The sequence below is a fragment of the Ambystoma mexicanum genome, chromosome 7q (genome assembly GCF_040938575.1).
Source record: "Ambystoma mexicanum isolate Mex_15411 chromosome 7q, UKY_AmexF1_1, whole genome shotgun sequence".
Lineage (NCBI taxonomy): Eukaryota > Metazoa > Chordata > Amphibia > Caudata > Ambystomatidae > Ambystoma > Ambystoma mexicanum.
In genome coordinates this window covers 713,834,068-714,122,425 of record NC_090941.1, presented here as the reverse complement: position 1 = coordinate 714,122,425, position 288,358 = coordinate 713,834,068, and positions in this window count along the sequence as shown.

Sequence of the window (288,358 nt, the reverse complement as noted above, 5' to 3'; positions counted from 1 at the left end):
TGCTGCAGGGTCGCTGCGCCACTGTGCGCCACGGCTGGTTTTGGTGGCCGGAATCCATGAATATGCTGTGCGCGGAAATGGATTTTAGCGCATGCGGCTGGCACAGGGATTCGCACGCGCACACTGTGCGCCAGCCGCGTGCGCCACTTGTGCGCTGAATTCTATGAATTACCCCCTGAATGTCTGTTGATGCGCAGTGCAAACTTGGTATGGAGTTTTGGTGGTTCTGAACATTGACTAGTATTACATTTCTGGGCACCAAATTGACCAAAAACGACCCTGCCAGTGCAATCTTGGTATGGCGTTTTGGTGGTTCTGAACATTGACTAGTATTACATTTCTGGGCACCAAATTGACCAAAAACGACCCTGCCAATGTGTGCCCATTTCTCCATGAGGAATGCGTCTGGTCCATTCTGTGAAAAAGCTGCTCGAAGCTGAAAATAACATAAGCAAGATCACGCTCCCCCCCAAAGAAATCTAGGAAGTGGGGGTCGTAGTGAGGGCGTCTAAACCAGGCATTGCACTGCCCTCGTGCCTGCACCTGTAAAACACCTAAGAACGAGTGAGTTATTGAGCATAAAATAGATGGGTCAGGTCAATCGAACCAGAGCTGGATCCTCTGGACGCTGCACTAAAGTCCAGGTGCGGAGAGACCTAATTCTTCATGCAGACGAAATGTGTTTTTAGGTACTTTTGAATCCTGGTGTAGTAATCTGAAAGGAGACCAATAAGAATCATTATTTGTAACCAGTGATCGATATCGCACTAGGCAACACTGCGGGTGGACAGTCATCGCAGTAAAATGTAGTTGTTCTGCAAGTGAGCAATGTGAAAAGGCAGGAGAAGAACATGGTGCAGAGGCAGCCGTAGCAATAACTGTAGGTGCAGCCGAGCACTGGATGATGTCCCTTGGACAATGCCACCCTAATGCCGAAGTGATAGCACGAGCTTGAGAACGTGCAATGTGCCCGCATAGAAAGTTTGTAGAACAAGTGCCTGCGCCTAGGACAGGAAGGGAAAGCCTTGCAATGCAACTCGGCCTGGACATACGCTGCACAACTGCAGATACACTGCTCTGACTTTGCTGCAGTTTCTGAGCAAAGATAAGGCGTCTAAGCTTTCATTGTTACCTTTTGAAAGCACCACGCATGTAAAAGAGCCATCAAGCCAAATACAGCGCCACTCCGGTCGGGGCAAAGAGCATTTGGAATTGTTAACGATAACACTAACTGCAGCCGTCTTTCTTTATTTCCTCTGTGGTGAGATCCTGCAGGATGGCAGGATGACAAAGGTGTCCACCAGCAAGAGGTGCCTTTTTATGCCCCCAAGCGGCGTGATACTTAAAATAAAATGGTGGCCTGGGGTCAGACAGCCTTTCTGAATCATGTAACTTTATGGTGGTCAGAAGAGGCAGAGGCAGCACCTGCTGCCACTACTCACCACAATGCGATCGCATCCTCGAGAGAAATGTCTCCTCCCAGGGCAATTGCGCCCCCAAGGGCAATTGCGTCCTGGGAAGCCTCCCGCTTCGCCTGGGCCAAGAAACGGGCCTGGTTACAATATACTTCATATCGTTTTATCCTAATCAGGGCCTCAATATTCATAATCAGATCCCATTCTATAGTCTTTTTCTTCAGCTGGGTTAAAAAAAAAACAGGCCGGACTTATCAGGGAGGTCCAAATCAATGGCCAAGAGAAATTCATTCACCATTTTCACTAACCCTAGCATCCACCTATTTTTCTGTTTAGCATCAGAGTCCTTCCTTACATAATTCAATAACGTGGCCTCCCCATCAGTGTCTAAGGTGATTTTAAAGTACAGCTCACAACATTGCACCTTTCACAGAGTAGTCAGGTATGTAATTCCCATCTTGTACCGTATTGCTTTGATCGGTACTGCCGAGGGAATTCTCAACACCTTCCTGCAGATATTACCTTCAAACTTGTCAAACCATTGTATATATTTTAATTGAATACCTCAATACCGTAGAGTATTCCCGGGAATATACTCATCTTATATATGTGAAGGTAGCCTTCAATGGAATGTCCACCCTTCCTCATGAGGAGAAAGCCTCGAATAAGGTTCCATTTTGTTAACATTTTCCTCCTGATTATCTGCTCATAAAAGCCCATTATTGGATGATTCCTTATGGGAATCCCCAAATATATATATACGTGTTGACGAGCTCCAGAGATACTATTTTCCTGTTAAAGACAGGCTTTTCGCGCGACTTCCTACCAGCGATCATAACCTTAGTTTTAAGCGAATTGATTCTCAATCGGTTCTTTTTTGCATATTCCATTATAACATCCAATGATCGTTGAAGATCTATAGGAGGGAACCCATTATGACTGTATCGTCTGCATAGTAGAGAAATCCCAACTTAAGGGGAAAATTGCAACAACCCACAAATGTAGAGTCCATGTCAGCGACATAAAGATTGTAGAGGACAGGGGCTTATAGGCAGCCTGTTTTAGCCCTTGCTTGGTATAAATAGGTTCAGGAAAGACTCCACTCATGTCCAGTCTAACCTGTACTAAGATGCCAGAGTAAATTTGTTTTATAAAATGCAATATAGTTGGATTTAATCCCCACTTTCCTTATTTGTTCCACAGTTTTTCTCTAGCTACACAGTCAAAAGCCCCTGCGTATTCGATGTAGCAGAGATACAGTCTTTTCTATACATCCCTATAGGGGTCAGTCATCACCCCAGATGTTATCTAGCGTGGTGTGACCACATAAAAAACCTGTCTGCTTCCAAGGTAAGAGGATCTTCTCCTGTATCCACAAATGCACTTTATACAGTAATAGTGTGGAAAATATCTTGCAGCTGCAGTCAATCATAGCCAAAATCTATAATTCCAGGCATGAGCCCTGTCACACTTTTTAAAAACAGAGATGAGGATTGATTTTCTCCAGCTGTCAGGAATTTTGCCTCTATTGCAGACAGATGTAAATATTCTAAACAGCATATGTGCCCATATCTCTGAATTTCGCTTAATTACCACATTGGCAATACGGTCTGGGGCGGGTGCCCTAGATGCCTTTAGTTTACAAATCACTCTCATAATATCTTTAAGATCAGATTTTATTCAACACACAAATGTCATCTCCTATGACCAACTCAAAGCACAAGGTGACAGGATAGTCTTCTCTTAGCAGTTCAACAGTTTGGGCTTTCTTGTAAGTTCACAAGATTTGTGGTGCTTCTTCATCAATCGCAGTCTCAAGTCTCTGAGCTTCTTCTTGCTTGTCTCTTGATATTGGTGGGATACGACCATCTCCTGTTTGTCCTAAAGTTACTGTTGAAGTCGCTGAGGGTCCTCCATGAGCTGCAGGTAGAATATAGAGATTCTCTTCAGCTTTCAGGCCAAGCCAACTGGGTTTACCTTCCTGTTTCCACAGGTTAGTTTAAAAGGGTTCAATTGCCTCCCTCTCCTTGAGTCCTCATCCCCCTCTTTATCACCTCTCTACTCCTATTCTGGTCCTGCACCTCCACGACCATTACACATGCCTGTTCCTCCTCCCACCGTGGGCGTCACCCCTTCAGATAAGTATCCCACGTTTACCCCTTGCCTTGCCTCAAGCACCTCTGTGACCCTTCTGATCTTGCTACCTATGTCCTTGGTTGCTTCCTTACACTTACCTCCAACCTCCTCCTGATTTTGCAACTCAAAATCCTCCTCTTGTCTACAATTAACCTCCTCCTGATATTTCCAACCAACCTCCTCCAAATCACCCCAGCCAGCCTTCTCCTCCAACGAGCTGCCCCCACTTGATCTCTCAAACCAGCCACCCCTAATCTCTCCAACCAACCTCCTCTGATATCTCCAACCAAACTCCTCTTGTTTCCAATTAATCTCCACCGGATGTCTCCATCCAAACTCCTCCCGTCTTATCTCCCCATCTTGTCACCAACTACCTCCTCGCCTAACTCTCCACCAAGCCCCTCCCACATGCTCCAACTCGCTTCAAATTCTTGCAGCCACATCCTACTCTAAACACCCATGCCTGACTTTGTCTCTGCGCTTACATCGGCCTGTGAGCCCTTTCCTCAGGTTAGGCTTTTATTAAGAGTCTATAGTATGGATGTGAATGAGTGATATCTGAGTGGGCTCGCTGAATGAGTGGCATAAGAAAATGGAATGTACCTCTGACATCTGAGCAGGAGCAAACTACCAGCACCAAATTAATTTTAAATTCCTTCGACAACATGGTTTACTTCAACTACAGTGTTCAGTTTTTTTAAGGGACAGTGCTTACAAATTGCTCAGTTCAATTACAGCCTAAAGTACATCCCTATTGGATTGGGGAGAGCTTTGCCTTTTTAATTCCATATTGCTGTAGGCATCATCTTCCTAGCAGGAACAGTGTTCTTAAAAGACAGCACAAAGTGTGGCTGACCAGGGGGGCATCCCGCCTACCAGCCCTGTGCCCATCATGCACTGGTGTGGGGAGTCACACAGCCTTCTGTATCACCCTCTAGATGTCCCCAGAGTTAGACAGGGGACTTTGTCACATCTCAAAAGTACACCAAAATTGAACCAAATACAAGAATATGTCTCAAAGTTATAATTGTGGCCTATCAAAGTGTTAATTACATTTAGAATGGGACATGCCCATGACTTGGGAAGAATAAAAAGAAACATCCTGAGGAGAACAAACATTGTGACAACACATAATCTATGCTCATATAACCCTGTGCCTCTTTCAATTATTGTAGGATCACCTAATGATTTAAAACAATTACTGTGCATAACGTGTAGCATCAGCATTAACACATTAACCTCCAAATTACTGCAGCCCCCTGTGACTTCGAAGGATGGGGATCTTTCATTCTGACCAGTCCACAATATGTCAATTTCGGGACACCCACAAGTGATCTCCCAACTGTAAAACCTGGAAAAGGAATCTCCTTCACTGATGCTTTCGGAATCGTGATTTCCAGGAATTGGGTTTCCTCCAATCTGTTTGAAACTCTGTGTTAGACCCTGTTCCAAAAGAACTGTAGTCCGATTGGAGTTTAGCAGATTTTCTGCTTTAACAGGAAGTCTGTCATAGGCCTCACATCAAATCTCTATCTCTATTGCAGTATGATGGATGACAGGTCTCAGAAAGGGCAACAAGGTGCATTTTTCTTGTGTGATTTAATTTTCCTGGGATTTATTTTGTGTGCCCTGTGAATATTGAGAACAATGGATGAATTCAAATTCAGGATATTAGGCAAGGTTTTTTAAGCAAATGGGCAACATTCTTCCACTCCTTCTGGAAAAATAAAAAAGCAGAGGTTATTTCTACGGTTTGTATTTTACAAATCTTCATTTTGCTTTTGAAGCGTATGGATTGATTCTTCTATATGAGCAACTCGAGTAGCAATGTCCTCAGCCATGCTAATTCTTCTCTCAACCTCCTCTATCCTGTTTTCAAAGTTTGAGCAGCAATCGTCCACTTGTTGGAGTTTGACATTGGTGGTTTCCATAAAGGGTCCAACAAGATAGTCTTCATGTTAGCGTCTGGCATTGTTTTAGCAGGAGGAGAGGATTCACTTTTTGGCCACTTTAGGGTGGCTGCCACCAGCTTCAGTGTTTCTTTATTAGCAGAAGATTTAGCTGGACCTTTTAGTGAGGCGATGATGGAGAGCCAAACAGATCAGCCGGGGGCTATTTAAATTGCACTGAGAGCCCTCACTGCTTCCTGCTCTAAGTCTCCGTAGGTACAGACACCTATGCGACACACATAAGGATATATGCAAAAACAAAGACAAACTAATTCCATACAGATCAGAGAAAAAAACGTATAGGTCGCAAAGGTACAACTAAAGGATATCACCAAAAAGTTCCTGTGAAACACAGATATCAAGTACGGCGCAGACCCCAAACAAAATAAATAAACAATGGCAGAATACCTTGAAAACGGGGAAGAAGAAGCAAACAACCGTTTTTCTCCCAAAGGGAGCAATACTCATGCATTCAATTCAAGTACTCCCAAACGTGAAGACCTTAGATATGAATTTGTCAAACTGGAGACTGTGTCACGCAGGGAGATTAACAAATTGGGAGATTATCTCATTAAAAAACAACCTAACTAAAGAACAAATTCCTAGAGGGCTTCACATTCTCATATTCCCTGACTTCAATAAAGATGAGGACAAAGATCTGGCAGAAAACTGGGAATCAAACTTAAACCAATTTCAAAACAAATGTTAGAAATGCTGATAGAACACACAGAATGCGAACATAAAAGGACCACAGAACAAATAGAACAAATAAAAAAAGAAACCGTGGAAGCCAAAGCACTCGATGTAACAAAGGAAAAAAATTATCTCAAAATTTATGAAATTCTGAAAGAATATCAAGACGACATTACACTACGCAAATTGAGAAAATTCTACCATGACCACAGAGATTACCAAGACGATAAAGTGTACACTTTCCAAGAAAAGTATAACAAATTCACAAAGCCAATATCGAAAGAAAGCACTTCCAATACATCGTCAGCCAGCTCAGAAGTAGAAGACGAACCAGATGGAAACACAGACGCAGCACAGGAGAAAAATAAGAAAACAGGCCATGGTTTTTTAAATCAAATTAGACGTTTCAAAAAGGAAACAGAAATGTAACAACAAAACAGGTCCGTTTTCAAGTGAACAAACAACCGGAAACTTCACAACCTACAGTCGGAGCAGAGGAAGGAGGGGGGTCAGGAAGACACAGGAAATCCAGATGCTCTAGAGGAATACCGTCGTCTGACAAGAGCAGCAGCACGAGAGGCAGCGAAAAAAATCAAAATAAACAACCTAGCGATGAACTTATCAAATCAGAGTTTAACAGCAGAAGAAACCAGTCTCCAGAGGCCTATCATTTGCCCCAACGACAGTTTTTGAACCAATTGAAATACACATAGATGTATTCAAATTTGTTAGGAAATTAAAATTAAAAAAATTCTTCACAACACAAGTCGACAAATGCAAAAGTGCATCAAAGTCAGTCAATATTAGTGACATAACTATTGAAGAATTAGGAAACATACATCTATTGAGATCAATACAGGAACCTGAAGATTACTTAATATATCAAACCATACATGAACTACAGATACACCCGGCTAACTTAACATTGAAAGAACTCAAACCAAAATCGAGATTTCTACCACATTTATCACCAGACAACATGCTGGATGCCTTCTACAAAGCTGTGACACACGATCTAAACCAACTGACAGATAAAGGCAAACCAACTGTCAAATGTACCCAAAACAATCTAACTTCACAGGAGAGAACAGCACTACAGAACCTAAAAAAGAACAAATACCTTGTTATAAAAGAAGCTGACAAAGGAGGAAATATCACTATAATGAACAGATCTGATTATATCCAAATGGTAAACAATCATTTAGTCACCCCAAATTGCTATAATAAACTATCCACCAATCCACCAAATGGATAATACAAGACTTAAAACATCTAATCGAAGGATGGCACCATCAAGGGTTAATCACTGATAATGAAAAATTACACATTCATGTTTCAAAACCAATAATACCCACTATCTACTTCCTTCCTAAAGTACACAAAAAACTTGAGAAAATCCCAGAAGGAAGGCCCATCGTAAGTGGCATCAGTTGGGCAACGGAACCCCTTGCGGAATACATCGACAACATTCTAAGACCTAAAGTGTGTCAAGTAAAAGCCTACCTCAAAGACACCACAGCAGCAATAAATATGTTGGAACAAATACACTGGCAAGAAAACTACTTATTGGCAACCTGGGATGTGAAAGCACTCTATACTTCGATTGGTTATAATTTAGCCCTAGAAACAATGGACTATGTTTTCAAAGACAAATCAGCTTCACACTTTAACTATGTCTGCATGCTTAAGGAAAAGCACTGGAAAACAACATTTTCACTTTCGACAACCAATACTTTAAACAAACAAGAGGTGTTGCAATGGGCGTGAAATATGCGCCAGCGCTGGATAACTTAGTAATGGGCATGTATGAAGATCTATTTATCTACCAATTGGATGCATACAAAAACAAAATAGTGAAATGGACAAGGTTCATAGATGATGTTTTACTCATTTGGAACGGAACATACCAAGAATTAGAAGAATTTTTACATCAAGTCAGTGACAACAATATGGTTTAGAATTCACTGGATCCAGTAGTGAAACTGACATTTATTTCTTAGACCTAACAATCCTTGTATCAGGAAACCAGTTAAAACCCAAAACCTACAGGAAAGAAACAGAAGTGAATTCTACATGTTTCGCCACAAGCTGTCACCATCCACCAGTTATTAGGGACATCCCAAAGGGCGAATTTATACGAGCAAAACAGAACTGCACGAAAACATCCACCTTCAATGCGGAATGCAAATTGCTAACCACAAGATTCACTGTCAGAGGGTACCCTCAAAAAGCAATTGAAAAAGCCTGGCACAAGGCCCAGAACATGAATAGGCGACAAACCTTGACTCAAACAACCAAAGAAAAGAAACAAGAGAAGACAGTTCAATTCATCACCACCTATTGTGGCAACAATCGAGACATTAAAAAGTACTTAAAAGAAATTGCTACCTATTAAAATTGTATCCCTATATTGAAGAATTTATTAAAGATCAGCCTACTATAATCTACAGAAGAACAAAAACACTGAGAAGTAGCTTAAGCCCATCACTACTACTCAAAAAAAGAAGAAACAATAACAAAAATCTGGTTACATCAATCAGTTTCAGGATTTAGGAAATGTGGATTCTGCTCAATGTGTGACTATGCAATGCCAAACACTAATGTGTTAAAAGACAAAAATGGAGTGAAAACACAGATCATGGAACAAATCAACTGTCGCTCCAAGTTCGACATATATGCCATCATATGCACTTGTAACTTAATATATGTCGGGAGCACAATTCGAGAACTGAGAATACGAATCAGAGAACACATGTCAGCAATTTGAAGCCAAGACAAAATCCTACCACTATCAGACCATTGGCAAAATTACCATCACTTACAAGACAAAAGAGAAATTAAATTTATTGGACTAAAAAAGATTAAGATTGGCAGACGTGGAGGCAACCAGGAACTACGACTCTGACAGGAAGAAGCTAAACTCATTTGCCACTTTAAAGCTGTAGAACGTGGCTTGAATTCAGACAATGAAATTGTGTCTTTTTTGTGATATATTGTAGTGTTCGATATAAGCATGCTAGTAATGTAAAAGGTTTAAAAAATTCAAATTAATTTTTTATAGAATCTGCAACAAAACAGAACCTCAATGCACAAAAGATAAGACAGGTTGTGTAAAACAAACAAGAACAGAAAACATCAGAATCTAACTGCAATGACCACAATGCATTGCGAAAAAAGTGTGTAAACACACTTCTCGGCAATGTACTATATCATTCATCGAATCTAAAATAAAATCGAACTAGAAACCTAAATATTCAGCCATGAGGTGAGACAAGTGGAGTACCACAAACCACTTTTAAATCCAACTACAATGACCACAATGCATGGCGACATAGGTGTAGTAATTCACTCTCTCGCCATGTATTACACCATTCGTCTAATTTACTCGAGCACAAGGTAAATATTGCATAACAAATGTTACTGAGAGCCAATACATCAGAGAAGGGCTAGTGCAACTAACAAACAGCACTCCCCCTCCCAATGTCCTGTTAAATTAAAACAAATGGCTAGGCCTCTAATATTTTCTAGAAAAAGTACTGAATGAAAATTTGCTTATGAAAATCAAGAAAAATGACAAATAGACCCCCACTTAATTGACAAGGATTGGGTTGAACATATCAATAATACTGCTAAATACAGTATTATCTAGCCTAAAGTATGGCCGCCGCCCGTAACACAACAGAAAGGAAGGTAGGACTAACTATCATGAAGCCATAAGCATATTAGCACTAATGAGACTACAGAGATGGTCCATCAAACCGACGCTTGACGCGAGAGATATGCACTTTTCAGGTAAGCCCTATGGTCTGCAATGAGCCCACCCAAGATAATGGCCAATCACTGTTTTCCCGCTCATAAAGGACTACGAAGTAATAAATGTTATTTGTAGAGAAACAAAGCATAATATTTACTGAACCGAAATTCTAAACAGCTAAACAAAACATCACATTTTAGAGAAAGCGCTTACTGGTAAACTATTTGTATAGCACGGACTTACAGCAGATTAGCACGATATGTTAGAGAATCTGTCAGTCACAGATTTTTTTGGAATCCAAATCAAAGACAAATGCCTCAAATGCATACATTGCAACAGAGGAGACATCTTTATCGCGGCCAAAACACCAGGCAATGTTATAACTCACAAGCTCAAGCCCTAATGCAATGACAACGGCCGAGACACTATACTCTGTTTATTTTACCATAAGGTGGGATATAAGCCCTATAATTCAGCAACACTGCAACAAAGCAGATTATCTTGGACCACAGAAACAATGGTAAGAATTTCTAAAAATTACAACACAGTAGTTATAATATGTAATAGCCCGGAACTGTGTACCAATAGACTAACCAACAACAACAAATACTACAGGGGGACAAACTTAAAACTGAAAAAGGGAAAATATAGAATCATGGAACCATAAACTACATGATGCAAAATAATGATCTGAAGCAAGAGGGAAATATGTTAAGGAACATCATGAGTGTATTGTTACAACCTTAAGAGTTCTTCCAAACCTTTGCTCACCTCCCGGACCCTGACCCTACAGTTGATCTTTTTGTATGATTTGTGGACATCACAGCATCTATTATATTTCACTATACTTCACTTTATTCTGTTCACAAACAGGAAACTTTTGAAAAAAAGTTAATCAGAATGGGTGTTAAAATTGGTATTTTGTTTTTTGACCACTATGGACACAAGTTTATAACAATCTGTAATTATTTTCTTTTGTTGTAAAATAGAACAGCCTTGCTTTGTAAAGAGTTTTAATGCTGAAACACGTGTCATCCAAAAGGGCAAAACCACAAATAAATATCTTATGCACAAATTGAATTTGAATCGTCATTTACTCAAACTGGAAAGTGAAAACATCATAACGGAAGCAATTAAATGATTGGTGCAGAAAAAGGTGCAAGCACACACACAGAAATTGCTTTTTCTACCAAGAGAGTGGAGGAACTCTAAGTCTCCGTAGGTGCACACTCCTATGAGACACACATAAGGATATATGCAAAAACAAAGACAAACTAATTCCAAACAGATCAGAGAAAAAAACGTATAGGTCGCAAAGGTACAACTAAAGGATATAACCAAAATGTTCCTCAAGTTCAAACACTGTAGTTCTTATATACATTCTTCTCCAAAGTTGGTAAATCATCAGGTTCTTTTACCAAGGCTCTCCTTGTCCTGTTTCCTAAACATAACAAAGACAATGATTTACCCAAAAATTATCAGCCAATCTTGTTGATTAATTCTGATTCATTTTACTCTCATGCCCATAAGGGCCTAACAAGGATTCAGCTGCTCCTCTTATCTGGCAAGCTAGTCCCGTGCCTGGAAGAGGTCACGATACTGCCGAGGGTAATCTCGGACCATGCCCTGGTTCTGGCCCGCATCCGTTCATCAGGCTTCCCGGCCCAACCCCCAAGGGCCTGGGAACTACAATACTCTCTTCTACAGGACCGAGTAATCAGAGGTGAAATTGTGGAGGCCCTGAAAGCCTATTTTGGAGAAAACACCTTAAAAGAAACCCCCCCATCGATTGTCTGGGACGCAATGAAGGCTTTCATTAGAGGGGAGCTACTGGTGAAAGCGGTGGAACGCCAAAGGCTGAGCTCCTTACAACAGGTGAAACTGGGGGAAAAGGTGAGGGAACTAGAGAAGGAACATAAAACCTCCCACTCTAGAAATGCTTAGGAAGACCTCAAAAAAGCAAAGTCACAACTTGAGATGCATCTGGATGACAAATCAGCCAGCGCTTTAGCATCACTAAACAATTATATTACTTGAATAACAACAAAGCGAACAAGCTTCTGGTCTATAAAATGAGGAAAGTGCATACCTGCAATAATATCTGCCTATTAAGAGGTGAGAATGGGGCGCTATTTCTCTCGGAGAGCGATCAAATACAGGCAATGTCAGCCCACCATTGAGAGGTCGCAACTGGGACCTATATTGAGGAGACACTACAGAATTATTACCTGACCTCAATCCCCTCAATCAAGGCCACTCAAGAACTACTAGCTCCCCTGGAGGCCTCTATTTCAACGGAGGAGGTCATGGAAGTCATAGGCTCTCTAAAGAAACACTGTGTCGGGGCCAGACAGATTCCGGGCTCATCTTTACAAAACCTATGCTCACATCCTAGCCGCACACCTAGCGACACTATATAATTCATTTCTAACCTCAGACTATGTCATCCCCTTCATGGAGGAGTCCCTAACTGTGATGATTCCGAAACCGGGGAAATACCCAGAGCTCTGCAGTTCCTATAGACCCATTGCTCTAATGAACAATGATGGGAAAGCTTTTTCCAAAATACTGGCAGCCAGATTGGCAAAAGTGATGCCTAAATTGGTTCACCTCGACCAAACTGGGTTTATCCCGGGACGCACCACGCATGTGAGGTGTATACTCGACCAAGTTGAATGCGCCTCAAGAACAGGAGTTGAGCTAGCGATAGTCTCCGTAGACGCACACAAAGCCTTCGACTTACTGAAGTGAGACTATATAACCAAGAAGCTAACAGATTTCGGCTTCGGCCCCAATTATGTCAAATGCGTCCTGACTAACTATCAAAGCCCACACACATTCCTGAGGATTAATGGGTTTTGCTCTCAGAAGCTAATGATATCGAGAGGCACCCGCCAAGGCTGCCCCCTTTCACTGCTAATATTCGCATTGGCTATGGGACCCTTGGCCATCAAGATATGCTCCAATCCAGATATTAAGGATATGTGGGTGGCAACCGATAGTTACAAACTCTCCTTATATACTGACAACTTCCTTCTCTCCCTATCCCAACCGAGCACATCACTAAAAGAACTATGGGTTGAAATCCCAAAATTCAGTGAGGTCTCCGGGTTTAAAATCAACTACTCCAAATCCACAGCCATGGGGGTTAACATCTCGGATAGGCACAGAATGTCCCTTGCTGTGGAGGGGCTAATCCCGTGGGAAGAGTCATTCACCCCCTACTTAGAAGGCTGTATCCCGATTTCTGTCAACAAAATATATAAAGACAACTTTCCCCAATTATTCAGGGAGCTAGAGGAAGATAGGGCTTGATGCACAAACAGGAAGTCTCCTGGCTGGGGGAGGAGGGGTTACAGCCCTTAAAATGAACTTAATCCCAAAGTTCCTTTATTTCTGCCTATCGCTACCGGTGGAAATTCCTGACAAAGTCTTAGAGAACCCGCAAAGGGGTATGCTAAAATTCGTGTGGGGAAGGAAAAAGCCCTGGATTGCCAGAGGGTCATGTTGAGAAGCACACAAACAGGGGGCCATGGCGTCCCTGACATCCTCAGATATAATTTGCCAGCTCAGCTATCTCACGTATTCACATGGCAAGAGGGGGAGAACTCCCCACGCTGGAAACAGATTGAGGAGGCATGGTGCCCGGTCCCTCTTTCGACACTGCCACACTTGAGAATGGGGCATCTAGGTGTGGGGGAGAGCCCCCTATCTTCCACCAGCAACACTATCCACAGCTGGAGGAGGCACTTCATTGATGGGGTGTAAATGGGCCACTGGGCCCCCTCACCACAGTATGGAACTACCAAGACTTCTCCTCAGGACTGAATACACTAATGTTTGTTAGTTGGAAAGAGTGAGGATTACTGCAGATAAAGGATTTCTTTAGTCCTCCTGACTTTCGAGGAATGCGAAACAAAAAGTCATATTGTGGAACAAGAGATATTTAAGTATGCACAGCTGCGGCACTGGTTGTCCCAATATGAAACCAAGAAGGGAGCTCAGTGCATTAGAGCTGACGCTGGCCTCAGCAGTTTTCAGGGGCGGGTGGTGCTTCTTTATAAGCTTCTTGACAGGCCGGACCCATCAGTGAAGGAGAAATACATGCTCAAATGGGAACAATACCTCATCTGGGAAACAGAAATAGAGGATTGTTACTGCATCTGAACCCGCACACACAGAAGCTCTAGATGCATTACGAACAGCTCCTTATTGAGGGCTGTATTGAATGTAAAGTTTTGTGTATGGTCCATCGGGCCTTTCATGGTGGTGGAGCATTCTTCCTCTGTCAGAAAATCAGGTGATACTATCCAGCTCAGAGCCTCCACTCTGCTGACTTATGCTTGCTTCAGGTTCCCTGTTTCTGAAAATCTACGGTATGCGGCAGAACCTTCTCGGCTGCCGTCCCTGTTTGTGGAATTCTTTGCCTCTGTCAGCTTGGGCTATTGCGGACCATTTTTCCTTTCGAAAAGCACTTAAGACCTTTCTTTTTAATTACGGATCTTTTGCTGGTTTATTTTGGTTTCTTTTTCTTCTGGTTTTTTCAGTTTTCTTCTCTCCGGTTGCCTGGCCTTTCCTTTTGGAAGGTCAGACTTAGTGGCAGGATAACTTTGGGTTTTAGTTGTGCTTTATAAGTGTTATTAATATCAACGTCATTAACATTAACAGCTCTATTGCCCTAGCGGAGGTCCAGATGAAACAATGCAAAGCTGCATACGAGGCTCTATGAACGTTTTTGTTTGGCGAATGGCAACTTTACCAAATTTGGCGATTTATTTTACCACAAAGAGCAAGGGGGAGCCCTGCTCACCCTCTTGCATCCTCCGTTTAAATACTTTACCCTAACTTATCATATATCTGTTTGTGTTATAAAAGCAGGCATAAGAATGCAGCACAACCGAATTCGGCAAAGTTGCCATTCGCCAAAAGTGAGCTAGACCCCAATACGAAGCCACATGAGTATCGGATGTTACATCTGCACACTTTGTCTTGGAATCAGTAAATTGGATCTTCGTCAGGATAGCCAGAGATAGGTTTGGGTGGAAACGAATACCATGTCCATTCCATGAGAACTGCAGGACTTTTTCTGTGACTGAGAATCTTTGGAACCGAACAATGAGAGACGTCACAGGTTTGGCCGAATACAGACAGGACCTCATGGAAATATCTGCATGCTCTACATGGCCAATCTGTCAATCTCCAAACCTTCTGACAGGAGGCCAAACATGAATACTTTAGGATCCGACCCATCTGCCACCTGCGGGAGTCCCACGAATTTCAGATTCCCCCTGAGGTGCTGTAGACGGTGCAGATGCTAGGGTTCCTGAGCAGCCGGGTCATCTTCCATCCTGGAGATTCTTGATCTGGCCTCATTGAGGTATGTTTTGATGGTCGCAGGTCTGGGTGCAAGTCCTTCATGTCTTTCTTAATTGAAGTGACATTCAAAGCCAAATGACACATTATTGCATACACTTCAGCGGGAGAAGGGTCCTTGTCCTTCACTACTGACAATCTATCAGACAGTTCATCATCTGAAGTTCAGCGTTTACTTTTATTTTTGGACAACTTTTTGCTTGTACGATCTAATTGGGCCATGCCTGTGACCCAGGGTGCACAAGACACACTTCCTCAAGCTCATGTTTCAGGTATTGTGGCCTCCTACCCGCTCCCTGATCTGTTATCCGAGGTGACAGTGATCCATTTGCATCTCTGTCGCTGCTCTATGAGCCAGGCCTGATCAGCAGCAGCCAGTGGGCAAGGTAGCCAGTCATGTCCGAGGAAGTAACATGTAATCTTTGCGTGCAGTAATAAGATCATGTGGCTACTCTGTCCTCAGCCAAGTACTGCACACAACCTGGATATATAAACATCTTTTGGGTCAAGATGGTGACCCACTCACTACACCTCCCATGGTGGAGGTGGATAGGAATGGACCGTCCAGAAAAGGTTCATAGGTGAGCGGATATAGTAACACTTTGGGTTCTGCCAGTTGGCTCAAGCATGCTCCCCACAGCCTGACATTAAGAGTCCTCCTCCACCCCAAGGGCAGCGGTACCTGTCACCAATGGACACTGGGCCCATCTTCTCCTTACTTGCAGTGTCGGCAGCCTGAGCACACCATTATAGAGTATTTCACCTCACCTCTGCGTCGCTCCCCTGAACAACTGTTCCAGAAAAACTTGTTTTGCCGGCCAATCTTACCAGCCCATGATATGATATGATATAGCATTTATAACGCGCCATGCACACAGTGACAGCCAGGGGATATGAAATGGTGCAGGTCATCTTTGCAAAGTTCCAGGCCCGGGGTCACAAACAGAACGGGATTAGGGTGGTGTAATGGGTTTGGTTTTGGTTCAAGGACACACCGCTGGATGCCTCACACTTACTGAAATGGAGATCAATGGTTTTTACCCCTAGAACACAGGGTCTGAGTGTCTTCCAGGTTTTGCTCAGTGGCTGGTGGTCACGGGCCATGCAGCTGTTGTAGCTGCAGCACAGCAGCCCCACCAGTTCTGCACCTCTTCGAAAAATGCTTTCTCCAGAGCCAACACCAATATTGCGCAATACGCACACTTTCACACGACTTAAGCACACACACGTTTTGTAAGAAGTCATGAGAGATACGGAGGTCCTTTGTTTGTGTTTTCACAAATATTATAGTTCATGGTATAACATTATTGTGGGGAAATGTAACCCATGTTGGCAATAGTGTCTGATATAAATACTGATTTGACCTTTATTAATGTGTTTATGTGTGTGCTGCCTGTGGTTCTGCAACAGCTAGCTTGCAGCCTCTTCAACACATGCATAAGCTAGAACCATGCATGGATGCAAGCCAAAGAGCGAGGGCCGCTTAGGAGTCAAGTGGATGTCTGGAGAGGTGTCTATGTAGAGTGGAAGCTAGCATGGAGGAATTGCATTGGTCTGTCCTTCACGGCTACTAAGTTAGGGAGGTTAGAGGAAAGGATGGTGCAACTACAGTGGGGGCTGTTTAGTAGCAGGTAGCAGCAGGTGAAGGGGTGGGCATAATCACTGGGTGCGGCTTTACACATTCACCACAATCCACGGCTGTCTTCAGTCCAATGCTTTAAAGAGTTCTGTCTCGCCATCGTCCTCAAAAGTGAAGTCGGGTTGGTTTCTATCCCTTGGGTTCGTTTTACTGTGTTTCATAGTCTTGGCCCTTTACTTTGAGGGTATTGCCCTGTATTTTGGACGACCTTGCAACTGATTATTGTTTTTCTTTGTGGAAAACTGATAAAGTCGATCCTTCAAACTCCCTCAATAACTTTATCCGAAATGTGTCTCGTTTACCCAATAAAGGGCACCAGAAGGGTTTACAAAAATTATTCCCTTTTTTTTCCAAATCTCTTAGAAATTTAAGAGAAGATTTTAACTTCCGTGCTATGGCGCATTTTTCAGACCGGTCTTCATGTTTGGGCTCCAAAATGATCAAGAAAGAAGAGAATTGAAATCACATGACCCGTGACCACTTACTAAACACCAAAGGAAATGAAATTACATTATATAAGAAGGTTTGCAATGGCCAATGATAATGTTCATAAATTAAGTATTTAGACTGCCAATTGTTAATTGTGATTAATAACGGGTGCAGACAGCAAAGAAAATAAGCCAAATCTCAAGTAATTGTAACTTTCAACCGAACAGTAACCTGTCATTTTGGTTTATTAACAGGAATTGAAAATAAGTCTAGTGGGGTTACAAGAAGCATCACAGGCGTAGTGATTGCCAACTGTAACGCTTTCTACCTTCAAATGACTCACAACAACTTGAGCACAAGGAGTAAGCCAGAAAAGTACACATTGAATTTAAAAAATCTGCTAAAATAGATCATGTGGACGCCCTTGTACTCTTGGGCTGGCATGGGAAAGTGTTTTCAAGTCACCCACTTCAATGTTGGTTGATTGGTGGTGCAAATAACTGAAGCCCACATGGTGTCTCTACAAACAAAATCAATAGAGGACATTGTGCTGACGCTGGTATTTAAGGTACCTCTCTGCCTGAGGAGACAGGAATGATCGTAGTAATGGCGCCCCCGGCTCCACCACCAACCTCCTCTCCTATCCCATCAACCGCCAGCAATGGAATCCTCCCTCACACTTCCGCGTTCTGTCTTCAATATTTCTTCCCCACATACGGCCATAGGAAACATTCTAACACAATTCCCCTCTTTCATCGCCGGCAACCAGGAAGTGCCATGACTTTGACAATTCTGCCCATGTTCCAGACCTGCCCCCACAACCTCCACAGGGCCCCACATAACTCTCCTCACCCTCAAATTCACTGAAAACAGCACATCGCCTTTTCTTCTTATGTTCGCATTTTCCTCTCTCACCCACTCCTCCTCCTTCACATTCAGCTCCTCCACAGCCACATTTTCATCCCTCCTCTATTTCTATCCCCTCTTTTTCCTTTCTGTCTTTCCCTTACCCTTTCCATGTCCATACTTCTTTGTGACGCCCAGGGGTGTTGCTAGGTCTGGAAAAGGTTGGGGGCTTTGCTAATGCCGGGACTGTCCGGACTCAGGGCTAGCTAGACTTTTGGTTGTAGCCTCGTTGAGATTCTATCTGGGGCTACAACCAAAAGACCAGGGGCTTTAGCCCCCTCAGCCCCCCCTAGCAACGCCTCTGCCTCCGACGCCCTACCCATCCATGGCGGGCAAACTTTGGTGTAGGTTTTTTGCCCTCTCATCAACTCAAAAGGAATTTCACTGGTAACAGCAGGCGGAGAAGCCCTCAACGCCACACCGCGTTCCAACACTACCTTGTTTCTTCCAATGCCACATCCATTAGCCCAGCACACCACACCCATCAAACTCTGATTCATGTGTTCCACCATCCCGTTGGTTTCAGGATGGTTCAGCTTGGTCTTTTTGTGCTAAATTCCACATTTCTTTCAAAATCTCAACATCCCTCATTTTGTATTATTTATTTGATCATTCGTACTCATACAGATAATAACATTGTACCTTGAATCCTTAAATATACCATCTTCATCATCAGTGAAATGAGGACGCTGTGCTGACGTTGCTATTTAAGTTACCAATTTGTTCTCGGTATGAGTATGCAAGAATGATTGTAGTAACGGCGCCCCCTCTTCACCCCCAACCGCCTCTCCCTTCTCATCACCCGCCACCCCTGGAATCCTCCCCCAATATTCCACATTCTGCCTTCTCTATTCCTTCCCCACACATGGCCAACAGAAACATCCTAACACATTCCCAGAAAATCCTCCTCCATTTAGCACCTGCTAAAAGCAGGCGGATTCCATAGGAATCCATTGGCCCTCATTACGACCCTGGCGGAGATCGTGGTGCAAAATGCACCATGGAGCACGGCGGAAAGCTGCCGATACCGCCATGGGGTTGGCGGATTTACCGCCCCATTCCGACCTTGGCGGGGCGGTAAATCCCCAATCCCCATTTTACCCTTCCCCATTCCCATTTTTGCCCCATAGGGTATAATGGGAGTGGGGAAGGAGTTAATTACGCCACCGTAAAATACGGTGGCGTAATTAACGATGAGGTCCCGTAGCGCCATGGATTTTTCCGCCCGGAAAAACCGGGCGGAAAACTCACCATGGCGCTACGGGATCTCGTAGTAGGGCGGACGGGTCCGCCGCGAATACCGCTGGCGTAGACCCACTCCGCCAGGGTCGTAATGAGGGCCATTGTAAATTTCGTCTGCAAAGTGTAATTTCCAAATTCCCCTTAGGCACCAGCCCCCACCTTACCACCCAAACTACATATTCATCACTCCGGAAATGGATGCTTCATAGAACAACTTAGAAATGTCCATTGGCCATCAGATTAATTCTGAACAATAAAAAGCTGCCTTTGACTGAGATGAAAAGAAGCAGTAGGACACCACTCCATATTTAGCTTTTCACCTATGAGCTGAACATGGTTTTTAATGTGGCTGTCATTTAGTGATTCTTGTACTCGTTCTGTGTGTCCTGAGCTCAGGGTGAGCAGCTCACCATCGTGTCCAGGGGCCCATGTTTGCCAGCAGAAGTGAGCCTCTACGCTAGCGAGTGGCCGCGATTGTTCTAGCAGGTTCAGGGGCAGGGGTGACATGGCCTCTAGCAGTTAAACTGATAAGATTAAATGGCCGCGCGGGCTGATAAATGCTGTTAACTGGAGATTGGTTTGCTTCAAATTAGCCCTGCTCATTAGACAATGGACATTGGTAAACAGCAAACAATTCAGAGGTGTTAACGTATGGCCGCAGCCCGCGTGTTGATTGTGGGCGCGAGACAAGTGTTGGTTCTGTGTTTGCTTCCTAATCAAGCTATCATGGTTGCAACACGGGCGGGGGAAACTGGACTAGTTCGAAAGTTCAGGAGTATGTGAGCAAACACAGGGAGTCTCCAAATCTTCACTCCCAGAAAGTTCCCCAAATGATGACAAATGCGTGCACAAGTCAATAGATTTCTTGGAAATGTATCTCTCTTCAGGAGTGGTCAATAATAACAGGGTGTGGGAGGTGAGCACTCCATGTTACCCAGAAACTGCTGTTCCAGTTTTGGGCTGCCTTCATACAAGGTAATGAATTCTTGAGAAGGTGCATTTATTTACTTCACGTGCACAAATTGGAGCAATTACCTGGGACTAACAACCCTTTTTATGTATGGATCGCAGGTCATTGACCTCAGGAGTTTAAATTCCAACAAGAGAAACTCGTCTAACCTGCAGGGTGAATGCACATCTCAGCAGCACGGGCTTAACTCACTGAGCAGCAAGACAATAATGGACAGGCTGATAATGAGGGAGAACTTCCTTGCACCATGAAGAATGAGGAACAGTTTACTGACAAGCATGTTATGTCATTTTGATGAGAAAGATTATAATTGTTCTTTTATAACGCACCTATAAGCCCAGGATTCGAACCTGTGTTGCTATGCATTGTCTCGCGTTTCCCCCGAGCTATCCTCTCGAAATGCAATAGATAATTCAATTAAGGTGTGGCTGGTTTCTGAAACTGTTTTTTAAAGTCAAACAGCACATTTTCAATGTCAATATTTCAGGGGTAATCCTTAAAAGGAGAGGGGGGCAGGGATGCCTCCAGAATAATTGTACAATGTATTTGTCAATAGAGCTTTTCAACTCTTTGATGATGTCAGCATGAAGCCGGTGATAATTATCCACGTGACGATCAACACTCTGCTGCTCCCCTTCAAGGACTAGGAGGAGCCCCAATACAGGTATTAACATAGTTCTATGTTCTTTGATCGGTAGTTTTAGTCCCGCTATGTTTTTTGCCAATTTTTTTTGCCTGAGAAAGCTCATCAAATTTCTTTTTTACTTTGGGGGGTCCCCAGAAACCCCACCTTCCCTGGGATCGAGTCCCTATTCCCCACACCCCACTAGCTCTTATATCCACTTACCCCCCAACCCCCATATGTTTCGCTGAGTTTTTTCGGCTGAACATTTTCTGCAAAAAAAAGCCTGCTGATTTTACAACGTCGTACCATTAACATTACTACTCTGCCTGCAATGATACCCGCACCCCACTTAGTATGCTCAAAGAATATCTGGACTCTGTCCATTGGTGCCTCTCCTGTGCCAAACCCTGCCAAGAGGACGCACAAGGTTGTGAAAAGTTGGGGGAATGTAGACATCTGATGTTACGTTGGGGAATAAGGAGGCAATAAAAAGTAGCAGCGCTTCTGTAAAAGCACTCTTCAAATTATGTCACGAATCCTGTGAAATCCACGGATTCTCTTTGTACGGACCGAGCAGGTAAATAATGGAGTGCTGCACAGTGGGGTGGCAGGGTACATGGAAGGTAGTATGGAAAGACACAGGTGTGCGAGTCGGAGAGTTCTACGGAGGTCAATCGATTGGCAAGATGTTCTTGAAAGAGTATTGCCTTCATTTCGTATGTGAGGGAAGGTAGCCGTTCGGTGAATGCTTGTCTGTTTTCTTTCTTTCATTTTTGGGTTTGTGTGTGAGGTGGCACTCTGACGCAACCTATAACACCTACACTAGTGGCATTGGAGGAGAGGAGAGATAGAAGGGAGATGGAATATGTGGAGGGACACGTAGCCTGTGGGTATTTTGATTTTTATCCACCCATTGACTATTGATGACCAGGCTATTCACTATGCCCATTATCACATACTAACGGTCCCTCCCCACCAGAGAAAACACCCTCCTGGAATCTCTTTGAGCTATCTCTGTTGTTGGGAAAAACTCACAGGTTTACCAGAAGGACATTGGAAGTTCTCTGACTCATGCAAGTCCCAACACCTCCCCCAGGATAAACAGAGGACTCAGTAAACGACAAGTTCAAACTGCGGTTATTACAGACAAAACCAATAGGGATCAGCACAGGAAAAGAGAATATCCCAGCACATCTCGCTCATCCTCGGCTTGCAGGCTGGTTTTACTGTAGTTTGGCATTAGCGCCACGTCACAACTTGGGCCCCTCTCCAGAATACCTATCAGCCCTCAGGATTGGGGATTGAGTATTGTACCACCTATAGTGGACATTATACATGTTATTCTATTGGCTCTCACATGTCAGGTGGCTGGCCTTGTCCATCCCCAAATCACTATCCATAACAATGTTGCAGTATGGTGAACTTACCATTGGTTCCTGTCCATTGCTTCCCAGCCCTAGGATACTAAACTGTGATTGGCTAGAGCTGACAAACACAGGCCTGGTATCCGCAAAAGTTCTCAGCTCTCGGTGTACCTTTTCAAGGTAATGAGATCGACTATGTGTCTGCATTGTAACTTGTGTGTGACACCTTAGTCTTTGAGAGTGCTCTCATGCTCGGCGCAACACATGTAAGAAATTGTTATTAAATGATATGGCATTTATAACGCGCCTATACACAAGTGTTTCAAAGTGTGATAGTTTGCAATAGTGATTTGGGGATGGACAGGGCATCGAATGACCAGTTCATGTAACAGCACACTCCTTTGGGGTTGCACCAAACCCACTTCCCTTCATAGTACTTTGCATCAAATTCCTTATCCAACTTCATTGAGCTAGGGAACAGATCGCATTATGCAATTCTTTCTCTTCAGCTGTTTCATGCACCTTGCCATGCATATTTTGATCCCACACATTGATGTGGCTGCCAGTACTAGTGCTCCCATTATCACCTTAAATCCGTCTGATAGCCATGATGGCATCCATGACCATATGTATGCTATCCAGCTCAGGTCCTTCACTGTCCGTCCTTCCCTGTCCCCCTTGTTCATCTTCCATCTTGGCATGCTTCCTCGCCAGCATTACCACTGCATCTGATAGAGTTCCGTTCTCTTCATCGTTGGCAGGTATGAATGTGCTACATGAACTCCCTATTTTTGCGCAAACTCCTTCTTCCATGGCTTTGAGGAGCTCCACAACGTATCTATTCTGGAGTGCCACCAACCTTATTGCTCTGAGCTCTTCTTTTATGGTGTTGAACCCATTCACAGTAGAATTAATTGTTACTATCAGCTCCCATCGAGTGATCTGTAACCACTTGGTGTTCATGTACGTCTGCACAGAGGGTTGTATTGCTGCAAAGAACATTTGTGTCTTGCTGAATGAACAGCCTGTGTTCGGCTGGCACTTGATCTAGTGCTGCTTCTGATGCTCCTGAGAAGTAATTTCCTCCTCTCTTAACTCTACTCAACCCTGTTGGCTTCTCTGCCTTGGCAACTGGTGTCACCTCGACCGACCTCTTCTTCCTCTTGTTGTTGTCCATTTTAGGAACTCATCGAGCTTTACATCCTTTCTCGGCACGACCAACGAAGGCATGTTGAGGTGCACCAGCAAGCAAACTCCTCCCCAATCAGGTGGCATCTTCTCATACGCTTTGGATCCGCAGGCCCAATAGTGGTCCATCAGCACAGCTGTCCCTGCGTTCATGTCTGGGTGTTGTTCAATGCTTCTACACCCAACATTCCCGCCCACTTCAACTTCACCATTGCTCTGATAGCACAGTGCTGGTGTCTTCAGGGGGATTATGGGCATCGGGCCAGCTTCATTTTCCACCCATGTCAGTAGCTTTGCACTCGTTTCCCATTCCTTCAAGCATTTATCGTTTTATTTCTGTACCTTGTTCACTGAGGATTGTGCTAGAGTCAGTGCCTTGCCTCCCACAACTCCATCTTGCCATCCATAGTTGGTGTATACTTGACCATACATAGGATCTGTGGTCTCTGCCAACAACCAGGCTCTCCCCCTGTTTCCCTCACCCTTGTCCATGGACATGGTTACTTAAGTAACATGGTTGTTACTTTAGAGTGACAGTCTTTGTTTCTCCCTTCTCAGGTCCATCAGTTATGTACTGTATAGCTTCGTCTAACTGCCAATAATTATTCATCATGTCTGGTGTCTTCTCTTCGTACGGGAACGTCCCCTTGGACATCCATCTCAACGCTGCTGACTTTCCTTGAAATCTTCCTTGAGTTTGCATGATCGAGAGATACATTAGGCATTGTGCTCTTGCTGTGGGTATTTCAGTTGCTATGAACGTTCAAGAGGCACTCATTGTGTAGGGGTTTAAAGAGCAGGCATAACAGCTCCCTCTGGTGGTTCCCTTACCTGCTTGTGTCATGTGTTTGTACCATATGTTATTAGACACCCAAGCAGTGTCAGTGAGATGGATGTCTACCCCTTTCATGTCTATGTCAACACAGCGCTTACCTCTCCTTGCCAGCAGTGTTCTCTCATCCACCTTACATGGTAACATTCCACCTGCTTGGGTCGGGGGAATGTTAGTAGAGGGTACACTGGTAGTGCTAACAACAACATATAATTGCCAACATTCTAATCCTGCCAACCTACTTGGAAATAATAGACACGCCATAATGATAATGGTCTTTATTGGTTCCCTCATCCCCACTTAGGTTGCTTGATCCTTGAAGCTTGAAGATATAGTTGCCCGTCTGAAATGCACAAAATAATGTGGTAGTTGTTAGTAGGGTAAATTATCATAAGCCCTACAGACCAAATAATCACTGATAGCAAATGCAAAACCTTCTTCCCATGGCTTCTTAACTGATGGGTCTCTTAGTGTGGCAAAGACAGGGGTTTTGCCGTACTCGAGCTGTGGGTATGTTTGGTCCAAATAATGTACAAAGGGAAGATGATACACTCCAGGGGATCGGCTCGGAATCTAGTGGGTCTTCTTACAGTATGGACAAATTCGTTTGAGAATGTATCTGGGTGATGGACAGAGGGCAACATGAATAACCAAACAATGTGATCAGATCAGCTTCCACGTAGACCCTGTGTGTGCGGAAGAACAAAATAACAAACAGACAGTGTAGCCTTAATCGATATCTACAAGTGTTCCAGTTTCTACTTCTGCTGCTTGGGAGCGTGTGACCATTCGATGTCCTGGTCTCCCCAGTCGGGTAAGTTCAGAATGAACTGTAGGTCTTCTAGGTGCTGAACGTTGACCCTGTTAGTCATGGAGACTTTGTTGCTTGATGTCTTGCAAGTGGTTCCAGACAGTTTCACCAACTAACTTGATCGCACTGTCTGCCACTTGTTCGACCACGTAGGGGCCGGTGAACCTGGGCGCATTCCAGTGCTGTTTGAAATTATGTAGGAGCACAATGTCCCCAATGTTCACGTTGTTTTTAAGTTCACAGTCTTCTGGGGCGTTGTCACAGCTGCCCTCTTCGCTGTCTTCTGGGCCCCTCTGGATTCGCTGTATCTGGCGAGAGATAAAAGAAGTGCTAGCCACCAAGGAAGTGATGTATTCATAAATTTCCTGTCCTAACACATCTCTGCTGCTCTCACAGTCCTTCAGTGCTCTTGTGGGAGGAGCCAATGGAAGATGCATGCCCTGTCTTGTCACCACCTCATGGGGTGTTAAATGGTGGTCGGACCCAGGCTTATTGCGCAATGCAAACAGTGGAAGTGGCAAACAGTGCAACCAACTTTTCCTGGTGCTTTGCTGTGTCTTGGCTATGCACTCCTTTAGGAGGCCACTCAGACATTCACACACACCATTTGCTTGTGGGTGGTACGCACAGGCAAATGTATGCTGAATGACTAACAGTGTTGTAATATGCTGAACATTTCGTTGGCGAAGTGAGGGCTATTGTCAGACCGCAGGACCTCACACACCCCACCTCGAAAAAACTTCTCTAACCAAAAACGTAGCTGCTCTAAGGGCGTCAGCATGTGAATAGGGACCTGCCTCAATCCACCTAGAGAATGGGCAGACAACCACTATCATGTAGCGGTATCCTTGACAAACTTGGATCATATCTACATAATCCACATGTAAATGCAGAAATGGGCCTATTGGTCTCGGTATGGCTCCTCTCACCACTCTCAGAGTATGACCTGCTGTAAACTGCTGGCAAGTCAAGCAGTTGCTCACAAATTCAGCCATGTGTTCCGTCAAACTAGGACAGAACCATGTTTCTCCAATGTGTGCGGTAATTACCTCCTTCCCCGTTTGTGTTTGATAGTGTAATTGTGCTAACACTGTCTTCAATAATGCTAGTGGCATGACCACTTTCCCTGTGCTGCTCTGTCGTCATAAGGCATCTACTGGAGACATTGAACACCCCATCCTCACTCATAGCTCTTTCTCATTCTTGGGGGCAGCTCCCTGCAACTCCATAATCTGTGTTTCTGGCAATACGTTGTAGCCTTCCTTCAATACCATTGCCCTTGCCCCTCCTTGTGCATTTGGTTTCTCTGTCAGTTCCCATAAATTCCCAAAATACGCTGCACACTTTGCCTCAAAATTTGCTGCTTCGTTCCCTCTGGAAATGGGATCTTCCCCTTTAGTCTTGGCACTTCACGATTACTAGCCATTTTGGCCATGCAATTACCTCAATCAATCTGCCAAATAGAAGTGCATGCTGTACTGGAGTGCCATCTGCCCTCCTGAATCTTCTCCGATCTAATGTGCTAATCCTGAGTGTATTGTGGACATCACATAGGTGAAGTCAGAGTACACTGTAATTTCCTTCTCCATTCTGTGTTCCAGTGCTAGTATTAGGGCCACTAGTTCTGCTACCTGTGCTGAATAGTGGGATGGTAGTCATGCACTTGCTAATACCTCACTTGTCCCATCCTCTTTCAGTCTTACCACTGCAGTCCCAGTATGTCTGACCCCATCTATCTGATCAATTGTTGTAAAACCATCAATGTAGAGCACATCCCCTTCAAGCGCATCTTCGTCTACCTTGCGTGTCTCACTGAACATCTCTATGTTCTTTGTGCAGTTGTGAGCATAGTCCCCTACCTATAGGACATCTGCTAGAAATGTTGCTGGGTTGACAGTTTTACATTTCACTATCTTTAGGCCTACATTTGATAGTATCACCTTGTACCGCGATGCTCTCTGTGTAGTCAGTGTGCTCAGGGGTTTTGCTAGGTCTGGAAAAGATCCAAGGCTATGCTAATATTGGGACTGTTGGGACTGGGGGCTAGCTAGTCTTTCTGGTTGTAACCCCTCAGCTTCTATCCAGGGCTACAATTAAAGACCTGGGGTTATAGCCCCCTCCGCCCCCCTAGCAATGCCTCTGAGTGTGCTATTTGGCTCTGCAATATCACAAAGAGGGCATGCTCCACGAAGAGAGTCGTGGTGCATCCCATCGTTATGGTTGAGGATTTCTCCACTGTGAATGCAGCAGCTGCCAAAGCCTGTTCACATAGGTAGTGTCCCCTCATTACTAGACCAAGCTTCCCACTATACTAGGCTATTGGTTTGTGTCCAATGTTGGTCCTTTGTGTCAGTACTGCCTTCATCATTACACTGTTGTTCTGAGAGAACAAGAAAAACTCCTTTTTGTAGTCTGGTATCCCTAACACTGGTGCTGTGCATATTGCTTCCTTTAATTCATCAACTGCTTCATTCATCTCAGTGGTCCATGTCAGTGTCTTTTGTCCCTTCTGTGCTTCATTCATGGCACCCAGTAGTAGCCTTGTGTATGTGCTGTAGTCAAAGACCCATGCGCTGTAATAGTTTCATAACCCTAGGAACTGTTGCATTTACCTCTGTGTTGTGGGCTTGGGTGTTTTGTGCATCGTAATCCCACCAAACCTGTTGTCACCAACAGGTAACCCAGTTGCACTCTCTGTGGACAGATGTCCTACTGTAACGTTCATACGTAAATGTATAGTTCAACAAAGCTTAACTTGAATAATTCCCTGACACACATATCATCAAAAGAAGATTCTTCATCTTAAAGTAGACTAAAATGTATTGTCGATTGGGTTAAGGCACCCTAAATCAACGTAAATCAATGATACAAAACTATAATCACATATTAACTTTTACTCTTCAAATTTTTAACAAATCCAGGGAGAGGTAACAACCAATCCTCCTTACTGCATCTCCTAACATCGATAACGAGTCCTTTGACATCTCCCACTGCTAACCTGTGTCCTGCTGTCATCTTTTCCATCTCATAAATCCATTTCCCCACTCCCGCACTCAGCGATGGTAATCTACACTTCATGTTCTCCTTGTCTGTGTGCATCCACGGTACATACTGAGGTCTCACCCCTCCTCCCTCTAGTAAGGGCATCTGTGTAAATGCTGTCTCCTCCTCGTGCGCCCTTCTAGTCAGTCTTACTTGTCTGTCTCCTCTCTCGCTCTCAATACCTACGCACACATCTATTGGTTCTAGTATGGGTGCCCTCCTGTTTTCATCATACCTTCTGGTTAAATGTCCTCTTGAAAAATCCATGGCTGTCTCCACCTTCCTTCATCCTGGGAGGTCTCTAAGCCTATCGATGTATGTAGTGATGTCGTGTAGGGTTTGGAAGTCATTTGCTCGCTGTTCCTGCTCCTCTGAATAGCCCCCCCGTCTCCAGTTGCGTGCGTCCTAAATTCCCATGACACCCGCTTGTCTGTTCCCGTCCCCACGGACTGTACGTGTCCTCATTGCCAGACCCTATGTCCATGTTGCTACAAAAGTCGACTGCGAAGCTCAGCCTCCTCGATGTCAAGTCTGTGGTAGGTTTCATACTGAGCTTGATGTCCCTCAAGTTGTACCTGCTTCCACCCCCCCAGGCCCTTAGGCCTGCTCTTCCTCCTTCCATTGTGCTCCTGCCCTGTGAACTAGTGCTATCTGCCTCTGTCCGCTGCTCCTCCTCAAGCCTATTGCCTCCCCTGCCTAGTGCCACCTGTGTTTTTACCACCCTTATTGCTCGCTCGTCCACCTCTCTGTTTTTGTTCCGTTGCCAATCTATCCAACTGCAACTTCCTCTGCTCTCTCTCAGCTAACTTGAATTTTTCCTGCTCTGCTATCTCTCTTCATCTTTTGATCTTTTCTAGCTCCCTTTCCGTCTTCTCCCTCATCTCTCTGTCCGCTCTCTTCCTTTCTTTAAGATGTCTCTGATCTTCTCTTCCCGTTCTATTTCCCTTCGTTCCTTCTCCTCCTCCCTCCTGCGTTCCCTGTCCTCTATTTCCAACTTCTCTTCTCTCCTCCTCTCTCTGTCCTCTCGTTCTAATCTCTCCTCCCGGTACTTCTCCCCCGTGTCCTCCTCATCCATTAACTCTGCCCAGTCTATGGTTTCACTGCTCCTCTTCAAGCACTCCATTGCTTTAGTTGCCCCTTCTGCCTCCTCATCTGTCTAGCCCTGTAACTTCCAGAGTACCTGTGCCGCTATCCATTCATTCGCTGCTATAGCCTCAAGCCCTTCTTTCACGCCCTGCTGCGCCTCGCTGCTCACCTCCTGATCAGTGGTTTGCTGACCTGAACCCTTTGTCCTATAGGTGCCCTTTATGTGTGTCAGTAGTGATTGCTGCACGTCCTTGGAGAAACTCCCATATGGTGCCCATGGTTTAGTTAACTTCCCCTCTGTGCCTTTAGACCACTCTATGCTGTACTTACACATTTTTTCTCGATACAGTGGTAATGTCTTACACAAGTGCTGAAGTGGTGTGTGTCCCCACCGCTTTCCCCCTGATACATCTTTAGTACCTTTACCTGACCTCAAGTCGAGGGTTTCGATAGTCCGCTGTTTAGGGAGAAAGGCACAATGTAATAAAAATACATTTCAGTTTCTACGAGCCTCTCTAGCTCCACATCTTATCAGGCGTGCTCTACACACCGCCCCTCCTTCACAATCACTGCCTCCTCCGGCATACCCACAATCTTGAGCATGCACCTTGCGTGCACCGCCACTGGTTCACCTCGTCTGCCAATCCCAAGTTTCCGATGCTACTGTCTCGTGCTCTCTGTGTCCTATGTGCAAACCTATGGGTGACGTCACAGCTAACAGATTAGTGCAGAACAAAACAAAAATCAAATACCGCGCGCACACTGTAATAGCCTGTTACACCCAAACCACACAAAAAAAACAGTTGTCTTCCCGCGCTCCAGGCGGGTATACCAATATTCTCTTGTGGTTGTACTGCACCCGCTGCGTCGCCTAGCGTGCAAAACGTCTCACTCCAGGAGACTCAACCAGTCAACTCACCTTTTGCAATGCAGGCCAGCTCCCTTGCTAACCCTTATGGGAATACTGTCAACTATGACCCGAGCTAAAACACCCAACCCACAGGAATACCTTTATTTACATATCTTCTGTCATCCTTGCCCTCGAGTCAATAGTCTAGGTTATTCACCAGAACCTTTTACCTCTCAAACTGAATGTGGCCTAAACATTGAAAAAAAAACTTCTATCCCTGCTCCTGTCCATAATTACTTTAACAATACTAGAAAATACTTTGACAATACTCAACGATACTAAATAATATTCCTCAATACCCTCCCTCGCACCCAAGTTGCTGTTAGACTGGGTCAATGCTTACACTCTGCTGTTTGCTGGCGCTGCTCGGGTGCCGCCTCCCCATCAAGACGCTCGCCTCCCCGTCCCGGTCTGCCTGGACATTCGCTGATTTCGGGCAGGATTGTTTCCAATGGACACCTGATGGCCTTTACACGGGCACGCGCTTTCCCGCCTTCTCGAAATATGGGAGGGTCCTGAAGCCTCTCAGGTTCAGCGGCAAAGTAGACGGCCTAGTGCCGGGTTGGCGCAGCCAACCATCACCTCTGCTACCAACTTGTTGGGAAGAACTCCCAGGTATACCAGAGGGACACTGAAAGTCCTCAGACACTTGGAAGGCCCAACACCTCCCCCAGGATAAACGGAGGACTCAGTCAACAGCAATTTCAAACTGCAGTTTATTACAGACAAAACTAACAGGGATCAGCACAGGATCATAGAGAATAGCCCAGCACATCTCGCTCATCTTCGGCTCGCAGGCCGGTTTTACTGTAGTGTGGCGTCAGCGCCACGTCCAACTTGGGTCCCTCTCCATAAAACCTTACAGCCCTTAGGACTGGGATTTGAGTGTTATACCACCTATAGTGGACACTATACATGATAATATACTGGCTCTCGTATGTCAGGTGGCTGGCCCGGTCCATCCCCAAATCACTATCTTGCAGTATGGTGAACTTCCCATTGAATCCTGTCCATTGCTACCCACCCCTAGGATACTAAACTGTGATTGGCTAGAGCTGACGACCCCAGGCCTGGGATCCGCAAAAGTTCTCAGCTCTCGGTGTACCTTTTTAAGGTAATGAGAACTACTATGTGTCTGCATTGTAACTTGTGTGTAGCACCTTAGTCTATGGCAGTGCTCTCCTGCTCGGCGCAACACATGTAACTATTGTTGCATACTTAGTCACTGTCTGCATCTGGCGGCCTGGGATCAGCTTCCCTTTCCCAGTGCTGGTCACTGTCCATTGTCTGCTTTGGCTGTATCACATGTTTAGAGACCACAAATTTCAGCTGTGAAGCTCTGAATTTCGATGATTTATTAGCATTTACTGAAGCTGGTGTCTTTGTCGTCTGGGGATTGTAATGTCATCCGTATCGCTTGGCCTTGGCAGCGGGTCCTGTTTCACACATCTTGCTCTCTGTCCAGTCTGAATAAGCTCAGCTCGTCTCTTGCTGAAAGCCCTGTGGCCTGCTGTAATATTAATAAACTATAGTAATGTGGTTTCTACAGTGTCCATGCTATGCTACATTCTCCCTAGGTAAGTCACACTTGGTTCTGTCAGGTCCCATAGGTGCTCCTGCAGTTACATAGGGTTATTCGCATTTAAGCATCTGCAAGCGTTGCTCAGGATCTCTTGCTCCTTTCCGTTTCTGCGTTGCTGCGTTTGGCTAATGGCAAAATAATAAAAGCAATGATAGTATGTATATATTTCTGTCCTTCTACTATAGAACTGTACGCTCGTGTTCTTCATGTATTCAAGTGTGTGTTTGTGTCCCGAAGTGTGGATGGCACGTGTGCTTCATGTCTAATGCTTCTATGTCGTTGTGTCTCCAATGACGTCAGCAACATGGCTTCTTGGTGCTTTAGTAGACACTGTCAATGGAGGTATCTTTAATCATGGCCTGCGGCTCGTCATCCACACAGGGATAGATATGAATAACTCTGGGTCAGTATAGCTGGAGATACCTCTCGATGTACTTGTCAATCATGGGTCCATTGGGGATTGTCCGAAATAGAATCAGTAATTGCAGTGTTCCCTTGCCTTCCTTCTTGTCATGAATTTCGTGGGAGGGATGGTAGAATTCCCCATCCCACTTCACTGTATTGCAGAAACCTCAAACTATGGGCTCTTATGGGGCTGCCACTGTTATTTCTGAGCCGTCTTCTGAAAGGAAATAGCTCAATTGCAGCTATAAATCAGCTGCAGGTATAATATAAATGTCTAAACAAAATATGTGCCTTCAGCAACTTAATTTCTAAGCAAATTACTTGTCCTCGAATTTAAATTCCATTCCAGTTAAAACAAGCATTGGCAAAGCCCATCATTTTAGATAGGCATTTGCAAAGCACTACCAACATATGCCCATGGATTTACACCATTTGCCAGGTAGTCACATCATATGGCCAGGGAGAACAATTACGGCAGTGCCTGGCAAATGCCTACCCCATGGTAGTGGCTGGCTAAGCCCTATCCCATCCCTTTACAAAATTCAAACATGTTTGCTTTGCCCATGCTGTTTCTTTATCTCTTTCACTTCTTAACACAGTACTTGCACTTAGTCAGTTTCCACCTGTCTGCTCACTACTTCAGTTCCTTTTTATTTAATGTGCTTTTTTATTTATTGTATGGATTGTACAAATGGAACTGGAGAATACCATCAACGTTATTTTTTAAAAAATGACAATACGTATTACAATTGAATAAAAAAAGTTAAATGAATAAACTGCTGTGAAATCGTGGCTAATTGGACTCATTTTACTTGGAAGAATTGAAATATTCTGGACACTTTAGGCTGCACGATGATTTATTCGTAGGTGTTCAAGTAACCTTTATGGCATTGTCCAGTTTACTGGAGGGACTTGGGTGATAAAGCGACACACTCTGCACAGTCACTCCAATAATCACTAATTTAATTTCAAAGAACAGTACTAAACATTTAAAAATGTTGCTGATACTTTAAAAGGCTGCCAATTCTGAACAGTCAGCGTTGGTGGCGTGTGTTGTGAGTAGGCAGCGAGAGGAGGAAAGGAGGAGCAGCATTGTGGGGGGGTCTAGTCATTTTATGGCAGACAGGGAGTAGGGTGGCAAAGGACGGCAGAAAGACGTTGGAAAGGGGATCCCACCGCAAACGGGGCACATGCCCCCATCCTGAGAGGGACCACCCAGCTGGCTGCATGATGCAAAGAATTCAGGGAACATTTTTTACAAGACATAGCACATGTCATATTGTTGTCAAATGTGTTGCCGGGCTCTGGGTCTGCTGCCTGGCTGTTGTTCACAACTGTTGTTTTTGCCAACTATGTTCCGATCTGACCACATAATCCTGTAATGAACAGTGTTCACAATGCCAAATACCAGCAAAGCTGGATCCGCCTCTCCTCTCTCTGACCTTGATAACATTGAAAATATATACTTTGGTGATAGTAACACCTACTGTGCTAAACACAACATATCTGCGCCGCAAAGGGCTGGATATTTGCCACACCCAATGAAGAGCAAAATGTTTTAGGAGAGGTGGTTAGGCAGCCATATTAGAGACAGTAGAAGCACAGTGCTGAGGCTCATATCCCAGCTTTGCCAACAAACAATACTGTGATTCTGGACAGATCATGTAACCTCACTCCATAGTACTTTCTTAAGCCAAATGCTTCTCTTTCGTTTATTGTAAATCATTTGAGTGTAAGGAACCTTGCACATGAGAGTCCACCAAAAGTCCATGTTTGTGTACAATATATTTCCAGGTATGCTTCAGTAGCACAAAAAAAGTTTTTTTTCCTAGAATTTGAAATGTTCATTGTGTCATGAATCTGACGTCATACATACAGTGACTATAATCAGGTGACTGTATTAAAAAGCTTTGTTTGTTAGGTATATTTAAATCTTTAACATGAAGTTGTGAAACCAAGATAGGATTTGTTAGGTTCTCGCCATTTAGCATGTGAGTACTTGTAGAATTCCATTTATGGGTTTACAGACGTTTTGTCGCCAGGTTTTTTTAAATTAGTTTTTTAATGACAAATATGAATCGAAAAAACATAAAGGGGGTGGGTAAGGGAATACAAAAGGGTATGGGAATAGGGACTAAATAGTAGAGAAGAAGGATTTGGGGGCAACCACACCAAATATACAAACATACATTTCGATGAGTTTTGTTCGATGGAACATTTTCATTAAAAAAGTAATTGAAAAAAAACCTGGCGGCAAAAGAACATAGAACCCATTCATGATGGAGAAAATAAAGTTCCATTCATGCCCTTTTCCCAACATGTGTTAATGAGGATGTATTAGTGTTTTCAAATTGCCCTCTTGGTTTATCATGTGAGTTGTGTACTTTCCAAGTAATAAGCTCTACAAAACAGGGTATTATTTTAGTTATTGAAAGGCAGACATTCCCAAATATGTGCAACTAGCTGGGAGTCAAAAACTGGGAAACAATGTGATTATGGGCTGAATTGCAATCTGAGCTCAAATCCCAACTTCACCACTTAATCACAGTGTGTGGCCCTGGGCATCGCACGTCATTTTATAGTGACTAGCCTGTCAAAAAAAGTCTGGCCTTGAAATAGTTCAAAATTGTCAGGCCCTAACAGTGATTTGGGTGCACTCTTCAAAGAAGCCTTATCATGATATGGTATTTATAACGCGCTTAACACCCAGTGGTTTCTAAGCGCTGTCCTGCGGAGCGAACCTGTGTTGCTCCATGACCTCCTACTTCCAAGGTGAACACGTTGCCCCTGAGCTATCCTCCCGGGACCTGAGGTATCCTCTCGAGACGATCATGGTTTAACTCAGCAAGGATTAGACTTTTGAACCAACTAACAACTTGTACAAGCATTTGATAAACAACATCTTTTGACCTCTGTTTCATGAATAAGACTGTCCCGACAATAATGGCTTATGAGGATTATTAACCTGTCGTACCTGAAGATAAATATGGTCATTTCAGTATCCAGTCCCTTGTTGACGGTAATGAGCTTGACAGCTGTTCCACTTAGCCACCCTACATGACATGAGCCACTATCCAGCACTTCCCCACATATGCTAGGACTGGTGTTAGCTTAGTAAATAACACCATTCCTAGTGCATGTGGGGGTCAAAAAAATGACTTCTACCAGCCGTTGAACTCATCACCGTTCAGCAAAGGTCATAGATCTGATATTTCAACTTCAAATATAAATACCAATAATAATGATAATAATAGTGGCCATTCATATATAAAACACCACAAAATCATTTCTTGGCTCACTCATGGCAACACTACTTGAAAATTAGGACTGTCTACTAATCTCAGTCTACGCGCGGAAATGTGCATTATTTTTGTAATTTCTACTCTGTATCCTATATCTACGCTACGATAGGTGTACTCAGGGCCGGCCCGAGGCCTGGGTAGTCTGTGTGGTGGCTCAGGGCCCAACTGTTAGGCGGGCCACTTCGACTATATGTTACCTTACATTTATGTGTAGCACGCAACATGCACCACAGAGGCATCTTGGCGCCACTCAGCTGGATATCAGGAGAGACATTAAAAAGATAGGTTTTATGAATGTATAGGTTTTAATAATGTATTCGGTTTTATTAGGTAACCAATACCAAGTATTATTGTTTTAAACAGGGCCTGTGCTGCTTCCAACTCGCTTTTCGGTTTGCCCAAGTGAGACAAATCCCCCTTCCAGCTGCAGAGGTGGTGGGACCCTTAAAGACGAGTAATCACTTTCTTTCTTCTGGCAGAGCTTTTAAAGAAGGCGCAATTTAAAGTCATGGCTCATTTAAGAGACCATTGTTTTGGAAAAGATGTTCTAAGAATTGCAATGGGACACACAAAGCACCAGCTAACTGCCTACATCTATGCCCTCCTCCAGGACAATTAAAATATATCACACAATATATTTTTGGTAGAGTGTAATATTTTCATCACACCATATATGAAGCCTGTATTTGTCAAAGATTGAAACACAAACGGCTAACCCTTTCACACATGACCTCTTGTTATGAGTCTTTAAGTCTTGAACCCCAAAGGCCATTTTTTCCATTCTGCTGAATTTCATTCTGGTATTTGTAGTCGCCCATTCAAGATGGGGGATTGGCGGGGGGATGGGGGAGGGAGGAGGTGGTAGTGCCACACTAAGTAAACTTTTTGCCTAACATATTGCTATAAGGATTTACCTTACTGTGATTTGTGTAGTTTTGAAGCCATTATTGTTGAAAGCTCAACACGGGGCAAGGAGGGCAAATGACAAGAGAGCAAGTGAGTCATTAATACTTTCCCAGGATGTGGCAAGAGAGGTTGGAATCCTGGTGACTGGCGCGGTTATTTTCCCTGGTTGTACCCATGTGTTGTTTTTTCAGGGCACAAGTAGAGGATAGATGCAGATGGACAGGTAATTTTATCCCTATAAATATTGTCGCCATACATATAGTCGCCGGGAAACGGCATAGGCGACATTATTTATGGGGATAATTTATAGGGTAAATGGGAGCGGGGGTTGCTTGGGTGTCCCCTGCTCCCTTGAGCCCCTCGCTTTTTTAGGACTTGATCCCTGTTAATTGTGTTAACTTCTGAAGACCTGCGAAATTGCCTACTCTCACTGCCTCAAGACCTCCCAGGAAATAGGCTCTCCTGCAAGATGCGCAACCTGCCCCGTCTGCCCCAGGCCCAATCCCTGCTCTGACATGAAATCATTTGAATCTGTCTGGAGTTTATTTCATAATCCTTATAAGTACCTTCTGAAATAATAGCATATTGCTAGTTTGGACAGTATGGCCAAACATATGCACAATAAAAAAAAATGATTGTGATACTTCTGCAATAGGGGCACTTAGCTTCACCTAGCAAAACAGTAACACGATGTGTGCAACGCCTTGCACTGTGAGATGGGGTTTTCAGAGCACATTTAAAAAAAGACATTTTGCATGCAATATTTCTACCAATTACATCTGGGAAGACATGTGCTCAAGTACCTGAATTGCAGTATGGTCTTAAATCCCGGTTTCGCCACTTAACAAAAGTGTGTGCTTCTGGGCAAATCCTTTTATCTCACTCTGTTTTATCTACCAAAATTGGTAGTCGCTACAAGGTATTCAGCTCACGCTGTCTGCTACTTTAAAAAAAGCCTAATTCGTGATATTGACACGCAGGTATATATTAATAGTTACAATTAATTTACTGGATGCTGCAGTGTATTTGTCTCCTGCTCATGGCAACAGGTTTTTGATTTGTCTTCCCATGATACCGTTGCGTATTAAAGACTTATTTTGTGATATCAATTTCTGTCATATCACTGATGTCACTATTTATGCAAATAAGGTGGCCCGCACATCTTTTGCCGCCAAGGGCCCCGCAAATCCTGTGTGTACTTTTCTCTGTGCTTCTAATCTGCACCATGAATTTATGCTTGAACGCTTGTACGTTCAGTGAGCTTCACTGTTCCTCAATATCTGTGTCCTTTCTGTGCTGGTGCCTGGTCCCGGCGGCTTGTGTGGCGTCTACGCGTTCCCATCATGCCTATCTGTGCATGTTGCATCCCGTGCGTCACACCAGACATGAGAAGTGTGAAGCGCTGTGGCGCCAGTAACAGAACTGCGGCTCTGCATTCAATCGAACTAGCAATGAGGTTCAGGTGCTCCACAACATATTCCATTGTGCTTTCCGTGTTACTCCCTGCTTTCCCGATGCCCTAACCTTGCATCCTGCCTCCTTCTCCCGTATGTGCCTCTTCATCCCGGTGCTGAGTTTATGGTTGGTCCGGTGGCTCCAATTGGTTGCATTACCTACAGGATTCCAGACACATTCTGCCTCCTCACGAGTTTGGTGGTAACCGTTAAATGCGGCGGTAACGCTATTACCACTGCATTTAAGGATCTGCCAAATCACGGGTTTGGCAGGATTTACCCGCAGCTCTGAGCTGGGCGCAAATTTTTATGTGATTTTGTCCGATTTACAGCTCTATTACCCCCACGCTAATGCAGCTTGTGGTAATAGCACTGAAAATTCCCCATTGGTTACAATGGTGAATGGGGAATTCCCGAATGGGCCCAATGGAGAATGGGAACTTACTGTTCTGCCAACCCTGTGATCCGGCAGTAATAGCGCGGGGCGGTTTGACGGTAACGCTAATAGCCCCGGTGGTAATACCGCCGGGCTTACAGCCCAACGCGTGATGAGGCCCAATTGTCTACTTCTAGTCTGAACTAATACTGAAAGCAACCCAGGATTCCCTATACTTAACCCTGGTCCATATGGTTTTGTTTTTCTCCTGATTCTTGGATCTCTACAGGAACTTATGTGGTTGTTCCCAGGATTGTGTTGGAATTGTAGATCTCCTACCCCCCATGGATGCCCGGGCTCGCTGTGCAACTACTCTGGATTGGCGCCAGTCTGCATGTTCTCTGTTCTATGAGCTCAGGCTACCCAGAAGGGATTTTAGAAGACTGCCTTAAGTGACCCCCTTTCCTTTGAAATTCATGATGTAGGATCACTTGTAGGAGGGTGAAAAGGTGTTGGAGTGTTGAGTGCTCTAGGTGTTTACTTTCTTATTGTGCCCTTTTTTCTTCCTTAAGCTGAGTCAGTACACATAACTGCTGCCTGGGTAGCGGTTGAAGTGTGCGGGAACGGCGCTCCTCTACTTAAAGAAAAAAAGTTTTTACTGTTCCCACACTTTTATTTTAAAAAGAAACCGTTCCGGAAGAGGTTGACACTTGCACTTCAGTGCACTGCACTGAACATTCCCTTAAACAGCATTTGTGTTGGTTTGGAGGTTTGGATTGCGTGTGAGAGGGGCCGTGGCAAAAGGGTTTGTGGGGAGCAGTGGCAGGCCAGCAGGGAACCTAGTTCCACTACTTCTTTAAGTACACTTGGACCACTGTGCCTGGATGGTGTGTTGAGAGGTTGTCAGGTTCTAACCTCCTAGACCTTGAGGTACTCTTGCAGTGAGGCTGCTAATCTGTGTCCTGTATTTGTTTTGATAGGTCTTTTTGTAGGTTCTGTGTTAGACTGAATTAAGCATACCGATGAGCCGGTAGACTGAGGAACACTAAAGGTGCTTTTTGTTCTTCAGATTTACAACAAACAGCATCAGGTACATCTCGAAGTCATAGATTTAGAGTCAACACCCACCACAGGCAAACAGGGGCAACTGGCCTACATGGAACTCTCACAGATAACATGCATACAGTGTTCCATCCATCAACACAGCTATGACATCACCTGCAATGAGTGTCACACAGAGAAATGCAGTCAATATACTCCAGATTACCCTTGTGAATCTTGCCTCGTGTTCTTTCTGTGGTGCCCTTCTTTTTTCTTGCTGAATCCTGTGTGTGTGAGTGCCTAAGTGTGCCAGTGACTTGTGTGCACTACTGCGTTGGTCGCAGTGCGTGTTTATTTTAATGTGGGATGATAGGAGGGGAGGTGTGTGGTATCTGGTCCTGAGTGCGCTGCATGGATGCGCTGTGGTGTTGTCCTACTGGTCCACCATGCATGGCAGTAGAATGTTGGTCACATGAGGAAATGACAGCTCACAGAATGTTGGATGAGTCTGATGCATGTATGTGTCCGTGAATGCCATTGGACCTGAGATGGTGTGCCTGAGGATGGACACACGGTTGTCTCCCCTGTGAAGAGTGTAGAGGAGGTCCCAGACATGGCCTACACCCCAGCCCCACAGTTTGAGGTACCAGGAACATACTCACCAAGGTACATGACAGATGAGGAAAAATTGAACCAACAAAGAGCTGCACTGGGCCTATGCCCAGTACCCATCAGAAGAGCAATAACTGTTGAAGTGCCTATAACCAGACAACCATGGGCAGCTCAGTAACCGCTGAGGCAACCGTACCAGCAGCTGGCACGAAGTGAAGACGACTTACAGACTGTCCCCGAAGAGACCCAGAGAGCCTTAATGGAAGGCAAATGGTGACAACATAAGAGCCCGGACAGTTGTACAGATGAACATAAATGATAAGCGAAAAGGATGACACACAAGTCGAAAGGTTATGAATAATGGTGCAACAGACTTAAAAGAAGAAACAACGTTGCAGCACGAAGAAACGGAACCATGAAGTGAGATGAAAATGTGCAACTAACTAATGCCTGTAAATAGGCTTGGAACGCAAGAAGCCAAGGAAACGGTGCTGTTTGCAATGCTTAGTAGAAGAATAAAGCGGCAAGCACCAATTATATATCTACCTCAATGAAGCACAGTATACAAGTGTGACTACATTTTGTAAAAGCAGAATTAAGCCCAGGCTGCAAGGGGCTAACAAGGCCAAGATTCATATTCCATCTAAAGCCAAAGGAAAGAGCGGAATCGAAACTCAGTAAGAAGCAGCTCATGCCTGGGAATTCGAGGTGAAACTAAGGAAGGGAGGAGAGCGGCAACCTCAAAGAATCGAAATTTCAGAGCATACCAACCAGCGAAGGTCGAGATAAAGAGGCCCCAGGCAGGTGGCGAGGCTACAGAAGAATCAAATACATGAATACAAGGGAAATAAAGCAGATTCAAGGTGAACAGACACGTGACCAGCCAAGGGCAAAGAGGTACCAACGTCTGATGTCACCCAGAACCTGAGGATGCCATAACTTTTCCTGATAAGAAGCTACAGTTTTGAGACCATCCTCAGCCAACTAATTGACACATAGCCCTCAAGTACTGATTGATGGAAGGAAGGCAGGGTGAATCTTGGGGCACTCCGCATCTGGGTGCCCATTCTGCATGCTGCTAATTAAAGTGGAGATGTATGCCTAGGGGTATAATTTACCCAATCACAACAGACAAAATAATCTAGGGTCCTATAGCTTGTAGAACCAATTAGACGTCGTACTTGTAGTGACATCTATCATGAGTGATGTAGAGGGATGGGCATAGACACCGACCCGATAAGAGTTATCCAATGGTCACGCTCTGTTACCATATACAGATATAGCACCTATAGTTTTGCAAAGGTAGTGGGCGCCCCTCTCTCGAAAGAACAGACTTGATAACCTGTTCAGTGGTTATTAACCACTTGAGAGTTCGCAGCCACTGCTTTTACTCACTGTGCCTTTCACAGATGGGAAATATCCATTGAAACACGTGTATGGGGTTGCTGGTGGTACTCTTGTTCAGGTTGGAATTGCCATTGCATTTCGGTGCTGGACAGCCCCTGGGCAGGACAAAGACTGATATGCAAATGGATATTTCCCATCTGTGAAAGGCACAGTGAGAAAAAGCAGTGGCTGCAAACTCTCAAGTGGTTAATAACCACTGAACAGGTTATCAAGCCTTTTTCTATCGAGAGAGGGGCACCCGCTACCTTTGCAAACCAAATTTCAAGGAACCTGGGATTGGTAACCCTAGGTCTCCTGGGGGCAACCAGACGTGGTCTCCCTCTCACTGTGCTTAGAGAGGCATCAGCTTCACCTCACTGATGATCCCCAACAAGGGTGAAACATGTGTATGGGGTTGCTGGTGGTACTCTTGTTCAGGTTGGAATTGCCATTGCATTTCGGTGCTGGACTGCCCCTGGGCAGGACAAAGACTGATATGCAAATGGATATTTCCCATCTGTGAAAAGCACAGTGAGAAAAAGCAGTGGCTGCAAACTCTCAAGTGGTTAATAACCACTGAACAGGTTATCAAGCCTTGTTCTATCGAGAGAGGGGCGCCCACTACCTTTGCAAACCAAATTTCAAGGAACCTGGGATTGGTAACCGTAGGTCTCCTGGGGGCAACCAGACGTGGTCTCCCTCTCACTGTGCTTAGAGAGGCATCAGCTTCACCTCACTGATGATCCCCAACAAGGGTGAAACACGTGTATGGGGTTGCTGGTGGTACTCTTGTTCAGGTTGGAATTGCCATTGCATTTCGGTGCTGGACTGCCCCTGGGCAGGACAAAGACTGATATGCAAATGGATATTTCCCATCTGTGAAAAGCACAGTGAGAAAAAGCAGTGGCTGCGAACTCTCAAGTGGTTAATAACCACTGAACAGGTTATCAAGCCTTGTTCTATCGAGAGAGGGGCGCCCACTACCTTTGCAAACCAAATTTCAAGGAACCTGGGATTGGTAACCCTAGGTCTCCTGGGGGCAACCAGACGTGGTCTCCCTCTCACTGTGCTTAGAGAGGCATCAGCTTCACCTCACTGATGATCCCCAACAAGGGTGAAACACGTGTATGGGGTTGCTGGTGGTACTCTTGTTCAGGTTGGAATTGCCATTGCATTTCGGTGCTGGACTGCCCCTGGGCAGGACAAAGACTGATATGCAAATGGATATTTCCCATCTGTGAAAAGCACAGTGAGAAAAAGCAGTGGCTGCGAACTCTCAAGTGGTTAATAACCACTGAACAGGTTATCAAGCCTTGTTCTATCGAGAGAGGGGCGCCCGCTACCTTTGCAAACCAAATTTCAAGGAACCTGAGATTGGTAACCTGGGGGCAACCAGACGTGGTCTCCCTCTCACTGCGCTTAGAGAGGCATCAGCTTCACCTCACTGATGATCCCCAACAAGGGTGAAACATGTGTATGGGGTTGCTGGTGGTACTCTTGTTCAGGTTGGAATTGCCATTGCATTTCGGTGCTGGACTGCCCCTGGGCAGGACAAAGACTGATATGCAAATGGATATTTCCCATCTGTGAAAAGCACAGTGAGAAAAAGCAGTGGCTGCAAACTCTCAAGTGGTTAATAACCACTGAACAGGTTATCAAGCCTTGTTCTATCGAGAGAGGGGCGCCCACTACCTTTGCAAACCAAATTTCAAGGAACCTGGGATTGGTAACCGTAGGTCTCCTGGGGGCAACCAGACGTGGTCTCCCTCTCACTGTGCTTAGAGAGGCATCAGCTTCACCTCACTGATGATCCCCAACAAGGGTGAAACACGTGTATGGGGTTGCTGGTGGTACTCTTGTTCAGGTTGGAATTGCCATTGCATTTCGGTGCTGGACTGCCCCTGGGCAGGACAAAGACTGATATGCAAATGGATATTTCCCATCTGTGAAAAGCACAGTGAGAAAAAGCAGTGGCTGCGAACTCTCAAGTGGTTAATAACCACTGAACAGGTTATCAAGCCTTGTTCTATCGAGAGAGGGGCGCCCACTACCTTTGCAAACCAAATTTCAAGGAACCTGGGATTGGTAACCCTAGGTCTCCTGGGGGCAACCAGACGTGGTCTCCCTCTCACTGTGCTTAGAGAGGCATCAGCTTCACCTCACTGATGATCCCCAACAAGGGTGAAACACGTGTATGGGGTTGCTGGTGGTACTCTTGTTCAGGTTGGAATTGCCATTGCATTTCGGTGCTGGACTGCCCCTGGGCAGGACAAAGACTGATATGCAAATGGATATTTCCCATCTGTGAAAAGCACAGTGAGAAAAAGCAGTGGCTGCGAACTCTCAAGTGGTTAATAACCACTGAACAGGTTATCAAGCCTTGTTCTATCGAGAGAGGGGCGCCCGCTACCTTTGCAAACCAAATTTCAAGGAACCTGAGATTGGTAACCTGGGGGCAACCAGACGTGGTCTCCCTCTCACTGCGCTTAGAGAGGCATCAGCTTCACCTCACTGATGATCCCCAACAAGGGTGAAACACGTGTATGGGGTTGCTGGTGGTACTCTTGTTCAGGTTGGAATTGCCATTGCATTTCGGTGCTGGACTGCCCCTGGGCAGGACAAACACTGATATGCAAATGGGTATTTCCCATCTGTGAAAAGCACAGTGAGAAAAAGCAGTGGCTGCGAACTCTCAAGTGGTTAATAACCACTGAACAGGTTATCAAGCCTTATTCTATCGAGAGAGGGGCGCCCGCTACCTTTGCAAACCAAATTTCAAGGAACCTGGGATTGGTAACCCTAGGTCTCCTGGGGGCAACCAGACGTGGTCTCCCTCTCACTGTGCTTAGAGAGGCATCAGCTTCACCTCACTGATGATCCCCAACAAGGGTGAAACACGTGTATGGGGTTGCTGGTGGTACTCTTGTTCAGGTTGGAATTGCCATTGCATTTCGGTGCTGGACTGCCCCTGGGCAGGACAAAGACTGATATGCAAATGGATATTTCCCATCTGTGAAAAGCACAGTGAGAAAAAGCTTTGGCTGCGAACTCTCAAGTGGTTAATAACCACTGAACAGGTTATCAAGCCTTGTTCTATCGAGAGAGGGGCGCCCGCTACCTTTGCAAACCAGATATAGCACCTATACTTAAGTTACCTTTTCCGACCAATAGAATTGCATGACAAACTTATGAGTGTTACACGTCAATGATGACGAATTTTGGGTATAACTGTTACTGTTTGAATGAAGATTGTGGAGGTTGAAGAGAGACAGGTGATCGCAACACTGCTGATTTCCATTTGTTTCCCCGTTTTTTGTACTTGTCATTAAACAGACTTCCCTTTGCCAAACTACTGAGTTGTCCTTATTGAATTGTGTTGGAGTAAGAGAATCCTGCACCCAATCCTCCTAAAGGTGCAGCTATCTCGTCTTAAAAGTACTCGAGGGTGAGCTCTGACCCATGGGCCCATCAGAGGTCGCTCCGCTCTCTTGTACACTTGGTAGGGATGAAGATGGTTTTGACCATCAATTATTGATGAATTATTGATAAGACACCTATTAATCATCGACACAAAGTAACTCTAGGTCTTCAGCAATATCACAAGTGTTTCGCCATTCAACTGAGTAGACTGAGAAGCTTCCCGTGGACAATGATAGTGTAAGTCCATAAAAACCTGCAGTGGGTCTGAAGGAACCTGCCTTACAGAGCATTAACCCTTCTCATTCGTACGGACAGCCGATCGGATGAAAAGACCGAAAGAGGCGGTAAAGGAGGGGCGGTGATCCCCAAGATCCAGAGAGGAACCATGCGAGCTGTGAGTGAACCAAAAAAGTCAATATTTTGGCAAATGTCTTATAGGCATTAGAACAAGTAAGGGAAAAGGTAACGGAGGGAGGCGGAAAATAAAAATAGTCAGAAGTAGAGAAGACTGTATATATGTATATAAGGGGATAATGACTCGAATATAATAGAGAAAATAGTGGTTACCGGGGGACACCCGAGAGAAAATAGTGGTCACCGGGATAGACACCTGAGAGAAAATAGTGGTTACCGGGATAGACACCTGAAAGAAAATAGCGGTTACCGGGGGGGACCCGAGAGAAAATAGTGGTTACCGGGATAGACACCCGAGAGAAAACAGTGGTTACCGGGAGGGGCACCTGAGAGAAAACAGAGGATACCAGGGAGGACTCCTGAGGAAGAGAGAGGATTCGCCTTGTTCCTGCACTTTAATATAGCAGTCAGAAGAAACGTGAACTCAGAGCCCACTGAATGGGGGACGATTAGGATACAACCACATTTAAAGACTTAGCTAAGGGGGTTCGTTTACACCCCATGTAGGGGTATTGATTAGAAGTCAGAGATATATGTATCCAGCTGGTGTCTGTCTGGTCTGTCAAGTGTCTATTGTACGTGTTCTGTTGTATGTCACATGCAAAGAATTGTGTATCATTGATTGTTTGAATCAAAGTTTTGGGTTTTATGCGATTCTGTAAATGAGAGATGGATTGATGTTCTCGAAGGAATTGATGAGATAAAATTTTGGCGGAAAAGATTGGATTGGAGCTTGCGGTATTTGGTGCTCACTCATATTGTTGGGCATATTGAAATTGCATGAAAATATTGTTGGAAATAGAACCCAAGCATAGAGGATATTACACCACTTGCCCACTTATGTAAGCAACTACTTAAACATGCACCCAAGCTTAGGAAATACAGCACCGAGTGGGTTAAGGGTACCGCCCACAAGATGTTTATGCCATGGCCACAGAACGGGTCCTTATCTAAAGCCGTCTTACAGCATATGACGACTTATCTACATGCCACCTATACATGTAAAAAACTAGAGAAACGCCTCGCTGTTCTAGAACTTTGGAAAATGTTCGAACAGCCGAAGGAGGAGGAGCCACCTGTAGACTGGATATTAAATGTATGCGCGGAGGGGGGTGAGATGCCTACCGCGACACCAGCCCCGCCTGAGCCAGTAATCGAGGGAAGTAAGTCGCTAAGGGAGCTCAAGGCAGCCACAGGATATAGCAACCCAGTGTATGAGTCACCTACGTACAGTAGTGACGAAATCAAGGTGAAGGAGCAGGAAATTAATATTACCTCTGCAGTCCCGAGGGACAAGGAGAGACGCAATGATGAAAGGAAGGACCAGGCACAGATTAGTGCACCTCTCGGTAAGGCGAGAGAAGGAAAGAAGTCGAAAGGAAGTGAAGATAGAGCTGATGAGATAGCATTCGCAAAAGACGAATGGATGGGAGGAAAGATAATATTGAAACTCGATGGAAAAGGAGGTGATGATGTGAGATCGAGAGAGAAGTCTGATTAAGCACAAAGAAGGGAGAAAGAAAAGGAGAAGGAAATAAGGGACGAAAGGATAAAAAGGAAAGATAGGCTGAGGCGAGAACAGCTATATCGCGAAGAGCAAGAAAAGCAGCTCGATCGCTAACAGAAGGCAGCCTATGACCAGTACAGACAGAATCAGAAAAGGTTGGAGGAAGAGCAAAGAGTATGTGAAAAGAGAAAAAAGAGACAGGGAGATGAGGAAGTTAGAAGGGCAAATGAACGTAGGAATGAAAGGAGAAGGGAAGAAGATAAGACTAGAGAAGAAGCAAGGAAGCGCAAGGAAGTTGATGATGATATTGAACGTAAGCGTAGACAGAGGGCACGGGATCTCGAATATTTGGAGCGGGAAGTTAAGAAACCCAATCATGTTGTAGAATGGAAAGACATTGAAGAATTCTTTCCTGCGTATCACTCAGTACCAGGCACAAGTGGGGCAAATATTGAAGATGACTTTGACACCAGAAGCATCGGGGAAACGATCGATAAAATATACGATGAAATGGGGCTAGAATAAAATTCCCATGGGAAGAAAAGACGAGTGCTTGGAAAGCACTCAGCTGTACGATACAGAGGATGTCAGCCGAAGTAGTGGAAGCAGGGGACTGTCCCTGGACAGGCTAGAAATTAGTAAGAATGACGAAGATGCAAGGAGTTGCATGAATTGGGAACAATCAGTGTTCGACTCCGGAGAGGAGACGGAGGACGAGACAAATGAAGAAGGGAGACGGCGCGAAAGGCGGCTTCCAAGGGACAAGGGGGTGCGATGGTCAGACGCTAGCGAGTCCGCACCTCGGGCATCAGAGTTTGCCGCGCAGCCCGGCCAGCATGAATGAACACCCCACGGTCAGAGGGGGGTGTCAGCACCCACCTATGTAGACAGATTGAGGACATTGCCAGGTAGACGGCGATGCGGGAATGTTACCACAGTGATAGACAGGAAAGCCATGGGGAAAGAGAAGGAAGTCTGCGCATTCCAATTTCCGCTGCTAGAAAAAGGGGGAGCAAGACCACAATATATTCCATGGCCACACATGGATCGAGAGAACCTGAAAAACAAGCTTCCAATGGTGACATTGGGAGCCGGGAAGTGGATACACAAGTTAGAAAAAATGACAGGGGTGTCACGTTAGCTATAGGGGACATTAAGGGTCTCCTGATCGCCAAACTTGGTGAGAGAGCAGACGATGTGTGGAAGCGGGCAGGGTACCCTGGTGTAACCATAATTAACACTACCCATGACGGAGTGCCATTTAATAACTGTAGAGCCGCAGTGTGGAAAGCGCTACGAGTGCTGTACCCGTACACTTCCGATATGGGAGCTATAATGACTCAAAAAAAGAAGGAGTCAGAAGATCTGTGGATTTATATCCAGAATTTCCAAGACGCGTGGGTGCTCGAAACGCATGAATCTTGGGCGAAATCTATCCCTGTATTCTACCATATATTGTGCCAAGAGTTGCCTGAAACGGTGCAAAAACAGCTCAAGAAATTGGTAGGAGTAGAAGCTAAACCGTGGGCCGAAATACAGTTGACTATTGCACATTACTCTAGATTGTTGCAAGAAAAGAATCGAAAAAAGGAAGCAACTCTTAAGGGTGAGGAAGCAAAGCTGGTGCAAAGGAAATTATCAAAGTATGCTCTCGAAGGAGCTATGCTGACAAGCCCAGCTGAACCGAACGTACAACAGGTAACTAACCCGCTGCAGAATAACCAGGGTAATATAGGATTTTACCTGAGGGGAAGGGGATTCAGAGGAAGAGGATGGCAGAGTAATCAGGGAGGGTTTCAAAGTAATCAGGGAGGTTTCCAGAATAATTAAGGAGGCTTTCAAAATGTGCAGATGGCCAGTCCAGATATGTCAAATGGACAGGTAGCCCGACCACCACTAACCACCACTGTTGGCTGTGTGAAATGACAGGACATGTGGCGCGCTCGTGCAGAAGCCAAGGCGCGTGGCAAAATGGTCAAGGAATGGGAGCAGGCACGGTGAATCCGCCTGCTATCCCACAACAGGGCGGTGCACAGAATCACACAGTGCAGCAGCAAGCGCCGAGCTTGCATCAAGGTGCACAGCAAGGGGTTCAACCCTCGAACATGGGGAACCTGCCACAGGGGCAGTCCCAAAAGGCACCACCGCAAATATCTCAGGGCACAAACTCCGGAAGGGGAGGCAACCCTGGGAATGGAGAAAATACACAAGCATACAGTGGACCGAACCTATACATGAACTAGGACAGCTCACTGGGAACTCTGATGTGTTCTATCCTATCATTGACACCAGACCCTAACAGGGAACCAAGGCTGAATGTCGTCATGGGGGAAAGACTATTCCTTCTTAGTTGACACGGGTGCAACACGCTCGTGCATACGAGGAGGCAAGTTCTCCTTGTCTGGCCAGGCCATAGATACTCAGAGATTTACAGGAGCTCACAGCAGAGTTCCCTTTACGGACAACCTCCCAGTCTCTGTAGGAGATTGTGAGATGAATGTACCCTTATTATAACCATGCCAGACCCCAGTAAAGATTTTGGGTCGAGACTTAATGACAAAGTTGAATATGACAATCTCGTTCACGGAGGAGGGCATAATATGCTCCACTTCTGGAATGCATTATTCAAACGTGTGCGAAATGATCAGAGCATACTCGGGACGCATAGCCATGAGAGCTGTACCATTAGAACCAGAAGTCTTCGCATATGGCATGCGTGTGCTCATGGCGGGATTGCCAGGCCTTGCAGATAGGGCCATGAGAACCCCTGATGAGTTTCTATTCAGACCAAGAATACCTATGCATGAAGAAGGGGGACAAGTATTTCCCTTGATGATACATATTGCAGCAGTACGAGGGAAAGTAGCATGGGTCGAAGGGTACGATGACGAAGGCAGGTAATGGTGTGCGATTATCGCCATTGAAGAAGGGTATCGAGTGACTGACGTCACTGATAACTATCTGTTCGAATAACACCACGACTTGGAAGAGACGAGGGTGGAAGTAAGTCTCATATTCTGGATCAAAATGATCAAACGAGAAGTGCCACAGAGAATGATGTTGGCACTGATCCGTCCTGCATACTTTGATGATGACATGGCCAAGGTGCCTCTCTCAGTATGGACTACAGGACCCCATGATGTAGGCCTCCCAAAGGGGGTGGGAGAAGTGAAAATCAAACTGAAACCAGGAGCAATTTTACCAAGAGCGTGACAATATCCCATGTCCAGAGAAGCGGATGAAGGGATGGCAAAGACAATTTCCGCCATGATGGGTCAGGGAATCCTAGTGATGTCAGAATAACCTTGTAACACAGTGATTTACCCTGTCAAGAAATCAAAGGGAGGGTCTTGGCGTTTAATCCAAGATTTAAGAGCATTATTACACGATATTGTCAAAGCCGAGTTCCCTCTAGTCCCTAATCCATCTGCGATCCTGTGTAACATACCGATCGAGGTAAATATTTCATGGTGATTGACTTGAAAAATGCTTTTTTCTCAATCCCGCTGCACCGTGAATCACAAGATCTGACGTCATTCACTTTCAGACAAATGCGCCTGAAAAGTACGAGGTTGCCACAGGGGTATTGTGAGTCCCTGTCCATTTTCAACAGAGTCTTACAAATGGACCTAAGCAATATTACAGTAGACAATGTTGTTTTGCAGTATGTGGATGACATTCTGATCTGCAGCACCACTGAAGAGCAATGCAGCCGCGATTCTAGCCAGCTACTGACTATACTGGCTGAGAAAGGACATAAGGTTGACAAAGAAAAGTTACAATACTGTCAACAAGAGGTGCTGTATATAGGCCAGTTAATCTCACATGAGGGGAAAAAGGTCACCCCAGAAAGGGCCGAGGCTATCATGAACACGGCTAAGCCGCTCACGATAAAGCAAATGCAGAGCTTCCTAGGCTTGTGCAATTATGTTAGAGCATGGGTCTTCGATTACAGCACATATACCAAACCTTTGCTCCAGGCCCTAAAGAACGCCCAGGCGAAAAAAGAAAAAATTGAATGGACTGAGGCAATGGAAAAAGGGTTTGCAGAACTCAAGAGAGCAATTTTGTGCGTCTCCAGTTCTCAGGATTCCCAATTATGCAGATGAATTCTACCTATTCTCGCACATGAATGGCAGCGTTATGACGGCAGTGCTCACCCAAAGAACCTCGTTGGGGTACAAGCCCCTGGCGTATTACAGTGGGAAACTGGACCCAGTAATGAGAGGCCAGTTCCCATGCTAACAAAGCTTAGCTGCCGCGGCGTTCACCATAGAGAAGGCGACAACCATTGTAATGGGATGCTCCATGACGTTATACGTCGAGCACTCATTATTTGCCATCTTAGAAAAACCAAAAGGCACATTGACATCTCAGAGAGCTTTTGCATATGAAGTGATCATATCTAATGCATCGATCAAAATAGTTCGATGTAAAACAGTAAACCCAGCTACGTTCATAGCTGAGCTAGTCACTGAAGGAGAGCCGATACATGACTGTGCGAACTATGAAGAATTCTATGATGAAATCCCCAGGGTGAAAGAAAATGCCCTGGCGGGAGGGGAAATCGTCTTTATTGATGGGTCTTGGAGAATCCACCAAGAAGACGGACAAAGATATACAGGCGTGGCTGTAATAAAACACATAGCAAATGGAGAATTTCAAGTACTTGTCAGGCACGAATACCATCTCATTATTCAGCACAGGCCGCAGAGCTACTGGCGTTGATACTCGCCATTGAGAATCACTCAGATCAGGAAGTAACGGTGTACAGTGACTCTGCCTATGTGACGTAAACAGTGCACGCAGGTTTAGCGCGCTGGAAAAGGAGGAGCTACCTCCGAGCGGACGGCACGCCAATGCAACACGCAGCCTCATTGGACAGGCTGATAAAGGCACTGCAGCTCCCACTGGGCATAGCAGTCGTGAAATGTGAAGCCCACACCAAAGGGACAGATTTTGTGTCACTTGGAAACCATGCAGCTGACGCGGAGGCCAAGCCTTTGGCGTCTAAAAGTGAGACGATCATGGAAGTAGAAGTGGCACGCACCCATGAACGAATGATGGTAGCTCGAGCCACACCGGAGGCCTACAGTAATATGGGGCAGAATGAACTGATGGAGCTTCAAGGAGAGGCAGCGCAGCCGAAAAGGACCTGTGGAAGCGTCGAGGGTATTCTTTAAACCCCTCAGATGGGTTGTGGTGGCAAGACAGCGCTGGTAAACCAGTAATGCCTGTAGCCCTACTAAAAATAGCATTGGAACAATTGCATTACCCATTTCATATGTCAAAAGAAAATCTTGCTGCAACGCTCGCAGAAGACTGGTTGATACCGAATTTAGCGGAGCAGGTTGCATTCTTTATGGTGAACTGCATAATCTGCCAGCAATTCACCACTGAGCACACATTAAAAGTAGTGAGAGGAATCATCCCCCGGCCTAATGGGCCTTTTCAGCACTTACATATCGACTATGTCGACATGATTCAAGTATGTAACGGGTACAGGTGCTTAATTGTAGTGGTGTGTCCATTCTCTAGATGGATAGAAGCAGGTCCCTGTACACACTCAGACTCAACCTGTGCTGCCAAATTCCTGGTGAGGGAAGTGTTCCATAGATGGGGGGTGTGTCAGGTGATGAGGTCAGATAACGGGGCTCATTTTGTTAACGCAGTCTTTGAGCAGATCAGCTTGTTGCTTGGTATAAAGCACAAGTTCTCATCAGCGTATCATCCGGAATATAACGGGATTTGTGAGGGGCTCAGCGGCTTGTTAAAAGAAAGGATAGCCAAGTTGAAGCTTACTCTAACGAAGGCATGGCTGCACTGTCTACCACTGGCATTGTATGCACTTCAGAACCAACCAGGCTCCGACCATCATCTTACGCCACACGAGATAGTCACGGGAAGGATAATGAGGAGCCCCCCTTGCCCCTCGAGATAGAGCTAGATGTTATTCCCAGCCAACCCGAGAGTTCTTATGAACCGAGCTGCATGAGTACCTGAACTGTATGACATCCAGTCTCACTGTAATTTCAGACCAACTACAGCGACGACGAAAAGGGTGCAGCACAGCCCAAAACACAGCAGGAGATGCTGAAACAGACACAGTTTAAGGTCTATGTGCGCCTATCTTCCCTGGAGATGCCGTGTTGGTAAAGAACCACACGAGAAAAAGTTGGGACGAGCCAAAATTCAACACCCCTTTCATCATAGAGGACTGCACTCCGTCAGCCATTAAATTGCAAGGCAGGCGGGCATGGAGCTTCCTTAATGACATTAAACCCTATATCGGTGAGATCCCTCTAGCTGCACCCCACTGCGAAGAAATCACAGACACAGGGAAGAACCTCAGCACGTGCAGACGAGATCCATGACGAGGAAGAAGGACACATGAGCAGCAAAGCCAAGACAAAAGAACTCTGTTTGAAAATTGTGGCTTTAAACTGGACATTTCCTCTAAGCATAAAAAGGGGTTAAGGACAATAAAACGGACACTCTGTGCAGCCTAGTTGCAGGGTGAAGAAGAGAATCGTACACCCAAAGCTACAAGACACTGACATTCCGAACGTTTGAATCAAGCCACACTTAAGCATTGTTGAAAAACAAGACTGCGATAGACTGTGAGCAAAGACTTTTCGTTTAAGAGCGTAGAAAAGTCACCTGTAGAAACCAACACCAAGACTTTGTTTTGCAGAACTTATGGTATCTCGCGGCAGAAATCTCACATGGGATGTACTCACCTACTTCCAGTTAGTGGTAATATCATATCCATCACTTTTAGGTAGAGTCACCAGTGTCACAGACTTTATTCAAGATCCTGCCAACAAGAAAGTAATCTGGCAACTGCTGACTGTCATCGTGGAAGCCTTCGCAGAATTACCTGAATACAGTGATAAGGACACAAATGCTTCCACCACAGGTGATCATTGATGAACTCACATATACACTTTTCTTTCGCATCTTAGAGGAATGCCCAGGACTCGTCGGGAGAACCACGGACACACTTACCTACATTAGACACCCAAGAAACACTGAACATTTGAACCAGCTGTGGATCAAGCTCAACTACGTGGTCGCAATCCACTCAGCAGGAAAGTGTAAAGACTGTTCACGTCAAAAGAAAGGCCTGTGATACAGAACCCAGCAAAGCAGGACAATGTCCCTTTCATCCGAGGACAGCCGACTGGCTCACAATGTCCTGTTCCGCCTAGTCACTGACTTTCCAGAAATGGTGGGAAGGCCTGCAGAGGTTGACATCATCACCTTCCTCAGAGATCCAGCTAATGTCGCACACAAGGGAACACTCCTCCATGGAATCATGCTCCAAGTGGAGCTGTCCAACTTTCAAAGAGAGTACCTAAGGAGATTCCAGTGAAACCTTCCGCCGAGGGACAGATCCAGGAGACAGAGACACTGTTCTTCATCTTTCCACCGAGGGACAGATCCAGGAGACAGAGAAACTGTTCTTCATCTTTCCGCCGAGGGACAGATCCAGGAGACAGAGAGACAGCACTTCATCTTTCCACCGTGGGACAGATCAAGAAGAGCAGAGACGAGAACTTCGCCTCTCTTGTTTTTTCTTATTTTTATGTTTTTTCTTTTTTTCTTTTTCTTTTTCTGGTTTGATTTTGAGTAATACCAATTTTTCCATTTCTTCGCATTGAACAGGTTCCAGCTTGTCCTCAGGACTGAAGCAGATTCGGGGGGTGCATTGGGAACTTACCTATTTTGAATATGCATAATGAATGTGATGTACCAAAGTGGCTAGTCTAACCTTTTTCCATAGTCTAGTAAGAGAACTGTTTCACATAACCAGAGACAATCGCCACCCACAGGAGGGGGACACGTGAAGAAGCACCAGACACTTTATGATACGAAACTTTTGAGAAACAAGAACGGAGTAAGTGAAAATAATTAAACACTGACAGTTGACTCATGATCGAAATGGGGGCCCAGAACAGTAACCTTGTCCTCCCACAAACAGAGGGGCGCCGCCGCTTCCCTGGAAGGATATGCTGCAAACTTTCATACCGCTCTATAATGTGTATATGCATACTGATTATCATTGTTTTTCTGTCATTAACAATCAGAACTGCATTTTTCATTGGTGCACGAAGCGTCCCAATTTCAGTGCACCCACCGGATAAGGTACGCATGAGTCCCACAAAAGCACCTAGACCCTTTATAGTTATTCCAGTCCCAAGAAAATCTGATGGTAAAGTAAACTAACTAAAATTGAATGTAATTAGCAGTGATGCATATACACTTGAGGTAACGAATGAAGAGAAAAGCTGGAGACAGGGTCAGCACGGAATGAATGAAAATGTAGCACTAACTACTACACGCACCCACACACTGAATGCGCACAAACCAGGGCAGGTGTCAATGGCTGCAGATCCTCGAACGATGGCAACAGAGAGTACGAGACTGCCTACCGGACAACCAGTCCCAGAAAGTAGTGGAAGAAACCAAGAATAATCAAGCGAAAGACCAATTAAAGAAAATATAGCAAAACCCCTCGAGAAGACAGAAGCGGCTGTGAGAGAATTCACTGCAAAGGCACAAATGTTGATAGATCATTTATTCCCGTTTGTAGCTAAAGTGAAGAAACTGCATGAGGAACTGAAAAATAGAACCACAGAGACTGTAATGACAAGCACACCAGTTCCAATACAAGGAACAAGGACCATGCCCACAATACGGCCATACATTGGACAGATGGTAAACAGGTGGTGGTTAAAGGCACTCTACGAAAGAATACAAGAGGAGAGGAAGAGAAATGCAAAGCCTCCTCCTACCACATCAATGCAGATACTGAAACCTGCTTCACCGACAAGAATGCCCGAGACTCCTCCAGCAAGAAAAATTCACACAGACACATTTAGAGATGTAGTCATAGCTAACTACAGAAAGACACTAAGAATCAAGAGAAGCCTGCATGAAGATAACAATGAGCTAAACGATAACCTGGACAGCACAGCACATCTAGTAAACAACATTTGGTACCAACACATGAAAGAGGTCGGAAGAAGAAAAGCTGAAGGATAATGCTTCGTCTGTGCACTTCTACCATACAGCATGGGAAAATCCAAGATCTTTGTGGCTGTAGAAATCGATGTCCCTACAGCACACTGTATGTCACACGTAGCAATGTGCAACACCAGAGGACAATTTATGGGAAGAGATGCCTCATTGATATAGGCAACTGAAAAAGAGTATCCCAATGAAGACGGTCACGACCAGGATATCAAGACAAGAAACAGAGTGCACACTAAGAATCACGTGATCAGGTACGAGAAGCCTGAAGTGAAAGGATCAGGAGCAAGATGGGAAATAAACCCGAGGCTGAACGTCCAAGGAAAAACTGCAGAAGAGGCTCAAATTTGGAAGAATAGAGGCCAAATGTAGATCTGGGGAACAGTAGTTTCCCCCAAACGGATGGGAAGAAGGAGTGGTAATCTGCCGAGCCTGGATGGTCCTTGGAGCCTGCCAAGAATCAATAGAGAACTCACAGAGGTTATGCAAACCTCTATGGCTGAAAATAGTAAAGCTGTTAACATGGGTCGAAGACAGAGCAGGACCCTTGCAAATAGTACCACTGGAAAGCCCAAAATTGTGCTTCAGAAACAATGGCACAAGGAAGATGGGGGAGAATCAAAACTGCAGACGAATCTTTGAAGCTCCCGGAATGACTCACGGGACCGCAGTAATTATGGATCACTACTGGGCGTGTGAATCCAAGGCATATATAAGACTACCAAAAAACTGGGGAGGCATATGCACACTAGTGATCCCAAAAAGTGACCTGAGTATTAACAGTTTCCCGAAAGCAGATGCTCACCTAATGAAGAAGAGGTCTGTGGAACTGATATCCCGAATGAAGAGAGAGAATTACTTTTCTGCCAAATCAGAAGAAGCATTTTATGCAATCCCATATGAACACAGGCTGTTTAGCCTCACCTCGTCAGTATTCACAACAATACTCTTGCCACACATCCAAGTTGGAGCTAATGCTAAATGGTTGCAGACAACCAGATGTGAGTTATTGCAGACCATCAACACCACCATAAAGGGATTCAACGCGATCAAAGAAGAACTAAGAGCAATCCGATTGATGACCCTCGCGAACAGATGTGTACTTGACATGATCACAGCGATGGATGGAGGTGTTTGTGCAAAAATCAGAAAATCATATTGCACATTTATACCTTTGCATGATGAAGAAAATGGAACCCTAACAGAAGCCATAAGTATGCTGACGAACCTAAAGAACCAGATGATCAATGAAACCGATGAGGTGGATGATGACAGCTGGTTTGGAGCACTATTCTCATGGGTCCCACAATGGATGGCGGATATATTCGAGTTTCTGGGAGCCTTACTGGTGATGATACTGCTAGGATTCTGTGTTATCAAGATAATCATCACACAGTGCCAGAAAACTGTGAAGAAAGCCATTGGGATGAAAATCATGGTCGATGTCGAACCAGGATGGAAGCCCATAGACCTGACCGATGAAGAAATAAGAAACTTTGTGAAGGCCAGCGAATTTGCGCCAGAAGGAACAAAGTTGCGTATCCCAGAAAACGAAGAACGTATGAAGGAAAATGGGTCTATTGCAGCCCAAATGGACAATGCCAGCTAATGACCTGGAACAAAGACGAACATGTAAAAACAGCAGGAAGTTTGAAAGGAGTGATAAAGATATGGACTCCAAAGACACACACGTTCACACCATCATGTACAAACCCAGAAGACGATGAACAAGATACAGAAGAACCAAGTAAGACTAATCCAAAGGAGGAAGCAGAAGTGGTTGATGAACCGACCAGAGGGGGGAGTGTAGAGGAGGTCCCAGACATGGCCTACACTCCAGCCCCACAGTTTGGGGTACCAGGAACATACTCACCGAGGTATGTGACGTATGAGGAACAATTGAACCAACAAAGAGCTGCACTGGGCCTATGCCCAGTACCCATCAGAAGAGCAATGCCTGTTGAAGTGCCTGTAACCAGCCAACCATAGGCAGCTCGGTACCCGCTGAGGCAACCGTACCAGCAGCTGGCACGAAGTGAAGACTACTTACAGACTGTCCCTGAAGAGACCCAGAGAGCCTTAATGGAAGGCAAATGGTGACAACATAAGAGCCCGGACAGTTGTACAGATGAACATAAATGATAAGCGAAAAGGATGACACACAAATTGAAAAGTTATGAATAATGGTGCAACAGACTTAAAAGAAGAAACAACGTTGCAGCACGAAGAAACGTAACCATGAAGTGAGATGAAAATGTGCAACTAACTAATGCCTGTAAATAGGCTTGGAATGCAAGAAGCCAAGGAAACGGTACTGCTTCCAATGCTTAGTAGAAGAATAAAACGGCAAGCGCCAATTATATATCTACCTCAATGAAGCACAGTATACAAGTGCGACTCCATTTTGTAAAAGCAGAATTAAGCCCAGGCTGCAAGGGGCTAACAAGGCCAAGATTCATATTCCAACTAAAGCCAAAGGAAAGAGCGGAATCGAAACTCAGTAAGAAGCAGCTCATGCCTGGGAATTCGAGGTCAACCTAAGGAAGGGAGGAGAGTGGCAACCTCGAAGAATTGAATCTTCAGAGCATAGCAGCCAGCCAGCGAAGGTCGAGATAAAGAGGCCCCAGGCAGGTTGCGAGGCTACGGAAGAATTAAATACACAAATACAAGGATAATGAAGCAGATTCACGATGAACAGACATGTGACCAGCCAAGGACAAAGAGGTACCAACGTCTGATGTCACCCAGAACCCGAGGATGCCTTAACCTTTCCCGATAAGAAGCTACAGTTTTGTGGCCATCCTCAGCCAACTAAATGACACATAGCCCCTAAGTACTGATTGATGGAAGGGAGGCAGGGTGAATCTTGGGGCACTCCGCATCTGGGTGTCCATTCTGCATGCTGCTAATTAAAGTGGAGATTTATGCCTGGGGGTATAACTTACCCAATCACAATGGACCAAATAATCTAGGGTCCTATAGCTTGTAGAACCAATTTGATGTTGTACTTGTAGTGACGTCTATCCCGAGTGATGTAGAGGGATGGGCATAGACGCCCCCCGATAAGAGTTATCCAATCCTCACGCTCTGTTACCATATACAGATATAGCACCTATGCTTAAGTTACCTTTTACGACCAATAGAATTGCATGACAAACTTATGAGTGTTACACGTCAATGATGACGAATTTTGGGTATAACTGTTACTGTTTGAATGAAGATTGTGGAAGTTGAAGCGAGACAGGCGATCGCAACACTGCTGATTTCCATTTGCTTCCCTGTTTTTTGTACTTGTCATTAAACGGACTTCTCTTTGCCAAACTACTCAGTTGTCCTTATTGAATTGTGTTGGAGTAAGAGAATCCTGCACCCCATCCTCCTCAAGGTGCAGTTATCTCGTCTTAAAAGTACTCGAGGGTGCGCTCTGACCCATGGGCCCGTCAGAGGTCACTCCGCTCTCTTGTACAAGAGTAACTGGATTTCTGTGGCATAGTGTAAATAGAGCAACGTGGCTGATCCCTGCGTCTTTCAGCATGCCATAAGCGTACTTCGAAAGCATCTAATCCGTGTCCTGTCCATGCTAGAGCATGCAGGCCCTTCAAATGACTCTCAATCCATGCAAGGGGATATGTGCATTCCTTGTGACTTCTAAACTCAGAACATACCAGAGCATGTGTAGTCTTAGTTGTTTATCTATGCTGAGGAATGTGTGCCTTTTTCATATAAAACTAGATATTATATGGCTACTGATCTGTGGTTTGAACCTATACCTCAGTCTGCATACCTTCCTTGTGTCCTGCACCTCTGCTGGAGCACATTGTAGACTGCTAATTACTTGCTTATTCTTCTGATGCTAGCACCCATGAAGGGGGCCAGGATCCTTCCATGGAGGTGCCATGCATATTTTGTTCAATCCCAGGTCATCATATCAAAGTAAGGATTATGAACGGGACAAAGGAGGGAAGTGGGTGAACAGAGACTTTCGGATATCTTCATTTCTCTATTTGAGGGGACACATTGGTCTGACCATGGCACCCTAAAAGCCTTAAGCTTCCCTGCTTCCAACTAAACCAAACATGGTAAATTCAATGTAATCCCCTACCCAAATGGGGCCCTTAAAAATAGGGGTTATAGAGAAATATATGAATAAATATACAAGACAAGACAGAAAGAGTTATAAAAAGAATCATGTTTATTTATGCTAAAATGTATTTGTGTTTAACAATGGACTCACCTGACTATACTAAGTTCCCCATCATGGGGGACACACATGGAACACTGGACTGTGGGACACTGGGCAGTTCTCCCTTAACCAGAACAATAGACTTGCCTGGAGAATATTCTGGAGAATGGAAGAACCGTTGGAGAGTGACAGTTGAAGGAAGGTGTGCTAGGGGAAAGGCAGAAAAGAAAATCATAGCAGATGAAGAGCAGAAAAAACAGAAAAGAAGAACTGTGTTCCCTAGGGGGTAGCGCCTCGAGCGCCCCCCCAGGGCATTTTGAAGAAGTCGAGCAAGGTCTGCCAGCTGCAGCCCGGTGTGAAGTTAAGCCCCAGGCCGCGTGTGCGCTGCTGCCTGGGTAAGATAAATGCCCATGCTCGGGGTCATGTGTGCAGGGAGGACCCCGAGTAAGAACATGGCTTTGGAAGCAGTGGCCCCTGAGGACCAGTCCGGGCAGGCCAGAAGACAGAAAAGTCCCAGGCTGCATGCACGATTCGGCCCAGGTGAAGTAAACACCTCAGACCGGCGCCACGTGGTGAAGTGACCTGAACTGAGGCGCGACCTGAGGGTTTCAAGCCGTCCAGGGGCCAGTCCGGGAGGCTCGGAGGAAAGAGAAGTCCTGGGCCACATTGCGCGTGGCAGCCCAGGTGAAGGTGTCAGAGTGCCCATGGCAGCGGTCCACCCGCCCAGGAGCCACACTTGGCGGGTTGTGAAGCTGATGGAAGCCCTAAAAGCACTAGCGGTGTGAGCAATGCCGCCAGCACCGCCGGGCCCTGTGCGGTGTACGCTCTCCCCAGGGCCAGGTGGAGGGAGCAGTGAGAGCTGGGACTTACCTGAAGACCGGCCGCAACATCCTATGTGGCCGGGGCTCAATGCTAAGTGCAAGGTCTTGGCGCTGACTTTGCCTCGCTGGACGGAGCTCATCAGGAATATCCATACCATCACAAAGGGACTAAACAACGGGCTCCCAAAGCCCACAAAGGATCCACCACCATAGAGCAAATGGTCATGGGCTCCCAAAGCCCATAAAGTATCCACCACCACGGAGCAAATGGTCATATGGAAAATGAAACCAAGGGCTCTTAAGGGCCCAGGACTGCTGTGCCTACAGTAGAGAGTGCACTGTCATGGAGGAAACTGACAGGACTTTCAAGGCCCCATTACACAAGGCTTTATAAGCCTTGATCCTACAATCGGTTGCCATGGAGGCAAGGGAGTCTGCAGACTTGCCTCCCGTGTTAGCTACCCACGGCAGAGCAGGTCAGCTACACAAGCAGAAGAGACTGGACTATAAGGTACTGTGCTTTGAGACATGTTGGTTCGGGAATGGACTGACACACAGGCCTTCGTTGCTAAGGGCAGTGTGCAGCTGCCAGGGATGTGTAAAGTTATACAATGGAAAGGGGAGTGTGAAGAAAGTGGGAGGTTGGGAAGTAAACTATGGTGCCCCTTGGGGGATGTGTTCTGGGAACTTGCTCAAAGTACTTTAGCGATGTGTTTGTGCACAGAGTAGATATTACTCCAGTTGATGCATTCTCAAAAAGTGAGGAAGGTTTTGAATGGGGCAGGTGTTGATAGTTGATATGTTTCCCAGTTAATAAGGTGATGGCTTTTATATAAAAGCCTGTAAGTGCACCAAAACTCCTCTCCAGTGTACTGCGCCTTATTTAAGATCAGGAACTCAGTACTGTGGCCCATCTCCTGAGTTAACGTCATATTAATTTGCAGGCTGCTCAGCGCCTCACTCGAACAGCTACTCTAGGCTGGTGGGGTGGTGTCTGAGTGCTCCAGTTCTGGCTCTGAGTATTTTTAATACTGTGCGGGCAGAGAAAAAAAAGCAGGAGCTATATAAAGTTGGATGGAGTGAAATTCATTGTAATTCAAAGTATATACTGACAAAATCGAGATTATCAAACTCAAACAGGTGCAGTCAGTGTTGGAGAAACATATATCCCTGCGGTTGTTAGAGTTTATTCTGGCTAAGAGAAAACGTGCCAGCCCTGCCACCCGGTTGGCATTTTCAGTATGTATATCCTCCCGCTCCCTTTCTCCTAATGCCAGATCAGGAGAGTCAGGCAGCCACATCATTGCCACTCGGTCTCGTGGATTTACCGCCAGATTGAAAGTGTGGTAACAGCGCTGTTAACCCCTGTATTTGAAGTCCATAGAACTCCATGGAGATTTGGGAGGAATTACTTCAGTAACTGCTGAACCCATATGCATGCATTAGTATTGGCTGAACCCTAAACCCTCTCCCGTAATGATAGGCTCACAACTTGTGTCAAGTGGTGGCAATATAAGGCCGTAGGATTTTATTGTACAGATATGAGTTATGGCAAATACACAATATCACATATCATGATGGTATCATACTTTTGGGCACCGGGTCCTGAGGTTACCCCCTCTGACCCGTGCCGCCTTCTTGTGTCCCACGACTTGTTGTGGGCACCGTACAGTGCCTTGTACTTCTTTTTGTTCTTCTCCCCTTTTTGTAGGGTGGGCGGGTTCTGTGGTAAAGAAGCAAGAAGATTTGGAAGACACTGAGAAAACAGTGAACCTCCTGTTTGCTTGGGTCCCCGTTCAGGGTCCACAAACAGATTGTGTTTACTCTCAGCATGCTGCTCATATTTATAGGACCCAGGGAGGCCCTGGGTCTTTGTTGTGTATGTGGTGGGGGCTGCTGTTGTCGCAGCCCCCGCCCGGATAGCCGACTGTCTGGCCCCCTGGTGGGGGCAGATCTTTTGAACCTGGGCCCTGCCTGACGGTTGTTTTCCTTATAGCGCTTAGCATCTTGCTGTTTGGAGGAAGGGTGAGATGACTGTTCGCACCTTACCCTTCCGTGGCTTTGAGCTGCCGAGACTGCATGTCTCCGTGGCTGGGGGGAGGAGAAGAGAAGGCACAGAGAAGGTTGGGGCTGCCCCTCTCCCAGCTGCCGATGGTAACAGCAGTTACCCTGCCTCGCTTGTGGGATGCCCATGCAGCATTGCCCATAACTGCTGAACCCATATGCATGCATTAGTATTCGCCGAACCCCAAACCCTCTCCCGTAATGATAGGCTCACAACTTGTGTCAAGTGTTGGCAATAAAAGGCTGTAGGATTTTATTGTACAGATATGAGTAATGGCAAATACACAATATCACATATCATGATGGCATCATACTTTTGGGCACCGGGTCCTGAGGTTACCCCCTCTGACCCGTGCCGCCACACACGGGCAGGTTGACGGCTGACCGTGTTCCCCCAAGAGTATGCCCTAGAGAAAGCCCCTGTGAGCAAGTGTTGCATTGATTTCCCGAAAGAAATGCTCCATGCCCTGGTTAGACAAATGGGTGCCATCGTGGAGAAAAAGGTCTGGGTTGCCTAGTGTAATGGCTGGGTGTTTTATGAAACCCAGTCCTCTTGTCATACAGAATCTCTCTATCCCCCTGTTCAATTTTCTTCTGGATATGTCTATAGATTTGTAGCAGTTGGCCCCTAGCCATTTCTTTCTTGGTAAAATGTCTGAGAAGTATATTTCAGTACCCCTCCAGTTGTGCGAAATGCCTGCAAGGGAGGAGCAGATTTCTTCGCATAGGATGCGTCTAGCCGTGTTGACTAGGTCGTTGCCCCCTAGATGAATGATCAGGAATTCTGGGGGGTCCCTGTATGCCACCAATTCTGCTAGTGTTTAGTGGACGTCGGCCCACCGTAGGCCTCTGCATCCCCACCATGAAGTAATGGTGTTTCTGAAAGGTGGCCCTTCTTTAATCTCTTCTGCCCATCTGCCTGTCCTGAAAACGAATGAGTGGCCAACTATCCATGCTGATCGGAGTGTGGTCCTCGATTCAAAGTAAAGAAAATTTGAGGGAGGATGGCTATATCAGTTGTGGTCTGATATTTCTTTTATAACAGTCTGACTTCCATCCCCCTATGTTTTTTAGTTGTTGCGGTGCTAAGCCTCCCTGCCATGCTGCAGTGTGAGCACCTATCCTGAAGGAATGGGTGCCGAACTGTTTGGGATCCCACCCTGCTTTGCTGATTGCTTTTATCACCACTCCTTTAAATTGGTGGCGGCTTAGAGCCGATGCATCCTTGTGGATTAAAAAACTCCCCCCCACTTTAGGTTGTTGTGCGTAATAGAGGTTGGTGATACAAACCGGACAGTTTGTTGCTTCATCAATGCAACAAATGTTGACGGTTCTTTTTTCACCCGTTTTCGACTGTTGCATTTCTATGTTAACACTCTCCTGTCTCACCCTGACTTCCATGACACCCAGGCCGTTTGTGGCTTTGGTGCTGGAAGCGATGAGTTCTCCTACCCGGAAAGCCCCAAAGTAGGCTAGGAAAAAGGTTTAAAATAACATTATCTTGTATGGGTGCCAACATATGGCTTCCAACTGGCATGCTATCTGCACCAGTTTGCTGAAATCAAGGGGTCGGCGGGTGTCCACTTGGGCACCCTCTATTCTGCCCCATCCCTTCATTGCATAAGAGATGAGGGCGTTCTGGGTGGGGTCTGAATCGCCCCGTATTTTTGTAAAATATGAAATTGCTACCAGGTGACTTTTAGCCCAATCCCTTTAGAAACCTTGTTCCCGAGCCCATTTTAAAAATACTTCTATATCTTTAATCGTTATTAATTCTACGTGGTTTACACCTGTGGCCTTAAATACTGTTTGCAAACACTTACTGTACTGTGTTGCAGTAGTGCTTGCCACTGCCCTCTCTGCCATCTCCGTTAGGAAGCCTGTGAGGTTGTTGGCACCCGTTGGTGATGTGCCTGATTCTTGTTGGGCATCCCGGCCTGGACTCTCTGGCGCTGGCGTTGGTGCCAATGTGTTGTTGGCACCCGTTTTAGAGGTGCCTGCTTTGTATTGGTCATCCCGGCCTGCACTCTCTGGTGCTGGCATTGATGCCAATGTGTGGTTGGCACCCGTTTTAGAGGTGCCTGGTTTTCATTGGGCATCAAGGCCTGTGCTCTCTGGCGTTGGCGTTGATGCCGTTATTCTTGTCTTCCCATTATTGCCGAGCATTCTGCTGGTATTGGCGTCATCTGTTCTTGGGCATGCAGCGCTAGCTCTTGGAATCTTGTCCACTGGAAGCGAGATAAGGCATCAGCAATGTTATTATCTGCCCCTGAAATGTGCTTCGCTTTGACTACAACGTTTTCTTGTAGTGTGACTGGTGTAATGGCTTGTAATACTTTCAGTACTAAAGGACATTTTGTAGACCTTCTGTTTATGGAGCCCACTACAGCCATGTTATTGCACCAGATCAAAAGTTCTGTATTCGCTAGTCGCCTGCCCCAGATGTGTAATGTTAGCCAGATGGGAAATATTTCTAGTAGGGTGATGTTTCGTGTCCACCCGGCTGCTTTAATTGGGCCAGTGTCCTGCCACCCATTCGGAGTCTAGTATGGCTCCAAACCCCTTGCTCCCGGCTGCGTCGGTGTATAGGACCCTGTTTGACCAGCTATTTAAAAGAGTTTGCCAAAGTAAAGATCCGTTGAAATCTCTGAGAAATGTTCCCCATGTTTCCAGGTCTTGTTTCACCTCTCTGCCTAGCCGGATATGCAAGTGTGGTTTGGTGAGTGATTTGATTTTGATCTCTAGGCTTCTGGAAAATATCCTCGCTTGAGGTATTATTCTGGATGCGAAATTGAGGCTGCCTGCTAAGGATTGTATTTCCTTTACTGTCCCCTTTTCTTTCGTTATCAGGTTTTGTATTTTAGACAGGAGTTCTGCTATTTTTATTTTGGGGATTCTGCAGAGCCCCTTTGCTGTCTCTATTTCGATGCCCAGGAAAATTATGTTTGTGTCTGGTTTGGTGTTTTTTTCCTTCGTTAGGGGAATTCCCCACTGTGCGGCCATGTGCTCAAGTTTTGCTAAAGCCCTGCCGCATTCCCCGGATTTTGGTGGCCCTATGACCATGAAATCATCTAGGTAATGCACTATTTTTGTCCCTGGTCTCTGCTTTAGGAAAGCCCATTGGAAAGAGGAACTGAATTGCTCAAATAGTGCACAGGATACTGCGCACCCCATGGGGAAACATCTATCTACATGGAATTTGTTGTTAAAAGTGAAACCTAGCCACTGCTGTAACTCTGGGTGGACTGGAAAAAGTCTGAAAGCAGATTCGATGTACAGCTTGGCCATCAAGGCATTTCTGCCACACTCTTGTATGAGCCTTACTGCCTCTTGGAAATGTGTGCAAGATATGGCAGATTCTGTGTGTGGGATGCCGTCGTTTAAAGACTGGCCTTTAGGGTAGGAGAGATGATGGATTAGCCTCATTTTCCCGGGTTCTTTTTTGGGGACCAGGCCTAGTGGAGATATTAAATAGTTCTTTAAAGGCATGCCGTCCCAGGGACCTGCTACCCTGCCTAGTTGCAGTTCTTTCTTAATTTTGGTTTCTACTATCTGGGGGTTGTCCCTGGCTGACTCCAGGTTCATCGGGATGGTGTGTGACCCAGAGCCCTTAAATGGGATGGAAAAACCTTTGGTGAAACCCTGCCATAGTATCCTGCTGGTTACCTTGTCTGGGTAGTTGTTTAGGGCGTCCCTAAAGTTGCCCGGGTTGATGGGTGTTCGTCTTGGTTCTAAAATTGGGGTATTATTCTTTCTTGGCTGGTAGTCTGGTGCAGTTGCTTGCTGCATAATCACTGTTGCAGTTTGTGCAGGCGTGTTTGTACCAGCATTATTTGCCGCATGTACACTGGTTTTTCCCAAAATTTCTGCATGGGATGTTGGATTTGGCAGCCTGCTGTTTGTTCTGTCTGTGGGCATTATTTTTAGCCGCCCAAGGCTGGTTCCTCCGAAAGGGCTGCTCCCCTTTTTTGGATTTATCATTGTCATGGGATTTGCTTCCTTGCAAATTTTTGCTATTTTTGGAAGAAGAATACATGGTATCTTCTTCCTGGGGAGGTTCGGCGTTGAGGGTGTATAAATCGTTCTGGACTTCATCCCACTCAATGGCCGGCCTTTCTGACATCCTCCTCCTAAATCTGATGTCATATGCTAGCCATGTCTTCCCCCTCTGGGTTACTTTTACTTCCCTTATTTTATCAACGTATGCCCAGATCTTCCTACCATCCATGGGGAATTTTTCTTCATATATTGTTGCTAAAACAGCAAAGGCTTGTAACCAGTTGTCCCAGTTTAGTTCGACCTCGGCGTTTCTGGCAATAGCTTTTTCTTCTATCTTTTTGGGGTCTCTGAAAGCGTCTTTCCCTTTGCGTTGGGCTTCTATTAAGGAAAAGATTTCTATAAATTCCTTGGCCCATATGGCTTCTTTGATTGTGGTATCAATGTTCCATGCCAGGCACCTTTTGTATCTATTTAATATCTCTGTTTGGAAAGATTTCATTTTTTGGTCTAACTGTGCATTACAGATTGTTACAATGTCAGTTGTATTGCTGCCGGGTGTCCCTGTCACGCCCGTGTTGTCTGCGCTCGGGGTTGCCCATGCTTTTAGAGCACCTGCTGAGTCTGTTGCTGGAGTTGTGGAGGCTGTTGTATTTATAGCTGTGGGTGCTACTGGCAACTGCTGTACTTGTTGTGGCGGGATTGCTGTAGGTAGTGTTACGGGTGGGTTGACAACCGTTATTGTAGGTTCTACTGCGATGGTGGGGTTTGAGGCCCCAGGTTCCCTTGTGGGCGGTATCTGTTTCCCCCATATTTCTACGATTAGTTGCTGTAATTCTGCTACATTCTCGCATAGTTTTGACAATTTTTTGTTACCTTTTTTGGCGCCTTCAGATACTTTTCTCCTTTTTAATGGTGCAGAAACCTCATCTTGGCTGGGTGGGCTGGTAATTCCTTCCCTGGGTAGGCCGTACATGTTTTCTCTAACCCATACCCATCCGTAGTGCTCTGCCGCTTCAATGGCTGCTAACAATTGTGGTGATTTGGGCTTTTGCACCGGTGTTGAGGGTGCCCGTGCTTTCTGTTTGGGCACCATGATCTTTTATGCCTGTTATAGGAAAAGGAAAAAAGTTTTATCAAGAAGTTAAAAATGTTGCTATCAGCGAGCTCTTTGAGCCTGTTCTATTTGTTGCCCATGCTGGGTAAATGCTGGCTGGTGCCTTCTTGAAACGGTTCAAAGAAAAATTGTCTCCTAGTGTCCACTTTGTGCGGTGTTTATTTTAATAAATGGGCAGCCCCCAGACTTGTTTCACTGGTGTTTAAATAATTGGTTTCGCTGTGAGGGCGCCCGTGCAAAATTATAGAAATTATTTTTAATCTGCAGTATTTGGGCCCGCCGAGCTTGAAATTGCGTTCGCAAGCTCTGCGTGGATGTCAAGAAAAACGAGCTCCCGGCTCGCCGTGCTACCAGGCTGGCTGTGGCTCTGCCCGAGTTTAAAACTGGCTTGTGTTATCTTGCCCCGCCTGTCTTATAACGCGGGGGCTCTGGTCCACTGTAACAAATTGTATCTCTTCCCAGACACAAGTGTCTATTTTTCCTCCCTCATAGCCCCAGCGCGGTGGCTCACCTGTAAGTTGTTGAATCGGCCGCCGTCCGCACTGGGCTGCTCGGGTGCCTCTCTCTCCTTCGTTCCCACTGGCTTAGGATGATTCCGCAGCACTCGTCTTTATTTGTTTTGTTTTGGACACACTCGCCGCTCGCTTTTCCTCTATGCTGAGATGTTGAAATTGACGCCGTCTGCGCTGGCTGTTCGGTTGCCTCTTCTTCCTTCGTTAAGGCTGCAATGCAATTGCTTTGAACAGTACAATGTTCAGGAAAGAAAAAAGACGCTGCGATGTACAGTGAACTTCAAGATTTGCTAAAGAAGCAAGAAGATTTGGAAGACACTGAGTAAACAGTGAACCTCCTGTTTGCTTGGGTCCCCGTTCAGGGTCCACAAACAGATTGTGTTTACTCTGAGCATGCTGCTCATGTTTATAGGACCCAGGGAGGCCCTGGGTCTTTGTTGTGTATGTGGTGGGGGCTGCTGTTGTCGCAGCTCCCGGCCGGATAGCCGACTGTCTGACCCCCTGGTGGGGGCAGATCTTTTGAACCTGGGCCCTGACTGATGGTTGTTTTCCTTATGGTGCTTAGCACCTTGCTGTTTGGAGGAAGGGTGAGATGACTGTTCGCACCTTACCCTTCCATGGCTTTGTGCTGTCGAGACTGCGTGTCTCCGTAGCTGGGGGGAGGAGAAGAGCAGGCACACAGAAGGTTGGGGCTGCCCCTCTCCCAGCTGCCGATGGTAACAGCAGTTACCCTGCCTTGCTTGTGGGATCCCCATGCAGCATTGCCCAGAGCTAGCTCCACCCACGGGAATTCCTCTAGTTTTAACCCACTGCTGGTGGCATTGCTTCCACTTACAGAAGGAATTCCTAATTCAGCGGTGGGGAAGAGTGGCGGTAAAGTGGCTGCAACGGATTTACTGCCGCCGTCAGAGGCGTTGCTAGGGGGGATCAGGGGGCTATAGCCCGGGTCTTTTGGTTGTAGCCCCGGATAGAAGCTAAGGGGTTGCAACCAAAAAGGCTAGCTAGCCCCCAGTCCAGACAGTCTCAAAATTAGCATAGCCCTGGAACTTTTCCAGACCGAGCAACACCCCTGGCCACCTTACTGCCATTTCTTTACACCTCGATGAACTCCCTGTGGCCCAACCATACCTGCCTAACCTCCGGATTTTTCCCCGGAGACTCAGGAATTGTAACCATTTCTCCGGTCTCCAGGAAAGATCCTGGAATCTCAGGAATTTTGGTGGGGGACAGCTTTCACTGATTGCTTTTTTTTTATGCTTGCAGGACTCGCTGCCTGAGTGTCGCTTTGTCTCTACAGCAATGACTGTAACGCTTCCAGCGCACTGGCAACAAGAATGCAGGATTATTCAAGAATCATTCTGACTTCAATGCGAACGCGCGTTTCTTTTTCTTTTGTTCTTTTTGCCCAGGTTAGGGTGGACTCAGCCCCATTGAACCATAGCCATCAGGTTTGCAGGCTGGACAACTCACCACTGCACTAAATAACCTGATGAAAAACAACTAATGTGAAATGTCCAATGTCGGTACTGCAACATTCACGGAAAACCTTTGTATTGGTTCTTGGACTTTACATGTGCACATATTAACGTGTTGATTTTATGGAAGGCAAATGCCTTTTGTCCTATGCAATGTGGGTGGTTGTGAAAAGGCAATTTAATGAAATGTGCATATTTCCATTTGAACTGCAAATTTCTGACGTCACATCACAACAGTTTACCTTTTTGACATGTGGGCGGGGTCATGTGAAAATGGGCGGAGTTTTGTGTGACTGCGGGCAGGGCATAAATCTCAGGAATTTTGATTTTCAAATGTAGGCAGGTTTGGGCCCAACCTCTTGATTAAAGCTGTAGAATATTTATGTATGCTGTTGTTCTTTTACCTTTTTTAAGGCCGTAACTCTTTTATCTAGAACCGTATTGGACTCTGCCGTTTTAGGGTACATTTCTGAGCCCTGTTTATTTACTTGATTAGGATTACCAAAGACACGATTTCACTGCAAAGTGCTCCAACGCTTTTTGGTCCTGGCTCTTCCCTGGAGCGATGCGTACTTGTCGACTCTCCTGCTCCTAGCTTTGCCTGCTCATGTATTCTCTGAGTGCTACAAGAACTGCGAATGGCCTTCATTCGTCCCACCCCATGTCTCTTTCCTCTTCCCCGTCCCTCCTATTGGGCACCACGAAGCATTCAACCAACCAAAGTCAACCAACGGGTCATCAATGGAAGAGCCGACCCTGACGATGATCATTCAAAAGACACTGGCGCCTCACGATGGGAATTCTAGAGCCCAGGCTGCGCATGCGCGGTTTCTGTTGCCGGTGGAATTCCTGACATGTTCAGATTATAGGTGTACGCCCGGTTCATTACTGATAAACAGAATGAAACCAGTGCTTGGTTGTACTTTGACTCGTGTGCACTTTGCACTCATGCACCCAACTCTGCCGCATTCTCGGGAGAGTGGACTCCTGGAGCTGGGAGAGAAAACCTTAAACTTGTGCATTTGCCCGTAGGATCTGTGCATATGCAACTCCCTACGTATATTCAATAGGAAATATGTAGCGGGGGTCTTTGATGGAAACTTGCCTTGTATGACTGATCCCTCCCTCCCAAAGGTACTACGTGTCCCGGTCTCCACAGTAGTGGTTGGATATGAAGTGGCCCTGATTGGTGCACAGGTTTCTGACTGGTTTTCCGCATCCGCTAATTACCATTGCCGCATGCGGAAAACTGAGGCTCGAGGCATTATTATGAATGTACCGCTGCTAATGTAATGACCTCATGGATAACATGCAGATTTTCAGAAATACCGCATTTACAATTTTTGAAAATCTGCATGGACAATTCCATCCCTTTTCAGGGTCTGGAAATGGGGTACATTGTAAAAAATCTCCCTGGAAAAATGAAGAATGCCAAAAAGAAACAGATAAAAGCAACTGAAAATAACTAAGGTAAACATGAAGACAGCAGAAACATCCCAACTTTAATAATGAATTAAGAAACAGTTCAAAACAAAAGGAAAATACTGTATGGTGTTCAGAACAGGTAACGAGAGCAGAGAAGGGTGGACATGGTGCTTGGTGGTTTGAGTGGTTTCACCCCATTTCTAGAGTACACCTTCTAAGTTGGAAATAGCTTTGAAGGGAGTGATGTGTTAAGCTCCGGTGATACGGGGATTCCCTTTGTAACTGCTGAATCAATGAAAAATTAAATGCACATTTTCAAAGGTAATAAATCTAGTTGCACAGAATGTGTTGTTTATGAAAAATGTAAAAAAATACATTTAGTTATGATTACTCTCTTCATTTAAAAGTTCTTTATTTTTCCTGTACACATTACATTCAATGTAAACCTGCTCATTTTTACCTCTTCATAATTACCGTCTGAGACCTAATCCTGAACCAAGAACTTTCCTAGCCAATGGGCTTCATGTAACTACTGGATTGTAGCGCCCTGATGCCTGAGGGCGTGTGTGCACTTTATAAATGCAATAAAAAAATAAATGATATCATAACATAGCACCTGAAATGGATAGTTATGGCCCCACTACTGCCCTACCAGGCATTGTAATGCACAGTAGGGCCAGCAATGGCCTCTTTGTGTGTTACATTGAAAATGTTGTGAGAGGGTGGTCATGCCCTGTAAGGGTCCCACCTGCACATACATGAAACCAAGTATTTCAAATGTTGGAGTTTACTGACTGCCCTACTCCTCAGCAACGCCATTTGAGGTAAATACCGCTAGTCTTATACACTGTTGGGAGTTGAAAGTAAGTGGTATGTTCCGCTTTTACTGATAATTAGGACCCAGAGACAGGAACAGACCCCAGAGGTAAATCCATGCTGGAGTAGCTTATCTATGAAAACTACTATCCATTTTCTGAACTCCGATTATGCCGTTCTATTTATGAATCAGTTAGGATAATTACTATTAGCAACCGGGAGGTGACGTCATTGTGTTCCCAATCAGGGAACTTGGAACGCGTGCTTTACCACAGGGTACGGCCCACGTTCCAAGCTCCCCTGAACTCTGGGAGGCCTCCATCTTTCCTCCCTTGGACCCAGCCCACACTTGCCTCCCCATGTCCGCCCCCTGTTTCCCGAACCATCCCACCCCAGAACACACAACTCCACTGGGGTCCCACCTCGTCCCATGTCCTCCACTCCCACTGTCCCGCGCCTTCCCTACCATGTCAGTGGCCTTCATGGAACGGGAGAAGGGACTGGGTGTGGCTCCCTTCTGCCCCTTTGTGCATGGTGGTCATTTTGACTTTTTTAATGAGAAATGGCCACTGCAATGTTTCTCAACTTTAAGCTAGATTGCTAATAGCTAATAACTCTAACCGCCTCAGCAGGGGGCATTACCGGTCAGGTAATGGCACTGGGGCCATCGTTAGCTTGTAACTTTGGCCTCGGGCCATCACCTGACCTTAATGGCCCCCTACTCTGAGAAGGAAGGAAAGAGAGAGAAAGAAAAAAGAAAGAAAGAAGGAAAGAAAGAAAGAAAGAAAGAAAGAAAGAAAGAAAGAAAGAAAGAAAGAAAGAAAGAAAGAAAGAAAGAAAGAAAGAAAATACAGGGTCAACATATCACTATATTGAATAAATGCCATTTGTGAACAGTCAGCGCCGCTTACATTGTATCACTCATCAGTGAGACCTACTTATGATACTTGGTAAAAGATGAGTGGGAAAGATTAACTAGGAAAGTTTAACTGTAAAATGTCTACAAACGAACCAATCGGAAAGCTACCTTTATTGCGGTTCAATAACATTCTTTAACAACGATCTTAATAAATAAAGAAGCATGAGAGTGTCCATTCAAATGTTGCTTGGGGCAAAAATGCAGAACCCAAGCCAATATCCTATATGGAGACCCGTTTGGAAACAGGGGCCTGAGTCACGTGGCTGTGCGCTGTTTCAGACATGGGGCTTCATTACAAGTTTGCCGTCTGGAAACAAGGGTGCCGGTAAGCACACCGGCACCCTTGTTTCAGGACCGGCAAACTACGAGTTTTCCTGCCGGGGCCGCTGAGCCCGACAGTTCTGACCCTGCAGGGCAAAGCGGCCAGGGTAGGCAGACTGTTCACGGAAGCGCCGGCACCGTTAGCAACTGTGCCAGTGCTTCTGAGTCCCCACTCCCATGGGAATGGGGACTAACATTTTACTGGCACCTGACTTCCCGGGCCGCACCGGTAAAACGTTTAAAGTCCGGCGGCAACCCACCGGTAGCACCAGCAGGTTTACCGCCGATTCGTATTGAGGTCCCGTGGTTTTGTACAGCAGATGCGCTGTTCCGTCTCCTTGCTTTTTACAGTCGGGCCAAATTAGGCTCCCTAGCCCCGACTTAATTAACATCTAACTCCTCCAAAATAATCTACAAATCAAACGGTTCTGGCTTGTGAATCCATTTTTGGCAGTTTGTGCGGGCATATTTCTGAATGAGTGTTGCAGTTTTTAATCACCGACAAGAAAATTCTCCCCACATGAGGCTATTCTTGAATTTGGGATCAGGTTCTTTCTTACTAGATGCCTATTGTAACAGTTTTAAGATGAAAGTATTGCATGTAGGTGTGTATAAACCACCCCCACATTACCACCTACCTACTTTTGCTTTTGTTTTCGCAGTGTCAACACTTACTTCTCAGGAAGGCTGATGTAAACATCATTAGCATAATCACCCTGGAATCCTATAATTGTTTGTGTAATGAGAGCTGTGCTTTCTTACGCAGGAGCAATGCTTAAGCAGGGACAGATCCCACATTGCAACTCTCCATCAACCTCGCTCTACTGTAATTCAATCTCAACTGGGTGTAATCAAAGTCAGCCCCAGTACTGAGGGATTTGTGGGCTCTCCCTGTGGGTGCACCCATGCTGGCTGCCAGGGTAGTGACAGCACAAGGTGCATGGACACAGCCTTCTGCATCATCAACCTTTGATACACATCCTCAGTGCCTTAAGTGGCACTACAAATCGAGCCGGGGCTCATCGAGGGGGCGTGGCCTAACAACGGGGGTCTTGATGGCCCGTTAGGCCACGCCCCCTTGACGAGCCCCGGCTCAATGGGCTACTGGCACCCCTGCCAGGCAGCCTTTTGTAGAGATTAGTACCCTCTCCCGTATTGGGTAGAGGGTGCTGATCTCTGCATTTATTTTGTACAGGCTTGCCTGGAAGGGGACAGCGCCTCGCCTACTCAGCCTTAATGGTGGTGCTGCCCCTCGCCAGCTGGGGAGGGGCAGCGTCACCATTAAGGCTGAAAGGGTGAGGCCACTGGAAGCAGAGGCCTTTTTCCTAAAGACTGAAACTCCCGCGAATCCGCGGGAGCTTCAGTATTTAGAAAGCAGGCCTCTGCTTCCAGCGGCCTCACGTTTTCTCTATAATGGTGGCGCCGGCCCACGTGCATCACTTGATTAATAGGGATGCCTCGCAGGTGCGGCGCCACCATTATGGCTGAAAGGCATTTTTTCTGAAGCCTGAAGCTCTCGCACACGAGCGAGAGCTTCAAGCTGTAGAAAAAAATGCCTTTTTTGTGTTGTGGCCGGGGCTGCCAGTGGAGATTAGTGGGCCCCGGCAGGGCCCCGCCTCAAAACGAAATTTCGGAGCCTGCCGGGGCCCAGCCCCGGCAGGCCCCGGCCCACTTAAAGCCCTACACATCCTGCATTAAGACCACCGGCATGCCCTTGCTGAACGTCAGCTTGCACAGTGCAGGGATCTATTGGAGGCGCCAAACAAAGTCAAGAGGATCCGGGGCTCTCCAGTCAGGCTCCACAGCCTGCAGCGCTGCAGCGCAAAGCATAATGTCTCGGGAGGATAGCTCAGGGGCAACGTGCTCGCCTTGGAAGCAAGACGACACAGAGCACCACAGGTTCAATCGCCGGGTCCGCGCTTAGAAACCTCTGGGTAATAAGCACATTATAAATAACCTATCATATCATATCATACTGGTTCTTCAGACAGAGAAGGAACGCAACTGCAAACAACAGAGCGCATTAAATAGCCATTATGGCCCTGCAGTGAAATGTGAACCAGTCCAAGAAAGTCCACCTCGCCCATGGAAGTTGATCTTTGGATACCTGGAGACCTGTTCACCTTAGAGAACACCTCTGCCATATCTTCAGTGCCAAGATGCCAGTGCCACTGGACCTACCAAAACTTCTTAATCTATGCAACTCTGGCATGGAAGGTGTTTGGCCTTGCATTTCCTTACCTAACTAGTACAGTTGTTATTCTGCTTACACTGGAATATGTTCGTCAGTCTCGCTCAAGCCTGGGTAAAGGTCCACCGACTACTGCCTGCCTGTCGGCTCACTTCTTTCATACCACCTACCCACCTGCACTAGAAGGTACCACCTACCCTCCTCCCAGAGAGCTTGCAGTCAGCTGCTTGCTGGTCTGTGTTGTATCCTCTGGCCTGACTCTCTGCTTGAACTGTTTACGCGTGTCACTAAATGCCAGCAGTTTGTCACCCTACTTTGTTATCATAGACCTGTTTGTTTATTTATTTACAAAGCGCTCCAAACTCTCAGGTATCGGCCTTCTACTCTTGTCCACCCAGCTGTGCAGATCTACAGAGCAATAATGCTTAGATCTGCAGTAGTCGACCGGACCTTCCACATGGAGCGCCACTGGAAATGGCAGACGTTGGGATGTTCTGGGACCAGCATCCACCTCCAGGCGTTGTCACTTTCCATTCCTTGGAATCCTGCTGCTTCAGTAGGAACCCAATCATGGGCATTACACAGGCAGCCCGAGGCACCTGCGGTTCTTCTGGAAGGGTCCAGGCCATGGATGGAGCACCAAAGCATAGTTCATTTCTAAATGATATTGGCATGGAAGAAGAATGATTAATGTTATGTCAGGGAGACCCGGATGCATATAAAGTCACTACGAGCTTTATTAGGATAAATATACACGAAACGACACCCAGCAATGTCAGCACAGCACCAACAAATATTGCTGAACATTAACTGCCTAGCATAGAACTTCCAGTGACAGTAAAGATGTACATCATAGATCTAGAACAGTGACATTGCCTGATGACTTCATGACATTCCAGCAGCAGCGGACATGCACAGCCTAACACAATAACAAAGCACACCCACAAGCTAACACTATAGCAATTACCTCTAGGGCTGCATAGTTTCAGATGTTTTAGACAGTGGAATCCATCCAACTCTATAAACATTCCTGCACAAAGATACTTCTCCGAAGGTAAATATGTACACACCAAAAGCTCTCTACAAACAAGAGCATAAGCAAGTCGCTCCTTCCTGCGGCGTGCCGCTTATCCAAGGATATGAAAAACTGCAGCGGTGCCCACAAACATCATATTAGACTAACAGACAAAACATGGCCGCATGTTGACATTATAATAATAATAATAATAATAATTAATAGTATTAGCATTATTTATTTGTGCCCTTATAATGCGCCGGAGCCCACAGGCATCAGGGCGCAAAGTCAAATTATTGTTATAATATATTTTTAAAGGTATGGACAGGGCAATCAGAGGTGTGGAAAGGGCGGTTAGCACGAGCCAACATTTTATTTGCGAAGGGGAGGTAGGTGACATGTATGAAGGGTGCTAAAGGTTGCTAGAGGTGGGGCTTAGCGAAACGACTGCCAAGGCCCTTCAGGAGTTTAGGGTCCTGAGGAGAAAAGATACAAAATGAGACAGAGTTCGGTAGCGGGTGGAATGGGAGAAGGACGGAAAAGAGAAAGGGGAATGATTGTGAGTGAGAGGGAGAGTGAGGAGAGACATGAGAGTACTTATAAACACAGAAGAGAACGCCGATCAAGTCGAGAGGCTAAAGAAAGCCAGTGAAGAGCGGCAGCGGAAGGATGAAGGAACATCAAGGAGTCCGATGGGGCAGTCACATACTAACTGAAGTGATGAGAGAGAATCAGCACGTGTTCCTGTCCCCAAAACACTTTATAGAAGTCACACACGATTCTTAACGTCGATGAAATGTATTATTGGAATAAAAGCAATGTTTTATACATACATGGTATGAGTAGCACTTTATTGAGGTTCTGGGATCAGCTGAATTACCACATGTATGTTAAGAAATGATTGCTCTTAACACCACCGAGTGGCACAAATGCCATCATCTTGATTGATTATGGTTGCCCCGGGCGGAAGAGCTGATATTTGCATGAATGCCCCATTTCTGTGATGCCCTCTAAAATACCTGTACGTCATTCCTTTACCTCCCGCTTTTATGCATGCACAGCCATCTTGGAATAATACCATTTCTATATCAGCAAAGGTGCTCTCCAAGCAACAGAGTTCTAAGTCAACATATTTGCAATGAAAATTCACAGTTTATTCAACAACTTCATAATTGTGTCTTCAGCTTTCTCAGGTTTAGGCTTAGCTATTGGGGTCAGGACAACCCAAGGGATAGAAAGAAACACTAGACTTCTAGGATATTCCTGCATCCCCCAATGGCCCATTAAGGCAGAACCTCCATGCAACCCTCACTTCCTTTAAGTCCTACTAAGAAAATGCTGACTTGAGCCAAGAAACTGGCAAGGGTTAAGCTTGAGAACTCATGAGTGACAGAAGGAGAAAAGCTAGCCGGGACCTATAACCCAGAACCTGGTGGGAAGGGCAAGCCCGCCAGCTCGGAAAGGGCACATACTGAGCTGAGTCCCAGTGAAAATCTACACAGACCAACACTTCTAGTCTGGAATTCCGATAATCACATTTTGGCACCCACTACAACAAGAGGGGGCACCAAAGGATTGCCCGCGAATACTACAAATGGCCATGCCCTCTCAGGCGGCCCCCAGTGTTCAGCCCTACATGAAGGACGATGAGACGAGCAGAACACAGCTTTAGCGCAGAGCAGGCCAGGTCTGCTACCTATGGGATTGGAACCTGGAAGTGGATAGGAGTTCTCAAAAGACATTTTCCTGGTCGTGGCAAGCTGCGAGCACATTTGTTAATTCGGGATTGGACACATGGCATCAGGCTGTCATAGATTATGTTGTCACTGTGTTTTTTATTTCTCCATTTCTTCTCCCCTATTTCTTCACGCGCCACCCCAGAATTAATTTTGTGTCGTTTAGACTACACCCTGGAAGCCATTGTATGTTTGTTATTTTCCTATCTAGGGCTCTAAACTGTGCGGGCTTCCTCCTGTGGACAGCTCGACTTATTCCTAAACAGGGGAATGGGGTGCTCATAAGGAAGAACCCCCAAGCCCATGTGCCCTGCATTGTTTCTGCTAATCACTTGTGAACCATACTCTCACACTAATTTGTGTTACCACAATAATCCTTTGTTTGTCAATATCTAAGTGTCAGAGTGTTTTGTTCCTACCTTCAGTGACAATGAACACAGATCAACTAAAATCGTTCGAACTGGAAAAAATTGCTTTGCTTAGCCTGACAGCAACTCCCCTCTTTTAAAAATGCAAGCCCTTTTAACCAGGCACCAGCTTCAGATCAGCCCTGCATACCCTGATCATGTCTCACCTGGTTTGAGGGCACATCCTGCTCACTGGTCTGCATAGCCCGGCTTTCCGGCATTGGATGCTTCTCCCTTGATCACTCCCCCTTCTCTCACTCCTGTGTTGAATTGACTTTATTCGACAACATTGTCTATTTCTGACAAATCTGCCAACAGTACGTCCACTAATGGCATTTCTGCCTCATGAAATCTTTTGCTCATTCTCCTACATTTTGTGAGCCACTTCCCTACTTTCCCACCTCTCCTTCCCGTCTAATCTCCCCATTTGTAACAACGCCTTTGTCATAATTTCTCTTTCGCTCGTTAAGCACACCTTAGCACTCTTTAATTTGATACTTAACCACTCACTCAACTTCATTTTTATTATGCGGTCATTGCGGTCCGACAAAGCAGACACTACCCATCCCTTTGGCCACCCCCCAACTACCAGCTTCTTCATTCTGATCATTTTACCTCTCGAGGTGTTGATATCACTTTCCGTGCTTCCTTTAAGTGTAGCGACTACTCCTTTCTCTGGGGTTGTTGGTGTTAAAGTAGTTGTTGCCAAGATAGTATTCCTTTCCTGGATTCTAATTTCTCTGGTTCTTTGCTATAGCCTTCTTTGTACGGATTCCTCTTTCCCTGACATCCCACCTTGCTGTTTCTACCTTTTCCCTTCCGGTATTGTATGATTGTATTCTCCGGGGTGACTGCCCTTCATTTACTATTGTGCACTCTCTTCTTGATAATCTACCCATCTTTACCCTCTCGCAGCATTTATCCGGCCCCCACCATCTGGCCGGTCATAATCGACCTATATTCAGCAGCCCCAATCTTATTATGGCTTTCCCTGGTCTGTCTCACTTCTGGGCTGATCACTGAGCTATCCCCTTTTCTATGTCTCTTTTTGGATCTTGTTGTTCCTTTTCTCCTTCTATTCTTCATCTTTCCTCTAGATCTTGTGACATTGTGGCTTGCTGCTGACTTTTAACTACTTTGGAACCTGATTACGAGGTGTTCTCCTTTAGTTCATGGCAGCTTTTGATAATTCTGTCCCTTCTAAGACCTTTTCTCCCCATTCCCAGCATACCCCAGTCCCCCAAATAGTTCACCCCCTTGGCATCACGGTTAATCTTCTTCAGCTAGCTTTTGATCTTATTTTAAGATCTATTACAATGCTATCCATGTGTTGCTTAAACGTAACAACAACATCACGCAGGGAGCGGTTAAGTGGTGTGGCAAAGTGGTCACTGGTGGTCCGCGGGATTCATGGAAGGAGATGCTCGATCCCCTCTTCAGAAAGCCAGAGCAATTCTGGCGAAGCAGCAGTAGCGGTAAGTAGAGAAAGTACTTAGGTGATTGCAGGGCCCTTTGAGCCTTAGTCATCGATCTCATTCAAAATACGCATTTTTTAATTCATCCTGCCGCAGCCTCTTGTCTTTACCCCCTGCCACAGCCCGTTGATTAGCTTTGTGCACCATATGACATTGCATGTGTTTTGACGGGTGCTTGTCACTCCCAACTGAGCTGATTGACTCTCCCATGAGAAATTTCGCTTCACAGCGTACTCAGGAAATGTTACTTAATCTGCTAGCCGGCTTCACGGAAGACCCGCCCTCCAACCCCGAACAGAAGAGCAAGCTTGAACAGTAGCAGGCTGCTGGAGCCTGAGTCATTTTGGTGTGTTTCTCACTAGACTGCTATCGATGAATCGTTTAGGGTGTCCAAGTTAATTTTTTCTGCCACATACCTGTTTTTAAAGAGGGCCGGTTTGACCGCTCATCCTGCCTCATCATTAACCCTATTCTGAAATACTCTCCATGAGTAAAAACAAACATCACTGCTACGGACTGCACAGCACTACCAACCCGATGGAAAAGCGGCCACGTACCCCGGTCCGTGGTACACATTTAAAAAAATGTTCCACCTGCACCAAGAAAGGCAAAAGAGAAACTGATGGCTGGAGAAATGGAGTTCAACCAAAAATCAGGGTTATCTTGACAAACAGATGACTATCAACGTGGAGGAAGCTCCTGGAGACTTTCCTGCAGTGGTGGCCGTGGGAAATTCTCTCTCCACCCCCCAGAGCTGCTCCCCCGGACACAAATACACATACCATCCCTCCCAACCTTGACAACAATGGCTCTCTTTTAAAACTTTGTATGAATTTTAAACGTAACTCTTTGGGTCCCATTATTTTGAGCTACAATTATATCATTGGTACCAATTTATCCGCGTCTCCTGACCTCGATAAATTTGCTTTGTCATTTGAGTCTTTTTCCATTAGCAGTGACAGTGAAGATGAGCTATCTACTCATGAGCCTAATCCTGAGACCTATGTGCCCCAAACTGAGGAACTGTTGTAACATACACCGGCTTTGAACCAGATTGAAGCTATTGTTCCTTCTCTGTTTAAACCTGGCGGCGGAAAACAATTTGAACAGGTTGAAATTAAGTCAATATTGGCCAAGGTGGTTGATGTTATACTGGACAATAGTGATCCAAAAATAGCTTTTATTTGCTAAACTAAAAGTTCACAGCCAAGTGGTCAGGACAACCTTCTGCCTTTACCCACTAGCCCTTGTCCCTTTTGGGACCCACAAAACAGCAAGGCTTCTGATAAATGTTTTGGAGCTTGGGCGGCCCCCCCGTTAAGACCGCCTGACACTGCCAGAGGTCACTCCCAGGTTCATCACCTTCGTCACTGGAACAGGAAGAGACCCAAGAGAGGAAGACCAGAAAGAAGACACCCACAGTGTGGGATCGGGCGGGGCGCCCGTCACCATCACTTCTGTCTTGTCCACATTCAGCTTCAGCCAATTTCGGCCCATCCACTCACCAACAGCTGTCAGGCACTGAGGAAGGCACAACAACACCTCAGCCTGATCAAGATCTAAACGGATCAGGATCTGGGTGTCATCGGCATAAGAGTAGCACCTGACGCGGAGGGAGCGGATGAGACAAATTAGAGGCCAGATGTAAATGTTGAAGAGAATGGTAGTATTTTGTATTAAGAATGAGGAATAAAGAGTAAAATCACACTTCATTGTTTGGTAACATTGATGAATTACCTGTGATTGGTAAGTAAAGAGGAAGAGAGAGATGACGATTGGTTTTATCTAGTTTCCAAATCCTGTGCTGGTGAGATTAGTTGTCCTAGAAGGATCTGTTTAGAAAGAAAACACAATGAGAGTGTTTTGTTTATAAATAAGGATAACATGTCCAAGAGTAAAGATGGGGATACCTTATTTAGAAGAAGTTACCTGTGTCAGAGGACAGAGCTTCCACAAAGTTTTTGCTTCCACTCTGCAGGCTGTGTCCTTCAAAATAGCCGCCTTATAAAATCGGCGTCATCGCATCTTAGTGACTTCACCGCGTTATGCGTTGATGATGTCACTTATGTAAACAAAGGCGCCGTGAGACGCTACTATCAATTGAATAGACCAATTTTGGTCTCGATTTGAATCATAGGTTGTTGTTGGTTAGAATAATGATGTGTATTAATGAAATATAAAAGAAAATATTAAAAAACATCTCTTCTGATAATTAACAGAATTTGATTGCTTCCTGTCATCTCAGAATAAGATGCAGTAAGTGCTCAATCATCTACAGATTTATAGTCTGTTCTTTCACTGGCTGTTGTAGGAAGATTAAATTCTAGATGCCCATCATGATGAGTCAAGGAACATGATTTAGATTGTGTCAGTAAAAACTGGCCGCATTTGTTTTAGTATTAGCTTTACACGAATATACGTGTGTTATTCAATCGGCTGTGTTTAGAAAGTTATATTTTTTAAATGTATTTGTAAATAATCAATAAGATTTTTACAAAAGCGATTCCAATCAAAAAGATTCACGACGAAATCCCGAAAGAGACGCCGATCTGTAGTTTGGCCGGCAGTCTTTAATGTTAGACAGGCAAAGTCCCGATGGCAGTGCTCAATATTGTTCTGTCTATTGTCAAATTCCAAAGTTTAGCAGCCGCCGTATGCCATCGGGTCTTAGCGCCTGTAATAAGGCGATTCCACCAAGTTGCTTCATTACCAGCGAATGAGTTTGCCATCAAGGGACTAAAAAAGGCGATCCTGGCTTGCTGCAGGGCAGGGCAGCGCATCAGCAGGTGTCTAATGGATTCAGTCTCTTTGGGATTTTTACAGAGTTTGCAGGCTTTTTCCTTGGATCCGGATCTTATCGCTAAGATTTCCTACGTCGTAAGGACGGTAAGGCGAGCTTTCAGAAAAGTTTGCATCAGTGATTGACTAGGGTATCTTTTACAATAAACCATTGGTTCTTTCAGTTTATTGACAGTCGTAGGGAGATGGACTAAGAGTTTATTGGAAGTTGCATTTTCCATAGTATTAATCCAATCCAAACATTCCAATTTTGTTTTTATCCTGACCGGGTTGTTCATCAGTTCTTCAGTACAAGCGATTGTCTGAAGTTTTAGGTTTTGGTCCGTGGCCCACTCCTTCATAGAATGATTGTTGCCTTTTTCAAGTTCTTCTGCTATCATGCGGTAGATTTCCAGGCTCTCCGGGTGGATGACTTTCCTGTATAGCTGTAGAGTGCTGTGATCCACCACTGCTTTCAAGGAGACAAGGCCAAGTTCCTGTCTTATCGGAGCTACAGCTGTGGAATTAGGTAGGCCCAGCGCCGATCTCCAAATGAAACGTTCGAGTTTTTGCCAAAATAGAGGAGGAATTGAGGGTGTGGCGTCTATGCCGTATGTCAGTGACGGAATGATCTTGGCCTTGTAAAAACTGATCGCTGGTTTGAGTAAAAATTTGCCGTATTTTCGATCGACTGCTCTCAGTTGTGCGGCTAAGTTCTTTGCTTTAGACCACAATACTTCTTGCATATTCTGGGATTTCTTGGTGCAGTCAAGTTGTACTCCAAGGTACTTAAATGAGTCAACCACTTCAATTCTTGTCCCCTTAAGGTCCCATTGAAGGCTCTCGTTCTTTTTGGTTCCTGGTTTTTGCAAAATCATTATTTTAGTTTTTTATTTATTGATCTCAAGGTTGTTTTCAGAGATGTAGGTTGTAAGGTTATCAAGTTGTCGTTGCAGACCAACCTGAGTGACATCCAGTAAAATCAGGTCGTTGGCATAAAGAAGTCTCGGGACCCTTGTAGTGCCAATTTTTGGTGGAAATGACCTGATCTTGAGGTGGCTGTCTTTGAAATCTCAGAGAAAAGATATAAATAAGGCTGGTGCCAAAGGGCAGCCTTGCTTCACTCCACGGGAAGTCGGTATGGAATTCGAAATTAAACCTTGATGTTAAGGTGAACATTTATACTATTGTTTGTATGAAGGTGAATTATGGGCTCCAAAATGCTTTCTGAGCAGTGCCAGATCCTAAGTTTGGACCAAAGTTTCAGTCTGTCCACTCTGTCGAAAGCCTGGGACAAGTCGACAAACGCTAGAAAAATCTGTGGTGCTCCTGTCAGGACTCTTTCCTTAAGTAGGTTCAGGCACATTATGTTGGCACTAGTGCTAGCATTTTTCTGGAATCCTGTTTGCAGGGGATCGAAACTCAGTGAGGTGAAGGCCCATTTACGGAAATGTGAAAGCAGAATTGTAGCGAAAACCTTTCCGATGACATCAAGAAGGGCTATTGGCCGATAGTTCAGAGGATCTTCTCTAGTTCCCTTTTTGAAGATCGGGACAATCACCGCTTTTGTCCAGGATTCAGGAATGGTTCTAGTTTATTTGCAGACTTTGAAGATTGAACTAATAAGATTTGACCCATCGTCCGGGTGTTGTTTTAAATCGCAATTGGCAAGTCCGTCTGGCCCAGGTGCTCTTGACGACTTTAATTTCAAGATTGTGGTTTTAATCTCGACGAAATCTGTCTGATCTACCCAGACTGTGTCCACTGGTCACCTGGGTTTGTTGTCGTTGGCATTTCCTGATTCAAATAACTTCAGGAAGTGAGTGGTCCATTTTTCTCCCGACACTGGATTGATCATGTGCGAGTTTGGGAGCTTATTCGATTTATTGATAAGCGACCAGAAATCTCTGGTTTTTCTGTTGGACAGAGCCTCCAACATCTTTTCGGTGTCGGACTGGTATAGGTGACATCTCGAATCTCTCAGCCATTGCTTGTAGTTTCTTGTTTCAGTCCTGAAATTTTCCCAAAGTGTGGGTAAGTTCAATGAAACTGCCTCTCTTTTTAGTTTTCTTAAAACTCTACGTTTGGCGACCAGGGCCACACTGTATTCATGCGTGTGCGAAATACTGTGGTTGTTGAGGTTCTTCCTGGGTTTTTTAAAGGCAAGAAGAAGGGGAATATAGCTCGATCTCGCCAATCCTTTTTGCGAAGCGAGGTCAGACATTAAGTTGGCAAATTGGTCTGTAAGCTTGCAAACATCCGAAGCAATCAGACGTATCTGAGTTTGTTGTGAGTCTGTCTCAATGAGAGGTTCGTAGAATTGTGATTGGCTCCCTTTGTTTCTGCATATGAGATTCAGGAGGTTATGGTCACTTCGCTTCGTTCTGATAACTTCGAGTGAATCTATGTTGACAAACACAGGTTCGGAAACAAAGATGTAATCGAGAGTAGCTGATGACCTGCCATGCTCCCAAGTTGGTATAAAGATGTCCGGATCTGCGGTAGTTGCAGAATTAAAGAAGTTTCTAGATTTCATAATGGAGCTCCACGCAAGTCCCCTAGTTAATGCAGATGAATTGATAAGTTCTTTTGTTTTGGGCGTGTTGGGGTTAGTACAGTTTGCGTTAAGATCCCCGGAGATCAGAATATTAGGAGATTTATATTTTATTGCAATTTCGTCAATTGTGCTGGTCACTTTTCCTCACATATTCACTGTAGAAATCTTTTGCGGATTCCAATAGACGTTTATGATTGCAACCAAATCCAATGCTGGGAACTTGGCCGTTTGGGTTGGAGGGTTCCACGTAGTCAAGACGGCCAGAATTTTGTAGCTCCGGGTTATGACCTTTGTGATGGATATACCGGATCCTATGCGGGTAGCTATTAATAAGCCTGAGGAGGGACGCCCCAAAGGCCCTTTAAAGGCCGGAGATATTTCGATGCAGTAGCCATCTAAGGCCGGTTTTTCCCGCAGCCACGTTTCCTGGAGACATATGATGTCATAAGATCCCAGGTCGTGACTGTCGGCCTTAGTAAGATGAACATGACCTCTAGTGTTCCATGATCCTATACTTAGCGTTTCTTTCGAGGGTGTTTGCTGGATTGGTTGAGGTGTGAGTAACATCGACTTAATAGAAAGTTCTATTTGTTATGTCCATTTAAACCAATCCTCTAATGGGAAAAGGAAGACTTGTCGCGTTATCTATAAGGATGATAATGAGAAGTGATGTGGATCATTTCTCGTTGTTTTTTGGATGGTCTTTTGGGGCAATATGCTCCTTGAGGCCAGGTGTTTCTGTTAGTGATCCTAGAGATTGACAAAAGTTTGTTATTATATTGGGGGGAAAGAAAATGTCCCATCCCAACTCTGGTTGATCAGTTGTCTAGTTTACATGGACACTCTAACTCTCTTATCACGTTTGTGCACGTTCATATGATATTTTACACAAGCTCATTTATGCAACATTTACAGGTATTATTTCTATAATTCTGTTCTTATTTATTTATTTATACATTTTTATAGCGCACAGGCAGCCGTTGAGCATTGCGGCGCTGATACTTGTAAGGTGCTTAGTTACATATGAAAAAGGCAATACTGTACATAATCAATTACAGATATTACAACGTGAGTTTTGTCATGCAGGTGTATTACTTGTATGTGGTAGAGGATGGAGTTCAGGTGAAGATCAATGTTTTCACCGCTTAGTCTCTGTCTCTTCCGAGTGCACATTCTACATTCAGTGTAATTGGTCATTCAAATCTCCATAATTCGTTAATCTTGTTTCAGTTATATAGTGTTTGTCATATTGTGTTGTTTTGGCATTACAGCTGTTGTAATAGTATCAAGTCTCTAACTCTTGGTAATACATATCTATACAGGGAAATAATATTTTATTCTCTTGTTATCACATTAGATGTTGCCAATGGTTACAACCACTTGTTGATTAACGCTGGTTTGCCTCACTTGAGTTCACAATCTGTCAATACCCTTCTGGATTATCAGTATTCTCTATATTTAATCTAGAGATAGGGTAACAGATAGTACTCTTCATTAAGACCTAGAGGAGATATTTAGTCTAATTTGTGGATCCAGTATAGTTCTCTTTGTGAGAGTATCTTAGAGATGTTGACACCCCTCGGTAGGGAATGCACTACTTCCAGAAATAAACATCTTAGCTAGGCTATTGTGAGTTTATTATCTCTGAAGTGTCTGTAGATTGGGGACTTGATGTTACTTATCCTAATGTTGGACTTATGTTCTGTCCAAAGTTCTTCGGCTTTCCGCATTGTTTTACTTATGTAATATTTCCCACAGGGACCTTTAAAAGCATATATTATGTTTTTATAATCACAAGTTGCAAAATCCTTCAATTGATCTTCTTTCCTGTGTTAGGGTGTCTGATATGGTCTCCTTTTAATCAAATTTGAGCAATGTTGACATTTTAAGCAGGCAAAAGTGCAATTTTTCACGTTTTCTCAATAGTGACAGTGTCATATTTTTGGGTCTTTCTGCTTTTATTAGTGTATTCTTAAGGTTTCTGCCTCTTTTGCAGGCTAGCGTAGGTTTATTCAGGAAACAAGCAGTGTAAGGTGGGATCATGTTTAATTAGATCCCAGTTCATCATTATGATTTTCTTCATTTGGAAACTTTGGGATGAGAATATTAATGAATGAACCAATCTTGTAGAGTCTTTCTTTTTTCTGCATTTAAGGAGGTCCTCTCTTTTAAGCGGTCTATTCTTGTTCTTGCTTTCTCCACAATTTCTTCTGGAAAGCCTCTCTCCATAAACCTTGTTTTCATGTTCTCGTATTCCTTATGTAAGTTTTCCGTATCGGATACTATTCTTTAAAGCCTTAAAAACTGGCTAAAAGGTAAATTCTCCTTAAGATGTTTTGGATGGAAACTTCTAGAATGTAAACTGTTATTCACATCCGTTGGTTTCCGGTAGATTGTGGTTAGAAGTTCTGTCCTGTACAGTGGATCAAGACATCTAGAAAATGAATGTATGGTGTTCTTACCTTTAAAGCAAACTTAATGCATTAGTTGCATCTGTTGAAATAATTGTAGAATTCACTGAGTTCTTCTTTAGTTCCTTACCAAATTCCAAGAATGTCATAGATAAATCTCTTCCAAAGTTTCAGCTTTGGCATCCATTCTTGGTTGTTAAGCACAAAGATCTTTCAAAATGATTCATGAAAGTATTCCCGTACTATGGTGCTACAGACGAGCCCAATGAAGTCCCTGCTATTTGTAGGTAGAACCTTTTATTGTACCTGAAGTAGTTGTTATACAAGATGACATGCAACAGTTCAATGGCAAAGACTTTCTGGATCGTGCAATTCCCATGGTTTAATAGAAACCATTCCATCGCTTCTATTCCTTCTCCATGTGGAATGGAGGTATAGAAGCTTGTGACATCTAGTGTGAAGCCTATGAGTGTTGGATTAGTCAGATGTAATTCTTTCACCAATTGTAAAGAATGTGCTGTATCTTTGAGGTAAGTATCTTTCACTTGTATGAGGGGTTGTAGTGCTGCATCTAAGTAGATGGCAAGTGGTTGAAATATAGTCTCAGTCCGGTCACTATCGTCCTAAACGGTGGATTTGGCAGAGCATAGAAGACTAGTGTTATTGGAGATGTGTTCATTAGAAATTCCATGGTACGCTCTGTATTCCATTGCATGTCCAGTGTTTTTTTTCATCGTGTTTTCCACCAATTCTTTTATTTCTATTATGGGGTCGTAATCCAGTTGTAAATAAGTGTGTTGGTAGTAGTAGTTGCATTCAGAATTTATTGTAAAAGTGTGTGTCCATTATTGCTAGGGCACTACCCTTGTCAGCCTGTTTCATGACAATTGTCCTGTATTCAGCCAATTCTTGTATCAATCTGAGCTGGTGTTGTCTTATATTACTTTACTTTATTTTATTCGTATAGGGCGGCCATAAACCCGAAGGCATGAGGGCGCTACAAGACAGAAAGCATTACAATTAACATATAAGAAAGCTGAAACCAAAGAAGTCAGACTAAGTTGAATAAAAAGTCACCAACAATGTAAAAACAGATTCATTAAAAAGATAGGTCTTCAGCTTTTTTTAAAAAATCTCAAAACGATTCAGTGATTCTCAGCTCGAGGGGAAGAGCATTCCATACTGTCGGTCCAATAGCGAAGAAGGCTGAGTTGGCCACCTTTACTGTGCAACATTTTAGAACAAATAGAAGGTGCTGAGTATTGGATCTCAGGGTTCTTACATTAGTTATTGTGGGGAAGAGCTATTGGAAGTAGTCCGGCATTTTACCCTGTAGAGATTTTTGTATAATCGTGAGGTTTCTGAACAGGATTCTAGACTGCACTGGAAGCCAGTGTAGAGCCCCTCTGGCTGGTGTAATATGGTCTCTACGATTGAGTTTCATGACAACTCTAACAGCGCCATTTTGGCATATTTGAAGTTTGTTGTGATCGAATTTATCCAATCCTAATAGAAGACTTGAGCAATAATCAATTTTGGATCCTATTATAGCTCTAGCAATAGTCTCTGAAGTTTCTTGGAAATAAAAGGTGTTAAGTGTGCCAACAATTTTATGTAATAGGCACACGATGAGACCAAACTGCTCACGTGTTGCTTCATAGATAATCTCTGGTCAAACATAACACCAAGCGTTTTCACTTTTTTTAGCGGGATGATAGTTTTGTCTCCCAACTGAAAGCTATCATACTAGGACCAAGTATTTTCAATGTATGTGAAGATCCAATAACAAGAGGTTCAGTTTTGGATTTGTTTAGTGCTAGCTTATTGATAACCATCCAGATTTCAATAATAGTGAATACCTTTTAAATAGCCAGTTCATGCAAGTCGTGTGAGCCAGATAACGGGATGACACATTGCGTATCATCCTCGTAGTTAGTGAATATTACGTTCTTGTGATCTAGCATAGCAAACAATAGGGTAGTAAAGATGTTATAGAAACACGGAGAAGCAAAAGCCCCTTGTGATACCCCACAGGAAATCGTGATAGGCTCAGACTCCGCCATACCACATCACACCCTGTTGCCTTGATTATTGAGAAATGATGAGACCAGTTAGTTGCAATAGGGGAAAAATTAGCAACCTCATACAACCTGGTGGACATGATTGAATGATCCACCAGGTCGAAGGCCGCAGAGAGATCAAGTAGCATGATTAGAGAAGCCTCATTGCGATCCATACGAGTTAGTAGCTTAAACTTAAGTTCTAATAGGGCAGTCTCGGTACCAAAGCCAACACGAAACCCGGAATGATGATCATTTAGTATAGGATATTTTTTCAGATGGTCTGATATCTGTATATAGGCCACACGATCAAGGATCCTAAGTAAAAAGGCATTATTGGTAATAGACCTGTTATTATTAGGGAGATCCACTGATAGGTCTGGCTTCTTTAGAATGGGCATAACCCAGGCTTTCTTGAGATCTTGAGGTACAGAGCCTGATGATAAAGAAGTGTTAATGAATTTACAGATTGCTGTAAGGATAGTAGGGGGACATGTTTTAATCATCATGGTGGTGTAAATATCATCTTTACATTTTGTGGCTTTAAGTTGTTTAATAATAGTTTCTAATTCTTCTTCCGTAATAGGTAAAAAATCAAAAACGGGAATAACAGAGGATCGTTCAAAAGTCCACTAAGCTGACTTGTGTTCATTGCGTTGTAATTTGTTACCTTTTTCCATGATGTTTTATTTAATAGTGTGTAATTTGTCATGCATGGCTTGTTGCATCACATTACACCAAGTGGCATTATCTTTGATGGCTCTCTCTGCGATACTATGGTTAGTGCTTTCTTGTTCTTTGAAGATACAACAAAAGAGTTCTTTAGTGTTGTGCACTTTCAATTCTTTTATTAAAGACATTGAGTTTGGCCTCTATAATAGCCCTTTTATAGAAAGTGGCTGCTGATTTATATTTGCTAAGATGCGTAGGTGTGCCATAGGCCTTCCACACATAGTAGGATTTTAAGGTTAACGATTTCAGAGATTGTAATGCCGGTGTAAACCAGGCATTACGTTTAGTTTCAGGCTTTGCTATTTTCTTTTCAATATAAGCTAGGATGTTGGCAACTCTTTCCAAGTTCATAGAGATGAAATTAAATAATTCTTCAGGAGTATCTGCATTAGATTGATTCAATGAAGTATTAAGTAAAGGTTCCATTTTTTCAAGGGTAATATTTTTCAAGTTGCGATGAGATACTATAATATTATTGAGACGTTTAGTTTTTATGGGAAAATCCACTGTGATAGAGAAATCAACAAAGAAATGGTCAGACTAGGGACAAGGTAGGACTGATATATCTCTGGAATTAACTGCATAGCCAGCCACCCAATCCGGGTGTGGCCCAAGATATGTGTTGGCTCTTGGATGAGTTGCGAGAATCCCAATTCGTCTAGTACATTTTTGAGTTCAAGCGCAATCTTGTCCTCCTTATGGTTGAGCCATAAATTAAGGTCTCTCATAAGAAGGTATTTTACATTAGCCTTAAGAGAAGAGAGTAGAAAAGTTAAGATGTTCTTAACAAAGTCTGTAGATATGATAGGGGGTTTATAAATTAGGAGTATATTCATCCTCTGAAACACTTGTGTACGTGCGTGATACAAATAAAATATCATATCATATTCATATATGTTCAATGTGCTCTCCGCATTCAGGCTAATTTTAATACAAATGGAGCCGACTCCTTACATGAAAAATTCCAGGCTTTTCCATATCTTCAAGGTTACTTTATATATAAGGGCAACCTTATGGTTCATTATGTGTTGTAATTCAGACAGCTTAGCTCTTTAGTTGTTTTCAATTTGAACAGGTCTTTAATTGGATGGTTTATTTGAGGGTGAAAAGTACCTTTTCCTTTAATTTCCAAGTAGTCTATTTCTTTCGCTCTATATTGGGTCTCTGGTAAATTCTCAAAGAAAACCTTTAACTCCATTTTTCGAATGAGTTTCAAGAGATTCACCTCTTCCTCACAACATGTTGTATTATTAGTTGGAATGAAGGACAGTCCTAAATCGAGTGTATCCATTTGTGGTCTGGTTAGTGCTCTACTTGAAATATTGATTATTAGAGAGTCATTCATTTGTCTCTTGGTCTTTGTTTTATTTTGCCCTCTTTGGGTCTGCTTTCTTCTAAAGAAAATGCTGTTTTTCTGGTACTGGTGTAGTCGAGCTGCTTGGTTGTAATGGAGTTGTTTCTTTTCTGGGTACTGTACCTACAGTTTGAATGTTGGTATTAGTATTATTTACATTATCAGCCTCACCGCTAGTTGCATCACTTCTTTCACCACTGGCCTTGTTTGGTGGTTTTCTAGTTGGATTATAGGGTGTTTGTCTTGGAAGTTTGATAGAAGTCCTGCCATGTATATATGAGGTCCCTTGCGTAGTCAAGCGTGTCTCTTCTGAACTTCCTTATTTTTCGCGATTTTTGGTTGGTATCTTCCAGGATCTTTTTCAGTTCCACTGCTGATTTTAGAGTAGATAGTTGTTCACTGATCTCTTCTATTTCTGATTTTATAGAGGATACGGATTTAGCTTTTATAGAGGATAAGGATTTAGCTAATTCTTCAATTGTCAATAATATTAAGTCAAGAGAACATTTGTTCAATATTTGTTCCCAGCGCTTTACAAATTCCTAGTTCTCCTTGCACAGTGTTGGACGAAGATACACTCTGAGTCCTCGAGGAATTCTTTTGGATTTATAATGTTGAAGCATGCAACTTTTGTGAGATTTCTCTTCGTATTAATTTTTCCAATTTCTAAATGAGTCTCTCTGGGTTGTCTTCTGATGGTGATTCCTTTTCCGCACTTGAATTCAGGCCTTAAATCCTCGTGGCTTCGTCCCCGCTGAATGCTAATGTTGTAGCCAATTTATTTGTTAAAGATTTAACCTTTGAAAATGAGGTAGTTTAAGATTGTGGGTGCAGTAGGTATGATTATGCCACCCCAGTGATGGGTAATTGAAATTCTGTATTCCTAGTATACCTTTCACTCTTGTAGAGGGCTATAGTTTTCTCTTCTGCACCTGAAATATCCTTTTCCAAAAATCAGTAAGGCACTACTCACCATTCTTCATTTCTCTCTCTCTCCCCCCTCTCTTTCTCTCTACGAAAGACATTGGGCCTCATTACGAGTTTGTAGGTAGCCATGCTGTCTTTAGCAGCATGGCTACCTCCAAGCTCGGGCCTGGGACCCGTAAAAGGGAACTTACCGGGCTATTCTGACTTTGGAGGGCCTGATAATTCCCTTTCACGGGACTGGGACCCAGTACGTCCCCATTCCTATTTGAGCCCCTAAAGGGCTCAATGGGAATGGGGAGGATGCTAACAATGGGCCCGTTAATGACAGGCTTGTTGTTATCATCCTGGACTGCTAGCGGGTCTTGCTCTGCACGTCTGGTCTGGCCAGGCGTCCAGAGCAGGACCCGCTGCAAAACCCGTAATGTGGCGGCCCAGAATGAATGGTGCCAGTCCCTTACCGGCACCGTTTAATCCGTGGCTGCCACAATCCTAATGAGGCCCACCTCTTCAGTAAGCTATTGTCAATCCATTGCTTTAAAAGGCCTGTTTAGATCCTCTCTTTCCCTTTAATTACCACTCTATTGCTGTCTTTTCTTCCTCTTGTAACGCTACGGTTGCCTCCCAAATTCAACATTCCATTGAAAAGGCTGCCTATATCCATTTCCCTGGCCATGAAACGAGTTCATCCACTTGGCAGTTCTTGATGATAACAGGTTGTTGACTGATGTCTGCAGTGTAGTGGGCTTGCTTGACCTTTCAGCTGCCTTTGACACAGTCAACCATGTCCTCCTCTTGAATGCTTCTCCAATTTTGGCAACACTGGCGCATCCTTTTGTTGACTCTCTTCCTTTCTTTCCAAATACTGTCAGTCTATTTCCCCTTCCTCCTTACACTTTCGCTCTTTGGTTCTTTGTCTATTCACAGTATTCCCAAGGGTTAATCTCTATTTCTCTCGGAAAACATGCTCTCTCTCCCTTTCTCTCTCTCTCGCTCTCTCTCTCTTTCTCTCTCTCTCTCTCTCTCTCTCTCTCCCTCTCTCTCTCTCTCTCTCTCTGTCTCTCTCTCTTTCTTCTGTTTAATATCTATGACCAGTGGAAGTCTGCCAGAGCTGCCTTTATATCCTGTATGTGTGCTAATTTCAATTGGTTGAATACCAACTCTTGCTTTCTTTGTATTCAATGAAAACCAAGGTCACAGTGTTTGATGGTCTTATTATGTCTTATGCTCTAGCTTATGTCCACTATCTTGGGTCCTTTCTCTCTCCTCATTGCTAAGAATTGTGCTTTTCAGGTTGATCAAATCATACTCTTGTGCCTCAAATTCATCTGGTGTTCTCTTTGTGCCATTTCTACCTTGCGCTTCACCATCCTATCACTGCCAGCTGGTATTTCTATGGATTTATCACTTATTCAATCCTAGTTGGACTCCTCTATTATTTATGTTTGGCTCTTTCCTCCTACTTTTTCAAACATCTTCAGGTTCTCCAGTGCTCTGCTGCCCCTCTGATACTTGGCTTCCGTTCCTTCGCCCTTATCTCTTCTTTTCATGCCTGGCTCTGTTGGGCCCCTGTTCGTTTGTGGGTTCTTTTTTAAACCCTCTTTTTTGTTGATAGCTCTCCATTTCTTGTCCTAGCTTTCTTTCTTCCAGACTCAAGCGTTACACTCCCCCTTGTTGCCTCTGCTCAGCTGAGAATGTTGCTCCCATTGTTGCTAGTTTACACTCAGCCCAAAAGTGTGGCTGTGCCTTTTCTCGCCTTGCCTCTTCCTTATGGAAGTCTCATCCATTTTCTATTAGACACTCTGCTCCTGTTTTTGTCTTTTACCACAAACTGAAGACTTGGCTGGTCTCTCAGGCATCTATTTCTGCAGCTGCCTAGTGTTAGTAGTCTGTGACTTTCCATATAAGGGTTATCAGCAAATAAATCAATTGTGGTAGACATGCACTTTAGAAATGTACATAACATAACCGGCCTGACCACCATTACTCTTGTACCTACGAGTCGAGTCCTCCCTGCTACTGTACTCCACTCATGCTAGCACTCATTGAGCATCACTGGAAACCCTTCGAGGCATGCATCACTTTGAAAGCCATCTAAATCATAGACAAAGCTATAGCCATGCAATATACCTGCGACCTGGCATAGAAAGCCACCATCTCTGGCAGTCACACCAGAAGAAGTGCAAAGAAAAAGAGCCAGCAAAAACACACATTTTAGATATACGCCCAAGGAGTTTGGAAACTCATGCCCGTCAGTATCAGATTAAATCCCATCCTCATGGGAAATAAATCATACCCCTTCCCTACATGTAACACCTTCTTCACATCCGCCCCGTAGTCCACCCGATGTTCCCTGATATTCTAAATAGTATGGCACTAATTAATGGTATATCATAAGACATTTTAGCTTCATAAAAATCTAATGAATTTGTATAACCCATACCAATGTGCAGCGTTCCAAATCAATAATTAATATCCTGACCATTTTAATTCCTTATTAAAACGTTAGTTGTGCTGCCAAAACAATACTGTTTGTTTCACAAGATATTATTATTTTCTTATTTTTGAAGAATGATAAGATAATGAATCCAGGAAGTTTCATTAGTCTTGCCTTGCAAGATTGTTCGGCAAACATATTTGGCAAAATCCAATTAGAACATCTAAACCACTGGGCAGAAACATTTAAGGGTATCCCCTTTAAAGAAACCGGTTTAATAAAAGGTGGATCCACCTTGAACTGTGTACCTACTCTTAAAAATACAATTACAACAAAATGCTATGTAGTCCTTACTTGATTTGTCCATGGTTTTCACACTGGTGGACAGGTACAATTGCAAAAAAAGACGAAATCCACCTACCCCTTTGGCTCTAGTCATTTAGCTTCACTGTGAGATCTGAGTGTGAATTATATATACAGATGATGGGCACAGTGCCGGAGGTTTCACACTATGAAGGTCCTAAAAGAAGGTGGCACCTCAAATGTACCATGGTACATATCTTAAAGTGGCATGGCTCTACCTAAGCTAAGTGACCAGCATATAACATGCTTCTCCAAAAGTGATGATGCAGTTATATGTATATGACTCCAAAGGGCTAAAACAGTCCTTTCATGGATTACATAAATATGATGTTCGCCTAATCTGAAAATAAATTTAGTGAAAGCAAAGGAGGATTTTCAATGCCCGTGAAAACCTTTTCATCGGTGGGTGATTCAGACAAACAAAGTGAAACAGTACAAATGTCTTGGTATTATTTTCAGCACCTGCTAGCACGGGATAGCCCATAAAAATACATCAAAAGGGAAGTCATGAATATTTTACACAATGTGAAACAATTCCATAGTACGTTTTCGGGTTAAATATCTAACTTCAGTTAATTAAAATGTTTGAGGATAAAATCGTTCCTCATCATACAACACTGTACCCTTCATTGCAAAAGGTTAACTTAGATTAATAAAATCGTAAGCTTGTCTTGGCAAAGATATTGGATCTGAGAAATCCAGGTTAATAGAGGCCACCAAACGTATATGTGGATTATGTCAAAAAATAATTGCTTCATCGAGAAATAAAATTGAATCCGGTTTTGAACACAACTGTTTCTTGCCTTCATTGAAGAACATGCTGCACCTTTTGATTGGCTGCAAGAATGGGCGGTGACCATTTCTAAGTCATTTCTGAAACAACATTTAAAATGCTTCTCTAAATTACTTGGTTAGATTTTGGAAAGTGATTATTGGGAAATCCTGAATCCAGCAATAATCGATTGAAAAAAGCAGCTTCTTTTCCCCATCGGTATGTCAAGCAAGTACACTACATTTCAGTGAAGAAGTTCTTTTGAAAATTACGATTTGGTTTTCTCTGCGCTTAGCAACATTAGGCGTGTGGTGTGGTATTCTAAAAGAAAACACGTAAATTCGCGTGCTTTAAATATTGAATATATTTAGCATACATTTTTAACATCTCCTTTACTGCAAATAGAGAGAGAATTATTTTAGAGCCAATATCACTCAGGATGATTTATACAGACACAGATAATTGAACATTAACACCCAAAGAGCTTGTGTAGGTAATCCTACTTAGTTGGTTATGAAAGCTGCATATATTGGAGACGCCACTGTGCAAGGCTGGCCGCAACCACAACAACAATTCTAAACTAATTCAATGGAGGAAACATATCGACACACAGAGGCAGGCCAGTGCAACGGCCATTAAAAAAAGGACATTTGCAACAGAACAAACTTTAACACGCCAACGTCCCTCTCCTTTTGGAAACACACCCAAAATCCCCCAGAGCGGTCATCACATGTGGCACTTATCAAAACTACACACAAAGACAAAGTTCACATGTCACAAAACAAACAAATGTCTGTGTCGTCACTAAGATGATGAAAGAATGTGGCTGGTAGCCTAGCCCTTTTCACCCTGATATTATCATGTCCAAAGTCTTCCTTGGAAGCATACCCATTACCAACCATCAACCCAACAATCACTGAATATAAGTGTCTTGGACAGACTAACTACCGGCAGCTGCGCACCAGACTCTGTTGCTAGTTCTCAATCAGTCCTTGTAGTTTCCAGGCAAAGTACCCTGCAATTTCTCCTGACTGAACCAAATATTACTTCAGGCTACAAAAGGCTGAACAGGGGTAGAAAATACCGTTCCAATCCATTCACCCTAGTTGCACAGTGATGACATCCGTGACACATCACTATTGGCAGCTAAATGACATGTGGGGAATGTGTGTTAACGTTACTGTGAGAGGTCATGTGTGGGGGCGGATCACTGGCAGGCTTGCTACTGAAGGTGGCATCAAGTAATGTGCTAATCTTGAAGGTTGACTTTCAAGCTGATGCTACCCTTTGCGGCCACCCTGTTATCTAATCAGAGGGACCCCAAGAACATCAAGGGCCAGCTCCCAATCACTTTCAATAAAAAAAAAAACATCTACAGGAAAATCATGATGATTCTAATTGGGGTCATGGGGTTATAAACTGCTTTTATTCCAGAATCTGACATGGATGAAAAACGTCAATGCCCTACAATGGTTCCACCCAGTGCAAGTTGGAATGCTCAGAATGAAAGCAAGCACTGGCAAAGCCAGTAGGCTTGGTCTGCCATATGTGAAGGACAGAGTCATATGCCACAATAATGCCATTGTATGGCGGGTACAATCCCCAGTGGCTAAGGCATGACCCAACATGAGCAGCTGCTTCCAAGATATGCCAAGAGCATTCTCACCCCCTCCCTCCTCCCCCACTCCCAATAATGCCTTGATATCACTGATACAGTCACCACATCTAAGGTACAGCCTCCTCGCAAGTGCCATCAATGTGCCCACTACAGCCTTGAAGGAAGGCCTCAGAAATGAAATCAGATGCCTGGTAAATGATGATATGTGTAGGTTATAGTCTCACAGGTGTTGCCACCAGACGTTAATGCAGCCTCAGATGCCTGGCTCCTGCATCAAAAGAAAGGACCCTGGACAAAGTGTGGGGTTTCCTTCCCGTGCAGGGGCCGGGCATTCATTTTGGTCCTGCACATACACATAGCAAATATACCATTCTATTCGCACAACGAGCATTTACATGGCAACCTCCTGGAAGGGAGGCATTCTGCCATACGGTGCTAGGCATGTTTTTCTTATTTTTTTAAATGGCCTCCCTGGTGAGGTTAGACATAGGGCAAATACTATGTCTAACAGCACCTGGGGGCCAATGCAAACATTAATAAATGCTTGCAGCCCTGCAAGTGGATTGCCTCATGAGTAGTAAGTAGGCCTGAAATAATGTTACTAGTGCAGATTGACATTTATTTTACACTTTGGACATTCCCATAGAAACAGAAACGTTACTTTATGTTAATCAGGACTTCTAAAATAATTGTGAACTTCCCGCAATGGGTCTCTCGGCATTTTGGACGTGTTTAAAGTGCCACCTCGATGCTGTCATATATAAAATATAGCACTAACTCCAGCTGCACGAAGTGGTCCTTTAAAAATAAGAAACATGTCACAAACCCTGCAGAAGCCCCGCCTCTTATCCAACAGGCCTGCAGAAGGCCCGCCTCTTATCCAACAGGCCTGCAGAAGCCCCGCCTCTTATCCAACAGGCCTGCAGAAGGCCCGCCTCTTATCCCACAGGCTTGACATCAGTGGTCAAAGTGGGCAGGAGTGGCCTGGAGCAGTACTCCTCTACTTCTTCTATTTAAGTCTAGGAAGAGGTTGCAACTTGCACTTTCATTGCACTGCACTGAGCGTTCCCCTAAACAGCAGGCGCATATGTTTTGGGGTTTGTATTGTGTGTGGGAGGGGACGTGGTGATGGGATTTGTGGGGAGAGGGGGCAGGCCAATAGGGAACATAGTTCCACTACTTCTTTTCGTACACTTCGGCCACTGCTTGACATAGTTTTTAAGGTACACATTTCAAAAAGCTGTTTATTTCCTTTTCCAAAGGAAGGCTTCTGCTGTATGATAGGTTATTCATAACGGGCTTAATACCCTGTGGTTTCTAAGCGCAGACCCAGGGATCGAACCTGTGTTGTTCCACGTCGTCGCATTGCCCCTGAGCTACCCTCCCGAGACAAGTAAAGACATGATGTAAAGAAATGAACATATTTCAGAAATGCATCTCTTTATTTCCCTTCTTCAAGATGGCTCTGTGAGCTTTAAACAGAAACAGATTCTGGTAATGTGCAAAAAAGAAACCCATTTCCGAATGTCGTTATTTTCAGTCTGAGGAACTTTTAGAAAGTGCCAATTGGATTGCATATTCTAAAAATTCTGCTGGTTTCCCTTTATACTCTTAAGTAGTCTGTTCCCCCCAACACCACCATCTCAACTCTATACATTGTGAATACATTATATGTTCAGAGCAAGCTGTATATACTGAAAGTAAGAGTAAACATACCAGATAGTCTGCTTATGCCTAAGCCTGCTGCAACACTCAACATCTTAACTTATCTCTAATTAATCATGAATTAATCTTTTATAACACACTTAATACCGGAGGCGAGTCTCCAAGATGCAGTGCAGGGATTCTAACTTGTGTTGCTCTGCATTGTCTTGCTTCCAAGACAAACGCGTTGCCCCTGAGCTATCCTCCCAGCTGGCTTTTGCTATTTGTTCATAACTGGATTGTGTATTTGCTTTTCAATAGTTATCAACATTTCCCAGTCACGTTAAAATGAGAGGTTCGTATGATGGCTAAGTAGACTATGGTCTTCATTAGGAGTAAGCCAGTCTGGGAAAAATGCTGGTAAAACAGCCAGTACTACTGGCTTTGGCATTTTTCCCAGATCAGCATGCTCCAAGTCTGCCAGTAGGGCAGCGAACTAGCAGCAGGCCTGACCTTCCCAGGAGTTCAGGCCCCTACCGGCAGAGAAAACACTGAATCACTGACACTGTTAACAACCGTGCCAGTGATTCAATAGTTCCCATTCCATGGAATCCAATAGAACTCCATGGAATGGGAATGTACTGCCATTGCCGAAACCCGCAATATCCTGGTTACACCGGGATATCAGGTGCCGGTAACAGTAAGGCGAGTCTGTTGGTAACCCTCCGGTAGCACAGGCGGGTTACCAGCACACTCATAACGAGGGCCTATGTCTCCACCGCAGAGATCTGTGTGTGTCACTGGGACGTTATGGTTTTAAATCCCGGCAGGTCAACCCAGCCTTTTTTATTTCAAGCATAAATAAAATGAGTATCATTGAGTTGAGTAGTGTTAACACCTTTTATTACACTGGTATTAGAGTACTTTGAGACTTTGGTCATGAAGTGCTATTTTTGTTTTTTTTATTCGTATTTATATAGTGCACAACAGCCCAAGGACATTGTGGCACTTGTTACAGTACAAAGCTTAGTTACTTAGTTACATGGTCATTAGCAATATATATATACAGGTTGCAATATAGTTACATAGTCATTAGCAGGATATATACAGGTTACAATATAGTTATGTTACATTTGTGTTACATTACAATATACATGGCAGAAGTGGAGGAGGCAGTCCTCCAATTGCTAGTTGAGGAGAGTGGCCTTGAGGTTGTTGCGGAAGACAGAGATGGAAGTTTCAGCTCTAAGGGTGGCAGGGAGTGAGTTCTAGAGTTTCGGTGCAATGTAGGAGAAGCCTAGACTTCCCGCTGTGGCTCTCTTTATGCGTGGTATGTGTAGCTGGTTGGGGTACTGAGCTCTGGTGGGGTGAGTGGATGTGGTCCTTGATATTGCTTCGGATAGGTATGCTGGAGCGGTTTTGTTGATGCACCTGTGAGTGATGGTGAGGATTTTCAGAGTAATACGGTCTTTGACCTGGAGCCACCGAGCTTCACGTCTGGCGTGGGATATATGGTCTCTTCTAGGGATGCACATGGCGGCTCTGAGGGCATTGTTTTGTGTGGTTTGCAGTCTGTGAATGCTTTTGGCAGAGGTGCCAGCTAGGAGGGTGTTGCAATAATCGAGTTTGGCTCCTATAGTTGCTCTAGATATGGCCAAGCAGTTGGGGGTGGATAAGTAGGGTTTAATGGCATTGCCGAGTTTGGTGCTGAACGCTGATGCAGAGGCTATGGTGCTGACTTGTTTGTTCATCGATAGATTTGCATCAATGTGAACACCTAGAGTCTTGACAGAGGATGATACGGAGATGGTTGAGTTGTCTATGTTGAAGTTGTTGTATTGGGGGCTTAGTTTCGATAATGTGTTTGTCTGGCCCAGGATGAGAATTTCAGTCTTCTCCCCGTTAAGACAGAGGCCATTGATTGCCATCCAAGCTTGGATAGTGGCATAGATGTTGTGAAGGGCCGTGGCGTCTTGGTGATAGAGTCCAGATAGGGGTAAAAGTACTTGAGTGTCGCCTGCATAGTTTGTATATTGCTATCTGAGCAACCATTCATTGGTATGAAATAGATCACTGCTCAGTGGGTGAAGCATCCATTGCAATCTGAGCTTTGAGCCCATGATATGCAGGTTTCACAGATCACTGCACCATGATCACCCCACAGGGATATCTCACTGGGATCAGACACTTTGTCCTGGGCATTACACAGACACACAGACATCTCTCACACATCTGCATCAATTGACAAACTCACTGACCCCCTCCATCATCCCTGAATCCATTGCTTGAAACAAAAACTACATCACCCGGTGACACACAACTACAGACAGCTATCGCAAGGGCCAGTTCCTGCAGAATTCAAAGGCTTGCCCTACTTAAGCAGCACAGACATGTTGTTCAGTGGCACAGAACCTGCTGGGACATCTTGCTCAGCAATGCAGGCTGCACCGCAGTGCACAAGAGCTTGCATCGCCAGCAGTTTCCACAGCATTTAATTCACATGGTAATGTCCTTCTTGGTAAATTTGACTTAACGGTGCCCTTTCCTGCAAACAGGATTTCCATCCGAGTTGTTTTCGGCCCTCCCACCAGCCCCACACGCTGAAGGCATGTGCTGCTGGTGGTTTCCTAACACGAGCATGCTATGCAGAAGGGCAGGGGAAGACTCATTGACAATGTGGTAGTAATGCGCCTGACGGTAGCCCACAGGTGCCGTGTTTTTAGAGGTGAGATTTATCATTGATTGACGATGGCCCGTCTCCATCCACTAGTCGAAATCCAGTCTTCTTTAAATAAGAACAGGCAATGCATAGGTCACATACAGCTCACTGATAGCTGAGTTCAAAGCACACGTTCACAGGGAGACAAAGTCAATTTGCTTGCAAGTTTGCACACAGGAGGAAGACACATGGATTGTGTTCCACTTCTGGAAAGACTGAAGTAGGGAGGGTGGTAAGAGAAACAGTTTGTTGAAACATGGGACTTACAAATAGAGTGGTCATGTTTGGCAAGGGATATAATACATGTTTTTTTTGTTTAATCTGATCCTTAGATATGAATTATTTCGTTAAGATTGAGTGTATCTGAAACGCACTGAGACTTATGATACGCTTTGCCTCGGAATAGATAATATAAAACTGATTAGGAATTGATAAAATGGGGAAAATACAGATCCACAGTTTGGGTGCTCATTCAGGGGTAATCACGAAGTCATGATACACATATTGTTAACTCGAGTACCAATTGATCTGTAAAAGGCTAGGCGTCACCCTTCACCATAATTGCAAAGAAATCTTTGCAACGAGTGGCACCATGTCTAGTTAAAATATGAGAAGCACAGCGCATGTCATTTGGTGGCATGCAAGTGCTTCTAGCAAATCCACCGTCCCGGAGTGTGCTGGAGGAGGGAAAGCAGCTACAATACTATGTGTATGTGGCAATATTGTTTTCTCCTCGCCACACTCCATGCCATTAGTTTTGGTTCCATTGGCCGATGTTAAAGCCCAAACCTAAACATTTACATTTTCACTGACTGGAGCGGCAAAACGAGTGCAAAAGCAGGCAGAGCCGAAGCAGAGGGACAACTATCCATTGCAAAATTGGGTATTATCCCATTTGACCTAATGCAAATTTGACCCACTCCCATTTGACTGCATCTTTTTGACCTAATTCGGTAGGTCAAATGGTACACTTTAATACAAAAATAGTTGTGGGGTGCGGTAAGGTAATAGGTTGAGGTGGGGGAAGTCAGGATGGGTGTAGGGGGTCTCCCCCTGCATTAGAGGTGATTGCGGGGGGTCTCCCTCCGCAGTAGGTAAAAATTGAATGAGGTAAAAGAAATGAGGTCAAATGGGCAGAAGGTCAAGTTTTTTAGGTGAAACACCGATATCCCAAAATAGCAATTGTTTAAAACCTGCTAAAATTAGAAATATCTTAAATTGTAAATACAATGACGATGTAAAGGGAGCAGGGTATGTGGTGAGAAAATGGAAAGGTATTCTTGTTATGTACCTTGCCATGCTCCTTGGGGTCCTGCTATTGGGAAGAAATGGACTTCAGATACATGAAGTTTGGATGTCCGGCAAACATTGGTCAAGCACTGCACAATGAAAATGTTGCAAGGCTTTGGAGGGCCTGTGTGTGGTTCTGGGTCCATAGGCCACTAGGAGGGCCATCAATGCAACCAACAAGAAAAGGAAGACGAGAACATCCGCTTCCATGACCATCAAGACCATCAACCGTATTAGGAAAAATAGCAATAAAAGGAGCAATGAACACTGACGGAATACTGGATGCCACCTGCCGAAACCCGAGAAGGCTCTGAATTGAGCCCAGCGGTAAACGTATCATTTCAACATACTCGTGGCTCCAAGACAAACCATTTGGTCACTTGGAAGGGACAACCTTCCCGCCGGGATGTGGTCAAAAAGGAGATAAAATATAGTTTATTTGACAATTTTGCACATCCTCTATTGGTTGATAGGAGTTCAGAGAGGGGCATAGACTGAGAGCTCTATATTCTCTCAATTGATCCTCAATGTGCTGTCATTTCCCTGTTTTCAACCTCTAAAATGTTTAACCACTCCCTTGCAGTTTATTGGGAAGTTGAGGTTTAAACAGAATTTCAATTTCAGAGGAACTTCATTACAACTGTGAGAGATAGCAGGATTCAGTTGTCCTGTTGGGCGTGAAATAAGAATCAGAGCGCACAGGGTGTGCACACTAACAGACAGCCTCTTCTGGTTGAAGGGGTCAAAGGAACATTAGTGTTATACCCATTTAAGATACACTAGTAATAGAAACCGAAGTTAAGAACTGACTGGCTTGAGATTAGAAGACTTGACATGTTGAAAAGCATATTTAGAGTGGATCAAGGACCCTACGCAGTGAAACCATCCAGTGATTTACAGAGTTATGAAATGTCGAAGAAAGCATAACTCAGGCTATCATTTGTGGGGGCAAAGACAAAAGGGAAAAGACGGATAAACCATGCCAGGCAAATGGGTGATAAACACTTAATGGCATAAGGGGTGGTAGAAACAGAGAGGCTAAAAGAGGTATATATATGTACCCTTTATGTAAGTCCAGAAATGATTTGCCTATTGTTGTGGACCCACGAACCACAAAAGTATTCACCAGTCCAAACTTCAGTTTGAGCAAACATTTCAATGCCACAGGATGCTAATTACAATTTTAGCGTGTTCAAAGATGTGTCGAGTCCAGGGGAGGGGCAGGGAGGATGTATGTATTAGGTACATTTTTATCTATGTATTTATGGGTGTAACTTATAAAGTGCAAACCTATCTGAGAACCAAAGTAGTGGTAATGGATGCTCAAGTGGGTTACAGGTTAGGTACAGGGGTAGCACAGATATCTGCAATGGGCACAGGGGATGAAGCCTAAAGGTCCCAGGAAATCAAACTTGTTTTGGGCATGAATACTGGAGAGCTTCTAATGCTTCAAACAATGTCATCAGTTTGCCAGCATGGACTCAAGAGGATCTGGGAAGAGAGGTTGAGGGTCACTAGTGCAGCTGCTTTCACCCAGCATGCACTATAGGCTGTCCAGACAGAGGGAACAGAGTAAGCATGTTTGATTTCAGTTCCCAACACACAGACAAGAGTCAAAGCCCCCTACACTGCTGTATGATGTTTCAAGATCTTATCTTTAGCAAGGTGCAGGGCTTCTAGTGAGTGCTCCCTCTATCAGATAGTTATCATTTGATAGACCCCAAGCACTTCCAATAGTACTGGTGAGGACCCACCTGACCCACCCTTATATAGATGCACACTGGGTGTAGCTGCACATGAAGATAGCGTATTCAAAGACACGTGACTAGAGCCTGACTTTGCAGTGCCACGGGTTACACAGAAAACAAACAGGTTGGGGGCATGCACCACATGGGCCGGAAATAGCTATAACATGATTAGATGTGTTACACAAGTACACAGATGAGCCTCTGTGAAGTAATACTGGTCTGTGCTGATTGGCTAAACCAACCAGTCCTCAGCTGGGATGAACGCCTGCCACCAGGAGCACACTGGAGGGAAAGCACTCATTTCCTGAAGGAGCACTTAAGAAGACAGCCTTTTTGTATTTCCTGATCCTAATGGCTTAATGCCACAATGGATCATTGGGCTGATGAACACCAACACCGATATGTCAAAAGTGAATGCACTACACGCTAACAAAAGTCAGTGTGTGCACTTTACCCAGATGTACTTTAAACAATATATAGCTCTCTGACACGCATAGTTTTAATCATGGTCTTCTGGCATAATGATGTTGATCAAATTGGACCGTTGCCAGTCAGCTGGCTTGGAATGCATTAAGGAATTATTTGGAAGATCTCTTTTTCTTGCTTAGCATGTGTGTGAAATGTTGATTGGAACCTCAAAAGTATGGTAAATTCAGAGTTACGAAACAGCATTTTTGCATTGCACTTCACCTTGACGAATGTATGCATTGCAAGCCCAAAAATATGTTCACTGCATCCTGCCAAACAATAAAGTAAACAGAAGGAGCATCAAATGCTATATAGCTAGTGCTCGTATGGCCATATTTAAAAAACGTTATGTGAGGGGCGCTGTTGAGCAGCACAGAATATGGCTGCCTAACTGTGGGAGCTCCGCTTCAACCAAGATCCTAAATTAAATATATCCTTTGAAGGGCCTGCTACGAAAGAACACTTGTAAGTTGTCCAAGTAAGAAGATTTGCTGCACTCACTATCAAGCTCCGGTGGCCAGTGAAGAAGGGGTGCTGCTGAAATCACTGGAAACATATCGCGCAGCGAGGAGCACAGCCCAAATCCATATTTGACTTCTAGGCCATGCAGGTGAAAAGCTCAGGAGTGTGCATGGCTCCTGCAGCCTACAGTGAGAGGAGCCTGCGCGTGCACTGCATCGCGTACGCTGTGCATGGTCTCTCCTGTGCGAACACGAATGAAATCGGACCAACAACACAACATCCGTATGGCGGCACGGTGAGACTGGCACTATTTGAACGTGGGAAGTCCGGAACATCGAGCAGACTGCACACTGACTAGGAAACTCCTACGGCGCGACTACTACACCGCACAGGTGTCGGCAGCTGTGGTGATGGTCCCCGCTGACGCATGGGAGCAAGAATGAACAGCAGGTCAGTGCCGCGTAGCGGAGGGGAAGCAAGTGGGAAAAGCAGAGACCTGACCGCATAACCACCTTTAGCTGCCTACGGAATACTCATCCATTTTTTCCCTGACACAGAACAGATTAACATTTGATCCCCCCTCACCAGAGATCTCCCGCTGGGGCCCGGATATTGGCGGAAGTATATTCACTGAGAGAGAAGGGCCTGGGGAGCTGCACCCCTGAATGGGAAGCATTAAGCAATAAACGTTTCCCCGCCACCTTGTGCGGAGGGGGATCAATTTGTACAAACAATACACAGAGCCAGAATCCCACGGAGACAGACACCAGTTCTATCCCTCAATCACATGGAGTTGACTTGGCAAACGTGAGAGAGATTGCCCGCTCTAGAGTGAAGCTAATAGCCCTCGTACATCCCTGCAGTCACTGTGTGCTGTGCACTACTGACGGACCGGCCGGAGGGGATATGACCTAATGCCCTGGGACAGCTTGAACATTAGACATGGTTGCAGATTGCCATACTCGCTTCAAAGTTCCTAGCAGACTGACGCATATATCAAGACAAGACAGATCACCCTCTCAATAATGGCGCCAAGGGTTCTCAGCTGTGGTAAACACAAACGGAGACACTGCATAGCCAGTACCGAAGGTGGGTGTCGAAACACTGACTTAAGCTTAAAACAGAATATAAATAAAAGCAACTGCTAACAGCTGATATGCCTGCACTGCAACATAGTCCCATGACATCGCGGTTACACCCATTAAAGTGCTGCATGAAGCATTGCTGCGATTGTGGCCCCCTATATGGTACCAGGCCCAACAGGAACACAGAAGTAGGGGAAAATACCCGCTGGATGCTGGACTGGTTGAACACCTCAAAAATAAACATCCCTGGGTAGGTGTGTAGCCACCCCCCCATCGCCTGCAATTAATTGGTGGGCCCGTCCCATGCAATGACTGGAAATACTGAAAATACTGCAGTTTATCTCTCATCCTTAGCCCGCAATTGGGATATAATTGCAGCAGAGGCGGCAACAAAACCGGCTATATAAATATCCGGAAGAATGGACTCTGAGTCGGTAATGCTGGACATAATATCCTAATAGACTGCTATAACTCCACGACTCATCCGCCATGTCTAGTGCAGAAGATATTGGTACACCCAGCACGCCCAGGAAGAACAATTCAGCATAAGGCCTGGGGTAAGATGACGAAAGATGCAGGAGGGAAAAAGAAAATCCGATGGATTCCTTCACCAACTCGCAGACACCCACGGTTAGTGGGGCGGCAAAGCCTATCGGCGACACACCGACAATGCCAACTGATAACACCAGAGTAGACCACCTATTGACGACGATACAAGCAGGTTTCTGTCAATAAATGTGAAATTGGATGACATTGTCGCTACAATAGGATCAATCAAATTATAATTGGAGAAGGAGAGCGGATGTGTAAATGAGGCTGAGGCCAGAACTGGCATAACCGAGGACAAATTGGATCAACATGACTGGGACATCTGAAGGCTGAAATGTCTAAGATAAAAGGCAAATGTGATGATTTGGAATCTAGATCTAGAAGAAATAATGTCTCTCCTCCGGTCCCTATTTGAAACAACCTCCTTTTCCAAACAATTCTTGGTCGAAAGAGCTCATCGCACCTTGGTCCCATTTCCAAAACCTGGGGCTCCCCCTTGCACTATAATTGCGAGGCTATTGAACTATAGGGACAGGGATCTTATCCTGAGGCTCTCCAGAGAACAAGGAACACTGAGGTATGAAGCAAGCAAAATAGACCAGAAAATGAGAGAGAAGACTCACGAGATTGAGACATGGATGACCGATATCCTTAAGGTTCTGGTCTGCACAGTCAGTAAACAGACAGGCATGAGTAAATGTATTATTAACATAGACTGGGCAGAGGCGTACGGCGGGTGGCCAGCCAGCTGTAAGGTAGCTGCAGCCAATCATGCCTCAGGAAAGTTCCATGTGTTATTGGGGAGTACATCATCGAATTGGGGTGGATGGTGAGGGTGGTGGGAGGAGGGGGGTATGCATTTTAAAGAGTTCAAGTTGGGAATAGGACTTAGTGGGACATGTTGGGATATGGTAGGAGGGTGAGATGTAACAGTCTCTAGAGATAGGTCAACTATGATGGGGCTGGGGGGTGAGGACGAGATGGGGAATAGTAAGGTTGGGGAAGTTAAAAGTTTTAAAGTTGTGAAATTAATGGTCATGTTAAAAGCAATCGTACGATCAATAGGTGTACATACTCCACATCCATTGATAGAATTTATTAAATATGGCAGCCAGAAGACCTAAAGTTGGTGGGATGCAAATTAAATTGTTGACCTGGAATGTCTGTGGCCTTAATTAAGGCGAGGAAAGTAAGTGCATATGTTTCATGACACAGGCCTCAGCTACTGATGTTGCAGGAGACTCATGCTTTGGTCAAGGTAAATAAATCCTTTGCACAAAACAGGGGCCCACTTAGATATTACACAGAAGGCGCGGGGAGTCCTCACTCTTGTTCACCCCTTGCTGGGTTTCTGGTTCTCCAGAGGTAGTGTGGACCCACTGGACCGCTATGTTCTAGTATGGGGGGAGGTGGCTGATGACTCGATCGTACTGGTCAATACATATTGGCCCAACTTAGATAATTCCGGGTTTTACCTTTCAATCGCCGAGATGTTGATCCCCCTAGACGGAACCTGGGTAATATGGGGAGGAGATTTTAATACCATTCTGAACACAAAATTTGACAGATACTCAGATGCCCCACAGGCACTCACCAGAGCGGCACACACACTGCATCAAATTTTGCAGCAACTCCCCCTCATGAACATCTGGTGGACACACCACCCGCAAAGCAAAGAATTCACGTATTACTCCTCAGTCCATGACTCGGAGTCCCATATAGATATTTGGCTATTGACCCCTCAGATTGCTAGTATGGTTCAGAACTGCAATATCCTTCCACGCACCATGTCCAACCATTCTTCAGTCTCCATGACCCTGGAGAATTCTGATTATCCAACATAGACCCTGTGCTGGAAAATGCCTTCCACTCTCCTAAGAGACCCTTGTGTGACCAATGCCCTACACGTTGAAATTACCGAATGTTCGGTCTGCACCCATTCAGTACTCTGGGAGACATTCAAAGTGTGGATAAGAGGCATCATAATGGCCAAAGCCTCGAGTTCACTTAAAAACATTAGATTAGAACTAGGCCGAGTGGAAATCCAGCTCAGGGAGCAGGACACAAAAATTCAGTGAAACACAAAGAGGAGACACTTGCACAGAAACAGGAGTCATTGGGTGAATTACACAAACTAGCGGAGAGGGAGGTTCTATATATGGCTACCGCTGCCAGGACACAGAGGTACGGCAAGGAAGCCAAGACCGGTAGGTTACTGGCAAATCTGGTAAAAGCTGAAAATCACTGTGCCCCCATCACTGGTGTTCAGGGCCTGGACGGAACTGTGAAGATGAGGGAGAAAGACATTAGTGATACATTCACAAAATTCTACTCCACCCTGCACTCTAATCGAGATGAGGTTACAGAGGAGGAGCTCACCCAATATCTAATGTCCGTGGAGCTTCGTACACTCTCTACTGAGAATAGACTCAACCTGGAACAACCTGGAACGCTAGACAAGATGGCGGGGCCATAAGGGCACTGGCATCGGGCAAGGCGCTGTTGACGGGTGGACTGGGGATCGAACTCTATAAGGAGTTTCATCAAGAGCTAGCCCCCATCCCACTGAAGGTGTGGGAGAAATCCATGGAACAGGGTTCAATCCCACAATCAATGTTCAAGGCTATTATCACTGTGTTGCTTAAACCACACCGACCTCCCCATCAGCCACTGTCATTAATCAACACAGACGCTAAAATATTCTCAAAAATCGTGGCTAAGAGGCTTCTCCCAATTATTCCCAATCTAGTACCCCCCGATCAGTCGGGCTTTATCCCTACGAGATCTACGCCTTTTTTTTTTGATCAAACAATTTTATTGATTTTATTACATAATACACAAAAGAAACAGTGACCCTGAGGGGGTCCAACCACCAATAACATCATAAAAGAAAATAAGGTCCGTCTTTCAACAACTTAAGGATATGTTAACAATTACTTATACACTCTTGCTTTGCCATTACATACTGGCCACCGGCCTGTGTCATGCAATAGTTTTATTGTGCATTCTCCCACTTTTCCCATATTTTCCCCGCTTTCCCAGGGCATCCCCTGGCCGCATATACTCTTTGCTCCATCACAATGCATGCTTCTACATCAACTATCCATTGTGCATGCTCGGGGGTTACATCCGAGCCCCATAGCTTGGCAATGTTGCGCTTGATCAGTGCCATGGTGGTTGCAAACAGTAGCTTGTCGGTGCGAGACATCTCACCCTCTTCCTCGACACCCAGCAACATCAATTTCGGATCTCTGGGCACAGTCCGACCCAGTACCTTACTAAGTGTGTCACAGCAGCGTTGCCAGTATAGCGTGATGTGTGGACAGCCCCATATGATGTGGAAAAAGGTGCCCTCTTCCTGGTGGCAGCGCAGGCAATTCGGGTCTGTGATTTTACCCCATCTATACAATGCAACCCGTGGATAGTAGACTCTGTGCAGTATTTTGAGCTGGACAAGGCGTAACCTGGCCGAAATGGCAGTTTCCCTCGGGTACATTAGGATTGTTATCCAGTCTTCAGGCAGGAGATCTACGGCTTTGAACTTGCATCGCCTGTTTGGTGTAATGGCACAAGTGAACCGCTGGTAGTGACTGCCTTAGGTGCCGAAAAGGCATTTGACTCTGTCTCGTGGCATTACCTATTTTCAGTGTTGAAATGCTTTGGGGTGGGATCATACTTCTTGAGCTCCGTTCGGCTACTGTATTCCAATCCAGGAGCAAGAGTCTTAACAAATGAGACACTTTCGGTAACATTCTCCCTGGGAAGGGGCACCAGACAGGGCTGACCCTTCTCTCCATTTTTGTTTGCGCTGACTGTCGAACCAATGGCTGCGCTAGTTAGACAGGTACATGGACACAGAGGGATAAGAATAAACGGTCCTCCCCAGATTATCTCATTATACGCAGACGATACTCTCCTATATGTACGGGACCCTGAGCACAACCTAGCTCCCATAGTGAATGATATTCACACATTCTCCCGCTATTCAGGTTACAGCATAAATGATGCCAAGTCAGAATTGTTCCCCATTACAACCCTCATCACTCAGCCACCTAACACAGGGGGGTTAAAATGGTCGCCACTGCCCTTTAGGTACTTGGGCATTATGGTGTCGGGTGACAAACGTTCATCGAAAATTATGAAACCTACCTGCAACAATTGTCTACCAAGCTACTGCTATGGTCAAAACTCCCAATTTCTTTGTATGGATGAGTGCCACTTTTGAAGGTGGTTGTTCTCCTGAAGTTATTGTATTTCTTTGGTAACATCCCCTTGTGGCCGGAGTGAGCATTTTTACCAGGCGTAAATCATTAGTCTCCACGTTTGTCTGGGGTCCAGGAGTGGCAAGAATAAATTAAAAAAAGTTGTCTGAACCATACACAAGTGGGGGTCTTGCAGCACCAGATTTCGAATTACATTACCTAACATCACAGGCCCAATTTGCAAGACACTGGTACAACGCTGATGACACAGCTACACACATACCCCTGGAGAGACATGGGGGGAGTCCACCACGAGCCTTCGCTCGTCCTATTCAGTAAAAAATACGACTTCTGTGCCTTTGACCCTGTAAGTACAACTGTCAACGCATGGATGAGAATTATTATGAAGACTGGGGTGCAGGAACCCGATAACCATGAGACTCCATTGTGGTGTTTTCCAGGTATTTCCTAGGACTATTCTGGGCAATTGAAAATAGGTGACATGTACACAGAGAGGAACTCAAACTGAATTTGTTGATACTCTAGGGGGAGGCCAATTGAAACTACTATAATATCACTGGATGCGAGCCGCATTCCAGGGGAGGTGGCCATAATTTACGACGGAGCTGGAGACACATGACTGTATAAGCACCACAGTGTCCAGTGATGGTCCAAAAAGCGGAGTGTCCCGATTATACAGGCTAATACAATCTCACCTTCCCACCCACAATTCCATTGAAGAAGTATGGGAAAAAACATGTGGGCGCTACAATTGGAGATGACAAGTGGAGCAAATATTGTCAATTAACCAAGTCGGTGTCTCTTAATGCTGGTTTGCGACTGATCCAATTTAAAGCATTGCACCAAATACACTACACCACGCCAGAATGGCTAAATTCAAGTCAGATTGCACAGGCGAGTGCTTGAAATGTAGGAGCCCGCAGGCTGATGCCTTTCACATGTACTGGTCGTGCCCCCGGATTATGACCTTTTGGGGCAACGTCTCTGAGGCTATAGAGGATGTAGTAAACATTCCATTGTCACTCGCTTCACTCAAATATTTGTTTGGGGATATCGGAAAGACCTCTGAGACTACAAGAAGATTGTTCAGCATGGCATGCGCTGTTGCGAAAAAATGCATATTAAAATCCTGGAAGTCTAAGAATGCACGAAGTCTTGAGGACTGGCTACACAAATTGACCTATGTTAATGAACATGAAGAAAAATGTGTACTATCTGTACCCTCGACATGCCGCCCTAAGGACAACTCTGCCCCATTCAGACTGTACTTGTGTGAAACTGATTCTGACATAAATAGTACCGAGCTCCAGACAACTCCCATTTGTAATGTAAACGCTGATACTTACCTACGTAAATGTTGTACACTGTAGATGTATGATGGTGAATAACTTTGCTTGATATATGATCATTGAATAAAGTTTTATTAAAAACAATGTTAAGTCATGAATATTTTTGCAGTGTCGCAGCATTTGGCACTGTAGCATAATAGCAAACAAGAACATTTTAGACTGCTTTCCCGACCCTAAAATATCTTTGATGAAGTTTAAGATATTGGGAAGGCAATCACAAGAATACCAGCCACTTCACTTGAAGAAATGCTGCAGTCGCATTATGGAAGTATTGGCAGTCCGCCATTTTTGAATTGATATTGTCCTGCTACAAAGGAAAGGAAGAGGAATTTTGGGATTAGGCAAATGATTTGACATGCACATTGAAATATGTTTTTTTTTAATTTGTTTATTGGCTAAGTCAAAACTCAAACAACAATTGTGAAAAAACTACTGACATATACATACATATACAGCACATATTAGTTTAACACTTCACAGCATAATTAGCTATGATACAAAATTACATTATTATCCAACAGTTCATATACCATTGTTAAAAAAACTTTCAGCCATCATAAAAAACACTTAAAAAAAAACGAGAGCAATTTGCATTATACAGTTTGTCACAGATCATCATTAATAACCAATGGATTTAAGAACCCCACAATGGCAATCGCATAGGAGGTCGGTGAACCCCTCAGACAATTTTTCCAGAATACCTCTGCATCAAACAACTCCATTTTACTAGCACACTTGGAAAAATGTAGATTACAATTTTTGTTCACAGCTGGACACAACATCATGAGATGTTTCAACGATTCAATAGATTCACTATCCTTGCAGAAGCGCTAAAAACTAATTTCCCTTGTCAACTTCCCATAATGAAGTAGTATTTCACGTGTCTTATAGATGTTCCAACTAAAGCTAACACAATCTTGCCTCACTCTTTGGCAGGAAAAAGTTTCATATGTTGTGCCAGATCACCCACACCATGTGTTCATGCACAAGATGAGGTCAACTTTTTTGTTGATGACATGACATTTATCTGTCAAATGTTCCCACTCAAACAGCTTCAGAGACCTCTTAACCATGTTACGATTTTTATCAGGTTCGAGCCTGATAAACCCAGGGCAGACAGCATTACTGCACCTTCCTTTTCAAATTATTTTAAAGATTTAATTTATCCCTCCTTCATGAATCGGCAAAGGATGTAATATAAGGAGTTCGAACCAGAAGTTGAAAGCTTACGAAACAGTGAAATTCTTTCCACTTTATCACACAAATAATTCCTCCAAAAGCAAAGTCCAACAGGATAGCTGACGTTGGCACAGAGTTTGGAATCCCCAAAACACAGCTCCATAACGACTCTCCATTCTGACTAAAATGGATTCCACCCAAATGGAGTAAGATTCAATTCCGTAACTACGTTTGGGGATTACAGTCCCTACATAAAATGTAACTAGAGGTACCATCGAAAATTTGCAGAATCTTCTTTTTAGACAAATCATCAGAGCTGAGTAAGTCAATTTGTTTTTAAAGTGCCAGAAAACCCTAGCCTTATTTGGCTTACTGATAATTAGGAAGCCCAGATATTTTAATTCTGGTACCTTTTCCGAACTCTGTCCACCAAGATACCAATTTTCCTTGTGCTTTCCCCTACCTGTAGAAAGGGTCAGGATCTTTGTTTTATTATTGTTAATTTTTATACAGTTTTCATGAACATATTTTTCAAACAGTGTTAGCAACCTTTGTAGGCCTATGGGGGTACAATCAATTAACAAAATGTAATCTGCGTTTGCCATACAAAATTCACACAGATGACCCAATTTATGGTATACAAAAGACCCCAATTCTATCTTTTTCCCAAACATCCGAAACATATAGGTTGAAAAGACAGGTGGCCAGCATGCACCCCTGTCCCAAACCGTTACGTACTGGGATTTCCCTAGTCCAATCCCACTCTAGATTCAGCCTCACCAGAATTTCAGTCGATTCATGTAGTCTCCTGATCAATTTCAACAGACCAGTTGGAATCCCTGAGTCTGTCAGTTTAGCCCACAGTTTGTTACGACTTTGTTATGACTCACCATATCATCATCAAGTTTATTTGGATTCACTTAATGATAATCCATAAAACCATAACAAAATACATACAATTTAGAACATGACAAAAAAGGCCTTCTCAGTGTAATATATCCACCAATCGTTTCCTTTGACCAAGTACAATTTTTAAATATACGAGAGCACCGACCAGCCGACTTGTGGTGAATTTGCCCATAGCAGATAATTTAAGGCTGGCCCAATTCCCTCAAAAGTGGGATGATAAGCCTTTTTATCACCTTCGCATATACAGGGCAAAAAAGAATCAGGTGTGCCAGATCTTCATATGGGTCTTTACAGGTTGGGCAGGATCTATCTGCAGCCCCTCTAGCCATGCTGCCACCACAGCCTTCAGCGGGCTGCCGTCAAACCCTGCCCTCAATACAAGTTCACAATCCTTGGGGGATTCAGCCCGCAACAAGTAATGTTGGGCTCCCGGGGACATGATAGCCATCAAACCATGGTTTGTTGGCTTCATGATTTCACTACTTTCCGTATCCAAGCACACCATATCATTGAAACTAGCAGTCCAACATTTAATTTCTCCCTGGGAAAGCAACCTGGTGGGGGGATAAAGATGGATGCAATTTATTTGTCTCAGCTGTTTCTTGACATTAGCCAACCACGGGATCCTGCCACCCGACTCACCATATCAAAGGCCTGTCTAAGGTCTATGGATGCAACAACAATTCTCTACTGTAAGCTGTTGACAGAGCTTCAAGATAACCCCATTGATCTCCCTGGCATTTTCGAAAACCAGTTTTCCAGTGAGAAAGTCACCCAGAATCCACCACCTAATCCTCCAGATGTTTAGGCAAGATTGATGCAAAAACATTACTATCTGCGTCGATAATGGAGATTGGTCAGTAGTTTCTAGGATCCGAGTGTAGACCCTGTTTGCATATAAGGATTATGTGGGCATTTCTCCGGGATGTGGGAAATTGATCATTATGCTTTATATCCCGGAACAAAATGGATAGAATAAAGGCCCAGCCACTGGGATTTGCCTTACATACTTATTTGAGAGTTTATTTGGCCCAGGGGCCTTAGAGTTACTCACTCCCTTTATGCAGTCAAGGATAGTCTGAGAAATATCTATATCATATCTGGCCGGAACCACCCCATTTTCCCTTAATTCCTCCTGGAGTATCCGACTATCAATAGAGTATAAACTCTCAAAATGAGAAATCCATTCTGCTTCCACCACTGCATTTACTTGTACTGCCATCTTCGGATATTTCCCAGAATTAACAATAAACCAGAATTTATCAGAGTTTCTTTTTCTAAGAGAGTCCTACATACTCATTGAGTCTTGATTTTGCACTTTTGCTTTCTGTCTCTTAACCCAAATTTTATATTTCAATACAATTTTACTTTTATTCATATTGTTATCTGGAGATACCAGGTTTGTTTTCTTCTCGATCTCACAAATGCTTTCACTTCACATTTTTTCAATGCTACCCTCTTATCATATACATGGGTGTTCCCCTTAACCTGGATATCCTTCTTTATAGTTTTTCTCCTTGCTCCCGGAAGATTTGACATAATTGTGTCCTAAAATCTATCGATTGAGAATAAACCCATTTTATGCTGCAGATCAGTTGTTAACATCACCTTGTCAAAATCTTTCAATCAGGCCTTTATTCCACACAATTATGTTACCCCCAATGTGGGCCACAACCTTGGATTCACACTTTCTACGTGGGATACACCCCGTGGGCAAATTCAAGAAACAAGACAAGTAACAATGATCACTTCATGTGGTTGCCACAACCATAAATGTAACACATTGATTAAAAAGAAACTGGTCCATAAAAACATAGTCCAATGTAGAATGTGAGTTTGCTCTGAACCAGGTACAATTTTCTGTTTCATCCCCTGTTAGCAATCCATTCACCTTAAATAACCCCAAGTTCCTTAAAAACACAGACCATTGTTCGCCATTTTGGGATTTCTTCCTCGAAAAACCCTGAAAATCTGTACTAACAGGAGAGTCGGGTTTCTCGTCCCCTGACCGACATGTACAATTTAGATCCCCCACAAGTACACTATGACCATTTGCCCTACTAGCTCTCCATGTAGTCACTATATTTTCCAACGATTTCAGGAAATATGTTAATGGTTTTACTCCCTCGTACCACTAGATATTGATTTAAAAAAATCACATTTGATCTCCCACGTTGTTAGGCAACCTCATTAGCCAACATAATTCCTGACCCTTGTTTTATCAGGGTAATCAAGCCACCCTTTGGTCTTCCCAGCACCCCCCACAGCTTGCCTGAAAGAAAACCTTGTAACCATCCATTCTGAGTTCAACAACCAGTGTTCTTGGAGGCAAACAAATTAATGCTCTTTTAATATCACATTAAGATCTGGATTCTTAAAAAGCATACTGTGACCTGTGGAATTCCATGAGAGAGGACCCACCTTCCAATTACCGACTAGAGAGGATGGTGTGCACCTTAGTCACTCCTATCATTTGTAATTGCACGTAGAAGCCATAAACCAATCATCATTCAAATTGCACCCACTATAACTTTTCTCAGGGAGATAAGCTTTTTTCCCAGCCTCCCCCACCCCTGTTTCCTTTTATGTTGTTTACTGCGCGTTGGCCATTTAACCTATTTTCAGGGCCACCAACTCTCCTGGTTTCTGTTGTTTCCTTTTCACTAATTTCAAAAACCAAATATCGTAATTGTGAAACTTCATGCAGAATTATATCAGCCACCAAATTAGACCCCACATGCACAGTAACAACTTTTGTTCTAAGTGGATGACAGACAAAATTCCACTCTCTCAATAACCCTTGTCCCTAGTGTGATAAATATTTGGAATTTCCGAAAAAAGAGTAACAAAATTGCTGCTCTGGTCACAATTAAGCATGGATCTTCCTTAAACAAACTCTCTATCTTAGTATAGCATTTACCATACATGTTTTTTCCACCTTAAGTTACCTTCTAGGGGTGCTGACATTTCCCTGTCACCTGACTCTACCCACTCTACTTCACCCCCCTAGCATCAATTATGTATTGGAACTACTTATTTATGGACAGTGATTTAGATATCCCACACAGTTTGTCATCTATAGTGTCCACTCCCTCAACTTTGTTGTATTTTGGTAAATGTGCCCTTACAGCATTTGGTTCAACCATTTCTTTCAACTTGACAATCAATTCATCCAACTGTAGCCCCCTCTTCTCTGCAATCACATACCTAATCTTTGCCAGAAATGGCTTAGTGAGTAAACACATTTTTTGATGGACTGAGTCTGTTGGGTTGGGTCGTAGTGTGGTTGGGGATTGTCTGAGGAGGAGGCTCGTGTGGGGGTTTTGTACAAATACTCTTTTCAATTATTCAATAATATCCATGAGTTGCAGCACCCTGTTTTCCTTAGGCCCTGTATCCTCCGAAATATGCTGCCTCAATTGCACTGCACCCTTGTATGCGCGTGGGGAACAGACATATATATGGGGAGGAACATACTTTCCCTTCCCGTTCATCCTTAGCTCAAGGGGAGCAAACTCACCATCTTTCTTTGTTGGAACTGCGACTGTAGGACATACAAATGATTCTTTGGTTTGATTAGAGTTCAGCCCACAAATGTTTGCTGAACCCAGAGAACCCAGAGAATCTCCCCGAAAAGCAACACCAGCCACTTTCCCTTGTTGCCCCTCGACTTAAATGCAAAATTGGTGTCAATTTGTATGGACCGCAAACATTATTTCTTTTTGGAAGAGCCCCTCCCCCCCCGACCGCAGCCCAACCACAGATGTAGAAGCGGTAGGCTGTTGCTGGTCAATTCGTGATTCTAAGGAAGACTGCCGATATTCCACAGGGATGAAAAGAGGCATCTGAGTCTCATGAGATTTCCACTTCGGAGGAGCTGTCCATGATTACTTTCTGTGAAAGAGCAGGTTTGAAGGCTTTCCCCTTCAAGAAACCTAAATCATTGATACTTACAGAACCCTTTGTGCTCTCAATAGCAGAATGTGACATAGAATTAGATGTTTCCATTTTTTTTTAGCTTTTCTTGGTGGAGAAGATATGGAAATGGTGACCTCTTTTGCCTGAAATCTATTGCTTTGGCCACACAACTCACTTATAAGTCCCCCAGATCAGACACAGAAAGGATCGGCTGAGTCTGAGACAGAATTTCCATTTCCTTTAACATTTCAATTGCATGGGTCAGGTCCGAAGGTCCAATTTGTGCATTAGTACATTTTGGTATAAAGTGAGCTTTCAATTCAGCTTCATTTGAAACAGCATCCAGTTTCTTCAAAAGGGAAGCTAGGGTTTTCATGTGAACCTGTAATTTGGGCTTTATTCCCTCTTATAAAGATGTAAACAAGGAAAGTACATAGTTAAGCGCAAAGTTTTTTCTGCGATGGGAATTGAGCACTCTTGGTCCTTAATCGCTCCTGAGGAATCCTGTATTCTGGCCTGGGCTTTGGGGTCGAGATAAATGACATTGCGGTTGTGTCAGAATCACTTCCCTCCTGTTCCGAATATATTGTGAGAGAAACAGAAGTGTAATCCATGGACATTGATTGAGCTGTAGCCTGAGCCTGCGCATTTCTAGTAGAGTACTCCAATTTATCCTGATTTTCGGATTGCTCAAACAAAGTTGGTAGATTATTTCCCTCTATAGCCCCATCAGGGATCCTTCCCTCTTTTAAGTTAACTGATCGAATTTGGGGAGGGATTCCCCCAACCGCTTTTTGGGACCTCTGGTAAGGAAGGATTTTTAGCCATCTCGAACATTTGTTGCGCTATAGTCACATCGGAAAGTTTTGCCACGCTCCGAAGAGGGTACATGCTTATGTCAACACAAGATTGTGAAGTCACTCACCCTTCCTCTGGTGCTGGTGCAAAAAATCTTTAAGAAGGACGAAGAGCAAACTGGAGCTAGAAGGCACCGTACTCAACACAGGACCAGCTTCCGATTGGCTCTCCAAAGCACCCCAAACACCAAAACCACACTGTGCTACACTCTGCGCGTTTTCCGCACTGAAAACAGTGTTTTATGTATTTTGCCGCTCCTGCCTGCATGCAAACAGGAGGCAGACTATCACAGACTGTAGGATCATTATTGGAGCAGGGTCTCCTGAACGCACTGAGCATCAAAAACACACTGTGCAACACACTGAGCATGCTCCGCTCTTGAAAACAGTGTTTGTGTATCTTGCCCCTCCTTCCTGGATGAAAACAGAACACAGACTATCACAGTCTGTATGATCACTGGAGCGGGTTCTCATGAACCCAATGAGCACCAAAAAACACTGCGCAACACACTGTGTGCGCTCTGTGCTGAAAATGGTGTTTTGTGTATCTTGCCCCTCCTTCCTGGATAAAAACAGAAGACAGACTATCACAGTCTGTAGTTTTACTGAAGCAACATCTCTGGAATGCACTCAGCACCAAAAACACACTGCACAACGCTCTGTGCCGAAAACAGTGTTTTGTGTATCTTGCCCCTCCTTCCTGGATGAAAACAGAAGTCAGACTATCATAGTCTGTAGGATCACTGGAGCAGGGTCTCCTGAATGCACTGAGCACCAAAAACACACTGCGCAACACATTGAAATATGTACCAACACCCTTAGCCAAACCACATATCTACCAAGAACTGTAGCTAAATCACCAACATGCAGATGATATTAGCAGAACGCTGGTAGATTGACAATAAGAAAAATCAATCAATGGGAGCCAGGCGCACGTGGCTAATGACGTCATGTGAACAGGACTTTGTCGATTCATGGAGATTCCTTATGGCCAAGCAGATTCCACATAACCGTGCTAGCCACGACATGTGGGATAATTCACTAAGCATTGAATGGATCTGGTTCTCATGTTTCCTTCCAGAAAATACAGTCAGTAAGTGTGTAAATCAGACCCTAAGGTAAAATGTTCATTGTTTTTGTGAAAATCCACATACCAATGTCAAAGCCAAGCTGACATGGGTTGGGGTTGCCTGCAACAGCACCGCACATGCATCACCTGGTACCCCATGTTAGAGAATGTACTAAATTCAGCAATGGCAAAGGTAGGTATCCCGCAACCCGTGGAAACCTGGGGAACTAATAGACTACATATAGGAAAGTGTGGAGTTCTACGGAGTGAATTGTAAATTATATGAAATCTAATCTAATCTAAAAGCTATTTCATGATTAACTCCCAACAGAGGTAGCAGCTAACGAAAGACAAAAGGAAAATATGTTAAAAACCAATGTACACAATACCCAGTGCATACAACATTAAAGTGCAGAATGTGTAAAAAAAAAACATGAATTTCATAGAAGATAAAACAGTGATATGTTACCTATTATCTCTGCACAGTAACAACAATCTTCTCTATGTACAGAAAGATATAAACAGATATCTAAAAGAATTATTAAAATAAGTGATCTCTCTCCATGCAATAAGATATAAACAAATATCCAGAAAAACTATTGACATTCTTCATGTCAAAATGAGTAGTCTACCAGCGGAGACATTCAGCCATCTGTCTTCTCGTGAGTCTGCGGCTAATTCTTTTTATTATGGACTCCAAATAAGCTTGTTTCGACATAATCCAACCATGTTATGGATAAATGTCTTCCTCAGGACCAAAAGATACCCTCCATATATTAATCCTCAGAGGTATGTTTCATAGATACTTCTCCAGGTCCTTTAAAACCTCTCCTTGCATGTCGTTAGGGCGTGCAAGAAACATCGCTAACGGTTGATATACGTTCCTATCGTTATACTGGAAATGGAGCGTTAGTGTTCATAATTTAAATTTTCTGAGAAACTTACCTAGGAGCCATTATCGGATGCGTTCAAATCAGGGTTCCGATATGGGAGACATTTTTTCGCTGAACTAAACGACATACAAGGAGAGGTTATACATAACCTGGAGAAACACCTATGAATTATACCTCCAAGGATTAATACATGGAGAGTATTTTTTGCTCATGAGGAAGACATTGGGCCTCATTACGAGTCCGGCGGTAACCGCGGCGGTAAAACCGCCTGGTTACCTCCGGACTCGTATTACCATTCCGCCTCCATGACTCCTGGAATTACCAGGGCATTACAGCCCTGGTGTCCTGGGAATTCCGGAGGCGGAATTCGGTAAATCCCCATTCCCATTGAGTCCCATAAGACTCAATGGGAATGGGGAAGTGGAAACACCGGCACCATCTCGTGATGGTGCTGGTGTTTCCACGTTCGCCTGCAGCTGGGTGGTGTTAAACCCGCCAGGTCAGACCTGGCGGGAAGATCACCTCCCGCCTGCAGGACTCAGGATCGGGCGGTCCGGAATTAACAGTGGCGGCGGGTTTACCGCCACTGTTAATTCCGCACCGCCCGACCTGTAATGAGGCCCATTATATCCAAACTAACTTAAAAGGCGGAGCCTTTATAAAGACATGCAAAAAGGCTGAGCACTTCCCCAACCCCACCTGCCTCTTCTGCAACTTGCAGCACAGGGCCAGGAGAGGAAGACGGGGTGGACTCATTTCCCTGGCAAAGGCCTCCAAGAAAATGCAGTCTGACCTGTGTTAGTGTGCCCCCAAAGAGATGTAACACCAAGAGACAGTAACAACAGTTACCCCCCTGATTATTAGGTGCATCTTGGCACTGAGTGAGGAACTGTGCAAGGGGTTTGATGTGTTTTTACCACACATATTTTCACCACACATTTTTTTACTGCAGGTTTTATACTGCATGTGTGCCAGAAAATGCCTGGGGCGTCCCCCTGACCCTGGAGACACCAGTTTGGCCAGAACCCTCACCTCTGTTTCTACAATATGCCCTGTCCTAAAGTAACCCTCTGTTCTTTTTAATGTTCAGGGATCTTTCCTAATGCATATTCTGTACTGGAGAAATATGCTTTGGATATTCGGCTGCAATATCATCGGCTACAGTACAAGAAACCGGATTTATTTCTATTACCTACATAGCATTTTATTAATACTCATAAGGATGGAATATTCTGAAATACACCTTAAGCGTATCTCCTGCTTCTCAAAATGTCCTCGGACCTTCATGCCAGCGTTGATCTCGTTGGTTTCCCTGTTCTCGTCATGTGACCACTCCTAGCCAATTCTTCTCTTTTTGAATTTTTAAATCTTTTCATTGAATATTTTGAAAAGATTCCAAATTATGATATTGTATGCTTTTTTGTTACTTATTACACTCTCTGCCCACGTGTGGTGGGCGGAATATGGGGCATACGTCTGCTGAAAAGTTTGCACTGTACAGCAACATCTAGGGGCCGGCAGTGGAGAAGGTTGCTCCAACCGCGCGTCCGTGCTAGATACGCGAATTGCGACCACCATATGGGAGTCAGCAGTCATGGGCCAGGCAACATAAAGGGGTTCGAAAAGCATGCTATGAATGTGAGAGCATGTCCTGCAATGAGTGTGACATGTAGACAGAGTGGCAAAATGAGCCATTTCACAAGGTTATGCAAAACCAACAAAATGGGGGATAATGAGAAGGGGATGAAATACGTTGGTGAAGAGAGAGTGGAGTGGACGAATAAAGTGGTTTATATTGTAGGGGAAGTGGGAGATGATGAGGAGGAGGAGGAGTATGTGCCCCCCCCACCCCTGAGGTAGAGATAGTCATCACAGGGAAGAGTATAATGGCATTGGCGGATTCAGGATCGCCATACACTATAATACTGGAAGGCATATACAGAGTGATCTGGACAGGGAAGAAATACACTTTACATGTGACTGACATAAAAACAAAGGCGTATGGTGTGAGTAGGATTGAGATGATAGGTTTGGTGAGAGATACTATTTCGTATAGCACAAGGCGTATACATGCAAAGACATACATAGCATCCAATGGGCACTGTCTGCTGGTATCGAGGCATAAGAAGAAATCAGGGATGGAATTACATCCGGGCAAGGAACAAGTCAGACCCTTGAGTGAGAAGAAATCTAACGAGTTGTGCAGGAGGTGGCTTTAAAATTCAAAGGTGTTTTTCAAAAAGGTATAGGGAAGTTATGTGGGTATTTTCACAATATACAGTTGGTGGTACAAGCTGTGCAATGTGTACATAAGGGGAGAAGATTGCTGTTGAGAGTAAGGGTAAAGGTGAGAATGGAGTTGCTAGATTTGTGTCAGGTGGGAATAATTGAACCAATTGAGACCAGCGAATGGCTGTTCCCAATAGTGGTCATGTAACGGCTTTATGGTCGCATAGGATTATGTGTGTATTTGAGGAATCTAAACAGGAGTATGTGGGTTGATAGATGCCTATTGCCGAAGGTCAATGAGATGTTAATAACTATGGCAGAGGCAGGGTGGTACAGTACTATGAAGTTTTCATCAGCGTATCACCAGGTGGCCTTGCACCCAGCGTCTGGAGCAGTAACTGCATTCATTACTCCCATGGGTGCAAATTAGTACAGAAGTATGCCTTTTGGGCTGGTGTCTGCAGTGTTTCAAAGAGTTATGGAAGATTTGTTAGGGGATGTACCTGGAGTCAAATGTTTTCAGGATGAAATTTTGGTGGGGTGAAAAGTGAGGCAGAGCATGTCGAGAGAGTCTGAGGTGTTGCATAGATTGGAGGTGGCAGGTTTAACTGTAAAAAGGGGAAAATGTCAGTCCAAGTTGCATCAGGTATCCTACTTGGGGCACGTGTTGACAAATGAAGAATTGGAAACTCGGCCTGAAATGGTGGATACAATCCTAAGAGTTAAATCCCCAGAGAATCCAAGTGTGCTGTGTTGGGTAACCTCCTCAAGGTGAAGAAGGTGTTTGAGTGCAAATGATGCACAGGTTTGATACTGCTGCCAAAACGCATATAACGGTAGATGCTTGTGGGCAAAGTCTGGGGCAGTGTTGAATCAAATCAGAGGAGGCATTGATGGAGAGGGATTGGCGTGTTATTGGGCATCCAATTACTTCAGGACATTTGTTTGGGGTGTTCCGTATATGATCAGGAGTGATCAGAAACCTTTGATTAATTTGCTTACCATGAGAGGGTCCAGCCTAGTGACTCCGAAGATAGCAAGGTGGTTGGCGGCAATGCAAAGGTATAATTTAGTGGTGGAGCATATCTCTGGTAAGTGTATTCCAGTGGCGGGTTGTATGTTGAGGCCACTGATGGAGGTTAGTGTGCAAGAAAAGGATATGTCGGAAGAATGGATTGCCCAAGTGGAAGCAACAGTATCTGATATTGTGAACAAGTCTCTGTGGGTGGAGGAGATTGAGGCAGATGTATTGATGAAGGATGGAATACGTTACGTCAAGTAGGGGTGGACGTCGCATGAGGCAAAAAGTTCACCATATTATAAAGTGACAGATGAGCTGAGCAGTTTTGAGTTGGGGTTGGCGAGAGGGGAAAGATCGATACCTCCCAATGCTTTGAGGAAAGAACTCGCACGTCATGCGCATAGTGGCCACATAGGGAAGAGTTTGACCAAACAGAGGTAGAGAGCTAGGTTTTGGTGGTCTGGAATGGATTCAATGGTTGAAGAGGAGGTGGGTACGTTCATCCCTTGTAGTATGAGTGATACGTCTTTGAAGGCTCAGAATGTCTTAGCAGGTAAGGTTGAAATTCCTGATGGTGTATAGGAGAAGTTGGCAATTGATTTTATAAACACATCATCTTATGTAAAATGCAACCCATAGCTTAATAAGTACTTGAATATGGCCTACCTCAATATACATAATGTGCAAAACAACGCAATTCCTTTAGAATGTCCTCATACAACTTCGTCCTACACAACTATCCTACTACAAAATTCATATTCTATATAATCCTCCAATCTCCTCGCATCCTCTTCAAGCAGAATGTCCTTTCCCCTTAACCAATATGTGCAAATATCCCAATTTCATCCAAACACGTCTCCACTTCTAACCATGGTCGTATCAAAGCCAGCGTTCGAGAGAACCAAAATCCAGAGGCACATCCTATCCAGAAGTTCATTGCACTAACTTCATCTAATTCACTGACGAACTTACCCATCTGAAATGCATACTTTGCTTTTATCTTCTTGCACTGTGTGAGCACATGCCTAATACTTTCAATGTTGCCCTTATCCTAACATAACCTGCAATATCTTTGCTTCCGGGGCACCACATGCGAAGCGCCACACACTTCCCTTGCTCTGAGTCTGTTCAATATCATTTGCATACAAATTCTCCTGTAGCTGTGAGACGGGAGTTAGCATATATAGGCCCGAGGTTTTAAGTGCGAGAACTGCATCCTTTCATACACACTTAACCTTTGTAATTTACAAACATGATCTTGATTCATACACCAATCATGTCTCTTATATTATCTGTATTTATACAGTTGGCATATGCCAGTAACATGGATTGGAAGGTGAAAGTACGTGAGATGATGGTGGCGAACAGGGACACACCACATATCATGACAGGGGTGGCCCCTTTCGAGAGAATGAGAGGGAGTGTTATGCTCTCTAGAGTGTATGCACTTTGGATATCCGAGTTGGGGCAGAAGAAGGGATGTGTGGATTGGGAAGAGGGTGAGAAGAGCGGAGTAGGGCCGATGTGTGTTGGTGACATTGTGAGGGTAAAAAAACCTCTTTGAGATCTGAAGGGATGTTCACGATATTATGAACCCATCAAAAAAAATGGAGTTTGGACCGGTTGGCCATTATGAGCAATGTGGAAGCTGCCAAAATAACCACTGAAGGGATTGATAACAGTTTGGACAGGTTTGGGAGGGCTGAATGGTGGATGTGGCCAGTTCAGACTCTAGGTGAAAGGGACCGGTGGATCAACAAGTTCAAAAGGAAGGGGGAAAAATGCAAGTTTAGATAAAAGATTGTTGGCCGAAGTCGCAAAAGAGGCATTGGGGATTTTTCAACAACAGAAAAAAAAAAACGACCAGCAAACGGACGGGACTGGTTGTCCAGCTAATGGCCGGTTACCTAAAACAGCTAATCCAACAAATGTAGAACGCCTCACTGAACAAGCCTGTGTTAATGCTACACGGAACACTCAAAAACACCTTACCGGCCCAGCACAAGACGCTACCTTAAGCTCACCGTCACAAATAGAAAATGCACTGAACCGTTTGAGCCCTGTTGACAGCGAGGTACGCTTATTACAAACACTGAAGAATCCTGGTGGTGTACCAGCATCGGTGGCTGCTGCAAATAGCACACTTGCAGTTGACTGCCACCCTGCGAACGTGCCTTTAAAAGAACTAAACAAGGTCAGCAGTGGTTTCGCAAACGCTATTAAGGAGTCCCAAGCGGCCTCGAATTTGGCTCATTTAAATCCGCAAGTGCCATCGACCTCAACACTACCAGCCATTAGGGAAGCAACAAGCACCCAAATGCCAGCTACGCCCCTCAATGGGGAGGCTATTGCCATGCCCAAATTATATAGCATTTTCAAAGGCCCATTGGACACCCAAAAGACCACTGCAAGCAGTGCACAGCCTAAGAGCGGCTTGACTAAAAAAAGTAAAAATCAGCCTCAAAGGAAAGCCAAACGCAATGCTGACTCAAGAAAATTCCTGCGTCATCTTAAAACAGTTAACGTAACGGTTAACGGACCCTTTCATGGGGCCGAAAATGCTGGAATAAAGGAAGGAGTACACGTAGTACCAGCTGGCCCAATCCTCTTAGAAGAATCTATAAGTAACAGCAGTGATGGCACCGATCCCCTAATAAACCTTTCAACATATAATGATGAAGAATTGGTAGAGAAGGAATCTGCCGCGCCACACCCCTCGAGTGTGCTCGATGCACCTATCATGATGCAATCTGTGATTGCTCCAGAGGGATCTATTGCGCTGGCGATCCAGGATGACACAAAAGCATGTGACACGGTGACACTGGCCGTAACAAAGGATCAAATTACAGCGAGCTCCTTGACTCTTCCACACAGAAAGTGCAAACTTCTCCAACCTCTATCCTCGCTACAAAATGCGAAGAATCACTTGGAACCTATATTTACGACACTAGAGGCCAAACGAAGATTAATTGTTGCCAAGTCGCAAATCAAAGGCCGGGTGCCAAATCCACAAGAGGACTGGGAGGTGTTGCATGACACTGTTAACGCGCAAGATCAAAACAGAGAAATCTTCTCTGTGAATAATGGTCATCCGATACCGCACAGAAACAGACAAACTTCATGCCTTAAGACAGGAATCGATCTAAAGACGCAAACAATGAGGCAGAGTTACAAAAATGTGTACACGTCAAAAGTTGACAACAAGGAAAGGAACTCACAAGCACACACAACTCAAATGCCACACCGACTCCTCTTGGAACGAATTGAAACATCTGACGATTTAATTTTAAATCGACATAATGTGTTGTGGCTGTGCCATTTAATTCCAAGTTTAAGAGCAATCGAATCCACGGATCTAAAAATCGTCGAATTTTTCGACGAGAAAAAAAATGATGCTGTGATTTTACACCTAGAGTCTAAACTCATAGTGGAAGCCCTGCTGGACGTCGGCCCCGTATTAATATCACTGGGGTTTGACATAGCGAAAATCAAAGAAGACAGACAGTCTGGTTCATCCGAAGACAAGACAGATTTGCAAACAGTTGCGGCGACAAACCATCCTCTGACTGAAGAAATAGAAATAAACCGGGTTGAAACCAAAGCTGGCAAGGCGCCGTCGGGTTCGCATCAGGTATCTTACATAAAGGATCCGATAAGAATAACGATTAACGGAATGACAAGCCCTCAGCGCACAGGGGTTGATACAAAGAACCAGGAATGTTCAAGCAACAGTGATGACGACTGGACATGGTTGGCTGCAACCATAAATAATCAATCGGAGAAGTAACGCCAGGAACCAGAGAACCCTGAAGAACCCTGAAGGATGCACTCTGGGCTCATGGAATACCCGCGGCTTCTTGCACCTCTTTGAAACATTGTGGGCCAGTGGATTGGACATAATATGCTTACAAGAAACTTGGTTATCGCAAACTCCGCTGCTGGAAGGCTTTGAGGTGGCATTTAATCCAGCCATAAAACAGGCAAAAGGCAGACCGATGGCTGGCCTGCTTGTGGCCACGAAAAAAGCATCCGGCCTTCAGATTGTGAACTCTTTTAATCCATCCCCTTTTATCCAGGTTCCATCACTACACACCAAAATGGATGTAAGGCACCTTGTCTGTTTATCATTAACATATATTGGAATCATCTGGCCAAGGACGACTCACTTTTTATTGATCAAATTACAACACTGATCGATGATCTCCTAACAAAGGAGCTGCCACTGGACCTAATTGTATGTGGAGATCTAAATATTATTTGCGCCCAAAACGGAGATAGAACCGAGCTAAAAGATAAGAAGGCGCACAAACATGAAAGAACAGCAGCGCAGTGGTGCTTAGAAATGGAGTCTCGTGGTCTATCAATGCTCAACGGCCACACTATTGGGGACATTCCTGCATGCCCTACTTGGAGAAGACTTGATCAGGCATCAGTACTTGACTATATATTCGTTTCTGAAAACATCCACTAACGGACAAAAAAAATGGAAGTCATCAAAATGAAGCATAGTGACCACGATATGGTTCAATTCATATTTGAACTGCCTATTCCGTGTAACAAGGAAAATTGGGGCTTTGCGGTTACTGCTGGTTCCAATAGGATTCGTTTAAATTTGTTGGATACAGAAGTTATTGCCATTACACACAATTTCCAACATGGCTCAAAAGCTCTTGAATACCGAGACCTCCTGTGCGACTACGAAGAACAGAAACGTAACACACATCGCAAGGGGTTTCGAGCAAAACACAAATTTGATATGGCTGTTATGCAACGAAAAAGAGCCATGCGACAAGAACTAAGGGCCATAAAAAACACAAGCAGTTTAACTAAAATGGAGTGTAAACGAATGATTAAACAAAGATATCGGAATTGGCACAAATCACATGCCGCAATTCTGGTGCAAAATGACTCTGAAATTATGTTACACAAAATGTCTGGTAAAAAATCAGCTGAGTACTGGAGATTGATAAACAACAGCTTGGCGCCTCAACATGCACTACAAGCCAACGCAGTCTTGGAAGAAAAGTGGATCGAATTCTACTCGAATCTATATGCTAAAGATCCATCTTCCACAGTCTGGGTATACACAGCGCTAAAGAAATGGGATTTGGTGTTTGAGCGTCTTGACATACTTAATGTAATTAAAAATGTGCATGACTCTAGAGCACCCGGGCCAGATGGCTTAACCAACTTCACACTCAAGAAAAACCCAGAACTATGGACAGACTTCTGTGTAACACTGTTCGAAAGGGTTATTAAGAACTGTTCAACCCCGAAGTCATGGAAAAATGCGGTGGTGGTACCTATCTTTAAAAAAGGGGACCGAACTAATCCTAGAAACTATAGGCCTATAGCGCTACTTGATGTTTTGGGGAAAGTCTATGCAAGCCTTCTACAACAAAAACTCCTTAAATGGGCCATATCCTCAAAACATGTAGATCCCAGACAAGCGGGCTTTGTAAAAGGAGTAGGATGTGGGTTAAATTTGCTACTGCTAAATCTGCTAAAAATGGATGCATTGAAGTCAAACACAAAAATATACACGGCACTAATAGACCTGTCACAGGCGTTTGACAGCATAGACAGGGAACTGCTGTGGGAAAAACTTAAGAGGTGGAACTGTCCTTTGAGTCTAGTGGATGCAATCCGTGAGTTACACACAGGCACTTCTATTAAGATTCGGTTGGATGAGAAAGGCACGTTGTCTGCTGATATTGCTACATATAAGGGCGTGAAGCAAGGCTGCCCATTAGCAGCAATTATTTTCAATCTCTTTATCTCAGATATAAAGCAAGCGTTCAACGGTGTAGTTACCTTTCCTCCAAAACTTTATGGAACCCCAATAGAATATTTGGCCTATGCTGATGATCTCATTTTGGTGGACTTAACGCCGATTGGGCTCCAGCGAAAACTCAATTGTCTTGAGCACTATACAACAGAAAACGGCCTTAAAATCAACAAAGAAAAAAGTGAAATTCTGATTTTGGAAAAGCTACAGGGAAACAAAGGTAAAAAAGGAAAATTTTGCTGGCGAATTGCAAATGAGGACCTACAAATCGTAAAGAGCTCGACCTACCTGGGCATGAAAATTAGCGCCAGCAGAAGAGACGAACCGTGGTCCATTGCTGCAAAAAGCAAGTGTCGGCAGCTGGCGTGCCAGGCGCAATTAATTAATAAGAAATTTGGCAAATTTTCGTTAAAACCAGTCATCTTATTTTATGAGCAAAAAGCGGTACCTATACTTATATACGGCGGAGAAAACGCATTTGGTTGCGCAGAGGACTTGTGGAAATCCCTAGAAAACATCTTTTGGTCCCGTGTCTTGCAGCTTCCAAAGGGTACATCAACAACATGCCTACGGTATGAGCAAGGGCTCATATCAATCAAAGCAAGAGTTACATGGAACCTCCTAAGTATATATAGAAAAACGATGGTCAAAACTCCGGTGCCGCAATTTGAATTACTACATAAGTCTGACAAAGACAGAATCACTTCCACCTTGTTTGATTGGAATGTCCTCTGCAAGGCTCTACTAGAGGAGTATGGCATTAATCTCTCATTGTTAATAGAGAATCCAGTCATGGCTAAAACGACAATCTGGAGAACTGACTGGATATCAACCTGTGATTTAAGAGCGAACTCAACTCTAATGTGTGAGGTACCGGGGGAAGCAAAAGCCTACGGTCAGCGACACACATATCTAACATGCTTACCGGATCAATACTCAAGAGCTTTGTATATGAAATTCAGAATGAATTTGTTCTTAACGAAAGAACGTTTGGCTACATGGACAAAGTATGCTAACATTGATCCAGTATGCAGATTCTGTAAAAAGAGCAATGAATCCATCAAACATTTAGTCATGAGTTGTCTTGCTTTTGAACACCAAAGAGAAAGACAATTTGGAAAACTGATCAACGAGCTTCAATTCATGAATACAGAGGATTGGTGGAAGGCACTGTTTGAGGGGAACAACAGAGCAGTTCTATTTGCTCTAATAAATTTCTTTCGATTGTTGAAAAATATTTTAGATATAGAGAATGAGAAACTGGGTTTACAAAAGTAAGAAAATTGTTACGGAGTAGGAACCTGGCTTATGTGTGTGAAATTAAGAGGTTTCAAATTGATGAAGGGAACTAGTAATTGAAAGGAGAGACTGGAAGATTGTAATGTGTGTGTTTTTTTAAAGGTTTGAATAAACCAAATAAAAAAAAAAAAATAAAAAAAAGGAAGGGGGAAGTGAGTGTGATGTCACAGAGAGCTCTTGAACTGAAGAGGCACAGGGCAGTGTGTGTGGAGGAGGGGGGAGTGATTTACAGTTGTATGTTGATATGGATAAATAGGGCATGGAGGAATATTGCAGCCGGGTGAGAAGAAGACTGGTCAGATATGAGAACTTTGAGATGTACAGTTCAATATTGGACATTGGGCATCATCACGAATCGGGCGGTAGCCCTCAAATACGGCAGTAACGCTATTACCGCCATATTTAATCGATGGCCCAATCATGAGTCAGGCGGAAAGTTGGAGTTTTACCTACAGCTTTTTGCTGGAGGTAACATTCTGAACTTTCTGCCCGTTTTCAGCGCTATTAGCGCGGACGGCGCTAATTGCACCGGAGCTAATTGTGCCGAAAAACCACATGGGGTCCAGTGGACCCAATGGGAAATGGGGATTTTCCACCATAATGCTACTCGTGATCCGGCACTAATATCGCCGGACTGAGTAGTGGTAACAACGGTATTTGCACTGCCACTATCCCAGCGGTATTACCACTGGGATACCGCCAAGGTCGTGATGAGGCCCATTATCTTAAGTTATGGCATTAGAGTGACCTCTGATTAATTTGCTTTTTGTTATGCAAATGATTTCTTTTGTTTGATATCATAATAGAACGTTAGATGCTATTCATATGTTACCAGGTACATGTTTTGCATAAGGGGAAGAATATGCTGTTGTAAGCTGTGCGCGTGATATCATTCTGGTAGCATCCTAGAGTACAATGTCATCATGCACAGTGAATTGTCAGGTAAACTGTGCTTGAGCTGCCTGAGCTTACTCATGCCTTTTTGCGGTTGGGGTCTTATATAAGAATAAACCTGTGGAACCGGATCTGGCCTCTCACCTTCTTCATAACAATCACCTTTCACTCTGATGGCAGGGGTTGTCTTATTGGCACTGCCGCTGCACCTGTACAGCCTTCACACTTTATAGTCGGATGAGTAAATGGCATTTCGTGGCAGGTCGGCGGGTGCGCTTATGACTCATGCTTGAACTGAGCGGCTCTTCCCGAGTGGAGGGGAAGCTTTCACGTTGGGTGTGTTGCTGAAACTGCTGGTTCTGTTGTCCTTCTCAGAACAATGTCTGATGCAAGCCTGTGTTGCGTAAGCTTCACGTGATTCACAAAGCTGATGATTATCAAGATTTTAGTGAGTGCGCAGTATCATAAGGAAATCTGTTTCCCCCTTTGGGGTACATTGCAATTTGTTGTAAAGAATGTCTAGAGAGGTCTAAGCACAAACTCCCAGACTTTTTTTTAATAAGAATCATCATTCAAGCAATGATAACCTTTTATTGTGTGACCCCCCTCCCCCAGGAAATATACCCTGGAGAAGGTACTGCATTGAAGTTACCCTAATAATGTTTCTCTCACTGGCAGTGCCATCGGCATCACTGTTCACAGGTGCTGTTTATCATGAATGTCCCTTGTCATTCGGACTCATTTGCTTTTCCATGTCACACTCCTAACAGAATTAGGTACGTGTTGTCCTTCCTTCTGGCCTTCTTTCTGTCCTTCTACCTCTCCACCCTTCCTTCTAAAATCATCCTTTCCTCTGAATTCCATACTTACAACCCATTCCCTTAGATTCATCTCTTTTCTCCACTTTTATTTTATTTTTTATTATTAAGTTTATTAGGTTATTGGCTAAACCTTTATACTATATTTAAACAAAGGCGCATGTCAAAAAGTAACACATACATAAATACAATCCCATTTCATTGGTAACATTTATATTCGACAACTAAATGATTGTCAGTCAAATATCAATAACATACATTTCCAGACCAAGTATGCAGCATTGGTAACTACTCTGGAGTGAGCATCACAATAGTGGACCATAATTGGTCTGAAGTTATGTCCTTATAATGATTTACAAAATTACAATACAATCACCATTCCAAAGACCTTTATTCGAAGTGAAGTCATCAGGTTAGAATACACTACAAAGTAAATGAAATACATAGTATCGTACAATTAAAATAACACAGCTAAAAGACTGGGTAAAAAGCTAATGTATTTCACTAAAAGGGGTTGTTGTAGTAACATAAGGCTTTGGTTGTCATGAACAAATCGGCAAATGGGCACTGCCATGCGTACAATTATTGGAAAGCCAGGAGAGAAATACTCGCAGCCTGAGAAACAAGTTAATAAGCAGCCATCTTTCTCCTCAGCAACCATGCTCTGTGCAGATAACTGGCCACAGAGCATACCCTTGAGGGGATAAGGCATTGAACCAGAAATTCTAATGAATGGCCCCATGTTTTGATACCTGCCTCCAACAATAAGGGTCTCAAATGCAACTGCCTTAGCTGCTGAGTGGGCTTACAAAATAAAATGAAATGTGCAATTGTTTCCCCGGCGGTATCACACAGAGGGCAGTTAGCTGAATCTGAATCTTTCCATTTGGAAGTAAAAGCAGCAATTGGCAGGATCCACAATCTAAGCCTCATATAAAGTGATCTTGCAAATGCAGGCGTGATGAGGTCCAAATAGGCTTTAGGACTGTCTGTGTGCCTCTGACCCAAGTAATCCGGACCCAACCTTAGCTTTGAAGCCTCGAGGAGGAGAAGATCCCTTGCTCTCTGTCTTATAAGGAGGTCCATTCCACTCCAGCTCGATGCACAAAGGCTCCCAGGGTCATTCCAAATCTCACCCACATTCAAACTGAATAATACGTTTTTTCTGTGGGAGAGCCATTTCAGTCCGCTTTCTCCTTCAATAGACATAATATGTAAGAGTGTGTCCCTAAACAGTTCCAAAGCTGGTTGGGTCCAGACTCTAACCCATAATGAGACCGGCCGAAACATAAGATCAGTGCGTAAGAGGATTGTGCCATATTCCAGATGAACTAAGGCAGTCAGAGCACTAGAGGGTAATAATATCAGTTTTTTCAGGAAGTTGTTTTCCCTTCTAAGAATCATCTCAACATCCTCAAACCCCCATAGCTCTGAACCATAAAGGGCGGCTGAGACTGCCTGCTTCTGATAGAGTTCTAATGCAGGCGAAATTGCACCACGCCCATGACAAGTCAAAAAGGATAAAAAAAGCCTGCTAAATTTATTCAGAGTAACAGCAGCCCCATTCATCTAAAAAGCTTATCCTGAGCACGCCTGAAATCTTACACCTAAAAAGTCTAAATTATCGACTTATTCGATTAAAGTATCATCAATCTTATTTGAAGTTTGATGTTTTTCCTGAATTTCGGCTTACTTACCATCATCTTGGTTTTCGCCGCATTCTCCCTCGATTTCCTTAGATCACTTGAAAGGGATTCCTACAAGCCCTGCAGTGTATTTGCTATTAGAACAGCATAGAATAATGCTGGTTACTTAGTTGTAGACAACTTAGGGCAGTCCTGGCACCCCTTAATAACTCTTCTATGATCTCCTGTATGTAAAGGTTAAATAAAAGGGGGCCAGGGCACAGCCCTGCCTAACACCCAGAGCCACCTCAAAGAGTGATGTTTGGTCATGACCCATGTTGTAGCGTAAACAGTACACAGTATTTGAGTAGAGTGATGATATAATACTAATCAGACATTCCGGGACCTTATGCTTCACCAGCACCTGCCAAAACTGCTCACGGAGCACAGAACCGAATGCTGTGCTAAGGTGCACAAACAGTACATAATGGCAGATTTTCAGTAGCACAGAGTATTTTTGAATGATAAGGGAAAACATAAAACACTGATCCACTGTCCCACGGCCCTTTTGGTACCCTGCCTGATGAACACTAATCAGCCTTTTTTGGTCGACCCATAATTGGAGGTATTTCAAAACTATCTTTTCAAACAATTTCCCAACCATGTCTAACAGGGAAATTGGTCTGAATTCGGCCAGACTATCCCTTATGAACATGTCACATAAAAGAGTGCATTGGAGACCTGATTATCTCCAGAGAGTCCCTACAAATTTGGCACTGTCTCTCTTCCCTAGGAATTTGTTTGTTCGCACCCAGCACCATTATAGTATGGAGACGGTTAAATCGCAGATATGTGATAAAGCGGTCCAGTGCCTGGTCAATAGTGGTTTTTTTGTGTTCAATTATTTTTAGTTATAATTTCATGAACAGATCAATAAGTTGATGAACATACATATTGATAGCAAACAATAACAAGTAAGATTTTTCAAGTGCAGTATAACATCTAGCAGTGAATTGAGAGTTTTTATGACAATGTAACCAGTCTTATTTTATTTATTTATTTATTTGTATTTGTAAAGCGCACAACAGCCCTTAGGCATCGAGGCACTGTTGCATGAAGATGTCTTAGTTACAGGAATATGCGGGTGTATCTTATAACTGGTGCTGTGTGACATGATCATTAGTTTCCCACTTGCCATATCTAAATCACCCCTTTTAACCAAGCCACGTGCTAAACGTGTGCTTTTATGATTATACTTTTTTCTTTCCGCAATTAAGGGGTCATAGATCTTATTTTTAGTAAAACTAGTAAGAGTAGATTCCATTCCTCTTTTAAGTCCATTCCTGCAAGCAGGTGCAGTGACAACAGAGATGGCAGCATTTATATCCATATCCTGCAAGGCTCCCATAACCGCTGGATCAGAGCACAGTGCCTCATTCAGTGTATTGATTTGATGCTCTGTCCAGCAAATTCAATTTCCTTGTGTAGAGGGCACATAAAGTCCCACTAGCATACTTGCAAGGAGTTGTCACACATGGGTTTCTGGGCAACCAATATCTTCCGATCACTACACTTAGTTGTAACCATGTCTATGCATACATGATCCCACCTTCCTTTTTTCAGGTGTATAAATAGTTGATCATGCTAGATACCTTCTCATTAGTCCAGGTATCAGCCCAAGAGTCAAGGGCAACATCTAAGAAATTGAAACCAAGAGAATGCAAAAAGGCATGCCATCCTAGAACCTGTACAACCGAGTGATTTTTATCATCCAAGCCCACACTGCTATCCATAAAGATTGTAGCCCTTGTGCAACAGCCATTTCACTCGCCAGCTAAAATTATTTCACCACCCAGGTGTAGCCTGTCCCACTCTGAAATTATGCCGGACAAGTGATCAATGATTCTACCAGGCAAAATTCCACCAGGGAGATTGTAAATGTTAATGACACGCAAAAGATTTTACTTGTCCTGTAACTTCACAATTAAATGGGCACATAAAGCATTCTGATCAAACGTCTTATCCTGGAAACCACTCATCTGTATGTGAGATTTAACTTCAATGATAAATCCTCCTCTTTTCTTCAATTAATTTCTTTCCTTCAATCCTTCCTTTTGTCTATCTCTCTTTTTCCATTGTTTGGGCTAACTTCCCTCCTTCCAATCCTTCCTTTTTGATTGTCTTATCCTATTCATTTAATCTGATCTCATCCCTTTATCTTATCTGATATTTGAAAAGCTTGATGTAATATGGCGCAAACCTAAAGTTAAAACCAACACGTATGTGGCATTTTGGCATTCCCTTGCTTATTTGTGATGATGAGGGGCCTTTTAATAGTTCACGAGTAGCTCTGTCAGGCGGCCTTCTTGCCTATTTCGCGATTATATGAGTTCCCCTTCATTTTAACATTGTTTGCCACACTGATTGAAGAATTTAGATGCAGGTGGGATTCAGCACGGGGCACTATAATGATAGTGCCACTCATGTGATTAGAAACAGAACAGTTTCTTATTATTCAATTCAATATTTCAGAATCCCTTTGTGTTTCATTTGTGATCTCAAGTGTATTTTCTCCCATTTTTGCAGTAGACTAGTGCAAACTGAAATGATCTAGTGCACTATTTGTCCTACCATTCCTGTGGGCTAGAAGAGAAAAAGGTTATGGTTAAACTCTAACAGCTGAAGATACATGAGGTAACCGAGCAGTGGCAGCTGATGAATTTTTTAAGCGGAGGGGCATAAATATTTCCTCCAAATATGCCCTAGCGATTGAGCGTAGCGAGAGACCCTGAATAAATTCAAGGGCAGTTAGTTTGGGTTTAAACCTCCTCTAACCCCACACACCCCCGCAAGCACATTTTTTAATAAAAGTCAGTTTGCAATTGATTTCATAGGCTAACTGTTCAAATAGATGCAGGTCACCAAGAGTGCACAGGAACATTTATTCCAACACATTCTCATGATGCTTTTTCCCACAAAATGTATCAGTATTAAAAATAAATTCATGCTGATTGTGCCCATACATTTCCATGCTGGCTGCCCCAATATAGGCCAGTATTCCCATATAACAACATACTCATATTTGCTTTGCAGATAATGCCAGTAATGATACAATAAGAAAACATGTCCATGTTTGTTCTGCTAGTATATAGCAGTATCCCCACATAGGAGCATGCTCCAGTTGGCTTTAGCATTGAAAATTCATGCCACAGTATGAAAACATGTCCAAACTGGCTGCACCAAAATGCCATTCTATCTACATAATAACACTTATCATGCTTGCTTTATAAAAGATGCTCAATACAAAATGTATTACCACAATAAGAAATGGGTAGGCAGGCTCTGTTAACATGCCAATCAAGCAGAGGGCGTGGCTAAGAGGCCATGGGCTAGGACGCTGTTTCCAAGAGCTCCCGTGATCTGAGATTGATCCGGGCCACAATAGGTCGAAATATTAAGATACAGCAAGTAAAATCGTATCCTTGGATTTATGAACCTGCCGTGCGCAAGCTGAGCGAAACCTGCTGGTAACAGAGACTCCTGCAAGCAGTTCTACGTGTGAAGGCTAGGGGACCAAAACAATGGAAGATTGTAAGATGGCGCTGGCAAGGAGCCAAATGAGACAGTGGACTGCAGAGGTGCCCCCGCGAGCGGTGAAGTTGAGAGCAAGCAGGGACAGTGAGAGCAGCTGTGTGAGCACTGGAGTGGGGATGACGGCGGACACATTGTTATAGCCCGCGGATGCTATCCGATAGAAAATGGACTGATATATTGTGGCGGACATATATGCGGGAAATACAGTGGCCCGCTGGATGAAGACGAGAAACAGAGAAGGCAGCAGATGCCAGGGGGCACTCTGGACATAGCAAGGCAGGAAACACCTGTACAGTATTTCCTTGCCGATCAGCCTAGTGACCCGCAATGGGAGACCGTTAACTTAGCCAGCAGCGAGTGTTATGGCAGAGCCGAATCCAGAACAAAGTACACAGGGGGGCCAGAAGCAGATCAGCACACCCCTCAAAGGCATGCAGCAATAATACTGATGAGCACACGCGGGGCAGTCTACATGTTCGGCATGGGGGCTGATGCGCACTATGCCGGATCAATATCATAAAGGGACACGAATGCGCGGCTTGGAGCCATAGGCATTGTAACAGTCTGAGGCGCTGCACCAGCACAACGAGGGACGTTTTGAAGAAAAGTATAAATGCATGTGTGACTCAGAGGCACTTTGGATATCGGTAGCGCACAGCGGATTCAGTGACAGCTGAGCGCTCATGGAACAAAATAAGATCCAACGGGCATTCTGCAAAAAGACTTACATACTGACTGCCCTTATGAAGTGAGCGGAAGGAACCTGAAACTCCTTCTGTGATAGGGCGAAGATTGGAAAACAAGATGGCTCCGGACCAATAATAGGACAAGGGATTCTTGGGTTCCGAGGATGACGCTGCCAATCCGCACCTAAGCATTTCAACAGGAGCAGCTGGGACAAAGGAGCCCTATGGAGTAAAATAAGACTACAGAGCAGCAGGCAAGTGTTCGGGGGTAATAGCTCCCCCACAGATGCCAAGGGACACATAGCCCCATAAAAGAGTCATGGCCCAGGAAGAGCGCCTGGTGGAGCCACTGGATGAGCCCACCGGTGGCGGGCCCCTCATGGAGCACAGAGAACTGCCTGGCGGCGGCTGGTATTCCCCCCCATTAGGCACACGGGAGCTGTAACCGTCTGCCACCTGAGGAACGCTGCACAGAGGGTCTCTGGCCCTCAAGGCAGTAGGGCCCGGCCAATATCAAGGAACAAATAGGTAAAGGACACTTGCAGAACCTGCCCAGAGATATATACTAGAGCACAAGGCAAATCAGTCCACCGGCGAAATAAGACATTGGCAGTACGGATGCATGGAGCCCTGCTTATGCAATCTATGAAGAGCTATAGTATGAGCTAGGATTCCGTTCAGGACAGGTGATACCGTGCCCTTGACTCACAGTCCGGGAGCTCGAAGGCCCCTTCACAGAGAGTGTGGCCCCAGAAGTGGCGGTGAGAATAAAAATGTAACTGCATACAGCGCAGGTGAGGAGAAAGGCGAACTAAGGAGTCACAGTGCTAAACCACAGCAGTATTGACCACACACAGAGCAGGAGTTAGGGAGGAGCAGACAACAAGCCCTTCCCTGCGTGGAGGAAGAGCGCCGAGTTATACATGGTGAGGCTGAGTTACTAGAATACAGGTGGGACGCGAGTTACCAGCAGCTGCCCCCATCGCCGGTTCTAGACTTTCCAGGTGTGGGTGCGCCTGGAATAACTGAGGAAGAGATGGCATCGAAGATCAACAAAATTAAGGGAAGCAACCCACAATAGACATCTTCGCTAAGTCATCCCAGTCACCAGAGGCGTCCACGCATGCTAGGGGAGATACGCGAAGCGCGACCGCGCCAGCGTGTAGTGATCGACAAATCCTGGAAGCCATAGCGGACCTGAAGTCCACGTGGGGGACCAACATGCCAATCTAGCTACATAATAACACATATCAAGCTTGCTTTATAAAAGATGTCCAATACAAAATGTCATGCCACAGTAAGAAATGGCAAAACTAGCTGCACCAAAATGCTAGTTTAGACACGGAGTAACACTCATCTGGGTTTCTTTATCATAGATGGGCAGTAAAGAAACGCCATGACTGCCCCCTGTTGTGCCAGCACCTCATACTCCCACATAATGACATTCATTATGAATGTGAGAGAGAGAGAGAGAGAGAGAGAGAGAGAGAGAGAGTGTGTGTGTGTGTGTGTGTGTGTGTGTGTGTGTGTGTGTGTCGCAAGGGAGAAGATAATGTGTACAAGGCACTGGGATGCCAGGGGACAGCCATGGCATTTCTTACTGCCAATGATGTCCAGTAAAAACTGCCATGCATGCTCCCTGGGGCCCCCAGTGCCTTTCAGGCACACATAACTAATGGTGTGCTTGCGAGGCGCTGAGGGGGCCAAGGCATGGCATGTATTTACCGGGCATCTAATATAGCTGCCCATTAAAAAATGGCATGCCTTCCCCTGCACCCCCCAGCGCCTCACACCAAAGATAATCAATTATATGTGCATGCGCAGGGCTGGGGGGCTCAGGGGTCAGGCATCACATTGCATGTGAGGTGCTAGGAATCCCAGGGGACTGGCATGGCATTCTTTACTGGGAATAACTAGTAAAAAATTCCATGCTTGCCCCCTGGTGCCCCAGGACCTCACATGCACCCAATCAATGGGATTATGTGTGTGTGCAAGGCGCTGGGGGGCCCAGGGGTTAGGCATGGTATTTTTTTACTAGCCATCTATCATAGATGCCCAATAAAAAATGAAATGCCTGCCTCCTCTATCCCCCAGCACTTCACACACGCACACAATCAATGTGATTATGTTTATGCAAGGCACTAGAGGGATGAGGGGGGCAAAGGAAGGCATGGTATTTATTACTAGACATCTATCATAGATGCCGAGTAAAAAAAATACCATGCCTGTCCCCTGGGCCGACCAGCATATCAGAATATGAGCTGATTTTGGCAGGTGGTGAGGGAGGATGTGCAAAAAAGACATTTTTAAAATGCTGTTGTGTAAACCTCCTTCCCCACTTGCCAAAATCATCTGCACAGGCCCAGCACAAATACACACACACAACACACATTCACACGCAGTATGCACTCGCTCATTAACATGCGCACCCATCATCATACACTCACTCATTACACACAATGCAAGCATGCACGCATCCATACACATATGTAAATTGACTTACCTCCTGAAGTTTCCTCCCAGTGCTCTAGCTCCAACATAGCACAAACAGGAGCCAGGAAGCAAGCGCTTGCTGGTTCTTGCACATTCGCACAGGAGCTAGAGCAGTGGTGATGAAGCACTCTGCTCCATTTGTATGTCCGTAGAGTCTCAAGAGCGCCCCCTAGCACATACAAAACGCCCCCGGCCTTGCATGCCTCATTGAGCATGCATGACTGGGGAACAGAACTGTCAAAGGGAAACAGCATTTCCCCTTTGACTGTTCAAAACTCTGCTCCTCCAGAATGGGCGAGAGTGCCAATGGGTCGGCACCCGCTCGCCCATCATGGACGAGCCATCACTGTAATCCTGAACTGTGATGAGGAAGTGTAGCGACCGGCATGTTGAAAATGACTTGAAAACAATAGAGGATTACTGCAGGTGTACCTGTCACTGCAAGCTCCAAGCCTTTACTCTAAAGCAATCATGACTCATGTAGAAAGACTGGTTCCAACATATGAACCGGAAAGGTTGTGAGTATTACAACTGCAGAAACCTGATACTTAACCCCACATAATTGATTCTTGCATGACACCTCCCACCTAAAATAGACCACTGGAGCCAAAATCCATGCACCAAAAAATGAAATCCATCAACATCAATTAAATCCTGAAGAGGTCTATTATTCCAGCGAGGAGGAAAGGCAGCAGAAGAGCTGGTGACAACCACCACCATGACAGAAGGAGAACATTTTCGTTTGCATATGGTCTTTCTGTTTCTATAACGACATGGTAGGCTGAAAATGTACAGGGCCTCATCATGAGTGTTGCCTGAACGCTTAAATGTGGCGCTAACAATATTACTGCTGCATTTAAGGGCTGGCCAAATCACGAGTTAGGAGGAAAATGGCATTTTTACCTGCAGCTTTTTTCTGAAGGTAACAATTACCATTTCTGGCCTGTTTTCGGTGCTATTACTTCCAGCAGTAATAGCGCTACCCACCACCCTGCAACTCGTGATCCAGCACAAATTGCACCGGACTGAGTTGCGGTAGCGCTATTAGTGTTGGCCGGTATCCCGGCGGTGTTACTGCCGGGATACCAGCCAACTTGTGATGAGGCCCATTGTTTGGATATGTTATGATACATTCAAATCCCTCCAGCCATCACATGCAGTTCATATCCCATAAAGCAGGACAACACAGGCCCTCAGGAATGGCTTGAAATGGTCAGTGGTCATCTGTTTATACCAGAATAGATACAAGTACAGAGATGAATTATGCCTTCACAAACCTATGTGTCACCAACTCAGCGCGTGCTAAAACAAAAAGACAGCTGGCCAAACCATCACAACATTATTACATTATTATTATAATTATAATTATATAATAATTATTATTATTATATATTATTATTATTACATTGAACATTAATGGGCCTCATCACGAGTTTGGCCTGGTCCCTTAAATGCAGCGGTAATGGTATTACCGCGGCATTGAAGGGCTGGCCAAATCATGAGTTATGGCAGAAAATGACATTTTTACCTCCAGCTTTTGACTGGAAGTAAAAATGACCATTTTCGGTGCTATTACCACCAGCAAAATTACCGCTGGCGGTAATAACTGCACCAGACCAAGTTGTGGTAGCGCTATTAGCATTGGGCGATGTCTCGGCTGTAATACCACCAGGATACCGCCCAACTCGTGATGAGGCCCATTGAAAGAGATCCTGCTGCCCATAATAGATTCTAATGCCCATTAATTCCATAGAGAGGAAAAGATGGACCTGAAATACATCTATCACCCAAACAGATGCAGGAGTAGATGAAATGGCACTGAATCAATGTTTTTCTTCCCCAAGGAAGAGCTTTACCGTTCCTGTGATATCATGCTATAAACAAACATGTGAACATCCTCAGAACTGACACCAAGCGGGTGAACAATGGCCAGTACCCAGGTCCCAGGCTTCAAAATCAGCAACCCACACACCAGGCCACATGACCTTCTCCCGCCCAATACCTGTACCTCAAGGCCTTCCACAATGATTCTCCTAGAACCAGAACATTTAAAAAAATAGTCCATAGGCGCCCCTCTTTGAGAACAAACACGGCTAAATTACCTGTCCCTTGGGAAGGTAAGCACTCAAGAGTCCGCAGCCACACTTTAACTCACTGTACCTTTCACAGAAGGGAAATATCCATTTGCATATCAGTCTTTGTCCCGCCCACATGGGCAGTCCAGCACCGACATGCTATGGCAATTCTCTTCTGAAAATCTATTGAACACTGATAATAGGTTATAAACAACTTTACTACTTTGTTAATATTAATCTACAAGAAATAAGCTTCTCTAAGCGAAACACGCTCAAGAATGCTTACTGGTCAGCAAAGCCATCCGACCCTCCATCAGCCAGCTCAGTAGGCAATGATGTCTCTATGCTGAGAATAAGAATCCCGTAGACGATCCAGTTCATCCACAACATTTCAATTCTTCAGAACCACTTCTAATGCGGAAATGCAACAGCTCCTGATCACCTTAAAGAACCTTTAGGTACAGTGATTCTTCAGAAAGCGGCAAGCAGTGGCCGAGCCAGGGAAGGGAAAGGGTGGTTGCCCCATCGGCCTGGAGCAGACCCTGAGCTTGAGCTGCGGGTAAAACGAGAGCATGGGCAGCACATCCATATTGGGTGATGTGGCACAGACTCAACACTGATGCCCTTTATAGATGTGCCAAAGTCGGTGCAATGAAAAGACAGAGCACTCCTGGGCTGGCTTTCACTGTTAAAGGGAAAAGAGGTTGCCCTTTGACAGTTTAAGTTCCCAACTGCACACACCCAACGGGCCATGCAAGGCCAGGGTACTTTTCCTTCCTTGTATGGCCCCCTGAGCATGCAATCTGGAGACCTGCAGGCCTAAATGTGCTTAGGGGGGGATCCTGCCCTCCCCTAAACATTTAGGTGTCCATGGGTGGCATCATGGAGGTGCCCTGGCTCCACTGTGCATGCCTTCAGTAACCAGGAAGCACTCTCTGGTTTCTGGTTCATGGCTGGTGTGTGGTGTGCAGCAGCCACAGGGCCATCATAACTGACAGGATCCGGACATGGGTTCCAAGTAAGAAAATAGATGTATTTATGTATGTAAGTATGTATGCTTGTATGAGTACATGCGAGTGTTAGTATCTGTTAGTGTGCAAGTGAATGAGAAATGAAAGGATGTATGAATGTGTGTGCAAATGAGAGAAATTAATAAAAGTATTAATGCATGTGTGCCGGCGGAGAGTGGGCCTCTGGTTGTGGGGGCTGGAGGTAATATTTGTGCAGCAGCCAGGGCATGTTCTTCTTACTTTGGCATGGCATTTTCTCACTGGTAATCAAACTTAAAGCAAACCTGATATGTGGTATTCCATGTTAAGCATGGGCTACATTGGTGGTGCCAGTCTGGATACATATTCTTACTGTGGCATGGCATTTTTTAGTGAGCATCAAGAGTAAAGCAAAAATAATAAGTGTTCTTATGTGGCTAGATTGGGCTATTGTGGTGCAAACAGTCTGGCTATATATTCTTACTGTGCCATGGCATTCTTTACTGGGAATAAAGTGTTGGTACATTGCAAGACTGGGCTGCAGTGGTGGTGCCTGTATGTGTGTGTGTATATATATATATATATATATATATATATATATATATATATGTTTTACTTTAGCATGAGATAATCAGAGTTACTGTGTGGCTAGACTGGCCTACGCTGGTGTAGCCAGTCTGGGCCTATGTTCTTACTGTGGCATGGATTTTTGTACTGGCAATGGCAAAACAAGCATAATGGGCCTCATCACGAGTTGGGTGGTAACCCTTAAAACTGGCGGTAATGGATTTACTGCTGCTATTACAGCTATGACAAATCTCGAGTCAGCGCAAATACTGCAGACTGTGTTACAGCCGGCGCAATTACAGCCGGCGCAATTAGTGCCAGCTATAATTCCGCTGATACAGCAAAGTGCAATTACTGTTTCATCACAAGCCCCGAGATGCAGAATTAGCACTGAAATCCAGCACTAACACTGCCAAACACAGCACAGTCACCTCCATCCTACATGTGGAGATAAATGCATACAGGTGCCACAATGAAGCCACAGGTGAACCCAATCCACTGAAGAGGGCTAAATAAGGCACACACCTTCCCCAAACACAGTTCCCAACACCATGCTGCCACTAGCCAATGGGAGATGGGTCATGCAGCTGCTCATGCTACGCCTGGAACTACAGAGACAGGAAAACCTGCCCAGGTCACAGGTTGCAGAGAGGAGGAGGAGGACACTGCAATTAAGGTGAGAGCCCATACCCAAGGTCAAGTCCTCACCCTGGACCCTCACGGACAGTCAGCTGGTAACCATGTACCGCCTCAACAGGGAGACCATAAGATTCTCACCACAATCCAGGGTGATATAGAGAGCAGGATTAACATCAGTACAGCTGTGCCCCCACTGCTAAAGCTAGTGTCTGTCCTGCAATTCCTAGGAACTGGCACCTTCCAGCACTTCATGGTCATGCTGCATGGCATTTCACAGCCAACATTTTGTTCCGTGCTAGTCCAGGTGCTGGAACCCCTCCTGCACCATGTATCACAGTACATCTCACTGCCCACCACCCCAGCACAGGTAAACATCATGGAGGCACGATTCCATGCCGTTGCACACATGCCAAATGTCATTGCAGCCTTGGACTGCACCCATGTGGCATTGGTGGTCCCCCAGGCAAATGAAGCAGTGTACCACAACAGGAAGCACTACCAGTCACTGAACGTGCAGGTAACCTGCGATCCCGACATTTACATCACACACTGCTGTGCCCGCTACCCTAGGTTCACCCACAATGCTGCGGTCCTACGCAACAGTACACAGCCTGGATACATGGAGAGGCATAGAGGACAAGGGAGGTGGATAGTGGGTGAGTAAAAGTGACATCACACAATATGTCAAGGTGCTGCAATGTAGCCAACCATGTAGGGGGCTGGGGGTGCATGGGCACAACAACAAATGCATGCCCTGACAAGGCAATGCACGTGTTGGACCTACTCTCTTCCCGCACCAGTGACACTTAACACCGGACAGAACAAGAACATGCTGGACGAACCAGTATGAATACGCATATGCACATTAACAGTAAGGACTGCCATTACACACACATGCATACAGGCACCACAATGCAACATGATAGATCCATAATCAATTTTACAGTACGTGTGACATAACAACCCACAACAATGACCCTGCCAGTTCCACAGCCAAGTATCCAGGTACACTCCACCATCAATGATGAGCCACTGCCACCTGAAACCTATGGAAGCCCAAGAAACCATCCATCAGGCCACATACATGACAGAAACATACAGGCACAAAACAGCCATCATGTCATCTCGTCATGACAACTATAGACCCTGGAAATTACATCTGCTGCAAGAGAACAGGGTGCATGTGGTAACACTACAATGCATTAACCGCTCCATACAACATGCACATGGGGTGAAATCAATACATGCCTTACAATGAAGCTCCTTATGCATGCACATGATGCCCGTTGACATGATGCAGTGAATGGCAACACTTAGACAATACATTGTGACTGACACCTTTGACCTTTCTGCTTGCAGGAGACTCCAGGTACCCACAGCTGTCTTGGCTCATGAGTCCTGTGTGGGATCCACAGACACCACAGCAGTTGGCCTAAAAACACGCACACAGCATGACTGTACAGGAGGGGCACTAATGTATAGTCCGGAAAAGGTTGGGAGAATTGTGCTGGTGTGTGCCATGCTGCACAATATCTGCCTCCAGAGGAATGTCCCTCTGCCCCCTGATGCCGACATGCCACCCCCTGAGTATGAGCACACACTGCCTGTGGCAGAGGCTTCTGTATGCATCTGCCGAGATGACGTCAGTGGTTCGCCAGGAACTGATGGACTATTTTTCTGATGAATTAACTTTTCACATACCATGCACCACTGTATGTACTCACACATCAATGATTAAACACATGGACACAATGAGGAAAGTCCTGGCATTGATTTAGATGAACAAAGGTTTAATGTGGTAGTGGACACACGACCCCCCTCCCCCACCCCTCAACACCACCCCAGCACACTATCCTCCCTACCTCACCCAAACACACTATCCTCCCTACGCCACCCCCTCAAAACCACCCGAAAACAATCACAGTGCCTAACTACTTGAGCAAAGTCACTAGCGTGGCCTCTTCCACTTCAAGGATTCCCCCAACCACTTAGGGCCCAGAATGTGCTCTGAATGGTGCCTTGGAGTGCTCAGCAAGTAACCCTCAGCAGGCGTTGCTGAGCTTGATGGAACTAACCCTGGACCCCGGATGTGTTCCATAGTTAGGTCCATGTTTTGTTGCATGGCCTCGGCAAAGGCAGAGATGCCTTCTGTTAGTTCCCTGGCATACGGCCCGTGGACTGTCAGTACAGCAGTTGAAGCAGCTGTCTGTGCCTGGTTGTGCACCATGCACTGCATAATCTGGCGTGTGGTACCCTGGATGCAGTCCCATATGTCCTGGAGGTGGATGGAGTGCATATTAGCTATAGCCTCTATTTGAACCTGGGGCCTTTCCATGTCATCCTGCTTCGGCATGATGGTGTGGTGAAGTGTGGGCTGGGGAATGGGTTGTGGGCTAGGGAAGGCTCGGGCTGAAACATGGTGACCCTTAAGAGGGGGTGTTCATGTCTCCCTCTGATGACTGGGCCTGCTGGCTATGTTCCATGCTGTCTTGGCCAGGTGATGCTTGGGCGCCCTGTGCCTGTCAGTGGGTTGTTCCACACTGGCGTCAGCACACCTGTCAGCAGCTGTGTCACCCATCACATGCATTTTGGCTGGCTGTTAGGGTTCAGATGGTATTGTGATACCTGAGGCACGTGGGTTGGAGGTAGGGCCTGCGCTGGCCCAATCAGGTCGGGTTTTTCTGGCACCTGGTGTGACATGGTGTCCCTTTTGCCTGCCCATCCGTCAGATGGCCCTTCATTGGTTGTAGTTGATGTTAACACCCTCGAGGCTCCGGTCGTCGATGGGCCTTCCCCCTCTTCCTCCTCTGCCTCAACCTGAGCCAGCTGGGAGCCTGTAGGAGGTCACATTACATGCTGTCAGGCATTGTGTGTTCCTGTGCGTTGACCTGCAAGTCACACATGCAATTTTTCAGAAGGACACCTCAACCATGTGGCCAGAAGGGTATGGATGTAGATGTGCTCTTGCAGTGACCACAGCAGTGTGGGTCTGTTCGCAGTGTGTCTGACCCATGGCCAGGCACCCCTTGGCCTTTGTGCAGCCAAGGAGGCCTGTCCATGCAGGTGCAAGGAGTCCTACACTGCCATGCTGCTCGGCTGCCATACGGCCATGTGTCATGATTACTTGCACACTGCACTCCTGCTACCATGGCTGGTGCCAGCAGGGAAGTGGGGTGCATTACACTTTCATAGGGCGCATGCCGCACCTTTACACTCCACAGCAGCTCAGGGGTGCATTTGGAGGCCTTCCCCCGGGCTGATGTGGTGGGGGCCTAATGTAGCACTCCAGTCGGTGACCCTGATCGCACACGGCCCGTAGACTGTCAATACAGGTGTACAGAGGTCAGCAGGGCCTGAGGCTGGCCCTGCTGGCATCTGTCCCTATCCATTGGGCCAATTAGTGCTAAGGGACACGCTCTTTGGTTGGTCATTTGCACTGTGCAATGGGGTGGGAGAAGGACTCACCCACTGCATCTTTCCTACTGGCGCCCTGCCAACTCCGTCGATCCCCTCCATGTCGAGGATGGTGCTCACGTCCTCCTCCCACAGGGTGAGGGCAAGGGGCCCTGTGGTGCCACCTCCTTTGGCCATGGCATCCTGCCTGTGTTGGGAGAGGAGACCCGAAGGTCATTCCACCATTTACGGCAGTGCTCTGCACCCCTCCGAACCATGCCTACGGCAATCACCTTCTGGCTAATTGATTTCCAGATGGCAGCTTTCCGCTGCCCAGATGTTTTCCTCTGCCTGCTGCCATATGATTCCTTGCAATGGCCAACCACCTCATCAGTGAGGACCTTGAGCTCCCACTCAATGAATTCAGGCTTCAGAAGCTAGTGTTTGCGCACCTTCCCTCTGGTCCTCTTGTGGCATGTCTACTGTGACTTTTGGGTATGGATGGCTGCAGGAAGTGGGGGATGTAAGGTGGATTCTGTTTTCCGATGGCCACTGCTATGCCTCCCCTTCTGGCAATGATGCTCTTTATTGTGCCAAATGGCGGGCGCTAACAGTAATTCCACTGGGTTTTGGCAGATTTCCAGCAAGAGTACCCTGTTTCAGTGCTAATTCTGCCAGGCAGAATTACCTTTACCGTTTTGATGGTGTGCGTTTTCACGGCACATTGTGATCCAGCCCTAATTCCGCTGCATGTCACGGCAGTAACAGTAATTCTGCTCGGGATACCGCCTAACTCGTGATGGGGCCCAATAAGTGTTATTACATGGCTAGACTGGCCTACATTGGTGCAGCCAGTTCGGATATATTTTCTGACTGTGAGTAAAGAGTAAAGCAAGCAGGGTGGGTTTTCTTATATGGTTAGACTTTGGTGCAGAAAGTCTGCACAAGTTTTCTTACTGTCGACATGACATTTTCTTCTGAATATCAAGGCTAAAGCCAGCATGGGTTTTCTTACATGGCAATACTAGTCTACATTGCGGCACCAGCCTTCATCTATGTTCTTACTGTGGTGGCAGGGCATTATTTACTGAGAATCAACTGTAAAAAACATTTCGACAAACCACACGTTGTGCATGTGGAGGGGATATACACCAGGGATGCACACAATTAATGGAAGGTGAGTCCTCATTGTAGGCGATTACCAGATCAATTTGGTCTTGAACTAGTCCACATTGGGTGATATTGGAAATGGAAAGTTCTGCAGCTTATTGTGATACTGTTGTTGGAATTGAAATGGTATTATGCCTCCTATCGCAGTATTTTAATGTGTGTTGGCCTACGCCAAGGTGTCTAACATAACATGTAAATAGACTCCGCGGCAAGGTCTTGCCCTTAACGAAAAATTGTGTAAGTCGCCATCTTGGATTTTCCGCCATTTTAGGTTCTCTTGTAATGTGGAAGTCACCCTGAACATCAAAATGGAGGCCGAATGACATTCTGAGTAAGATTCTGGCTGTTGTGACCTCCGCACACATGAATAAGTAATATGCCTGCAGGCCACTTGTCGGGGTCGCGAACTGAGACCTTGTTCTATCCCTGACCTATGTGTAAATGAACAACTGTATCAGCGGAACTGATCAAAATGCATACATTATGGGATTGACCTGGCAAGGAACCCTAGGCCTGGTCCCAAGAATGCTTAACCCGTGAGGGGGTTGGCCAGGGTTGGATAAAGAATATAAAAGCACAAGTATTCCAATGTACGCTCTCTCTACTAATGCATCGAACCTTCGTTGAAGTTCGTTACGTTACTCTGAGAGCCGAATAGCTATCCGTTTGTCAATTGACTTTTTGGTAACTGTTGTAGCTTTTAAATAAATCACTTCGTATGTCCATTGTAACCTGTGTTGGTGTGTTTCCTTTGGGCTTCCCAGCCTCATATCAATTTCTTTGTTTTCACAGTTGGCGCCCGAATAGGGACCCTCAAGATTGATGCCGGATCATTGAAGGTTGACACAGACTATCGAACCGGGATCGGACGGTGTGATTCTACGGGCCCGACTGAACGAGACGCGATACCTCGGCAGCGCTGCACGATCCGATCCTTGGACGATAGTCGTGTGGTCTGACACGGCATCTTGACGAGGGTCCATTTTTGAGGCGGGCAGATTTGTCGAAACCACCAAACACAAGGTAAAATTCGTTAAATAAGTTCTTTGATAAACCGTACGTCCTCCTTAGGTTTGGTCAGGTGCAGTCATGACCCGGCTCTTAATTTAACCCTGACAATTTGAATTTGGCGTATTGTATCTGCAGACACAATTATTAACCAGGTAACACCAATTTTTTGTGAAATGCCTGGGAAATTGTCTAGCTGCTTTAGGGCTCTGTTCCGCAGCGATCGACAATCTTTGGAATTTAGCCGCCCGGCACCACAGGAGGGGTCGCCGGCATGTACTATGTACTGTAAGTATGGCATTGGTAGCATAGTATTTAATGATATTTGTCAAAGACAGACCAGACATGCCTCCGAATTTCAGTGGCCAATCAACGACAGTTTCGAGATCCCCCGTATTGAATACCTAGAATCAGTCTTGTTAATAAAGAAGGCTAGACCTGCAGCCTTTGATGTTTTACAGAATTGGAAAAAAGAAGCGTTACAGCAGCTTAAAAGTAGGGACAAACATGCACGGCGTCATAAAACAAACGCCGAAAAAGCGTTGTTATATGATAAAGAAAAACATTCAGAATCAGTTAAAAATATGGATAGGGCTTTTTCACTTGGAATCCAGAAAATGTACCCCTCTAAAGATTTCCATGTTTCCGAAGAATTTATTGAGAAATTGTTAAACGAACGCAGGCCTGATGCCTCTGCGCCACCTCCGTATGTTCCTATTTTGGGCGCTCTGCCCATTCCTGCTGTTGTTCCTGCCGTTATTCCTGTTCCCCCTGTACAAGCTATTGTTCCTAGTCCCATAGTTGTTGTTCCTCCACCTATCGCACCAAACCCAGGGGTAACCAGGCGCAAAGGCAGCAAGAGGGTTGCAAAAACGTAGTTACATACAATAGGGTGAGGTCCCGCTGTGGTTACAGTGCCGGACGTTTCACGCCAAAAATGAGGGGAGGAACATATACACTTTAAGCAATGCTATATACATATTTACATACACTGAGGGAAGGAGCCAGGTGGTAGTGGCGCATCCAGGCATCGGAAGGTCGTTATGAGTCGAGTGTTTTAAGCCAATGGATAGTTCTGGCTCTGAACTGGTGGTAGGGTAGGTCCTCCCTGCAGGTAGGAGGAAGGGAGTTCCAAAATTGCGCTGCTTTAACTGGAAAGCTGTTGCCTCCAGACATAGTTCGTTTGAACCTGGGTACCAGAAGAAGATTGGTATTGGCCGTTCTCGCGGGGCGAGAGAAGGTGGGTCTAGTAAATCTGGAGATGAGGTATTGAGGGGCTGCTTGGTGGAGGCATTTATGAATCAAAGACACCGATTTAAGGAATATCTTGTCCTTGGTGGATAGCCATTTGACAGATCTTCTGGAGTCAGAGATGTGGGCTTTCTTTGGGATACTGAGGGCGGCTCTAAGGGCGTTATTTTGGAGGATTTGGATTTTGTTTGAGATATATTTGTTACATCCTACATAAAGAGCGTTGCAGTAGTCCAACTTGGACAGGATCAGAGCCCTGGCCAAGGTGGTACAGTTAGTGGGGGAGAGGAAAGGTTTGGCTGCCCTAATAAGTTTGCAAGTGTACGCGGTGGCGGAGGCCATGGCGTTCACTTGTTTATTGAAGGTGAGGGAGGAGTCTAGATAGAAGCCGAGGGTTTTAACCTCCTTAGCTACCTTGATCTTGTTATTGTCGATTATGAATGAAGAGTATTTGTGGCCCAGCTTGTTGAGGTAGTGTGTTGAGCCAAGAATAAGGAGTTCCGTCTTGTCATCATTCAGGCATAGACCGTGTGTGGCCATCCATGCCTGGATGATGAGGTACACTTTATTAACGAAGGCCAAGTCCTTGTCATAGTCCCCCGACAACGGGATGAGGATCTGAGTATCATCGGCGTAATTAGTGTAGGTGATACCCGGATCGTCTAGATCATCAAAGAGAGGCTTCGTGAAGATGTTATAAAGTGTAGGGGAGACGCAAGATCCTTGAGGCACGCCGCAAGTGATGGGTGTAGGGTCGGCTGCTGCTGACAATGAGAAGACTCTCATCGTGCGGTTGTTAAGGAAGGATTGGATCCAATTGGTTGCTTCTTGGGAGAAGTGGGCAGCTTTTTGTAGGTGGTTGCACAAGATCTCATGGTCAACCAGATCGAAGGCCGCAGAGAGATCAAGGAGTAGCAATAGTGCTGACTTACCCTGGTCTCTCAGTTCATCTATTTGTGCTTTGAGATCTATGAGTGCAGTTTCAGTTCCATGCTTTGGCCTGAAACCAGATTGTCGGGCGCCTAGGAGGTGGAAGTGCTCAAGGTAGTGTTGGATCTGTTGGTAAGCTATTTTGTCGAGGATTTTAAGAAGGAACGGTACTGTGGTGATGGGGCGGTAGTTAGTTGGAGTGGATGGGTCTAAATTCGGTTTTTTAAGCAGAGGGAGGACCCAGGACTGTTTTAGATTATTAGGTACGGAGCCTGATGTGAAAGACGCATTTATTAGTTTGGTAATAAATGGTGTGAGATCACGGGCTGTATCCTTTATCAGTTGAGCGGGGCATGGGTCTCCGTGGCAATTTGACGGTTTGAGGGTAAGAATGGTGTTTTCTACCTCTTTGGTGGATACTTTGTGGAAATTAAAGGGGGGGTTTTGCGCTGGGGAAGCTGATTGGGTCAGGTGAACCTTATTGTGGGTGCCGGTGCTCGGCTTAGTAGAGGCGAGCAGAGATTCTTTTTTAATGCTTATCTTAGTCTTAAGGGAAGAGATTTTGTGCGCTAGGGCATTTTGTATGCCCGTGCACCAGTTTTTATCTTTGATACATGAGTCAGGCACTTGAATCGGGGATTCAATCTCTTTGAGTATTGTGAAAAGCTCTCTAGTGCTAGATTTAGCTTGAGCGATGCGTGTACTGTAGGACGTTTGTTTGGCCAGTATAATTTCTTTCTTATATTGTGAAGCTAGACTGCTCAAGTTTTTTTTGTTGTTTTCTGAAGGGTAAGCTCGCCAGATTTTTTCATGGCGTCGCTTTTCCTGTCTGAGGGCTTTGAGGTGGGGTGAAAACCAGGAATTGATGTGTTTCCGGGGCTTACTCTTTTTTAGCTTCAATGGGGCTATGGCATCAAGGGATGAGAGCATGATTTTGTTATATATGTCCACCATCGTGAATGGATCTGTACGAACCGGGATGGCATTCAAGGTTGGTGTGATAAGCGGGATCAGGTTTTCGGGGGTGATGTTTTTTTTATTTCGGGATTGGACGGCTGGAGCTATGCTGTTAGATTGTGCTGGGGTTGTCTCTAGGGTAAACGAGATCAAGTGATGATCTGTCCAGGGCTGTGGGAGTATGGCGGAGACTAGGACTGGGCAGTTGTGCACCGCTAGCCAGTCCAAAGTTCTCCCTTTGATATGGGTGGGCTCGGTGATCTTCTGGGTGAAGCCCAGTTCCTCTAGGGTGTTATTAATAGTACTTGCATTTGTGTCTGCGGGGTCGCTAAATCCGAGGTTAAAGTCTCCTAGCAAGAGGCGCTGTGAGGAATTTTTAAGATTATTTGATAAGATGTCTGTGAGGTCTTCTTCAAATGACCCTAGGGGGCCCGGTGGTCGGTAGATAAGGTGGATGGAGATGGTTTGAGTATTAGATAAAGTTACCTTGGCGGTTAGAGATTCGCAAGAGCTCACATTAGTGGATGATCCAATTGTGATAAGGAATTTGGTTTTGGCTATGATGGCAAGACCTCTGCCTCTAGAGGTGGTACGATCAAGTCTTAATAGCGTGTAGTCATCTGGTACCGCTAGCATAATTGCAGGGCCTGCCGTGGGGTGAAGCAAAGATTCGGTGACCGCTAAGAAGTCCAGGTCTTCATTGTGTAGCAGGTCGGCAATGTCTGATGCATGGGCTACCATAGAGCGGGCGTTTATTAGAGCACCCTTGGTCCTAAGATCTACTAGGTTTGAGGGTGATGGCATGGCTTCATGTGTATTTTTCTGGACACGGATGGGCTCACGGTGGAGTCTACTGTTCAATTGAAGAGGGTGTAGGGAGGGATTCCTAGTCACCTTGTTGTAGGCTGGTTTAGGTAGAGGGTCATAGAGCTTTGGGAACCTAGCCCGTAGTCTAAGGTTCCTCGTGAGAACAGGGCAAGGTATAGAGGTCGTTTCAGTTAGTGTGTATGGGTTATGTATGGGCTCAAGTGCTGGTAGATTAGGTAGCATGGTTGGGCATTGGCTGTTCAAAAGGTACAATATTGATCTCAGTAACACTGTATAAAGCGCATGGAGATACATTGTGATGTAGGGCAGGAAGGGCTGGTACAGTGGGGTTGTAGTCACTAGCAGGGTGCATAGGCAAGGGGTCACCTAAATTCGATTTAGCAAACAAGGCACAAAGCATAGGATACTGGCATAGGCATAGGGTCATCTAAATTCGATTTAGCAAACAAGGCACAAAGCATAGGATACTGGCATAGGCATAGGGTCATCTAAATTCGATTTAGCAAACAAGGCACAAAGCATAGGATACTGGCATAGGCATAGGGTCATCTAAATTCGATTTAGCAAACAAGGCACAAAGCATAGGATACTGGCATAGGCATAGGGTCATCTAAATTCGATTTAGCAAACAAGGCACAAAGCATAGGATACTGGCAAAGGCATAGGGTCATCTAAATTCGATTTAGCAAACAAGGCACAAAGCATAGGATACTGGCATAGGCATAGGGTCATCTAAATTCGATTTTTCAACAGGGCGAGAAGCATATGTCACTATATATGGTAAAGATATGGTTCCAGGTATTTCGATTACCTTGTGTGAAGCAGTTAGGGACTGGCAGATGGCAGACACAGGCACAAACATTAACTTGATCTAGTTGCACCTTTATTAAATTTACCTACACCTCCGCTCCCGAGTGGCCCCGTATTGACTGAAGTTGATCCAGGTGCAGGATCAAAGATCGTCACTCTTAATACTGTTTCTGCAGATAAGAAACAGGAATTGTTTGCATGGGCTAAGCACTGTATGGAGAAAGGTGATCAAGTTAATGTTTTTTCCACATTATCTAATTTGAATAGTTTTCCCGAGAAAAATGTTTTTATCGAAGGTTTGGGGACTCATTTATGTGTGATGTGGGGTAGATTACAAAATTCGGATCTTCCACAAGGAGTGAGAGATCTGAATGCTTTGGCACTTTCGAGGGACACAGAGCAGAAAGTATATGGACATGTTGAAAAATTGTTTGAGTTTAGGAAAGACTTTGAAAAGTCACGAGATGAGGACGACGAAGACGATAGAATATATGTACAGAAACGGTTCCTTCCGTGTCGTAGATCGGCACCTGAGGAAATACGAATTTGTACCAAAGATGCGATTCAATGGATCTCGGATTCATCGATTCCGCCAGATGAAGTATATGACACGTATAGTCAGTATACAGTAGAAATGCAAAGAAAGGTAATTCAGGTAATGGTACAGTACCTGCAAGAAGAATGTGTAAGAAAGAAGGTTAGTTGCCCCATAGAATTATTGGGGATTTGTAAAAGGGCTTTTTCGCCCGACACTTCTTCAGCTGCCTTAGCGCTCAACCTGGCTCTGTTGCTTAGTAAGCGGCCGGAGGTACCTATATCTCAGTTGCCTATGAGAGAGGTTCCCCCGACCTTTGTCCCAAAAGTTGAGATTCTCGCCAACGCTGGGACTGGTGCCCCCACTGTGGATATCCCTGCACATTATGTATCACAATTCGTTCACGTCCCGTTTTCACGACAGGAAGTGAACACTATTAGACAATCAGTTCCCGATATTAGGAAAAACCCGACGGGGTTTTACAAAGAAATAGAGTCCGTTTTGCAGTCCTCTGTGTTCACCTTAAGTGATATTGACTTGCTATTTCCTGTACTCCTACCCGTAGATGTATGGAAACAGGTTCGGACAATAGACGATGTGCCAGGGTTGGGAGATACGTGGGCTAATATGATTAGGATTGATGGAGAAAGACCAGCAGGTGAGAAACCACCACAGGTAATACTTACTTTGCCTGATAGAATTGTCAAAAAATTAAAAACTATAATTCCAGAGAAAAGAATTATTTGGGACAAGCTTACGGCCTGTGTTCAAGGAAAAACTGAAGGCGCCACCGAATTCTTTAACAGATTCGAGCAGGTATTTTCTGACTTCAGTGGACAGGATTTGGGTACAGAGTCTGGAAAAAGGTTGTTTGTGGACACATTTGTACGTGGATTGTTGCCTGACATCCAGTCACAGATTATGTCCTCTGAGAGCACTTGGCAGGCAAAATCTCAATCTGAGGTTTTGCACATGGCTCAGTATTATGAGAACCGTGTTAATAATGAGAAGGAAAAAATTGAAAAGAGGAAAGGAGATTTGAAAACCAAAGTATTATTACAGCAAATTGTTAGAAACCCCAGAGGAGGCACGACACAGACCAGAGGTCAGTATGTCCCAAAAGGAAATGCTCCTTTGGGTCCTGTGAATATTAATCAATGTGCTTATTGCCGCCAGGAAGGTCATTGGCGAGCACAGTGCCCCGTCCTTCGCCAAAGGTCAAACAGTGCGTTTGGGAGTATGGGTAGACGACCTAGGTGCCGCCCTGGAGCAGGGGGCCCTGATAGAGGTCAGTTTTTACAAGTTCCTCAGCAACCTTTTTCACGGGAAAATCAGACCTCCAGTGTGGACTCGAGGAACATATTTGATCACCCTTCTGCTGCCTACCTTTCTGAAGAGCTTCCTTCTGACGAGGCTCTATTTCATTAGGACTGCCCGAAGTAGGGTTTGGAACCTTCACCTATTCCCGTTAATCAGAAAGTCCCCTACGTTGAATTATTAGTAGGGAATAGGAAACACCAGTTTTTGATAGACACTGGAGCACAGAAGTGCTCCATTGATAATTCTCGGGTTCCAAACATTCCACTGTCAGGGCAAACAAACGTTTCCGTAGGGTTTTCTGGTATGCCAATTGTCTGTCCGGTTTCTTTACCGGTGTCTGTTTCTTTGGGTCCCTTTACGGACCATTGGCCTTTTCTTCTCACTTCGAACTGTGGAGAGAATTTGCTGGGGTTGAATTTGTTAAAGAAATTGAATGCAGTAATTCATTGTTCTTCTGATGGAGTACGGCTGACGATTTCACCACAGCAACTTCCTAATTCTCAGTTCCTGATTCGACCTTTACCTCCTGAGTTTAGCATTGTCCCGGAATGTTTATGGGCGGTAGACGACAATGATGTCGGGGTATTACAGATTGAGCCCGTTAAAATAGTTTTGAAACATGGAGTGAAACTGCCACGCATTCCGCAGTATAAAATATCAGTTGAGGGCGAGCGTGCTTTGAAATGCATTGTCTCCAATTTTGTGCATCGTGGGGTGATCGAGGAAATTACAGGTAGTCTGTGTAACAGTCCGATCTTGCCTGTATATAAGAAAGGCGAGAATGCAATTCCATATCAGTTCATAATTGATCTTTGTGCTATTAACAGAGTTGTCGCCCCACAATTTATAATTGTGCCTGATGTGACGACGATATTGACAATGATCCCTGCTACGGCTACGCACTTCAGCGTTGTGGATTTAAAAAACGCTTTCTTTAGTATTCCTATACATAAGGAAAGTAGATATTTGTTTGCATTCACCTTGGGGGGACGCTCATTTACATTTACCAGGGCACCTCAAGGGTATACTGAAAGTCCAAGCATTTATAGTAGAGCTTTGAAAGAGCAGCTCGACACCCTTGAATTGTCACCTACTTGTACGCTGCTTCAATATGTTGATGATTTGCTTTTGGCTGCAGACTCTGAGAGTGCTTGTAAAGAAGGCACTATACTGTTGCTTGTTCATTTAGCTAAAAATGGTCATAAAGCTTCACTTAAAAAAATTCAATATTGTTGTCAGGAGGTCGCCTATTTAGGCTACCTCCTGTCAAAGGTGGGGAGAAGATTGACACCTGAAAGAATAAAACACATTTCTGGCATGTCTGTTCCAAATACACAGAAGGAAGTCAGAGCCTTAATAGGTATGGCTTCTTACTGTAGGTTGTGGATCCCGAACTTTTCGCTAGTGATAAAACCGATGTTGGCTTTGACGAAGAAGGGCATTTCTCTGCCACTGCCATGGAATTCGGAACATCAACGATCATTTGAGCTTCTCAAAACCGCGTTATGCTCTGCACCGGTTCTGGGTACTCCAAATTATGACAAGGCCTTTGTGTTGTTTGTGCATGAATGTGATGGATGTGCTTTGGCTGTGTTAACACAGGAACACAGAGGGAAGAATAGGCCATGTGGCTACTACTCCTCCGCCCTTGATCCTGTCGCATGCACTTTGCCAAGATGTTTGCGTGCTGTCGCTGCTGCTGCCGCATCTGTAAAACAGAGTGAGGGAATGGTCCTAGGCCATGATTTGATTTTGATGGTACCTCACTCTGTCGATATTCAATTGAACAAAACCCAAACGCAACACCTCACCTCTGCGCAGTTAACAAGGTATGAATTAATTCTGTTTGCCCTTCACATTCAAATTAAGAGGTGTTGTGTTCTTAATCCGGCTGAACTCTTACCTTTTCCGCAAAACACTGTTTGCGGTGACGAAGAATTACATGACTGCCTGTATACCACTGAACAAGAAACGAAGGGCAGGATAGATCTCATAGATACTCCTTTGGATAATGCATAAGGGGAGCTGTTTTGTGATGGCTCCTGCTTCAAACTTTCAGATGGTACATCTACAGCTGCTTATGCAGTTACTACATTGAGTAAAGTTGTTGAAACTAAGAGAATTTCGCATAACTTTGCGCAGGCCGCAGAGATTATAGCGTTGACCCGAGCTTGTGAACTCTCTCAAAGGTGTATAGTAAATATATATACTGATAGCCAGTATGCATTTGGGGTGGCTCACAACTTTGGAAGGCTCTGGTCGGAAAGAGGGTTCCTGACCTCACATGGGACCAAGATCCAGCATGGCCCCTTGATAGTGCAATTACTCTCGGCACTCTCACTCCCTAAACAGTTAGCGATCATGAAATGTGCAGCACATCGTAAGGTCATAGATGATGTGGGCGAAGGGAACGCTTTTGCGGACTTGATAGCCAGACAAACGGCCACAGACCTTAGCACGGACATGTATGCTTCGAGGGAAATGAGAGATGCTTATATAATGGATGAAGGTATTGGGTCTGTGCGAGATATTCAAACTGATGCCACAGTAGAAGAATCTAAAAGGTGGGCTGAAGGAATGGGGAAACTGGATGATGAAGGGTGTTGGGTGGATACATCTGAAGGAAAATGGTTGCTCCCTGATTCATATGTATTGGCAATGGTTACGATGGCACACGGTCCTACACATGTGTGTGCCCAGCAGATCACGAAAATGTTAGTACAAGTTTGGGTGAATAACAAGATTCTGGAGACTGCGAAAAGATACGTCCGAAATTGTATGATCTGCTTACAGCACAATGTGGGTAAGGGGACAGTAACTCCAAGCGGAAGCTTTGGGCCCCCTTCTGTTCCCTTCGAGGTCATTCATTTTGATTTTATTGAGATGGAACAATGTAACAATCTGAAATATGTTCTTGTAATTATTTGTGCCTTTAGTAAATGGGTCGAGGCTTTCCCCGTTAAAGATGCTACCGCCATGACCACTGCAAAGATTATGGTAAAATAATTCTTTCCTCGATTTGGGCTCCCGAGGGTAATTTGGTCAGATAATGGTCCCCATTTTATTGCAGCAGTAATTTTGCAGATATGCACAGCCTTACGTATTGAAAAACGATTTCACTCAGCTAGACATCCTCAAAGTGCTGGGTTGGTGGAAAGACACAATGGTATCTTAAAGAATAAGCTTGTGAAAACATGTGCCGATACCAAACTGAAATGGCCAGATGCCTTACCTATTGTATTATTAGCTATGCATACCACACCTCAGACTAAGACTGGGCTTTCTCCATTTGAGGTAGTGATGGGGAGACCTGCTAACATTTGGGGTCTCCCAAAACCTAAAGCCCTGAGAGAGGTGGAAAATGTATTGCTTGTAGACTACTGTAACCAGTTAACTAAAAACCTGTATTTCATTTATCACCAGGTGCACTCAGCTTTACCTGTACGGTTCACGGGCCCAGGACACGATATACAGCCTGGAAGTTGGGTCCTAGTGAAGGCCTACGAAAGGTCTTCCTGTCTCGCGCCTCGCTGGCGGGGCCCCTACCAGGTGTTGCTGGTCACCCGGACAGCAGTGCGGGTAGCTGGAAAGAAGCACTGGATCCACACGACGCATGTCAAGAAACTTCCTCACCCGACGCCACACGTTACAGAAGAAGCAGAACCCCTCGCTGATGCTACAATCTCTGATCCTGAAGTAGCAAACAGCGCTGTGAGTGCGTCGGAGAATTTCTCTGAGCCCGAGTAGCTTGGGGAACAGTCCATTTCGTCTCCGCACTCTCTTGAAAAATCACTTCCGGAAAATACTGTTTCAAGCTCTGCGACTTCCGTCGCCTCCGACACGTCGCTTCCCTCAGAAAGTGACAACACTTTATTTCCGGATCAGACAATCTTGGGTACCACCCGGTACAACCTTCGACGAAGAAAATAGAACTACGGCACGGGTTTTTCGTGCATCTGGAAAAGGGAAGTGATTGGAAGTTTTCTTTTGTATAAGAAAGTTCTGTTGAACAAAAAGGGATTCTGCTGGCTAGGGTTGGGAAGGACTAAGAAATCGCGCGACCGTAGCATCGCCAGCAACGAACATTGGGGTCGTCGATTGAGGAACTACAATGCCTGCCACCTCCACTGCTGCTCCCCGCACTGGACTTGTGAATAAGGGGGTGACCAACTTGGACAATGAACAATGTGCCTGGGCCCCGAAAACGTACTGCTGTGTTTTGATAATGATAATTGTTATTTTTGCAACTACTGCTGTAGGACTTTGGTACTTTGAAGAAATCTATCCTCTAAAACCTTTACTACCGACCGAGATTGTACCAACTGCTTTGACTCCCTCTGTACACCTTCACACTCTGTCCCCTAGAGACTCCCAACATAGACAAAAGTATCATAATAACACTCTAATGATAGTAATGAATGCAACTCATGCCATTTTTAATAAGAGTAATTGTTGGATTTGTACTCATTTTCCGCAACATGGGAACAAGGGACTGGGATGGTATATTCATCCTTTACCTTTAATGACTGCTTGCTATGCCTCTCTTAGAGCACTATTCTTTGACCGTTGGAATGATAGCATCTCAGGGAACTTTGATGGAACTAATTTGAACGATTTCGAGAAACGTGAATTAACTCCCCTGGGATGCTCGCTTTTTGCAAATAGAAGTAAACCTAATGTCGCTTCTATTAGGCCGTCTGATAAACTATCTCTTCCTTTTCAAACTCTAATTTCCTTTAAAATGGCTCCGATAGGCAATAAGGACGCCATACCTCCTTCTTATTCTATAAATCATAGCCCTGACTCAGTCCCCTTTTGTGTCCAAAGAAATGGCACTAGGCCAATGCGAGATTTTGAAGGTTGTAAAAACATTGTAAATTTGACTGGAGAAAACAGGCCTCTGTATGTAGGGGGGCCTGTTTATTTTGTTTGTGGTTGTTTAGCATTTCCCTGGTTGCCCAAGGACTGGCAGGGAACCTGTTATTTAGGAATACTGTTACCCGGGGTATTTGTAGCTAGTACATTGGAGGTTTCTAAGGCTCGCCCACGGCGGGACAAGAACGGAGATACCCCTGGGCAAGTATTGGGAGATATAGCAAAATCAGTTGTGCCCTTTTGGGGACAAATAACAAACTCAGAGAACATTAGAAGATTAGCAAGGGTACTGGAGAGAACGATCAACCGGACCACGGACATACTCTACAATATGACCTTAGAGCAAAAAGCAATAAGATTGGTAGCACTCCAAAATCGGATGGCATTAGATGTCATTTTGGCAGAATGAGGTGGAGTATGCAAATTAGTGGGGTCCGCTTGCTGTGTTTTCGGACCAGATTCCTCGCCGACAATTTTTAAAGCCATACAGAACTTGCATACTCTTAGTTCTGAAGTACATATCCCTGTAGGAGATTGGAATCTTAGCACCTGGTTCTAGGATTCTTTACGATCTTGGGGTTGGAAGGTGCTTTCTGTTATTCTGGTTATTTTGGGGATCCTGCTATTCCTTTGTTGCTGTTTTCAATGTCTTCCGAGTATATGTGGAATGCTAGGGGGATGTTGTGCCCAAGCAGTGAGCACAATAGGGCATAGAATGTATGCCCCAGATACAGCTTCTAAAGAGTTTGTGTTGCAAGAGGTTCTGATGAACGACCTAATGGCTATAGATATTACAGACAATGATTCGGGATGTATGGATGTCAACACATGGAGTTATTTGCAAAAGTATTAGAAATGATGTTAGCACTTGGCATAGGCCAAAAGGAGGGTCTGTTGGAATTGAAATGGTATTATGCCTCCTATCGCAGTATTTGAATGTGTGTTGGCCTACGCCAAGTTGTCTAAAATAACATGTAAATAGACTCCGCGGCAAGGTCTTGACCTTAACGAAAAATTGTCTAAGTCGCCATCTTGGATTTAGCCGCCATTTTAGGTTATCTTGTAATGTGGAAGTCACCCTGAACATCAAAATGGAGGCGAATGACATTCTGAGTAAGATTCTGGCCGTTGTGACCCCCGCACACATGAATAAGTAATATGCCTGCAGGCCACTTGTCGGGGTCGCGAACTGAGACCTTGTCCTATCCCTGACCTATGTGTAAATGAACAACTGTATCAGCGGAACTGATCAAAATGCATACATTATGGGATTGACCTGGCAAGGAACCCTAGGCCTGGACCCAAGAATGGTTAACCCGCGAGGGGGTTGGCCAGGGCTGGATAAAGAATATAAAAGCACAAGTATTCCAATGTACGCTCTCTCTACTAATGCATCGAACCTTCGTTGAAGTTCGTTATGTTACTCTGAGAGCCGAATAGCTATCCGTTTGTCAATTGACTTTTTGGTAACTGTTGTAGCTTTTAAATAAAGCACTTTGTATGTCCTTTGTAACCTGTGTTGGTGTGTTTCCTTTGGGCTTCCCAGCCTCATATCAATAACTTTGTTTTCACGCTATATCACCTTGATGTAAATTCCATAATAAATAAGTGAATGCAGCTGGAAATTCATTTGGTTGTTTTGACCTGCTCAGTGACTGTCGGGAGGGAGTTTGGATCCCTGTCATTCTGACCATCATGCCTAACATTCCCACTTTTTTAATAAGATTCTTTATTGCTCTTGATGGTTCTGAGGAAGACGTATTACATTAAATTCATAAACAGTGAAACGCAAATATGTTTTGTATGTGTTTTTTACATTTGTTTTTTGTGTTTGATTCACATTGCTTGTTATTAATGTCTGCGTCAAATCTATAATTTTTACACGTTTGTTATTTCCCTTTGTTTTGCGTTCAGGATTTGGTTAAAATATATTACTTATGTAAATTGTATGGCATTTACCCAACTTTTTCACAAAAAGCTTGCTGTAAAATGCTGCACTTAAACTGATTATTTAAAGAGGCAGAGAGTGCCCCAATTCGTTGGTTGGGACTCCCTCGCTATGCACGGCCGCTTATGCAAATTTATAGGAAATATTTATGCCCCTCCAATAAAAAAAATCACCAGCCACCTCTGACTGCTGGTGCCCTCTCAGGATCACTCATATCCCCCCGGGCACCAAAAGCTGCCTCCACCACTGCGAGCAAGCAACAGGCAGTTACCAGCAAGGCCCAAACTTCCAAAAGTGACCCCATAGGGATGAGATAACAATTGCACCTATCCCTGCTGGAGAATAGAGGATGATTCTGCATGGCAAGGTTCTGATTCCGACCCTGAGCATCTGGACAGATTTAACTCTACCCAATATGCAGAAATGGGTTCTTCTGAGAAGGAAGGGGTGGTGAGAGACTAAACCTATGCAGCAAGGGTTCAGTTCCCTCCTACGAGCGCCACCTCCCCCCCTCACCATCCCATAACTCAATCAATTCACTTTATTCAGCATAAAAGCAGCCATTAAAGTACAAAAACACTTAACACAAATGCAATCTTGCATTAAAACATTCTTACAATTATATACCAATGACAATCAAAACATTCTGTATCTAAAATGATGACATATTTTATCATCGTAAAATTCAAAAGGTATGCTACGTTAAGCAATACAATATACATACTAAATTCATCAAAGCCAATCTAAATACACACAACAGAGTCTATGAAATTAAATAGATAATTAAAATTAATTAAAACACCTAAATGGTTTGTGTATTTCAAAACCTTGTCCTAATCACCAAAGTCCTCACTAAAAATGTCTCAGTCAGGTGTGCAATTTCCTCTGCTCTACAGCTTTTTCATCAATTTCACAGCCCCAGCAACCTGTCTCGCTGCTTGTTTTTTTCAGAAGCGGTTTTAGAGGCATCCCATAATTAAAGTGAGACAGCACAGTGAGGTTTTCACTTCCACACAATATCTGAGGCTTTTCGGATAGATAACCCTGCCTCACCATACATGCTGAAAAAGTAATGCTACCAAAAATGATGGAGTAGGATGGGGATTGAATCTACAGAGCAAGGTCCTGGCTCCCAATACAGTCACAAGCCCCAGGCTTTTTAGACTGTTAGTAGGTTTGGTGTAGGGTAGCCCATAAGCTTCACCTCCTCTTCCCCAAGCGTCAACGAGGGGAATGTCCCGGTGCATTGAAACAGGGAGAAGGGGAGGCAGTCACCAGCACAGCCCACCCAGGGCAAAGAGAGAAGACCTAAGACTGGAAACAAGCTCTAGTCAGTAGAGATATCCCATTGAGTGCATTCCTCAGTGAACACCACAAAGCAGTGCCAGGCCTCCAAGATATCAATCAGCACAGCCAGGCTGACTACGAAACCACACAATCAGAAACAAATGTGGCTTCTGGAAGCCCCCATGAGAGGACTGCAAAGGCAACATCTCTCACAGCACAGCCCAGGCCTGATAATACATTGCAGCATACACAAATATTATGTTCGGTCACCCTTCTAAGATGTGTTATTTAGGGAAAATCGAGATTTCCCAACACACATGCTAGAAAAATACTAAGTTCTGTGGCAAGACATTGGGCTCATTTTACATGCATGTTTTCATTCTACACAACAGGTATACATGCTTTGTCCATTGGTGCAGATAAAAGGTCATGAAGGTGAATGCTTTGATCCCCTTCAGTATATCCTCCGGCCTCCCAGCCATTGCCTGTCCTTTATGGCAGTGGCCCCCATAGGTAAGTGAGGCCCCCAGTGCGCCATTCCTAGAGCCGCCTCTTGCACAGCGTGCTCACCTTTCTATAAGGAGAGGGCCTGATAAATGAGCATACGTGGTTCAGGGTGAAATTAACAATTGTTCCAATCCAGACAGGAGCCTGCAACCTGTGGCTCACCGGATATTTGAAACTACACCTTTCATGAGTCCTTACCATTGATTAGGCTGGCAAAGGCTGATGGGAGTTGTGGTCCAAAACATTGGACGAGCCAAAGGTGGCAGAGTAATGCGAGTATGCAAAAATACTGTCTTTCGGCTCACATTCCATGAGACATAACCTCATAATCTCTCAAATAAGTGCCACTAAGTGTGGAAGAGATATTTTAACATCAAGAGACCCAACATCAGGCACATTTCCAAAGGGGACCAAAACCCAAAAATGTGAACGATTCATGTCCATCTGTTATAAAAGCACGTATTGTTTTGTCAGTGCTTGAAGACGAAAAACCCAAGAGGCAGCCAACAGCTTCTGTGTCTTCCTTTGCCAGGCTTCTTTAATCAGAATATTTTTCATCAACTTGCAGGCCGAAGGGTCCTTACCCCCTAATTTATCTTCACGGTTGCCAGCTGCCACTTCAGACCTATCGTTGGGTTTGACTGGCAAAACTTCTTTTGAATTTGCTAGTCCCATGTACACTTATAAGGGTTCCATGTGTTAAAATTGCGGCAAAAATGGCCGTGGTTTTGCTGCCGCCATCCATGTAAAGGATGCGGGGAACACCCCCGCAGAACCATTATACGCAACCCCCGCTCCCCTTAAATGGTATAATGGGGTACACCTTTACAGGTCAAACCACGGCATTTTTGCCACGATTTTTTGTAAAGGTGACATTTTTGCCACGATTATATCACTGCATACCCTTATAAGTGGACAAAAGGGTGATTTACTTCACACACAGAATACACAGATAGATGGAGCACCTTGGCAGCGACTGACACATTGCCCGCGCTTGCCTGATACGCAAAGGGGTTCGCTCAGAGATGCAGCAGTTACTGGGACAAATTGCCCTTTATAATGTCTGCTGGGGGTCAGCTGCAAGAAAAAACCGACTGCCGACTGGGGTCTTTTCAAACCCATGCTTGTGGTCTCTGCCCAAATTAGATATTTGTATGCCTGGCATGTCTGTTTCTATATTTTATGTACATTCCCTGTGCTGAAATAAAGATGAAAATATAAAACATGCATTGATAGTGATGGACATAGTTAAAGTCCACTGCCAATGTGCACACAGCACCCACGTAGGTGGTGCCTAGACGCTCACCCTGGTGGGGACTTGAAGCCAGTCCCACCCCCAGCAGCCAAGTCCCTTCTGTGGATCGGAGGACATGGCTGCTGTGAACTGCAACCAACCAATGTGAGGGGACCTTTGCACTTTGCATCTGCAGGAATTTCCGTGAAGGGGCCACTTTGTTGTATAGCGCTTCCTTCTTTGCACACGTCTTACAAACATTTAACTACATTTACTAGAGTTGCCCCAGCAGGAACCAGACCCATCGCCCAAGCAACAACTAAGAAGAGCTTGTTTATGTCGTGGTCCCTGGAACAAGCAACTTTCCTCTGACAGTCTGAGAGCTTCCTGGGGTCGCCTGTAACACAACTACTCAAAGGTCATCCTCGACCATGGTCAGGCTGACAGAACAGGTCAAGGATGTCCTGTGGCCTGATTACAGTATTCGGATGGTCTGGACTATAAAAAGTGCAATAGTGTTGTTGGTCGTTCTACCACCTTCTGCAATCCCTTCCCCCAGTATACCAGTGGTCGTCAAACTGTGAGGATGACATTTGAGGTGGAGGCTAACTGTCAAGCTTTTACTCATGGGAGACTAGCATGAAACGGTTTTGAGACCACTGCCCTAGATATTTAATGTATTGCACATCACAGATGCTGAGAACCCCACCAGATTAGAATACCTAACTGTAACTTCAAGAGACTCTTCTTTTACTCAGTGGTCCGAATCACTTATTCAGTCACTCACTTCTTTCTGCTTGTAATCCCAATAAACTAGGTGATTCGTTATGAAAGTTGTGTTCAAGATAATTCAATGTACATAGCTTTTTATTCTTACTGTATTGAGAGTATGTGATAAGCTGTATGTTGTATCTTGATGTGCCTTCTGTGATTAAGCAGCGCGAAGGATGCTGAAGCAACCCCAGCAAACCGGTGAGCCCAATGGGAGGAGGTGGGACGCCGGGGCGCTTAAAGGCAGATAACGCGCGGTCTGAGAAACCATAAGGGAGTTAATTGAGAGAGTGAGAACATTTTCACGAGTGTAAAGTAAACCACGAGCTAACCAACAGAAGGTTGTGGACCCAACACGTGGGCTGTGCGAGTCTGGGACCCGCACGTAAAGTGAACTGCATAAGAAAGTCCTGGCAGAAAAGTATACCAGGCAAAGTCAAGAGTGTAAAATGAACTACATAGTAAAGTGAATTGCATAAGAAAGTCCTGACAGAGGAGTAAACCAGGCCAAGTCAAGTACGTAAATAGAACTGTATAAGAAAGTAATGGCAGGAGATAATACCAGGCAAATACAAGTATGTGAAGAAAATTGCATATCGTGAAAGAAGAAGCATCCCAAGGAAGATTCATACCCTTTGAATTTGAGTAAAGGAAAACTCCTAAGGAAGACCAATGCCCCTAATGTGGTCTGCACTGAATGTGGAAAAGAACCTGGCAGGAGAGTATACCAGGTGTCTTGCAAGTCTGGGACCCGCACTTAAGTTGTGTTGTTTTTGAAAGGAGAATCCCAAATAAGATCTATGCCTTTAGGATTTGAGTAATACTGAATGTCATTAAAAGCCTGCGGAAGGGAGTCATTTCTACTGGGGTGAATTGTGATGCCAAGTATAGGAAGTTATCCTTTTGGGCTACTAAGAAGTGGTTTCTTTGAACTTTTGTTTTGTTGTGATGAATCCTGGTGCAGGGAGTCCTTCTCTGGAACTGTGAACATTATCTACTTTGGTTGGAGTTATACCATTTTGTTGATCTTGAACATTTTGTGCACCTTCAAGATCAAATACATATCCTTCACCCCTTAGTTTCTGGAATGTGAGAGCTAGGATAGGATTTCTGACAAAGGACATTTTTGCTTTGGACATTTTGACATAGGACAGACCCTTTGCTTATGTTGAGGTAGGGAAATAACTCCTAGAGTAGGGACAGTGAGGCTTTTTCCAACCCTTTTATTATTTAAATACACATGTAACGCAATCAGTATGCGTCCTCTGTGTCCGTGTATCATACCTGGTTCCTCACATGGGGTTTCAGGAGTAAGATTGGACCCTGTTGACGTAAACAGGGGATCCCACATGAACAGTAAGCTAAACAATGTGATATCTAGCACCCCGATTTCTACCTCTGGAAAAGAGTGGACACCCATCATCTTTTCCACCAGTGAGTCATGTACGCAAAAGATAGAGACCAATCAACCATACTTCATTGGGTCAAGACCACAAGGTCAGAGTCGGTTGAAAAGCCATGGGCCCCTAACTCATCCAAACCCTAGAATGGGAGTGACATTTCCACGATTAACGTCACAGGCAATTCTTCCAGTGAGGAAAATGGAGGAAGGGAAAAGCTACCATCTATTTATCCACAAGAATATCTGGTGCTGGAAAGAGACAAAACTATATTCTTGTTAGGGTTCCAGATAAGTGTCCCCATCAGTTGGGCCATCTAAATTATGCCCCAGAGAAGACAGGAATTAACAATATTACCCCTCCGCTCCTTTAGAGATGAATTCAAAAGCGTGCTTTTAAACTTCTCTTTATTTAACTCCAGTGAAGATCAGAAAGGGTGAGTTGGTGGTAAACTTGGTATATGAAACCTTATGGAAACCTCCCTCCGAGACCCATAGAGGAGCAAAATAAGGAAATCACCCTGAGAATCTATCTAGGGACAGTAGGACACCAGAAACATTTTCCAATCACTCAGAAGAGGAAGCAGAGTCCGACCCTAGCTGGGATTGTGATCAGGCTGAAGGTGAATCATTGTGGCGAAATAATAACCTTTCCAGTTCCCCACCATCTTGGAAAAATCCCATCCCCCTCAGAATAAAGAGCCGTGAGTTAGATGTCAAGGGTCACACCAATATGGGATTTGGAGGCAATCATAATACCACTTCATAACCCAATAGAGTTGAAGTCCCTGAATCAAAAGAGCAAGCCCAGCCCACTTCCCAGATGATATTTGTGATGCCTACTGGAGAGGGTCTCTGCCACCCTGTCACCTTAGTATCCTCCATTGGGGAATGGAGCCCGAGCCCGAATTAAACATGAGAAGAAGGGAGAAACACCTGTCCTGTTAAAAACCCCTTACAACCACTCAGAAATGGGGAACCCCAAAGAGTCCAGTGATGGAGACCTAGATGTGGATGCTTTCACGGTAGGAGACAAAGATGAAGAGATGACATCCTCTGGATCCTCGTCTCCTACAGTGGTGATGGATGAAATAAGGAAACAAGAGATGTACCATCCTATGTGAGTATTCTCTACAACCAACCTAGTAAGAAACTGCCAGGTGGCAAAGGGAATCCAGACAGACATCGCCCTAAGGGGAGGAAAATAAAAACAGAAGACAACCCTGTGCTTTTCTATACACCGGAGGGAAAACGATCCATAGAATTCCTGCTATCCTAGGCGGAAAGGCTATCTCAGCCCATTTAGACACTGCTATTAAGGTGGGTACCGTAAGAACAGAATTACATCCCTAGAGCTGGAAGAGGATTGGAAAAGAGAGAGTAAGCTGTGTCGATGGCTAAGTGAGAGACACCCACAAACCTAGATCCCCATCAACACTTTGGGAAAAGAATAACATCTTATAGTGGTCGTGATCCCCAACCTACCAGCCCAACTAGTTATAGGAAGGGATATTCCTCAGTTTGACCAATGGGTCTCACAAGTGGCGCAGATAAAAATAAGAACCCACAGGGGTGGACCTCCCTGTCCAAAAGAATCATCAAACCGACAGGTGGAAGAATCCCTGCCTTGTTTTTTTGAAGAAAACGCATTAGGGAATATCAACAACTCTGCCATTTTGTGTTCCCTTGTAGACCCCTGGGACAAACGGGAGACTCCACATGTTGGTCCGATCTGGAATTGGGTAACCCAGTATGAGGAGGGGTCTCAAAGGGCTAAAACCCCTACTGAAAAGAAGGTGGGGCCCCCTTGGGCAGGAAGCCAGTGAGTTAGGGTAAGGGTATGTGATGAATCTGATGTTGTCATCACTACTTTTCCAGGGGTGGCCTCTCCTCATGTGGCCAGCAGACAGCAGCTGATACCTGATCCTGACCCTCAGGGTGGCTATACGAGGGAGGATCACACAAAGGAAGGTAACCCTCGGGGGAAGAGATACATCATCAGATGACACATGGTATTCCCCTTTCCCTTCGAGGGATGTCCCCCCCATTTCTCTTGCCTTACCCGGGATGAGCCATGCTGCAGACGAGACTGGACGGAGAACAGGAAGTCAGAGAAGTGCGGCCCAAATAGGAACCACTGTTCCCTACACACTGGAGAACCAGAGGTCAGGCAACATGAGGCCAGAGACAGCGCAAGGCTGTCAGAGAGAACCAACATGACAAGCGGCGAAGCAGGAGTGAGGCGCTCCATCAGTCCGTTGGCGAGCAGCAGCAGTAGCTGAGCAGCATGAACGATGCTTAAGTGACCCTTGAAAAATGGTGAGCCCAATGGGAGGAGGTGAGATGCCGGGGCACTTAAAGACGTATACCACGCAGCCGGGGAAACCATGAAGGAGTGGATTGAGAGAGTGAGAAACTTTTCACGAGTGAAAAAGTAAAAAACGAGCTGACCAACAGAAGGTTGTGGAGCCAACATGACAACACTTGGGCTGTGCAAGTCTGGGACCCTCACCTAAAATAAACTGCATTATGAAGTGAACTGCATAAAAAAGTCTTAGCAAGAGAGTTTAACAGGCAAAATCGAGTATGTAAAGTGAACTACATTGTAAAGTGAATTGCAGAAGAAAGTCCTGGCAGAGAAGGAAACCAGGCCAAGAGAACTGTATATGAGAGTATATAAGGCAAACACAAGTATGTGAAGAAAACTGCATATCATGAAAGAAGAATCCCAAGGAAGATTCATGGCCTTTGGATTTGAGTAAAGGAAAAATCGTAAGGAAGACTGATGCCCCTAGGATTTTTGGTCTGCATTGAAGGTGGAAAATAACCTGGCAGGACAATATACAAGGTGTCATGCGAGTCTGTGACCCGCACTTGAGTTGTGTTGTTTTTGAAAGGAGAATGCCAAAGAATATCTATGCCTTTAGGATTTGAGCAAAACTGAATTTTATAAAAAGCCTGGGCAAGGGAGCCATTTCTCCTGGAGTGAATTGTGATGCCAAGAAGAGGAGGTTATCCTTTTAGGCAACTAAGACATTGTTTCTTTGAACTTTTGTTTCGATGTGACAAAACCAGGAGAAGTGAGTCATTCTCTGGAACTATGAACGTTATCTACTTTGGTTGGAGTTATACCTTTTTGTTGAAATTAAACTTGAACATTTTGTGCACCTTCAAGATCAAAGACATATGCTTCACCCCTTAGAATGCGAGGGCTAGGATAGGAGTTCAGACACAGGACATTTTTGCTTTGGACATTTTGAAACAGGACAGACCCTTAGTTTTGGTTGAGGTAGGGACATACCTCCTAGAGTAGAGAAAGTGAGGCTTTTTCCAACCCTTTTATTATTTAAATAAAGGTTTATAGCAACCACTATTAGTCCTCTGTGTCCAAGTCTCATTTCTGGCTCCTCACACTTCCCTCCTCTTGCCATGTGCGCTTGGAATGTTTTGAATGCCTGGATACTGAGTGCTGAGAGAATGTTGTGTGCAATGTGTTCCAGGAGTGTCAGTTGAAGTGGGACTGGCCTGTGAGATAGGGTGCCAGCAGATTTCTTCTTGTGTATGTGTCCTACCTGTGTCCCTAATGTACCTCTGGCTAACTACCTGTAACTACGTGTAACCAGTAACTTAGTAAAGAGCTAGATCACCTACCTGTGACTCCTGACTCATCTATGCTAGAAAGCCCCATTATAACACTGTACTCTGAGTGGTAAGAATGCTGAGAGAGAACACTTGCAGAAAGAGTGTTCATACAATGTTGAGGTTTTGTTGTGATGTCTCTCCAGTGAGGTAAATAACCATGGGATTCCTCGACTGGGCTTTTAGTTTTTGCTTTGGGAGCCCCTCTGTCTTTAAGTGGCACAGGGGGAGGGGCACTGTGACTGTAAACATGATCGAGTGTGTGTGTACTTGTGTACTTTCTGATCAGAGCACAAATCAAGGGCTCAGAGTCATCTTCATGTGAAGGCCAACGGGAATCCCTTTTTTCATTGTTCATGAGATGTTTGAGTTGCAAGATGACTGTGAGCCTATAGGAATTGTATGTATTGAGAATTGAGTGTGCTCCAAGTGTCTTATGGGATCGACTAGCACACCCCACTCTCTCAAAGTGCCTTGTGACTGGTTGCTTTTTCTTGGGATTGAACGAAGCCCCTAGAGATGTCATTTGGGGGTCTCCAGGGGCCGCATTAGCGACCCCTGAGGTCTCCCTTGTTACCCCTAAACATTTTATTTTTAAATGTAAGCTCCTGGGATGGCTGTGGCCAGTGTTATGTGGCTCTTTGTTTCTGGAGAGGTTGGCTTTCTTGTTCAGGCTTGTTAAAAAACAATATAAAACAGGGGGTTTATTTCAGGCACACTTCAGTGGGTGAGTACCTGATTTAGTCTGTTCTTAAACACCTCAACTCAGCCTTTCATCCTTCTGAGGTCGATAAATGAGTACCAACACAAGTTGGGTGATATTGTATGTATATTTGTTCTATATAAAGCGTTTAAGCACAAGTGCTTTAAAATAACACATCATTATCATTTGGCCTTGGATGTCTGCTTGCATTCACAGTAATTGGTAATATGGGCCTATATTAACGATACATAGGTTGATTCATTCTTGTATGAAATGTATATCACATTATAGTGATATCGTAACCATATTTTTCGTTGTATACTTAGGAACAATGTTATGTGATGCCCATTTCTGTTTTTTCAAGGGGTGAAAGATCGTGTTCCTTCACATCCTGTGATGTCACTTCTGGGTTTGGTCAAATAACATCACATAACATCACTTCCTGTGATGTCATTCTGGGGCCAAGGGTCGTGTGATGTCACTTCCACTACCCCTGGCATTTTGGTGAAATGATGTCACTGGTAGCCCCGCAAGAGACTTCTCCCTAATGCTTCCCTCAAGGATTCATTGGTTGGTCCGCCTCACAAGGTATCTCTTACTACAGGAAGCGGGTAAGGGCAACCTCCGCGTATCTGGAAGTCAGACCTGTGCATGCGTAGCTTGAACTTTAAATTAAAATTAGTTTCATGTCCGAGAAGGGGAGTATATAAATACATTGTACAGAGGGCAAAGCATCCTCTGACGGGCCCATAGGTCAGAACTCACCCTCTAGTACCTGTAAGACAAGATAGCTGCACCTTGAGGAGGTTAGGGTGCAGGATTAATTTACTCCGACACACTTCAATAAGGACAACTCAATGGTTTGGCAAAGGGAAGTCTGTTTAATGACAAGTACAAAAAACGGGGAAACAAATGGTAATCATCAATGGTGCGATTGCCTGTCTCGCTTCAACTCCCAACTTCTTCATTCAGACAGCAACGTTTATAGGCAAAATTCGTCATCGTTTGATGTGCAAAACTCATAAGTTTGTCATGCAATTTCTATTGGTCGGAAAGGTAATTTAGTATAGGTGCTATATCTGTATATGATAACAGAGCATGAGGATTGGATAATTCTTATCGGGTGGGCGTCTACGCCCATCCCACTACATCCCTCGTGATAGACGTCACTACAACTATGACGTCTTATTGGTTCTACAAGCTATAGGACCCTAGATTATTTGGTACATTGTGATTGGGTGAGTTATACCTCTAGACATAAATCTCCACTTTAATTAGCAGCATGCAGAATAGACACCCAGATGCAGAGTGCCCCAAGATTCACCCTGCCTCCCTTCCATCAATCAGTACCTTTAGGGCTATGTGTCAATTAGTTGGCTGAGGATGGCCTCGAAACTGTAGTTCTCATCAGGAAAAGTTATGGCATCCTCGGGTTCTGGGTGACATCAGACGTTGGTACCTCTTTGCACTGGTCGCGTGTCTGTTCACCGTGAATCTGCTTCTTTTTCCTTCTTTTCGTATATTTGATTCTTTGTTCAGCCCAGTCACCTGCCTGGGGCCTCTTATCTCGACCTTCACTGGCTGGCAGTCATGCTCTGACGTTTTGAGTCTTCGGAGTAGCCGCTCTCCTCCCAACCTGGAGTTGACCTCTAATTCCCAAGCATGAGCTACTTCTTGCTGAGTTTTGATTCCGTTCTTCCCTTCTGGCTTTAGCTGGAATATGAATCTCTGCCTTGGTGGCCCCCTTGCAGCCTGGGCTTAGTTCTGCTTTACAAAATGGAGTCGCACTCATACAGCGTCCCTCTTTGAGGTAGAGATATAATTGGTGCATGCAGCTCTATTATTCTACTAAGCATTGCAAGCAGTGTCGTTTACTTAGCTTCTTGTGTTCCAAGCCTATTTACATGCATTCAGTCAGTTGCATGATTCGATCCTGGGCACGTTCTTTGTGCTGCAACGTGTTATCTTATTGTACGTTTGTCACATCATTATTCTTTTAGAGTTCGTCCTTGTGTACTTTCTTTTTCTTGTCATTTTATGGTTGTCTGTACGTCACGTCTAGGCTCTTATATCATCACCAATTGCCTTCCATTAAGGCTCTGTGGGCCTCTTCGGGGACAGTCTGTAAGTTGTCTTCGTATCGTGTCATCTGCTGGTATGGTTGTCTCAGTGGATACCTTGCAGCCCATGGTTGTTTGGTTATTGGTGCTTTAATAGGTATACATGTCCCTCTGATGTGTACTGGACAGAGCCGCACCGTGGCTCTCTGTTGATTCATTTGCTCCTTATATGTCACATATCTTGACGAGTATGCTTCTGGCATTTCGACATGAGTGGCTGGAGTGCAGGCCATATTTGGGACCTCCTCTGCACACCACCCTCTGGTCGGTTTATCGACCACTTCTTCTTCTTCCTTTAAATTATTCTTGCTTTGTTCTTCTACATCCACATCTTCGTCATCTGCGTTTGTACATGATGGTTTGAACGTGTGCATCTTTGGAGTCCATATTTGTATCACTCCTTTCAAACTTCCTGTTGTTTTAACGTGTTCGTCTTTGTTCCAGATCATTAGCTGGCATTGCCCATTTGGGCTGTAGTAAATCCATTTCCCTTCATACCTTCTTCATTTTCTCGGGTATGCAAACTTTGTTCCTTCTGGTGCAAATTTGCTGGCCTTCACGAAGTTTATTATTTCCTTATCTGTTAGGTCTCTGTGCTTCCATCCTGGTTCAACATCGACCACAATTTTCATCCCAATGGCTTTCTTTGCCGTTTTCTGGTATTGTGTTACGATTATCTTGATAACACAAAATCCTAGTAGTATCATTACTAGCAGGGCTCCCAGAATTTTGAATATGTCTGCCATCCATTGAGGGACCCATAGAAACAGTGTTCCAAACCAGCTCTCATCATCCACTACGTCAGTTTCCTTGATCATCTGACTCTGCAGATCTGCCAGCATACTTATGGCTTCTGTTAAGGTTCCATTTTCTTCATCATGTCAAGGTATAAACGTGCAACATGATTCTCCGATTTTTGTGCAAACACCTCCATCCATTGCTGTAATCATGTCAAGTACATATCTATTCTGGAGGGTCAGCAATCGGATTGCTCTCAGTTCTTCTTTGATTGCATTGAATCCTTTTATGGTAGTGTTGATGGTCTGCAATAACTCCCATCTGGTTATCTGCAACCATTTTGTATTTACGTGGACATGGGGCAAGAGTAGTGTTGTGAATACTGTTGAGGTGAGGCTAAACAGCCTGCGCTTGTATGGGATTGCATGGAATGCTTCTTCGGATTTGGCAGAAAAGTAATTCTCTCTCTTCATCCGGGAAACTGTCAATACTCAGGTCATTTTTTGGGATCACTAGTGCAGGAACGTGGATGTTTACTAGTGTGCATATGCATCCCCAATTTTTCGGTAGTCTTATGTATGCCTTGGATCCACACGCCCAGTAATGGTCCATGATTACTGCGGTCCCTTGTGCCTTTCCCGGGGCTTCAAAGATTTTTCCGCAGTTTTGATTCACTCCCATCTTCCTTGTGCCATTGTTCCAAAAGCATCATTTCGGGCTTTCCAATGGCACTATCTGCAGGGGTCCCCCTCTATCTTTGACCCATGTTAGTAACTTCACCAATTTTGGCCATAGGGGTTTGCACAGTTTTTGAGAGTTTTCTATTGCTTCCTTGCAGGGTCCAAGGACAATCCATGCTCGGCATATCAGTACTCCTGCTTCCCATCCGTCTGGGAAAAGCACTGTTCCCCAAATTTGCATCTGGCCTCTATTTCTACATATTTGCGCTTCTTTTGGGATTTTCCCTTGGATGTTCAGTCTTGGGTTTATCTCCCATCTTGTTCCTGTTCCTTGTGCTTCTGGCTTTGCATACCTAATCACGTGATTCCTGGTGTGAGCTCTGTTTCTTGCCTTGATGTCTTGGATGTAGTCGTCTTCATCAGGGTATGCTGTTTCTGTTGCCCATATCAGTGAGGCATCTCTCCCCATGAATTGTCCTCTAGTGTTGCACATAGCTACGTGTGACAAACAGTGTGCTGTCGGGACATCAATTTCTACATCCATGACGATCTTGGACTTTCCCATGCTGTACAGTAGGAGTGCGCAGACGTAGAATTCTCCTTCAGCTTTACTTCTTCCGACCTTTTTCATGTGTTGGTACCAAATGTTGTTTCCTAGATGTGCTGTGCTGTTTAGGTAATCATTTAGTTCATTGTTGTCTTCATGTGGGTTTCTCTTGATTCTTAATGTCTTTTTGTAGTTAGCTATAACTACATCTCTAAATGCATCTATGTGACTTTTTCTTGCTGGAGAATTCTCAAGCATGCTTGTTGGAGGAGCAGGCTTCATTACCTGTATCGCTGTGGTAGGAGAAGGTTTTGTGTGTTACTTCTCCTCTTGCATTCTCCTGTAGGGCTCCTTTAACCACCATCTGTGTATCGTCTTTCCACCGTGTGGCCTCATCGTGGGCCTGGTGCTCATGGGAACTGATGTGCTTGCTGCGATAATCACTGTGGCCCTATTTTCCAGCTCCTTATGCACTTCCTTTGCTCTGGCTATAACCGGGAACAAATGGTCTATCAGCATTTGTGTCTTTGCAGCAAATTCTTTTGTAGCAGTCTCTGTCTTCTTGAGTGCTTTGGTTATATCCTTTTCAGTTGGCCTTTCGCTTGCTTCCTCTTGGTTGCTTCCACTATTTTCTGGAACTGGTTGTTCGGTAGGCAGTCTCTTATTTTATGTTGCCATCATTCGATGTTCTGTAGCCATTGACACTTGCCCTTGTTCGTGTGCATTCAGTGTGTGTGTGTGCGTGTAGTGGTCATTGCTATGTTTTCATTCATTCCGTGCTGACCCTGTCTCCAGCTTTTCTCTTCATTCGTTACCTCAAATGTGTATGAATCACTGCTAATTACATTTAATTTTAGTTTGTTTACTTTATCGTCAGTTTTTCTAGGAATCGGAATGACTGTATAGGGTCTGGGTGCTTTTGTTGGATTCATACGTACATTGTCTGGTGGGTGCACTGAAATTGGAGTGCTTCGTGCACTAATAAAGAATGCAGTTCTGATTGTTAATGACAGAAAAACAATAATAATAACTATACATATGCACATTATCGTCCGATAAGCCAATTTGCAGTATTTTCTTCCAGGGAATTGGGGGCGCCCCCGCTTGTGGGAGGACTAGGTTACTGTTCTGGGCATCCATTTCAATCATATCAATAGTTAAAGTTCTATAACAAACTCTTCTTTTCATTTACTCCATAATGGTCTTTCAGGAGGTCTTGGACGTAAAGTGTCTTGTGCTTCATAAGAGTCCCCCCTCTCGAGGGTGAGGATTGTCTCTGGTTGTGGGATGTAGTTCCCTTGCTAGACTATGGAAAATGATTAGACTAGCCTCTTTGGTGAGTCACACTCATTGAGCATATTCAAAATAGGTCAATTCCCAGTCCACCCCCCGAATTCGACTTAGTCCGGAAGACATGCTGGAATCTTGTTTGAATGCGACAAAGATAGAAAAATTGGAAACAATAGAAAAAATTGAAAAATGGTAAAAGATGGAAAATGGAAAACGGAAAAATGATACCATTCAAAATCAAATCAAAAGATGAAAAATAAACATAAAAATAAAAAAATAAAAATAACCAAAAGAGTGAAGTTCTCTTCTCTGCTCCTATCAATCTGTCCCACGGCGGAAAGTTTCACCGGAATCTCCTCAGGTATTCTCGCTGAACATTGGATAGCTCCACCTGGAGCATGATTCCGTGGAGAATTGTGCCCATGTGTGCGACATTAGCTGGGTCTCTGAGGAAGGTGTTGACGTCAACATCTGCAGGCCTTCCCACCATTTCTGGATAGTCACTGACTAGACGGAACAGGACATTGTGCGCCAGGTGACTGTCCTCGAGTGACAGGGACATTTGTCCTGCTTGGCTGGGTTCTGGATCACAGGCCTTTCTTTCGACGAGAACAGTCTCTACACATTCCTGCTGCGTGGATTGCGACCACGTAGGTTAGCTTGATCCACACTTGGTTCATGTATTCATTATTTCTTTGATTTCTGATGAATGTTAGGGTATCCGTGGTTCTCCCCATGAGTCCTGAGCACTCCTCAATGATGCGAAGGAAAAGCGTATAAGTGAGTTAATCTATTATCACCTGTGGAGGAAGCATCTGTGTCAAGATTCCTGTCCTCAGATAGGACAATGAATGCTTCTGCGATGACAGTCAGTAGTTGCTAGATCACCTTCTTGTTGGCAGGATCTTTGACAAAGTCTGTGATGCTGGTAACTCTCCCTACAAGCGATGGATATGTCTCTAGTATTAATCTGAAAACAGGACAGCACATCCCTTGTGATATTTCTGTTGGGGGATGTCATACATTCTGCAAAGCAAAATCTGGGTGTTGGTTGATTCAGGTGACTGTGTGATGTTCTTAACGTTTGCTCTTAGTTCATCAAAGTCTCGTTTGCTGAAAATGCTTGGATATGACTTGATTCAAAAGTTGGTATCATCAGTGTGATGTGGCTTAGATGTGAGATTATCTTCTTTTCCCTGCAACTAGAATGCACAGAGTGTTTGTTATGTCCTTATCCCCCTTTGCTTGGAGGAACTGTCCAGTTTTAAACCACAACTTGCATCCGAGTTCATTGTCTTGATTTTCCTGCTCATGTGTCCTTCTTCCTCGTCATAGCTTCCTCGTCATAGCTCTTTGACAAAGTCTGTGATGCTGGTAACTCTCCTTACAAGCGATGGATATGTCTCTAGTATTAACTGAAAACAGGACAGCACATCCCTTGTGATATTTCTGTTGGGGGATGTCATACATTCTGCAAAGCAAAATCTGGGTGTTGGTTGATTCAGGTGACTGTGTGATGTTCTTAACGTTTGCTCTTAGTTCATCAAAGTCTCGTTTGCTGAAAATGCTTGGATATGACTTGATTCAAAAGTTGGTATCATCAGTGTGATGTGGCTTAGATGTGAGATTATCTTCTTTTCCCTGCAACTAGAATGCACAGAGTGTTTGTTATGTCCTTATCCCCCTTTGCTTGGAGGAACTGTCCAGTTTTAAACCACAACTTGCATCCGAGTTCATTGTCTTGATTTTCCTGCTCATGTGTCCTTCTTCCTCATCATAGCTCTCATCTGCATGTGCTGAAGTTCTTCCCTGTTGTCTGCAGGTTCTTTGCGGTGTGGTGCAGCTATGGGGATCTCACCGATATAAGGTTTAATGTCATTTAGGAAGATCCAAGCTCTCCTGCCTTGCAGTTTCACGGCTGAGGGAGTGCAGTCCTCCACGATGAACGGGCAGTTGAATCTTGGCTCGTCCCACCTTTTCCTTGTGTGGTTTCTCACAAGAACTGTGTCACCAGGGAAGATGATTGGTGTACGTAGTCCTTGAGCTGTGTCTGTTTCAGCATCTCCCTATGGGCCTGGTGTTGTGCTGCACCCTTTTTGTCGTTGCTGCAGTTGGTCTGAAATGACAGTGAAGCTTGATGTCATGCAGTTCAGATATTCTGACAATTCGGTTCCCGGGACCTCTCGGGTAGACTGGGCATCACATCTAGCTCTATCTCGAGGGGTAAAGGGGGTCCTTAATCTCCTTCCTGTGACTATCTCGTGCGGCATGAGATGATGGTCGGAGCCTGGTTGGTTCCAAAGTGCATACAATGCCAGTGGTAGACAGTGCAGCAATCCCTTTTTTAGAGTAAGCTTCAACTTGGCTATCCTCTCCTTTAGCAAGCTGTTGAGCCTCTCGCATATGCCATTTCCCTCTGGATGATATGCCGATGAGAACTTGTGCTTTATACCAAGCAACAAGCTAATCTGTTCAAAAACTGTATTTACAAAATGAGCCCCATTATCTGATCTCATCACCTCACACACCCGCCATCTAGGGAATACTTCCCTTACCAGGAATTTGGCAGCACAGGTTGAGTCTGGGTGGGTACAAGGACCTGCTTCTATCCATCTAGAGAATGGACACACCACTACAATTAAGTACCTGTACCCGTTACACACTTGAATCATGTCGACATAATCAACGTGCCAGTGCTGAAATGGCCCATTCGGCCCGGGGGATGACTACTCTCACTACTTTTAATGTGTGCCCAGCTATGAACTTCTGGCAAATTATGCAGTTCACTATGAAAAATGCAACCTGCTCTGCTAAATTCGGTATGAACCAGTCTTCTGCAAGCGTTGCGGCTAGATTTTCTTTTGTCATATGGAACGGGTAGTGTAATTGTTCTAGTAATATCTAGTAATATCTTTAGTAGGGCTACAGGCATTACTGGTTTACCAGTGCTGACTTGTCTCCACAATCCGTCCGAGGGGTTTAAAGAACACCCGCAACGTTTCCACAGGTTATTTTTGTCCTGTGGTGCTTCCCCTTGAAGCTCCATCAATTGAGTTTGCCCCATATTACTATAAACCTCTGGAGTGGCTCGAGCTATCACCATACGCTCATGGGTGCGTGCCACTTCTACTTCCATGATTGTCTCATTTTTGGATGCCATACGCTTGGCTTCCGTGTCTGCTGCGTGGTTTCCGCGTGACATGAAATCTGTCCCCTGCGTATGGACGGCGCATTTCACGACCGCTATGTCCACTGGGAGCTGTAGTGCCTTGATCGGCCTGTCCAATAAGGCTGCATGCTACACTGGCGTGCCATCTGCTCGAAGGTAGCCCCTCCTCTTCCAGCGCGCTAGTCCTGCGTGCACTGTGGACGTCACATAGGCGGAGTCACTGTACACCGTTACTTCCTGGTCTGCATGATTCTCTATGGCGAGTATCAACGCCAATAATTCTGCAGCCTGTGCTGAATAATGAGATGGTATTCATGCACTAACGAGTACTTGAAATTCTCCATTTGCCATATGTTTTATTACGGCAACGCCTGTATATCTTTGTCCGTCTTCTTGGTCGATTCTCAAAGACCCGTCAATGAAAACAATCTCACCTCCTGCCAGGGCATTTTCTTTTACCCTGGGGATTTCATCATAGAATTCTTCATAGTTTGCGCAGTCATGTATCTGCTCACCTTCAGTGACTGGTTCAGCTATGAACGTGGCTGGATTCACTGTTTTACATCGCACTATTTTGATCGATGGATTCGATATGATCACCTCATAGGCAGAGGCCCTTTGAGATGTCAATGTACCTTTTGGTTTCTCTAATATGGCAAAAAATGAGTGTTCAACATATAATGTCATGGAGCATCCCATTACAATGGTTTTTGCCTTTTCTATGGTGAATGCTGTGGCAGCTAAGCTTTGTTCGCATGGGAACTGGCCTCTTATTACTGGGTCCAGATTCCCACTGTAATACGCCAGGGGCTTGTACCCCAACAAGGTTTTTTGAGCGAGTACTGCCATCATAACATTGCCATTCGTGTGCGAGAACAGGTAGAATTCCTCTGCATAATTAGGAAACCCGACAACTGGAGCTGCGCAAATTGCTCTCTTTAGTTCTGTGAACCCCTCTTCCATCGCTTCAGTCCATTCAATTTATTCTTTTGTCGCTCAGGCCTTCTTCAGGGCCTGGAGCAAGGACTTGGTATACGAACTGTAATCGAAGACCCATGCACTAACATAGTTGCACAGGCCTAGGAAGCTCTGCATCTGTTTTATCATGAGCGGCTTAGCCGTGTTCATGATTACTTCAGCCCTTTCTGGGGTGATCCTTTTCCCCTGATGCGAGATTAGCTGGCCTATGTACAGCACCTCTTGTTGACAATATTGTAACTTTTCCTTGTCAACCTTACATGCTTTTTTAGCCAATATATTCAGAAGGTGGATAGAATTGCGCCTGCATTGTTCTTCAGTGGTGCTGCAGATCAGAATGTCATCCACATACTGCAAAACAGCACTGTCTACTGTAATGTTGCCTAGGTCCATTTGCAAGACTCGGTTGAAAATGGATGGGGACTCATAGTACCCCTGCGGCAACCTCGTGCTTTTCAGACGCATTTGTCTGAACGTGAAGGACATCAGATCTTGTGAGTCACGGTGCAGCGGGATTGAGAAAAAAGCATTTTTCAAATCAATCACCGTGAAGTATTTTGCCTCGATTGGTATGTCAAAGGCTACACTTGTCAGTGATGCTAATGTGGTTTGTCTAAAAGGGTGCAGTGGAGCTTTGGATACCGTATAACAGTATGCTCTTCCAGAAAAAAGGGGAGACAGTTAAGTTCTGCAATTTATTAGTTCACATCCGATAAAAGAATATTTAAAATAATGACATATGCCGTCCTGGGCACAAAAGAGAGTATTGTATACAGATCACAATACTGTACATATTTCAGTGGGTTAGTACAATTCAAGTCACTGTGATTTTATGTATTGCTAATAATAAGGCAGTACACAAGCATGGTCGACACACAAACAATTGAGGTGTTTCTGGTGCGGTGGATAAGTGGAAAAATCCAGCAGTTTGGAGTGGTCGTGACCTGCTGGCAATTTCACCGCACTGTCGTCAGGACTGAGGGAATTTTGGAGCACGAAGGTGCCGGGAGAAGAATGACATGCACCTGTAATTGGTAAAACATAGGATGGGGTTAGATCTGGGCTTATTAGAAAAAGGCAAAAAGCACATAGGGGGACACTGCAGGAAGGACAGCCTACCTAAGGTAGTTGAAGCGTCATGACTGATTGTTGTTGGAGGTGCCGACGGTTGAGTGCCTGGCGTGTTGATGGTAGTCCGCAAAGTGGATAGACGATCTCTGTGGTTACTGAAGAGATTCAAAAGAATTTTGTGGTTCAAGTGAACTGGCACATTGAATGTGATATAGAGAAAAGGGGGGGTAAAAACAAGGGATTGTGTTACCTTGCAGAATCGATCTCGAGCTAAAGTCAAAAGAAGTGATGGGAGCCGTTGTTTAATGGCTACGTCTGGTGACTGTGAGAGTCCTGTTGAAAAGGGACATAGATGTATGTAATGCAGGGAGCGTATAGCTAGCTGCAGAGGTAAGCGTGACTTTGTAAAAACCGAGTAAGGGTGGACATACATGCAGAGAGAGGGGCTGTGCCCAATCTTGTGACAAAAATCGAAGGATGAGTAATGTTGATTTCTAAATTTGCTAATTCACATGGTATGAGTGATCACCTGTGACATTTGCATGGGATATACTGGTATGGGTGAATGCTAAAAGTGTATGGGTTTAGAGCATGCAGCTGGTATAGAAAAAGCTGATTGCGCTTGTGATTTGACCGTGAAGGGCCATGTTGTAACTTGGTGAAATAGCCGTAGTCCCGGTAGCCAAGGGAGGACAATTAAATGCGCGAAGAGCAGGGAGTCCTAGTGCTTACCTCTCAGCGAGCTGTATCAGTGGCTTGCGTTGTTGTCTGAATGGTGCGCATGCTTGATGGCTATAATATATGAGGTCATTTCTAAATTAGGCGAAACGCGATGCGCATGTGCAAACGAGTAGCGTTGTTATGTAGAGCATGAGTAGTGTTTCTAGAATGGCAGCATCGTCGGGAATGGTCAGTACATCATGGCTCGATACGTGCACTTGGACAATCTCACAAGATGGAATGTCGTTGGTTTGTCATTTTGCCAAACTGTGTGTTTCTCGTAAAAGTACATTTAGATGTTATTGCACACTGAAGGAATTATCATTTCGCCAAACCATGCGTTATTTTTGAAAATACAACCGTTTGCAGAAAATGCGAAAACATACAAAAATGTTCAAAATTTAGACAGATAATCATATAAATACATTGCTCCTTGAAAAAGCCACAAAGTGCAAGGGTATAGGGAATAGAGACCCATTTTGTTAACAGAAACAATCATTTTAGTTGGTAGTACATGGATCAATATTGCAGTGTTAATGAATGAAGATAAGTTACAAAGAACAGAGTACAGAAAAAGAAATAAATTCATCATGGGAATATGAGGATAAAGCCCATGTTAGTGTTCGTATGTTTGCTGACTAATAGGTGTTTAAAAACAACAACAGGTGTTTGAAGCAGCAGTCGAGAGGGAAAGAGAGGGGTGCTCGATCATTTGTTGAAGAACAAGTTCCACTCAATGGATATATTGAGGCCATTCTTGGCAGAATCAAGCCGGTAGATCCATTTTTGTTCCAGTTTAGGTAGTGCGAGATCCCTGTTGCCTCCACGGAATGGATTATTGACAGTTTGTAGCACTACCCAGAAAAGATCGTTATGGCTGTGTTTTTTTCAGTTTGAAGTGAGCCACTAGAGGCTTGTCATTGACTAGATTTTTTACTTCATTCCTGTTAGAATGCACCAGGATAGCTTTGATGGAAAACTGTTTTATCTACGAGGAATCGTTTTACCAACAATGTCACGGTACCAGCATGGGGGCGACATTTGCCCCCCACGTGGCAAATCTCTTCATGGACACATTCGAACAACAATCCATCTACCACGAGTCCAACCCATTTAAAGACTCCATCGGATGTTGGTGCAGGTACATTGATGATGTTTTCATGAGCTGGAAAGACACCCCGGAACAACTGTCCATTTTTAAAGATTGGATAATGTACGTAACCCATGCATAACATTCACAATCAACTACAATCTCAGTAGGATCCCCTTCCTAGACTTGGACATCTACAAAGCTTCCAACAATTGTCTAGCTACTACTCTCTACAGGAAACCTACCTCCAAAAACACTCTCCTAGAATATAGCAGCTTTCATCCTGCGGGTCTCAAGACAAATCTTCCATTCAGCCAGTTTCTCAGACTGAGAAGAAACTGCAGTACAGACGAGGACTATAAAACCACAAGTAATGATCTAAGTACCCGGCTTAAAGAACGTGGATACCTGAGTCACATCATACGTCAAGCTCGCAGAAGAGCAAAACATACCGACAGAGAGAGATGCCTCACACCAGCACCCAAAGAACAAGTCAAAACCAAGATGACATGTGTAACCACATTCACCTCCATCAGCAATCCCCTCAAAAAAACTATTCTTCGTCATTGGGATACACTCCACACAGAAGATTTTAAACCCATGAAACCTAGATTTGCATTCACACGGAACAGAAACCTTAAAGACCGTCTGGTGCATACCTACGAAGATAAGATAAAAGAAAACATTTCCCAAACTACCCTTTGGAATCTCCCTCCCGTCAGAGGTAATTTCAGATGTGGTAACTGTTCAGCATGTTCCCTGACCAACAACATAAAATAGATTGACCTCAAGGACATAAGATGGACTTTTCCCAATTTCACCAACTGTAAAACAAAATGGTCAGTATACGCCATTAAGTGTCCTTGCGATCTAATTTACATTGGGAAATGTAAGAGAGAGATAAAACAACGAATCTGCGAGCATCGCTCCTGCCTTAAAAATCTAGTCAATGACAAGCCTCTAGTGGCTCACTACAAACTGAAAAAACACAGCCATAACGATCTTTTCTGGGTAGTGCTTCAAACTGTCAATAATCCATTCTGTGGAGGCAAAAGGGATCTTGCACTACGAAAACTGGAACAAAAATGGATCTACCGGCTTGATTCTGCCAAGAATGGCCTCAATATATCCATTCAGTGGAACTTGTTCTTCAACAAATGATCGAGCACCCCTCTCTTTCCCTCTCAACTGCTGCTTCAAACACCTGTTGTTGTTTTTAAACACCTATTAGTCAGCAAACATACGAACACTAACATGGGCTTTATCCTCATATTCCCATGATGAATTTATTTCTTTTTCTCTACTCTGTTCTTTGTAACATATCTTCATTCATTAACACTGCAATATTGCTCCATTTACTACCAAATAAAATGATTGTTTCTGTTAACAAAATGGGTCTCTATTCCCTATACCCTTGCACTTTGTGGCTTTTTCAAGGAGCAATGTGTTTATATGATTCTCTGTCTAAATTTCGAACATTTTTGTATGTTTTCTCATTTTCTGCAAACGGTTGTATTTTCAAAAATAACGCATGGTTTGTCGAAATGATAATTCCTTCTTGTGCAATAACATCTAAATGTCCTTTTATGAGAAGCACACAGTTTGGCAAAATGACAAACCAACGACATTCCATCTTGTGAGATTGTCCAAGTGCACGTATCGAGCCATGATGTACTGACCATTCCCGACGATGCTGCCATTCTAGAAACACTACTCATGCTCTACATAACAACGCTACTCGTTTGCACATGCGCATCGCGTTTCGCCTAATTTAGAAATGACCTCATATATTATAGCCATCACGCATGCGCACCATTCAGATAACAACGCAAGCCACTGATACAGCTTGCTGAGAGGTAAGCACTAGGACTCCCTGCACTCTGCGCATTTAATTGTCCTCCCTTGGCTACCGGGACTACGGCTTTTTCACCAAGTTACAACATGGCCCTTCACGGTCAAATTACTTGACGTGCACAATCGAGTCACAAGCGCGATCAGCTTTTTTTATACCAGCTGCATGCTCAAAACCCATACACTTTTAGCATTCACCCATACCAGTATATCCCATGCAAATGTCACGGGTGATCACTCATACCATGTGAATTAGCAAATTTAGAAATCAACATTACTCATCCTTCGATTTTTGTCACAAGATTGGGCACGGCCCCTCTCTCTGCATGTATGTCCACCCTTACTCGGTTTTTACAAAGTCACGCTTACCTCTGCAGCTAGTTATACGCACCCTGCATTACATACATCTATGTCTCAACAGGACTCTCACAGTCACCAGACGTAGCCATTAAACAACGGCTCCCGCCATTTCTTTCGACTTCAATTCGAGATCGATTCTGCAAGGTAACACAATCCCTTGTTTTTACCCCCCTTTTCTCTATATCACATTCAATGTGCCAGTTCCCTTGAACCACAAAATTCTTTTGATTCTCTTCAGTAACCACAGAGATCGTCTATCCACTTTGCGGACTACAATCAACACGCCAGGCTCTCAACCGCCGGCACCCCCTACAACAATCAGTCATGACGCTTCAACTACCTTAGGTAGGCTGTCCTTCCTGCAGTGTCCCCCTGTGTGCTTTTTGCCTTTTTCTAATAACCCCAGATCTAACACCCCATCCTATGTTTTACCAATTACAGGCGCATGTCATTCTTCTCACGGCACATTCGTGCTCCAAAATTCCCTCAGTCCTGACGACAGTGCAGTGAAATTGCCAGCAGGTCACGACCACTCCAAACCGCTGGATTTTTCCACTTATCCACTGCACCAGAAACACCTCAATTGTTTGTGTGTTGACCATGCTTGTGTACTGCCTTATTATTAGCAATACATAAAATCACAGTCACTTGAATTGTACTAACCCACTGAAATATGTACAAAGTATTGTGATCTGTATACAATACTCTTTTGTGCCCAGGACGGCATATGTCATTATTTTAAATATTCTTTTATCGGATGTGAACTAATAAATTGCAGAACTTAACTGTCTCCCCTTTTTTCTGTTATACGGTATCCAAAGCTCCACTGCACCCTTTTAGACAAACCACCTTAGCGTCACTGACAAGGGTAGCCTTTGACTCCATTTTCCTTTTTCTTTCGATATATTTGCCTAAACCCTCCGGAGTCAGGCCCCCATCAAAAAAGAGGGTTTTTGCCCTTACTGCGTACTTTCTCGATCGGTATGTTACACAAGATCGTAGATGGATTAGGGACTATAGGGAACTCTGCATCAACAATATCGTTTAATGCTTTTAATTCTTGGATTAAATGCCACGACCCACCCTTTGATTTCTTGACGGGGTAAATCACCGTATTGCATGATGATTCGGACGTCACAAGGATGCGCTGCTCCATCATGGCGGAAATTGTCTTCGCAATCCCTTCATCCACTTCCCTGGACATGGGATATTGTCGTGCCCTTGGTAAAATTGCTCCTGGTTTCAATTTAATTTACAGTTCTCCTGCTCCTTTCAGGAGTCCTACGTCATAGGGTCATGTAGTGCATACTGAGACAGGCACCTGGGCCATGTCGTCATCAAAGTATGCGGGGCGGATCAGCGCCAACATCATTCTCTGTGGGACTTCTCGTTTGATCGTTTTGACCCAAAATATGCGGCTTACTTCCACTCTTGTCTCTTCTGAGTCAGGGTGTTCTCCGAACAGATCATCATTGGTGACGTCAGTCACTCGATACCCTTCTTCAATGGCGATAATTGCACACCATTGTCTGCCTTCATCGTCGTACCCTTCGACCATTACTACCTTCCCTCGTACTGCTGCAATATGTATCGATAAGGGAAATACTTGTCCCTCTTCTTCATGCATAGGGATCCTTGGTCTGAATAGAAACTCATCAGGGGATCTCATAGTTCTATCTGCGAGGCTTGGCAATCCCGTCATAAGCACACGCACGCCATATGCGAAGACTTCCGGTTCTAATGGTATAGCTCTCATGGCTGTGCGTCCGGAGTATGCTCTGATAATTTTGCACATGTTAGAATAAGGCATTCCTGGAGTGGAGCATACTATGCCCTCCTCTGTGAATGATTATAGTCATATTCAACTTTGTCATTAAATCTCGACCCAAAATGTTTACTGGGGTCTGGCGTGAATATAACAAGGGCACATTCATCTCACATTCCCCCACAGAGACTGGGAGATTGTCCGTAAACGGAACTCTACTGTGAGCTCCTGTAAGATTCTGAGTGTCTATGGCCTGGCCGGACAAGGAAAACATGCCTTCTCGTATGCACAAGCGTGTTGCACCAGTGTCAACTAAGAAGGAATATTCTTTCACCCCATGATGACATTTACCCTGGGTTCCCTGTTAGGGTCTGGTGTCACTGATAGGATAGAGCACATCAGAGTTTCCCGTGAGCTGTCCTATTGTATATATAGGTTTAGTGCGTTATATACTTGTGGATTGCCCCCATTTCCAGGGTTGACTCCCCCTCTGGAGTTAGTGCCCTGCAACATTTGTGGCGGTGCCTGTTGGGATTGCCCCTGTGGCAAATTCCCCATATTCGAGGGTTGAACCCCTTGCGGCGTACCTTGCTGCAAGCCTGGCGCCTGCTGCTGCACTGCGTGATTCTGTGCACCGTCTTGTTGTGGGACGGCAGGCTGTTTTACCATGCCTGTTCCTGTCCCTTGGCCATTCTGCCACATGCCTTGGCTTCTGCACATGCGCGCCACATGTCCTGTCATTCCACAAAGCCAGCACACTGGCGGTGGTCGGGCCATCTGTCCATCTGGCATAGCTGGACTGATCATCTGCGCGTTCTGAAAGCCACCTTGATTATTCTGAAAACCTCCCTAATTACGTTGAAATCCTCCCTGATTACTCTGTCATCCTCTTCCTCTAAATCCCCTACCCCTCGGGAAAAATCCTGAGCTACCCTGGTTATTCTGCAATGGTTCAGTCACTTGTTGCGTGCTTGGCTCAGCTGGGTTTGTCAGCACGGCGCTCTCGAGAGCATACTTTGAGAGTTTCTTTTGCACCAGCTTCGCTTCCTCACCTTTACGAGTTGCCTCCTTTTTTTGGTTCTTTTCTTGCAACAATCTACAGTAGTGTGCAATTGTCAACTGTATTTTGGTCCACGGTTTAGCTTCTACTCCTACCCATTTCTTGAGCTATTTCTGCACCGGTTCTGGCAACCTTTGGCACAATATGTGGTAGAATACAGGGATAGATTACGTCCAAGATTCATGCATTTCGAGTACCCACGCATCTTCAAAATTCTAGATATAAATCAAGGGATCCTCTGACTCTTTCATTTTCCGAGTCATTATAGCTCCCATATTGGAAGTGTCTGGGTACAGCACTTGCAGCGCTTTCCACACTGCTGCTCTACAGTTATTGAATGGTGCTCCGTCATGGGCAGTGTTAGTTATAGTTACCCCAGGGTACCCTGCCCGCTTCCATACATTGTCTGCTCTCTCACCCAGTATGGCGATCAGGAGACCTTTAATGTCCCCTATAGCCAACGTGACACCCCCTGTCATTTTTTCGAACTCGTGTATCCATTTCCCAGCTCCTGAAGTCAGCATTGGAAGCTTGTTTTTTAAGTTCTCTCAATCCATGTGTGGCCATGGAATATATTGTGGTCTTGCACCCCCCTTTTTTTCTAGCAGCGGGAACGGAAATGCGCAGTCTTCCTTCTCTTTCCCCATAGCTCTCCTGTCTATCGCTGGGGTAACATTCCCGCATCGCCGTCTACCTGGCAATGTCCTCAATCTCTCTACATAGGCAGGTGCTGGCTCCCCCCTCTGACCGCGGGGTATTCCCTCATGTCGGCCAGGTTGCGCGGCGAACCCCGATAAACTAGGTGCGGACTCGCTAGTGTCTGACCATCGTACCCCTTGGTCCCTTGGGAGCCGCTTCTCGCATTGTCTCCCTTCTTCGTGTGTCTCGTCCTCCGTTTCCCCACCGGAGTCGGACACTGATTGTTCCCAGTTCACGCAACTCCTTGCATCTGCTTCATTCTTACACATTTTCTAGCCTATCCAGGGACAGTCCTCTGCTCCCACTACTTCGGGTCACATCCTCAGTGTCATATAGCTGAGTGCTTTCCAAGTGCTCATCTTCCCTTTCCCCTTGGGAAATCTGTTCCAGCCCCATTTCATTGTATATTTTATCAATTGTTTCCCCGATGCTTCTGGTGTCGAAGTCATCCTCAATATTTGTCCCACTCGTACCTGGTACCAAGTCATTTGCAGGAAAGAATTCTTCTATGTCTTCCCACTCTACAACAGGATTGGGTTTTTTAACTTCCCGCTCCAAATATTCCAGATCCCGTGCCCTCTGTCTGAGTTTACGTTCTTTTTCCTCTTCTACTTCCTTGCGCTTCGTTACTTCTTCTCTAGCCTTATCTACTTCCCTCATCCTTTCGTTTCTACGTTCCTTTGCCCTTCTAACTTCCTCATCTTCTCTTCACTTCACTCTCTTCTCACGTACTCTTTGCTCTTCTTCCAACCTTTGCTTATTCTGTCTGTACTGGTCATAGGCTGCCTTCTTTTTGCGATCGAGCTGTTTCTCTTGCTCTTCGCAATATATTACTTCTCGCTTCAGCCTGTCCTTTCTTCTTATTTTTTTGCCCCTCATTTCATTCTCCTTTTCTCTCTCCCTCCTTTGCGTCTCATCAGACTTCTCTCTCGGTCTCATATCATCACTTCCTTTTCCATCATGTCTCAGCAATATCTGTCCTCCCATCCATTCGTCTTTTGCGAATGCTATCTCATCTGTTCTGTCTTTACTTAATTTCCATTTCTTTCCCTCTCTCTCCTTAACGACAGGTGCACAACTATGTGCCTGGTCCTTCCCTTTATCATCGCGTCTCTCCTTGTCCCTCAGAACTGCGGAGGCCAGTTTAATTTCCTGGTCCTTCTCTGATTTCGTCACTACTGTACGTAGGTGACTGATATGCGGTGTTGCTATACCCCGGGGCTGCCTTTAGCTCTCTTAGCGGGTACAGTCCCTCTGACTTACTTCCCTCGATAACTGGCTCAGGCGGGGCTGGTGGCGCGGTAGGCATCTCACCCCCCTCCGTGCATAGGTTTAATATCCAGTCTGTGGGTGGTTCTTCCTCCTTCGCCTGTTCGAACATCTTCCAAAGTTCTAAAACAGCGAGGCGTTTCTCTAGCTTTTTGCCTGTGTATGTGGCATGTAGGTAAGTCGTCATGTGTTGTACGACGGCTTTAGATAAGGACCCATTTTGTGGCCACGGCATAAACATCTTGTGGGCGGTACCCTTAACCCACTCAGTACTGTACTTTTTAAGCTTAGGTGCATGCTTGGGTAACTGCTTACACAGATGTGCAAGTGGGGTAACCTCCTCCATTCTCAATTTCGTTATCAACAATACTTATGCAGTTTTTTATCCTTCCAATAGTGTGAGCGAGCACCAATACGCAAACTCCAATCCAAACTTTTCCCGCCAAAATTCTTATATCATTAATTTACACAAGAACATCAATTCATTGCCGATTCCCTCTTAGATAGGGAATCGCATAAAGCCCAAACTTCATTTCAAACAATCAATGATACAGTTCTTTACGTTTGACATATAACAGGACACATATGACAGACATTTCACAGACTAGATGGACACCAGCTGGATACACATATACCTGCCTTCTAATCAATACCCCGACATGGGGTTTAAACGAACTCCATTTGTGCAGTCTTTAATCGTCACCATAGCCTAATCGTCCCCTATTATGTGGGCTCTGAGTTCAAATTTCTTCTGACCGCTGTATTAAAACGCAGGAACAAGGCGAATCCTTACTGTTTTTCTCTCGGGTGCCCTCCCGGTAACCTTACTTTTTCTTTCGGGTCCCCTTCCGGTAACCTCACTTTTTCTCTTACTTTTTCTCTCGAGTACCCTCCCGGTAACCTTTCTTTTTCTCTCGGGTGTCCTCCCGGTAGCCTTACTTTTTCTCTCAGGTGTCCTCCTGGTAGCCACTTTTTTTATCTATCATACTCAAATCATTAACCCCTTATACATATACAGTCTTCTCTACATCTAACTATTTTTATTTTTCTCCACCACCCTCCGTTACCTTGTTCTAATGCCTACAAGACATTTGCCAAAGTGATGAGTTTATTGTTTCACTCACCGCTCTCATCTTTTCCTCTCTGGAACTTCGGGATCACCAGCCCCTGCTTCGTTACCGCCTTTTGCAGTCTTTTCATCCGATCCGCTTCCCGTGGGTATGAGAAGGGTTATGCTTGGAAAGGCAGGTTCCTTCAGACCTACTGCAGATTTGATGGACTTACTTCTATCATTGTCCACGGGAAGATTCTCAGTCTACTCAGCCGAATGGCGAAGGACTCGTGATATTGCCGAAGGCCTAGAGTTACTTCGTGCCATCGGTCTATGGGTGTCTTAATATTAATCAATCAATAGTTGATGGTCAAACCATCCTCACGCTACCAAGTGTACAGGAGGGCAGAGCATCCTCTGACGGGCCCACAGGTCAGAACTCACCCTCTAGTACCTGTAAGACAAGATAGCTGCACCTTGAGGAGGTTAGGGTGCAGGATTAATTTACTCCAACACACTTCAATAAGAACAACTCAATGGTTTGGCAAAGGGAAGTCTGTTTAATGACAAGTACAAAAAAACGGGGAAACAAATGGTAATCATCAATGGTGCGATCGCCTGTCTCGCTTCAACTCCCAACTTCTTCATTCAGACAGCAACTTTTATCGGCAAAATTTGTCATCATTTGATGCGCAAAACTCATAAGTTTGTCATGCAATTTCTATTGGTCGGAAAGGTAACTTAAGTATAGGTGCTATATCTGTATATGGTAACAGAGCATGCGGATTGGATAATTCTTATCGGGTGGGCATCTACGCCCATCGCACTACATCACTCGTGATAGACGTCACTACAACTATGACGTCTTATTGGTTCTACAGGCTATAGGACCCTAGATGATTTGGTACATTGTGATTGGGTGAGTTACACCCCTAGAGATAAATCTCCACTTTAATTAGCAGCATGCAGAATAGACACCCAGATGCGGAGTGCCCCAAGAATCACCCTGCCTCCCTTCCATCAATCAGTACCTTTAGTGCTATGTGTCAATTAGTTGGCTGAGGATGGCCTCGAAACTGTAGTTCTTATCAGGAAAAGTTATGGCATCTTCAGGTTCTCGGTGACATCAGACGTTGGTACCTTTTTGCCCTTGGCTGGTCACGTGTCTGTTTACCGTGAATCTGCTTCTTTTTCCTTCTTTTCGTATATTTGATTCTTTGTTCAGCCCAGTCACCTGCCTGGGGCCTCTTATCTCAACCTTTACTGGCTGGCAGTCATGCTCTGACGTTTTGAGTCTTCAGAGTAGCTGCTCTCCTCCCTTCCTGGAGTTGACCTCGAATTCCCAAGCATGAGCTACTTCTTGCTGAGTTTCGATTCCGCTCTTCACTTCTGGCTTTAGCTGGAATATGAATCTCGGCCTTGGTGGCCCCCTTGCAGCCTGGGCTTAGTTCTGCTTTACAAAATGGAGTCGCACTCATATAGCATGCTTCTTTGAGGTAGAGATATAATTGGGGCATGCCGCTCTATTCTTCTACTAAGCATTGCAAGCAGTGTTGTTTACTTAGCTTCTTGCGTTCCAAGCCTATTTACATGCATTCAGTCAGTTGCACGATTCGATCCTGGGTACGTTCTCTGTGCTGCAACGTGGTATGTTCTTATATGTTTGTCACATCATTATTCTTTTACAGTTTGTCCTTGTGTACTTTCTTTTGCTTGTCGTTTTATGGTTGTCTGTACGTCGCGTCTAGGCTCTTATATCGTCACCAATTTCCTTCCATTAAGGCTCTGTGGGCCTCTTCGGGGACAGTCTGTAAGTTGTCTTCGTATCGTTTCATCTGCTGGTATGGTTGTCTCAGTGGATACCTTGCAGCCCACGGTTGTTTGGTTATTGGTGCTTCAATAGGTATACATGTCCCTCTGATGGGTACTGGACAGAGCCCCACCGTGGCTCTCTGTTGATTCATTTGCTCCTTATATGTCACATATCTTGACGAGTATGCTTCTGGCATTTCGACATGAGTGGCTGGAGTGCAGGCCATATTTGGGACCTCCGCTACAACATCTTCAAGGATTCCTAGAACCTTAGCTAAAGGATGATGAAATGTGTGTTCACATATATCAAGGCCTGACCTCGATAGCTATTAACTATGGCAGCGGCACTCGACATCAGCCCAAAGACCATGAAAGTCTACACGTGAGGTGTCCTTGCGCATTACCCATTGTGTTATGATACATTGCTACTTAAGGCATCATTGCGTGGTGCGGTAAAAAAGTGGCGGTAACAGGATTACTGTCACTTATGCCACAGTACCACATTTCGAATTTCAGTACTGAACCTCATTTAAAGCCTCCCAACTCCTGCATGCTGTAATATGAAATCCCCCACAGAGTCCTATGCGGAATAAAGGAAGGGTCTGAAAGACTTGGAATCATGCAGTCTCTTCCCCATTACCACAAGCTTACCACATGTGGTAACATTAGTTCCAATTGGCAGAATACCAACAAAGTTAATACCGACAAAACCTTAATGAGTCCCTTACTCTTTTTCGGTACATGCAAACACATTGGCCCTCATTAGGACCCTGGCGGAAAGGGGTTTACGCCAGCGTAAAGCATGGCGTACCTTTCCGCCTGACTACGAGTTCCCGTAGCGCCATGGTGATTTTTACGCCTGCTTTTTGCAGGCGGAAAAATCCATGGCGCTACGGCACTTGTTGTTAATTACGCCACCGTAATTTACGGTGGCGTAATTAACGCCTTCCCCACTCCCATTATACCCTATGGGGCAAAAATGGGAATGGGGAAGGGTAAATGGGGATTGGGGACTAACCGCCCCGCCAAGGTCGGAATGGGGCGGTAAGTCCGCCAACCCCCATGGCGGAGTTGGCAACTTAGCGCCATGGACCATGGTGCTAATAGCACCATGGTCCTCCGCCAGGGTCGTAATGAGGGCCATTGTATTTATACCTTAAAGCATTGTGTTAGTGGAGTGAATGCTTTTTATATTAGCTATAATCCTATTGATAAAGGCTATCGTACACCGTGGCACCTACGGTTACATTCAAGTGACTGAGGAATACATTGGAATGTGGCACTCCTAAGTAACGGAGTGGCGTCAATCATTATTCCCTTGAAACATGTATGGTGCCTGTTTAATTCTGGGATTCTCTTTTTCAAGTTGAATCCAAAAAGAGTATAAAATCAAAAATAGAATGCAAATCGTTCTGTCCCTCTACCAGCAGTACTGCGCTACTGGATTAAATGCCAAGCCCAGTGTTGGCATCCTCCTGTTGTAAAGCCCTAGCTCTTGGGCTAGGTTCAACTATAAGCAATAAAGTATACAATAAATAACACATAGATTATTTTGCCTTTTTTACTGTAGGCAAAATAACATCGAATGATAGCTTAGATATCATGAGAGTAAAAGAGCCATGCATGGAACTGAAATGCCCTGTGCCACTCTTCTGCACGTGTTCCAGGTAATGCACATACAAGTGAAAGCAAGACAGGTTGTGTTGCATTTTCTTTCACATGGAACCCATGAGCACCAGATGCCAACATACATGAGGGCTTGCTACCCTCAACCCTGTCCTCTCCAGTGGAGGTGGGTCCATGCCTTGCACCAGAGTCTGTCGCTTAATCCAAATTTAGCACATAGCACCAGGAAATCCGAATTATTCAAAAGTAGTTTCGTCAGCCCATGCCTGCATGTTTATCAGCCAGTTCTGTAGCTCCTCCCTTGCGTCCTGTAGAAAAAGGCTGTTGCTTCCACATCACAGACCCTTTTCAAGATGAAAAGGTTTCAGCTGATCAGGGCCTGAAATGCACAGCCTGGCATATGTTTCTTGGAAGGAGACTGACAACATGCTGCGTTTCTTAAAGTGAACAACAACCAATAATGTTCACATTTCCACTGCTATTTTTCCAATTTTGGATCTTTGACCAGCCTGTATTATGTGGCCACCGATCCATCAGAAACTGTTGTATTGCTTTTCGTAATGTCATGTTGTGTTATGTCCTTGTGGCATTTGATCACTTAAACATCGTCGTTAATGGCTTGGTGATTCACTAAAATGCAGAATAGAATGCAGAATATTAATATTCTTCCACTTGTGTACATCATCGCCAATCTTAATATTTGTTTTCACTCATATGCAGATGATATTCAATTTTACATCAAAGTCTCAAGACCGGAAGATTCTTTCAACCAGCGTCAGGCATGACTTGAACAAATCAAAAGCTGGCTTCCCACGAATAACCTCCAGCTCAATGCCTCCAAGACAGAAGCAATGTTCCTTGGCCCCTACCATCTTTTATTAAACCCTGATTGATGTCCACTAGCACCCTCTTTGTTTGGTCTCTCGACCAAATTAACCACCAAGGTAAAACATCTTGGGGTGGTCTTTGAGTGCGAGATGTCTTTACTTAAAGAAGTCATGGTCAGTGTTAGGCATGTTTTTTTTAACTACCCGTCTTTTGTGCCATGTTCTTCCCCACCTTCCACACAATGACCACGCCCCGGTAGTTGGAGCATTGGGTTAATTCTAGGCTCGATTGCGCCAAGGCTCTCTATGCCGGCCTGTCGAAACATCTGATTCACCCGCTGCAGGTGGCTCTGAACGCTGCAGTTCAATTAGTTTGTAAACTCCCAAAAGACACACGTCAATTTCTCCTGCTATGCGTAGCCTCATTGGCTCCCTGTCCACTCTCGGATTACGTTCAAGATTCTATGCCTGGTGGTCAAATGCCTACATTGATTGGCTCCATCTTATCTCACCAAACGCATCGACCTTTACCAACCCTCACATCTTCTCCGATCTTCTAATTCCCTCCAACTCAATGTCCCCATTAGTCGTTATTCTACCAGAAGCAACAGCTTCTCTGTGCTCACATCTAAGCTCTGGAACAACCTTTCTCTCTCACTGCGCTCTCAAGACTGCCTGATGCCTTTTGCAAACACATAAAACGCTCCTATTTTCCTAGCACTTGATCACCAGAACTATTTCAGCAGCTGACAGGGTTTTTTTAATACACAATAAGTCAATCAACTAAGTCAATCAACTATTCCACCTCCACCCCGCTGCAGTTCATTCTGCCCCATACTCTTCCCTGTGTGTTGCACGTTACAAATATCTAAATACAGATAACATACAGGTGAAAAAATTAAGGGGAGGCTCCAAACTGCTCCTTCATTCATCCCCAATCAGAAAACAACTGCTGACATTGAGTGCATATTGTGATGAGGATCAAGGCATGCTTGAAATCCAATTTCAGCATCAATTTCTTGCTGAGGTATCGTGTCCCTCAACTGATGGAGTACCTCCATTTTGAACTGTACATAAAATGACCACTTTTAAGATCCCTGACGTTTATGGCATGTCTCAGTTTGAATGTTTACTTTAATAAGGTAAAATTGGTTCAAATGAGTACAGGTGTGAGCTGCAATGTCGTCACAGCAAGGCTTTTAACAATGCTGGATAAAAATGGGGAAGGGGGAAGAAAAATATATACACACAAATAGGTATGTGCATATATTTAGTAACACATACTAATGAATAAACCCACCCATTTTATTGGGACTTTGAAACTCCTGCAATACAAATCTAGGTGACCTGCTGCTGGTGGCAGAACACACGTTTATTCCGTATCTGTCATCAGTACAGAAGGAAGGCAGCTTAGCATGTCCCTCAGGTTTTCCAGGGGAAAAGAGTAACCGAGACTTGTACCGGCATCTAGAGGACTTTGCCTTTTCTTGTACTTGTCCATGGTGCCAACCTGTTAGGATTCTGGATCTGCAGCACCCAAATCCACACAAGGCAACCCATTTCTATGGGTGTTCCGTGCCCCCTGGCGCCCAACAGCATCCAGGGGGCTCCATGGCAACAAGTGCCAGGGATGACGGCCTAAGGCATGTCATTTTCGAAGTGAAGGAGACGACGATCATGGAGCGTGGCAATGTGGTAGGGTTCTTTACTCTAACGGTGAGGTCACACTCCTCCTCCTTGCCGTCATCCAGGGTAAAGACTATTTAATGATATGCAATTCAGAAGACCGGTGTTCTAGCAATGGTCATTATCATGGATCCGGAAAGCAAGTCAGTGTTAGGGAATTCGTTACCTAGTTCAGATTAGTTAGTATATCCTGCCGCTCTTTTCTTTTGGATGCTAGATTAAAGGCGGACAGTAGACTGCATTACAAGTACTTGTTGGGGCTGTTATTATTGTTCATTACTCCTGCTCTAATGGACTCCTGTTCTGTGTATATGACGAAGATCCATTATTCACCCAGTATTGTCTTGTAACCTTTACTACAGCTCCTGTTTGGATATTAAGAACTGGGGGTAGGGCGGTTGTCAAGTATCACTCCCACCTGGGGAGACATTTTTCACAGTGTATTACTCTGGCTACCTTTGGGTGGGTTACTCTTGGGTGTGAGTTGTATTGCCTCTAAAAACTCCTGTAGATAGCTGGCAGCAGATGTTTGCAGCACTTTGTAGTGGAAACACTACGACCATCTGGCAAATGCTTGCAAAAGCCAAAGGAGTGACCAGAGGTAATATAACCAACCCTATCCCAGGGAGCAAATGGACTGAGTTCCTAGGGGCAAACTTTGTGACTAAAGTAGAGCAGCAAATAAAGGTTGGTGAGATGGAGAGTTGGCCACATACCCTAGGACTAGAAGAAATACACCTGGCAATACTAAAATTAAAGGGATCACGGGCACCAGGACCAAATGGACTAGCAAACGTTGTACTGAAAGACAACCCTAAAACATGGCCAGTGGTTTTGAAAATCCTTTTTGAGAAGGTGTGTGAAGAAGGGATTGTACCTGATACATGGCTGAAGGCCATCCTTTTGCCAATATATAAAAAGGGAGGCAAAGAGAGTCTGGAAAATTATAGATTAATTTCCCTGTTAGATGTCACAGGTAAATTATTCTCTGGCTTTGTGCTCCAAGCACTACAGGGCTGGGCAAAGGAAAATAACATCCACACACAAACTGGATTTTACCAGGGGTCTGCAACCACCCAAAATATAATACTGTTTGATAGCCTGATCAGGGATGCTACAACCAAGGGAAACCCAGCCTTATACTTGATCTGGGTGGATTTCAGTGCGGCCTTCGATACTATTAATCAGGATCACTTGCGGCAAAAACTGAGAAGATGGGGTTGCCCAGAATGGCTGCTGGGAATACTGATCACACTTCACACAAGGAACAGTGTACAAGTGCGATTGAACAGCATGGGCGACTTGTCTCCCCCGGTGGAAGTTAACCGGGGGGTTAGACAAGGGTGTGATCTTGCACCCCTGCTGTTCTGTTTGTACTTGGCTGATTTACCTGCAAAGCTATTGGAGAGTACGGGATGCCCCGCCAAGATTTGTTCGAACCATATTGCCAGCTTGCTGTAGGCGGGCGATATTGTCTTGCTCGATTGCACAATAAGAGGTGCGAAAAATAAATTTGAGATTCTATTAGATTATGCTAAGCAAAACGACATAGTCAATAATATGGGCAAGACCAAGATGATGGTTGTGTCGGGCACTAAGATAGCGAAGGTGACTCTGCAGATTAACTCACAGAAATTGGAGTAAGTCGACAGCTACCCTTATATGGGCCTTGACCTATCGGTAGACGGGGTGCATAGAGTCATGGTCGAGAGTAAAAAGAGAAAAGCTCGACAACTAACATGTCTGATCAACAAATTTGTTAAACAAACAGCAGGCTATTCGCTGGATGGGATTCTAAAGCTAAATAAACAGAGCTTTTCACCTGACATTGTCTATGGTCTAGACGTACTGGCCATAAGGGACCTGACCTTGTTAAATGTGGTGGAAGGTCAATTCCGGAGGAAACTCTTAGGTCTCCCAACTGCCATGCCAATGGCCTATTTAAGACTAGAACTGGGACTAGTGTCCCTCATAAGCAAAGCCCTAATACAAAGGGGTTCACTGTATATGAAGGCGAGAAGTAGACCAATCTGTAAATTATTGTACCTAATGCGATCAACATATGAAAAGGAAAGCAACCACGATTACGTCATCTTAAACGAGGCTTGCTTCTCAAACATAGATTGGTCCCCCGACTTTGATAGAGGAACGAGATTTGAAATACTAAAAGTTCTGTGTAAAAGCAAAGTGAAACAGTGGGACTGGGTGGGAAAAGCTTCACAACTACGAATCTGTACGTGGGATATCCCATTGCTATTTTCAGACTCAAAAATATCTATTGAAATGCCCAAGTCCGGCGGTCCAAATATTTAGGCTGAAACTAAAAACAAACCAGCTGCCATTGTTAGCTTTACAGGGCGCACAAATGAAAATACTGGCGGTAAGAGAATATGTTGCATGTGTGGTTTAAAAGAGCAAATGGAAACACCTAGACACGTACTGACACAGTGATTAAAGATGGGGTCCCACGTACATGACAAGGCTGGGGGAGTTTGTAGGATGCTATGAAGCAATTAAAAGTGATGAATTCTGCTGCTATTGTTTACACACTGACCTTGAATCCGTGCATATGGCGTATTCATTTTGGCAAGTGATCTCAGAGTGCCTAAACAAGATGTCATAGAGTCAAAACATGGTATTACCAGCAGGACACAAATCCCAGAGGTGACCTCCAGGCAAACCCACAGTGTCTGCGAGTGAAAGGGGAGAACCTTACCCATGGGTACATGTTAAATACCTGTTGAGGTAGGGTATATTTTAGAAACCCGAATTTTATCAACTTGAATTTTATATACCAGATTTTCTATTAATTTTTATGAACTTTTTATGATTTATTATGAAATAGTGATGAATTGTTGTCAATTTGTATGAATTTTAAGAATTTTATGAACTCCAGATATGAATTAAGGGTTTTAATGATTATCGGAATTTATAGGGAAGCTGTCATGAAAATCTTTGAAAATGTACAATGGTAATTGTGCCATTTTATAGGTGAAAGATTGACTGAAAGATGTCGTTAAATATATGGTATATTTTGTAAAGGTTCTTTTGAATCAATACAAATAAAACATTTTTTTTTAAACTCCTAAGTATATTCCTGGAAAACTTCCAGAATCTGACACCCCCAGTTCTTCTGCAGCTCCCAAGTGGTAAGAAGAAACCTGCTGTCTCTTAGAAGTTGCTGAATGCTTTTCATCCACATTCAGCCTGGCGAAGAGACATACACCAGAGGAAACGTTACCACCACAAATCAGTTCTCACAAAAAGCCTGTTGATGGATGTTTGAGGAGCCACCAGGGCTGTAAAACTATGAACACGTTTTCCAAAATTATTTTCAAGCCGTTTTATCAAACAGGAGGCCCTTGGTCTGTAGAGCTGGTTCACGTGCTGCCATGTCCCCTTACTTTGGGTTAAGCAGCCATTTTATACTCTGTTAGAAGTAGAATGACTTTTCATAGGAGGCAAAACACCTTCTGCATCCATCATGGAAGAAGGTCTATTTCCACAAGGAGAGTTGTGTCTTTTTTCGCTTCAAACTATTTTAATTAAGTGCAACTGGGTACACAATCCGGAATGTAAACATAGGTACAAATAAAGTAAATAACGAAGGAATAAATTCCACAGCATCGTTCATGTACATTACACCTCCAATTTATTTTCTAGACACACATTAAATTAGTGATGTAGGAGAAATACTCCCGTAGTTAACGGACCAGGAACTCCCATCAGCAGAAGCATGCAGTTTGTCGAGACTGAAGCAAACGATTTGGGGAAAAAAAAACACAGTTGGGAACAGGCAGTGATTAGACAACAGAGGACCCAAGAACAAAAGTCAGGGTCCAACAGGTGGACGCAATCTACCATCCTCAGGGAGCTCGGGGTTGGAACTGGAGCAAACTGTACAGTTGCCCTGACTCTGAATGGTGGGGATAGGTGGTTTGTGTGGTGTTCATGTCAAGTATGTTTACAGCACAGTGAGGCATGTAGCTCAATCATTCTAATCTGTCTGAGGGTGTCACCTGTCCTCAAAGTGATAATCCAGCAATACATTGTAAACCGAGGGGGCACAACATCATCTTCCTTCTATGTGGTGTTGATCTGCATTGTTTATGTGCACTACAGTATGGGGAAGTAGTAGAATCCTGGTGCTGCTTTGGGTGTGAGGGGGAATGAATCAGCCCTCCTTACATGTTGTGCACCGGTTGTGTACCTTACAGTAATGGTGTATTTTCAATCACCTAAGATCCATGAAATGAACAAGGACAAGCATGTTTGGCATGCAAAGCAGAGCATCAAAACAGGAGAGAACCTATACTATTTATCTATATGGACCCAATGTGGTTCATAGTCAAAACCTCGAAGATCAAAATGTCGAAAGTCAAAATATCTAAAAAAGGTCGAAAAAAAGTCGCATTTTTTTTATAACGTTTTTTTATTCGAAATGGGGGGGTTCCCCCCCAAACCCCCCTTTTTTTTATTCTACCTTTTTTTTTTTACATACGAGAGCCGAAAAAAAACTATAAATAAAAAAAGACATTATTCGACTTGATTTTTTTCGATGTTTTTTTTCACCATTTTTGTCATTCGACATTTTTTTTCTCGATATTTTCACTGCACACCACCCAATGTATCTATATGGTCGCGCCTAGAGACCCTTTTGTACAGGTGCGTTATAAATGACATCATTTCATATGAATAGCCTTTAACTAGACAGTACCATGTGCCGATCAGTCCTTTGTGGTATTCAATCGGTTTAAGGAAATGTCTTCTGGCTCTAACTTAAAACTAATAGTTTGCTGCGAATTTATATGGGGAACTTGTGGAATTTAATATTGAGGCCCAGTTAAACACCTACATGGTGTTAGAAATGCAATTGAAGGTGATTCTGAAATCTCCATAGAAAATAATAATGGCCCTTAAAATAAACAAATAATTGTTCTACCCTGATCTGTATGGAGACTAAGCGGTGCCTATTGGAGACACCTAATCAGAATACATGAAAAGCCATTATGGAATGGCACTTGGTGTTGTCAGCCATTTTAGTTTTGTCTCAGCAAGCTCAACCTAATGTGTGCCAAAACTATAGGTACAGAGTGTGGTGACAGGGAGGTGGCATATGACCCACAGTCTGCACAGTCTTGGAATTGCCGTTTGCTATTAGGTTTGTGTGTGTACAGTTCTTTTTCACTGTCTTCCCTGTTACTCTGACAGAACGCTCTGATTTGGCCACTACAAAGAACAATGTATTTATTTATTAAAACGTCAAAGGCGGTTATCACAACCATTGTCACATTATCTGGATTTGTGACAACCTAATGGACTACAGGAGTGCGGCAAACAGTTTACTTTGCTGGGTCGCATAACAGCTCTGGGAAGAACTACATCTCTATAAAGACACAGGAAATTGCTCAGTACACTGGAATGGAGAAAAAGCACTGCAAAAAGCTAACCGTTTTGCTGTTCAATAGGTTGTGAAACGGCAACTTGGTTTCTTAGTGTTTCTGAATAACCGGCAATGGTGAATTTTGAAACGTTGTTTTTTATTGACATTTTCCAGGAATGTCTGCTCTTGCAGTAAATATGTGAGTAAAATGTATATGTAACAGTTTAAATATAGTATACAAATCAAAGCTATAATGACACCATCAGGCTTAAATATTTCAATGAATAAATGTTATTCTCTTATTGTATGCGTGTGTATGTCAACCTAACAAGCACACAATTACCAGTTTTACATGCATAGGGCACATCATTGCCATGTTTCCAGAAAAACACCTAGCACGCCGTTACCAGTTTTGATTATGGCCACATATCTAATTTCCTCATGCCCACTCAGCAGATTGTATTTTAATTATGTATTTATTGTTGCTTTATACAGCGCCAACTGCAAACAGAGATCATTGCCATTATTCTCTTGTTGTCCCACATTAAGCCAAATGGCCATTATTCCCTGTTTGCCCATCATTACTAGTTTACAAGATGCTCCCTTTCACATAATTTCCAGCTTTCGTTAGTTGCCACAACATGGCCAGCTTCCCTTATGTTTGAATAACTGATAATCATCGCCTGCTCTTAACTTCTCTCCGAAACAGTTTTACCGTGTGTTGGATTATCGGAAAGAAGAGAAGCCCATGCTCAATACACATGTTTGTTTATATAAAAAACGATACACATTAAAAATTGATAGGATTATATGTATAGATTTAATTGGTGAAACCACGCCTGTAAATCTTGAGGTCCAGCTTTAAAGACAATACTCACTAATAGAGCAGTATGTATTGAGATAACCTACAGTATTCCAATTAAATTAAAAAAGTGACTTGATTAGATCCATTATTTATACACTCTTACTTTTCTGCGTTTTGCGGGTTTCAATAGATACTATCCATTTTTGGAAGGGATAAACTAAACTATGGACAAGAGAGGTCTTTCCCAATCAATTCTAAGACAGGGTAATTTTCAACTTTGAGTCCAGTTTGTATTAATTACCAAACTTTTGCCGTTTTTGTAAATGAATTAGTCTCTATTAATTCGAATTTTGTGATTCTTTTAAACGTTCACAAACCCAAGTTAATAGGAGTGTCTATTACTGCCTTTCCACATGAATTTTGAGGACTATTTATCGTGCCATGAAAATTATGTTTACAATCGATACAACATACACAAAAGAATTCTCTTCCCTCATGAATGTCCAAGGAATTAATATGAGAACAGAAACATTAGCTACATCTGTCAACACTGTACAAATACACAATAATCAATACATCATGTGTACACAATTGTGAATGTAATGACTTTTTTCCTGTATTTTGTTTTTTATAATGTTTTTGATTTGATGTCCATTGTTCATACTTGTTGCATTGAAAAAATATATATCATGGAGAATGAAGGAAAGTGGTTTTAATTTGGGTAACCACATGGTGATGGATAGAGCATATGGATTGTTTTTGTGCATATATGTTTTTCTAAATGTATGACAAAATTAAATATATTTTGTTATAATTTTCCCTTTTGCGAGTATCGATGAGATTCCCTATTGAAAGTAGTATGTTTATATATTTCATGCCATAGTTCATGTCATTGGTTCTTTGGTATAACATATCTTCGACATATTGTGTTAGATGGTATGCCATATTTTGCGACATATGACATAGGTCATTTTATGTCTTGATATATGTTGTGTCTTATGTCATGACATACATTGTCTTATATTTTGGGACATATGTCATATGTCGTGACATGTATTGTGTCATACCTTGTTAAGCATTAGACACATTGGTATTTATAGAGTGCAGCTCAAACCCCTCGTCCTTTTGGGTCCAGTCTTAGCCTATTTGTCTTGTGTAATTTCATTTTCTCCCCAACAAAAGTGTTGACTGGGTGTCAGGGAGTTAATTTCCCTAACATTCTGGACCCGAGGATGACATCACTAGCGTTTCTTGACTGCGGTTATCGAGGGAGCACTTTGATATTCAGAAGGTATGCAGCATGGAAGGACCCATTGCTAGGAGACTCTCAGTGAAAGGGGTACAGACCCAAGGACTTGCTGACAATGAATGAATGTGACAGTTGGAACTGATAATTCCATCCCAGAGGGGGAGGAAGTGGGTGACTGGAGCTTAAGAAAAGCACTATGGGTTTCTGGTAAGAGAGGAAATGAATGTTTCCCATGGCTAAGGGTTTTCCATTCTGCAACAAGACTTACTGGCTTGCAGCAGGACTTAGAGCTACATGGAATGAACAGCGTAGAGGGTGAATGTGTGCCCTTCCCTCGAGCTTATAACTTGGGCGGTCGGGCCGTTACACGCCGTTCCAGCTATATCGTGCCCATGTATTCATGTTATGCAGTGAGAGTGGGCGGTCTGGCCGTTACACGTCGTTCCAGCTATATCGTGCCCATGTATTCATGTTATGCAGTGAGAGTGGACGGTCGGGCCATTACATGCCGTTCCAGCTATATCGTGCCCATGTATTCATGTTATGCAGTGAGAGTGGGCGGTCGGGCCGTTACACGCCGTTCCAGCTATGTAGTGCCCATTTATTTATGTTATGCTGAGAGAGCGGTTGAGGATTCATGAGCCCTCAACACGATTAGAAAATGTGGCCCACGAGGTTCCCACAGTCTTTCCGCGTTTCCATGCCTTGTGGAATGGCACAGGTGCGGGGTACAGTTTTCAGAAGGGGTACACTGGGGTAAGGGGAAAGAATAAGAACAGCCACTACCGCGGCGTCCCCGTTGTAGATTCTGCAAAGTGCTTCAAAGCACTGTGCAGTGAGGAATATTTACCACGTCAGCTTGGGTGGCAGCTGCTTTATCCTCACTTGGCCCATTCAGTCAGACACTAGGGCACCAATTCTCCTCAGGTTTTCCTTTTTATTGGTAACACCATTGTATGTGATAGGCTCATGGAAGTTAGCCTGGCTGGAGCGAAGAACTCTGTTTAAGATTTTGTTCAACAAACCAATGAACTAAAGTTATGTTCAGAGCTGCATACATTTAAATAGAATTAAATGAAGAAATTAGCAGGCAGGAGTGATGGGTGTGTCATATGTGGTGGTGTGGATTGCACCAATTTGTGTTTAAGTAATGCAGGATATTGTTTAGATAGTAAGCCACATAATTCTCCAGTGCCCCTGGTGCCAGGGCTTCTACCAGACCCAATTGTGTTAGGTGAAGGCCCTTTCTAACAATCAGACGTGTACCTAGTTTACCGAATTTGGTGCATAGAGTTGTGGTGAATTTTTTATGCTCTTCTCTGGTTCATTGTTCAGGTGTGAGCATGAATACATGAATATAGGGGTTACACAACGTTGACTATTTCCATGGCTCCTGGCTTCTGGATCCTGTCAGATATCAGATATTATTTCAGCAGTCTGAGACCCATCGGTGTGTAGCGCTATATAATAAATAGATATTATTACTCTGCCCAATCCTTGGGGCACTCATCATTTTCTGTCTTTACCACCTGTACTGGTTCTGTCAGGAGTGCTTGTGCTGTGCACCCCATCATTCCTTTAACCTACCCTTCTGATGTAAATACATGTCCGTATATCAGCAGTTGGGGCCTTTCCCAACACCCAGGCATTCTCCCTATCTCTCTCCTCCCATTCGGTGGGCCCTGAAATTCCTTTTGATCTACTATTCTAGCTTCTCCTCTGTTTGGGCCATCCAATATACATTGTATCATTTTACTTTAACTCCAATAGTCATCCATCGTTGCTTTTGTCTTTATGTAGCTATCATCATAAGAGAATGCCCTTTTTGACATCCATCGCAAAGTTGTCAATTTCCCTTGGAATTGGCCCCTCATTGTACAGAGCGCTAAATGCATTAGGCACTGTGCTCTGGTTGTGGGTACGAATGTCCTGGGGGAGCTCATGTCATGGGAATGAAAGAGCACACATAGTAGCTCTCCCTAGATGTCTCTTTCCCTGCCTGTGTCATGTGCTGATACCACATATTATTGGTCACATGGGCCGAATCAGTCATGTAGGCGTTTATATGTTCAAAATTATCAGCATTTCTCTTGAGTCTTTTCATGTGTTTAGTAGCAAGAGAGAAGGACTGTGTCATTGCTTCATTCAGCAGAGGAATAGGGGTCAAGTTTGCATATGTTGGTTTGGGTACATGATATAGAGACATCTTTTGTAATGCAAGGAGGGTAGAGAGATAGAGACAGCAGAAACCCAAAAATATTACTACAATCATTCTTGCTGATGAGTCCATATGCTGCAAATGCGCCCACTCATTGCGTGGTGCACGTGCCAGAAGCCTGTACTTAGCAAAATTAAAAAGATCCTTTTTTTTTCTTTTGATACTTTCAAGAATATTTTCAAACAAGGAATACCTACAAGAAAAATTGTATAATTATAGCCACATAAATCCTCTTGATATAAACCTAGTCTTGGGGTTTACTAATAAAGCAATAGGATGGACTCGTCTTGTCTTAAAAGCACGGTAACTCTCCCTACAAACGAAAGAACTGCATTAGTACTAGAGAGTTAACATTTAGTAGTTGTTTTTCTCCTTTTTTCAAAATCTCTGTGTGTGTGCTTCTTACTCTGTTCTTGGAGACGGAATTTAATCAGAGCAGACTATTTGTGTAGAAATAAGACAGTGGGCCTCATTACGAGGTTGGAGGTATCGATGGCACTATTAATGCCTTGGCTGCCTCCAAACTCGTGCCGACTCCGCCCTGGTGAATGGAGCAATTACCGGTCCATTTCAAGGTTGGCGGGACCGGTAATTCCCCATTCACCAGGGCCATTCCCCATTCCCATTTGAGCCCCCATAGGGCTCAATGAGAATGGGGAAGGCGCTAATAACGGTACCGCAAATTGCGGTACCGTTATTAGCTCCAGAGTCCCTTTGCGGGTCCCGTCCTTAACGCCTGGAAAAACCAGGCTTTAAGGGAGGACCCGCAAAGGGAACTCGTAGTAGGGCGGTAAGGGATTACCAGCACCGGTGCCCTTACCGGTGCCGGTAATGCCTTACCGCTCACCTCATAATGAGGCCCAGTGTACTCTTATTTAACTTTTCGCTGTTTGTTACCTGCACCTGCTGATGGGTCATGTCTGGGGCCCTGTTACTTCTTAATCTTCAGCATCTGGGACTGGTGGCGGGGGGTCTCACCTTTACAGGGTTTGACATCGCTGAGGTGGAACCACGGGAAAGAAGGGTATCGACCCCCTCTGCCGTACAACAGAAGCCAAATAGATCGACCCTCCCACCGTGGTTGACACGGGCGCCTGGATATTAATAACACAGGTAACATCGTGGCAGCCAATGGGGAGGAAAAGAGGGATTAGGGAAAGGGTGTGGACAGATAAGTGAAAGGTGGGGAAGAGAAGTCATGCATGTACATAACAATCCAGTATTAACTTCTCTACTCCTGTACTCCTAAACTCCAAGACCTGACTCCTACTTAACCACATCTAACACAACATGAAAGCACATATCCCATAGGTTAATGCAACATGGCACACTAACATAGCACCTTCTTGAACATAATGCAAGACATAAGGATTAGTTGAACAATAAGCTAGACATAGCTCGTTGAGCAAGCTGTATGGTACAGGCAAGGGAATTCCCACCCGCTTGCAAATGTCATCAGCCCTCTCTCCAATATCCTTGTCCATTTGTGGCCATGGTATGTATTGTGGCCGTCATCCCCCCTTTTCTATCAATTGGAATTAGATAATTATGCATTAGTTTCAGATTCATTCATGCCCTGCGTTTTTTTAAGGCACCGGTCATACTCACCAGTCATACACACTTTCTTCCACCCTGGTAGTGTTCTCAACTTCTAAGCGTATGGGGCAACTTCTTCTAAACTCTTTGATCACTCCTTTGAGCGTGTGGTGTGTGTCAGCAGTGCAGGCTTTACCCCTTCTGGTTCTTCCCTGGACTCACGCCTGTGGAGGAACTTTGGGCGGCTCTGTCCTCTTCTTCATTTTCACTTTCCTCATCTGAACACATTGTCCTGCAACTATCATCACTGTCTTCACCTTTCCGATCCTAAAAATGCAATCGTTTGAGAGGGGTTTTCCCGTACATTTCCTTCAATGCCTTCCCCAAGAAGCTTGGCTCCCCTCTCTGTGGAGATCCAACTACACTCCTTTTCACCTTATCAATAGCACCACTATCCTTCCTGCTTCTATGCAAGTTACCGATCCTTCTCCATATTGCTGCTCTCTCATCTTCGTCTGGACAGGTATGATTTTTCATTACCTCCTCTGTTTTCTGTGGGGAGCAGGCAAGATTTTCTCCAAAGGGGGCTCCTGATGACCAACGCAGTTCACAAGTGATTATCTGGTTCTCATGGGTCACTCTCTTGTCCCCAGGCTCGCGGCAGGGAAAACTGATATAATTCCGAGGACATTGACCAACCGTCCTCTGTACCACATGATAATGGGGGGGTAGAATGCCTGGGTAAAGCAGCAAGCACAGGCTGGGAAATCCCATGCCCAATAACAGAAGAGCCCAAAGAGTTTGACAAACACCTGTTTTACTCACAGTACATATAAAACAAGGACAGCAACAAACACAAATCATTCAGCACTCTTAATCTTCTTCAGGCTTGACAGTGGCTTAAAAGTACACATTTCGTCATGACCAACATCATTATTACACATTTTGTTACACGAACCTACGGGGTGAAGGGACTGGTTAAGGGAATCATCTAAGTATAGAATCCATAAAGGTTAGTTCTTTCATTGGGTGCACTCTAAATGGTGACTCTTCCTAGGACCACCTACCAAATTGATACAGGTGAATATATGTCATCACTATACTGCTTCATTGGCTGGTGCAACATTTATGAGGTAACGTTGTTGGAGGGTAGGGATTGGCATTGACTTTCCCAGCGTTGGCAATTTGGAAGGGTATCAGCACATGATCAACAATAGCAGCCAAGAGGACTGGCACCAATGTGCTACTTTTCCCATTAGGTTACCATCTCTGATTCACTAGGCCATGATCCAGGACATTTAGCTTTAAACTTGGCATTATCTTGTATCATTGTCTTTAGAACTCGATGAAAATGAAGGAATAAGCATGTCTGTCCCTGAAGCTAGTGAATAGCCATTATTCTCTATCTGCGAGTCACGTGTGTGGAGACAACATTTTGGATTATTCGGCTCAGCGTTTACTAGGATCTTAGTCCTTCTATATATGCCTGTCTTTAATCTCGCTGATCGCTAGAGACTTGTTTAAGCTTTATTCTTCCCAATATTAAGCCTTAGTCCACGGGAATACAACATTCCAGCATTATTTGTTTCTTTGCTTAATCTAAGAGAGATGGGTCTCATGCCCGGGAATTGTTATCATTTGTTCTCTTGGGTGCCGCTCCAAGCCTTCCCTGTTCATGAAAACCTTGGCCCGAGCTGTGCAACTATTGTCTGGGCGGTTCAGGTCTGACTTTTCTGATGGCTCAGCGAATCGGGTGCCCCTGCAGATTCAAGGTTTCTTGATGTCTGCCATTCACTCAAACGAGGCTGCACCGTTCATCTTGTTTAAAATGGCCACTAATTCTTGTTGTTTTGCGTTAAGCAAGCTTTAGAGGTATTCTTATGCATCTTGCGTTTCGGTGTGTATCTAGAGCATATGTTTTCTAGTGTGTATTGGATGCAATCATATTCTTCATGCCTAAATGCAATTTGACCAATTTTCATGTAGCTTCATGGTGGATGTGTATTTGCTTTGTGTCTAAGGCGTCTACGTGTGTCAGTTCCAGCAGTGACGTCATTTGGCTTTCGTCATCTTGGTTACAGCATGTTCATATCCTCTGCAAATTCAGCTCCTCTTCGATCCCTCCGGGGTAGGGTTGCCTTAATGAGTTACAGCTCTCGTACCTGCGTTACGCCGGTGGGAAGGGGGCAGATTCCATGAATGATGCACACCTTTCATTTCTATGCCATCGAGACAGGAGAGGGGCTGGCATAATGAATGACACATTCATTTGCCTCTCAACACTCTGGTGCCAAACCTTGCTTGTTTATGCAAAGCCCTAAACGTGCTATTTACTGTGGCATTAAGACTGACCTAAGGAATGCCCTGGCAGGAGCCAACAATGCCATTGCTCATAACAGAAACCCAAACCTTTCTTAAAAATTTAACCCTCTTACTAAGTAACGTTACCTGGCATACCCCTTAACTCTGACATAGCAAAAAGAACCAACACAAGGGTGAAAGAACAAAATGAATATATGAAAATGGGCACAGGGAAAGAGGAGCAATCACATTTCCAAAGCAAATGTAAATGCGTGTCTGTGGTGCTCATGCATAAGGAAAGCTTGCAGTCTCTGTGCCAATGTTGTACCTGCTCAGTTTGCACGAGCTGCCTGTGCTCTACTAGTCCAGAGAAGCTTATATTGTTACTACAAAGATGTCCCTCTGTAGTATTTCAGGTAAACGTACTCAGCTACTGCCTGCACTGTACATTTTATGCTTGTGCAGAAAGCGTGCACTTCCTGTGCCCATGGTGTACAGTTCAGTGGGCCTCCCATGGGTCACTCCACTACCATCGTGTAATTCTCTCAGGTGTAATGCTTTTTGGGGATTTCCACTTTTCACAATTACTTGCATTTGTTTACTTCAGGATCTGGGTACAGTTATTGTGGATAACAATTGTAGTCCATTTAATTTGGATTACCATTATGATTATGATTATACGGGAGCCAGCAGGATCTGCTCTGCTCAGCATCCAGCCAGGGATGTCATTGCACCAAAATGACTGGGGTAGCGGAAGTGACATCATACGACCCATGACCTCTGATGACATCACAGGAAGTGATGTCATTTGACCCCACCCCGAAGTGACATCACGGCAAGCGATGGAACACAACCTTTCACCCCTTCACAAAACAGGAAGTGGCATCACATAGCATTGTTCCTAAGTACACTATGAAACATATGGTTACGATATCACTATAATGTGTATACATTTCATACAAGAAAGGATCACTATACGTATCGTTACTATCAGTGTATATAGGCACATATTACCAAATTATTGTGAATGCAATCAGACGTCCAGGGCCAGATTGTAATGATGTATTATTATACAGCACATATGCTTAAACGCTTTATATAGAACAAATATACATTCAATATCACCCAATCTGTGTTGGTACTCATTTATAGACCTCAGAAGGATTAAAGGCTGAGTTGAGGTGTTTAAGAACAGACTAAATCAGTGACTCACCCCTGAAGCATGCCTGAAACAAACCTTTAATGAGTCTAGCAATTATTGTATAGAATTCCAGAAAGACACATTATATGTGTTATTCCTATTCTTTCTTATTTAGGGTCACTGCTCAAAGTGTTACACTTTTGAAACCCCATGTTTTTTAAGAGGCCTGAGCAAGAAAGCCAGCCACTCCAGAAACAAAGAGCCACTTGACACAGTTTACATGAAAAAAGAGAAGATTGTTTTTTTAGGGGTAGCAATGGAAACCACAGACGAGAGCAAGGGAGCACCCAGGGGTTGCAGTTGCGACCCCAAAATTATGTCCCTGCAACCAGCATTGCCAGGCCCCATTCACACTGGGTATTTATGTTAAAAGCGTGCATGGCTGATGCAGAATTAGCCACATCAGGCATGTTGTGAAATGTACTGTGCATGCACAATACATTGTTCATCACACATGTTCATAAGAGTAAAGGAGGAGTTCAGACTACATGCCCTGCTGTTACTTTTAGCAGTGCAGAGTGCTGAACCACTACAATACTGTATAACAACCAGAGGTCAAAGTGAACAGGAAGTATTGAGAACTGCGTTTCACTGATTTAATTTTGTGCTGCAGTAGAAATAGTTCCCCTGCATTTTACAATCATTTTCATTATTCTGTAATTGTTCATTTTGAAGTTAAAGCATAGAGTTCAATTTTTCCCCCCAATAGAAGTTACAGCTAAACTGAAATATATTTACCGTACATTTACAAAATCTGTGTGATATCTCAACCTGGATAGTGTGACAAATTGCAAGATTCAGACACTTCTCCTGAGGGGGTAGACATTCCCTGTGAGACTAGGACGGTGAGCCCGCTACTCAGTACCCTCCCTAAGGGTAGAGGCAAGCAGGACCTCACCAGGACAGACTCCCCACTTTGGAGACAAGTACTCATGTTTCAAAGAGGAACTCCCTAAGTTACTCACAACCACCATTACCAGCTATAACACCTAGAAGACAAGAAGAACGAGCTACCATGTGTTACTGTGATGTAGAACCATTGTTTCATGATGAGGAGAAGTATTCTTGTTATACTAAGAAGAAGAAGAGTTCCTGAGTAATACAGAACACTCAGGCAACAATGACAAAGGACTATGAGCCTCCACTTCGGAAGAGCCAGCAATGCCACATAAAAGCAGAAGGAGGAGCTCTATCAGAGAAAGAAGCCGAGGCGTTTCAAGTCGGCTGTGCAGCAGGAGCTGAGAGAGACAAGGACGCACAGCGTTCTAACCTGGATGAAAGCTGGCATGTGAAGCAGCCATGAGGAAAGCTGGAGAAAGGGAACTCTAATGAAGATACTAAACATTAAGTGGTGGCATGACCAACAGTCAGTGGACCGCTAAATCCTTCAACGACGTCGAGACCACAGACCTGCTCGCATCACAGCTTGGACACAGAGCGAGAGAAGCAGAAGCAGAGAAGTGCAATGCCAACCTGACAACGCTTCCCCTCCTGAGGGCAGGCCCGGTGACGCTGGCGCCAGTGAAAGGAGGTAACAGGGTAGGTGGGAGACCCGGAAGGGATAACAAAAATAACAAGTGTATGCATCATACTCATCTCATTGAAAATGATTTAACGAATGAGATTGAGAGTTACTATGCAAACTCAGATGCAAGTATCCATAAGGAGAGAGGCCTAATGAATCAAGGGAATCATTACTGCAACATTCACACTCGTCCCAGTAAGAGTAATGAGTGTAACCAAGTGAGAATCATTACTGGAACATTCATACTCATCCCAGTAAGGGGAGACAGTGGGAGCAAAGTGAGAATCATTACTGGAACACTCATACTCATCCCAGTAAGGGGAGACAGTGGGAGCCAAGTGAGAATCATTACTGGAACATTCATACTCATCCCAGTAAGGGGAAACAGTGGTAGCCAAGTGAGAATCATTACTGGAGCATTCATTCTTGTCTTAGTAAAAGTAAAGAGTTGAAACCAAGTGAGAATCATTACTGGAACATTCATACTCATCCCAGTAAAAGAAAAGAATGGAAACCAAGTGAGAATCAATACTGGAACATTCATAGTCATCCCAGTAAAACCTAAGACATAGAGAAAAGTGAGAATCCATTTGAGTGTTTCTAACTGGACCAGTCAAGGGAAAGAGTGGGCATTGTGTCAAGAGAAACTAAGTGTAAACCATCATTTCATGTGGTTTTTCATATAGAGACCCCAGGTTTCATGTTTTCTGTAGTATTTGGGCCGCTCTCGCTTCCCGTAGCGAAGTGCCCAGGAGAAGCTCCCAGGGAACTTGGTATGCTCCAGTAACAGGGGGAGCGTATATGAGGCTGAGGAGTTTTTGGAATTATTCCTGTCAGGGGGCCCCTGCGATGCAGCGTCTTGTGTGCAGGTCAGAAGGATATATATTGTATCCCGTGAGGTGCAAAGAGGGACAGTTCCCGGAAGATCCAATGAGGGCAGTCCGGTTCTCGCCTGCTGGAGGGAACACCTTTCCAGCTGTCCTTGTTCCCGGCTGGCCTGTCTTCCTCTCCCCAATCCTGGGTTGAGAGTTTGGGCCCGCCTGGAGGCGAGGGATTAAGGTCGGGAGGAGGCGCCTTTCCGCTGGTGCTGCTCTGCGAGAGCAGGGCCCGGGTGCTGTCCCGAATGACTGCAGGTGTTGCTCTGCTGCAGAAGTAGGAGGTGAACAGTGAGAGAGAGGAGCAAACAAATATTGAACTGTATAAACGTAAACGCATTTGCCGGCAACACCAAAGCAGGCAGTGTCTAGTGAACATTTTCCTTTCCTTTCAGAGTGAAGGGGAACGAAAGAGCGAACAAATATTGAACTGTGTAAAAGTAAACGCACTTGCCGGCAACACTCAAGCGGGCAGTGTCGAGTGTACATTTTCCTTTCCTGTCAGAGTGAAGGGGAACGAAGGAGCGAATAAATATTGAACTGTGTAAAAGTAAACGCACTTGCCAGCAACGCACAAGCGGGCAGTGTCTATTGTACATTTTTTCCTTTCCTGTCAGAGTGAGGGGGATTGAAAGAGCGAACAAATGTTGAACTGTGTAAAAGTAAACACACTTGCCAGCACCACACACGTGGGCTGTGCCTAGTGTACATTTTCCTTTCCTGTCAGAGTGAAGGGGAATGAAAGAGCGAACAAATATTCAACTGTGTAAAAATAAACACACTTGCCGGCAACAAACATGCAGGCAGTGTCTAGTGTACATTTTCCTTTCCTGTCAGAGTAAGGGGGAACAAAAGAGCGAACAAATATTGAACTGTGTAAAAGTAAGCGCACTTGCTGGCAACACCCTAGCGGGCAGTGTCGAGTGTACATTTTCCTTTCCTGTCAGAGTGAAGGGGAACGAAAGAGTGAACAAATATTGAACTGTGTAAAAGTAAACGCACTAGCCAGCAACGCACAAGTGGGCAGTGTCTATTGTAAATGTTTTCCTTTCCTGTCAGAGTGAGGCGGAACGAAAGAAAGAGCAAATATTGAACTGTGTAAAAGTAAACGCACTTGCCGGCAACATCCACACAGGCAGTGCCTAGTGTACATTTTCCTTTCCTGTCAGAGTAAGGGGTAACGAAAGAGCGAACAAATATTGAACTGTGTAAAAGTAAAAGCACTTGCCGGCAACACACGCAGGCAGAGTCAAGTGTACATTTTCCTTTCCTATCAGAGTGAAAGGGAACAAAAGAGCCAAAAAATACTGAACTGTGTAAAAGTAAATGCACTCGCCGGAAAAACACACAGGTGTGCTGGGGGCCAGTATACCATTTCCTGTCCAAGTGAAGGTAGTAGTCACATGTGCCTTTGGGTTTTGCTCCCCCTGGGGTGGCTGCAGGGGCAGGCAGGTTTCCGTACGCATGGTAGCTTTAGTCACAACGTGTTGTAGTGTTTTTGGTCCCCCCCCTTCAGGGGGTAGTGTTTCAGTATTCACGCTCACGGAGGAAAAGAGGAGAGAGCTAGGTTAAGAGAAACATTGAAACGAGGAGAGGTCAGGACCTGCCTGTATAAATGTTACCAATCAATAATGTATTTGCCAGAGGTGAATCTACTCACTCCCAGGTGACCCAATGTGGGCTATTCAACCATTTATGTTACAAATGTGAACAAACTGATTTAACAAGTTTTTCAAAGATTAACAATCTGTTATTTATTTGCCAGAGGTGAATTTACTCACTCCCAGGTGACCCAATGTGCGCTATCCAACCATTTATGTTACAAATGTGAAAAAACTGATTTAACAAGTGTTTAAAAGGTTAACAATCAATTATTTATTTGCCAGAGGTGAATTTATTTACTCCCAGGTGACCCAATGTGCGCTTTTCAACCATTTATGTTACCACTGGGAGTTAACTGATCTAATAGAGTTTCAAGTGTTAATGATTCATTATAACAGAGGGGAATTAACCCGCTCTCAGGTGATCTAATGTATGATGCTCAGCCATTTTTGTAACAGATGTAAACTGACTGCCTTACCCTGAATGTTAGGACCTGTGTAATGTAACAATGTTCTATTTGAACGAAATGTGGCACATATAAAACAAGCTATCAAGCTTGTGAACTGAAGATAAGTCTGCGATTGTTTTATTTACACTAGGGCCACCCTATCCAATGTTAGCAACCAGGTCGAACATATCTCATAAGAAAACCCACTCATTGCCCTATGGGAGATCATTTCGCACATATGTGCAGTAAGGTGTGAGCATCCCATTCTCAGGATTCCTACAGGTGGCAGCACACGCCACTTTTCAGATATTTATGGGAGTAACACCTTACATAAGAAACCTAATAAAACAAGTAAGAGAGAAGTAGAACCTCAGAAGGGGAAATGAAGGTGTCAATGACATGATAGAGAAGCTGAAGAGCCCTATTTCTGAACTGTATGAACTAGCAAAAGTAGTTGCTAAGAACTACCTTTGGCTATGTTACTAAAGTGACTGGGCTACAAAGCAGACCACAGAAGAAGGGAGTCATTCTCCTGTGCCTTAGTTCCTTTTGATAGAGGTATGGACAGAATAGGTTATTTTTTGGACGGAGGACAGATCTTCCTTCTGGACTCACTGACGACTGACACGCACCCTAGTTAGTTTTGTGTTAGGCAAGGAAAACCCATAGTTTAGGGACAGTTAGGAGTGTGCACCATATTATTTATTCAATAGAATACGTGGAAACGGAAGATATCAATCTCTGTCCTAACCCGCAACAATAGATTCTAGCTGGCTTCATCTTAGCCAGGGGGAGATGGAGGAGGCCGTTATAATACTAAGAAGGGATCCCGACTCACCCCTGATTTTTGGAAAATTGGTCAAGTTGTTAATTTGGGTTAAATACTTAGACATTGCAGTTGATGAAGGTCCCGGCATTTGTAAAGGATGCTATTTTAATATCAGGTGGCTATGTGGGCACAAACAATGAGAAACCATGGCTGCCACCATACCCAGCATTATTGAGTTTCCCAGGCATGCTAGCCAAATAGATTCCTTTGTGTGCAACAGTGTCAAGAATGCATCTTCAAAAGGTCGGAGGACACCAGGTGGCAAGAACATCTTCCAAAAGTATATCTTATAAAGTACTCACAAGCAAACTATTGCAACCAAAGCCACAATACATTAAATTCCCATTAGAACTAATATCGTCTCATAGAGCTTTCTATGGTAGATTTGCCATTTCTTGCCAACTGCTGCAAATAACAGGTGTTTGTATATTCAAACTTAGCGATACTCAATTGTTCGACTTCAGAAGAATATATGGCTAAAACCGGACTTGCTGGAGCAGTAGGTACTGAACTTGCTGAGCTTTACCACCAGTATATATTATTCATCTATTCGGAAATGGGTAATAAACCTGCTGAACCCCACATAAACGACTGCCCTGAATTTCCATAGAAATCATGAGTCACGCGAGATTACGTCTGATTCATTCCCTTTAATTCAGGAACGACGCAGTGGCTGAACCAATCAGCTGATGCAATCGCAAAGAACAATATGCTGATGAAGGGAGTTGTCTGCCATAGTCATTTACAAAATAATTACAGAGATTGCCACAGCAGGCTGTGCAGAAGACTGGTGCCCAAACATGTCATCCAGACAGGCACAATGTACTCAATATATTGCCACTGTCGATTTAGGCTGTCTGCTGGGTTACATAAATGATCAGGGATCCACCAATAGAAATGATGCTGTCTTACCATAAGGCCACATACAACTGACCACATTTTTGATATGACGTTTTACTGCATTTGACTGTGGCATTCGGGGGCAGGTAGATGGACAGCAGAGATGTCAATTGGGGATCGCCAGGGTTCACAACTGCAACCCCTGAGGTCTCCCTTGCTACCACAAAAAAAAATGTGCTCTTGTGCTGGCTGTAGCCAGTGCCATATGGCTCTTTGGTTCTGGAATGACTGGCTTTCTTGGCTCAAGCCTCTTAAAAAACAAACAAACAAAAAACAGGGGGCTGCACAAGTGTAACACTTTGAGCAGTGACCCTAAATAAGAAAGAATAGGAATAACAAATAATTTGTCTTTCTGGAATTCTATACAATAATTGCTAGACTCATTAAAGGTTTATTTCAGGCACACTTCAGTGGGTGAGTCATGGATTTAGTCTGTTCATAAACACCTCAACTCAGCCTTTCATCCTTCTAAGATCGATAAATGAGTAGCTCACAGGTTGGGTGATATTGTTTGTATATTTGTTCTATATAAAGCGTTTAAACCTAAGTGCTTTAAAATAACACATCATTATCATTTGGCCTTGGATGTCTGCTTGCATTCACAGTAATTTGGTAATATGGGCCTATATTAACGATGCATATGGTGATCCATTCTTGTATGAAATGTATATCACATTTTAGTGATATCGTAACCATAGTTTTCATCGTATACTTAGGAACAATGCTATGTGATGCCCCTTCCTGTTTCGTCAAGGGGTGAAAGGTTGTGTTCCTTTGCTTACTGTGATGTCACTTCGGGGTTGGGTCAAATAACATCACTTCCTGTGATGTCATCCTGGGGCCAAGGGTCGTGTGATGTCACTTCTGCTACCCCTGGCATTTTGGTGAAATGACATCCCTGATGGACAGGGGGTGGTGAAATAGATCAAAGGGGGATGGAGGAGTCATGGGGGATGTGGGAGAGCACTAGAACAGAGGGATAGGGTGCTGACCCCATAGAAACCTGTGATAAAATGTGGTGAAATGTCTCAGGCGGCTAGATGGGATAGATTTGATAATGCTGGCTCCAGTGACATTCTATCCCTTTACTTGGGCCCACATTCCAAGGTTGTGAGCAGAAGGAGAAAGAGGACTCGAGGCAGGGGGGAAGATTATAGAGGGCGGGACAGTCATAATGGGAGTCAGCAAAAAATAGGGGGATTTCAGTTTTCGGTAAGTTAAGATGCAGGTAGTGGGAAGAGAATCAGGTTCTTAACAGTGGGAAGAGAGGCAGACATGGAAGAGTGCAGCTTCTCTCAGAAGGAAGGGGAAAAAATCTACATTTGAGAGTCAGCAGCATCCAAGTGGCAAACTCAAACCAAGAGGTGGAATTCAGCTCGAAGGTATTTTGTTTTGGGGGTCGCCAGGATGTCTCCCCCCAGTGTGCATTATGCTGTCGATATGCTCCTATTTCTGCTTTTTCTTCCTCCTTTGAGAAACGATATGTGCCTTGGGGAGGTCCAACAATATTTTTGTGACACGCTCGGACAAGATAAGTGGAATCTGGTGGGTGGCACTTCGGTTTACTGTTTATGAACCTACCGGTCCTAGTTCGGTTTGATTTTGCTTTGCGCCTCCCGATTTGCCTTTGTGTTATTGTACTTCTGTATGATCATTTTCCATTAATAAAAAGATTTAAATTTTAAAAAAAGGTGAAACGACAGAAGAAGAACAGAAAATGGCTAAGGACTGAGCCTCGAGGAACACCGAAGCACAGAGAAGTGGCAGAGGTATCACTCCCCCATACAGAATTGGACGTAGGAGAAACAAGAGAGAGCAAAGCCAGGAATGCCAGGGAGGAGAGGAATGAGCAGAGGGCAAAGTGATGGAATGCAGTGGCCGAATCACAGGTTATCAAGTTGGAAGACAGTTTGGTGCGACAAATGGAAGTGAGGTCATTTGTGGCATGAAGGAGAGTCGCTTCTGTGGACCAAACCTCAAGGAAGGCAGACTGAAGAGGCTTAGAGGTTTAGGGGAGAGTTGGTAACATTAGTGATAGAGCTGCATGTAGGAAGCATGCTCAAAAGGTTATGAAACAAAGAGAAGAACCGGAAAACGGATGATGAACCAGAAGAGATGGGCAGGGAAGATAGTAGCATGCTTAAAAGAGTAGGAACAATAGGCCACTGGAGATAGGGGACTTGGAAGGCGAGGTAGAGATACTAGAAGGATAAGTGAGGATGAGAGAGGGTCTAATGAAGAGGCTTTAATATGTACATGTGAAATCATGTGCACGCAAAATCAATAAACTCAGCCCAGCCTTGGTATGGGGGAATATTCAAAAATAGGAGGATAAGGACAATGCAGGGGAAGATAGTGACAGTGGCGAGGAGGAAAAGGAAGAGCCAAGTTTCTGAGTCAAGAGTAGGATGGAAGGAAAGTTAGAGGCAGTGAAGAACAGGATCAGGAGAGGAGCTTCACGTGCCAAGAGATGAATAGGACGATAAAAGAGAGGATGCCAGTGAGTTGTATACTTGACTGGCATTAAATAAGTATCATGTACAAACAATGGAGCCCAGGCTACCCAGCCCTTCCACACCACGTAGTTGGGTATCGAGCTACAACCAAAACAGAGTATCAATTCCCCCCGTAAATCTGATCACCAGTAATCAATGTGATTAGTTAAAAAAAAATATTTACCGTTAATATCCAGCAAACCATATATTCCAAATGTCAACATGTCTAAAATAACACAAATAAGTGTAGTTAGTAACCATGCGATCAAGTACACTGTACTGGTCGACACACTAGTGTTTCCAGCTCAAAGGTAAACTGTCTTTTGTTTCAGTTTGTATTCACATCATCCCCTCTGAGGCTTCTTCAGGACACCTAGCCCAGCGCAATGTAGTCTACTTCTAATCTCCAAAAACCATGCAGAGATATTCAAAAACAACACTATAAAGAGAAAAAGGATATTGTCGCTGTTATGTTAAAAACAATCTAAAAACGGAACAGGGTACCATAATGTATTCCCTGTATTTGTTGTAGCTACCCACCTGCCCATAGGGCTCAATGGGAATGGGGAAGGCGCTAAGTACGGTGCCGCAAATTGCGGCACCGTACTTAGCACCAAGGTCCCTTTGCGGCACCCTATTTTAATGCCTGCTAAAAGCAGGCGTTAAGGTCGGGTCCCGCAAAGGGAACTCGTAATCAGGTGTTAAGGGTTTAACGACGCCGACACCTTTTACGGCGCCGTTAAATCCTTAGCGCCAGGGTCGTAATGAGGCCAGTTGACTTTTGGAATATATGGTTTGCTGGATGTTAATGGTGAGTACATTTAGTTTTAACTAATCACATTGATTACTGATCAGATTTACGGGGGGGAAGTGATACTCCGTGTTGGTTGTAGCTCGATACCCAATTACGTGGTGTGGAGGGGCGGGGAAGCCTGGGCTCGATTGTTTGTGCCTGATATTTCTGTGGTCCCTCATGAGACAGGCCCCCCCCCCCCCCGGTAACAAAAACGGGAGTTCGACCCTAGTTTGTTTTTTGGCTACAAGATCATAGGAAGAATAAGGAATGAAGTGTGCAATAGGGCCCAATTACGAGTGCGACTCTTTCAGCTCTACAGAAGGAATTGCCAAGGGATTTCAAGGAGGGGGTTAACCAGGCTTGAGGAAGTTTTACGGGATAGAGAGAGGGGATACAGTGAGTCCAGCGTGCAAGAGATGGCAGACAACAAGCAAGCGGGGGTAAGTCAGAATAGGGAGAAGACATCTACAGGGGATTAAAGGAAGCAGTGCCCATCTGAGCTAGCGTTGAGTTGCAGAGGTTACGCTGCACGAAACAAAGCAGGAATAGGAGTCTGGGGAATTGCAGAGCATACAAGTGCATTTTCAGTGTCAGTACCATAAGGATCGTTTCCCAAGAATACATTGAGCATGTTTTTTTGCTGTACAGGACTGAGGTCATGTGGTTTATGTTCCTAGTACTGCCCTTTGCCTTTTGGACTCCTTTGAAAGGAAGATTAGGCAGGAGTCTGGGAGTAGCTGAGAATCTTGCTCCGTCAGTTCCGCTGCATGTTCCAGCACCTGCTCTTACAATTACTTCTTTGCTTGTGCCAGGAAAGAAGATTTAAACTGGAAGATGATGGATGCAACTTTTTTGTGTACAACTCCCTTTCCCCACCCAGATTCAGATTCCATGGTCCAATTATGCACACTCAGCTTGGGTTCCAGGAAGACTCACGCAGTGCACCCTTCCCTTGCAAAATAGCTGTGGCTATGTCCATTCTCCCTTGAATTGTTGCCTCTATGGAATAAAAAAAACATTGGTAAAGTCCATTATTTTAGCTTTTGTGTAGTCATGGGATGGGAATTTGCCAAGTTCTTTCATAATTGTACTACCTCGCAATAGGTTGATGACAACTGGAGAATGGTGTTAGTACCTGGGCATGTTAATCAGTGCCTGCCAAAGCCTATCTAATGCCTATACAAGTGCCAAAACGCTTGACTTTGCCAGTACTTGTCTTAGCAGAGATTTGGTGCAAGAAATAGATGCAAGAGCACCCCTACTGTTGCAAATGAAGTGGCTGAAGGCATACTCGATTGAGACATTTCTGTTACAGCAGGAGATAGTTTACAGCTGCAAGGAAGCCATTAACTTTGGGAAGACTGCTTAGAAATAACATTGGGATCACCTGAAAAGCAATGTGCAATCTCAAAACGATCCCGCGAGTGGGGCTGGGTTTGAACGAACAGGGAAAGGATACAGATGGGAATGGCCTTTGGTGGTCAATGGGTGGGTAAAATCCAACCAACTCCTACAGGCTGTGTGTCCCTCCTCACATCCCATATCCTTTCCTCAATTCACTTTCCCGTGTCAATAGTTAAGGCTTATAGTCAGTGCTTACAGAGTCATCTAGTGGCCGAAACAGAAAAAGGCTTCAGACTATGAATCCTCTTCCCCCAGAATGGCCAGACCAGAAAATCCTGGGCACTCAAGACCTGTATGTGTCCTGAATGCAAGCTTTTCCAGCATCTAAGAGAAGTATATGGACACAGTACTGAGTCAGAGCTTCGGGCTGCTATAATACAGGTCACTAGAGCCAGGATCAGAACCCTCCGTCTTCTGTCGTTTTGGTTAATGATAATTACCCTTCCTAATGTGTTCCATAAGCTCTCTGGGAGTTCCCGGACAAGCAATACCGAGGAAATCTTCAGTACGCACTGAATTGTTTTTTGTTTTTTTTCTGGTTCCCACACCACGCTCTGCCACCAAATAGCAAAATTAAAGCTAATTGTCCCACAGTCTAAGATGTCATTTATTTTCGTTTGTTTTTTATCTTAATTCTTCAAAGGAAAGAATACAGCTGAAACGTGTTTCGCCCTGCAAACGTTTCGTCATTGTTGTACATACATTTATCTGAAAAAAAAAGAAAATAACAATGGGGTGTCACGATTCTCTGAAGTGAGGGGTGGTGAAAAAACAAAGATAAAAATGGTTTGCTGGGCATTTTCTAGATGTATGATTACTTCTATTGAAATGAAAATGCGTACATTCTTTACCTTTCAAGATGATGTCCAAAACCCCTTTATCATAAGCATTTATCTAATAGTTGCTAAATGCAAGCATTGCTCAGTGATACCGCAACAGCATACAGTGGTTCGGATTGTCAAAATGTGTCTGACTTGTGTGCTTTTGCTGACGACTAATTAATGAGCTCAGTGATTTGGCGCACAGTAAATTCATTTGAAACTAATTGCAGTATGAATGGAGTAATGAACATCCTTTGTCGTATGTTATCTTCAAAGTTTCCATAATTAAGCTTTTTCTCTAGTAAAGATTCTTAATTCAAGTATGCTAATGCGAGGGTCTTGCCAATGGATATTCTGGAGACAAAATACATTCAGTGGGGTGGGGTGTACCGAAAATATTCAGTTGAAATGGTGTGGATAATAACACTAGGAGAGCGAAAGTGAACTTGATAGTGTGATATAAGGGGGCAAATATGCGAGACAGGCACATAGGTCAAAGTTTGCCTTTTATTAACTGAAAAGGGTGGGATAAACTCCTGTCTTTCCCTGACCTAACAAAGAGGTCCTTACCTAGCAAACTAAAACTAAAGAAACATGACCTATTGTCCAAAGGGTATCTGACCCTCACACAAGGGTGAACAAATGCACACAAAAAAAGTATACATGGATTGTATGGCTAATTTCATTTTAACAAGACAGTTTATCAATTCAAACTTAAATAGTGTTGAAAGTACTCCTTGTGACCAGGGTTGGGATCCCTTCCCCTGGATCAATTCAGGAATACTTTGACACAGTCCTGATTTAACGAAGTTCGGTTCCATATAACACAAAACTCTCATCCATCCATTGTGTCTTTCCCCTTGACACAGCCAAATAGCTTTTCCACAATGTTTGTTCAAAATCCAAATCAACTGGTGTTTTCCATAATATCCTTCTTGGAAGAGTAAATGTCTTTCTTCATATCACAAGTTCAAACCTAAACCAATTGTTCTTTTCAAAAATGTTCAGCAATTATTTGCATGTGACTCTCCTCTTCAAATGAACTACTTTTGTCAGGATAGCACAGCTTATCAAACAAATGATAAAGTCAATAGGTTCTTTGATTCAACCAAAGGTCTCTCCAGCACACCTTTTTATCATAAACATACTTCTTCAAACCATCTTCTTTTCTGGTACACTGGCCTGCCAGGGACAAGTACTATAATACCTATACTAGTATACTCACCTGCCAGGAAGAACACTCCTACAACTACAATCAAACTTGGTGGCAACGTTGATTCCAAGACTCTCCACATGAATGTCTCTTGGAAGGGGTGCTGCACAACAACTGCCTTCTCTTGTAGCCTCTGGATTCTTGGCAATGTGTGTTCCAGTTTTCCCCAAACTGAGAACTTGATAAAGAAGTTTTATTCTCAAAGTATCTCTTAACTAATTCTTGACAACTTCTTGACTGTTGGTAGTTTGGGTTGCAGGTTTCCCCCAGTTGATTCCCCAATGGGAGAGTTGTGCCCTTGTCGCATCTGTATGATTTCAAAGTCTCTTGGCTGTTAGCAATGCTGGTTATTAGCTTCCCCCAACTGTAGTCCTCTATAAGGGACCTTACCCTTTTGACACTTTTATTCAGTATCTGTAATTGTCCGGTATTCAAAGTTGTACGTTTTCTGTTTTGTATCATTCATTAACTGTTCGGTATTCAAAATTGTCCGTTTTTAACAGTGTTCTCATGCAAAGAGCCCCAAGGTCAGCGTTCTTGTGTTGCCAGCTCACTAGCTTTCTGTGGCAACTCCTTCTTGCGGTCAACTGCGGTGGCAGAACTCCGTTGTCCCGCCTGAACTCTGTCCTGCTTCCGCGTATCTTTGGTGAGCCTCACGTCGATCTCCTAGAGCTTTGGTCAGCTCTGTTGATCTTCTGCATCTTCTCTCTCACGACACACTGTATACTGAACTGGGAGCAAGTCTCCTCGTCATCTGGGCTTCTTCTTGACACGCTGCTTTCCGCTGCACATACTCTGCACTTCTGCATGACTTCACATTTCATGAGGGCTTCAACTGGTGTTCTTCTCTCCGTGGCTGCACCTCGGACAGATTCTACTTCAACAGCTATGTCTTCGGCACTGCATTCAACATCTCCTTCATCTCCTTCTCCTTCGTGCAGCTGTGCTTCATCTGGGGATTTAAATATCGCGCTCAGGGGCCTTGGTCTGCAACCACTAGACTGCACATTTTGAAAAATAGCATTCTGAATCTTCACTGGCTCTGAGCTCTTCTTCCTCGTCCCAGTAGCATAAGCATTAGGGGTTCTGAAGTCCATAGGGAATTGAGTAACATTAGTTTGTTCTATTTTACAACAGGCCATCAATATTTTAGGAAGTATAGGGGAGTCATGAGGTAAGGAAGTCACCAATTCCTCTATGCATGTGTCCCCTCCCATGTAATCCTCCCACATGATACTGCCCCCAGGGTCAGGCAGGGGCTGCTTTTCCCGAGTAACATGAGAGGAGGCCCATACCGGGGTCATGGTGATTATCTCACTGGCTTCATCACAGTGACAGCTTAATTAAAATCCTTGCAGGTGAAGTTTCTTGCTTGTGTCATCAGCTGGCAGGTTTCAATATTAGCCAAACTCATTCCTGTTCAAAATCCAAGAGTCTGAGGCTTTAAATAAAAAAGGAAAATTCAACATGGCAAAACAAGAAACTGTACATTTGTGGCAGGAAATCTGAAAGCTTCTAGTCTAAATACCTTAGCAGATATGGGGGAATTCCTCCAGGCAAGGATCCATGTTTAGTAAGCACCCCTTCTGCCAAACATGTCTGATTGCTTTAGATAACTCCACGTTTGAGGCTGTTTAAGAGAAACTGGATTTCCAGCTATTGGCTGAGATCCTCCCCACTACTCCTAAAGAAGGCTGATTTCTGAGGACCTGTAAGTCTGGCCAAATCATTGTTGCTGAACTTGCGAGACAAACCAAAGTCTCATGTTCGGGATTCAAAGAGCTCTTGTCATGCATGAGAAGGTCCTGTCTTTTCCAATGAATTCTGGAGCCAATTGTTTTTTTCTTTCTGACTTTAAATTTAGGACAACTAAAACTCCCAGAATTCAAATAATAAACAGGAATAGATGACATTCTGACACACGTCAGTGGGCAAGGTGAGAGCTCTGCATTCAACAGACTCGCAAAATTCACCAGTTCTACTAGCTCAAGTTCAAACTCTTGTACAAGTGTGGTGGATGGGCTCGAGTTTGATGGGCCAATCAGAACTGTTGAACTCCTTTGTGAGATTCAACAGTCCAATCAGAGGTATAGGCTCTATTAGGAGGTTCAGCAGTGGCTCCTCATTGTTCATACCCTTTGTGAATTTGTTATATCAAATACTTTTCCAGCCACTCCACCCAAAAAGCTAAAAGGAAAACATTTACGAAAGCTTTTGCGAAGCTTTTTGAAACACTTTCCTTCATAAGTGTCCCAAAAACCTGTTGTGAACACTGGGTGGTTGGTACCCTTATCCTTTCACGCTCTGCCCAAAAAGGATCCTGTTTCAAACATGGTATGGCAAGGTTTGTGGTTTTTTTTGTTTTGAATCCCTTTCCCTTCCACCATCCTCATAAATGAGAAAAGATTCATAGGAAAGCATTTGTCAAAAACCTTTGAGAACAGGTGTGTGGCACCCTTTCCCCAAGTCCCACTCTAGGTTGCTTGACTTGCTCTCCACTTCACTGCTGTGATTATTATGAGAGTTTCTTTAGAGATGGATCAGAAATGACTTTTGGAACATTCCATCGTCGGATGACAAGGAGGGGGTAGATGCCGGGACAGATGTTGCTGCTCAGTATGCACAGCGCATCAGCTTTGAGACGGACCCCTCGTCTGAGGATCTTAGTGGGATAGGCTTAGGGAAGATGAAGGGGCTGTTGCCGGCTTGGGGTAAAGGAAGATGTCATTTTGGGGCGTGGTGGAGAGCCACCAAGCAATGGTCAGTGCCAACGCGAGAAGGAGACTACTAGGAAAAATCCCCTAGCCAAGATGGGAGAAGGTGGCGGCAGCAGCTTGGTGTCTGATGAAGAAGATGGCGGCTGCGGGGCAGCAAGAAGTGGCGGCAGCAATTATGGAGCAGTTGCAGTGGGAGTAGAGCGGCAGCAAGAGAAGGAAGACAAAGTGGCGACGCGGGGCACGTAAAGGCAGGGATGAGGTGGAGGAGGACCAGAGGGGCAGCACAGAGTCAGTGGCACTGGAATTAGGGGCACTGGAAGGGCTGCAGCACCTGTACATTTTCTGAAAGCTGTTCTCTTTTGAGTGGCTGTGGAAACGTATCATTGAAAGCATCAGCATTGCAAGCAGACCATGGCTGGCTTGACCGGAGCCACTTTCCATGATCAACGCCTGGGTTTTCTTATCAACCTCCTCAAAAGTAAAGGAAACCTGGTAAAATGTTAAGATGAGGGCTCATTTACACAGCTGCAAAAACAAAGAGGTGATGGCTGGAAGGTTTAGACTTAATCTTAACCACTGGCAATGCTCTGGGCAACCCTCCAGACCACCGTTCTTCGCCTGCCAAGCCATTACAGAAGGGAAAGACCATATGCAAATCAGGCTTGGCCCCACCCCAAAAGGGGCAGTCCAGCCCGAACTGCTGGGCCACATCCCTTCTGCACGAGACCACAAGCATCCCCAAACATGTTTCGCCCTTTGGACGATGGTCTGGAGGGTTGCCCAGAGCAATGCCAGAGGTCAAGATTTATTCTAAACCTTCCAGCCATCAACTCTTTTGTTTTGCTATTGTCACCCCGAGTGGGAAGGGTATGCCCAGACGTGGGTCCCTTGCCTGCTGGGCCTAGAGACCCAAGCTACTCCTCACTGATGACGCCCAACAAGGCTGAAACATGTCTGGGGATGCTTGTGGTCTCGTGCAAAAGGGATGTGACCTAGCAGTTCGGGCTGGACTACCCCTTTGGGGGTGGGACCAAGCCTGATTTGCATATGGTTTTTCCCCTTTTGTAATGGCTTGGCAGGCGAAGAACGATGGTCTGGAGGGTTGCCCAGAGCAATGCCAGAGGTCAAGATTTATTCTAAACCTTCCAGCCATCAACTCTTTTGTTTTGCTATTGTCACCCCGAGTGGGAAGGGTATGCCCAGACGTGGGTCCCTTGCCTGCTGGGCCTAGAGACCCAAGCTACTCCTCACTGATGACGCCCAACAAGGCTGAAACATGTCTGGGGATGCTTGTGGTCTCGTGCAAAAGGGATGTGACCTAGCAGTTCGGGCTGGACTACCCCTTTGGGGGTGGGACCAAGCCTGATTTGCATATGGTTTTTCCCCTTTTGTAATGGCTTGGCAGGCGAAGAACGATGGTCTGGAGGGTTGCCCAGAGCAATGCCAGAGGTCAAGATTTATTCTAAACCTTCCAGCCATCAACTCTTTTGTTTTGCTATTGTCACCCCGAGTGGGAAGGGTATGCCCAGACGTGGGTCCCTTGCCTGCTGGGCCTAGAGACCCAAGCTACTCCTCACTGATGACGCCCAACAAGGCTGAAACATGTCTGGGGATGCTTGTGGTCTCGTGCAAAAGGGATGTGACCTAGCAGTTCGGGCTGGACTACCCCTTTGGGGGTGGGACCAAGCCTGATTTGCATATGGTTTTTCCCCTTTTGTAATGGCTTGGCAGGCGAAGAACGATGGTCTGGAGGGTTGCCCAGAGCAATGCCAGAGGTCAAGATTTATTCTAAACCTTCCAGCCATCAACTCTTTTGTTTTGCTATTGTCACCCCGAGTGGGAAGGGTATGCCCAGACGTGGGTCCCTTGCCTGCTGGGCCTAGAGACCCAAGCTACTCCTCACTGATGACGCCCAACAAGGCTGAAACATGTCTGGGGATGCTTGTGGTCTCGTGCAAAAGGGATGTGACCTAGCAGTTCGGGCTGGACTACCCCTTTGGGGGTGGGACCAAGCCTGATTTGCATATGGTTTTTCCCCTTTTGTAATGGCTTGGCAGGCGAAGAACGATGGTCTGGAGGGTTGCCCAGAGCAATGCCAGAGGTCAAGATTTATTCTAAACCTTCCAGCCATCAACTCTTTTGTTTTGCTATTGTCACCCCGAGTGGGAAGGGTATGCCCAGACGTGGGTCCCTTGCCTGCTGGGCCTAGAGACCCAAGCTACTCCTCACTGATGACGCCCAACAAGGCTGAAACATGTCTGGGGATGCTTGTGGTCTCGTGCAAAAGGGATGTGACCTAGCAGTTCGGGCTGGACTACCCCTTTGGGGGTGGGACCAAGCCTGATTTGCATATGGTTTTTCCCCTTTTGTAATGGCTTGGCAGGCGAAGAACGATGGTCTGGAGGGTTGCCCAGAGCAATGCCAGAGGTCAAGATTTATTCTAAACCTTCCAGCCATCAACTCTTTTGTTTTGCTATTGTCACCCCGAGTGGGAAGGGTATGCCCAGACGTGGGTCCCTTGCCTGCTGGGCCTAGAGACCCAAGCTACTCCTCACTGATGACGCCCAACAAGGCTGAAACATGTCTGGGGATGCTTGTGGTCTCGTGCAAAAGGGATGTGACCTAGCAGTTCGGGCTGGACTACCGCTTTGGGGGTGGGACCAAGCCTGATTTGCATATGGTTTTTCCCCTTTTGTAATGGCTTGGCAGGCGAAGAACGATGGTCTGGAGGGTTGCCCAGAGCAATGCCAGAGGTCAAGATTTATTCTAAACCTTCCAGCCATCAACTCTTTTGTTTTGCTATTGTCACCCCGAGTGGGAAGGGTATGCCCAGACGTGGGTCCCTTGCCTGCTGGGCCTAGAGACCCAAGCTACTCCTCACTGATGACGCCCAATAAGGCTGAAACATGTCTGGGGATGCTTGTGGTCTCGTGCAAAAGGGATGTGACCTAGCAGTTCGGGCTGGACTACCCCTTTGGGGGTGGGACCAAGCCTGATTTGCATATGGTTTTTCCCCTTTTGTAATGGCTTGGCAGGCGAAGAACGATGGTCTGGAGGGTTGCCCAGAGCAATGCCAGAGGTCAAGATTTATTCTAAACCTTCCAGCCATCAACTCTTTTGTTTTGCTATTGTCACCCCGAGTGGGAAGGGTATGCCCAGACGTGGGTCCCTTGCCTGCTGGGCCTAGAGACCCAAGCTACTCCTCACTGATGACGCCCAACAAGGCTGAAACATGTCTGGGGATGCTTGTGGTCTCGTGCAAAAGGGATGTGACCTAGCAGTTCGGGCTGGACTACCCCTTTGGGGGTGGGACCAAGCCTGATTTGCATATGGTTTTTCCCCTTTTGTAATGGCTTGGCAGGCGAAGAACGATGGTCTGGAGGGTTGCCCAGAGCAATGCCAGAGGTCAAGATTTATTCTAAACCTTCCAGCCATCAACTCTTTTGTTTTGCTATTGTCACCCCGAGTGGGAAGGGTATGCCCAGACGTGGGTCCCTTGCCTGCTGGGCCTAGAGACCCAAGCTACTCCTCACTGATGACGCCCAACAAGGCTGAAACATGTCTGGGGATGCTTGTGGTCTCGTGCAAAAGGGATGTGACCTAGCAGTTCGGGCTGGACTACCCCTTTGGGGGTGGGACCAAGCCTGATTTGCATATGGTTTTTCCCCTTTTGTAATGGCTTGGCAGGCGAAGAACGATGGTCTGGAGGGTTGCCCAGAGCAATGCCAGAGGTCAAGATTTATTCTAAACCTTCCAGCCATCAACTCTTTTGTTTTGCTATTGTCACCCCGAGTGGGAAGGGTATGCCCAGACGTGGGTCCCTTGCCTGCTGGGCCTAGAGACCCAAGCTACTCCTCACTGATGACGCCCAACAAGGCTGAAACATGTCTGGGGATGCTTGTGGTCTCGTGCAAAAGGGATGTGACCTAGCAGTTCGGGCTGGACTACCCCTTTGGGGGTGGGACCAAGCCTGATTTGCATATGGTTTTTCCCCTTTTGTAATGGCTTGGCAGGCGAAGAACGATGGTCTGGAGGGTTGCCCAGAGCAATGCCAGAGGTCAAGATTTATTCTAAACCTTCCAGCCATCAACTCTTTTGTTTTGCTATTGTCACCCCGAGTGGGAAGGGTATGCCCAGACGTGGGTCCCTTGCCTGCTGGGCCTAGAGACCCAAGCTACTCCTCACTGATGACGCCCAACAAGGCTGAAACATGTCTGGGGATGCTTGTGGTCTCGTGCAAAAGGGATGTGACCTAGCAGTTCGGGCTGGACTACCCCTTTGGGGGTGGGACCAAGCCTGATTTGCATATGGTTTTTCCCCTTTTGTAATGGCTTGGCAGGCGAAGAACGATGGTCTGGAGGGTTGCCCAGAGCAATGCCAGAGGTCAAGATTTATTCTAAACCTTCCAGCCATCAACTCTTTTGTTTTGCCATTTACACAGCTGCAACATCATTTCAACATCCTTTTTGTAATTGCATTTGGTTTATATAACTGCAAACCTATCTAAAAAGCAATGGGGTGCTGTCACGTTCTGACTCTTTTGGTAATTCCACTTGTTAGTGCAGTAGTGCTGCTTAATTTTCTTTAATAATATTTTGAAACTAGTCAGAGAATTTCTACACAGCACTTGCTGTTACTAGGGCCGCGGTGCAAAACTGTTGTAGCATTTTGTGAAATTGTGTCCAAGGGTGCATTTTAGTTTTGCCGCCTCCTTTTGTTCCTGTTGCATGTACAGGAGGCTGTTTAGCTGCAGCCGCCTTTTCTGCCTCGGTGGTGTATTTTTGTCAAAGCCTCATACCTACTGTACGTTGTCTTTGCATCAGAAGGGACATCAGGTGCCATTTAGTCTGGTAGTGGAAAGCCTTCGTGGTTGCCACGTGTGCACACGACCGAAAGCAGGCTCTGCTTGGTAGTCTCAGCAGAGAGAACAAGGATTGACTGGTCATGCAGTGCAAATTCATCTTTAACTTCCTGCGCAGGTGTAATGAGAATTGTCTGGGATTGGAAAGCTGCCAGCACTTCTCAGCAGGACTAGCTGCCATAACGTTATTTGGACAATGAGCAGCTGTACATTTAGTGGGTCTGTACTATTTCTTAGCGAAGGTGCCATCATTAAGTGGAGTACTCTCATTGTGTTTCTCAGAACAGTTAGGCTTTTACAATGTAAATAGAGCAACATTTGAGTCCACAGATAACCAGATGCTTCTTCTGTAGGAACAGACGCAGTTTCCTTTCTTTCTTTAACGTGTTTTAAATATGCGACTGGTGACAGTGTCTGTACTCACGGCTTCCTACTTTTCTGAGAAAGGGCATGAGCAATGGAGGGTAGTGCCGGGTGCTTGCAATGGGGTGGCACACTTTAGTTCATTCTCCTCTCAATATGGCCGTCAATCCAGCACCTCCCAAAACCTCTCCTCCTTTGTTCCTGACAATTGACTAACACTTCTCCAGACCTACTAGCCTTTCAGAGGCGCAGCTTCTGTATAAATCTCCCCATAATGGATAGTCCTTTTCCGAAGCCAGAAGTGATTGGCAGAGGCATTCAAGTCATGTCGCCCTTCCGTGCACCCGCCCTAAGAGAGTTCCAGAGGCATGTGCCCTGTCGCTAAACATACAGGTCAGCCAGTAATTCCACCTGCTGCCGAGCTCCATGCTTAACCTGCAGGCCCCAGCTCCCTCTCCTGCGGTTATAGCAGTGGTATTCAAACTGTGGGTCGCGACCCCCTAGGGGTCCGCGGGTGCATCCCAGGGGGGCCCTGAGAGCTCAGCATGAAAAAAGATTTTTTTTTTTTTTTTTTTAGATTGGAAGAAATGGGCAGGGGTGGCCCACATTGTCGGGCTGAAGCATGAAACTGTCTCAGGCAACAATGAAAAAGTGGCCCACAGTTGTAAATGGATATTCATTCCTTTAGTCACAGACTGGGCCTCATTACTACTATGGCGGACCAGTAACAACGGTGCTGGTAAGCTACCGGCACCGTTGCTACCGTTCGGCATGACCTAGTAATTGCCCATTCGCGGGTGCCAGACCCGGATGCAACTCCAGTGGCAGCCGTGCCGGTTTTACCGGCACAGCTACCGCCAGAGTAGTTATGAAGCCCACTGTTTCAATAGTACCCAAAGGGGTGCTTTGTGTTAAAATGTAAGTAAATTGTGATATATTCAGCAACAATGGTCAACATTACTAACTGCATAGTTAAGTAACTCATCAAAATGGTCCACATTGGCCAAAATGGTGGCCCATTTTGATTGGCCCAAACTAGCATTTTACATTTTTGGTACAGGCATTGCCCTATCGGCCTGTCCGAGCCTGGCGGCTCATCCATAATGGCAAGAGGCGCCCACCCAGTGGCCCCTCACCCATTATGGAGGAGCTAAGGAGCCAGCCCAGTGAAACAGTGAGCACTCCCTCAGCTGCTTTATCCAGCTAATGGAGTGCTCCTGGGCTGGCTGAACTGTCAAAGGGAAACACTGTTTCCCTTTGACAGTTCAGTTTAGTTCCCCAGCCGCACATGCTCACTGAGCCATGCAAGTGCTGGGGCGTTTTGCTTCGCCAGCATTGCATAGCTCATTGGAAATGCTGGCTGGGGCACTGCATGTCTGTATGTCCGAGGGGGAGCTCCTGCGCCTCCTCGCACATACGGACAGAGCAGCTGGAGCAGGCCGTTTCAGCACCCACACACAGGCCAATGCAGAAGGTACGTTTATGTTCATTGTTTTTATTTAAACATGTGTATGGATGCGTTATGAGTGAGTGTATGGTGATGGATGCTCATGTGAATGATAGAGTGATTGCTGTATGAATGTGCAGCGCCTTGCATATACACATAATCATGTTCATTGTGTTAGGACCAGTGGGGCCCAGGGGACAGGGATGGTATCTTTTTACCGGACATCTATCATTCAAAACCCTCTGCCTTGTCCACAAGGCTTTCTGGGGCCTCGGTCCAAAATACCTTCAGCTATTCCTCCGCAAATACCTCCCCTCTCGAGCTCTTCACTCCTCTACCTCCAACTCCCTCAGGGTCAGTCGTTTATCAAAGAAACGAGCTGGGGGTAGATCTCCGTCTTCGGCTGGGGCCTCCCTCTGGAACAGCGCACTGCCACTCTAAAACTTGAGGAGAACCATCTTTCTTCCTGCACTTATCAGACCTACCCTGTCTGCTGCCTTAAACGTAGCACTTGCAAATTGCTGGCTGCACTACCACTGTTTGTTGCCTTTATTATTTATTTATTGTTATTTATCTGTTTCTCCTCTGCTTCGCACTTTCCACTTCTCCCCCCTTCCATGCACTTTTCCCCTCACACTTGCGCGTTCTCAATGTCACTGGGCCTAGTAAGATCGCTGTTTTATTCTCCTCTGTTCCCCTCCCTTGCCTTGTCACGCTCTGAAACACTTGTGTACGAGCGCGATAGAAATAAAATATCAATGCCTGCCCCCTGGACTCCCAGCAACAATTGCAAACTGTTTGGCTATTTACCCATTTTTTGTTAAAAGTATGCTCTACAATGCAACATTTTAACCTATTATTTAAAAAAAAATTCACAGGGGGAAACCCCCCCGAACCTCCCCTAATGCCCCTCCACTTAAAAAAGATTCACCAGCCGCCACTGGCCCTCAGACTGTGTTGGGAACGGGATGGGGGAACCGAGGGACTATGGTGGGAGCACAATGGGCGGGAACCATGGGATAGTGATGGGAGCAGAGTGGGGAGAGCCCTGGGTGTGTGATGGGGTGGGGAGAGACCAGCGACTGGGTAGGAGTGGGATGAAGGAGCCCAGCGACTTTGATGGGAGCAGGTGACGGCGCGCAATATATACTGTCCATTTGGCATTTCTGGGGGGTCCCGACCTGCCCAAATTTTGCTCAGGGGGGCCCTGGCCAAAAAAGTTTGAAGACCACTGGGTTATAGCCATGGGGGCAGGGGAGGGGGGCGCTAATGCACCTGCTTGAGAGATTGGCGTTGAACACTTAGGTCATTGGTTAAACATCCCAGCTGGACTTCGTGCCCTTTTACAAATCATGCCTGCTGTACTTTTATCGGAACAGGTCTCACAAGTCTCAGCAGGGTGTCTGTGCTTCTAAAGAAACAGCAGTGGAGTTAATGGCGCAGTACTGTATTTTTCTACCACGGCTCAGGGAAGTCATTTCACCAAAATGACAGGGGTAGCGGAAGTGACATCACACGACCCTTGACCTGTGGTGACATCACAGGAAGTGATGACATTTGATCCCATCCCGAAGTGATATCTCGGGATGCGATGGAACGCGACCTTTCACCCACTGACAAAACAGGAAGTGCTATCACATAGCATTGTACACTACAAAAAATATGGTTATGAAATCACTATAATGTGATGTACATCTCATACAAGAATGGATCGCCATATGCATCGTTAAGATCAGTGTGTATAGGGCCATCTTACCAAATTACTGTGAATGCAAGCACCATGACCAAATGATAATGATGTGTTATATAGCACTTATGCTTAAGCGCTTTATATAGAAAAAATATACACCCATTATCACCCAACCTGTGTTGGTACTCGTATCGACCTCAGAAGGATGAAAGGCTGAGTTGAGGCGTTTAAGAACAGACTAAATCAGTGACTCACCCCCTGAAGTGTGCCTGAAATAAACCTTTAATGAGTGTATCAATTATTGTATAGAATTCCAGAAAGACACATTATTTGGTATTCCTAATCTTTCTTATTTAGGGTCAGTGCTGAGAGGGCTAGACTTGTGTCACTCCTTTTCTTCTTTTTCTTTTTTTTTTAAGGGACCTTAGCAAGAAAGCCAGCCACTCCAAAACTAAAGAGCCACATGGTGCTGGCCACAGCCCATGAGCTTGCATTACAAAAAAAAAAAATGTTAAAAAAAAAAATTCTTTTTGTTTTCTTTTTTTTTCTAGAGGTCGCAAGGGTGACCACAGAGGTCGCAAGGGAGACCTCAGAGGTCGCAGTTGCGACCTCTGGCGACCCCTAAATGACATCCCTGCCACGGCTGCTATCCTTTTTTAAAAGGAGTGTGTGTTATTTTGCCTGTCTAAACATATAATGGGAAAATGCCAACAATTCTCAGCAGGGATGACATACTTTTAAGAGAATAGCGGTATGTGGCACCTTCTGCCCCCATTTTAGGTGTAATACCCACCGGATTCCGTGCCACCATCAGAGGATCAATTTTGGAAATCTATAGATGAACTGATTGCTGATATTGGGAAAGACCCACTGTCTGGCAACCCTTATAACGTTCACTTTTGACCACTTTCTTCAGATAAATTGTACGTTAGGAAGGTATTTTCTTTTTTCCAGATGAATTGTTTGCTAGTATGCCATTTTACGAATGTATGACTGGATGTTTCTTTTTTTCTTTTCTTCATTAACTTTCTTTCTTTTTTTTTGTGTGAAAAGTTTGTATCAAACTATATCACAGTTAAGCAAATAAATTAATATTTGAATCTATGTAAGCTGGGTCGTTATGCTACAACACATGGATGGTTGCATGGGATTGTGACCAGAGTAATACATGGCAATATATATACGAATATATTGGATGTATATGTTGTTATGATACACAAGGCCAACCCTCACAACACAGAGTATCTACACCTTGAATACTATATCAGAATAGTTGGGTGCTCAGAGCAATGAATCATACACTATGCGTTCTTAAGTTATTACAACATATTAACTCTAAGACATTTCTGAGGGATTTGATTTACTAAAGTGATATGCAGAATTACTATTCTTATTCCAGTTGGAGGCATTTATGCATCCAAAATCTCCCAGCGTGCATGATATCAGCCACATTGTTTGTTTACTATTATAATGAGGCAGTGACGTCATGCATACATAACTAAAACAAGATGGCGGCCGCAGATAAAACAGTTGTGGCATGCTGAGAACACTGCGCCCTAGCAAGGGTAGAGCAACTGTTTTGAAAGATAGGAGAGTGCAGACCAGACATGGGGAATCTCTCATTACTGACCTTAAACATTCTTGATGGGATATTATTCAAATACAAATCCATAACCTGATATTTTCAGAACACAGTAATTACTCACCATTTACACTTGAGCAGGAAGACAAGTTCCCATATCATTAGGTGAGTGTAAATATGGCATATAATGTTACTAATATTCTATACTAGTTACTAAGAATCTAATACTAATGCTATTTTTCATATAGATTCAACTCATTAAAATACTGAAGACAACTACGTTACAGACGCAGAGCAATTCTCATTTTATGGAGTTATCAATTAATTTAGGAGGAATAGCACAAGAGGAAACATTACTGGGGCCTACTGTATGGGAATGACACAATTAGATAGAGCCTCACAAGGGTGATAATAACCAATTGCATGTTCTCTGGTGTTGTGGGGATTCCCCCTGTGGTGATGCATGTGGTTTGTGGTTTGTTAAATGGCACCATGACATAAAATTATGATTCAATTTCAAGGCAGGTTTTTTCTGACAATATACTTATACAAAATACTAATAATTTTTGTTGCCTTTCTTCTCTCTGTTTTGTGTTTCCTGTGTGTTGTGCACTTTTATAATATGCTTTATGATTATGATTTCTTTACGTTATTATATGTTTTTTTTTAATTTAATTAACTGCCTTGAAAAGTAAGATAGTCTTGATGAAGACCAATGGGTCGAAACACGTGTTGAATATATCTTCCAAGGGCAGAAGAGCAGGATTTTAATGGAATGACTGCTAAAGCTATATGATGCTATCTAGAAAGTATGAAGACTATAACAAGCTGTACTTATTACTGTCAATAATCAGATTATGATCAAGCCAAATCAATTCTGTTAGGGATATATAGTTTTGAGCGCGTATTCTATATAAGATTCAACATTTTCTTTAGAAAATGTGCCTATTCTGTGAGGGATCAGTTAATTTGCCCCTTCACTTCAGGGTACTGCACTGCAAGTGGTTTAATCACTTCAGCCATGATAACAGGCAGATACACGTAAAGAAATGTCATCATAACTCACTGCGTCATTCAAAGCTCTGGTCGAAAGTGCGGTTACTCACACCTATGTTCGCGATAAAACCCTTTGGGCCTCATCACTAATGGGGCGGTAGCCCTTAAATGCGGCAGTAACGGTATCACTGCCACATTTAAGGGTTGGCCCTGTCACGAGTGTCTTACTGCATTACCCCCAGCTGTGAGGTGGGGTAAATACATTGAAAAATGCCAATTTTCAGTGCAATTACCGCTGGCGGTATTAATGCACAGTAATTGCGCACAAAATTACCCAAGGACCCAATGGGGAATGGGGAATTACAGTTACTGACCAACACGTGATCCGGCATATTACCTCCGGACCGGTGGGCGCTAACGCCATTATGGTTGGGTGGTATTACAGCCCAGATACTGCACAACTCGTGATGAGGCCCTTTCTGGTAAATACTGATGTATTGACTTGCTCTTGATGATACACAAGCTCACTTAAAACTCACACAGACTCGCTCTTCCCAGAGCTATGCTTCTGATAATATTGCATCTATGTGATCAATGCGAGAAAGAAAATGCAGAATCCGAAATATTTGTTTTTTCTGTTCACACATTTAAACACAGTTATATGTGGGGAAGACCCCGCACCCTGCACATACTCCGCTCAAATTATGTATTACCCTAACTGACCTGCCACATATAATTGTGGCGAAATGTGCAGTCAAAAAAGACGGCATTTTCAAATTGGGTATTTTGGGCCACGAAATTATGGGGTGATACGATAATATCTAGACTCACTCAGACTCTGCTACTGATAATACATCAGCCAATTTAGAGATTCTTCTGTTTTCATGTCTTGTTCTTTAGCACATAATGGGCCTCATTACGAGGCTGGCGGTAGCCGTGCCTGTATTACAGGCACGGCTGCCGCCGGTGGCTGCCGCCGGTATTCATTTATTTACAGCACCCAGCTTTCCTTTGTAGTACTTTGGTAAAAGATGATATCTGAATTATGAATAGTACACTGCTTAGACGTTCCTGTTTGTGCCAAATATAAGACATGTTCACCATACTATAAGCTGCATATACATTTACAAAAGAATTAGTAGAAATAAATTGAGAGACACATGTTGAACCCTAATTATTTACTATGTTTTAAAATAAACATATGTAAATACTCAATTGTTTTAGTGTAAGAAAAATATGTACACGTGTCTGTTTCTAAATGACACGAGAACTGTTTTAAAACAAGAAACAACTACTTATTAGGATATATTTAAAGATTTCCATAAATGCTATTGAAAAAAGTGACTACTACTCTAAATGTATATATGTATAGAAAAGAAATGAAGTTTAAAATTCATAATTTGCTTGAAAACATGTACATGGATGTATATGTCTTTCTGTATGTCTTTTGTAAGTGATTAACAATTAAAACAAAATACATACTGCACAAAGTAAAAGTTATCTTTAAATGGTATCCGATGTTTTATTACATTGGGCCTCATTAGGACCCAGGCGGATTTCGCGGTGCTAAATGCACCGCGAAGCATGGCGGAAAGCCGCAGATAGCGCCATGGGGGTTGGCGGATTTACCGCCCCATTCCGACCTTGGCGGGGCGGTAAATCCCCAATCCCCATTCTGCCCTTCCCCATTCCCATTTTTGCCCCATAGGGTATAATGGGAGTGGGGAAGGAGTTAATTACGCCACCGTAAAATATGGTGGCGTAATTAACAACGAGGTCCCGTAGCGCCATGGTTTTCTCCGCCTGGTAAAACCAGGCGGAAAAGGCCGCCATGGCGCTACGGGAACTCGTAGTATGGCGGAGAGGTACGCCATGCACTACGCTGGCGTAAAACCCTCTCCGCCAGGGTCCTAATGAGGCCCATTGACTTTTGCATATGTCATAGATGCCATTAGTGATGTCACCATTGATGTCATCATTGTAATTTAATTTAATTTAATTTAATATTTATTGTGCTATAGTTTAAAATATAAACTTTACACAAATTTAACACAACTAACATGATAAAAAGTCTAACATACTTCAAATACAATTTTTAAATATACATGAATTGCAATACAAAATACTATGTTTAAAAAGAACAAATAATTCACAGAGTTGAAGCTGCAGTCAGTGGCAGTCTACCCTGAGTCTCTCTACAGTAGCAGTCACCAGCATTTTCAGTGTGTGAGTGGGAGGTGCATAAAACCCCACCACAACCGCGGAGCGGCCGCGGAGTTCGGCAGCAGAGTTGAAGCTGCAGTCAGTGGCAGTCTACCCTGAGTCTCTCTACAGTAGCAGTCACCAGCATTTTCAGTGTGTGAGTGGGAGGTGCATAAAACCCCACCACAACCGCGGAGCGGCCGCGGAGTTCGGCAGCAGAGTTGAAGCTGCAGTCAGTGGCAGTCTACCCTGAGTCTCTCTACAGTAGCAGTCACCAGCATTTTCAGTGTGTGAGTGGGAGGTGCATAAAACCCCACCACAACCGCGGAGCGGCCGCGGAGTTCGGCAGCAGAGTTGAAGCTGCAGTCAGTGGCAGTCTACCCTGAGTCTCTCTACAGTAGCAGTCACCAGCATTTTCAGTGTGTGAGTGGGAGGTGCATAAAACCCCACCACAACCGCGGAGCGGCCGCGGAGTTCGGCAGCAGAGTTGAAGCTGCAGTCAGTGGCAGTCCGTGGGCAGGACGAGCAGCCCAGCAGAATGGTCCCCAAACCACCGGTGGGCCGGGAAGAAGAACGAAGACAGACGAGGAGTGTAAGTGTTTCACTAAGCAAATTAGAGCCAGCTAGAAGTGCCTCATCCCGAGGCTGTCCGCCACACACTCTATTTCTCACCAAAGATTCTAGACTCAATCGTCATCCTAACCCGTCTGGTGAAACCTTGGCGGCAGACAATTCATCCATACAACTCAGGTCCCCTACCCCAGCTAAAAAGCTCACTTTTGTGCTAACAACCTCACCTGGACCTGAAGCCGGCAGCACCGGCCCGGAAATGGCATCGGTGGAAGTTCCTGCCCTTGCCCTTGCAGGGTCTCCGGCTTCTCCAGGCGGCAGAGCATAGTGTCTGCAGCCACCTATGCCTGCGGAGACACTCACTCCCGGCTCGCCCCCAGTGCAGTCGGCCGAAGGGCGGACTGCGAGGGACTCGCAGGCCGGGTTGGGTCGCGCTGCAGAGGAAATGGACGATTGCCCTCGGAGTGGCGCGGGGGTCCCACTCGTTGAGCCCCGGCCGGGTCCCGAGGAGACGAGAGCTTCGACGGTGGAGGTGGTTTCCCCTGTGGCCGGCGCACCGCCGACGAGCGCGTTAGTGGAGCTGCGGGTGCAGGACACTGGGGAGGAGCCAGACTCTTCATCAGAGCAGCGGCGGATCGCTGTGCTTTTCCACGCCGCGGAAAACGACGCCCCGTTTCTAGGGGAAGGAGGAGTCAAGACCCACTTAAATGAAGTGGAAAAAGAAAGAGAAAGAGAGAGAAAAAAAAACAAAAGGAAATTAATGGGTCAGCGCCGGAAGGGCGAAAGCCTTGCTCTTTGAACTCGGAGCCAAACATCCAAACAGATGACTCCATTGTCGAAATGAACACCATAGAGGACTCTTCCTCCTCCATTGCGACCCCTCCGCCAAAGAAAAAAATCAACAAAGGAAAGCAAGGGCCAAAAGTGCCTATTTCTGCAGCGCAAAGAAAATCAAAAAGCTTGCAGCAAAATGCACAAAAACAAAAATTCTGCAATACAAAAAAGAAATTGCATGCTCTAAAGACTATGTCGAAAGCAGTGCTATGCAACTCCGTGAAAGAATACTTTACCAGCCAAGGAAAAAGGAAATACGATGTCCTAAAAGAACTTACAGATGCAGAGATATTAGAAGTGTCTTGTGAGCATCTAACAGAACCATCTCAGAATGAGGAGGATCCGACTGGATTCAACAGTTACAATAAAGTCCTTGGACCGTTTAATTTTTCAAGTGAGGTTGAGGTCCCCTTGATGGCCGTGTGCTCGATCACCTTACCGGCCCCGGCAAGCCCAGTACCTAAAGAAAACCGCAAGGCTGACACCAACGACAAAACCGGCGGTCCGGTATGCCCAACTGTTCTACCACAGAGTCCGTTACCATCGTCCACTTCAACAATATGGTTGAATCCGCGATCCCGTTTGCCAAATACGGCTCAATCGGAAAGCGAGATGGAGCCAGAAAACCCAACAGATCTTCAAAACGGATCCCCACTTCAAGGAATTGCATTGAGAAACCAGACCAGTTCCCCAAGAACATGTTCCCCAAATCAAGGACATGAAGCCCTAACAGCTAAGGCTCCGAGTTGGAGAGAGGGGAAAAAAAGTCAGAAGAATATCCCTCTGCTTCCATTATCTCCTCCCTTAGCAACATCAAGGAGGAAAAGTAAATCAGGAGACCAGCCTCAACAAGAAAATCAGAAAGACTTGCCTTCTAAGCGACTGGACTTAGCAACGTTGATGTCAGCAATCACTATTACCCTTGCCCCGTTTGGCAAACTTTACGAGGCAGTAAGTGACTCATTAAAAGACCACACTACTCTTTTAGCAATGATCCATACAAAATTGATTTACCTGGAAGGGTATATCGCAGCAAAGGAAAAATTAGACTCAGAACTCTTTAACAAAATCCTGCTGACATCCTCTAAAACGATCACGACGCCACAACAACCAAGACAGAGACCGATTGAAATTATAGACTCTACAGACCAAGGATCTCAAACCGGACCTGTTCTTCAGATGACGCACCTTCCTGAGGCCAAACCTCCTGCGTCCCAGTCCAAACACAAAAAGAACACGTCTTTCTTTCCGATGGCGGATACAACTAATCCAACTTTGTCGACAAAAGAGGGGAGGGGTCTTTCCTCTATTCAACCACTGCCCAAAGAAGGTCCTGCTAGAACGAATATCCTTAAAAAACCTATGAATACCCCGAATAGCCCGACACGCCTGACAAAAAGGAGGGACTCAGCAAAGGTCCTGGTATACAGAGATAAAAATACAGACTCCCGAGAACTAGAGCCCACTACCCCGAAATCACTTTTAACGGAACCTGTGACGCGGCCTATAAATAACCACCTTAAGGCCAAAGAACATCCATTTCGAAATACGGTTTCTGAAAACCCAGAAACTCTACCCAATCAAAGAAAGTCCCCAATTACAACGGAAGATTTTATGAGAGAAGACCTTATCATGAACCTCTCCACCCATTCATCACTGATAAGGGATGAGGGACCACAAAACTGGTCACAGGAAAAACAGGTTCTGTCACCTGAAAAGAACAACGCTCCCTCTCCCCTACCGCCAAAACGAAGAAGACGGAGTGATACTTGTTTTGAAGACTCTGATGATAATTCGAGAAGACACCCAAGAGGGCCGAAGGCAGGCGGTCAAGTCTCATCTCCAACTAAACAGCGCCGGAAAGAACTAGATTTCAAGGACGACAACTATCGCAACTCATACAGGAGAAGATCTTCAACTAGTCCTAGAAGACACCGCACTTCAAAAAAACAAAACAGCCCAACTAGACAAAAAGTCTTTTCAAGAGTCCATAGACCTGAAAAAATACTTCCTCCATCGACAATCTTCAAAATTGAACAAATCCCGCAAAACTCAGAAAAAATGATACTGAACAGAGGCACAATCTTAAAAATTCTGAAGCATTCGAAAACCTTAAAACATCTAACTACGGCAGATTTAACCCTAGTGGAACCCTACCATAACGGAAACAAAGCTAAGGCTTTTTTTCATGTTAAACACCAAGCGGCAAGGAGATGCAATAGTGACGATTCAAGCGATCTCCGCAAATGCGGGTACATCATAACGGAATGGTTAAGCACAGCAGACAAAGAAACCAAGCCTGGGCAGCACCGACGATCCATCCAAGGCAAATCAGAAAGAGAACGAAATAGAAGTACCGACGACTACAGCAAACCTTCAGGTCAAGAGACACTCTTCAGATTAAATAATAATAAAAAGGGGGGAGGCACAAATGAGAAAACAAACCAAACATCTGCTACAGTAGCACGTGAAAAAAGAGTAGAAGACTCCACAAGCACAATGCCAAAAGATTCATCGGCGACATCAAGATCTGAGAAACACATGACAACTGAAAAACCAAAGTCAAGGCCCCTCCAAGCAGAAAACTCCAAATTATCATTTGCCCCTATAAAACAACTTCTTGCGTGGCTACCTCAGGCATCAAAGCCATCAATGAAAAAATAGCAATTATCACCAGTGGGTCCGAGAAATAGCGACTCCATCTCTCACCGACTCTCGAGAGACTCACAAGCCTCAACGCCCGACGAACGCTCTGATATTACACTGATGTCCTGGAACACAAGAGGATTTAGCCACCTTACAAAACCTGGGGAGGTAAACCTTGCGGACTATGACATTATCACCCTGCAAGAAACATGGCTTACAGAAAAACCGGGAATCGACGGATTCTCAGTCATGGTAGCACCAGCGAGAAAGGGTCGTGTGGGACGCCCTTCTTCCGGTCTTCTGATAGCAGTACGGAACGGAGTAGGTCTCACAATTAAGAAGCGTCTGGGTGCCACTCAAAATCATCTAGCCGTGCTTGTTGAATGGTCAAAATCCTCGGAAATACCAACTGATGTAAATAAAAACAGAAAAAAAAAGAGACACATTGGCTCGCTATTATCACAACGTATTGGAATCCACAGGCCACTACAGACGAGAAATTCCTGAACATCATTGAAGCTGAGATAGATGGAATCTTAACAACTCAAGAAGACCCGCTGATCATAATAACGGGAGACCTGAATGCAAGATGCCCAAGAAAGGGCCAAGGCATCACCTCCACAAAAGAAAAAATCAGGACAGACTCTCGAGGCGATAAATGGCAGCAACTGATGAACACCAGAAACCTGCATAACATCGAGGAAGCACTCCTCCCAATGAACCCGATTCCATCATGGGAAAGAGGCACGCAAAAGGGGACAATAGACTACATTTTCTCTTCAGAGGGCCTGTTAGCCCGGTTGACCTCGTTTGAAACTTTGCGCTCTGGGGCAAGCGACCATAACATCTTAAAAACCAGCTGGCCATCCAAGCGAGACGCTAGCCTCTTTCTATCAGAAGCCTCGGAACCTACCATGCAAGGAAACCGACTCAAACTCACGAGCGAAAGGATCATTGAATTGACGGGGGCGTATGAAAGGCAGCAATACAGAGAAGCGAATCCTCTAAACCACCTAGCGGACTACCAACCGCTGCTAATTCCTTATTACTCTAAAACTCAACCAAAAAGAACTGCAATTAACCCCTTGCATGAGTACAACCGAGAACTGGTTCTTAAAAGACGAGAGCTCCGAAAACTGAAAAGACAGGTGACAACCTTAAGAACGTCCGACGCTGTGAAACTTTATAGCCAAGAGCAAAAAACCTATAAAGCCTGGCTACGATTCCATCGATTCGCCTTCTACCAAAAAGACGCCGAAGAAATGCTCAAGAAATTAGCAGATAAAAATTTGGGAGCGTTTTGGCAACTGATAAACAAAAACGACGGGTCGAAAATGTCATCCACAACCTCTAACTGTGTTGGAGAGGCGGCATGGATATCCCACTTCTCGTCCATTTTTCAACCCCCGGAGACGAACGTGATGAACAGATTATCACCAGCTACAAACAGCGTCTGGGAGGATTTTTCTGACATTAACGACATCAGGCTAGCCATAAAAAGGTTAAAACCATCTAGAGCCCCGGGCCCCGACGGAATTACTAACATCGACCTAAAAAACCATCCCGATGAGTGGGCCTCGTTTATCAGCAAAGTGTTTAAGAACTGCACTCTGTCTAGATCAATTCCGGAGTCCTGGTCTACTTCAGTGGTGGCCCCTATATACAAGAAAGGGGATAGGTCGGCCCCGGTCAACTATCGCCCAATTGCACTGTTGGATACTATTGGAAAGATCTACGGGTCGCTTTTACAAAAAAGCTTTCAATCATGGTCCAAATCGGCAGAATGTAATGACCCCTTCCAAGCGGGTTTTACCAAAAACTGCGGAACCCAAGTCAACATATTGACTCTCAGTATTTTGAAGAGCAAAGTTATCGAAGGGTCCGGAAAGATCTTTTTAGCCTTCATAGACCTTACCCAAGCTTTCGACCAAGTTGATCGCGAGCTGTTATGGACCAAACTTTCTGCCTGGAATTGTCCGCAATCATTATTGGCACCGATTAAAGCACTCCATACAGCAACTTCTATGAGAGTAAAATTGAACCGTCAAGGCTTACTGTCTGAAGCTATATCGACCTCCAGAGGGGTGAAGCAAGGCTGTCCCCTTTGTCCCGGCCCTATTTATCTCCTTTCTGGGCGACTTCAAAGAAAGCGCAAGCCAAATAAGATCTTTTCCACCTAAAATTGGGCAAACACCTTTAGCCAGACTTCTCTACGCCGATGACATCATTCTTCTCGATCAAACAGAAATTGGCCTACAAAGGCAACTCAACAACTTGTCTTCATATATATTCACCAACAACTTGGAAATCAATAAGGAGAAGACAAAAATTTTGATAATAGAAAAATGCCAGGGGAAGAAACAAAGAAAAAAACCAAGCTGGTTCATTGACAAAGTACCTTTGGAGACTATCAAAACCTATAAGTACCTTGGCGTAACAATTGATAGCTCCAAATCTGAACTCGCCATGCAGCATCATCTGTGGGATAAAACCCGAAAACTAACAACTCAGGCAAGGATCATTGACAGGAAGTTTGGACGCTTCTCGTTGATGCCGGTGCTCAAATTCTACAAAGGTAAGGTAATCCCTTGCCTGGTCTACGGAGCCGACGCCCTTCCCAACCTCCCGATGGATTTATGGGGAAAAATGGAGGGGTACTTTTGGCGGAAGGTCCTTAATCTTCCAAACTCGACACCGATTGCAGGTATCAGAAGGGAGCTAGGTCTTCGATCGCTGAAAGCAGCTAAAGAGGCAGGTGAAATGTCACTATTCAGGAAAATAATTATGCCCGAATCACCTCCGCTATATAGTCTGCTAAATACAGAAATGAGCAATAACACCTGTAAGATGTTGACGACATGGACGTCCAAACAAAGAGCTATTCTTGAGAAGATTGCATGCACAGAAGAAACATTGATTGGTAACCCAGTCAAAGTAAAAAAAAAAATGGACCAAGAGGACTGGATTGAAACCCACACTATGGCCGAAAAGATCAAACTTCTAAAACATCTCCCGTCTCTACCTAAAAAACTGGATGCGATCCCGGAAATAATCAAAAGATTTCCAGACAGAGCTCTCCGCTCAACCTTTTTAAGGGCAAGATTAAATCTCTTGCCGACAAACGAAATTCGGTCCATAAGAGGCCTTTCGGACTCAAACCTCTGTCGACTGTGCAATTCACAATCAGAAAAGGAGACTGTGAAACATCTTCTTATGAGTTGCCCCAAGACTGTCATATGGAGAAGAGCGTTTGTAGGTCCTCTATTGAAACCCTTTGCACAGTACGACGAAGACGTGTGGTGGTCCCGTTTAATGAGTGGTTCACGGACCACGTGGTCTATTGCAACAGCCAAAATTCTCAACGCAGCGTTGGAAGAATGCGCTAAGAAAGATGTGGACAACGCCAATGAACAGCATTAATTGAACAGAAACTAACTGCTTACTGGAAACTCTCACAAACGGACTGTTTAATAAGAACTAAACAAACGGAAAAAAACAAAAAAAATAAAAAAAAAAAAAAGGGGGGAAAAAAGTGAAAATGATATTAAACGTAGCAACAATATTGCAAAATCATAAAAATGATAATAGCAATAAAATAAAAAAAATAAAAAAAATAAAATTCACATTATACTCAGATATATATAAAATTTCATAGCATCTGTATGAGAATTATTTCATAAAACCTATTCCTCTACAGAGTTATACCCAATCTTGTTTCAATTTGCAACCAAACAGTATACAGAGCTATTAAGAGACGTAGACTGTTGGAGTTGAGGCAATAGTGCCAAAACAGAGCTTCCCCAATATATGTAGTTTCATGCACATAACTGCCGAGAAGGAGGGTAAAAGTGCCAACCATCTCCGAGCACTCAGTCAGCAAATGTTTTGCAGTCTCCAAATGCTTATGCACTTTACATAATCGGCAGATACGTTCCTCGGCAGCCATGCAGTCTTTTCTCCCCGTATTACTAAGGGTAGGTAGTTGTTCTAGGTGAAGCAGTAATATAAACCGTCTAAGCTTGATAGATGGACAGATATTCAGGTATCTCTGGGGTTTCCTAAATTCAAATAGTCTATATTGCACATACTGGTAGCTGCTCAAACTCTTAAGATGTTCAAAATTCTCCAGCCAATCCCAAAGGTCGATACGTTTACTCAATGCTCTATTTACTTTATCTGAGTATTTACCATCTCTGGATTGCCAGCCTATTTCGGAGAACAGATTGTTCATCTGATCAACAATTGAAGAGGTTGTTCCTTCCTTTATTATTTCCTGGTGTACCGCTAGTAATATGTCGTTACTTGTATCTCGAACCATTCTGAGATATAACGCGGCTCGCTTCTTTAACACCAATGCCTTTAGGGAGGTTAAACCCAATTCTAATCTAAGGATGGCCATCGGAATTGAGGGAGGTAGACCAAGCACACAACGCCAGAATTTACCCTCTAATATCTGAAGCCATCTAAGATCAGACTCTAATAGTGCTTCCAGGCCATATATTATCGCCGGAGCGAACACCTGTATATAGAGTTGCCTTATACCCCATAGAGTAAAGCCACTATGGCTGATCGTAAATCTATGAAATAAGGCAGTCAACTGTGCAGCTTTAATACAGCGTGTTTTTTTGCATGCCAAATAATCCCCAGTATTTTCAAAGTCAATGCCTAAATAACGGTATTGAGGGACATATGAAATATTCACTGTCCCTACTGAGAGTTGCACGCGGGAGACCTTTTTTCTTGTGTATCTCATAATCTTTGTTTTTCCTAGATTAATGCTTAAGCCATTCTCTTCAGCATATTCCCATAGTGCAACCGCAGATCTTCGCATCCCACTGATGGTGTGATCAAATATCACCAAGTCGTCAGCGTATGCTAGTACTGGGCAGCTAGCTTTCCCAATTTTCGGCGGGCAGTTTCTCACCTTATTTAGTGCTTCAGGGATGTCGTAGGTATAAAGGTTGTAAATTAAAGGAGCCGTTACGCATCCTTGCTTGACACCCCTGTTTTGCATAACATTTTGAGTTGTATGGCCATCTTGATCTAATTTCAGTTTAACTGAGTTATTTGAATGCAAGAGTTTTAAATAGTATATTAGGCCATCGGGACATCCCATCATTGTGGTCATAGGCCATGCAACAGGGGACGCGAAGTTAGGGTGGCTTTAGCTGAATTTCAGGGGTTTTGTTGCGTCAAGTTCTCACTTTAACGTCCCTGCAACTGAAGTTTTTTCCTTGAATTTCAAAGGTCTTGTTACAATGTATTTCTAACCTTACCGTCCCTGCAACTAAAGTGTTTCCTTGAATTTCAAGAGTTTTGTTATTCCATTGATGTTTCCCACACCTGGCCAGTGGCCATGCCTTATGGCCGTGCCCTTCTGTACATCTTAGAACTCTACCAGACCACTAGCCATGGGCTTAGGCCATGTCTGGTGGGCACAGCCTTCCCCACTGTCAATTATAGAACACTACCATACCTCTAGCCATTGCCTTCACCCATGTCCGGTGGGCACAGACACTCAATATTTGAAAACACTTGAAACCCATCACTCAAAGATGTTCATAAATCACAAACTGATTTTGACCTGTTTTAACAGTGGCATTGTTGTGTATAGCATATTGCAGACTTTGAAAACTCACAATGTTTTTAGGCAATGCGCTGTGAGATTAAATTATTTCTTGAGGATCTCTCACTTTGGTTAAAAAGCGTGCTTTAGGCCCCTCGTTTTATGGGCGTATCTTGGTGACAGTTGTGATACATCGCACAACCCCAACTAACTGCATTGAAGAAGCACTGAAAAGGTAAAAAAATGACTGCCTTCAAGAATAACATATGCCCAGGTAATTTTGCCCCCATAGCGAAAATCAAAAGCTGGCACCCATGAATATACGCACAGTGAGTGAACATATATCTTAAAGTGAAATATACAAATGTAGTTCATTATGCCTTCTACTTAGAATTAAGTGTGCAAAACAAAATAGCATTGCACTTAAAAAAAAAAAAAAGTAATGAACACCAGAAAAATAAACTGAGAGAGGACACGTTACAATAAATATGCTGGGAAAGTATAAAAGGTACTCATCTTTTAAACCCAGCCATTTGTCGTTAAATATTCCCTGGAAAACAAATTCTCAATACAAAACCAGTGCTTGTGGTCTTGTGAGTAAGCGTCTGCACAGAGAACAGTAAAATCCTGGTGGCAAAATACTTGAGCAAGCTTGACAACTTCAAAAAAATCTAAGGGGTTGCGTCCGCTCTTTGAAAAAAAGTTACGCTGTCCACCCATATGTGCCCTTTGCTTGTGCCCTGAAAAGCAGCCACAATCAGGGGAACATAACTGAACGAGTGTCCAGGATTACAACCTCTCTTGCCACATCGTGGGCAAATACTCATGACTTACTTGCCCTCTCATCATTTCCCCTCCTCACCCCCATGTCTGACTTTCAACAATACTCTGCTTTATAAAGATAACTTGAAACATACAGAGTGGTGCTGAGTGGTGCAGTCTGGCAGCAAGTTTGTTACCTGTGTCTATTCTGAAGGCAGAGCTCTGATACAAAAGACCCTTTTCCTCATGGAGCGAACCACGCAGTGGTGCTGAGTAGTGCAGTCTGGTAGCAAGTCTGTCACCTGTGTCTATTCTGAAGGCAGAGCTCTGATATAAAAAACTTTTTTCCTCATGGAGCGATCCATGGAGTGGTGCTGAGTGGTGCATTCTAGGAAGCTGGGGAGCCTTGGACCGTGACTTGATTTGCTGAACGTTAGAAAAAACTTCAATTGCCCTCCACTGTTGGCGAGCCAGCAAGTGGAAAGATTTGGTGAGTGAGCTGTGTTTCCTGCCCCCACTTGTGATCAAGCCCTACTTTTGACTGCCAGCAGCATCCTTTCTGACTTACATCTACACCCCACCTGATACACTCCAGACTATCAGCGCTTGGCCCTCTTTCCTGTCTTAACTTGGAAAGAACGAAACAAGTCTCATGCCGCCGAAGGGCCCATGCACTCGCAGACAATTGAGAAAGCATGAAGATGTGTCAGTGGTCTCTGGCTTGGGCATTTCTACTAATGACTCCTTGGAAATTCAAGACCTCGTTGGGGACATTGAGGTGATATTCGATTCCGTGATTACATTGGATTGTGATATTGCCACTCGCGGGTCTGATACATTGCAACCTCTTGGGCAACCGCCCATGCTTAACATCCATAATGAGGGGCCAGTGGAGCCGATGCAGGAGCTGGAGATGGAACAAACACAATATGTTTCAAAAGGGGATATGAGGCCTCCCCATAGCATGCTACCTAGGGAGGAGTCAACTAAGACAAAGACGCAGGTCTTACAGCCTCCTGGTGAGCACATGGCGAATGTGACGAATACTGTGAAATCTTTGACTACAAGCCAAACAAAGGAATTCATGAGGCAAGAGGGGTCTGAGGTTAATGTTAATGTTCTTGCTAATGCCTTAGAGGTTGTGGAGATGATGATGAATCCCCATACCTCTACTTCATGGCAGGACTGCTCAGGGAATGTGGAGGAGAATGTGGATCTAGAGGATGTTTTTGCACGCCCCGATTCCCCTGACTATATGCAAAGCAATCGTGATGTACTGGTTGAAAGGGATATGTATCCGAATCCATCCATAGATTGCCTGGAGATTCAACATGCAGCTGTTGCTGCTGGGCTCTCGAGACACATTGCTGGAATTAAAACGATAATGGAAAGTCAGAGAAGACTCAGTGAGGTCTTTATCATTTACAAGGAACACCTCGAACACCTACAGCTAGATTAAAAGAGCAGGAGGATGACACACTGAATGAAGGTCGGGTGGAAAGGATATGGTCTAAAGATAAATCGCTTTTAACAAGGACTGACTCACATTTTACCCCGCTGGAAAATATTGTGATAGTGGAACCGGCATCTGAGGCACTCCCGTTTTTGCCAACAACCACTGAGAAATCTAAAGGAAGGGAGGGAAGCCTACAGAGATATTCCTCTGTATCCTTTTCAGATTCTGAACCCTTAGAAAGATCATTGCTTCAGCAAAACGGGTTGTCTAGGGTACAGGACCAGAGGGCTCCTGAGATCATTCAGGTTATCATAACGTCAAGTTTGACTGTTTCCCTCAATCCCTTTATTAAATTGTATGAGTCTATGAATGAGTCAATTAAAGAGCAAGCCACTCTACTAACAACAGCTCATACAAAGCTTTCATCTCTGGAATCTTTAACTGATACACTGAGAGGACGCTTGGATAAAGAAGCAGAAACGTCTTCGCCTTATAAATAAAATAGCATAACAGTGGCAGGAAAGGCTGTTTGACCTTGCGAGAAGGGAAGCTAATGAAAAAAGCATGCTGATGACTGCTATTCTCGAGACTTTGAATTGGGCAAGAAAGACCCAGGAGTGTTATGAGTTTAGAAATGATTGCTCTAAACCCTCCTTCACCCAAAATGATTGCCACCGTCCCCAGCATCTACCAAAAAGTTCTCTGGATGAGTCAAATGCGAGGAGAGACATGCAAGCTCAATGTGATATCATCATGGAAGAGACCAAGGATTACAGGGGAATTTCGCCAGAGCGGGTTGCAATTGGGGGCCAATGCATTGTTAGGGCGTGAAAAACATCCCCTAGAGGTACAAAATATGCAGAAGGTTCCTCACCAAGATACAATGATGGCTACATCAGGAATAACCCTGGTAAATGGACCAGGTAAGCAGGGTAATGGCATGACTTCAGGCCCAAAGCCCTTTGTGATCTTTGGAAAAACAAAGACCAAAGCCCCAGTGACGAAAGGAGAAGGTACAATGCAGAAAAAAAACACCTACAGAATACCAATAAACCAAAATCAAACAGCTTAAGGGTGTTTTTGCTGAAATGAACAACACCCCAGCCAGTTACATCAAAGGAAAAAAAAGCATTGAAAAATAATATCGCTAGGCCCGCACTTAGAGCGGTTCTAAACCCAGACCCATCTATTGAGTTACAAAAAGGACCCAGGCGGTAAGGGGTTTACGGCGGCGTAAACAGCGCCGACCCTTACCGCCTGAATCCGAGGTCCCTTAGCGCCATGGAGGATTTAACACCTGCTTTTAGCAGGTGTTAAAATCCATGGCGCTAAGGGACCTTGTTGTTAATTACGCCACCGTAATTTACGGTGGCGTAATTAACGCCTTCCCCACTTCCCCACTCCCATTGAAGTGGGAAAATGGAAAAACTGGCTCCCATCTTCCCCCTCTCGCGCCTGGCCTAAAGGTTCACGGCCCAAGCACCCGCCACGAGAAGAGTTTGCCCATCTACCAGACGACCAGATACCCTGGTACAGGAACATAAGGATGTGTCCATCTAACTGCCCAACAGCTCGCCCTGCCCATGCCGATTCCTGCGGTATGGATCAACTAGACTAAAGACTATACGTCGTTAGAGATGCCATGACGACCCAGCCAACGGATAGCACACCTGTGCCAACATACACACTGGACACTCCCGCACCAATCTACACGAAGAATATACTCAGTGCTATGACGTAGGCGACAGACATACTCACGGACGTGCATCTTTATTATTTTCCACATAGGCTTTCAAAATGCAGAAACGCAAGACGCACCATGAACTCATCTAAAGAGCTTGCTTACGCTTCTCCTACACCTAGGTGCCATAATGAGGATTATAACGAAGACACGATACTGGTCATAAGACAATATGAGTCTATAACCTAAAGCGCCTGTGCACCAAACGGTTCCACCTATACACTAGGCCTAAGTAGGCCGCAAGCAAGAGCTCCCGTGGACGTTAACAGAACAAGAGTCAGGTTGCTGATCCTGCAGAATGAGCCCGGCGAAAGCAGACAGCCAAGGTCGTAATGTTACAAACCCACATTCCAAAAGCAGACCATCAAGGGCACGATGTTGCAACCTCGCACGCCGTGCACCAACATCAAAGTCGCACCTGCAAATTAAACCAGGCACACAGTGGAAAAACAATATTAATTGTGCAGAATTCTGCCTCAAATACGGTCCCATCTCACGTGACCAAGCCGAACCTGGCGAGATGCCAAACCCAGGAGGAAAGAGGCGTCTGGATCCCTCGTTACAAGACACAGGCAGATACACTTAAAAGGATCAATGGACATCTGCGACGGTGGGAGTAGTCGGCCGTCCAGCTCATGAATAAGTCTTCACATTGTCTGCATGTACCCATAGTGAACATTGTTGCAAATTGCAGGTACACCGAGAGCTGGGAACAGGGATGGTCCCAGGCTGGGAAGCTCACGGGCGCACCAATCAGAACATGGGGCTCTTATCACTGACGCCAGTAACATTAACCAATCATTAGAAGTCTTCATGTAACAAATCTCATGTATCTAATTGTAGGGACAACCCAGATATATCACCTGACTAACCCTCGTCCACTCATATTATTCTCTATACGTATGCTATACTAACCCTACCACTCGAGCAACCAATTAAGAGTGGCGATAGGTTTTTTGTTAACTTTCTAAAGTGACGCAAGTAGCGCGTCATACTACAGTAAAAAGGGCCTGCGAGCCCCACGATTGTGTGTGTGTCAGGTCAGACGCGTATGATCCTTGACCCATCCCTGCCGTTTGTGTTTAATAAACAGCAGAGTCACCTTGCTTCTTGTGTGTGTCTCATACTCTATCTCTTTTGGGATATACGGGAGGAGTTGGGGCCTCCCTGCCCGGAGGTCTGCAGACGGCCCGGCCGACCCCGGCAGAATTTCCCCCCGACAAGTTGGAGGCACTGCTGAGATCTGTTTAAGATCGGCATTTTTATTTTTTACTTTTTTCCAAGCACTCCGGTTGCGAGGAAGCCCGGCGGCGCGGCCCCCTCTGCCGTCGCCCCCTTCTGAGGACTACAGGACCATCGCGGAGCTGCGAGAAGACCGGACAGCGCAATCCGGATATTGGCCCTCGGGAGCCGGTTGAGAAGTATCCCGCCCGCGGTTGGCGAGTGTCCAGACGTGGTCCAGACGAGGGGAGGTGGCGAGCCGCTTGGAGGGGTGCACGCAGTCGAGCGGCCCCGCATCAAGAGAACTTGGTGAGCATGCCACGCACAACAAACAATGCGAAATTGTGAGGGAGGGGGGGGGATTAAATACAGGAGGCGGGAGGTGTTGCACAGGTGAACGGCGAAGGTTTGACAATTTAGTGTTAGAAATAGAATGAATGATAGTTGAACAAGCACGAGAGCAGTTGGCTACGTAAAGCGAGAGAAGGGGGCGGAGCACGAAAACATCACGTGCGGCCGCTCGTAGAAACTGATTGGTCTAGGTCGCGACTACGTGTAAGGGTGTGTGTGTGTGTGGTTTCCTACGATTTGGCATTTATTGATCAATGAGTAGATGAGAATCCCTATTGTTCGAGCAAGACACTCGATAGGTAGATGACGTTTCCCTGTAGGCGGTAGCTAGTCAGTTGCCCAATACGGAAGATAATTGGCTGGTTAAGCCCTCCTGTCGAGGGGCGTATCACACGCAAGGCGACGCAGCGTGCGCAGTCCGATTATATTGTTGATTTGATTACCTTGTTCCAGGAGTGACAGGAAGACAGCTGTGGGGTTAACGGGGGTAGATTGCAAGTGTATTTTGGATTTAAAGAATATATGAAGAACTTACCAGTAGCTCTAACAGATCGGTGACGTCACCAATAGGGTTTTGATAGGATATCGCAAGCACGAGGAATCGTCGTTTTGAGAGTGGAGGGGAAGAGAACGGTGGTAAGGGAGTGGAAACGGAGATAAACGGTAAAACGAGTTGATCGAGAAAAGGCGAAACGGGGAACGTGGCTGCGCACGGAGAACGCCGGCCACGGCAAGTGTAGAAGGGGGAGGAGCACGTGAAAACAGGACGACTGTATAAGAACATAATAAGGGGTACGCAGCCGCAGGGGGCTACATACGCCTCGGCCGCAGGGGGCCGTAAGGGTGTTGTATAAAGGAAGAAAGGCAGAGGAAAATCTACAAATGTAACATACTATATTTTTATAATTTTCCTTAAGCGGACTATCGTAAGTCCCCAAACTTACGGGGCCAGGTAACGATATAAGGCTGCATATTATAAACTACTAGTGGGACAAACTGATACCAGATTAGGGAAGGGTAGCAAGTGGAGCGCTGCTATGTCTTACGGAACAGGATCGGGAGGGTGGGGGAACACCCTCACCACGCCACTACAATACATATGCACAACACTGCCACCCCATAGGGAGAAACTGATTAAGTATAGCATAGAATGGACCCAGGGGACGGACAACAAAATGCTAACACCGTGGCCGCCTAACGGTAGCTTTGATCCATATGCCCAACATTCACTATTAAATCATCTGCACAATACATATAAAGGGAAGAAGTTGGCAAACCACGTGGAGGTGTTTAACTTATGGAGGATGTTCCAGGGGTCCCGACCAGGACCAAATGGAATGTTCACTATGGGGGAAATACCAGAAGAAACAGAGATTAAGAGGAAGGAGAGGATGGGAAACAGGGGCATGAGGACCCAAAGAACACGGGGAACAGAGGTGAGGGAGGAGAAAAGAATAATAAAGCAGATGAAATAAAAAAGGAACCGAGCAATGATATACCCATAGTAACGGGAGTAAAAACAGAGGGAGGGGGGTTGTACCCTTTAAGAGAATTGGCAGAAATAGAAAGAGGACAGTTAAGGGCGGCTGAGGGATACTCGAACCCGGCATACAGCCCTCCACCATATGTGGCTCATAGGAAAATGCCAGCAGGGGAGGGGAGGACTGGAGAAGACCAGACTATGGAAATAGGAAATGATGAATGGGTAGCTGCACAGATATTATTAAAATTACGAGGTTCATTAACAGGAGAAGAGAAGGAGGTAGTAAAGAAAACAGAGGAGGATAATGCCAGGGAGAGTGAATTGAGGGGGGAAGAGCTGTTAAGACAAAAAGAAGAGATTTTGGAGGAGCGATTAACAAAATTAAGGGATGAACAGAATGAATTGATCAAACAGCTTGAGAGGGAGGAGAGAGAGAGAGCGAGGAAAAGGAAAGAAGGTAAGAACGAATTGGAAAAAATAAGGGAACGAACTGAGGAGCAAAGGAGAGAAGCTGACAGGGTAAAAGCAGCAGCAGAAAGGGTATCAAGAGTGGTACTGCGGGAAAAGAAAAGGGAAGAAGAAGAAAAAGAAAAAGAAATGGCAATATGGAGGAGGAGGTTACTATCAGAATCAACTAAGAAATACGAAGAAGGGAGGGTGATGGAGAGTATAGTAGAAAAAGAAAGGGCGAAATGGGAAAGGAAGAAAGAGGATGAGAGAATATTAGAACAGATGAGAAGTGAAGTGATGGAGGAATTGAAAAGGAAGAGGGAGGAAAATAATAAGGAGATGGAGGAAAGGTATGAAGGAGAAAGAGGAGATAGGGGAAGAGAGAGTGGAGCATGGGGGGATGTATATGAGGACACAGAAGTAGCAACAACATCAGCACAAAGGGGAGCGGTTGACAAAGGAGAAAGAGGAGAACTGGACCTAATAGATTTACAAACAGTAACGATCAAGGGGAAAAAGACCAAGTGGGGGGTGCCGTTTATGAATAGCTTTTGTAGTGAGGAAGAGGGAGTGGGAAATGAAGGAAGAAACAGTGAAAGGGAAAGCTTAGATAAACTATACATCACCCGGACCAACCTAGACTCACCATGGATCAGTAGGAGAAAGGATGAGATGGAGAGAAGTGAGGAGGGAAAGAAAGGAATAGAGGAAAGACAGGCAAATGAGGATGCAACATCCCCATCCCCATCATCCCCATCACGCCCTCCCCTATCGCACCCTACATGCTCAACCACCTCACGTTCGTTACGCAAAATAAAACTAGCGCCCTTCACTGACGAACTGACACCCTACACATGGCGACTTAGAGACCTCCCTAGTCGCAGGCAGGAAAGAGGTATACACATGCCCACATTAAATACAGAGAAAGATGGAAGAAGGGGAAAAGATGGAGAAGAAAGAGGTGTGAACAGGGGAAATAAAAATGAAAGTGAAAATGTGGAAGAAAGGGAAGAGGAGGAAGGGTGTGAGGACTCAATATTATGGAACACAAAGGGTGAAACAAGACATAATTTAATGCCACTTTTGGAGAGAGGTGGGGTTAGACCACAGTATGTTCCTTGGAAACATACCGATAAAGAAAATATAAAATGTAGGCTCCCATCATTAAGTGGAGGTGCGGGTAAATGGATATATGAAATGGAAAAACACACTGCAGGACAAAAGCTGGCAGTAGGAGATGTAAAGGGCCTTTTAATATCAATATTAGGGGATAGAGCAGATGACATCACGAAGAGAGCGGGATTTCATGGGGTAACAATAACAAATACATCGCACGATGGGGCACCGTTCGCAAACTGCAGACATGCACTTTGGCAGGCACTGAGGGTACAGTACCCAGACACATCAGATATAGGAGCAATTACATCCCGCAAAATGTATGAGAACGAAGATCCTGTTGATTATATCCAGGAAATCCAAGAGAAGTGGCGCATGGAAACTAGAGAACAATGGGATAAAACACCAGCAATATTTTACCATATACTGGTACAAGGGCTCCCAGAAGGAGTTCAGAAACAACTAAAGAAAGTAGTGGGAATGGAAGCAAAACCATGGCCCGAAATACAACTGACTATAGTGCATCATTGTAGGACATGGCAAGGAAAAATGAAACAAAAGGAAGAGGACAGGAAAACGGAAGAGGCTAAATTAGTACAGAAAAAGCTTACTAAATACACAATGGAAGGGGCACTGATAACTACACCTACAACAATGACCCAAAGCCCCACACAAGTAGTGGCTGCACAAGATTCCTCCCAAATGCCACCTTCACAGACTATAACACAACAGGTGCCGCCACTCCAACCATACATGCCCAACATGGGAGGAGGATACCCAATGCAAGGAGCTGGGTATTATAATTATAACAGGGGGAGAGGAGGAATTATGAGAGGGAGAGGGTACGGATATGGTACCCAACCGCAGGTGGGAGGACTTAGAAATTCCTACCCCACAGGGCAACCAGTATATTAGGACAACACAGGGAGCTTTCCGTGGCAGAATAGGGAACCACCGGTGTGTTGGAGCTGTGGACTATTGGGGCACATGTCACGCACGTGTAGAGTTAGACCAGGAACACTATCATGGAGTGATCAGGGACAACCAAGACCCTCACAGGTACAGCAGGGCATACCACAACAGCAAATGTTGCACCAAGGAAATTAACAACAACAACAATTAACACAACAACCCCAAACACTGCCACAACAACAGGTAGCGATGACACAACAACCCCAAACACCACAAACACAACTGGGTAGGGTGACGGTTTTGGGTCACAACCCTTATACCGGAAATGACCAGTCGTTGTATCCCCAATAGGACGGCCCACAGACGGCCTTGGTGTGACCCATCCTGTCAGTAACACCTAATAGTGCGGAGGAGCCACGCATAGAGGTAACGATAGGTGACAAAAAATTATCATTCGTTGTTGACACCGGGGCGACCCGGTCTTGCATAAAGGAAGGTAAATTTAAGATGTCAGGCGAGACCATGAACACCCAAGGATTCTCTGGGGCTAGAGGGTTGGTTCCCTTTACTGATAACATTCCCTAATCTATTGGAGATTACGATCTGTCAGTTCCACTTTTATATTATAGTGCCTCACCAGTAAATATACTGGGGAGAGATATAATGAACAGGCTGAACATGACGATCTCCTTTACTGAGGACGGCATAATTTGCTCTACTCCGGGGATTAACATGCTCACAGCACGACAGATTATGCAAGCATACTGTGGACAGACAGCGATTAGGGCGGAGCCAGTAGATGGTGAACTCTTCCAGTATGGAACGGACATGGTAATTGCATGGATGCCAGGGATAGAAGGGAAAATATGGAGAAGGCCAGCAGCCTATCTGTTCAGACCAGAAACACCTGTTAATGAAGCAGAAGGGAAGGTGGTTCCAATGGATATTGAGAGCATTATTGCAACAGCTGATTATATTGCTGTACATGCCCAAGACAGAGAAGGAAGAGCATGGAGGGCAGTGATAGCATTAGCAGAAGGATGTAGGCTCACCCAGGTGTCAGATGAGGAGCTGTTTTCAGATGAAAAAGAGGAAGGTGAAATGGTGTTCATGATGAGTGTGGAAATATGGTTAAGGGTGGCCTACAAACAAGTAGCACAGAAAATTGCAATGGCACTTGAGGCACCCGCATGTACCCCTGTCCCTTTCTTTAAGGACGATATGTCAAAAGTACCCAAATCATTGTGGACTACTGGCCCCTATGATGTGGGCTGCATAAAAAGTATAGGGGGAGTAAAGATAAAATTGAAAAAAGGTGCAATACTCCCCAGAGTAAAACAGTACCCACTATCAAAGGAGGCAGATGAGGGCATATATGAAACCATAACGGCCCTTATAAATAATGGTATATTGGTCCCCTCAGAATCACCATGTAATACGGCTGTGTACCCAGTGCGCAAGGCTAAAGGAGGGTCTTGGCGCTTTATACAGGATCTCAGGCCCTTGAACAACATAGTAGAAGCGGAATACCCCGTAGCTGCAAACCCGGCCACAATCTTGTGTGGCATTCCAGCAGAAGCATCACGATTTACAGTGATCGACCTTAAAAATGCCTTTTTCTCAATACCATTACACCCAGACTCACAAGATCTGACGAGCTTCACTTACAGAAACACTAAGTGGAAGCACACCAGATTGCCACAAGGGTATTGTGAATCACCTTCAATTTTCAATAGAGTGATACAGATGGATTTGGGTAACATTGAAGTAGAAAGCACGGTGTTGCAGTATGTGGATGACATAATAATTTGCAGTAAAAACGAAAAAACATGCAGAGAGGACTCCTTAAAGATGTTGACAATCTTGGCTGACAAAGGTTACAAGGTAGACATGGAAAAGATACAGTACTGTCAGGAACAGGTACTTTACATTGGTCAGCTTATATCCCAACATGGAAGAAAGATCGCACCACAAAGAGCACAAGCTATTTCGACCACTCCAATGCCACAAACTGTAAGGGAACTGCAGCAGTTCCTGGGGCTCTGCAACTACTGTAGAGCTTGGGTATTTGATTACAGTTCGTACATAGGACCCCTGCTTGAGGCGTTACGGGAAGCTAATAAAGGGGAGAAAAAACTGGGGTGGACGATGGAAATGAAAGAAGCTTTTGATGAATTAAAAGATGCGATATCAACTGCTCCGGTACTGGCATCCCCAGACTATGAGCGGCAATTTTTTATATTTTCACATTGCGACTCAGCAGTAATGAAAGCAGTGTTGGCTCAAAAAACAAGCATGGGCTACAAACCAGTAGCATTTTACAGTGGCCACTTGGATCCTGTAATGTTAGGCCACTTCCCCTGCGAACAAGGTCTCGCCGCAGCTGCTTTTGCGGTGGAAAAAGCATCAGCAATCACCATGGGGTGCCCGACCACACTATTTGTGGAACATGCACTTTTTGCGATATTAAATAAACCTAAATCCACCCTAACCACGCAAAGAGCATCAGGTTATGAGATAATTCTATCCAGACCCGAACTATCAATTGTTAGATGCAGCACGGTCAACCCTGCAAGGTTCTTAGCAGAAGTAATTGAGGAGGGAGATTATGCCCATGACTGTACACAAATAACTGAAATATACTCATGTACTATAAAAGTTGAGGAAAACGCACTAGAGGGGGGTGAGCTCTTATTTATTGATGGGTCATCAACTATCGATCAGAGGGATGGTGTGAGGAGAACTGGGGCTGCGGTGGTAAAAATGATGGAGGTACCAGTGTGTGTGGCAATGAAATGTGTACAATTACCACAGCATTACTCCGCTCAAGCAGCTGAACTGGTCGCACTGATCTTGGCGTTGAAGGAAAGTTTTGACAAACGGGTGACCATATATTCCGACAGCGCATATGTTACATCCACTGTCCACTCAGGGCTGTCGAAATGGAGAAGAAGAGGGTTTAGGAGAGCTGATGGCACTCCAGTGCAACATGCCCTCTTATTGGCGGAACTAATTGAAGTAATTAATGACCCCCAAGAATTAGCTTTAGTGAAATGCACCGCACACACCAATGGTGAGGACCACGTCTCGAAAGGAAACGCAGCAGCGGACGCACATGCGAAGTATGCTGCATACTTTGGTGAGATATGGAACCCCCCAGAATCACAGAGAGGGAGAGGGAGGGGAATGGCTAAGGAGATGTTGATAAGAGAAGGGTACACCCATCTCCCAGCCACACAGATTATGGAGTTACAAGCGGCTGCACCAATGGCCGAAAAGGAAATATGGGTAAAAAGAGGATGTACAATGTCCCCAACCGACGCACTATGGCGCCAGGGTGGCACTGGAAAGGTTGTAATACCATTGGCACTTTTGAACACCGCCCTGAACCAACTACATCATCCAGCCCACACAGGCAAGGAAGTAATTGCAGCACGAATTAGGGAAGACTGGTTCTGCCCCGAGTTAAATTCGCATGTGTCAAATTTTATCAGTAATTGTCTCACATGTCAACAGTTTACGGCCGGCCACACTCTAAAGGTGATAAGAGGTACTATACCCCGGCCAGAGGGACCTTTCCGGCATCTCCATATTGACTATGTTGATATGATCAATATATGTCAAGGAAATAGAATTATGATTGTAGTAGTATGCCCATTTTCTAGGTGGATTGAGGCAGGGCCCTGTTCACACACAGACGCATTTAGAGCAGCTAAGTTCCTAGTGAGGGAGGTCTTCCCCAGGTGGGGAGTGTGCGAGGTGTTAAGGTCAGACAATGGCCCACATTTCGCAAACGAGATGTTTCAGCACATTACATCGCTGCTGAACATTCAACATAAATTTGCATGTGCATACCACCCACAGGCCAACGGTGTATGTGAACGCCTGAATGGCCTATTAAAGGATGCAATTGCAAAGATACAGCAAACAACAAAGAAGAGTTGGTTATATTGTCTTCCATTAGCCTTATTTGAGCTAAGGAATAGGCCAGGGTCCGACCACCACCTCACTCCCCATGAGGTGGTTACCGGACGTCAAATGCGCCTTCCCCTAACGCCAACGTCAAGAGCATTTACCGACCATGAAAGCACTGCAAGTGTTTTTGGTGATGAAATGTACCAATATGTGTCTTCTTTGATTACTAGTGTAGTGTTTGTGTCTCAACAGCTCGTGCGCACACGGGGCGGGTCTAACAACAATCAACAAGAAGACGCGGATAAAGAATTGGAAAAGGAAGGACTGTGTAAAGTTGCTAAAGGTGACCACGTACTACTTCGCAATTTCAACAGGAAGTGGAACGATCCACGCTTTACTGGTCCCCATCTGGTAGAGGAGGTATCAACAAGAGCAGTAAAGCTACAGGACAAGCGTGCCTGGAACCACCTACACGACGTAAAGATCTACAAACAACAGACCCGCCCCAGCGCCACCGACAGGTCCATTGAGAGAACAGCAACAACATCGACAACGGAAGAAGGAAGTTCTACCACAGCCAGCGGCCCAAGTATTCCCATACCTTGTCACTCCCCAGACTCCCCAGAGACAATAACTGAAGAAGAAAGGGGTGATCCCCATACAGCCCACCCCATGATCACACGCTCAAAGAGTAAAAGCAACGCCCACCAGTTGAACCCAAAAAACCCCTGCCCACCATCCACTGACCCCTGTACACATTACAGTAGTAACTGAACTAAAGGACATTGCCTTGCACAAATACACATGTAAACACGTGAATGCTCTCTTTTCTTTTCTCTCGCACATGCAGGAACCGCGTATTATTGTATTGCTAAAGAAAGTAGATAACTAACAAATTCACTGCCCAGGAGTAGATGGTACCCTCAGACGATAATTATCCAGAAGAATTGTCACACCAATTTGTATATGAAATAAAAAGGCCAACGTACCTGAAAAGGAAAAGGGTACGTGTCTACTACACAGCGTTCCTTTTAGCCATAGAATACTCGATGCCCCACCTACACCCATACTTGCCTGCCCTAAGAGACAGATCGCTTAGATTGGCATGGGAACAGCTCTTCGCCTGGGCACTGAATGACTATTTGATAGGGAGAGCTTAAAAAACAACTAACATTTAATAACCAGCATATTGAGAATTTTCAGGCGGGCAACTCTAACATCGCAAGAATTCGCTGCCGGACTGCAGCAAGGTAAGAGCAAAATGCCGGTGAAATTAGCATATGTAATAAAAGTAATAGGGATTTTGATAATCACCGGGTTCGTAGCTGCCTCTGTATGGCAGTACAGCTATGCTATCAATAATATTGCTGTACCCAAACCTAACACACCCCCATCCCCAGCTGCAACAGGTGTTACGTCAGGTGATATTAGTAAAATTGCGCACAAGCAGAATAGAGTTCAACGCAGCACATACTCAGATAATAAAGGTATTGACAATTATATACAAGATTCAGCACACGTCTCAAACAACATATGGTATCAACACATGACCCGCATTGGTAAGCAGACAACAGAAGACAGCTGCTACGTTTGCTCAATAATACCATACGCCATGAGCGCTTCTCGAACATTTCTTGCCACAGAAATAGACGAAAAAACAGCACGGTGCATAATATACTTGGCACTGTTCCAAACGAAAGGAAGATTTCAAGGGACAGTGGTGCATATGACGTGGAAAACACGAGACTCATACCCATACGAAAACAACTTCCTCAAGACTTATTTGAGTTACCACACAAGCAGTTTACATGCTGAAGCATTTAGATACATAACAAGTGGTCCTGCAAAAGGAGAAACAAAGAAAGTAACACTGCAGTATTTATCATGTGATTGGTACGCCACTGAAGTTCCTGGTAAATTAGGATGCTGGGAGAGGCCACTGGTGACGATAACGGGGAAAGTATACTTGGATAACAAATGGGAGATAGGAGTGGTTGGCAGCAACATGGTAACAAAATAAACTATTTCAACTATCGATGCACACAACCACAGATGTTGGACAACTTGGATCAAATACGTGCCTATGCTCACATGGATAGAAACGGATGAAGACCCGATAACAATACTGCCGTTGACTGCGCCTAAAGTATGCTACCAACATAAAGGAGAGGTGGACGTAGGATACAACACCAATTGTGGAAGCGTGATGGAGTTACCTGAGGGGGGAGCAGGAACAGCAGTGATAATGGACCATTACTGGGCCTGTGGAGAAAAGGCAAATCACACACTGCCCCCTCTGTGGAATGGTGTATGCACGATGGTGTACGTCAATGTACCATCGCTAGTGGTACCCCAGAAGCATGTGAATGTGGCGAACTTTCCCAAAATGGATGAAGGGGACAAGAGAAATAAGAGATCTGCACCACCTCAGGAGGAGCCAGGGAACAGGACCAACGGCAATGATACTGTCCTAAACAGACGGAAAAGACAAGGGGAACCTCTGACAGGAAATTACCTATGGGGAAGGTCGGAAACGGCACTCACTTCAATCCCGCCAGAACACAGACTATTCAGCAGAGCAGCAATGTTCTTCTCCTCAATAATACATCCAGGACTGCAGGCTTACGCAAACGCAAAATGGCTCCAGATAACTAGATGGGAACTCATGATGACCATCAATTCTACAGTAAACGGATTCAATGCGATAAAAGAGGAGCTGCGAGCAATAAGGATGGTAGCACTGCAGAACAGATATGTATTGGACCTCCTCACTGCCATGGAAGGAGGAGTTTGCGCAAAGATAGGACAATCATGCTGCACATTCATTCCTGCCAACGATGCTGACAACGGTACACTGACAGAAGCAGTTTCACAATTGGCCCAGTTGCACTCCAAAATGGTGGATGAAAGTAAAGGTGTAAAACAGGATGAGAGCTGGTTTTCGCTATTATGGTCATGGATGCTATCTTGGCTGTCAGATGGACTGAAAATTATAGTTGGTTGTATTATTTTGGCTGGAGCTACATTGATCATAATAAGATTTTGGAAAGCCCGGAAGGCACGCACCACTGACGAGTTGCTTGAAATGGTCGGTATGCACCCACTGATGCCAGCAGATGACGGCCAACACACAGGCATAATAATACAAGAGAGAGAGAAATTGCGCAACCAGATCATCACCAACCACCTGGACCCACCATCGGTGAAGGTCGAGAACCCAAGAAACCCCAGGAGTTACATAGGGAAATGGGTATACTGTACTCCTGGAGGAACCTGTGAATATATGTATTGGTCATTTGAAGATCATGTAAACCATTATGGACATTTAGGAGGAATAACCAAAATATGGAGAGTAAGAGGAGATAACGAAAAGGATATGTTTGTGGTCGACAAGTCGACCAGAGGGTGGACTGAAGTGGGAAAATGGAAAAACAGGCTCCCATCTTCCCCCTCTCGCGCCTGGCCTAAAGGTTCACGGCCCAAGCACCCGCCACGAGAAGAGTTTGCCCATCTACCAGACGACCAGATACCCTGGTACAGGAACATAAGGATGTGTCCATCTAACTGCCCAACAGCTCGCCCTGCCCATGCCGATTCCTGCGGTATGGATCAACTAGACTAAAGACTATACGTCGTTAGAGATGCCATGACGACCCAGCCAACGGATAGCACACCTGTGCCAACATACACACTGGACACTCCCGCACCAATCTACACGAAGAATATACTCAGTGCTATGACGTAGGCGACAGACATACTCACGGACGTGCATCTTTATTATTTTCCACATAGGCTTTCAAAATGCAGAAACGCAAGACGCACCATGAACTCATCTAAAGAGCTTGCTTACGCTTCTCCTACACCTAGGTGCCATAATGAGGATTATAACGAAGACACGATACTGGTCATAAGACAATATGAGTCTATAACCTAAAGCGCCTGTGCCTCAAACGGTTCCACCTATACACTAGGCCTAAGTAGGCCGCAAGTAAGAGCTCCCGTGGACGTTAACAGAACAAGAGTCAGGTTGCTGATCCTGCAGAATGAGCCCGGCGAAAGCAGACAGCCAAGGTCGTAATGTTACAAACCCACATTCCAAAAGCAGACCATCAAGGGCACGATGTTGCAACCTCGCACGCCGTGCACCAACATCAAAGTCGCACCTGCAAATTAAACCAGGCACACAGTGGAAAAACAATGTTAATTGTGCAGAATTCTGCCTCAAATACGGTCCCATCTCACGTGACCAAGCCGAACCTGACGAGATGCCAAACCCAGGAGGAAAGAGGCGTCTGGATCCCTCGTTACAATACACAGGCAGATACACTTGAAAGGATCAATGGACATCTGCGACGGTGGGAGTAGTCGGCCGTCCAGCTCATGAATAAGTCTTCACATTGTCTGCATGTACCCATAGTGAAACATTGTTGCAAATTGCAGGTACACCGAGAGCTGGGAACAGCGATGGTCCCAGGCTGGGAAGCTCACGGGCGCACCAATCAGAACATGGGGCTCTTATCACTGACGCCAGTAACATTAACCAATCATTAGGAGTCTTCATGTAACAAATCTCATGTATCTAATTGTAGGGACAACCCAGATATATCACCTGACTAACCCTCGTCCACTCATATTATTCTCTATACGTATGCTATACTAACCCTACCACTCGAGCAACCAATTAAGAGTGGCGATAGGTTTTTTGTTAACTTTCTAAAGTGACGCAAGTAGCGCGTCATACTACAGTAAAAAGGGCCTGCGAGCCCCACGATTGTGTGTGTGTCAGGTCAGACGCGTATGATCCTTGACCCATCCCTGCCGTTTGTGTTTAATAAACAGCAGAGTCACCTTGCTTCTTGTGTGTGTCTCATACTCTATCTCTTTTGGGATATACGGGAGGAGTTTGGGCCTCCCTGCCCGGAGGTCTGCAGACGGCCCGGCCGACCCCGGCAGAATTTCCCCCCGACACCATTATGCCCTATGGGGCAAAAATGGGAATGGGGAAGGGTAAATGGGGATTGGGGACTTACCGCCCCGCCAACCTCGGAATGGGGCGGTAAGTCCGCCAACCACCATGGCGTAAACGTAGTTTACGCCATGGTGGTAAAGGTACGACCCAGGCGGTAACTTACCGCCTGGGTCGTAATGAGGCCCGATGTGGTGATGGATGAGGAGATGCTCCATTGTCTCGAGTTATCGATCTACTCCAATGGGGCTGTTAATGGGGAAGAAGCACTGAATGAAGCATATTGGGGCAAAATTACGCCTGATCCACTGCCTTCTCCCAGTGGTGAGTGTCAGGAATGGCACTCTGTCAAGAGTGGCACAGGGTACCCAGGTAGGGTTTGGGTGGCTGTGCTGAAGTAAGGTAGCAGATAAGCACACACAGCAGGAAGTTCAACAAGAAAGAAGAGTAGGAAACAGTAGCTGTGAGCCAAAAGGGGCAAAAGATACAAAGGTACAAACAAACTGGATTCCCTCTTGGGTTGTATGCTGAAATGGGAAAGAGTGTTCCACGAACCTTAGGAAACTCCAGCCTTCTGCACAGATTGCTATAACAGAGGCCCACGCTGTATGCTCATGGCTGGGAACAACAGCAGTGGGTGTCTGTAACACTGAAAACGCGACAAAGGAAGGGGCAGAGGTTGCCTGCCGGAAACCAACAGGCAAGCTCTGTACAAAGGGATTACATAAGACTCATGAGAAGACAAGAACAGACATATCGAGCGAAAAGAAAGTCCATGAGCAATCTAGCAGAAGGAAATGAAGGAAAGGCAGTTAGACTGAAATAGATAACCTAAGGTGGAGTACAGAGGATTCAAGGAAGAGAACAAGGAGCAGCAGTCAGGAAAACAGAAGGGCTCCAAAGTAGGAAGCAGGTCTGCAGTCAAGAGTGGCACTAGGTGCAGGCAAACTGTATTGGACTGCGGAGGACTGTAGTAGGCTGGAAGGCAGGGAGTCCAGAAGAACAGGACAGAGAGAGATTAGTAGTAGGCGACAGACAGAGAGCCCAAAAGAATAGGGCCGCGAGGTAGGGAGCCCAGAGGAGCAGGGCTGTAGGCAGCGGAGGGAGACAGGCTGCAAGGAAGGAGCCCAGAGGACACGGGCTGGAGGCAGCAGAGGGAGCAGGCTGCAAGGAAGGAGCCCAGAGGACAAGGGCTGTAGGTAGAGAAGAGGTGCAGGCTGCAAGGTAGGGAGCCCAGGGAACAAGGGCTTGGAGACAGCAGAGGGTTGCAAGCTGCACGGTAGGGAGCCCAGAGGACAAGGGCTTTCGGCAGCCGGAGTGAGGCAGGCTGCAGGGCAGAGAGCCCAGAGGACAAGGACGGTAGGCAGCTGGAGTGAGGCAGGCTGCAGGGCAGGGAGCCCAGAGGACAAGGATTGTATGCAGCCGGAGTGAGGCAGGCTGCAGGGTAGGGAGCCCAGAGGACAAGGACTGTAGGCAGCCGGAGTGAGGCAGGCAGCAGGGCAGGGAGCCCAGAGGACAAGGATTGTAGGCAGCCGGAGTGAGGCAGGCTGCAGGGCAGGGAGCCCAGAGGACAAGGACTGTAGGCAGCCAGAGTGAGGCAGGTTGCAAGGTGGGCTGCAGAGGACTAGGACTGTAGGCAGCCGGAGTGAGGCAGGCTGCAGGGCAGGGAGCCCAGAGGACAAGGAATGTAGGCAGCTGGAGTGAGGCAGGCTGCAGGGCAAGGAGCCCAGAGGAGCAGGGCAGCAAGGAGTGAGCCCAGAGGAGCAGGGCCGCTGACTGTAGAGGGCTGCAGAGGACTGTAATAAGCTGCAAGGCAGGACGCCCTGAGGACAAGGGCTGTAGGTAGAAGGCAGCAGAGCGTGATCGGCTGCAAGGCAGGGAGCCCGGAAAGGGCACTGGAACAAAACAGAATAATGCGGCAACAGGAACAGCATACAAAGTAAAGGGTCAAGGCAAACAGGAGCGGGGAGAACTCAAGATGCAAGACACTGTGCTCCTGCAGGCAGCTGCTTATATACAGCCCTGCCCTGTTCTGAGGCAGGCTAATTGACAGCACCTGGAGCCGTACACCTGAAGACAATCTGCCTCCTCCCTCTCTGGTCCTGAGCAGGTGGAAGCAGCACTGGCCGCTAGGGCTTCTGGGGATTGTGGTCAAAATAACGATGAATGAGAATAGCCAGGAATTGAGGACTGTAGCCAGGGTCATTATGGTAGATGTAGTTAATTGAATAAAATAAGAAAGAACCAAAGTTGAGCAAATGGAAATAAAAGACCAAGGCGTGAAAAAAAGTTGTTCAAGGAGTATTAGGAGGATAAATGAGTACCAAGTAGTCCATGATGGTTGCCAATGCGTGCGCCAGCGGCGTGGGCATGACAGTGAGGCAGCTGGCTCTCCCTCCAGGTCTCTTATTATTTGTCCCAGGAACCAGGTTCACCATGTCCAGCCGCCCCAAGAATTTAGCGCTGTGGAAAAAAGAACAAAGAGGACAACCACCCACACAAAGTCAGCTAAGTGTGGGATTGTGGAATGATATCTCATCCCACCCAAAGAGTGGGATGAGAAAAATGATGAGGGATGAGGCCAAGGAAAAATCGGCAAAAGCATGGATATCTAACGAAAATCCAGTTTTGATCATCACAATATAAAGATTTATCCCGTGTAGGGATGGCCTACTTTTTGAACCGGGTGCATGTTCTAAGGCGTCTACATTGTGCACCGAAGCTAAGAAATATTGAATCAGAAGATTTGAAGATTGTCCAATTTGAGAACGAAAAGCCGATGAACTGGCCTGGCCATGAAACAGCAGGAGATTTACTCCCACTGGGATTTCAGATCTCAGAAAAACCATTTCGTGGACCAGTAATCGGTGACTCACCTAGGCCCATCCAAGTGGAAATCTCACCAAAGTGTGGAACGGAATACATTATCGGGAAAGGGCCAATTTGAGTCATAGTTGGACCCTGAGCATTCCATAATCAATGAGCGGGCGCTTCCATCAAGAGTGAAAGATCTGCCATCATTACAAATTACTATGAATTGCACCACGCTTGATAAAAGAATGATAAAGATTGATCAGGAGCAGGAACGTACATGCCGATACCAGGGGATACACACAATATAGCGGCCCACACGGAACATGCACCCACATAGACTACTTATTCACGGGCAGGGCATCTCTCAGGGAATTCACAGGGATACATATCAAGGCAAGAACACTATCTGACCACACCCCACTCGTAGCAACATGGACATACACATATAGGGGGGGCCCCATATCCACTTGGCGACTGAGGGCAGAGGAACTAATGGATGGGGACTTCTAAGAGCACATTAGAGAGATGATAGACGACTACTTTGACCATAATGTGGGGCACGTGGACAGCACCTGAATGGTCTAAGAAGCCTTTAAGGTGGTGGTAAGGGGAGCGGCAATAGGGAAGGTGGGAGGACATAGAGGTAGCATTTTGGCTGAGCTAGGGGAAATAGAAAGGAAGATAGACGTGTAGAGGCACGGCAGCATGAATGGAGAACCACCGGGGGAACTTACTCTGCTGTGGCTGCAGTGCAGCGCCATTTGGGAGAAATTCGGGAGACTGAACTATGGGAAGTACATACAGAGACTACATGCGGGAGGGGATAAGTCCAGCAGACTTTTAGCCTGGCTCACCAGGTGGGAGAGCAGACACGATCCAATAACCGCAATTAAAGATGAGCAGGGAGTGGAAGTGAGGACCCAGGAAGGGATAAATTAGGTATTTTCATGGTTCTATGAAAGATTGGACTCCAGGAACCCGGAGGCAGAGGCGGGAGATATAACTGATGCCTTGGAAGAGATTAACCTTCCAAAGCTAATGGAGGAGCAGCTGCAGATACTGGAAGCACCCCTCACGGTAAAAGAGTTGACGGCCGTAATAGCCAACCTTCCAACAGGCAAGTCCCCGGGACCTGATGGGTTACCCGGGGAATTTTATAAGAAATATAAAGATGCCCTGGACCCGCGATTGCTAGAGTTGTATGAGGAGGCATATGAGAGAGAAAGGTTACCGCAGAGCCTTTCAGAATCAGTTATAATACACATACTAAAACCGGGAAAGTCGCCTCTTAAGTGTGGCTCCTATAGACCGATCTCTCTGATAAACCAGGACTCCAGAATCCTGACTGCAGCCCTAGCAAACAGACTCAAGCGAGTCATGCCTACGCTGGCGCACCCGGACCAAACAGGATACGTACCGGGGAGGAACACAACATGGAATCTGTGTAGACTTCACCATGTAGTAGACAGTACGAATCAAGAACAGGGAGAATGTGCAGTGGCGTCACTTGACGCTATAAAGGCATTTGATTCCGTTAATTGTGACTGGCTCCTGAGTGCGCTTGCCCGTTTTGCGATAGGGGAGGGATACCTCCGTTGGATAAGGCTCCTTTACAGGGATCCTAGAGCAAGGGTAAAAACGGCAGACATATTTCGGAAGGGTGCAAAATTGGAAGGGCACAAAGCAGGGATGCCCATTATCCCTGATACGATACATACTGGCCCTAGAAACATTTGTGGTTTTCCTCAGGGCGGAGTATAAGGACGCCAGAATAGAGATAGATGGGGTGGTACACCAAATCTCGATATACGCAGATGACATGCTCCTTTATGTCGGGAACCCGAGGGAACACTTGCCAGACCTACTAGAAGCCCTGCGGGCATTTCCCAGACTGTCGGGAATTACGATCAATAAGGAGAAATCTTCGCTGTTCCCCCTAGTGGACTTGAGAAGGGCTACCCCTGACCAGTTGCCTAATCTAGGACTCACATGGACACCAATCCCCTTCTGCTATTTAGGAGTGGACACATACCACAACACCACAGCGACGCATACAGCTCAGACACAGGCCGCCCTTGACAAAATAGGGAAAGCAATGAAGTTCTGGAAGACGCTTCCATTGGTAATGATATGGAGAGCGGCTTTACTGAAGATGACGGTGCTGTCCCGCCTATTATGTTACTTCACTAACATCCCATACAACATTCCTGGGCTCTTTTTAAACAACTCCACACAATGGCAAGTGAATTCCTGTGGGCGGGGGAAGAGCAGAATAGTACTGAACACTTTACAGATGGATTATGAATGGGGCGGGATCAGGCTGCCAGACTTTGAACGCTACTATCTGGCGGGACAACTCCAATTTGTGGTAAGATTTCTGGTAGACGACACATCCATAGACCCACTGCTCTTTCAGCCAGCAATAGGACAATACTACCTGAGGGAGCTCTTATGGATAGACGAAGCTGTAGCCAGACCGCTGTCCAACATGGTTAAACTGGGCCTGACCCTATGGAGGAGAGCATGGAAAACACAAGGAACATGAGACCCCTGGTCCAGGCAACTTACCCTTGCGGGATTGGTCGATGCCCGCATGGAGTCTCTGGCAGAATATCGTAAACAGTGTGAAGATAAGGGAGTAACCCAGATTGGAGATTTATGGAGAGACGGAAAATGGGTGGACTTCCAGATCCTAATAGAAGAGCAGAACGTACACAGAGGACAATTTTTGTTGTACAACAGTATAGTCCGGAGGATCAAGAAGAGGTGGAGGACATTACCTGAGGAGGAAGTTAACGAAGGGGAGCTGAATGGGTTGTACGATGTGTCGGAAAGGGGGACACACAGTATCCAGACTCTACGAACGCTCCTCGGCAGCAACAATGGGAGGGAGCTGCAGGCAAGAGCTAGATGGGAGGAGGAACTCCACAAAATCTTCACGGATGAGCAGTGGCGCCGGGCACTTCGATATGCAAAGAAAGTCTCCAGGAACGCGGGATTTAAGCAAATGTAGCTTTATCTCATACACAGGGCATACCTCACACCCACGAGAATGTCAAGCATGGGAAACAAAGAAACCCGTAGCTGCCCACCCTGTGCGGCAGAGAAGGCGGATATGCTACATATGTTCTGGTCCTGCCTGGTGATAATTCACTTTTGGGACACTGTTAAGGACAGGGCGGCGGCAGCAGGAATCCAAATGCAGTCATGGTCACCAGAGTCCTATCTACTGGGGCTGTACCCGAGGGGCGGAAAACCGAGGACACATATGGCAAAATGAAAGACTTAATGTGTATAGTGGCGAATCGCTGCATAGCAATGGCATGTGACACAAGTACGGGCCATCAATAGAAATGTGGTGGACTGACCTGAAGAAATGGACGATAGCTGAAACGTCAGTGTGGACCAGAGCGTTGCAAAGGGGAGAGGGAGAAAGCGGGGCCAAGATACTTGCATGGAACTCCCTCATACATGACCTGTTTGACAGCACAGAAGGGCACGGCACAGCAGACCCCAGCGTGCCGGAGGAAGACTGAACTGCCGCCAGCAGCAATGTGGAAGAGGAACACTCAGCGCGGAGGGAAGCCAGAGGCAGTGGCCAAGTCAGATGAAGCCGATCCAAGGGACATAGACATCAAAAGACAGAAACATTGGGCACCGACATGGAGACAGCCAAGCTAGCACGCTAAGAAGATGGAGGATACAGTGCGGACTCCAACATGTGGTGCCAGTTGTAGTGTGATGTTTGTTGGTGTTTGGTTGTTATGTGCTGTCAAAAACAATAAAGAGTTTATAAAAAAAGATTGGTCAGGAGCAGAAACCATTGGAGAAAAGAGGACAAGATTGGTCTTGGTTGGCAGGTGCCCTGGCTCAATCGTCCAAGAGTTAATGTTCAGAAACAAAGGATTTGATGACATTCCAATGGTGCTCCTGGAATACAAGGGGACATGAACATCTCTTTCATATGCAGGGGTCTTCCCTCAAGAAATATAATATTATCTGCCTCCAGGAGACATGGCTCTGTAGTGCCCCCATTTGTGATGGCTTTGAGGTTTGTTGTAACACAGTGAATAAAAACCTGTTGGGGCGTCCCTCGTTGGGGCTACTTATCTTAGTAAAGATGGGCATAGGCCTGAAAATAGTGGAATCCGTTAATGTAAACCTGTTTGTCCAACTGGTTTATTTAAGTTGGGAAAGAACTGGCTAGACCACTACAATAAAGACCTGGTTGAACAAAGGAAACTATACCAGGCGAATGTGAGAAAACTGAGCCAGTTGGTCAGGACCGATAGACACAAGCTGATAAGGAAAAGGAAGCAACAGTATCGTAATTGGCTGTTATCATCTAGGGCCCTTCGCATGCAACATGATGCTGAGGTAATATTGAAAATAATAGCGAAACAAAATTCTAGGGATATCTGGGCTGTGTTAAATAATAATGAAAGTCACTAACTGGCAAGCCTGGTACCAGCAATATCTGAGGTCAAATGGGTTGAGCACTACTTATTTTTCTTTGCCAAGGGGCTGCTTAGGGAGGATGACCCGTCTGGGACCAGATACTTGGGACTAGCCTTGGCGATGGAGGTTGAGAATCAATCTTCCAGTAAAAAGACATCTGGTTCAAAATGGGATATTGTGTTTGATAAAGAGGACATCATCTATTTACCATGGGCCGAGTTCTGCCTTTTGTTGTTTAGACAAATCCTGGATTGCAAGGAAGTGCCAGATTCCTGGAAGTTGGCACTCATTATTCCGGTGTTCAAGAAGGGCGACAGGGAAAACTCATTAACTTATTGTCCGACCACCCTCCTGGACACCTTGGGAAAGATTTTTGCTTCATTGCTACAGCGACAGCTCCTTAGATGGGCTAGAGAGGCGGGCGCATGCATCTGAGACAGACTGGTTTCATCAGGGGAGTGAGTACAAATGTCAACCTGTTCCTGCTGAACGCATTAAAGGCTAGAGCATTTTGGGCAAAATCTAAACTATATGTGACCTTCATCGATCTTGAGCAGGCCTTTGATAGTGTCAGCAGGGAAAGGTTGTGGGGCAAGGTGTTGTGCTGGGGCTGTCTGAGAGATCTGGTGGAGGCATTTATGTCACTGTATTCAAATACGGGTGTGCGGGTCAGACTTTCTGCCCAGGGACATCTCTCTGATAGACTCTTGACATATAGGGGTCTGAAACAGGGATGCTCCTTGGCCCCTGCTCTATTTAAATTTTTCCTGGCAGACATCGGAGGTCAGGATTCTATCCAGGCCTTTCCCCCGAGGCTATATAATAAGCCTATCCCCTGGTTCCCCCATGCCGATGACATTGTTATCCAGGTCCAAATGAAATAGGACTCCAGCAGAGACTGAATGAAATGGTAAAATACTTTGAGTGGAATGATCTGAGGATACTTGTCAAAAAGACAAAAACAATGGCCTGGGAACCTAAAAGGGGGAAAAAGAAGCTGAATATTAAATGGAGACTGGGCAAGGGTTCTCTTGACTGCGTGGATACTATGATTTATCTAGGTGTGACTTTGAATCAGGGTAGCATTGGAAAACAATGGCTGGAGAACATTAGACTTAAACGTAAAAGACTTATGACTCAGGGGCTAATTTTGCATAAAAGGTTGGGAAAATTCTCCCTGGCTCCTGTATGTTCCTTCTTTAAACAAAAGGTTGTGCCCATCCTGATTTATGGTGCAGAGACCATCCGGACGTGGCCCAACCTTTTCTGGGAGATAATTGAGGGTTACTTTTGGAAAAGAGTGCTGCTCCTTCCCCAGTAGACCCCAAATGTATTCATTAGATTTGAATTGGGGCTCCAATCAATGCGATCTTCAATCAAGTGGAAGATACTGGCATTTTATGGGAAGTGTATTGATATAGAGGCATGAAATACTACAAAACGATCTTAGTAAGGGTGGGGGAGGCCTGATAGACGGCTGGAAAGTGGAGTGTATGTCTTGGTTGGAGGACCTTGGACTCTTGGAGGAGGTTTTGTTGAGAATTAGAAGGAAAGTTAAAAAGTAACTCCTTTATCAAGACTGGCTCGATACTATAGCATACACATCTAAATACATGTAAGCCCTGAACTTGTGATTGGAAAGTAGGCGGGTGAACCGACTTCCAATGTACCTGACCAAATTCCCTTGTCCTTGGTACCGTAATCTTTTCTTAAGGGTGAGGCTGAGGCGGAATACTTTACCAAAAAGGGAAGTGTTAAGCCAAAGGAGGATGCTGGGTGGACTCTCCCCTTACTGTCGGTTCTGTGGTCAGTCCCCCATGATCGAGTGAATTAAGTATCATAGATTGTGAAGCCCTAAATGGACTGAGGAAGAAATATCTGCATGAGGTTGTAAGTCTTTAACTCAAAAGGAATGGTGGAACATATTTTTTATTGGTGATAACAAATCAGCCATAATAGGGGTTATAAAAATATTGGTAGAACCGCTTATGTTGCCCAATAGTAAACAAATGGTTGGGTGTCTCGCTAAGGTTTACTAGGCTCTTGTAAATAGTCTGGGATTATATTTTTATTTGGACAATGCTTGTGATTTTATTTTTGAAGATATATATGATTTTTCCTTATTTTTAATGAGATGGAAAAATGGGTGAATTTGTATGAAAGGTTTGAAATAAACCAATTATAATAAAAAAATTAAAAAGTACACATACCATAGTGTCACTCAAATATAGAAAATCCTTATAGAACTATATTAGGCAAAAAGTGTACAATTGTGGCATTATTCCCTCCATCTTGACTGGGAGACTACAAACACCAGAATGCAATTCAGCAAAAGGCAAAAGAATGGTCTCTGACTGTAATACTTTCAAGGACTGATAGTAGAATGGGTTAAAAAAAAGAATGTTGATACCCATTCGGTCACCCATCCATGCAGTAACTGGTACTGACCCTGCTTAGCTTTAAAGCGGGACTGACTCTACTTAGCTTCAAAATGAGGAAAGTGTCAGCCCCTCTCAAGCCATCTTGTAAGTTCAGCTAATTTAATAGGCAACTTGGCCTGGGGAGTCTGGCCACTGCCTCAATTTGAAGCTAAGCAGGGTCTGTCCTAGTTACTACATGGATGGGAGACCGGGATGGCTTTTGTACCTTTAAAACAAAAGAACACTATAACAATGAGAACGGAACTGCACATACCCTCGGATATCTGTAGTCCTTCATTGCAGTGTTCATCTGGGAAAAACAGCTGAAAAAATACTTTCCTGACCTCCCAGCCCCTCACCAAGTGCCCCCCTCATCTGTGCACACTCCACCAACCCCCAGATAGCCTCCCCTGCCCTCTCCCTTTCCACCCACAACACACACTGTTTCTGTTAGGAAGTTCGCTTTGAGATCTCAGCTATTTGTGGCTATAGCTGCGGCTACAGAAAGCTTTGTGTTGCAAATTCAGTCCCTAGACCCCCTCCAAATCCCATATTTCACTTGGTGCCTCCTAGCCATCCCACACCTCTAGCCAGATGCAATGTGCATATTTTTATACCTGCACATGGCTTTTTTCCTACGTTTCATTTTCCAGTATCCTCAGCTATATCCGCGGCTATCTCTCACATTGAGAGAAAAACAAGATGGCGGCCATTTCATTGCTAAAAACAAGCAGTTCTGGTTATTTACCCACGATATAGTGAGAAAGGGACACCCATTTCTCCATCAAATATTTTAAAAACAACTGCATGTCATAGCTCCAAACCACAAACAGGTCTCTATTAAACGCTTTGTGCCCAAGTTGTTTTGGACCTGGTCCAAATCCATCCAGCAGTTTGGGCAGTGTGGCTTGGCAGAATTTGATCTTGTTTGTCTATGGGAAAATGAATAGGAAGTAGGCTGCAAGTTGGGAGAAAAAAAAGTTTCATCTTCTTAATAACTTTTTTCTTTTTTAGCAAATCTTTATCAAACTCTGCAGTATGGGATGGGGGCCGCGAGTCCCTAATTATTTTCTGAATTTCTGCTAAATCCGTTACTCGAAACAAAAGTTAACAATAGAATTTTAAGAGGTTCCTAGGGGAGTCCAACTGACCTTAACTATAGGGTGGCTATCGCCGCCCTATAATATATATATATATATATATATATATATATATATATATATATATATATATATATATATATTCAATGAGAAAACTTTGTTAAAGGGATGTTATGGTTACAAGTAAAAAACATAACTCGCGCCACCACCGTGCACTGCTAAGACTAACACCAAGGACATCAAAGATGACATCACAAATGTCATTGATGACATCACATATGAAATTCATTTTGATGAAAAGTCCCTACAAGGGGTTGTGTTTATAATCTTGGTAACAAGATGTCAGGGGTGATCAGGAGACCTATCATGAACTACTTATTCTATTAAAGTATGTACTCATGTAAACAAAACATTATACTGGAGTGTTGTTGTTAATACAGGAACCTAATCATACATAAACATAGGCAATGGCTGCTGCATGCACCAATAAAGTACAATATTTATAATCTTGTAATTTTGGATAGTAAAATAATGAATGCTACCTTATCAGAGTTTTGAGTAATGTTAAACATGTCAAAAATGTAATAACTGGCTAACAATTCAAGACTTACCTGACTACACAGCAGACCTTGTAATATGATAGGGGGGTGGGTACCACCCTATAGCTAAGGTAAATCATGTCTACATAAACCTTTCCCAAAATTCTATTGCCAATAAATGTACTTGCTGGATAGATTTGAATGACATTTTTCCCCAAAAATATTGTACTGAGAAATGCCCCTCCAAGTGGAAATTTAGGAACAAATTTGGTAAAAGGTAAAAAAGTTATCAAGAAAACACTGTTTTTATCCGACTCCCATTCATTTTCCATGTAAAGTGCATTGGTTGAACACCCGTAGCATGAAAACTGTAGGATGAATTGGAACAAATAAGAAACATCTTGGGCACAATGCAGTGAAGATGCTGGTTTAGAGTAAATCCGTCCAGTAGGTTTTAAAATATTCCACAGAGAAGGGTGTACCCCCTGTTCTAAAAAACATTTGTATATCTCCCATGGTGCTTTGAAGCAGAGATGCTGAAAGGCTTTTCAGAAATGATAAGACACAATTGTTTTGCTCGATGAGAGTGATTCCCATCATAATTCTGAGGGAAGCCAAAAATGAAAAGTGCTCAAAATGCTATTAATGCTATCACATCAGGCTGGAGGTTGGGTGGGGGAAGAAAACAACAAGTGAAGTGGGAGAATTGGGGCAGGTTGGGGTGACAGTTTGGGGTGAAATATTGAAGGATTATCGGGGGAATCCCAGAGGATTTTTTTTTGTTTACCGCTGTAACATCATGTTTGATGAGCTCGGAAAAGAAGCTGCGTCACACATACCGAATGAGTGTTGGGGTAAAAGGAAAGGTTCAGGGAGGGAAAACAGAATAGAGGGTAGTGGGGGGACCAAGAAAGGAGAAAGTGGACACATAATGACTGCCAGTGAGTATGGGGAATACACAAGTGTTTTCAGGTTAACATGGAAATATGCATATGTGGCTGATGGGAGCAAGTTGGAATGCAAAAATACTCTGAGAACAGTCCTGGGTGATTCTGGCATCTAAAAGTGTAAGTACTGAAGACCACCAGGGGGCACGGACCAAGATGGCCACATAAACGACGAGCTCCGTGTCATCCCGTCATATGAGCACAAACAGTTCCCCCCTCCGCAGTGATTTCAGTGATTTCAGTGGACCCCATGCTGCCTTACCCCCAGAGGGCACCTTGACCCCCGTAAGCGAGCAGAAGGGGTTAGCAGCAGCGTAACAACCTCAGCAAAGCAGATCGCCGCAGGCCCGGAGCAAGATGCCAGAGAAATTAAACTGGTGGTATGGGCAGACCCGCTGGGAGGTTCCTACATAGACCAGCCCAGTGAGGCGGGCTGAGACGACACAGCGGTGCCTGTGGTGCGTGGTCGCAAGTGAGCCCATGATCATGGGGCATTGAATGCGGAGACCCAACCAAGGGTTGGTGCCGGAAGCAGCTGTCAGGCACGGCAGGGCCGGAGAACACAGCTGGACTCTCGCGTGGGGGAGGGCTCACTTAGCTGTGGGAAACCCAGGTGCGCTACAAAGAGAACTGGCACAGAACTGTGAGGTACCTAGTCGGACCCTGAGGGGTAAAAGTGCAGCAACAGAGGAGCTGGCTCCGGGGACAGGCATGGGGCCAGCACTGCAGGTGGACTGCTGAGCGAGGCACAGGATAGGGGAGCCTGGCCTCAGAGACACACATCCATCACACCCACCGGAGGCAACGGACCGGCAGTGCACGAAGAAGGTGAGTTGCGCCACTGGCGCAGCCCTGAGATCCTGTGACGCAGTTGAGGGACCAAGGTGGGGAGCGGGGGACACGAAGTGGCCTGGGCCCTAAGGGGTTGAGAGACATATTTTGTCGGCCCACCACCAGTAAGTGCACTACGGTGTCGGGCAGTAGGAGAAACAGATCCAGCTGAAGCAGGAAAGGCGCGCTTGGAGTGATTTGGCACAGATACTGGGCTGGAAAACCATGGTCTGGGAGGCGGGGTCCTGGGCCTCATATACTGTGGCACACTGTGGCAGCAGGGGCTGGGTGGCAGACAAAGCTCCAAAGAGATGGGACCCTGAGAAAGGGTCAGGCCCAAAGAAAGTGCTAAGTGCTGGCAAAGGGAGCCGGAAACAAAGTGTCGGACGGTGGATCCCTGGAGGGAAGACCCAGACTGGCGATATTGGGTCACTGAGGTAGAGCACTGGAGTGCAGCAGAGAAAGGGGGAGAACAGCTCCGGACGATGAGGCCCGGCACCCCGAGGTGGTTGCAAGGCAGGAGAAATCAGGCGGCATAGGATTCCAGTTGCTGCAAAGCTTCAGGAGGAGCCCGGTGATGGAGCCTGGAGGGAAGTCCGTGCAGAGAGGAGACACTGCCGGTGATCGGGGGGCACCACTTCTGACAAAGGATGACCTTAAGGACATTTTTCAGGAGATCAAAGCTATCGGGAGAGGCATTCAGGCTCCATATTGGACTTGAAAGGGAGGGTGGACACACTTGAAAACAAAATAGAGGGGATTGAGAATATCCAGCTAAACACTGACCTCAGATACATGCAATAGGAGGCCCGCCTGACCGACCTGGAAATGAAGGATGAGAATAAGATCTTGCAGTTGGATGACCGTGAAAATAGGGAACGACGGAATAACCTATGCATCCTGGGTCTGACAGAGCAGAAGGGAGAGACTGTACGAGATGTGGTCTGGAAAGTAAAATAATTGATAAGTACCATCTTGCTGCATATCTTTTTTAAGCAGTGGACTTAGAGCGGGTGCACAGAGGTGGTGGTGGCGGGAAGGGTCCGAGATCCATTGTGGTTCGTTTTCTAAGGTACAGAGAGAAGATGAATGTGCTGGAAAAGGCTAAGCGAATGGTAACTTCCCAATACGATGGTGACTCAGAGTATACCAAGATCCCTGAGGACTCACGCTGTCTCATCGCAGAGATTGCCATCCTCTCACACAGTGGTTGTCAGAGAATGGGATTCGGTACCATTGGACCTTCCCCTTTGCGTTGTCCTTTGAGGTGGTAGAGGCTGACTATAGGATTACCAATGGGCGGGAAGCACAACAGACACTGAAGGCCCTAAAAGACATGGAATCGGACAGGACATAGGACAAGGATAATGACCAGTACCAGTCGAGATGTTTTCTCCTGAGGAAGAGAGTGCCAGGAGGCAGAAAATATAAGAGACTGAATACCCTGTCTCTAGCGAAATTGTC